Source organism: Leptodactylus fuscus, chromosome 5 (genome assembly GCF_031893055.1).
Source record: "Leptodactylus fuscus isolate aLepFus1 chromosome 5, aLepFus1.hap2, whole genome shotgun sequence".
NCBI lineage: Eukaryota > Metazoa > Chordata > Amphibia > Anura > Leptodactylidae > Leptodactylus > Leptodactylus fuscus.
In genome coordinates this window covers 195466289-195754646 of record NC_134269.1, presented here as the reverse complement: position 1 = coordinate 195754646, position 288358 = coordinate 195466289, and the positions used below count along the sequence as shown (strand labels likewise).

Here is a 288358-nt window from a genome sequence, read left to right as displayed (position 1 = left end):
GTTAATTATTTTGCATATTGCTTGTATCTAGACAGCTTGGAGTGAAAATTGCAGTAATATTGTTATTAATAAATTAGATCTGGAGAGAGAGAGAGAGATAGATATGGCTGGTGAAAACGCTCTTTTTCTTTCTTAATGAAAGGCGTTATGATCTTTCTACAGAAAATGAAGCTTGTTAAGCCAGCATTAATACACGTTTTATTTTTCCCATAAGGAGGAAGCAGCAGTAAAAGCTCTTCAATTTGCCTTTTTTCATTCTTTCTGAGCAATGGATTGAAACATGATAAGTCATGCAGGTATGAATGAGTAGAGGGTATTTCTAGGCTGGTGGTCTTGAATTAGAGAGAAAAACAAGAGGGCATGGCCAGCTGTGATACTGAGCAGATGTGCGTTCATACTCCACTCCTGGGCACCTGAGTTGCTAGTGCCTGCTGCTGTTCCCGCATGCTCTTGGGCCGCAGAGCACCTGGGAGGATGGCTAAGAGCCATGAGGTGCCTGCGCATGGTGACCCAGAGCTCTAGACACCCAGCCTCTATTTAGGCTCATAGCACAACCTGAACCTGGGGCCACAACTTGCTGGCAACCCTGGACCGGAAGTCTCCATCTGGACTTGACACCAAGCTTCAGCCACCTATTGTTGCAGGACATGCTCGGGACTATTTGCTGGAACTCCTTGGCACCCTATCAATCCCTGCTTTGGTACAGGCATGTGACTCCAGAACCTATAGACCACCAAGGAATTTACTAACAACTTTGGCAGTACTTTGTCCCAACTCCTGCATCTGCTCTATCCCCTGCTAAGGATGGAACAAGCAGGATGTCTATTCTGGCTAGCCCTTCTGTTGTACTGCTTGTACCACAATTCATGCCCGATTCAGCTGCTCGCCGTAGCATCCTAATCCTCGGCTATTAGTGCACTACACCATCTTGCTCACAGAAGTATAAAAGTCAGAAAGAGAATGTTTTACCTCCTGGCATACTCTCCCATTATTATTACAGACACTGTCAATCTGGCATGGCTGACAATGGTTCCCTACACTACAACACTACTTTGCCCACCTCTGAACAAGAACCCCCCGCAGGATGTTTGGGTGGTTGACATGGAACTTTATGGTATCTTTGCTTAAGACAGTTCCATTGAGAAAATGTGTTTAATTTTAGCAGTTACAAAACGTTGGCATTAGAGTCTCAGAGGTGGAGGATTAGATGGATGAGGTTGCTGATGCTCTTGAGGAAGATAAAAACAGAAAGGTTGAGGCTAAAGAACTTAAATTGGAAGATTTAGAAAATTGGTCCAGGAGGGTAAGCATAAGGATCAGAGGTATGCCAGAGTTGATTACATTATTGAAAGACCCCCATCTCCACTCTGTTCCAGGCTATACTTCACCAAACTGCCTCTACCCCTCAGAATGGATTGTATCCATAAAGCTCTTGGCCAACCTAAAAATCCTAATGTGCCCAGGAACATTATTCTCATATTACATTACTTTTGAATGCAGCCCAGAATCTCCAACCTCTAACTGGTATGGCCCTCTCAGATCAACTGTTCGCCAATGTGGCACCGCCTTTACTTGACAAATATGCTTTTTATCATCCTTGCACTCCAGAAGGCATAAGATCACCTGCCACATGGGATTTCCATTTCATGTGGCCTGTACTGTAAACAAAGACAACACATTATGTTCCTTGAATGAAGGTCTCGATACCCTTTAATGTGAAGGTTTTCTGGTGGATGGCATAGGGGACCGACTCTCTCTTACAGGGACTACTACATGTTTGGTAGTCCAAGGGCAAGCGGGCCTTGACTGTAGTCCAGCTGCCTCAACTTCTGGGCCCCTCGGCTGCTACATAAGTATATTGACTGCTATACTGCTCCATTTACTGATACTCAGCTATAGACGACATTGTTTGGATATATCACTGCTGCCCTACAATGTAGTACTGCCTCTTCAGACATACATGGGCTTTAATATACTAAACTTTTCATTCAATAGTTTACCCCCATGTTGTTTACGGTTAATGTATCAGGCTGTCATATTTATATACACTGTCTACCAATAAATATTTGGACACCCATGCAAATTAAGATGTCTGTGGTCGTGATATATGTCATTGCCTTCTGCCGTCAAATAGGAAACAGCATTGACATTAGTGCACTGACATTAGTTGCATGTAAGATGCCACAAAGTGCAGAGTTGTCCAATTTCGAGAAAGGGGTAATTGTGGGGTACCACAGAAATGGTCGATCCTTAAGGGACATAGTAAGCAAACTGAATTACCCAAAATTGACAGTGGCCTATTTGATTACGAAGTGAAAGGTGATTGTCGGAATGTGCCCCGAGTCGGCAGACCCCCGAAAGTGGGAGACTGAGACTGATGAGTGCTGGCCAGAGAAACTGCATCCAACCGATGGCTCACATACACCAGGAGTTTCAACAGTCATCCAGGAGAATTGTGTCGATCAATACCATCCATAAGGAAGCATCTGCTGGGTTCTACCAACTATTGGATATGAATAAATGTTGTTTTTCTATTCTACCACAGATGTCCAAATACATATTGGTAAACCGTGTATTGACAACTCTTAGTTCTTATATTTACCCTTCCATATGAGGGTTTACTTGTGGAAATGCAACAGACACCAAATTTCCCTCACACCATAGGCATTTAACGCAGGAGTTACACACCGTTTTTCCTTGGCATATACCCACTGATAGTGATACTGTGTTATTTGTTAATTCATGATGTTTTTCTGAGTTATAAGAACTGCCTTCTCGGTTCCCCATATTTGCAGACTCTGGGGCCTTCTGCCTTTTTATTGCTGGGGTTCTACTGGTCCTACTACCATTTTTTTTTTATCATAGCTTGTTCCTTGACAATGTATGGTAATATTTAAATGTTTAAGATTATCTCCCACAATGTATGGGATTTCAACTTGCTACATAAATGGTATAATGCCTTTCTACAATATGTTAAACTGCATCCTGATTTCATCTGAATTCAGGAATCCCAGTTCATAGCAGCCGTAGTTCATAAGCTTTTCCCATTTGAGTTATAGTTTATATGGCGAGGCATCCAATCAGGCTAAAAAGTAGAGTTGTAGTTGCTTCTGCTAGAAATTAAATTCCAGTACTCTCCAAGATTGATCGCAAGGGCGAAGCTAAGTCTTAGCCATTACCATACAATCCAACCCCGATATTACGGGATTATGTATTGGAGATAACAAATATAGGGCTAATCTATTCGTAGATGATATACTACTTGCCATCATGAAAATCACTGAATGCACTCCCAAATCTGATCAATATCCTTACACAATTTGCACAATTATCAGGCCTCCAGCTAAATACATCTAAATCCAAGATTATACACTATAATGTTCCCTCACCCTGCTATCAGAAAGCGCATAGCTTTAAATTTTGGCTTTCAGAAACTGGAAAGGTTTATCCTCTACTTGGGAATAAATCTCTGCACTTCTCTGGTTAGTTATTTAAAATGGAACTATGCTACCCTCATCCCAAAACTAAAGAGATAACATTATGGAATTACCCTACTATTTACTGGTTTGGTAGTATTATGATTAAAATGGTTACTTTACCAAGAATTCTTTATAATTTTCACAGTAATATCCTCTTCCCTTGTATGGCTAGAGAGAAATATTTTACTATACAGGCATACAGAAGACATCGGATATAGAGATGTATTATGTGTTTCCACAAACGAATAGGAGGCCTATCTGTTCCCAACCTCTATGATTATATTGTGGCTAGGCTATCCCAAATATGTTCCATATATAACACTATAGATCCATGACGGTGAAACTATGGCACGTGTGTTAGACAGGGCATGCCAAGCCGTCTCTGTTGGCACAAGTGCTGTCGCCCAGATCGCTGACTAACGCGGAATAAGGATTCCCCATTAGTGAGCGATCACTTATTTCAGCTGTATGTGCAAATGCACATAATGCTGTTGATGTAGGCTGCAATTCACATAAAGCTGTTGGTGTAGGCTGCTATCGCGTCTTTCAGCTTTATGTACAAAACACAGATGAAAGCTGCCAGTGTAGGCCACAGTCCACGTGACTGCAGCCTACACTGACTGCAGAGTGTAACCTCTGTCCCAACACAGGAGCAATGACAGCTGCTCTTCATGGCACTTAAGGTAACTATAATTGTGAGTGGGGGGGGCTACTGTTGAGCATATAATAATCGGGGGGAGGGCGTACTGTGGAGCATATAATACTGTGTGAGGGGTCCTACTGTGGAGCATATAATACTGTGTGGGGTGGGCCTACTGTGGAGCATATAATACTGTTGGGGGCCACTATGGAGCATATAATACTGTATGAGCAGATCCTGTGTGATGTAAACAGTGAACATTAATTGTTCAAAAGTACTAAATGCAGAGACCTTTACCTTTCAGTACAAAGTTGTTTGTATCACTGAAAGCGCTGTAAAACCCCATTCACACAACTAATTTGTGGGCCCATAACTATCTACAACTGCGGATCCACACAGTATTAAGGTTAAATTGCCATGTTGGCAGTTTGCAATAATTTAGTGGGTTTTCAGTTGCAGTTTGGGCACTTGAAAACTAGACAGTTTGGGCGCATGAATCCCTTCCACTTTGCAATTACTGTAAAATACCGAGATTTTTCTATCCTTGGGGTTTGGCCTCAAGCCCTTCTCAGCTAATTTGCTCAAGTATAAAATCTTGATTTTCATAAAAATGGAGCTGCAATGCAGAAGAAAGGCTTATTTGGAAAGTACTGAAGCTACCCTACAAGGTACGGTCATTAGTTTGATATGGATTTTCCTGATGACAGACTCCCTTTAATAAGTAAGTAGGGTAAAATGTCTAAGGGCAGTAGACAAAAAAACTATGCAATAAAGCTGAAATAAAAAAACAAAGTATGAATATGAGGGGTCAAGTGTATGGAAAGAGTAAATATGTTTACCAATGGCAATCTTGGCCAGACCTAGGCCATGCCATGCATTCCGAGGCTCTTCGGTCAGACATTAAGTGATATCTTTATGACTCACCACGGTGTCTAATGCTTACCATTGTGTATCAAATTACTCGGCAGATAGGAAGCCGACAGACCGAAAGTGGAAATAAAATTAATTTGTTACACACTATTTCACTTAGTAAAGAGACTGAACACAAAAGAAGAGAAGAAAACGATACACAAATTGTCAGCCGCTGCGCATTACACTGGAACCTGATTGTTCCCTGCAGACACCCAGTGACTACTGTACAAATGTCTAAATATAATGAGAGGCAGCGCAATGTGAGTCCTCCACCTTGAGGCTGAACATGCCAGAGACTGCATACATCACAGCAAGAACTCTTACCCTGCCACTTAGAAAATAAGTTTTCTTGCTTTTGTCGAGACTACTAATCTTTTAATAGGTAGAGATTTATTTTTGGACACATAATGCAAAAGGTGAAAAGGGCTATTCAGTCCCAGCCTACTGAAATTACATGTTAAAAGTAAAAAAAAAAAAAAAAAAAGCAATACAGCATGGCTGCCATAAATATACATATAAATTGTATTTGTGGGCAATTTTCCTGCATTTATATAAAATAAATTATATCTTCTTAAAGAGGTTAAGCCACTGGGAATATTAATCCTCTGACCACAGACTCCCACCAGTCTTCAGAACATTGAAGTGAATGGGAGAGCCATCCACCAAGTGATGTGCCTACATTCACCTGTCAGGCTGAATGTACAATTGGGGGAGAAAACCCCGTTCTCAGGATTGGTGGGGGCCTCAGTGGTCAGACCCTCATTGATCAGCTATTTATATTCTATAATATGAAAAGTTGATAAATTCAGTATTTTTGGTAGCATAAACTATGTAGGTTTATAAAGTATTAAGGATATGCTATTTATTTAATTCCCTACTGTGTGCAAAAGAGATCACTGGCTTTAGCAAATCTACAAGCTCTACTTTTAGTCAGAAATCACTCTGGCAATGCCAAAGTATTCACCAGAGCTTGCCACAAGGCTCGATGGATTTGGGTTCAAGGGACCTAGATCACATATGCAGAGTAAGGTGACAGAATACAAGTGAGAATCTGGGATTGGATGCTAAACTTAAGTCCCGATTGGCTCCCATGACTGCTTTAGTAAACACAGACAGATCATGGCTAGTAGGAATAGCATACCTCTCAACTTTTGAAGAACCGAAAGAGGGACAAAATGTGCGGCGCGTAGCGCGCCGCGGCAAATGTAGCCCCGCCCACTTTTGTGTTGCCTCCGCCCACTCGTTAATTTTTCATGTGCCCGCACACAGTATAATCCTCCTACAGTCACCCGTAAATTATATGTCCCCCCTCTATCTCTCCCCCAGTTTCATATACACCCTTCATCTGCCCCGTTTCATGTCCCTCTTCCATCTCTGCCCCCAGATTCATGTCCCTCCATCTCTGCCCCCAGATTCATGTCCCACATCTCTGCCCTCAGATTCATGTCCCTCCATCTCTGCCTCTAGATTCATGTCCCACATCTCTGCCCTCAGATTCATGTCCCCTCCATCTCTGCCCCCAGATTCATGTCCCTCCATCTCTGCCCCCAGTGTCATGCCGTCCTCTCCATCTCTGCCCCCAGATTCATGTCCCCACATCTCTGCCCCCAGATTCATGTCCCACATCTCTGCCCCCAGATTCATGTCCCCTCCATCTCTGCCCCCAGATTCATGTCCCCACATCTCTGCCCCCAGATTCATGTCCCCACATCTCTGCCCCCAGATTCATGTCCCCACATCTCTGCCCCCAGATTCATGTCCCCACATCTCTGCCCCCAGATTCATGTCCCACATCTCTGCCCTCAGATTCATGTCCCCTCCATCTCTGCCCCCAGATTCATGTCCACTCCATCTCTGCCCCCAGATTCATGTCCACTCCATCTCTGCCCCCAGATTCATGTCCCTCCATCTCTGCCCCCAGATTCATGTCCCACATCTCTGCCCCCAGATTCATGTCCTCTCCATCTCTGCCCCCAGTGTCATGCCGTCCTCTCCATCTCTGCCCCCAGTGTCATGCCGTCCTCTCCATCTCTGCCCCCAGTGTCATGCCATCCTCTCCTTCATCTGCCCCCAGATTCACGTTCCACCTCCACATTAAACTTACCTTCTCCTCCGCTCCCTTGCCGCTCTCTGCCCGCCTCTCTCCCTGACACATGCGGCTGAAGCTGCTCGCGTGCTCGCTTCGCCGCTGCGTCTCTCTCTCGCTGACACATGCGGCTGAAGCAAGGACCTGACCTGTGTCAGCTCCTCGCTTCGCCGCTGCCGCCGGCTCCTGGCTTGCACATTGCGTCTACAAGCCAGGAGCCGGCGGCAGCGAGGAGCTGACACAAGTCAGCTCCTCGCTTCAGCCACATGTGTCAGCGAGAGAGAGACGCAGCGGCGAAGCGAGCACGCGAGCTGCTTCAGCCGCATGTGTCAGGGAGAGAGGCGGGCAGCGGCGAAGCGAGGAGCTGACCTGTGTCAGCTCCTTGCTTCAGCCGCATATGTGTTCAACTCAGATCTGCGTCCTCTGGACGCAGATCTGAGTTGAAATCGGGACATACCTCCCTCCAACCGGGACCGCGGGACATGTCACCCAAATCGTGACTGTCCCGCGGAAATCGGGACGGTTGGGAGGTATGGGAATAGTAACCTTAAAGAAATCCTCATGTGACAATTTCCTCTAGCCCCACTCAACGTAAACAGTCCCTAGTTATCACAGCAGCTTTCTGCCAACTTACATGTGTATACAAAGATGATGTGCGCTCATTCTGGGAGGTTCAAATGCTTGAATCATACTTAAAACATTGTATAGGGTTGACCTTATCCCTTCTGCAAGGGTCAAATTGGCTAGTCTGCTGACTTAATGGGAACAAGAGGCAGACGCCTCCTTAAGGTTTATGATTATACTCCTTGAGGAGAAAAATATCCTGACGAATAAATCACAGGCCCTTATGGAAAATATATAATCAAGGACTGAACCAAAGGTAGGCGTAGAATAGCCTTTCTAAACTCTATTCCACTGTGTATCTATTATAAAATGCATATTCCCTTTAAGACTAATTGAGAGCTCTTGCACTAGGGTATAATATATATTTATTATAACCCAGGTTTTATAGAGCTCAGGACTTGCTGCTAACAGGGACATCATGTGGTTGGTGATATAGAGCCATGGCCTAAACAAATTAATCTACTATTCTATGCTAGGAATTTATGTGACACCAAATTCATCACTGAGGGTTATTCATCTTAGCAATATCCGCATCCCATTCCCAAGCCTCTGACTGCCCAGACAGATTATTGCTAGTAGGAATCATAGCTTTAAAGAAACCCTCATGTGACAAAATTTCACCTAACACCATACAGTGCTAACACAGTCCTAACAGTAGTGGAGTGCAGACAGATTCCTAACAGTAAGGCTCTGTTCATACCCTAATATAACATCACATTCACCACCCGTCAGGAAAAGATAGCAGTACCTATATGATACCTGGTTGCATGTATTGGGGCAGTGCCGTAACTAGGAATGGCGGGGCCCCGTGGTGAACTTTTGACATGCCCCCCCATCCCCCACTGGCACAGACGCCGAAGACCTCGACCGACCCCCTCGTATGCATTCCTGCGGGTTCTATTATCCCCCCATAGTGGGTCCTGCACACAGTATTATCCCCCATAGTGGCTCCTGCACACAGTATTGTACCCCAATAGCATACCTCCCAACCGTCCCGATTTCCGCGGGACAGTCACGATTTGGGTGACATGTCCCGCGGTCCCGGTTGGAGGGAAGTATGTCCCGATTTCAACTCAGATCTGCGTCCTCTGGACGCAGATCTGAGTTGAACACATATGCGGCTGAAGCAAGGAGCTGACACAGGTCAGCTCCTCGCTTCCCGCTGCCCGCCTCTCTCGCTGACACATGAGGCTGAAGCAAGGAACTGACCTGTGTCAGCTCCTCGCTTCGCCGCTGCTGCCGGCTCCTGGCTTGTAGACACGATGTACAAGCCAGTAGGCGGCGGCAGCGGCGAAGCGAGGAGCTGGCACAGGTCAGCTCCTCGCTTCAGCCGCATGTGTCAGCGAGAGAGACGCAAAGCGAGCACGCGAGCAGCTCAGCCGCATGTGTCAGGGAGAGAGGCGGGCAGCGGCGAAGCGAGGAGCTGACCTGTGTCAGCTCCTTCCTTCAGCCGTATGTGTCAGCGAGAGAGGTGGGCAGAGAGCGGCGAGGGATCGGAGGAGAAGGTAAGTTTAATGTGGAGGTGGAACGTGAATCTGGGGGCAGATGAAGGAGAGGACGGCATGACACTGGGGGCAGAGATGCAGAGGACGGCATGACACTGGGGGCAGAGATGTGGGGACATGAATCTGGGGGCAGAGATGTGGGGACATGAATCTGGGGGCAGAGATGGGGGGACATGAATCTGGGGGAAGAGATGTGGGGACATGAATCTGGGGGAAGAGATGTGGGGACATGAATCTGGGGGCAGAGATGTGGGGACATGAATCTGGGGGCAGATATGGAGGGACATGAATCTGGGGGCAGAGATGGAGTGGACATGAAACTGGGGGCAGAGATGGAGTGGACATGAATCTGGGGGCAGAGATGTGGGGACATGAATCTGGGGGCAGAGATGGGGGACATGAATCTGGGGGCAGAGATGTGGGGACATGAATCTGGGGCAGAGATGTGGGGACATGAATCTGGGGGCAGAGATGGAGAGGACATGAATCTGGGGGCAGAGATGGAGGGACATGAATCTGGGGGCAGAGATGTGGGGACATGAATCTGGGGGCAGCTATGGAGGGACATGAATCTGGGGGCAGAGATGGAGTGGACATGAAACTGGGGGCAGAGATGGAGGGACATGAATCTGGGGGCAGAGATAGAGGGACATGAATCTGGGGGCAGAGATGTGGGGACATGAATGTGGGGGCAGATATGGAGGGACATGAATCTGGGGGCAGAGATGGAGTGGACATGAATCTGGGGGCAGAGATGTGGGGACATGAATCTGGGGGCAGAGATGTGGGGACATGAATCTGGGGGCAGAGATGGAGAGGACATGAATCTGGGGGCAGAGATGGAGGGAGATGAATCTGGGGGCAGAGATGGAAGAGGGACATGAAACTGGGGGCAGATGAAGGGTGTATATTAAACTGGGGGAGAGATAGAGGGGGGACATATAATTTAAGGGTGACTGTAGGAGGATTATACTGTGTGCAGGGACATGAAAACTTAATGAGTGGGCGGAGTCAATACAAAAGTGGGCGGGGCTAAATTTGCCGCGGCACGCTAAGCCCTTCACATTTTGTCCCTCTTTCAGTTCTTCAAAAGTTGGGAGGTATGCAATAGTGGCTCCTGCACACAGTATTATCCCCCATAGTGTCCCCTGCACACAGTATTATAGCCCATAGTGGACACCCATAAACAATTATTATACTCTGGGGTCTTTTCAGACGCTTGTGTTCTTGTAAATCGCAGCAGGTCATTTATACCTACAGAAAAATATGTGCTATAATAAGGATAAACAAAAATTTAAGGAACAGCAGCATTGCCATTTCTGGACTATTTTTTTGGTAAATTGAGTTATCAGATGGCTAAAGCATTACTGTACGGGGAAAAACAATCTCATGTATATCCCGTTCCTCTTCCAGCACGCACTGCCAGGCTGACATGCCAGTCTCATTTCAAGTTTGTATTAAATGCAACTGCTTTATTCAGTTCATGATCATAACACATTTTTCAGTTGAATATTGTTCAGGTTTATATTTGATTTTTCAGATTTTTTACTAAAGTAAGGGCTTGTTCACATCTGCGTTCACTGTCCTTATTGCAGGTTTCCGTTTCCTGCATAAAACAGATGCAGGAGACGGAAGCCTGCAGGAGACTCTCTCACCCATTCATTTGAATGGGTGAGAAAGCTGTCCGGCCGTGCGCGGCAGTGAGCGTTTTGCGCTCTCCGCCGCGAAACCGGGTTTTATAATCCGGACACAGAGTCGGACATGCACTACTCTGTGTCCGGATAAAAAAATCCGGTTTCGCGGCGGAGAGCCTAAAACGCTCACCGCCGCTCATGGCCGGACCCGGTCTATGGTTTCCGTCTTCTGCCATGCAGAAGACGGAAACCATAGAACGGAGACATGAACGCAGGTGTGAACCCAGCGTAAAGGATATTTTTGAGGTAATACTGTACACTGTAACCGTCACACATTTGAGAGTTATGTAGCAGAAGAAAACGTACAGTTCTTATATGTTAGTTCCTTGAATTTTAAGAGAATTTGAAAGCTGAAGATCTCCTGTAAGTATATTAAGGCTTAAAATATAATATCACGTCCCCATTAAAAAAAAAAAAAAAAAAAAAAAAACCCTACTTAATAGATCTGAACACCTCTTGAATTTGGGACTACATCAGTTTTTTCTTGGATTTTAGTTCTACAATATATAGCAATGCCAAATATAGATTTTCTACTTTTTAAATGGAATATTGTATATGTTTGAAATATGTTATATGAATAACACTTATTACTGCTAGATTTTAAGACGTTGTAAAAAGTGCAAGAATGAATAGCAGAAAACTAGGGAAATGTATCAATTTTCTGGCAGTTTTTTGCTCAAGATTCCTTTTGGAACAATGAGCAACTTTGTGCTTGTTTATGCTACACTTGTCACATCTGCATGGGTGTGGGTGAAGTATTGTGGAACAGGACAAAGAAGGGCATGGCTTACATGGGCCAACATATTTACCATTATTTACACCAGGTAATTGGCTTAAGTACAACCTGAAATCTACAAGAGCTCCCAGTTAGAGTTGATCCCAGTTTCTGATGTATTGTGTGGCAAGACGTGCCACAATTAAGAAAACCATCTCAGACCACAGTAGAATCTGATCAAGACTGAACTTACTATATGTCAATGTTCATAAATCAGTTATTGCTCCAATTTTTGTAAATTTTTGCAAGTTTGTATCCTCAGTTGTAAATAAAAAGTATTGTAGCTTACCATTTCATGCTTTTAATATATATATATATATATATATATATATATATATATATATATATATAGTTTTGTTTTATTTGGTTTTTTTTGGTTTTTTTTTTACACATACTAGCAAGAGGACCCGGCTTCACATGGGTATATTTCATTTTTTGTTTGTGTAGCGGCCCTATAAGAATCGCCCAGTTTTGCACTTGTGTATTTTGTATGTCGTTTGTGTGTGTGTCTCTGCCCGCAACTTCATCTGTGTGTTGTTGTTGTCAATGATCCACCTATATTCAGCAAATTGCTGCCATCATTGGTTTGCCTGCTCCGGCGTTCCAGCAGCTCTTAAGCTGTCCTGCTGTTGAACTTGTTCCTCGCACTATGCCTGTGATTGTTCCGGCATCTCAGCAGCTCACTGGGATGACATATAATGAGCGTGTTGTTGGCTTTGATCTACCTGCTCCGAAGTTTTGGAAGCTGTTAAGCTGGCCTGCCGCTGAACTCCTTTCTCGCGCTGTGGCCATGATTGTTCCGGCACCTCAGCAGCTTGCTGGGACACCATGTAATGAGCGTCTTTTTGGCGCCAATGATCCTTGTCAGCTTCATTTGAGGAAAACTCTGTTGACTTCTGGCTATGTTCATAGCTGTCGTTTTAGAATTTTGCATCAAATTAGATTTACTTTTTCCCCGCATTTTTAAAAGTAGCAAACTGCCAATTGGGATTAAAGGTGTTTTCCCATCCAGTGTGTCAGCATGTTGCCTGGAGCAGATCAGATAATATGAAAATGCATGTACATAATGGACTGAGGGTTAGCTGAGTGTTTACATAGAGAGGTAACAGACCTGACTTTATCAGAAGCTGAGATAAGGCTGCTGCAAGAGCAGTGTAATATAGTATGTGAACATAAATTCATAACAGTTGTGAAACCATGTCACTTACCAGGATAAAAAGTAGCCTGTGTGTTGAGGTTAAAATCTATGTGCCAAATTTTATTTAAATCCGTGCAACCATTTTTGCGTGATCAAGTAACAAACACACAAACGTCCAAACACAAACTTTCACATTTATAATATTAGCAGGATTAGTAGAATTATATATATTATTATTATATATTCGGACAAGACTGTTAGGAAATTGCTTTGATGACAATTCCCCAGTAGCTGCTGGAAACCCTAGAGAAAGGGACACAAGAGACAGTGAGCCCTAAGCTGAAGCCCCTCACTGTCCCTTCCTCTTGCCAGGCCCTATCCTATGTAATAGGCGGCAATTTGGAGACGATCCCTTCCTATATACGTGAAACACAAAACGCAGACAGGACAAACAACAACAAAGGGAGGTCAGCTAGCCAGGGTTCAGTACCAGTCGAGTAATGCAGTGCCAAATCGAAGTCCAAAAGAATAGTCAATAGGGAAAGCCAGAGGTCAGGATTAAGAATACAAGTAACAAAACAGCAAGAGAAAACGCCAGCAAGCACGAGGCAATAACAGGCACCAGGATGAATGTGAGCCAAGAATAAATAGGGGAGGATGAAGCTGCCCTGGACCTGACAGGAAGGCAGGCTGTCAATCACAGGGCAAGACCAAATTAAACTACTTCATGGACTGAGGCAAACAAGGGCAGAAGACGGGTGTGGTGCAAATTCAATTACAGAACTAGAGCCGTGTTCACACAGTGCATCTAAAAACTCTAAGCAAAGAAATAAACTGCACACGCAGCCTGCACCGCCGCATACAAGCAGAGGATGGCACAGTGACCTGAACAGGCAGAGATGTTACAAAGACTATTTACTTACATCTTCCCCTTTTTGTTATATTATTGCATTCAAATGAAGGACACATTTCATAATGGGATATCTATAGTTTAATGTATGAGCTATCTGTTTAACACATGTCATGTCTTCATATAAAAACAGCAGTTAAAACTAAAAATGAATAACCGTTAACTTGAAAACTTTGTACACAGGCCAAAAATTTTATGTTTCTTGCGATTGTGAATGCAAGAGCAGCTGTACATGGAAAAGATGAAAGTGATGAAAGCAAGGTTACCTAAGGAGACTACTGGCTTTTTTAACCTCTCTCAGAAAATTATGACCATTCAGTTTCAATATATAGCCAACTTCCATTTCTTAATTGCCATCCATTTTCCTCAGTAATAAATCAATCCCCTGCTGTTATTGTTTTACCTAATTAAAGGAAAGCTCATATTCCAGTCCCTACACATGTACATGAAATGCTGAATAAATGGTACTTCTAAAAACTACAGCTTTCATATAGCTCCAGCCTCAGAAAAATAATAAAGTGTCAAAATATGGAAAAACAAAGCAATTTTTTAAGTCAGTAAAACATAAAAACTATATAAGTCTGATTGTAATGACCTTCAGAATAAGTTAATAATTAGAGATGAGCGAACAGTAAAATATTCAATATTCGTTTCGAATAGCCACTCAATATTCAACTATTCAAATGAATATCAAACCCCATTATAGTCTATAGGGAAAAATGCTTCGTTTAAGGGAACCCACCATTCGACTCAGGAGAGTCATCAAGTCCACTATGACACCCCAGGAAATGATGACAACACCTCTGGAATGCAACTGGGACAGCAGGGGAAGCATGCCTGGGGGCATCTAACATGCCCAAGTCATTGTATTACGTCGGGATCCCTGTCAGCTTGTGATATGTGCAAGCTGACTTTTTCCCATAGGAATGCATTGACCAGCGTTGATTGGCCGAATGCCATACAGAGTATTCTGTACAGCATTCGGCCAATCAACGCTGGTTCTGCCGGAGGCAAGTCTATGCTCGTTTTGAACCATGCTGCACACTCAGCTCTGCTGCATCTGATGTAGCAGTGCAGAGTATGCGTTGAACCATGCTGCATACTCAGCTCTGCTGCATCTCTGTGTGTGCTGAGCTCTGCCGCTTCTCCGTGTAGCAGTGCTGTGTCAGCACTGCTAAATCTGAGATCGGACCACAATGGAAACTGCTGTGGACGGATCTTAGACTCCGCCTCCTCCAGCAGAACCAGCGTTGATTAGCCGAATGCTGTACACTGGCCAATCAATGCTGGTCGATGCATTCCTATGGGAAAAAGTCAGTTCACACATATCGCAAGCTGACAGGGATCCTGACCAGATAGAGCCCCAAAGAACTGGGTGAGTAACATTCCCCCTAAATAAAGGTAATCCCTAGCTAACCCTGCCTGTACATCTATCCCTGTCTCACAGTCACATAGTTCACAGTCTCAAATTAAATCGAATGTTAATACACCATTCGTATAAATTGGAGGTCACCTGATTTTGACCGCCAATTCCTTTTTCTGATTGTTTTTCGATGCCTCCGTTGTCGTAGTTCCTGTCCCACCTCCCCTGCACAGTTATTGGTGCAAAAAACACGCCAGGGAAGGTGGGAGGGGATACAAATTTTTACTGCATTTGCGTCGTGGTATTCTATTGTAATCGAATACCTCGAATGGCCTGATATTCAATCGAATATCTATTCAATTGAACGGTGTTCGCTCATCTCTATTAACAAATCTCATCAAGGGATTATTAATTTAGTGCGCAACATACATAATCGCTGCTCATTAGAAATTAGTTGCGACACTCCAGACTGTGTGCATTTAAGGTGTGCTATAGTACACAACTCCTTCAACTCCAGCTCTTAGCATCTGTTAAGATGCTGATGCAGATTTTAGTGCAGGAGGAATTTATTTGGTCTAGTTCTCACCATTCCTGTGCAAACAATGCAGTCAGTTTTGGTGGCTTATATACTACTTAGGCAATATTCCAGGCTGCAATCATAAGTGGATAGTATCATACCAATTGCTTGCTCCTGTCTGACACTGCCCACCTGACAGGGCCTAAATAACATCAGGCACCATGCTTGGTTGGCCATGGTGGGAGCTACAGAAAAAAATATTCCATCTGTGGCGGAATCAATGGAGCAGCACCTACTAAATGTTGTAAAGAGTGGAGGTGACGAAAAGTCCTCTTTTGAAAAAGAAAATATATTTAAACAATAGGTAATTTCCTGCTTCTTTACCTATACCCAAAGCGCAAGAGATAATACAAGTTTCTACAACATTCAAGTTACAAGTTCTGCTCCTTATAAGTATCTTACGCTAAATAAAGCAGTTCTGACTAGGTAAATGCATTGAGCAATTGTTTCAGTGAGTCATTAAATGACATCTTTGAAGATAAGTTAATTAACATATAAATTGCTATTTATGGTAATTGTCCATATTTAATACAAAACATTTTGAGGAATTCTCCCTTTTCTCATTTTTCATTCCCATTTTAAGTTGTAAACCATAAAACTAATACTGATGAGTTCTATTAATATTATTAACTACCACTAAAAAGCATTATCGAGTGATACAGCACCGGGGCTGAAATAGTTTGCATGAATTTAATTAAACTAATCCTTATGTATGGAAGTCAGAAGAAGGAACTAAGCAGATAAAATGGAACCATTTATACCAGGAATTTATATTTTGAAAAATATTTTTTAGGCTATCCCTCAAACCTAAATTTCCCTAGGTATTTCTATTCAGATACAACCATAAAAGATTAATAATTTTGTTATTTTTAACCAAATAGCAAAGTAATTGTTTCATCTGATCACAATCTATAAGTACAACATAACACGTGTGGGGAAGTTAGCTTGGTAGTAGCAAAGGTGCACACCCAAACAGTCAAAGACAGGAACACAAAATATGCAGCAAACTGGTTTATTTAGAAAAAAAAACCCAGCAAAAATAAACAAACCTTTACTTCAGGCACAAAAAGAGCAAGAAAATAAATACAGCCTTAACTTCAGGCAAAAACAAAACAAAATTCTGTTCGTCTGAGCAACTAACTAAACAGAAATGATAACCTAACTATACGTGTGGCTTACTACCAGCCACACAAACAAAACAAGCACAATATTGTCTCACAGGACTCAGGGTTACAGGACAGAACCATACACCTTCTCTTTTTCTGGCCCAGTAATGACTCCACGGACTGTTATACCCCAAACCATCCGCCCCACCCCACCCCACCTCCCCATATAGTGGTCACTGACTAAGAGGAGGACGAGATTCCACTGACTGTTATACCCCAAACCACCCACCCCACCCACCCATACCCACCACTCACCCACCCGAATCCAACTCCCCCCCCACACACACACACACACACACACCTTACTAGCTTTGGCAATGCCAAATATCTATTCTGACGTGCCAATAAAGTTTGTTTGATTTGATTTGATGAGCCAAGGACTCACACCTGGGCTGAGGCCTACTCCAGATCCACCCTGGGCCACATATGTCAGAAACCTTGGGGATATATAGTGTGATTCCAGCACTCTGCCTGTCACCTTCTCACACACCGACCCATAACCGACCCACCGACCCAAAACCACTGAAAAGTTGGTGATTGAGTTTAGCTCACACATGCACAAGACTAATAAAACGCTCATTTTAATATCATGCCTGAAACTACTCTATAATTATACATTCCTTCAGAATGATTACAGAAATAAAATATAATTTATAGCTTTGATATGTTTTAAATCCTTTACAAAATTAAAACTTTGCTAAAAATTGATTCAGATTTTTTCTATTTTGTCTTGTTAGGACATTAAAGAGGTTGTCCCATCTCAAGGATCCTATCTATACTGGTAACTTATGTAAATTGAAGCCTTTTTCTAAATATATTGCTTCAGAAATTCTGCTTTGTTTCCCTGCTATGTGAATTTATTCCTCCCATTGATTACACTGTGTTGCTATAACCACAGACCTGGGAGATAGGACAAGTGACATCACTTACTCAGTGCTTGGCAGGACAATACAATCAGATAATTATTACATTTTGCTGATAAATCCAAGTCTGTTATCTCTTTATGTAAACACACAGATAGTCTGTTCTATACAAGAATCTGCAGATTATCTGACCTGCAGAAGTGTTGTGTGTCCTGTTCAGCAGGAGGGAGGAAGAGGGAGATAAATACAGAAAGTGAGAAGCAGACACTACATGCAGCCTGGCTGAAAGGCTGAGATGTGAGAACCCCTTTAACCCTATAAGATAAATGCTTTTATACTGTATTTTAAAGAAACAGCAAATACCCTCTAGCTATGGTGCCCTCTCTGCTACGGAACAGGTGCTGTCTTTAAAGACCAGAGGAGAAGAGAAGAATTCAGGTGGCACGCACTCATCCAAATAAAAACCATGTTTCTTGCAGCATATTCATAAAAGCAGAAACAGAAAAGCTTGTAGCAATGCCAGGTGTTGGCCACTTTGCGTCCGTCTCAATGCATTATCAGGTTCACGTGACTGAATACATTGGTACGTCCTTGCTGAATGATCTCTCCACAAGAACTCCTCCCTTGTGAGCGTTTTACATGGTTGTTACAACAGTGTTAACATTACAAAAAACAATTAAAAAAGAAATGTAATATCAATCTGCCCTAGAATGCCTGAAGCACACAACAAATTATCCAGCTTGCTTACTTTCTGAGTAAGCTTCTTCAAAGTACCAATATGTTTTCCTTGAGAAAGGAGAAAGAAGCTTCGTTACCATTTCTTAATATCTTCTTTTCAACACCATGCCTTAGTAAACTGTGCAGTTGTCGCTGTCCCACTGCTTGCAGTGTATCCTCTGTGGTGCTGGCTACGTTACTTTGTTTAGTTTCTATGTTTAAAGACCCAACATTCTCCATACATGTATGGAAGATTATATGGTCACAAAATATATTTTGGAGGTTATATTTATGAAACCTACCTTAAGGTTCGGGCCCCATGCAGTGTAAATGCCGCAATTTGGCCGATTAATCCCATTCACACATTGCAGAAAAAATCCACAGCGGAAATATTGCAATTTCAAAAATGTTTGCCTTTTTGTAAATCGCAGTATGTCACTTAAGTGTTTTCTGTGTAGGTATAATAAAAGCAGAAAGTCCGCAGAAAAAAACTGGATTTTCTGGGAAAAGCGCTGTCAGAAAAACCGCTATGCATTTCCACCACTTTTTTTTGGCTACGGCTCACTACATGCGGCCTTGTATGTAGCTTTCTATATTTATAACAATCACCCCAGCATGACAACCAATAAACAGTGCAAAGATATTGCAACATCACAAATTTTACAATGAATAATATTGATGAAGCACATAAATAACCACATTGTTGTAATGGTCACATCTTTATTATAAAGACACAATATTATTAGACAGATGATTACCTTAAACATTATTCAAAGGAATAGCATGGTACATTTATTGCCTACCTATACTGAGCTCCCTGCTAAGCTTGTGGAAGTGTGCAAGTTTCACCAAGCCTGGCTTAGCCACAGAGCAAACCCGGTGGCCTTCAAAACAAGTGTCAGCCACCTGCCCAGCCAAGACCCAAACATGCCTTGAGCAAGGCTCAAATAAAGGGGGTAAAAGAAAACAGCAAAGAGCAGCACTTCAAGGAATGGAGAAAGGCAATAACTCCAAGAAATCTCATAGATTGTAAGCCCTCGCGGGCAGGGCCCTCTACCTCACTGTGCCAGTCGGTCATTGTTAGTATTATATCTACCTGTATATTCTGTGTACTGTATGCAACCCCCAAATGTAAAGCACCATGGAATTAATGGTGCTATATAAATAAATAATAATAATAATAATAATAATAATAATAAACTCACTGTGTACCAGTCACTGAAAAGGGACTACATCATGGTCACCTACCTAGAGAAAATACCCCACCCCAAACACAAACAGACCCTGAGCCTGTACAGACTGAGCGCCCATGGACTAGAGATGAAGATGTGGGAACATACAGACGTACAAACTACAGAAGAACAGATTATACCAGCACTGTGCCCAGGAGGCCCTGGAAGATGAAGCCCACTTCCTGCTACACTGCACCAAATACTCAGTTGCCCACATCCCGGATTTCACCTCCGTACATGAGACAAGGGAACTCTACATCCTACCTGGGGAACAGGAGTCCCCTGTGGAGATAGTTACCTAATATGTGTCCACCTGCCACCAACTGAGGGGAAGATGAGACCCCCATGTACTGTTATACCCCATTACTGCCCCTTCTAATCACCCATCCACCTCCATACGTCCCAAACCAACCCCCATACCCACCACTCTCCTTTCTTTGGCAATGCCAAATATCTATTTGGATGTGCCAATAAAGCTTTTTTTGATATGAGTGAAGGTCACCGAGATGTTCATCTTGTTTAACATGTACTTTCCTCCATAGGTATCTCCCTCCAGCTTAGTTGTGCAGGGAGTTTGAGGCAAGCTACCCAGTGGACACTTCTCCCTGTCTTCTATACAGCTATGATTTAAATAATAAATTTTACGATGAAGGAGCCAGTCAGCATTTCTTGCTGCCCAGCATGAGTCTCCTGATAATGTTATGGATTTGCAGCTTAAACATTTCCCAAGGCAGGATGGACTTAACTGCTTCTGGATCCAGATTTCAACTCCAAGACAAGGTTTGTGAAAATAAGCCATTGCTCAGGAGAGAAACGTGTCAAGGAGGTCAAGGACAATACCAAATCAGAAAGAGATAGAATAGCCAGAAAGGTAAGCCAAAATAAGAAACCAGGAAATCCTCAGAAAACAGGATAAGTACAGAGAACACAGAGCCATAAAACTAACGGAATCACAGACTCAGTGTTAGGTTTAAATACTGCACCTCAGCTCTGGCTTGCACAATGAAGCACAACTCTGATTGGTTCTTCATCTCCAAACTGAGCAGACCCATCCAGTTTGAATAGTAGTTATGGCAAACTTAAAGTGACAGCTTTGAGCAGTGCTGCACTGAACAAAAGGATGAATACAGAGCAGGAGCATAGATACTGAGATTCCTAACAGATCAGTTTAGATGAGCCTCTGGATATCATAATAGCTTCACTTTTTTTCAGCCTTTTGTATTTGGAATGAGAACGATATGTACAAATGTTAAGCCTAAAGTAATTAGAAAAACTGAGCTTATTTCCATTCTCTCTCTCTCTTACATTTCATATAATGATCTTCTCTAACTTGTTGGCTTAAACGAATAGTGTCCATAATAATATTCTTCTATACTCACTATTGCTGGTTGTTTTGTCACTGTGTGTAAAGGTGAATATCAACTGCCAATTAACCAAGCATTGTACATAAGCTGACATAATGATGTATGATGCTGTCCAGGCATAAAACAAGTTCTGCTTCCCTCTGTAGATTTATACCCCAGACTTGCTCCCAAGCATTGATGGCTTATTATTTAGATGCATCTAAAGTGATTATGTAGCAGAAGCAGTCAACAATCTCTAGATCCGCATAAACAGCAACAGAGCTTAATTTTTTCCTCCCAGAATGACACTCAGAAATTGTATTTCCGCTGTGCTAGATGGGAATATTTGTAAATAACATGTCTTGCTAATCATATTTTTGTATTCATCTTGAGTTATTCATGAGAATGGTAATAATTCACACTGCTAACACAGCTCTGCTTAATGACCTCCCGATGTGTCAAAGTCACATTATACAATAAACATGTTCTTCGATATGCTGCTTGTCATTGATAATGTTACGGCTAATATAAAGCTGTTTCAGACTCCAGCAAAAAATGAATGGAACTTGCAAAGTCTGGCCATCGCCCAACCACCATATTACTCGGAGGACACAATCATTACACTTACTAATACATGTCCAGAAGATCATTACCATGCGATAGCTTAATTCTGTTCTATACGGCCACACAAGATTAATATACAAATTTCCGATTCGCTATAGCTAGTGCGTCTCCAAATACTGGATGTGTCTGCAAATCATGAGTCATCATGGAAGAAATTATAGCTACTACATACAAACATTAATGCGGGTGATGAAACTGCGTTTGTCTTTACAATATCAGCTCATGTAAAAATTAGGGAAATACCAAGGGCCATTATAGAATACATTTTAGATACATGAACATAATTCTATGTACCAGTGAAATTAAAATTGAAACTATTATTGACATCATTCTTACACTGGTACACAATACCTACCAATGATATTTCACCTTCCTAAATAATGATCATGATACAATCAATACTAACAAGCAGCAAATGCAGATAATTGATCGATAAATGGCCTTAATTCTGACCTCCACCCAGTGGTGTAACTAGGAATGGCGGGGCCCCGTGGCGAACTTTTGACATGGAGCCCCCCCCAACCGACACCGAAGACCTCGACCGACCCCCTCCTACGCATTTCTGCACGTTCTATTAACACTAACACATGATCACAAGTTTCACCAAATACTGGATATTTTACAGAAATTTACTGAATTAACAGGTAAAACATGCAGCTTTCTGATGGGAGTTGTAGTTATGGACTTCCATTGTGGTGGCTAGTCCCGGATTTGGGATGAACAATGCCCAGAATATGAGATTTTATATGACGCCTTTTCTCCATTCCTATAATAGATGGTCTCTGTCTCTCCCACTATTGCTATGGGGGCTAAATTAAGTGAAGTCCCACGACACCAAATACCTGGAGATGAATGGGTTCTGGCTGACCACAACGTCTCCACTGGGCACTCTCTTTCATCTATGGTGCTGACCGTTTTTGTTTCTCATCGTTTCAGGGCTGTAGCTTGACTGGGCAAATGGTAAATTCATTTCCCCCAGAAGCTGCAGCAGATTAAGCATGTGGTCTGAACTGCGCCACTAAGCAACAGTTTCAGGAGACTCTCAGTTTCCACCCCTTAACCTCAACCTGAAATTGGCCAGGGATAAACCCACTAACTGACAATTTTTTTTCCCCAATAATACGGGAACTGCACCGTGACAATGATCTTGTGTGCACAAGGCAATGCATGCACGTGATCAGTTTAGGTTTCCTATCATGGGCGACATCCTGCTGGAGTACGTGAATGTCCTGTTTCTATTCCTCAATGACAGATGGTGTTCGTAGACGGGTTAAAGTACCCAATTCCCAATTGCAGATAATCGCAGTTATTGGGTATAAGTCCCTTTAAACTGAAGGTGAGTCGGACCACATTGGAACGTTCATGTAAATGTAGAAAATATATACCCTAGGGGAGGCTGCGAAACATACAAATTACATATAAAACAATACATTATACATATATAGACACCTTGACATATAGCACAATAAAAAATAAGGAAACATATCCAGTGTCCAAATGTATAAGAAATTACATGCTTGACGGTTTCCCATAATGTTCAGAAATGTAATGTTTCTGGAATTTCTTGTGCATTTATTTTATGTCTTGTTTTTATATTCCACGTACAATCTGAAGCCCAAAGCTGCAGCAGAAAACAGTAAACTCAATTAGTAGGAAGAGGTCACGTAACAAGTCTCTGTGTGAAGACACACTATATACCTGAATTTATTCTAGAAAGGGAGAAAAGAACAATAGGTAAGCTGCAGTTCACAAGAAGGAAGTCTTAGAAATGTAGAACCTCGGCGAGGAGCCTTCACCTTAGACACTGGCCCACATGTACTAATAAGTTACAGTGTAAACCTAGGCAGTCTGACAATGCCCCTGTGACTGAGGCAGAAGGATAAATCTGCCATAACTGTAGACTGTGTAGTGTGAGTTTTTAAAACCTTTTTGTTTGTTAACTTCAGGCCAGTATTTTTCATCACTATTTTGGCTCATTTTTGTCACATTTAGGTCATGCCCCCTTTTCTAAGAATCCACACCCACATATTAGTATGTCAAACATTTTAGCCCAAACTAAAAGCACGAAGATGCCCCCCTCCAGTGACCAGTCGTAACCACAATAGTACATCTGCGCCACTGTCTTTACTATGTTGAGAGGCTGCCAGTACACTTTTCTTAGAGAATTGCACTTTAGGGACAGTTTGTGCACCCAGACGTAATGGCACAAAGATAGTCAGTAGGAGATAAAATCATTTTTGATCACACGGAAGTTTAGTCTGTGGCTTCAGTATAATGTACCATAGCACAGCGCCATCTACTATTCATATGGTTCTGTTCCTCGGCTATTACTTGTCCCTGAACTCAAGGAGAGAGAATTATAAATCACAGGATTCTCATTGTGACTCATAAGAATCTGCTATTAGGGAATTCCATTTGGGTTACTCCACTATTAGAGCTGTAAACCACCTCCATTCTAGTTTTCGAACAGGATATAAATGAATAGAAGGATTCAGTGAAAGAATACTACATTTCTCCTGAATACACTGTTGTTTGAAGGGCAGACATTGGTAACATATGGCAAGTATATTGGTCCTTATAATACAATAAGGGATGGATTAAGACCAAATGGGCCCTGCACTGTATGAAGATTACTACAGGGAGATTAAAATCTATAGCACTGCTGGACAAAAGGCAAGGATTCAGCTCTATTTGTTCTATAAGGAGCTTCTCTCAAGATGGCTCCTCACCAATACCACAGGATAGCTCCTCACCAACTGCCAGTGGCTCTTCATAGCTCCACTCTCTAACACCTTCCTTGTGCAGCCCTTTTTCAGCTATGCCACTAATACACAGAATACACTGACAATGTATGAGGGAACACAAACCACCTCACCATAGGGCACTCCCTCTTACAGGTTGAAGACAATTTTATTTTTAATGGCCACATGGTACAACAGGGGGAAATTCACTGTGAAAGGGCAGCAGGGTCCCTTGCTTTGCCACAAGGTGGCATACAAAGCCCACACTAATGTTGCCCCCTTGTTTATGGGAAGGCTAATTGCAGGTACATGTAAAACTAGGTGCATGTAAAACTCTACTGCCACCACAGGAGACTTTTCAGTGGAATACAGTAGTTGCAAACGGGTGAGAGATTTTGGCAGCCAACAGAGCCCCAAGGCCCAAAAAAGCCATATTATAACCTGCCACCAAATGTCATAGCTACTTTGGAAGGTTTTGGTCATAGAGTTCCATTCTAGCAAGTCCCTAAATGTCCCAATTTCTGCCAATAGTAGATTTTGAGTTCGCTGTAATTATTAGCCATGGAAATCATTAAGTAGTGAAATCAAATGTAGGAAGTCCAGATATTATCTTACAAAAATTATGGTGGATCCTATTGGATGCCTTTATAACGACACCCCTTTGGTGGTCCCCACAACAAGTCTCTTTTGAAATTGCAGAATCTTAACATATGGCATGTCTGCTACAGTGTGTTTGGCTTATTTGTGTTGATTTTTTTAATACTATTATTAACGTCATGATGTTTGGTGTGGCTATGTTACTACTGAGGCCTGTGATCCCTGGTGCATTACATCACAGGTCAGCAACAGATGACATGAGGAGGCAAAGATTAGCCGAACACCGCTATAAGGCCCGACAAAGTTAATGGAAGGAGAGTTTAGGGGTTTTTTTGTTTGATTTTTAAATTTTGGCCTCTCCCCTGGAATTCTGCCTATTACACTCAGGTCTGAAGAGACCCCAGAGTACAATACTTTACCACAATGCAGGTCTCGGTGGCCATTGTAGTTTGTCTGAAATGAATCCTAACTTGTTCAGCTTTGTTACAAACAACAAAAATAATATTTGGGTCGAATCCAGTTCATAATGAACCCATTCACCCTTCTCTAGTGCTTGTCCGCCTGCATAAATCTAAAAAACAAAACATTATTTTGGCTTTTTCTTTGAAAAGACAGTTTTTCATCACATTTCAACTAAGCTCACAGCCATAAATTTGTCTCCCAAATAACACCTAGCCTGTAGCACTTACAAGCCAACAAAAGGGGCTAATTTTTCTACAAACCATTCCTTTTTGCAATATAACCACCGTACGTGTCAAAAAAACTGCAGGCAAGCACCTTTCCCAAAAAAAGGGTGATTCTTAAAGCACTTTAAATGTTTAAATGCCGGGTTGCCGAGATGGTGAAGCTAAGCCAGTCCAGGACAGCTTGTCCTGGACTGGCTTAGGTAAGCAAAAATCCCCCCCCTGAAAAACTATCACTCACATTGCAGCTTTTATTTTGTATTCTGTATTAGTGACTGACGTATAAAGTCTGTGGGTCAGACAATAACAGGTTAATTCAGGTTTGACTTTATAACAAATATAGTTAATCCATAAACTACAGATGAAAAATCAGTTAATGTTGAATATGTTCCCCCATTACAGTTACAAGAAAGCCAGATCTGCACTGTACAGTATGTGTTTTTCTTCTTGTTTACTGAAGAACAAGTAGAACTATTAATACATTACTCTTTACTAGAGCTCATGAAAGTGAAGGATTGGGATATTAAGCCTGTAATGTGACATCAGGCTGGGATTCTATTGCTTTACATCTAACTAAAAGCTTTGGGTTGTCACATAGTTACAGGCTCACTACATAACAATACTGTCTTCTTATAAGCAGAATGCCAATTATTTCAGGTTGTGTACAAGAATCCTCTAATGTATTTACAGCCAGGAACTTCTGCTGCGCGATCTGCTTGTATTTCAGCTGTAACATGTCCAGCCCCTGAACTTTGCTTTGGAGAAAATTATATTTTATAGATGTAAACTGTAACGTATATACGTATTTGAAAGTAAAACTCATAGATGATCTTATCACATTTAAATATTTGGGATATTTTATATACTTATAGGATGTCTCCGTAGACATCTATACTAGATACTTATCACAATAGATGACATTTTGCTACAAGCGCAGCCATTTCTTGCTATAGATATAGATATTTTTCTGTTCACAGTTTAATTTTTGCTGGTCAAATTGTACTTAATAATGGTATAATTTAGTATGTTATATGATGTATTGTAAAGCTGGGGGAAAAAAAAAAAAAATCTGAATGGGGTAGAATTAGAGAAAAACTGCATTTGCACAATTTTCTTATAGGCTTTGCTTTAACGGCATTCACTGTGCAGTCAAAATTACACATTGCCTGTATATGTATATTGGTATGATCACAGTGAAAAAAATTTATAGTTTTTTTGTGGGTTTTTTTTTTTTACAATACCAAAAAAACAAACAAATCGGAAACTTTGGAAAAAAATTTCAAAGAATTGCCATATTCTTACAACCATAACTTTTTAATATTTCTGTGTATGGGCTGCAGAAGATTTTTTTAATGTACTTTTCATTTCTACCATTTTGGGGAATGTAATATTTGGATCACTTTTTATTAAAATTTTCATGGGAGGTGAAATAACGAAAAATTGTTAGTTTGTGTCTTTTGATTTTTTTTCCCCAATATTTCTCCCTGATCATCTACTATTACTAAAATTCTTAGTTTTTAATGTTTTAGGTCTGGATCGCATGTACTCCTACTTTAGCCTCATTGTTAGTGAAGGCTTTTATGTTCATGGGAGCAGAATAGGGATTCTGTATAAATCATTTATATATGAATCTTCCCTGTTTCTAAAATATCGCACACAATTATGTCTCAGCCTCTGAAATGGCTCAAAAGGTGCATTGTTTTTCCAATTCTTGCAGTCTAGCTGGCTATTACTGTCTTAAAAACGTCCTGGTGCAGATATCATTATTGTAAGTAAATGACAGGGCCAGATCGAGATTTCATTCTCTTCTATTGAAGAGACGCAGGTAAACGTCAAACTGCAATCATCATTATTGGAGTAAGTAACATCATCTAAGCTTTCTTTTATCCCATTCCAATTGAAGATCAGATAATTGATGTAACTCTTAAAAAAAACAAAAACAAAACCACACACACTATGTGGTGGGACTACAGATGGGGTATAGATGAACACATTTTCTAACTCCCCCCAGGAATGTGTGTGGAACAGTAAGTCCTGGTTCACATCTGCATTTGGTAATCCAAACTTGGGGACACCCCTGAACGGAATACCGAATACATTGACAAGCAGAGTTCAATGAAAGCACACGGACCCCATTCCAAAACTATCTGGATCCTTATTGGTCTCCACATCCCCAACAGACCCCACGAATGGAAATCTGATTGCAAGAGTCAGATGTCAGATGAGTCTAAGAGTAAAATAAAATGACTACCTGCTTTCCATGCCGACATTTATAGTTGCTCTGACCAAACACTTTAAATAATCTTCATCTGCAACATTAAATTACTATAATATGTACTTATTTTTTTGCATACGTAATAGTGAAATATACTTTACTGCTTCATATTTTTTCAAAATTTCTTTCCCGTCTTTGTGATACTTAACCCTTTTGTAAGAATTTATTAGGCACTGAATCATTCCATCAACCCTTAGTCACTTGTGCATATTGCTATAAAGCAGTGGTGATCAAGGTAAGATGCCTTTTTCCACGGTTAGTACCTGCACAAACAGGGTACCCTGGGGTTATTTTCTGTTATTCTGCATTTTGTGCTTGAAGGAATAAAAGGTAACTTCTGAGAGCGTACAAATCCTTACAAAGAACTCAAAGTGAAATCTATGTTTCTATTGTCATATAGTCCTTTGTACGTAACGCAAGTTTTAGCCGTAAAATATTTATAACGTCTGCAGGCAGCTGCCTCAGGTCTTGGTTACTTTCCTTTATAACCACATTCAATTTTTAAGACTATTTCAATTTTCTTTGATAGTTCCACTGCATAGCTAGTGCAATCTCAGTTATTACTCCTGTAAGGTGTGCTGAAAACGTAGGAGAAATCTACACTATCTACTCATCAAGCTTCAAGTGACAAGAAATTGGAATTGTAGTAATCCACACATTAGAGAGGAGAAGATTTATTAGTAAAGTTATTTCTACTGGGAAATATTTTTTTTTCCTTTGTAAAATGTCTTCTATACAGATATAGCAAATACTGGTTGGTGTTTTTTTTTTTAGCAATGTATACAGATATATTTAAGCTCTGTGTAGATCAGAGGCATAGCTAGCGAGGGGGCAGAGGCGGCGGTGGCCTTGGGCCCACTAACTTTGTGGGGCCCACCGCAAACACACAGGATATTTGATCTGTCAGGATACAGTTCAAATACGCAGTATAGCAGGAAAAAAACAGCTTCCTGCTCTACTAATCTGCTAACCTGGAGACCTCAGGTAAGTACGATCTTGTGGCCTCCAGGTATCCTAGTAATGTCAGCATATCCTAAAGACATTAGCGGTTGACCCAGGGCGTGTTGACATCACTACCCTGCACCTCCTGAGCCAGGAAACTGATGGTGCCCGGAGAAGTGATGGTGGCAAGTCCGGGCATCAGAGGATTGAAGGCAGGTAAGTATTTTTTATTTATTTTATGGTGATGTGGGCATAATATTAGGGGGCAATAATAATATAAGGGGGTATTATTAATATAAGGGGTCATTAGGCCAAGCATTGGTAATACAAATAGGTCATTAGGGAGAATTGTTAATATAAGGGGGGCATTGGGAAGCAGTATTTATAATAAGTTAGGATTAACCTATGGGTATTGGGCTATATTAAACATTATTATGTTTAGCAATTATTTAGTATTATTGATTATAAATGGTTTGTCAAGGAATTTAAGATGTCAGGGAGGAGGATACCTGTCTCTGGCGCTCCGGTGTTCGCTGCCATTGTGCAGTCCAGTGCGCACTTTGCCTTTGCCAGATGGAAGTCTTGCGCTGCACATGACTGCTGAGTTCAATCAGCCACAGGAAAGGTCATCTGCCAGCAAAGGTATGGCACACGCTGAACGGGAGCACTGGAAACAGGAGAGTTTTTTTTTTTTTTTAAGCCCGACCTCCTCCCTGACTTCTAAAATTCCTAGACAACCCCTTTAAAGGTGATGTCTGGGATAAACAGTTTTTGGTGAGGTGACAAAAAAAAACCCCAAAAAGCAGAACCATACTCACCTGGCTCTGGTGCTCCGGAGTCTTCCACCGGAGTCCAGTCATTCCTCACCATATGTTACCACTGAGGTCGATCAGCAGCCTAAGGAAAAAACCGGAATGACACTTAAATACATTACCTGAAACGTTCTAGTGTACTAGGCTGCTAATTGGCCTCAGCAGTGAGGACTTCTACTGGAAAAAGATCCCAGGGCGCGGAACACATTGAAATCAATGGGAGGCTTTTTATCAGTGCTGATTCTGCCGCAAGTTATCATGGCAGAATGAGCATCACTTTATTCCGAGTAAATGCACCTTAAGGATATCCCTTTAACTGTTTCCAGATCACTTATTACTGATTCCATCCAGGTGATTCACTCTTAACACTGCAAGGATGTATAGATACATCCTTTCATATGGTCACTGTTTGGTCAGTCATTTTCATCAGTGATTGTGCACCAAATCTAGGAGTGGATTAAAAACACAGAACAGACGCAAATCTTTATATTCTACCTGATCTCTGTGTAGTCTCTACTACTAATTTTGGCTCACAATCACTGAACAAAAACACTGACCAAACACTGACTGTGTGAAAGCAGCCTTAGGGTGAGTTCACACGAAGATTTTTGGTCAGGATTTTGAGGCCGTATCCGCCTCAAAACCCTGACCAAAAAGATGGCTCCCTGAGCCGCTCAGGTCTTCTTTCCGGGAGCTGTTTCTTCCGGCTCCTGGAAAAAAGAAGCAAGATGCTCATTCTTCAGGCCGAGTCGCCTCGTAATTCGGCCTGAAGAGACTTCCTCCTCGAGACTAGGCCCATTCATTGGGCCTAATCCGGAGCAGAGTGCGCGGCTGGATGCCGGTGCAGTGCACTGGCTTTCGGTCGCAGTTACTTGGTTTTTGGATCGGAACCTGAGGCAGCCTCCGCCTCAGGTCCCAATCCAAACAAACCCAAGTGAACTTACCCTTACAGTGTTATGCAGCAGCACAAAATTGTGCATCTATAGAAGCAGAGAGAACTATGAGGCCAAGGCCTCAACCATCACATTTTTTCCCGCAGCACTGTCCGTACAGGTTTCCTCTACAGATTTTCAGATTCATTTGTTCTGTAGGTATAACATGCAGCGATTGTCACTTATTGCTGCCAATGCCCCATCCACGGTACACTGTATAGTTTGTCCATATTACCTTGTGGTAGCTTTATGTATGATAATCTATTGCATTTCTTAAGCAAATGTTTATACACATTAAACACCAGAGGGATGAGACGATTATTCATGTTATTTTAAAGCTCAATATACCCAAATACCAAACAATAAAGCAATTAAAGAGGCAGGAGTAAGTGTATGAATAATAACGCTTGGCATGATGTATAATCTGGGTGTTAAAAATAACATCATTACTAAGGCTTGCTCTCGTTTCCTTTACAGTATGCCATGTGCTAACATCTCCTGTATTGCTGTATGTACAGTACTGTTCACTATGAAACAACGATTAGAATGGTTATCCAATATATATGTCAATGCACACGGAGTATTTGGGCACAGGTTATGACGTGGAATCCACGCAGAAAAAAAGCCTCCCATTGACTTCAATCGGTACCTTTTTCCGATCGCCGAAAAAGGAACCCATAGAAGTCAATGGGAGGCTTTTTTTCCCGCACTGATTCTGACGTGGATTCCGCATCAGAATCCATGCCCAAATACTCCATGTGCATTGACTTTAAAACATCTAAAATCAGCTACAAAATAAAATAGAAAAACCTGTATACACCCCTCTGTTCTCTTGTTGATTCAGTTCAGGTGAATCTGCGTACTCTCCGACAGTCCCCCAACCTACAGCTATAGATAGTATGTGACCAGTGCAGCCAATGAATGGGCATAGTAGCTCAGTAACATGCTATATTGGTAGTGTATATGACCAAATTATATGTGAAGGCTAAGAATTTTGGATTAATTAGGGATTAAGAGAGTAAGAGTATGTATTATAACGGATTAGAAAAAAAAAAAATCACATCAATGAACAACAATGGTTTATCTTTATTACACTGCTAGTCAGTAGGTGTTCAATTTCACAGGGAAAAAAAAACATGGAAAATTGCCCTGAATATGAGTCACCTTTCATCTCGCATGATTAAACCAAACATTTCCCAGAATTCCCCTTTTGCTACAGTATTATATAAAATATCTTTGCATGTCATGGTTGGGTGATTCAGACTAAATGTATTCTTTAGTGTAGGATGAGTCTATATTAAAAACAATTATATCAATTAAATTAATTGTCATTCTTTCCTATCTTCATGTAAGTCACGGTAATGATCACATTCCCCATAGCACACATTCATAGTACAGTATCGTATTAGAAAAACAAAAGCACGTAAGCATTGGTCGACAATGGCGCAGATGCACTGAGTCACATGAACCAACTTGACTTTTCTCTTTATTGTGGCTTGTATCACATGTAAATAGCTCAGGCTATTGTGGCAGTGTATCACTTCAAACCCGAGACGTTGAGGAATGTACATGCCCGATCTTGACACATCTGAGCAATAAGTAGAGCGATACAGTGCCAACCCCTCAGGCCAATACACATTCAGCAAGTGGGACCTGTTTGGCAGATTGCTTCATGAAAAATATTCCATAACCAAGCAAGCAGAATTTATTCTGAAACCAGACGTAGCTTTGTTTCATCGAATGTGGTTTCAAAGAAACTCCTGTTACACTTTTCCGGCAGTTTCCACAAACCGTATATATATATGCAGTGGTGAACCTAGCCTGTTTTAGCCTCTCTGCTGCCTGAGGCAGACAATAGAAAGACACTGGTAGTAATATTACAGTGAATACAGTGCAGTAGCATTTTACGACTTACAGGAGATTTCTGACTAATCGCTCACCCATCTTCCCTTTGGACCACCATGACCAATTTTTCTAGCTGTGACTTGTCTCTATAAAGTTTTCAACACAGACAGTTTTTCTTACTATTTTCAACACAGACTACTCCACGCACCCGACCCACATATATAAAGAAACGATGCCCCCTTCTATTCATAATGTCCCCTAATGAACACTTTTATAAATGGCCTTGTACGCGGAATTATGCCCCACAGTGGCCCCTGCAACCTCTATTACGCCCCACTGTGCCCCCTGCAATTGCTATTAACCCCCACAGTGGCATAATAGAGGTTGCAGTGGTCATTGTGGGGTGGCATAGAGGTTGCAGGGGCCACTGTGGGGCATAATAGAGGTTTCAGGAGCCGCTGTGGGACATAATAGAGGTTGCAGGGGACGCTGTGGACCACTTTTGGGCAGCAATGTCAAAGTAGTAGGATAACAGATTCTGTATATACAGGGACACACCTACATGTAGCTTTCGTCCATCTTCAGTGTCGCAACACAATGATATCAGCCTGCCCCACTTGACCTCTGGGACATTACCATAATGGTCCGAGGCCTGCTGGGCGTAAAACGGAATCCAGGAGAGGAATTTATGTTTCTTCACCTCCTTTGGGGTTCCAATTATTATACTCTGGGGTCTGAACAGACAAACTACTATATGATATACAGGATGAAAATGTTGCTGGCACTCTTAACTAAATTTGTGGCTGCCTTCTTTAAGCCTTTCCCTGCAGCGGAGATCCAGTAGGAATGCCCATGATCAGTGCCCGCATTGATCACTGGCATTAACCCATCTCACATTTTCTTCAAAGCTGATTGAGGCACCTAGAAGAAGATTTTCCTAGAACAAGAAATGGGGCCAACAATCCATTGTATGGGCCCCCCAGAAACATCCTCTGGAGACACAAGAAGGGAAATACAGAACAGAAGAAAAAAAAAATCACACTAATAAAAAAATAAAGTAACCTGGATTATACCAGTTCTAAAAAAAATACACAAAAAAATAAATAAATAATAATAATAATTAATACATAAAGAAAATAAAAGATAATTTGTAATAGCATGTAAAGTGTAACATAGTGACCCGTTATTAGGTATACATAGAAAGACACACGGCTAATAGACCCACATTCTAATAGTAAAACATAATGGCCATAGCAAAAATGTCAGCTGACTATAGCAGAGTGTGGATGTAACCCCAAGAAACAACAACATTCCCGATGTGTTTCATCTTTCTAGACTTTGTCAGGAGTCAATCCATTGACATGACATGAGCTGGGAGCCTATTGAAGAATTGTCTGTTTTTTCGTATGGAGCACCTCCAATAAGGCAATGTTGATAGAAAAATAGAGAAGTTATGAATGGTTATGAAAGGTAGAGCTAGAAAATATAAAAACAGTAGCCAAACCTTAACACCAGACTAAAATGTACACGTCACAAGTTTACATCAATAGGTGGAATCAAAATCCTACCGATCACTAGATCGTACACAACTCACTTCCAAACTATATCAGATCATTGTAGATCAGATCAACTTATTTTCTCACAGTCATATTACATGTTCACTAGGTGAAAACCCATTGTATTGTAAAACATTACTGAAAAAAACAACGAAAAAACCTGAAAGTCATGTTATGGAAAGAGTCCAGGTATTTCTAGTCATCTGGCAATTCTTGATCTCTGGCTACAGACAGACAATAGGGCAGGCGGTGTCCAGTAAAGATCCTAGCTAGGCTTTAGTATTAGGATATGGTTCACAAGACTCCATTACAGTGAATAAATACCAACAAAGTAATTTTATCAACAAGAAAAGGATCCGTCATCTGTTTTATTTACAAAAAATCCTTTTTAAAACTATTTACATGTTTTACAATAATTTCTTTATACTAACCCCATAAAACTTACTCGTAAAATAAGTATTCGGTGTTGCAATATTTGGCATGCATCAGCAGAATTAAATAAGAACAAGGCCATAAAATCTAACTATATATCATTTCTGCAGGTTTACATCACATTTCATCCCCCGGGTACACAGTCATGGGAAAGCGTAAATGCTATGAATAAGGAAGATTTTCTGTAATGTACTTACTTCTGTTGCACCATTATCACTTTAGTTTCCCTGTTTTCGATCTATAAGCGGCTAACATATTAGAAAAATTGTTGATATCATCAGGATGATCTGACAATCTTAAGTAAACGTGAGTTTTCTGAATGTCACAAATACAAATGTCAAAGGAAAGAGGGACCAAGTGTGCCCAGTCTTTTGTTGCAGTGAGAACCTACAATTTAAGATTAGAGATGAGCGAACGCCGTTCGATCGAATAGGTATTCGATTGAATATCAGGCCGTTCGAGGTATTCGATTCCAATCGAATACCACGCAGCAAACGGAGTAAAAATTTGTATCCCTTCCCACCTTCCCTGGTGCATTTTTTTGCACCAATAACTGTGCAGGGGAGGTGGGAGAGGAACTACGACAATGTAGGAATTGAAAAAAAATTGAAAAACCCATTGGCTGCCGAAAACATGTGACCTCCCATTTATAAGAATAGCAGCCGCCATCTTCGTTTCATTTTCCGGCTTTGAGACATAGGGACTAGAGATGAGCGAACAGTAAAATGTTCGAGGTTCGATATTCGTTTCGAGTAGCCCCTCAATATTCGACTACTCGATTCGAATATCGAACCCTATTATAGTCTATGGGGGGAAAATGCTCGTTTCAGGGGTAGGCCACGTTCGATCAAATTATACTTACCAAGTCCACGAGTGAGGGTCGGGCTGGATCCTCCGAGAAGTCTTCTCCTTGCAGCGTCCCCGCGGCATCTTCCGGCTCTGAATTCACTCTGCCAGGCATCGGGCCTGGGCAGAGCCGACTTCGCATGCCCGCTCTACAAGCGGACATGCGTAGTCGGCTCTGCCCAGGCCCGATGCCTGGCAGAGTGAATTCAGAGCCGGAAGACGCTGCGGGGAAGCTGCACAGAGAAGACTTCTAAAGGTAGAAGAACCAGCGTTGATTGGCCGACTGTATAGCATTCGGCCAATCAATGCTGGTTCTGCATCAAACTTTTACATTCGAATAGCGAGTAGTACTCGCTCGAGTACGAGTATTTCGAATACCGTAGTATTCAATCGAATACCTACTCGATCGAGTACTACTCGCTCATCTCTAATAGGGACAGACTTGCTGCTGAGGGCTAGATAGGGATTAGCTTCAGCTAGGCAGAGAAAAATGGAGGAACAACAACAGCTCTTTTCAGAGCTATACTGAAGGGAGAGGAGTCGAGCTTTCCACGGGGTATCCCCCCAAAACAGGGATACAGAGCAATTTAGTCAGTCCATGTATGCTCAAACTAGTTTTTAATGCTGTACCCACCAAAGCTAAGTGGGATACACAGCAATTCAGTCACGCTATATAAGCTCAATCCAGTTTTTTAATGCTGCACCCCCCAAAACCTACCTGGGATACACAGCAATTCAGTCAAGCTATATAAGCTCAATCCAATTTATTGTTCAATCCAGTATTGTTTGCTCTCCATGATGTGAACTATGCCTTTGTCTCTTGAAAAGCAACCCAACATGAATTTAGCCATGTGTGCCAGTGTGTTACTTTGCATGATTTCGCTGCCCCCAACTGTAAGGGTCACTCTCCATTTCCTCCATTTTCCACTCCTCTTCACACCATCCGCCCTGAAGCAATGAGATACACTGAACTTCACCCTCAAGCCTCGTGTGGGACGGTGACATGAAATGCCACTTCATAAAAGAAGATGTTCCGAGCAACCCATTTAAATCGCCTTTGGTTAAAGGTCAAAGGTGATAGTCAGTCCAAGGTATTTGGATATGCTAACTGGAGGGATTCAGCAGCAGTAAAAACGTCCAACACCCCAATGGTTGGAACAATAAGGAGAAGGACCAGAGGATTAAAGGAACACTGCGCTACTCCGTAGATCTTCAAACACACACTTTATTTAGGATTTCAAACACACGACGCTTAGGACAGCATTTCGGGGGAATACCCCTTTATCAAGTGTATAGCAAATACACACAAGTATCCTTACAGGTTGTCCAAGGACAGACCTTCTGCACGGGCTCCAAATGTGTGTCATACTGATAGGGAAAAATGTACATTGTGAGCCCTACGTGGGGCTCACAATCTATATTTAAAAAAAAAATTAAAAAAAACACAGAAGGAGAGACAGTAAAAGGACCTGAAAATAGATCCTGGGAGGGGGCAAGGGTGGGATGACTTTGATGAACCCTTGGGTTTTGGAGATGGAACTCCATCAAAGGTCTCTGCTGCTCACACACCCCACTCAACATATGGTGTCTAGGGTTTAAGCATGTGGTGACCTCACACAACAGCCAGTGCTTCAGGCAGATGTAGGCATTACTGGAGTGTATTGAGGCTAGCAGCAGCTACTGTAGACTTGCCAAAGTGGGCGTACAAGCGCCGTACTTCCACCAGTAGCTCAAGAACATTGTGGTACATTTTTAAAGACCGTTAAGACCAATAAGTTGAAAATGTGGGCCAGGCATGGACCATGTTGGAGGCTGGCAAGCTCCAGAACCGCTACCAGGTTCTGGCCATTATCACTCATGGAAAAATGCCTGGGCCCAGGTGCAACGGTGAAAACCACATTACTGTCTCATCCAGGATGGCATCTCTCACCTCGGAGGCAGTGTGCTGTCTCTGTGTTTAGATTTGGCTCTGTCACAGCTCCAAAACATGCCTTGGAAGGCAAGGTTTCCTTTAGTGGCTCCATCTCAGCAGGGTGATGATGATGATGAAGCTTGGTTCATCATCATCTGGTGTCGGAAGGGAAAGTGGTTTCTGATCTACATCTGCAATACTGGAGCATGTTGTTTGGACTATTAACACCTGATCAGAACCCTGTAGAAGTAATGTAAAGTCCGATATTAAAGGACCATTACCAGTAGTAGTGGTTGCAGCCAATTCTCCACTTTTGCGGTCCTCTAAATAAAAGTTACCCCCAGGACTTGATGCAAAAATGTTATCAATTTCACAATCTCAATCAAGGTCAATGTCTGGGTCCTCACTCCAATCCACTGTATCAATCCCACACAATGAGAGTGATGGTTCTGGAACCACCGTTTTAGGGGCTAACACTCTGCTGGTGCAAGGCTCAACTCACCCAAAGGGCAAAAAACTCTGCTGGTGCAAGGCTGAACTAGCTGAAGTCACCTAAAGGCCCTCAATCTCTGCTGGTAGCTCAGCTTATGGGCCACATCACACACACACACATACATCCACAATGACAGTTCAGGGTGGGGACTGTTGGATTTTCCATTGCCTATTCCATCTGTGGTTGTCATGGGCAACATGATTTAAAGGGGTGCTTGTTTCTTTAGCATCAAATTTGAGTTTCTGTCCATCCAATTGGGGAGGAAAGAAAGTTTCCAGGTATTTTCCCACTTTGATAGAGTTTTTTTTGAGTGTGGAAAGTGTGTAGTTGATAGGCTGTGATGGTGGGGTAAAACTATGGCTTGGGCTTGTTAGATGCCCCCAGTCATGCTTTCCATGCTGTCCCAGTTGCATTGCAGAGGTGTTGGCATCATTTCCTGAGGTGTCATAGTGGACTTGGTGAGTCGAATTGTGGGTTCCCTTGAAACAAAGCATTTTTCCCCATAGACTATAATGGGGTTCGATATTCATTCAAATAGTCGAATATTGAGCAGCTATTGGAAACGAATAACGAATATATCACTCTTCGCTCATCTCTACTTAAGATGTATGGCTGTATTCTATTCCTCTCACGCTCCTGAAATTATACAAATTAGACAAGCCAACAGGAAAGCTTATGGTAGAGTTGACACTAGTATGGGTTCTTGTAAATGTTACAAACACGTCTCCAAAATGCTTGAGAAGGAGAACTGTCAGAATAATGGGACTTGACTGTGGGTACATATTGGGGCATTTGTGTTGATTATGATATTTCTCATAATCCTGGTCTGTCTTCTTGATGAAGAAGTCACATAATACATCATACTGTATATGCCTTGCTTCATAGTTCTGAGGATTTTATATATTACAGCATTTCATGTTTTCTGGCACACTGCTGAATTTTTGTCAAACAATAAATTAAATTTCCCTTTTTAACACATTTTCTACTTACATCAGTATGACGGCAGCTGGCTTAGCTTTACCCTGCAAGGAGTTAATCTTTTTTAAGGATTTGGAAAATCTCTAGATAGCACAATTAAGGCATGTGGCTTTACAAGAGCTAACAGCAAGTATCACACACTGCTACAAAAACAATTCAATTCACATCTTCTGCAGCTAAATTGATTCTAGTAATCCATACCCCAAAAGTGCAAGAGGTTCCACTAACAATCCTATTCCAACCTCTCTGCAAATTCACTTAGCACAAGATTTTATATATCCCCTAATATGTGCGAAACTGTTTGCTGAAAGGGATCTATTACAATCAAAACAGGCCAAGTTCCATGTTAATATAGGACCCTTTCTTTGATATTACTTTCACAATTCTTGCATCCATTTGAACTTGAGATTTTGGATAGTTTGCTTGAATTTCTTTGCAGGATATCAGACCTCCTAGAGCTGCTGTTTTGATATGAAGTGCCTTCCACCCTCAGATATTTTGCTTGAGGATATTCCAAAGGTTGTTATCTTCATAGGGCTGAGTAATGGGGAGGATGACGGCCACACCATGACTTTCTCTTCTTTTTTGCCCATAGCAGCCAATAGTTCAGAGGTAGTCTCTGCTGCACGAGATAGTGCATTGTCATGCATGAAAATTTTCTTATCGAAGGCTTGGGTCTTCATTTTGTACCATGGAAGAAAGTGGTTACTTAAAACATCTATATATTTTGCAAAATTCATTTTCACACATTCAGGAACCCATCATTCTGACCAAAAACATAACCTCACCACCACGTTGCTGACATTGCAACCTTGTTAGGATGTGTTGACAATTCACAAACCATCCATTCACTATTCCACTCATCTGGCCCATCCAGGGTCGCACGGTACTCATCAGTAAACAAGGCTGTTTCATGTATCATTTATCATTATGCCTTTATCTGCTAGAACCCATCTGTGCTGTGGATCAGCCACAAACCTCTTCACATTATGATTATCATGCTTAAGTTTTTGTGAAATACCTAAAGTTTTCATACCTTGTCCAAGACATCGCACTAATTGACACTTTTTGGCAGCAGAGAGATCCTTTTTCTTTCCCATATTGCTTGAAACTTGTGGTTTGCTTAATAATATGGAATGTCCTTCTTAGGCCAAGGCCCCATGTAGCAGGCTGCAGTAAAAAGTGCTGCAAGAAAAATTGCGTCGGCAATTGGGAAGGGGGAGGTTTCTCTGCAGATTTTTTGCTTCCATTATACCTATAGAGAAACCACCAGAATATCTGTAGGTATAAATAACATGCTGCGATTTCCAAAACCGCAGCTTTGTTTATGCCATGTGGTCTCTAGCCTTAAGTAGGTTTGCTTTAATTGGGCTCGCCTGTCAAATCTAATTAGTAAATTATCAGAGGTGATTGAGATTGATTTCAGCGATCCAGAGCCCTGAAACAATACTAATCTTGAGTTAAAGTGCAATTTGCATAATAATTTGGAACATGGTTTAATGTGACTGTTGTAAGAATTTCAACGTTATAAAATATACATGAATGTGTTTTAATATGGTTTATATAACTTTCTATGCAGGTTAAATGTAAAACTCCTGCCCTTTTACTGGCCGACACTTACTAATAGTCGCGCTATTGCAGCATCCCAGCAGGAGCTGCTAAACGTTTTTGTGTTTGTCATTGGTACCTGCAGGTTGTCTTGTTTGTCTTGTCTTTTATGTGTCTATGGTAAATGCAATAGGTGTGCCATCTCTCTGTATATTTGCACTTTTCTACAATTTGATAAATGCTGTATTACTTCATGACCAATCACAGGCCTTTGGGCGGGGTTAAAGAAAAGGTTTATATTCTCCTGTAGCTGTTGCAAAGTTAGTCCAGAGTTCAGGTCCAAGTTCAGGTCCAGATCAGTCTTCAGTTGCAGAGTTCAGACCCCAACCGCCATCTTGCATATGCCATGCTGAGTGGAACAGTAGAAGTCATCCTAGTAACTAAAGAACCAAGCCATCTTATTCCAGGTTCATCTAGAGACAGTCTCAGAATTAGTGAGAGAACATGAGGTATCACCGAGCGATATCTGTGTCCGTGCTCTTAGGGGCTACAGAGGTACCCGACAGGAGGATTGAATACGGGCCTACCTACCAGGTACCCAGGTTTCCCTATCAGGACTCATAGCCCCGCTATGAGTCTCTACAACTACAGCCCCTATCTGCTGAGTTAGGGAGTGGTACAAGAGGAGGAGAGGAGAAAAGTATGACTAGTACTGCAGAGTCTAAATTAAGTCTTAGACATTGTCTATTGTACTGTATGCTGTAATCCATCTTACAAGGCTGCTGGTGAATCTGTTGAATAAAGAGTTACTTTAAGAGTTACTAAGGTTTACCCTGCGACTCCTGAGTCGTTGCCTGCATCACCATCAGGGCAGCTCCTGTACCACACCACACCAGCTCAGTACTGAGAGGTCCCCTCTCCAACAAGGAGCGACCTCGGGGGACAACAAGGACACTACCGCATCCAACAGGTAGAACTGCAGGACCCCCCTTATCTGTACACAGCCCTGGGGAAGGATCGAAGTGTGTGAGCAGCGTACCAAGCCTAGTAGGCGGCACAGCCCGTGTCGTCTTTGCATGCGCTTCCTGATTCCCTCCACTGGGTTGCTGCAATGTTATTAGACACCACATTGATTAACCTATGATGTAACGATTGCAAAAAGGCACAGGAAGGTACATTGAGAAGAGGTTAAAAAGCACACATCCAAATTAATGGCCATAAGTATTGTGCACTCAATCTGTGCTGAATGCATCTTTAATCTGGAGACTGTTTAAAGAACATGATAAGCAATGAATTGTTCTCACAGATTTAATATTCTCTGCTTTTGTAATGCTAAGATATCAATCTCTCATTAAGAAAGGTGACTGATCACTATTCCTGGAGGAAGTATTGTTTTACATAAAGCAACAAGAAATAGTCTAATCTCAAGGGCTTCAAAAACCACTTCATGATCATGAAGAAGATATTGTAAGCGCACAGCTAAGGCTCCATGCACATGAATGAATGCACTATATAAGTCTAAACTGACTGTTTTCCAGTCTCTGTCTCCAATTCCGTGCATCTAACTAGGATTTACTCTTGAAATATCAGAACAGAAGCCCAAAAGACGAGGGGCCACACAGTGGCTCAGTGTTTAGCACTGCAGCCTTGCAGCGCTGGAGCCCTGGTGTTCAAATCCCGCCAAGGGCATAAAACCATCTGCAAGGAGTTTGTATGCTCTCCCCGTGTTTGCCTGGATTTCCATCCCTCCATCCCATATTCCAAAGACATACTGATAGGGAAAAAATGTACATTGTGAGCTCTATGTGGGCTCACAATCTACATTAAAAAAAAAAAGAAGAAGTCCAAAAGACAGTCTGATAGAACTATTGGTCATGAGCAAAAGCAGGTAGTATAGATTACATAGATCTTACACAGTATTCCTCATGTTATGGTGCATATTAATGACAATGATACCGGATTAAGCTGCATTCAAAATTCTTTCAGCATATCCTACTGAATGATTTAATGGCTAGCAGAAGTGACATGTAAACGCTTAGAGGAATATGCTAGATAGAACAAGTTACGCCCGAGTCACAAGATAAATTGATGATTGGTGATGGTTCAGCTGCTGAGGATCCATCTCCCGCCGTTGAATTGAGTGGAGCAGCCAGTTATGCATGTCTGGACAGCTACTTCATTCATATGAGGCTAAAAGGGACATCTGATTTCACAAGGGGCGGGAGAGCAGCAAATAAGTCCTAGTAATTTCTTCCCTTCTACAGATAGATAGATAGATAGATAGATAGATAGATAGATAGATAGATAGATAGATAGAAAGAAAGAAAGAAAGATAGATAAAGCATTTAGGAATCACAGCAACTCGGCCACAAAATGAGAGAGCATGTAACGTTACAGAGCGGTGTTTCTGAATGCTAAGGTGTATAACTGTCATCTACACTCTGACTCAATAGGGCAGATTTATTAAAATGGTCCAAAAGCAAAACTGTCTTAAAGGGATCCTATCATTAAAAGTCTTTTTTTTTTTTGTTCCTAACATGTGGGAATAGCCTTACCTTTAGATGTCTTCTCCACGCCTCTGTTCGGTAGAAATCCCGAATCCCAGTTTTCATCAATATGCAAATGAGTTCTCTCGTAGCATTGGAGGCGGGCACCAGCGCTCAAACTGCACTGGGGGCATCCCCACTTCTTCAGGAACGGGGTCTTTATACGTCTTCATCCAGGGGTTGGCTTCAAACCTCTAGGCCTCGGGCGAAGCAGACTACGCAAGCCTGCCAGCCACAAGAAAATGGCGGCTTACATAGTGTTGTAAGCCGCCATTCTCTTGTGGCCGGCAGGCATGCGCAGTCGGCTTTTCCCTAGGGGACACATTGCGAGAAAGCAGCTTTTTTTTTTTTTTTTTTTTTTTAGCAAAAAGCCAAAGTGGATTGAGCAGAAGGGAGAAGTACAAGAATTTCCTAGAGTATTTCACATTACATTTGTGGCCATTCTAGGCTTTGGAAAAAAAAATGCAGCAAAATCTGCAACAAAAAAAAGCTACGTTTCTGCCAAGTGGGGTCTCAGCCTATAGAAACCAATCATTGCGCAGCTTTCATTTTGTGCTCTGCTTCTGAAAGATGATAGCTACACTGTGATTGGTTACTGTGGACAGCTCAGACAGTTTTGTTTTTAGACCATTTTAATAAATTTGTGGAATAACTGCAAAATTCCAAGCGTCCTGGGAAATTTGAGACATGGGTTTCCATGGTCAAGCAGCTGCATGCAAGTCTTACATTACCAAGTACAATGCCAAGCACCAGATGTAGTGGCGTAAAGCACAACACTACTGGGCAGTGGAAGCAGGTTGTGTGTTGAAAAGAAAGGCCGTTGATATGAAAGTGTATGTCACTATTGTACACTATTGATAACCTAATGTGTGAACTTCCTTATTAATAACAATAAAATGATCTGCTAAGTGTATTGCCGTGCTCTGACACTTGGCTCCTCGGGGATACTTATGTCTAATTTTATAGCACCTAATAGGTCTCTGTAGTTCTAAACAAATGGAGAGGAATGGAAAAAGCTCCACACATCACTTTCCACTCTGGGACATAGAGCAATCCTAGATGTGTACAGTTAATATAGTTGATTTAGTGAGTGGATTGATATAAATCTATTTGTTCCCTTGTGTTATTGCCTCATTACAAGGAGTAGCACAAAGCCACTATCCTCCACATCGTGGTGCTTATGTTTCCATGGTAGATGGACATGCAGATCAGCCAGCAATGTAGGGTGCCTGCGGTGTGAAGGTCTGGACTCGCCAGATTTACCTACAGACAGCTGCAAGTGCTTTGGCGTCCTCTGGAATCAATGCCCAATGACGTCCCTGTAGCTGTGAATGACATTTTCAGCCTCTGCCTACAATATCAGCTGTGTAAGGGTGCGTTCACACAATGTAAAATGGAGCGTGATCTGGCATGCAAAATAACGCGGCGTATACGCTCGTAACTCCCATTGAAATCAATGGGATCTTTTTGAGCGCTCAAACTCTGACATGCCGTATAGGTGCCAGATCACGCTCCATTTTATGTGTGAACGCACCCTAAGAGTGAATCTACTAGGTCAGGCCCCAATCTCAATGCTCTTGCCAGATTTTCTTTGCATTACTTCATTTGTTTGTAGCCACAATAGTACCAATAATTGGGGCTTTCAATAAGTGTAAAAATTACTATTATTGGTTTGGGACACATTTTGGACCTGACAGCTTCCCTTTAAATACATTCTGAAAAATGGAAAAACCACCACATACCAAGATGTAAAATGCACATCCAAATTAAATAAAATATTGTCAACTTTACCCATTATTTACATACTTGTGACAAAGCAAACATTTGTGTGATAAGGACCTTCGTCAACTCTGACCCCCACAATCACAGGCTTCAAGAAGGCCCTGAAGACTGATCAATTCAGGACAGCCTACAACCTCCCATAACACTACTGTCACCACACCGCCATCTGAACAGCCTCCGTCCTCACCTTTTGTCTCTATCCCTCTTCCCCTATAGACTTTAAGCCCTTGCGGGCAGGGCCCTCTACCCCACTGTGCCAGTCGGTCACAGTTAGTATCATAGTTGTTTTGTATATTTTGTGTACTGTATGTAAACTCTCAAATGTAAAACACTATGGAATGAATATAATAATGTACAGGGCCATAGAATTAATATAATAATGTACAGCACCATGGAATTAATATAATAATGTAAAGCACCTTGGAATATAATAATGTACACCTCCATGGAATTAATGGTGTTATATAAACAATAATAATAATAATAATTACTTAGTACAAGTTCTGACATGATCGTAAAGGATAAAATGTCATTACTGAATAATTCCTATTATTCTCAGCAATGTAATTCTGTAACCGATTTGCTCATTCAGCAGTGCAGTTAGTACCTGGTCATTTATAGTAACAGCACAGTTGATGTCTTATATAGCACTTACATCTTTCAAGTGTTTTCTGGAGATTCACCTTAACTAAAAGTAAAAAGTTTCACGTGATACAACTGCACAATATCCTGTGTCATCTTGGCTAGGGTCCCTGAGGTCAGGTAATATGTTCTTTCTCAAAAGCTTGACAAACTTGAGTGTTATAGAAACAGCTGCACAGATTAACAAATGCAATATTTAGAGGAGTCCTGGGCGTACTTCCTCTCCTGTCTCATGGTCAACGTATGCTATAAACGCTTTAAAGAACATTCATCGGTTCATTAAAAGAGGTATTCCCATCTCCAAGATCATATTCACACTTGTGGCTTAAAGGCAGTCTATCACCTCCCCCAAGCATATTATTATTATTAATATTATTATTATTTATTATTATTGTTTATATAGCACCATTAATTCCATGGTGCTTTACATTTGGGGGTTACATACAATACACAGAGTATACAGGTAGATATACCTGCCACCACTGCATTGCAGAGTACTTTACAGTGATAATCATCTTTTTTTTTAGGTCTGTCATTTTTGTAGATTTGGAGAAAAACAGCTTTGAAGTCTTATGCAAATGAGGTAGTAGGTGAACTGGGGGCAGGCCTTCAGCTCTGAGAGCGCTGCTCTTGCGGCTTATGTAGGACGGGTGATGTCATAGAAGTGGGAGGATCAACTCCCACCACAAGGGGTGGTGCAGGCAGCAGATGGTAGGGATTTGAGTGCCAAGAGCAGTGCTCCCAGAGCTGAAGGCCCGCCCCTAGTGCACCAACTGCCTTATTTGCATAAGACTCCAAAGTTTTTTTTCTGCAAATCTACAAAAGTGACAAATAACAAAGGTATATTAGTCATTACATGTGCTCTGTAATAGGGTGCTGATAGTTGAGTATGCTCGGGGATGTGATAGACTTCCTTTAAGCTAACTGAAGTGTCTTACCCAATACATTGCTTTATCTATCTTGCTCTGTTTTCCAGAAACATCTAAAAATTCCTCCTCAATACAGCTCATTGCTTAGGTTACAGACCACCTGCATATTGCTTTTAGTAGTTGAGCTCTGGTAAGTGCTAGAAAAATGTGTTGATCATTCTGTTATCTCCAGATGCAAATCCAGAGATAACTGTGCAGTTTACAACAAGTGCCAACTTGCTGCTGGACTCAGAGGTGAAGGGGAGAGCAAAAAAAAAGGTAAGTTAAACCCCCGACATCAGGAAGGGGTTAACTATGGTGTCTGTTTCATACAGCAGACACCATGCGCTAATGCCCCCAGTCGATTCCTGCATCGATTGCGGGCGTTAACATTTCTGACACCTTGGTCAAAGCTGACCAAGGCGCCATTTTCCCGGTGGCACATGGGCACTGCCATTTTGCCGGTGATCGCTGTCCCCTAGAGCAAGCTCCGGGGCTGACGTCGTGTTGGCATGACAGCCGGGAGCCTTGTGAAGGCTCTCCGGCCTGTCTGCACAAACTCTTTTGCAGACTATTCTACTGTATATAGCCTGCAAAAGAAATGACGATTTTTTGCATCAGTGATCAGACTCCCCTGGGGTTCAAGACCCCTAGGGGGTCTAATAAATGCATTAAAAAAAAATATTTAAAAAAATTAAAAGTATTAAAAATTCAAATCACTCCCCTTTCCCTAGAACACATAAAATTGTTTAAATACTGTGAAACACATATACATTAGGTATTCCTGTGTCCAAAAATGCCCACTCTACAAATCTATAAAAATGTATCTAATCTATCTATCTAAAATGTATCTAATAAAAAGTGATCAAAGTAATAGCAATTAACCAAAATGGTAGAACTAAAAAGTGCGCACAGTACACGGAAGTATAAAAAAGTTATGAGTGTCAGAATATGACGACTTTTAGAAAAAAAAAAATTTGGGGCAGTTTTGGATTTTTTTTAAGGGGTTAAAATTAGAGAAGAGCGAGTAGTACTCGATCGAGTAGGTGTTCGATCGAATACTACTGTATTTGAAATATTCGTACTCGATCGAGTACTACTAGCTGTGCGAAGTTAAGATTCGATGCAGAACCAGCGTTGATTGGCAGAATGCTATACATTGCCAATCAACGCTGGTTCTTCTCTCACCTTTAGAAGTCTTCTCCCTGCGCAGTGTCCCGCGTCCTCTTCCGGCCCTGCATTCACTCTGCCAGGCATCGAGCCTGGGCAGAGCCGACTGCGCGTGTCCGCTTGTAGTGCGGGCATGCGCAATCGGTTCTGCCCAGGCCTGATGCCTAGCCGAGTGAATACAAGGCCGGAAGGGGACGCTGCGCAGGGAGAAGAATCCAGCCCGACCCTCACTCATGGACTTGGTAAGTAGAATTTGATCGAATGTTGCCTACCCCTGAAACGAGCATTTCCCCCCCATAGACTATAATGGGGTTCAAAACCCGTTTGAACAGTCGAACAGTGTGCGGCTGTTCAAATCGGATTTCGAACCCCGAACATTTTAGTGTTCGCTCATCTCTAGTTAAAATGTTAATAAAACCATATAAATTTGGTATCCTCAGAATCATCCCGAAACATAGAATACAGGTAACATTTCATTTTGGTTGTACAGTGAACACCGTTAAATCGAATCCCATAAGAAAGTCGCACAAATGCAGTTTTTCATACAATCCACCCCATTCTGAATTTTTTCCAGCTTCCCAGTACATTGTACAGAATAATTAAATGGTAGCATCATGAAAAAAAATTTGTCCTGCAAACATTGAGACCTCATATGGGTCTGAGAGCAGAAAAAAAAAATAAATAAAATAAAATAAAATAAATGTGTTTTTTTTTTGTTTTTTTTTTGGGGGGGGGGTTGTGGGTCAAAATCAAAAAGTGAAAATTGAAAAATGTCATCGGCAGGAACGGGTTAAAACCCTGAGATGGGAAAACTCAAATTATGAATATGAGATGTCCTTAGGATGTGCAATCATTTTTATTTTTGCATTTAATTGGTCCATTGTGGGTATCAGAGACTCCACTGATCATAAAGTGATACGATATCCTATTGCTATAATGGAGCACCCATTCTTATGATAGCTAATTAGACGCCATATTTGCCACGCTCGCTCGCTCACCGCACACAATATATTTAGTAGTGATCTGTACAGATGGAAAACTGCATTGTGATTGACAGAAGGAGATTTTACTTGTTTTCTCCTAAATACTAAAAAAAAAAAAAAAAAAAAATTGGTATTTATTTATGGAACACAAAAGCTGGATCTGCTACATCCAATTATCGCAGTATATTAGTGCGCAGTTTACAACTCCTTTAATGAAACAATTTTCACTAGGGAGCCGTATTTTTCCCAGAGTCTTTTATTCTCATTTGTAAACATGGCATAAACTGAGCTGTATAAATTAAGGCAAAATTAGATTTTCTTTAATTTTAGTTCTTTATTTTTAAACAATGGATTTATTTTTATTGTGTGTGTGATTTGTTAAAGGGACTTTAACCTCAAAAATTTCCTTTGTGCTATTGCATAGACTAGACATAATTTATTTCCCCATGTAAAGTATGAACAATGGAGTTGTATAGCCTACTTTTTTTTTTTTTTGCATGCAGTGTGTCACATCCAAGCCCGTTCTTTCCTACTTTGGCCAGTTTTATATGGGTAAAACAGAGAACAATGGGACAATGGAGGTATGTCTATGCAGTAAGTGATCAGATCCTACAGTTTATCTCACGACATGTCTGAGATTAATCTGCATGCGCCTATGTGGCAACTCACAGTTTTAGCCCTGGGCTACATACCAATTTTTTTTTTTTTTTGTAGCGAGATATTCCAGTTTGAACTGTCGTGTGATAGTTGCATTCCACATAAGTGTACTGAGTTTCATGCATGTCAGTGTATTTTTCTGGATTTCAGTTGTAACTCAATAGTCAATTATTATTTAATGCCACTTTATTGGAATAAAGTAACTGCCAACCTGTTTTTACACCAGTCTCACCACTTTTCTCAAAGATGGTGTAATGGGTCCTAGGCGGACGCATCAGGCCTGCCATATTCATCATCAGCTATGTCACTTTTGTGGCATAAATGACAACATATCTGCTCCAGCTGTTAGGATAACAGATGCAGTTCAGAGCCAACGTGAGAACCAGAACTGATTTAAATGGTCAACACGGCGCCATGTTTAACACCTCCCGGGCTACACCAACTCCAATCCCACAATGGAGATTGGGCTGCTGGGCTCAGCGACAGCGGTTGGGAAACCACAAATCTCAGTGAACCAGACACTGAGCTCTATTACCAGAAGATGTTTCGGGTTTCGATGTTGGTCCAAGGATCCAGAAGGTTTTAGGAGGGTGGTCAGCAGGTGGCGGCAGAGAGTACATCGTAGTTGTACAGTCCGGGTTCGTCAACAAGAGTGCAACGTGGGGAATTCAAAGCGAACGTCAGCCAAACTGAGTCGGTAACGGTGTTCAGAAAGCAGAGGTCTAGAGGCAAGCCGGGGGTCATAAACAGGAAGAGGTGCAGAACAAAGTCAGGAAGCAAAGATAAGGTCAAGGCAAAGGGTCAGATACACAGGGAATCAGATAACAGGGCACTAGATCAACTGAATAGCCAGCACTGGACTGGTGCCAGAACCCACCTTAAATAGCACACCATACAGAGATTAACGCATAGATTTCAGTCAAGGTGCAAGGCCTCACTGAGGGTGCATCTAATCATCAGGAATTATGTGCACCCTCTCAGAGTACATAAAAACCAGCATATTATTTGGCTCTCGACAATTTCTCCTCAATAAGTCCATTTGTAACCCAAGCACAGAGGCTGTATAGCATGGTATAAAGCAGGGTTAGGCAAACTTTTTTGTATGAGGTGCCAATTTTTGTTAAAAAAAAATCAAAGACAAAGAACTCAGTGATCCCTGCCATTATTGTAATGATATCAACCTCTACATGAAAGTCATAACGCAATCCATATTAGCAACTAATTAATTAGTAGATTACATTTTTATTTCAGTGTGATCTCTCTCTAGTGATAATTCACATGAAAGCTGATTCTAAGAACTCAGGGTAGACATTTCCACACCTTTACAGCCTCTCCATTCCTGGAGCAGCACAGCTGAGACAGCCCCGTGCCAGGTAGATATGCATGAAGTGCAGACTTTGGCACAGGTGTTGCTGACCCCTGGTACGGTGCCATATTACAGCTACTATTATAATTTGGAAGCAGTAAGAGGTCCATGAGTTCATGAGTCCTGTGAGTCTTGTTATTTTCTTGCATGGGAACAGAAGGGAATTACAATAGTAAAAGATCTATAAAGGTTACCTTTTTCATTCATGGTAATAGAAATATTATTTCACCTGGAAAACCCAATTTATATGAACTTAAACCCAAATTTGTTGTGAGCTAGTTTTTACGTGAGTAAAAGGTGCATCAGACAGCTGCAGTACTCAAAATTGTGTTTGGTACTGTCCCAATGTCTACAGGCCATGTTACGGACACATGGAAGTACCACTGATCCCTGCTGCTCCAATCCGTGATATCCATTGGAACAAATGGAGTGGGAGCTCTAAAAACGAGAGGATAAATCTGCACTTTCCAGATAAAAGGACTTCATTGAAGCCCAAGGCACGCAACATGTTTCGGAGACTTAAACTCTCCTTTCTCAAGTGTAAGACAAGACAGACTAAACACAGTACTATTTAAAGGCTGTAATGGGTCTGGTCCACCCATGGTAGGAGGGAGCAATCAAGTCAGCGATAAAACACTGATCACATGACATTAAAAAATCTATACTTAGAAAAGAATTGCAGTAGAAGTTTCAAACATGGAAGTGTTATTTATTTTTACAACTAGCAAAATCAAGTGAATTAACATAAGTGAAATCTAAGTCACACTATTTTATGTGATCACCCTTTAGAGGAGCCATGATCATAAACTCATCCAGTCTGTCTAGATTAGGTGAAGAGACAGAAGGATTGGATCAAGCCTACAGCCACAGAATATCTGTGCTTAGTTCTCCAAGATGTTTAGGTCAACCTCCCTGCCAAGACACTTCAAAAATTGCAAGTTGCAAGTGTACCTAGAAGACTTAAGAGAAGAGGGCGGTGGGGTGGGTCACCGAATATTAATTTGATTTAGGTTTCTGTTTTGTTCATTCCCAACAATAAAACCATTAACTATTATAACAGTCTTACGCTAGGTTCACATTACTGTGCGGCTCTCTGTTGGAGACCCGGAAGATTGAGAACCTGTCTGCTTAAAATGTGGTTACCCAAGGACACCATAGATTATAAAGGGGACCACCAGTTTCCTGCTGGCTTACATAAAATTTTAGGTGGAATGTGCGGCGGAATCACCTATGGAGACTACAACGCAGATGTGAACCAAGCCATACTTTGCAGAATATTTATCAATGCCTGCCTAGAATGTTTGCCCACTACTTGATTTTTGCATACAACAATATATATCATGAGTTCAAGCCTCAATAGATTATATGTGTAATATGTTAGTATACCATGATTTATCACAAACGTTTTTTCAAACACAATATGTCAACATGAAATTTCATAAGCCCCGACCTTGTCATAAGATCTGCGTATTTCCAGTCGTTACGAGAGGATATGTGTATTGTCTACACAAGATAGAAGAGCCTGACAGTTTCTATGGATATGATATGACTAATAACTGGTATTCTTCTTTCATTTTACAAATCGTGGAGAGCCTTGCATCATGGTTGTTTCCAGGGAATAAATAAGGTACAAAAGTAATGATCGCGAACAGTTATCACATGTATTTACAACAGTTCTCAGTTTAAGCTCAGGGCTATTATCTTCAGCCTCGTTTCTAAATGATACCAGTATTATATTTTATATCATCTCAGTTATTGATTTGGAAGGTTTTTTTTTATTTTGTTTTTTTTGCTGAAAGCACGTAGTCCCAATAAAAGAAAGAAAATGGTTGGGAAGATAGAAATCTGTATATAACAATATTCCACTAAATACAATATTTCCTAAAAGTACAACCATCACAAGACATACTAATCCTTAAAAAATATATAAAGGGAATATAGGAACATTTTAAACGCGTGGTATATAACCTTCTGGTTCAAGTACCATGTTGTAAGAATGAACCAATGCTAAAGACCAGGGTCGATTCTCACTCTTCTGCTAAACTGAAATACCCCCCCCCCCCCATTAACTTGGGTTCATATGTGCCATGCCATATGTGCCATGAGGTGAGATGAGCATCTTGCCTTGAAGGGGTTGTCCCATCACAATGATCCTATCTATACTGCTAGTTTATGAGGATTTAAGACTTTTCCTAAATGCATTGCTTTATCAAAGCTGCTTTGTTTGGCCGCTATCTTAATTTATTCACATCATCGTTTACACTCCGTTTCTATGGCGCTTGGGATTATCTGCTCATTTGTCAAGTGATGTTGCTGCCTGCTATCAGGGGGAGAGGGAGGGGCTGGGAGCAGCTCTGAGCTGTTTGAGAAGCTCCCACTACTTAAATGACACAGATAGGGGAGGTGAGAGCTCCAGGATTTCTGAGCTCTTATCAGTCGGTTTAATTGAATTTGGCTGATAAGGGCTGAGATAGGGAGTCCATTACCTCTGTATGTAATGCAAACTGACTCAAATCCATCTCTGCTACATCATCTTCACACTGTGGTAATTCATTTACAACCAATCCTGTGCAAGTGAAGCCCCGCCCACCTATGTGCCGAGAGAAGCAGGAAGTGAAGAGAGCACAACAGCCTGCAGGTTAGTGAACAAGCATCATGGGAATACCCCTGTAAGTGGCATATTGCCAAGTCCCTGGCACCTTCACTTTCCCCAAATGCAACTAATAGAATAAAAAGGAGCTGCACCCACTACAGACAGCCAGAAAGTGCTATGTTTCTACCAATCTGTCCACGTTGCAACTCTTCACAATGCTCTTAAACTAACTGACATGTAAAATACTTCTGAGTAAACTCCCACAAAAAACTATCACAAGTATTTTCCAAAACTTGCACTGATGTCTATGCATGTTTTTCTGAGCCATTAGGCCACAGACAAGCCTGCCTGTTTCCCCCGATTGAGTTTGTATCTTTGCAGCCCCCAATCAGTTTTTTCATTCCCCAACCCCAAAATGGATTGACAACCTCTAAGGTTCTCCCACAGTAAGTAAAAGATTCCTGCCTGGAGGAGATCAGCCTTTGTAAGAAGTGTCTACCTATGGCTTGCTCTATTTTATGCCCAAATGTATTTGTATGAGGGAGCCGAGAGGAAGAACTGTCGATCAAACCTGTATTTGGCCAACAGCCATTGAAGGTATATGGGCACTCTTAGCAGAGGATTCTAAACAGTGGTCTGGGTGGGTTTTTCTTGTTCTTTTTCTTATGTCAATAAATGTATAATCATTTGCTCCTTTATTAAACATTGTATCTTGCAGCTTGTGTACAGATGTTATCCCCATTTGTCCCACAGTCAGCACCAGTGTTGAGCATATAAAAATTAGTATTTTACACAGTAAATCCTAAACAATACTACTGTGTACCAAGCACTGAGGATAGATAATGTAATGCTTACCAGAAGATGTCCAGTTCATCAAACTAGCTCTTCTCCAGCAGAGACCTGTCCATTGATTGTTGTCCTCGTCTTTCAGTGAGCACAGAGATTCTGAGCAGTCCCAGTTTGCAACAGCCAGGTGAAGGGGAATAGAGGGGTCTGCCAAGTTGAAAAAGTGGTTTGATTAGATGTAGTAAGACGTTTATTACATTGTATATTAATTTATGAAGAAAATGTAAATGATAGATAAGCTTTAAAGTCCAAATGGTCTGTAAAAGTTGCTGCCACAATTTTATCTTGTGTCATCATTTCTGAAAGGTGTCTGATGCTGGAGACATTTGCCCATATACTGCAGCATTTTGACTCCTTCTGTTCCTATCATGTGTGAATGGATAAAGAAAAAGAGGAATTGTGACTGATGTAAGGGTTGGTTCACATCTGCGTTGGTTTTCTGTCCGCATGGGGACCCCCCAAATGGAATACCAAATGCAATTGCAAGAGATGTGTAATGAAAGCACACGTACTCCATAGACTATAATGGGGTCTGTATGCTTACCGCCAGATCTCCGCACAGAACATAGAGTAGATTGTGAACTACTTTCCTGTCCTCATGATTCGTGTGGGCACTGCGCAGCAAGCACACAGACCCCATTATAGTCTATGGAGTCCGTGTGCTTTCACTGCACTTCGCTTGCAATTGTGTTTGGTATTCTGTTTGGGGGGTTCCCATGTGGACTCCCCCAGATGGAATACCAATGCAAATGTGAACGAAGGGTAAGATGCTGTCTGGCATCCACCAGCTCTAAATTATAAAGGTTGAAAAGCATAGAAATATCTGAAGATCATCTTTCGCTATCTTCCCAAAGTAACTAAATAGAAAATTCCAGTAGCCAGCGATCTGAGCAATGACTTTCCTTCCAGAGTAACAGTTATTTGGTTTATCCACCATCTCAGTAGGGGTTCAGCAAAATGATTAAAAAAAAAAGTTATATTTTTTTGCTGAACTAACACATATAGGAGCGCCTTGCTTATCCATTCTCAATTCTGTCATTGTTCAGCATAGGAAAAGCAAGAGAAGTAAAAGAAATTGGGACAAGATAGAACATGGAGCCATGCTCTATGTGTAGACGCAAGTAGAGAGGAGAGGAGTTTGTAAGAAGTGAGAATATTATTGGAATAAACTAGGGGGCAGCATTTCTGTGGCGGGGGGGGGTTCAGTGGCGGTTCTATTTCTGGACTTTTACTGTGAGAGATTAAAAAGGGTACAATTCATTGTGATGTTAAAGGGAATATTTTTCAGCGTACGGTTAAAAGGGGTCACTGTTAAAGTGTGGGGAGCTGTATCACAATGTGCGGTCATTATTAAAATGTGGGGCACAAAAGTGCCTACAAGCTAAAGTCACATTAATGCTTTTTCGTGTGTAGATATAAGTGTGTTCCCTTTTAGCAGTGTTACCACAAATAGATTCATAGTTATGTCCAGTGGGTAACACATGCATAGCAGGCGACATCCTTCCCTGGTCCACCTAAATCCAACTCCTTTCAATCCTCTACCCTAATAAGTAGCAAGCAGAACAGATAAGGGACAAAGCGATGTATCTTTGGAACAATGGGACTGCACCAAAAAATGTTCTCTATGTCTACACGTTTTATAGTACAACCTTTAAGAATTCCCCCAAAGTATTAGATCTTACAAAGCCAGCAAGTGATATTTCATACTTTCAAAAATCCTTCTACATGACAAATGGATAAAACAGCCATGTAAAACGGACAATTTTCACTACTGTTTGCATCTAAGGGGCACTCGTTTTAATCTATAAAGAGAACATTGGAACAAATATGACGTCTTATTTTTTTAATGGTCCATTAAAACAGACTGTCAAAAAAAAGTCATGTGAATGGATTCATTGAATTCCATTGATTTTAATACAGCCATGTGACTGCTGTTAAAGATGGGGCCATCACACAACTGGAAACGACGTTCATATGAATGAATGGTACAAAAAAAAACAAAACACACAAACATACACCTCTCCAATTTTTGCAGGATATAAAAGCATCGCAGATTACACTTTTCTATTCTGCAAAAAACAGAGACGTACACAGTCTTATTGATGTCTCTATAAAACAGATGGCTTTTCCATGACATCTGTTTTTTGCTATATGACAATAACAATGGTGGCATGAAGCCTTATACACTTAACTGTGACATATTTTGAGCCATCTGCTCTTGGTCACACCATATGAACAGATCTCAAAAAATTCACCTTACCATCTTGCTTCATTCAGAGGACTGAGTGTTTGTAGGTGGGTCCCTTTTGAAATCTCCTGCTGCTTAAAACCACCTGAGCCAAGTGGGAGGAGTGCTGGTACCAAGGAAAAACAAAAAATGAGGGGGATCGACTTCCCATAGTACACTTATGGAGAAAAAAAGATATAGACTGCACATCCCATACTGAGTTCATGTATATCAATGGGTCCATTCACATGGCACTATGTTCGTTTTTAGTGCATATAAGTTTTTTTGACAGCCGTGAAAAGTGGACATGTGAATATAAACACTGAATCCAAACAGCCATGTGATGGAAAAGTGAAAAATGGCACATTTTTGTAAAATCTATCACAATGCCGTTTCAAGAACACATTAGATTAAGGGCTCGCTCACATCTGCGCCCCAGTCTCCGTTTTGCAGGTTTTCGTTTCCTGCCCAAAACTGGGCAGGAGACGGAAACCTGCAGGCATTTCTCAAACTCATTCATTTGAATGGGTTTGAAATGTGTCCGGCCGTGAGCGCTGGTGAGCGTTTTGTGCTCTCTGTGATGAAACAGTTTTTTTTTTAACTGGACACAAAGTTGGACATGCAGAACTTTGTGTCCGGCTAAAAAAAAAAAAAAAAAATTTCACCGCGGAGAGCACAAAATGCTCACCGGCATTCACGGCCGGACACTCACAGCCTGAAACTGAGAATGGGCGCAGATGTGAATCCAGCGTAAACGTGTCTATTCATATGTCCATTTTTCACAGCTGTCAAATAAACTGATGTGCACTATACTCCTCTGTCAATGGCCATAATTTTTCATGGACATTAGGTTGATGAACAACAGCTTTAGTATTTCAATGTCCAACAATCTGATATTCCAGATAATTTTGCACTTCAGTAGTCCAATGATGTTGGATTCTTGCAGTTTCATTGGGTGTGTTCACATATGCTATATCAGGGGTAGGGAACCTTCGGCTCTCCAGCTGCTGTGAAACTACATCTCCCATCATGCTCCATTCACTTCCATGGGAGTTCCAAGAACAGCAGAGCTAGTATGCATGCTGGGAGTTGTGGTTTTGCAACAGCTGGAGAGCTGTACGTTCCCTACCCCTGTGCTATATCATATGCTGTACTGCAAATGACCATGACTTGCAATGAAGTTTTTCTCTATCCTGTGTATGAAGGTGAACATCAATCTTTACCAAGATTCACTTGTATTTACTACGTGGATTACCAGTTGAAGGATTTGAGAGAGTGACAATATGAAGCCAGGATATTTATTCATTCTTATTAAGCTTTATTTACTAGAAAATAAAAAGGACCTTTAACTTTCGTGTTTTGTGTCATCTCTTGTTGCAACCACTTTGCCACACAGTGCACAACTTGTCATTCTGTCATCGTCTTGTCATTACCAGTGAGTTGTAAAACATCATTTGCCCTAATGACAAGTTTTACCCAGTAACATGCTGCAGGGTTGCTGTAAATCTTTCTTAGAATTTTGCAATAAAAAAATAAATTCAAGTTGGCAGCGATATCACAGTAATACAAAGTCTACAAACGCAGAAGTGTCCTTATCTGGGTCAGGTGTATCATTACAGCACCTACCTAATACACACTGTGCAGATTCTACCACTTCCTGGCACATCATCTATTAATTAAATACTAAAAGGAAATCATTTTAACCCTTTGAATTCCTAATATTACACTTGTAGAACACTGTAAATAATTGCACTGTGGAAAACAGTATCACTCTGATCATGACAATGCATTTGTTGCAGATTGGTTGGGCGTTTAATGTGCGTATCGGTTCCATCTATGGCCTACTACATTGACTATTATATGAAAGGTTCTAGGTAGGAGCGTAAATATAGATTTCACAGTAGATGTGAAGTTCAACTTGGCTGGAGCAGATGTACAGTATACTGTATTATTTGTCATTTTTCTGGTATGTGTTATGTAGAGCTTAATGGAATGGTGTATGAACTGGATAGGAGGGGAATATTTAAAAGGAGTATGTCAACATTGTTAAGCATATTACACCAGAAACACGGTTAGTTAGGCCAGGCCAGGGCTGTTTTAACACATTTTCAGGCCCTATGCAAGGGTTTCATAATCCCCCCCCAATCACCACCACCAATAAATACCCTTCCTGCACAAACTCTAATGCCCTCTAAAAAGCCCCCACATAGAATAATGCCACTTAGTGGCTAATACCTCCCTAATGGCCCCATAATGCCCCTCACATGTCCCCTTCAAGGTTTCTCCCACATTTTCATAAACCCTACCTCCCTGGTCCCTGGTTGCTCCTACAGTTTCATGTGCCCCCCACCAAGTTGCCCTCATTCTGTCATGTCCATCTCAGGATGCCCCTACATTGTCATGCCCCACCAGATTGCCCCCACAGTATCATACCCCCCACCACTCAGTTTGCCCCCACAGTATATCCCCTACAGTTTCATGTGACCCCCTACCCGCAAGATTGCTTCCACAGTGTCATTTCTGTCACTGTATATAATCAAAGAAAAAAAAACAAACCTTATTACTCACCTTTCCCTGTTTCCCCATTCAGTCTTGTCTCTGGTCCTGGAGTCTTCAAGTAGCAACACATGCAATGTAGCTGATGTCACTATATGACGCCTCTTGATCCCAGAACATCAGGAGCAAAATCAGCAGCCAGTTGGTGAGGCAGGGAGCGGACAACTCCCTACTACATTACCATACCTCCCTCAGAAGGGAGCGTTACTGTACATGCCCGACATTTCCAGGACAGAAGAATATACAAGGAGAGGGATGAAGAAGATGGAGGCATCGCTGGAGAGTGCTCTCGCAACAATGGGAACGCTCCCAGTACTGTTTGAGTGCTGGGGCCCGTAACAAGTGCTGCGAGAGAAATCATTTGCATACCAATGAAAACCAGGATATCTACGGAATGGCGATGCAGAGAAGACATCTAAAGGTAGAAGAATAGACTTTCTTAAGGCTATTCCTACGTGTTAGGTAGAACAAAAGGGGTATCCAATGATAGGATGCCTTTAATGTCCTCCTCCAGTGACCCCCATTGTTTAATATCCCCCTCCAGTTGTCCCCATTTTAATGTCCCTCTTAATCCCCCAGTTTAATTGCCACCTTCATCTGTCCCCAGTTTAATTTTCCCCTGTCATCTGCCCGTTTAATATCCCCCCTTAATCTGCCATCAGTTTAATGTCTCCCCTTCGTCTGCCCTCAGTTTCATGTCCCCCCTTTGTCTGTCCCCAGTTTAATGTCCCTCCTCCGTCTCTGCCCCCAGTTTCATGTGCCCCCTCTGTCTCTGCCCCAGTATAATATTCCCCCTCCGTCTCTGCCCCCAGTATAATGTCTCCCCTCCATCTCTGCCCACAGTATAATATCGCCCCTCTATCTCTGCCTTCAGTATAATGTCCCCCCTCCTTCTCTTCCCCCAGTATAATGTCTCCCCTCCATCTCTGCCCCAGTATAATATCACCCTTCTATCTCTGACTTCAGTATAATGTCCCCCCCTCCATCTCTTCCCCCAGTATAATGTCCCCCCTCCATCTCTGCCCCCAGTATAATATCGCCCCTCTATCTCTGCCTTCAGTATAATGTTCCCCTTCCATCTCTGCTTCCAGTATAATGTCCCCCCTCCATCTCTGTCCCCAATATAATGTTCCCCTTCCATCTCTGCCCCCAGGATAATGTTCCCCTTTCATCTCTACCCTCAGTGTAATGTTCCCCTTTCATCCCTGCCCCTAGGTTACTGTTCTTCATCAATTTGTTGTCAGTTTAACATAAAAACACTGATACTCACCTTTTCTCGATCCTCTGCTGTTTTGTCTGCAGTCTCAGTCGGTTCTGCTTCAGTGCTGAGCTCTATGCACGATGCGATGAGGTCATCACATCGCGCCCAGAGCAGTAGAATAGTTGAAGCAGGAGCCAGACGCAGATGAGTTGAAACCAGGACATATATCCCGCTGACCAGGACTGCGGGACATGACCCTGAATCCGTGAATGTTCCGCAGAATCTGGGACGGTTGGGACGTATGCATTACTATCTGCAACTCATTGGTGTCCAGCGTTGGTGCAGACCAGCACACTGCCCTTGGACAGTGGGACAGAAAATGCAGGTCTTGCTGTCTTGCTGTCCAAGGGCAGTCTATATAAATCTGCCCAATATTTTCTCTGGGAGACTATTGTGACATATATATGTACAGTACAATATAGTAGCACACAGAATAAAATACAGATTTTGGGGTGTAAAACACTGCTGTTAGATGTTAATTGAAAGTCTATAGTAAAATATGAACATGTCCTCTGTTTTTGCCATTCCAATAGTGCTTTTTTATCAAAGCAAAGGATACTGAAAGTATAACATTTATTGAGCTATATTACAACATATCATAATATCAAAATGCTTGTTCACAATGGCAAAATAAGGAAAAATCTCTTAAAATTATCTTAAAAACCCTAGAAAAGATGTGACCATTTATTCATATACTCTGAAGCAGGAACCAATGACATGACACAGAGTTCAATGTACTTGAATGACCTGCACAGCCAATGAAACTTAAAGGGGCTGTTCATGATGAGAAAAGTCCATTGAACCCAGTATTAGCCTATATTATATCTAACCAGCTACAATATATTATATATAAACTTTTATGATCTAAAAACTATTTCATGTCTTCTTCTATCTTTTACCGCATATGAGTAAACCAGCAATATATTTTCAACAAAAGGGTTGTAAGTAGAGATGAGCGAACACTAAAATGTTCGAGGTTCGAAATTCGATTCGAACAGCCGCTCACTGTTCGAGTGTTCGAATGGGTTTCGAACCCCATTATAGTCTATGGGGAACATAAACTCGTTAAGGGGGAAACCCAAATTCGTGTCTGGAGGGTCACCAAGTCCACTATGACACCCCAGGAAATGATACCAACACCCTGGAATGACACTGGGACAGCAGGGGAAGCATGTCTGGGGGCATAAAAGTCACTTTATTTCATGGAAATCCCTGTCAGTTTGCGATTTTCGCAAGCTAACTTTTCCCCATAGAAATGCATTGGCCAGTGCTGATTGGCCAGAGTACGGAATTCGGCCAATCAGCGCTGGCTCTGCTGGAGGAGGCGGAGTCTAAGATCGCTCCACACCAGTCTCCATTCAGGTCCGACCTTAGACTCCGCCTCCTCCGGCAGAGCCAGCGCTGATTGGCCGAAGGCTGGCCAATGCATTCCTATGCGAATGCAGACTTAGCAGTGCTGAGTCAGTTTTGCTCAACTACACATCTGATGCACACTCGGCACTGCTACATCAGATGTAGCAATCTGATGTAGCAGAGCCGAGGGTGCACTAGAACCCCTGTGCAAACTCAGTTCACGCTAATAGAATGCATTGGCCAGCGCTGATTGGCCAATGCATTCTATTAGCCCGATGAAGTAGAGCTGAATGTGTGTGCTAAGCACACACATTCAGCACTGCTTCATCAAGCCAATACAATGCATTAGCCAGTGCTGATTGGCCAGAGTACGGAATTCGGCCAATCAGCGCTGGCCAATGCATTCTATTAGCCCGATGAAGTAGAGCTGAATGTGTGTGCTAAGCACACACATTCAACACTGCTTCATCAAGCCAATACAATGCATTAGCCAGTGCTGATTGGCCAGAGTACGGAATTCGGCCAATCAGCGCTGGCTCTGCTGGAGGAGGCGGAGTCTAAGATCGCTCCACACCAGTCTCCATTCAGGTCCGACCTTAGACTCCGCCTCCTCCGGCAGAGCCAGCGCTGATTGGCCGAAGGCTGGCCAATGCATTCCTATGCGAATGCAGACTTAGCAGTGCTGAGTCAGTTTTGCTCAACTACACATCTGATGCACACTCGGCACTGCTACATCAGATGTAGCAATCTGATGTAGCAGAGCCGAGGGTGCACTAGAACCCCTGTGCAAATTCAGTTCACGCTAATAGAATGCATTGGCCAGCGCTGATTGGCCAATGCATTCTATTAGCCCGATGAAGTAGAGCCCGATGAAGTAGCACACACATTCAGCACTGCTTCATCAAGCCAATACAATGCATTAGCCAGTGCTGATTGGCCAGAGTACGGAATTCGGCCAATCAGCGCTGGCTCTGCTGGAGGAGGCGGAGTCTAAGGTCGGACCTGAATGGAGACTGGTGTGGAGCGATCTTAGACTCCGCCTCCTTAGCACACACATTCAGCTCTACTTCATCAGGCTAATAGAATACATTGGCCAATCAGCGCTGGCCAATGCATTCTATTAGCTTGATGAAGCAGAGTGTGCACAAGGGTTCAAGCGCACCCTCGGCTCTGATGTAGCAGAGCTGAGGGTGCACAAGGGTTCAAGTGCACCCTCGGCTCTCCTACATCAGAGCCGAGGGTGCGCTTGAACCCTTGTGCAGCCTTGGCTCTGCTACATCAGAGCCGAGGGTGCGCTTGAACCCTTGTGCACACTCTGCTTCATCAAGCTAATAGAATGCATTGGCCAGCACTGATTGGCCAGAGTACGGAATTCGGCCAATCAGCGCTGGCCAATGCATCCCTATGGGAAAAAGTTTATCTCACAAAAATCACAATTACACACCCGATAGAGCCCCAAAAAGTTATTTTTAATAACATTCCCCCCTAAATAAAGGTTATCCCTAGCTATCCCTGCCTGTACAGCTATCCCTGTCTCATAGTCACAAAGTTCACATTCTCATATGACCCGGATTTGAAATCCACTATTCGTCTAAAATGGAGGTCACCTGATTTCGGCAGCCAATGACTTTTTCCAATTTTTTTCAATGCCCCCAGTGTCGTAGTTCCTGTCCCACCTCCCCTGCGCTGTTATTGGTGCAAAAAAGGCGCCAGGGAAGGTGGGAGGGGAATCGAATTTTGGCGCACTTTACCACGTGGTGTTCGATTCGATTCGAACATGGCGAACACCCTGATATCCGATCGAACATGTGTTCGATAGAACACTGTTCGCTCATCTCTAGTTGTAAGACTTGAGATGATAAGAACAACCTGTAGAGTGAGAAGGAGAATATTACAGTCTATAAACGCTAATACTTGATGTTTCCATCGGCTTTTACACATTTTTCTCATGTACTACATAAATGAAATGTAAAAGCTTTGAGTTGCTTTGCGATGCTCTTTTATATATGTATGTGATCTGCCTAGTAGCATTAAATTATTAATCTTTCCAATCGCCCTCGCTCACAGACTGCTGATGACTCTATAGCCTTGGTTCATCTCAGGTCACTGCCATGACATGACCATTCATTTTTGGCTTCATGCTCTCGTAGTGAAATGCTTCGAGACCCTTACACAGAATGTGTTTACATTATTCCGGTACAGGCCATAAATCTGAACCTTTCTGGCGCTGGCACAGTCATAAATCACTTCCCTTGCAGCAGTTTTGCTGTACATTACCTTTTACATCATGACAGAATTGGTGCAACCTTTAGTTCAACACAAAGAAAGACTGAGCTATTTTCTGAGTTTATCAACTGCATCTAATACATGTTTCTTTTCAACCCGTACACAATGGGAAAACATGTCCCAATTTGCAGAGGGCATCAAATCCAGCATATCAATTACCTGTACTTTACAATACTCTCCCCTCTGTCATAGTTATAAATCATAACCCGAGTCTTCATTTTATAGAGAGGTTATAAAACCATTCTGGAGGCGTCTTCTCTGCGCACAAAATCACTTTTCTAACTCGTCTAACTGGTAATATTTAGCAATATGTATCCTTTTATGTTTTCTTGATTAAAACACATACCGAAATATACTCTTATTCTACTCTGTTTATTAAATTTACTTTACATATTTAAGGAGGCAGTCAAGGTGCATGAGCTATATACAGTAGTTCCATAGTAGTTAAAGGGAGTCTATCATTGGGATTTTTTAATTTTAACTAAACTTATCTTAATGTAGCCTTTAGAAAGGCTATTGTAGGCATACCTTTTGTTTCAATTATGTTTTTTGCATTTTCATGAAAAAGCTGGTTTCGTCTTATGCAAATTAGTGTTCAGGGAGCACGGGCGGCATTCCCACTGTGCTCTACGCACTCCATAGGCCTGGACTTGCATCCCTGTCCCCTTTTTGATTGTAGTTGAATCCTCCTCCTCCTCTTTTTCACTTTGTTCAGGTGTACTGCGCCTTCTTGTGTAAGAAGAATTCCAAGATGGCGCACGGCCCTGCGAAGTGGCTAAGGGTACAGCACCTGCTCCGAGCGCCATCTTGGATTTTGGAAGTAAAGAAGAGGAGGGGGAGGCTTCAACTACAATCAAGAAGAGGACAGAGAAGCAGGTCCAGGCCAATGATGCAAGGGAATGCCCTCTATGCTCCGTGAACACTAATTTGTATAAGATGAAACCAGCTTTTCATGAAAATATCAATATATTTGAAACAAAAGGTACGCCTACAATAGCCTTTCTAAAGGCTACATCACAATAGGTTTAGTTAAAAAGAATAAATCCTAATGATAGACTCCCTTTAAAGGGGCTCTATCAGCAAAATCATGCTGATAGAGCCCCACATATGCGTGAATAGCCTTTAAAAAGTGGGCGGGCATTCAAGGTCCGCCGTCTCCTTCATCCACGCCTCCTCTTCCTGCAATATCCTCGGGTCCCGTCTTCCTCCGTCGCTCGCGAACTGACATTGCAAAAAAAAAAATGGCCTGGGTGCATGCGCAGTAGCTGTAGTAGAAGCAGCATGCTACTGCACGTGCACCCAGGCCATTTTTTTTTTTAGCAATGTCAGTTCGCAAGCGCCGGAGGAAGACGGGACCCGAGGACATTGCAGGAAGAGGAGGCGTGGATGAAGAAGATGGCGGACCCTGAATGCCCGCCCATCGTGCACGATGCGTAAGTAGATCACATTCTGTTTTAGGTTTTATTTTAAAACTGGGGGGTAGTTTAATATAACATTTGCGGTGCCTGAATAGCCTTTTTAAAGGCTATTCACGCATATGTGGGGCTCTATCAGCATGATTTTGCTGATAGAGCCCCTTTAAGCTTCTTTCATACTGCTGTTTCCTCTTGCATTGTTCAGATATGCTAAAAGACATGAATACTTTCACACTAACATTGAAGGACCAAAACAATTTACTAAACATTAAGGCTAAGGCCCCATGTAGCGGGCTGCAGCCAAAAAGTGATGCAGAAAAAATCATGATGGAAACGCATCATGTTTTTTTCCCACAGCACGTTTCACAGAAATCCGACAGAGTTTTCCTCTGTGGACGGAAAATGCCAGCTTTTAATTGACACGCTGCGATTTACAACAACCCAACGGGTTTTGAAATCGCAGCATGTCTGCTGCGGATATTTTTGTGCAACGTGTGGATGGGATTAGCCATTAGATTGGCATGTAATGTAAAATGAAAAATCAAAGCATTTACTCTATGAGGGGCCTTGGCATAACAGATTTTTTTTTGTAGTCAGCCTATCTACTGTTCTTGTCCAATGGACCATAATAATAGTTAAGCAATGCTAGTGTAGCCTAACATTGAAGTATATAGAAGAATGACACAAACAATAGGTCTTTGCTTCAGTTTCTCCAGTTTTGCTTTTTTTGGGGGGGAGGGGGGGAGCAAACGCAGATGGTAACTAGAAAATACAAAAATGGATCAGTTACAAAAATTGATTAAAAACAGATGCAAACTGATGGTAAACTTCTGTATTTTAAACCATTGGCTCATACTGTATAAACAACTTCATATAGTGTGGAGATGAAATACGACTAAGAATCATAAAAAGTATTGACATAGGTCAATTTTGTTCAAAACAGCTCCTTATTAGGGGCATTGCATAAAAAATGTCACAAGATATTAACTTGGTTTGGTCAAATCAACATGGGACCTCCAGCAGGTAAAATCTAATTGTTACGGCTCCATTTATTTTACTCTTACTTATGGCTTCTGTTAATGGTGTCAAGACTACAAAGCTGATCTGATTTTGTCAAGCAGATGCAATGAATCTTGAAAGCTTCCATTAATTGAAAGCATATACTTGTTGCCATCAAAAACATCTGAGCCCTTGACAGAGTCCTAAAAAGAACAGAATGTGTAGAGTATTGCCCATAAAAAATATTATACATTTAAAGAGTACCTGAGTTTTCATGAAAAGTTTAAATATGTGCAGGGTTTTGTTGGGCAATCCATGCAATGACTATATAAGGCTTCATACAAGGTTTCTTATCAGTTTTCCTGCTCCTAATAATCACATTATAGCTACAGAACATTTTACACTTGCCTCGGAGGCAGAAGGCATGTGCAATAACTAGCAGTCTGCCACCCCCTGCCAATATCAATTATAACTAGTTTGGTTTGTTTACATGTAATTCTGCCAAGAGTAACTGTACAATAGCAAAAAATTGCGTAAGAAAGCCCAACTGACCATCGTATAGAAGGTCCAGAAACACAGAAAAAGAGCAATCTATGAGTATAGTCAGTGAATAATCCATAATCACACAAGCAGCCAGAAGTAGTTAAGTACATCAAAGACTTGTAAGATGTGAGATTTGCAGAATGCCCAGCCCTTTGTGCAGAGCAAGCAGTTTGTAGATATATGTGAAAGGTGTGAGAAGAATTAGCCCCACCTATCTGAATTCACTGTGTGAAAAGAGAACCCCCACACACTCACTGTGAACCTGTCTTGCATCTAGAGATTAAACTTCCCTAGTAACAGGGAGTGAACTGCAAATTAGCTAGAAGAGAGACACCTAGTGGAAGGAACTTTAGGCTGAGGCCCCACGTTGCAGAAACGCAGCAGTTTTTGTTGCCGATTTTGCTGCAGTTTTTTTTACAAATCCAGGTGTGGATTGAGGTAGCTGTATAAGTGCTTCCTATATATTTCTCATTACTTTTATAGCCATTCTTAGCTTTGATTCAAAAAATCGCAGCTAGTTCTGCAACACAAAAATCAGCATTTCCACAACATGGGGCCCCAACCTTACAGAGGTATTTCAGATAAAAGACACCAACATTTTTAATTAATATGCATTACATTTTGGTCCAGAATGACACGCTCTATTATATGAGGCGAAGTTATCTATATAGCTAGTGACCATTTAAGCATACAAGAACATGTATATTTTTTAGTATATATAGTAATTCTTTAAGAAATGACATAGAGGTGCTTTTCGAAATATTATTAAATTGTGGCGAATCAGAAATATAAGGGCAGTAAATATATTTCTTGCAATGTGTGTGCCCAATTCTAATTGTGAAAACAGGCCAGTCTATACAGGCCAGTCCATTACAGAGATGTTATTGTCATGTAACCACTCCGCCATAGGCCGTGCAGTATGCACAGGTGCTCGATCATGTTGAAATATGCAATCGGCATCCCCGAATTGCTCTTCAGCAGTGGGAAGCAAGAAGGTGTTTAAAACATCAATGTAAGCCTGTGCTGTGATAGTACCACGCAAAACAACAAGGGGTGCAAGCCCCCTCCATGAAAAACACGACCACATCATAACACCACCGCCTCCGAATTTTACTGTTGGAACTTCATACGCTGGCAGATGACGTTCACTGGGCATTCGCCATACCCACACCCTGCCATCGGATTGCCACATTGTGTACCGTGATTCGTCACTCCACACAACGTTTTTCTACTGTTCAATCATCCAATGTTTACGCTCCTTACACCAAGCGAGGCTTTGTTTGGCATTGACCTGCGTGATGTGTGGCACCCAATCACCTGACCACATTCAAAGTCCATGAGTTCCATGGAACGCCCCATTCTACTCTCTCATGATGTCTAATGTCTACTGAGCTCGCTGATATGAAGTACCTGGCAGTAGGTGGCAGCACAATGCACCTAATATGAAAAACGTATATTTTGGGGGTGTCTGGATACTTTTGATCACATAGTGTATATATATATATATATATATATATATATATATATATATATATATATATACACATACATGTGTGTGTCCTTCTTACTATTATGATACTGTTGAGATAAAGCAGCATTGCCTGGTCCAAACAGTGTTCAGTGGAATTTTTGACTGAATATAATTTCAATTGTAGGTAGGGTTGCACTGTGTCTTTAGCCAGAACTCTCATCGTACACTGTAACTAGAGATGAGCGAGTACTATTTGAAACTCCCATTTCGAATAGCACGCGCCCATAGGAATGAATGGATGCAGCCAGTATGCAGGGGGTTAAGCGGCTGGCCGCCGGCAAAGTCTGCGTGCCGGCCGCTTCTATTCATTCCTATGAGTGCGTGCTATTCGAAATGGTCGTTTCGAATAGTACTCGCTAGGGTTGAGCGATCTTGTTCGGAAAAGATCGGATTCCGATCGGCGATCGAGAAAATTTCACGATCGCCATCGGAATTCCGAACACGATCTTTTTATGTGGGATTGAGATTGGTGATCTTTTCCCACAATGCTTTGCTTGGCCTTCACACTGAGTATACGCTGTATACTCAGTGTGAAGGCTCCGCTGCAGTTCCATAGGAATGAATAGAAGCAGCCGGCACACAGCCTTAACCCCCTGCACGCTGGCTGCCTCTATTCATTCGAATGGGAGGCTAAACTAAACATCTCTAGCAGCTACTTACCTCTAGAGATGGCTGCTCCGGTGCCCTCCTTCTTCTTGCCTCACTGCCCCGCCTCCCAGGTTAGTGTTTAAAGCGCTAGGTAGGCGTGGCTTGTGGCTTAGGAGAGTGTGGGCGGGTACAGGGCGGAGTACAGAGTCGTGACGTCTACCCTCCCAGTACCCGCCCACACTCTCCTAACCCGCCCACACTCTCCTAACCTGGCAGGGAGGGGGCAGGGAGCAGTGTGGAGCGGCAGCGAAGCAAAGAAGAAGGAAGGCACCGGGCACCGGACCAGCCATCTCTGAAGGTAAGTCGACACCAGGGGCGACTAAGTAGCCAGAGGATTTAAAAAAAATCCTCTGGCTACTTTAGTGATTCACTACACAGCGTGGACTCTAACAATTGTTAGATTCCATGCTGTATAGTGAATAGGATTGCTTTTAAAATCCGATCTCCGATTAATTAAAAAATCCCATTGACTTGCATTGGGATTGGAATTGGGATCGAGATCGGGTTCGAATGAAAAATGATCGGAAATCGGATTTTAAAATCGATCCTGAAAAGTCAAGATCGGCTCAACCCTAGTACTCGCTCATCTCTAACTGTAACTCCTTCACTCATGTTACTGACTGGAGGGGCATTGAGACCACTAGTATGCCATGACTGCCACTTCTGAAGGGCAACATATGACTGAAAGTAATGGTCACAGCACTCTAATGGTCGTAAGGAGACATCATCAGCTAACAATAGTGAAGGAGTTGCAGGGCAACCTGGCAATCCTTGGTAACACAATGGGAGTTGCAGCCAAAGTCACCATGTAGCCCTAGTGTAAATGCAAGCCTTTCAGCTGACAGGTTACAGAGAAGGACGAATAAGTCTTTTTGTGTCCGACATAGCTTCATAAAACTGTAACAAAATGACTGTATGATTTCATCCTGAGGCAACTTCTTGCAGAAATGTCTTGGAAATGTAGCACAAAAAAACTCAGTGTTTTACAGTTCTACATTCTTACAGTTTTCCCAAATATTGATTTTTAGCCTGTTTTCTGACTCTGCATATGCCTTGACCTTTGTCATATTTGCAACCCTAAACAGATTTTGCATGCCCTGAAATTCTACATGTATTTGGCCACACTTAGACTTAGACTAACCTCTGGTGCCCCACACCAATACTTCTCCTGCTTTTGGCCAACTACCACCTATACTGAGATTACTCTGAGAGGTAGAGAGCTGGCAGTCACAAAACAGTGAAGGGCAGATATTCCCATATGGAGGGTTAAAGGGTGAATACGAGGACTACTTAGGCAATGCCCCTGGGAATGACCCAAAGCAAAAATAGTTAGTTGGAACATTGCAGCTTAAGTGACATAGACAAGTCAAAAAAGTGTCTGACATTTGATAAATGTGGCACACAAAATGCTAGACAGTTTTTTGATGCAAATTACACCAGAATTCTGCCACATTTAGCTTATTACATCTCCCATACCGTATATGGTGAAAAGCAGCAACATTTTTTGGAAGAATTTTTTTTTTTTCTAATGCAAGCTTGTGGGAACAGTGACTCCTGTGATGTAGTAATCTGGTGATCCCCAGGTCTCATTACAGTTACTATAATAGCATAAGACACAGGCAACTTTGAACATCACCCTGTAACTAAAGGTAAAAATAATTCACAATGCAGGATAACTGAGTGGAAGCAATGAGTTAAACTACATCATTTACATATCTCTATAAACTGAGCTCCAGATATAAAATACAATATTTATATATTCCCACTGAGGCAGGCAGGCATTAAGCAGAATTATATGCATGAAAAGTAGGCTTGACGCCAATGGTTGCTTAGGAATTTGGCAAAGGATCAAGCTTACAAGGAGAAGTTAAGAGGATGTCTGCTGGACTTAATCATGGAAAGTTATCATGAAGAAATGATGTGACTTAATCAGTCGCTTTAAGACACTTCTGTCCAAACCATGGTCAGCAACATACAGTAAAAATCTATTTATTCCTATCTTTATGTGAATACTGAAAGGGAATTGCTAGAGGAGCAATTCTCCAGTAGCTGCTGGTGAACCCTGGAAGGAAGGGAATGATAAGACAGAGAGTCTTAAGCTGAACCTGTCCACTGTCCCTGGCTACTTGCCTCACTGCCCTAGGTGGCAGAGGACAACTGGGTGGAAGTCCCTTCTTATGATATAGGTGAAAATACAGACAAGACAAACAACAACAAATGAGAGGTCAGTTAGCCAAGGAGTTGGAACCAGTCGAGCAGTGAGCAGTGCAGTACAGAATCAAAATCCAAGAGAGTAGTCACAAGAAAAGTCAAAGGTCAGAAATGTATATAAAAACAGTAATCATATAGAGCCAGCATGCACAGAAAAGCAAATACCAAGCACTAAAGTGAGGGTGGGAAAACCATATATAGGAAGAAAGAAACTGCCCCAGAATTAATTGGAAGGAAAGATATCAATCATACAATTAAGGCTGAGATTAACTATTTGAGGAGCCGGACACACCTCCTGCACCATAGTTTGCGGCCGGAGGATGGTGCCGAAGTCCAAATGGGCAAGGATGTTACAAATGCATAGCATGTTATGCCAAAAGTTATCAATGTTGATTTTTTAATTAAAGGGATTATCAATTATACAAAATTGATGGCCTATCCTAAAGCCTGGCTATCAACTTTAGATTGGTAGGGATCACAATTATTATCCAAGCTGATCAACTGCCAGCACCATAACCTCCTCATCACTCACATCAGATGTCAGCATTGTCCGTACTCAGAGCACCAGATGTTTAGTAGCAACTGCTCTAGGTATTATAGCATTAGGCCATTCACTTGAAAGGCACAACTTTGCAATAACCAAAATGGCTACTATGGAAAGACTAGTATTTTTAGCTGTGAGATGCTCTGGATAGGCTCCTCTAGTGGTGTCAGAAGCCAAACCTGTTGTGACCATAAAATTGCCATGGTGGATTCAATATGAAGAAGGATAGCCCTAGTTAGATAATTCCTTTAACTCACCATTCAGGCAGATATTTTTTTTCAGAATACAGACTTCCCAAGACAGCATTCTAGGTAGGAAGCCGCACATGCCATCTGCTCCATATCTGCTGGAAAGTATCCATGACTGTTCTGCTTTATTATCTGAACAAATTTAATATAGTGCAGATGAGCTGCTGCTAAAATATTTTATAATTCTATTTATGACCATATTTATGACCTTGGGCATGAACGCGCCACACTCATAAACCATGAAACCCAATGCAGCCATATAAAGATCTAGTGTGTCTCATTAATGCATGTGTATTTACAACATGTATTCCCAATAGGAATAATAAGGTGTCACCAAAAATGACTCTAGTTTGCTTGTTGATTTTCATTTTTCTTCTAAAGCAAATAGCGAAATGCGGAAACAGGAAAATGTAATGGTAAATCATTAAGAAGCTTGGTTGTAGATTTGCAGAATAGTCAATGTTAATAAAGGTGGAGATTTCCCTTCGTTTCATTTCACGTTATGCTTTTTTTGGGTGAAATATGTAGTATAGGTCTTTAGGGGGAAACAAATTGGTTTTAGGCAATAATTGTTTAGTTCCTAATTTCAAAAACTAATCTATTTAAGCAGCAATTAAATTGTCGTTATAAAATTACATTAGGCATTTGAAGTATAAAAGAAGTTCCTCGTGTGGTCTCATGGGAAAATGGTTCCCAAAGTCAAAATCTAAGTTTTCCCTTTTCCCGTAATAACATTTAATCTGTTACTTCCTCTTGGTTTATGTTTGCTCCATATCAAACATCACATGAAGCTTAAATGGGTAAACTAACCACCATGCTAATAGTCCAGCATCCATGGGACCAGGTCAATTAGAAATCAGGTTTTATAAACTACAAAGCAACCAGATACAAAATATCCAAGGATTTTATAAACAAGGGCATCCATCAGATTCAGTTTCTACAAAATTTCAATAAGCATGCACTAAATTGACCCCCTAACAAAGAACTTTGAATATGTTTATGAGATACACCCCATCCTGGCATGTGATGTGGGTGCCAGGCTGGTTAAATTACTCCACTCAGTCTTGTGCCCACCTCTTACGGAGCATAATTTACATCCCCAATACAGTCCATCCACCATCTACTGGTGGCAGGTCAGTAGGTAACCCAAAACACACACTCATGGTTCTGAAGCAGTTAGATTATTAAACACACCTGAAGATGAAATGGATATGTAGATCATGCTGGAATTGTGATTACAGGGCATTCACGTGGAGTAACGCGGCGCTGATTCTGGCACAATAACTTGCGTAAGAATCAGCACTGCAAAACAGAATCCCATTGACTTCAATGGGTTCCATTTAACACGTGTAAGACATTGAAATCAATGTGTTAAAAAGCCTCCCATTGATTTCAATGTGTTACACGTATTAAACGGAAACCATTGAAGTCAATGGGCTTCTATTTTGCAGCGCTGATTCTTAGTAGAGATGAGCGAACAGTGTTCTATCGAACTCATGTTCGATCGGATATTAGGCTGTTCGGCATGTTCGAATCGAATCGAACACCGCGTGGTAAAGTGCGCCATTACTCGATTCCCCTCCCACCTTCCCTGGCGCCTTTTTTGCTCCAATAACAGCGCTGGGTAGGTGGGACAGGAACTACGACACCGGTGACGTTGAAAAAAGTAGGCAAAACCCATTGGCTGCCGAAAACATGTGACCTCTAATTTAAAAGAACAGCGACGCCCAGCTTCGCGTCATTCTGAGCTTGCAATTCACCGAGGACGGAGGTTTCCGTCCAGCTAGCTAGGGCTTAGATTCTGGGTAGGCAGGGACAGGCTAGGATAGGAAGGAGAAGACAACCAACAGCTCTTGTAAGAGCTAAATTCCAGGGAGAAGCTTGTCAGTGTAACGTGGCACTGACGGGCTCAATCGCCGCAACCCAGCTTTCCCAGGATCCTGAATGGAATACACTGTCAGTGTATTCCCGTATATCCCCGATATATACCCCCGATACCCGTTCCAACGGTGTGCCCCCCCACCTTCACCCCAGAAATACCCTGCAAGTCCCCTAGCAATAGAATTGGGGCTATATACACCCACAATTTTTACTACTGGTATACAGTGCCATTGTCTGACTGGGAATTCAAAGAATATATTGGGAATACAAATACCCTCATTTCTTGCTACTGCCATATAGTGCCAGTTTCTGACTGGTAATTCAAAGAATATATTGGGGTTACGTGCACCCACAATTTTTACTACTGGTATACAGTGCCATTGTCTGACTGGGAATTCAAAGAATATATTGGGGTTATAAATACCCTCATTTCTTGCTACTGCCATATAGTGCCAGTTTCTGACTGGGAATACAAAGAATATATTGGGGTTACGTGCACCCACAATTTTTACTACTGGTATACAGTGCCATTGTCTGACTGGGAATTCAAAGAGTATATTGGGAATACAAATACCCTCATTTCTTGCTACTGCCATATAGTGCCAGTTTCTGACTGGGAATTCAAAGAATATATTGGGGTTACGTGCACCCACAATTTTTACTACTGGTATACAGTGCCATTGTCTGACTGGGAATTCAAAGAATATATTGGGGTTATAAATACCCTCATTTCTTGCTACTGCCATATAGTGCCAGTTTCTGACTGGTAATTCAAAGAATATATTGGGGTTACGTGCACCCACAATTTTTACTACTGGTATACAGTGCCATTGTCTGACTGGGAATTCAAAGAATATATTGGGGTTATAAATACCCTCATTTCTTGCTACTGCCATATAGTGCCAGTTTCTGACTGGTAATTCAAAGAATATATTGGGGTTACGTGCACCCACAATTTTTACTACTGGTATACAGTGCCATTGTCTGACTGGGAATTCAAAGAATATATTGGGGTTATAAATACCCTCATTTCTTGCTACTGCCATATAGTGCCAGTTTCTGACTGGTAATTCAAAGAATATATTGGGGTTACGTGCACCCACAATTTTTACTACTGGTATACAGTGCCATTGTCTGACTGGGAATTCAAAGAATATATTGGGAATACAAATACCCTCATTTCTTGCTACTGCCATATAGTGCCAGTGTCTGACTGGGAATTCAAAGAATATATTGGGGTTACGTGCACCCACAATTTTTACTACTGGTATACAGTGCCATTGTCTGACTGGGAATTCAAAGAGTATATTGGGAATACAAATACCCTCATTTCTTGCTACTGCCATATAGTGCCAGTTTCTGACTGGGAATTCAAAGAATATATTGGGGTTACGTGCACCCACAATTTTTACTACTGGTATACAGTGCCATTGTCTGACTGGGAATTCAAAGAATATATTGGGGTTATAAATACCCTCATTTCTTGCTACTGCCATATAGTGCCAGTTTCTGACTGGTAATTCAAAGAATATATTGGGGTTACGTGCACCCACAATTTTTACTACTGGTATACAGTGCCATTGTCTGACTGGGAATTCAAAGAGTATATTGGGAATACAAATACCCTCATTTCTTGCTACTGCCATATAGTGCCAGTTTCTGACTGGTAATTCAAAGAATATATTGGGGTTACGTGCACCCACAATTTTTACTACTGGTATACAGTGCCATTGTCTGACTGGGAATTCAAAGAATATATTGGGGTTATAAATACCCTCATTTCTTGCTACTGCCATATAGTGCCAGTTTCTGACTGGTAATTCAAAGAATATATTGGGGTTACGTGCACCCACAATTTTTACTACTGGTATACAGTGCCATTGTCTGACTGGGAATTCAAAGAATATATTGGGAATACAAATACCCTCATTTCTTGCTACTGCCATATAGTGCCAGTTTCTGACTGGGAATTCAAAGAATATATTGGGGTTACGTGCACCCACAATTTTTACTACTGGTATACAGTGCCATTGTCTGACTGGGAATTCAAAGAGTATATTGGGAATACAAATACCCTCATTTCTTGCTACTGCCATATAGTGCCAGTTTCTGACTGGGAATTCAAAGAATATATTGGGGTTACGTGCACCCACAATTTTTACTACTGGTATACAGTGCCATTGTCTGACTGGGAATTCAAAGAGTATATTGGGAATACAAATACCCTCATTTCTTGCTACTGCCATATAGTGCCAGTTTCTGACTGGTAATTCAAAGAATATATTGGGGTTACGTGCACCCACAATTTTTACTACTGGTATACAGTGCCAATTTCTAACTAGGAATTCAAAATGCGCAAGGCTCCCGGAAAGGGACGTGGACGAGGCCGTGGGCGAGGTCGGGGGAATGGTTCTGGGGAGCAAGGTAGCAGTGAAGCCACAGGGCGTCCCGTGCCTACTCCTGTGGGGCAGCAAGCATTGCGCCACTCCACAGTGCCAGGGTTGCTTGCCACATTAACTAAACTGCAGGGTACAAACCTTAGTAGGCCCGAGAACCAGGAACAGGTCTTGCAATGGCTGTCAGAGAACGCTTACAGCACATTGTCCAGCAGCCAGTCAGACTCTGCCTCCTCTCCTCCTATTACCCAACAGTCTTGTCTTCCTTCCTCCCAAAATTCCGAAGCTTTACAGAACAATAACCCAAACTGTCCCTGCTCCCCAGAGCTGTTCTCCGCTCCTTTCATTGTCCCTCAACCTGCCTCTCCACGTCACGATTCCACGAACCTAACAGAGGAGCATCTGTATCCAGATGCTCAAACACTAGAGTCTCCTCCATCTCCGTTCGATTTGGTGGTGGATGACCAGCAACCCACCCTCATCGACGATGATGTGACGCAGTTGCCGTCAGGGCATCCAGTTGACCGGCGCATTGTGCGGGAGGAGGAGATGAGACAGGAGTTGGAAGAGGAAGTGGTGGATGATGAGGACACTGACCCGACCTGGACAGGGGGGATGTCAAGCGGGGAAAGTAGTGTGGATGTTGAGGCAGGTGCAGCACCAAAAAGGGTAGCTAGAGGCAGAGGCAGAGGTCAGCAGCTTAGGCGAAGCCAGGCCACACCCGGAATCTCCCAAGATGTTCCAGTTCGTACCCAGCCCCGAAAAACTCCCACCTCGAGGGCACGTTTCTCGAAGGTGTGGAGTTTTTTCAAGGAATGCGCCGAGGACAGATATAGTGTTGTCTGCACAATTTGCCTCTCGAAATTGATTAGGGGCTCTGAGAAGAGCAACCTGTCCACCACTTCAATGCGCCGTCATTTGGAATCCAAGCACTGGAATCAGTGGCAGGCAGCAACGGCAGGACAAAGGCCGCCTGCCGTTCACGCCACTGCCACTGCCTCTGCCTCTGCCTCTGCCACTGCCACTGCTGACTGTGCTGGCGATGCACTCCAGAGGACGAGCCAGGACACCACTTCATCTGCCTCCGCCACTTTGTTGACTTCTACCTCATCCTCCCCTGGTCCTGTCTTATCTCCTTCTCCTGCACCATCAAAGGCACCATCAGGCGTTTCTTTACAACAACCCACCATCTCTCAGACATTGGAGCGGCGGCAGAAATACACTGCTAACCACCCACACGCGCAAGCCTTGAACGCCAACATCGCTAAACTGCTGGCCCAGGAGATGTTGGCGTTCCGGCTTGTTGAAACTCCCGCCTTCCTGGACCTGATGGCAACTGCGGCACCTCGCTATGCCGTCCCTAGCCGTCACTACTTCTCCCGGTGTGCCGTCCCCGCCTTGCACCAGCACGTGTCACTCAACATCAGGCGGGCCCTTAGTTCCGCGCTTTGCACAAAGGTCCACTTGACCACCGACGCGTGGACAAGTGCATGCGGACAGGGACGCTACATTTCACTGACGGCACACTGGGTGAATGTAGTTGAGGCTGGGACTGCTTCCCAAACTGGCCCGGTGTACCTCGTCTCCCCGCCTAACATTCCTGGCAGGGACACGAGAAGAACACCCCCCTCCTCCTCCTCCTCTACCGCCTCCTCCTCCGCCACTGCCTCCTCCTCCGCCACCGCCTCCTCCTCCGCTGTTAGATTGACCCCAGCTACGAGTTGGAAACGTTGCAGCACTGGCGTTGGTAGACGTCAGCAGGCTGTGCTGAAGCTGATCAGCTTGGGGGACAGACAGCACACTGCCTCCGAGGTGAGGGATGCCCTCCTCGATGAGACGGCAATATGGTTTGAGCCGCTGCACCTGGGCCCAGGCATGGTCGTTTGTGATAACGGCCGGAACCTGGTAGCAGCTCTGGAGCTTGCCGGACTCCAACATGTTCCATGCCTGGCCCACGTCTTCAACCTAGTGGTGCAACGTTTCCTAAAGAGCTACCCCAATGTTCCAGAGCTACTGGTGAAAGTGCGGCGCATGTGCGCCCACTTTCGCAAGTCGACAGTAGCCGCTGCTAGCTTAAAATCTCTCCAGCAACGCCTGCATGTGCCACAACACCGGCTTTTGTGCGACGTCCCCACACGCTGGAACTCAACGTTTCAGATGTTGAATAGAGTGGTTGAGCAGCAGAGACCTTTGATGGAATACCAGCTACAAAACCCTAGGGTGCCACAAAGTCAGCTGCCTCAGTTTCACATCCATGAGTGGCCATGGATGAGAGACCTTTGTGACATCCTACGGGTCTTTGAGGAGTCCACAAGGAGGGTGAGCTCTGAGGATGCGATGGTGAGCCTTACAATCCCGCTCTTGTGTGTTCTGAGAGAATCCCTGATTGACATCAGGGATAACTCAGATCACACAGAGGAGTTAGGGATAGCATCCGATCCGTCACAGCTGGAGAGTAGGTCCACACATCTGTCCGCTTCACTGCGTTTAATGGAGGAGGAGGAGGAGGAGGAGGAGGAAGAAGAGTTGTCCGATGATGTGATGGTGATACAGGAGGCTTCCGGGCAACTTCGAATCGTCCCATTGTTGCAGCGCGGATGGGTAGACATGGAGGATGAGGAGGAAATGGAGATTGAACTTTCCGGTGGGGCCAGAGGAGTCATGCCAACTAACACTGTGGCAGACATGGCTGAGTTCATGTTGGGGTGCTTTACAACCGACAAGCGTATTGTCAAAATCATGGAGGACAACCAGTACTGGATCTTTGCTATCCTTGACCCCCGGTATAAAAACAACATCTCGTCTTTTATTCCGGTAGAGGGGAGGGCCAATCGCATCAATGCTTGCCACAGGCAATTGGTGCAGAATATGATGGAGATGTTTCCAGCATGTGACGTTGGCGGCAGGGAGGGCAGTTCCTCCAGTAGGCAACCAAGTTCTCACCGGTCCACACAAACGAGGGGCACACTGTCTAAGGTCTGGGACACCTTGATGGCACCCCCTCGCCAAAGTGCCGCCACGGAGGGTCCTAGTGTCACCAGGCGTGAGAAGTATAGGCGCATGTTGCGGGAATACCTTTCCGACCACAGCCCTGTCCTCTCCGACCCCTCTGCGCCCTACACGTATTGGGTGTCGAAGTTGGACCTGTGGCTTGAACTTGCCCTATATGCCTTGGAGGTGCTGTCCTGTCCTGCCGCCAGCGTCCTATCTGAGAGGGTGTTCAGTGCAGCCGGTGGCATCATCACTGACAAGCGCACCCGTCTGTCAGCTGAGAGTGCCGACCGGCTCACTTTGATAAAAATGAACCACCACTGGGTAGAGCCGTCATTTTTGTGCCCACCTGTGTAAAGCACCCCAACATGAAACTCCATGTCTGTACTCAACCTCTCCAATTCCTCCGCATCCTCATACTCATCCACCATAAGCGTTGCACAATTCTGCTAATACTAGGCTCCCTCCACCCTGATTTCCCCCAACTCTGCTGGTTAGAGGCTCCCTCCACCCTGATTTCCACCAACTCTGCTGGTTAGAGGCTCCCTCCACCATGAATTTGCCCAAACTGGGCTGTTTAGAGGCTCCCTCCACCATGAATTGGTCCAAACTGGGGTGGTTAGAGGCTCCCTCCACCATGAATTGGTCCAAACTGGGGTGGTTAGAGGCTCCCTCCACCATTAATTGGTCCAAACTGGGCTGGTTAGAGGCTCCCTCCACAATTAATTGGTCCAAACTGGGCTAATTAGAGGCTCCCTCCACCATGAATTGGTCCAAACTGGGTTTTTTAGAGGCTCCCTCCACCATTAATTGGTCCAAACTGGGCTGGTTAGAGGCTCCCTCCACAATTAATTGGTCCAAACTGGGCTAATTAGAGGCTCCCTCCACCATGAATTGGTCCAAACTGGGTTTTTTAGAGGCTCCCTCCACCATGAATTTGCCCAAACTGGGCTGTTTAGAGGCTCCCTCCACCATGAATTGGTCCAAACTGGGCTGGTTAGAGGCTCCCTCCACCATGAATTTGCCCAAACTGGGCTGTTTAGAGGCTCCCTCCACCATGAATTGGTCCAAACTGGGCTGGTTAGAGGCTCCCTCCACCATGAATTTCCCAAAACTTGGCTGTTTAGAGGCTCCCTCCACCATTAATTGGTCCAAACTGGGCTGGTTAGAGGCTCCCTCCACCATTAATTGGTCCAAACTGGGCTGGTTAGAGGCTCCCTCCACCATGAATTTGCCCAAACTGGGCTGGTTAGAGGCTCCCTCCACCATGAATTTCCCAAAACTTGGCTGTTTAGAGGCTCCCTCCACCATTAATTGGTCCAAACTGGGCTGGTTAGAGGCTCCCTCCACCATGAATTTGCCCAAACTGGGGTGGTTAGAGGCTCCCTCCACCATTAATTGGTCCAAACTGGGCTGGTTAGAGGCTCCCTCCACAATTAATTGGTCCAAACTGGGCTAATTAGAGGCTCCCTCCACCATGAATTGGTCCAAACTGGGTTTTTTAGAGGCTCCCTCCACCATGAATTTGCCCAAACTGGGCTCTTTAGAGGCTCCCTCCACCATGAATTGGTCCAAACTGGGCTGGTTAGAGGCTCCCTCCACCATGAATTTCCCAAAACTTGGCTGTTTAGAGGCTCCCTCCACCATTAATTGGTCCAAACTGGGCTGGTTAGAGGCTCCCTCCACCATTAATTGGTCCAAACTGGGCTGGTTAGAGGCTCCCTCCACCATTAATTGGTCCAAACTGGGCTGGTTAGAGGCTCCCTCCACCATTAATTGGTCCAAACTGGGCTGTTTAGAGGCTCCCTCCACCATTAATTGGTCCAAACTGGGCTGGTTAGAGGCTCCCTCCACCATGAATTTGCCCAAACTGGGCTGTTTAGAGGCTCCCTCCACCATGAATTGGTCCAAACTGGGCTGGTTAGAGGCTCCCTCCACCATGAATTTCCCAAAACTTGGCTGTTTAGAGGCTCCCTCCACCATTAATTGGTCCAAACTGGGCTGGTTAGAGGCTCCCTCCACCATGAATTGGTCCAAACTGGGGTTTTTAGAGGCTCCCTCCACCATGAATTGGTCCAAACTGGGGTTTTTAGAGTCTCCCTCCACCATGAATTGGTCCAAACTGGGGTTTTTAGAGTCTCCCTCCACCATGAATTGGTCCAAACTGGGGTTTTTAGAGGCTCCCTCCACCATGAATTTGCCCAAACTCTGCTGGTTAGAGGCTCAATCCACCCTGATTTTCAAAACAAATGTTGGTGCCAACCTCAACTTACTACAAGGGCCAAATTCACTGCTGGTGACAAGCTCTCCTCACTGCAAGTGCCAAATACACATGTTTCAAGGTGTTTTCCTACTGTCAGAGAGGTGGTATTGAGTGTGTAAAGTGTGTAGTTGTTAGGCTGTGATGTTGGGGTAATAGAGGGTCTTTGGTGTGTTAGATGCCCCCAGACATGCTTCCCCTGCTGTCCCAGTGTCATTCCAGAGGTGTTGGCATCATTTCCTGGGGTGTCATAGTGGACTTGGTGACCCTCCAGACACGGATTTGGGTTTCCCCCTTAACGAGTATCTGTTCCCCATAGACTATAATGGGGTTCGAAACCCGTTCGAACATACGAACATTGAGCGGCTGTTCGAATCGAATTTCGAACCTCGAACATTTTAGTGTTCGCTCATCTCTAATTCTTAGGCGAGTTATTGTGCTAGAATCAGCGCCACGTTACTCTATGTGAATGCCCCCGTAAAGTAAACAGTTTAATGCAAAGCAGTCAGTACTTACAAAAAAAGACAAAATAAAATGGCATACAACAAGCAATGGCATAAACAGTTGCAAAATAAATGGGAGAAAATAACAGAAAAATACTAACCTCGAAGTTACAGTCCTGCAATGCAAAAGTAAGCAAAACATAGCAATAAACTAAGTCTTGACTGTTCCCCCACATATCTAACACTGTTCATATGGACAAACCACAGTTTTTTCAGTTCAGCCCTTGGCTTAGGTTTCAGATCTGTATTAGTGGGTCTTTATTGATAGTGACTGAACAGCAGATTAATAAGGGGCCAGGTACCATCAATATTAATTTGTATCTCCTGTATAGGTTAGAGGGTTGACCAAGTGAGGATAAATATCCATTTTTGAAACTTGTACAAGTTAGACCTAGTTGTCAAGTCATACTCTGGCTTCCTGTATAGGCTTTGGTTCACATTCTCCATCCTGCCATAAAAACTGCCCTTTGATTGCAATTCAGCCCTTTTTTTGCCAAGTTGCAAACAGTACCACATGGAAGGAAGGAAGAGGGCAGGATCCGATTATTTGCAGTGTTTGTAGTCTGTTTCTATGAAAATATAAACCTTTGCACAGACTCAGTATAGTCCAAGAATATGGATGTTTTTATTTCATTTTAGATGCAGTGGTACAATAATGGTTGTAGAAGTACGCATAGTAACTGATGTCTGGAGAATTCCAATGAACAGGCTATAGACAGCTATTTAAGGGAACAGCAGAAATCCACTACAATGATTAAAAATTCACAAATATTTTAGGCTTCTCCTCCTTTCTGTCTCTAACGTCTCTTATATTGCAATTAAAACTAAAAAACACATAAGGAAATATTTTCTGTTTCCCAGGAGAACAGCCATTTCCCACCTCGTTTCCATTGTTGTCCAGTGTGTGGCTTTGATTTCAATGGGAGCTGAACTATAGTACCAGCCGCTATAAAGGGTACAGAGGCAACCTCTTCCAGTATCTTTTTGTGTATAGTTCAGATGTAGGATGTGGCCCAGTACAGCTGAATTGTGCAAAGGCCACCTATCTGCCGCCCGCTGATCAGATATATTGTGCCCTATCCCAAAAATCATTATTTTTAATTCCTGGAGAATCCCTTTAAGTATCTCTCTTTATGTAAATATTCATCTATGAACAGTTAATTAGAAAAAGACTGTTCACTTATCTCAGACCATTGGATAAGTAATGCAATCCATCTTCAGTGACACTAATAAAAATGAGCACTGCAGCAGCCAAGATGATTGCCGACATTATAGTAGTAATTCTCTTATCACCTTATACTGCAGAGGAATTTAATAAGACTGTGAGCAGCAGGATTCTTTGCTCTTGTCTCCTGAACATTCTTTTAGCTCAGTATGCAATAATATCAGTTGTGTTAGTCTGAATTCACTCCAGTGAAAAAAACATTGCAGAAGATTTCTTCCATCATGTTTACTTTTTCAATGGAAGAAAAGGTCCAGCATGCAGAACTTTTCTTCCGTGTTGCGGATGAGAACAATAGACTGTAATAACAGAAATATGATGTCACCTTACACATTCTTCAGTGAAGAATCAGTAAATACAGGAGGCACATTTATTTGGGCTCTGATGGATTGCAGGGGAAGTACATGCCCCTCTTCAGTATATAAAGACATTATGATTTCCCAGTGGACATACAGTTTATCACTTGAGATAAGATCTATATAAATACAATATTCTATAAATACTAACTGATAAGTAAATTAACATATTTAAGTCATATTGATGTTTCAGCAGCTTAATTGTCAGCTTTGTTGTGTAGACTGGAACAGGGTAAACAGAGCAGGCCTAGCTAAGGAAGCATAGTGTCACTATAGACACAGGTAAGGCTCTGTATATACCTTTTCTGACACCATAAACCTCTAAACCCTATTTTAGGCTAAGACCCCACATTGCAGAGATGCAGCGTTTTTTGTAAGGGTTTTTCAGGGTATTTAAAAAAGGGAGAAGTATAATTGCTTCCTGTATATTTTCCATTCCTTTTCAAGCCACTCCTGATTTTGGCTCAAAAAACCACAGCAAAATCTGCATCAAAAAAACACTGTAACGTGGGGCTTTACTGACTCTATAAAGGCTAACTACTGATTGATTTTAAAGAGGACCTTTCACCACCTGGGGCACATGCACTATTGGCTTTCCAGTTCTGTGCCCCCGGTGAAGACCTATTGGTGCCAGTACCGTAGCTCTTCACTGTCAGAAGGGCGTTTCTGACAGTCAGTCTGAAACGCCCTTCCTCACAGCAGCGTCTATAGCACGAGAGGGGGTGTTGCTTACCGCCCACTGTTGACAGTGATTGTTGAGGAAAGCCCCCCCCCCTTGTACTCATCTATGGAAGAGTACTCTCAGGAGGGGAGAGGAGCATTCCTTCCCGCTCTCACAGTACAGCACAATAGGCGCTGCTGTAAGGAAGGGCGTTCCTGACTGACTATCAGAAACGCCCTTCAGACGGTGAAGAGCTATGGTACCAGCACTGATAGCTCTTCACCGGGAGCACAGAATGTGAAAGCCGATAGTGTGCTGAAAACAGCGCATTGTCAGCTTTCTAGCGGTATATAAAACCGCATGTGCCCCAGGTGGTGAAAGGTCCTCTTTAACTATCGAGTGTCAGCTGCAGAGACTTGTATAGGACATCCACTTGCCTCCAAAAAAAAACAACTCTTTAAGCATCTCTTCTACATCCTATTTTTTGCTATAAGTTCAGTGTTCTGTATACCCTGGATATACGGTGAGCCTCACTAAGGGAGACTTGTGGCAGTGCCTCAAGGACATCAGTCCAAACTTGATCTGTAATTGAGCCTATGACTCTCTCCCATCTAGATCTTAAATTCAGTAGCCTGGAGTGCAATACCGCCTCTGTCAGACATTGGTAGTATTGGGATATGGCACCACTGGTACCCCCTCCTGCATCTCTGCCTCTAAGAAGGAGGTTGAGGAGACAGGTTTGATAGGCGTCTGTCGGCACTGAGAATGATAGGCATGTCTTATGTGTAAACTGAATTTTTATTGAATTTTCAAAGAAAGAGAAAAATAACAAGGGACAAACGATCAAACAAAGGAAAATACAGGGTATTACAATAACATCAAAAGAAAGCCAACTACGGGCATGTCCAATATTCTGGAAACAACAGAACAGCACCTGAAGTGGGTCAAATAGGATGGACATGCACCAAGAGCAAACAACCCCAGGCAACACAAGAGGCGCATCCACAGACTCAACATGGCCCCAATAGCGGGACCAACAAGACACAAGGGCCGAGGTAGGACAATACGCCACATAGACAGGATACAAAAGGGAAGACAGACAACATCAAGAGACATGGACGTAAAAAGACAAACGACATAAAACAAAGAAAAAGAGTGAAAGAAAGAAAGACTGATAGGCATGTCTTAACTGTAAGTATTGATAGAAATGTTGATGCGGCACATTCAATTCTTGTTGGAAATCAGCAAAAGTCTTAAAACGGGAGTCTACAAATAACTGTGGCATACGGCCAGCTGACCTCCAACCTTCAAATCCCTCAAACCTAGTGGATGTTATCCCAGATAGGAGAGAAAGGGGTATAATTTGTCTCCCTAGAGTCTCCTTCACTTTGTGCCATACCTTCTGCATCAATTGTAGGGTGGGGTAGAGAGATCCCCTAACATGCATTCTACCTGCCTTTAACACTTCAATGAGGGAGTCCTCTCCCAATCTGGAGAATCAGCTCCCTGGAAACTGAGGTGAAATTGGTTGTTCCCCAGCCCTTAATGTGTTACAGTGGAATTGACAAGTAATAGATTTAAGGTTTGGGGACCGCAGGTCCCCTGTCGTCCTTGGGTCTCTGCAAGGTCTCCAAACTAACTGGTGCAGTACCCTTTTTCCAGATAAGATCACAGAAAATCTCATTGAATTTATGGAAGATGCAAAGGGGGATCCTTAGCAGGGCATTATGGAATATATACAGTATCTGAGGCATAAAGGTCATTTTATAAGGTTCACATGGTCAAGTATACTGAATGGCAGTTGGCATCCAGCCACTGTCTTTTGTTTTAACAGGGGAACTACATTAAGTGAGTGAAATTCATGTATTGAGGCACTAACATGTATACCTAGGTATTTAAAGGTTGGCTATCTGCAACTTTATTTACCCACAGTTTTGAAAAGGTGGCAACAATTTTATCTGGCTCATTTTTGGATTTTTGTGTGAAATTATGTCCAATTTTCCTTTTTTTCTCTGATTTATTGTGTTACAATACGCACATAAAGAAAAAAACGTGTATAACAAAGCATGTAATTTTCTGCGAGAAATTCTTTTTTCAGGGGTGCCAATACATATGGCCATGATTGTAAAACACATATACCCACACATTTATACTTATCTTTTCTGTTGGCTAGATTGTATTTGTTCATGCTGAACATGGAGGCAGACTCCAGAGATTAACAATACATAGAAGGGCAGCGGAGCACTTGGCAGAACTTTTCCTCTGTGACCCACAGAGAAGAAGCTAGTAGGGGGATTTATGAAAGCACGGGGGAAATTTCTTTATTGTAGCCCATTAGTATGCTGCACACTGTCGCCTGAGGCAAGAAGCAGAAGCAAAATGATCAGTCACCACAATGGCACATACAACCAATAAACACTTTTCTTCATGGGCATATACTTGTATTTCTATAACCTAAAAGACAATTTGGCAGAATTTTACTAATACTAAGTATAAAGTTAACTTTTCTATTAGTCGTCCATAGAGATGGGCGAGTAGTACTCGATCGAGTAGGTATTCGATCGAATACTACGGTATTCGAAATACTCGTACTCGATCGAGTACCACTCGCTGTTCCAATGTAAAAGTTCGATGCAGAACCAGCATTGATTGGCCGAATACTATACAGTCGGCCAATCAATGCTGGTTCTTCTCCTACCTGTAGAAGTCTTCTCCGCGCAGCTTCTTCAAAGTCTGAAGAAACTCTGAATTCACTCTGCCAGGCATCGGGCCTGGGCAGAGCCAACTGCGCATGTCCACTTGTAGTGTGGGCATGCGCAGTCAGCTCTGCCCAGGCCCGATGCCTGGCAGAGTGAATGAAGAGCCGGAAGACGCCGCGGGGACGATGCAAGGAGAAGACTGCACGGAGGATCCAGCCCGACCCTCACTCGTGGACTTGGAAAGTATAATTTGATCGAACGTTGCCTACCCCTGAAACGAGCATTTTCCCCCCATAGACTATAATAGGGTTCGATATTCGATTCGAGTAGTCGAATATTGAGGGGCTACTCAAAACGAATATCGAACCTCGGACATTTTACTGTTCGCTCATCTCTAGTCGTCCGCATTTCAGACTAAAAAATGTCAACATGTTGGCATATTTCATGGTGCATAGTGGCATATCATAAGCCATATCCCATTCAGCAACCTTCACCCCCTTATGGCAGAAAAATAGCTCTCTACATATGATACCCAACAAAGCTTTGCATGGTGGCACTAACATTCGTGACTGTGTGCCACTATACAGTCTCCATGCAAGTGCGTGAGCCCTATACTGCGGTACTCTTCTTAGAAGGTCTATACGAAGAACTGTAATGTATTAATTCAAATAAAAACTATTGTAAATGGAAAGCAAAAATAATATGAAATAAAAAATGATCTGGTTCTCTGCGGTACACATCACATTGTATTTATCTCACAGATGTCATATGCACTGAGAAAGGCAAAGTGAATTACAACAGCTGTTTGACTCCCTGCAATGTGTCAGGCGAGTGCCACTTTTGACATTAGTTCACTTCTCTTTCTACAGATTTTGATAAAATAGCTCTATCCTTATTAACGGAAACATGCTTTTCTTAATTGAGTTTTCTTCCCTTGCTGACAGAATTGCTAGAGGTTATTGGGTTGTAATATCACATTTAATTATGCAAATGATCTCCCTATCTTGTACGCCGTAGGCTGTGCCATGCCACACAAATTTTGCGTTACAATTTAAAAATCATCAAAAAATTCTCCCCAGCCTCGTTCGTTTTCCATGCGGCCGTCTCCCGCTGCGCGTATACACCTGTCTAGATGGGTTATTTTGGAAGAGAAAATTAATGCAATATCCTTTGTGAACTTGGATTGATTTTTCGTTGTTCTGTTTTACTGCAGAAAATGATAGAAAAGCAAAATAATAGACAAAAAGACTTTGATTTTTACAGTTTCTGTCTGTTAGCTGTCTTTCAGCCACAACATTTGTAAAGTCTATATTTTTCTCAATTTCTGTCATTTGCACCGTAAACGTTTCTGTAAAGCGCCTGTCACTAGTTAGAAGTAGGTTCTCTCAATAATGAAAGATTCTTTTACCAAAGAAAAAAGTAGCGAAGTATAAAAATGTTCCCTCTTGTTAGGAATAAGACAACGTCTTATTTTGGGGCCTTGACTTTATTCACAGGAAGAGTTCGATCTCTATAACCTAAAGCAGAACACAGAAACATATTGTTACAAATGAATTTAAGTCATTTTGATCACTAACATTTTATACATTTTTTAGCTTAGGCTTCAATTGATGCAAATCATTGAAACCTATTGGGTACGGAGGTGACGTTTTTCAAAAACATCTCACAAAGCAGAGGCTCCGTAAAAAATTACCTACTAAAGTGTTTCCTGGGGCTTTTGCATCAGAAGTGATCGTTTCACTTCATGTGCCTGCAAAACCAACCACTGACTTCAGCACGTAGGTTGAGGCCCGATGTTGTGGAAACGCAGCTTTTTTTGTTACAAATTTTGCTGCAGATTTTTGAATGGCTACAAAAGGAATAGAAAATATAAAGTGAAGGAAATAAGTATTTGATCCCTTGCTGATTTTGTAAGTTCGCCCACTGACAAAGACATGAACAGTCTATCATTTTAAGGGTAGGTTAATTTTAACAGTGAGGGATTATCAAAAATAAACTATCAAAAATAAAATGCAGAAAATCACATTGTATAAATTTTATAAATCTATTTGCATTTTGCATAGGGGAATAAGTATTTGATCCCTCTGGCAAACAAGACTTAATACTTGGTGGTAAAACCCTTGTTGGCGTGCACAGCATACATTTTTGTATGTCAGGAGGAATTTTGGTCCACTCCTCTTTGCAGATCATCTCTAAATCATTAAGATTTTGAGGCTGTCACTTGGCAACTTGGAGCTTCATCTCACTTCATAAGTTTTCTATGGGATTAAGGTCTGGAGACTGGCTAGACCACTCTATGACCTTAATGTGCTTCTTATTGAGCCATTCCTTTCTTGCCTTGGCTGTATGTTTTGGGCCATCGTCCTACTGGAAGACCCAGCCATGACCCATTTTTAATGTCCTAGCAGAGGGAAGGAGCTTGTCATTCAGAATTTTATGATACATGGCTCCATCCATTCTCCCATTGATATGGTGAAGTTGTCCTGTGCAGAGAAACACCCCCAAAACATAATGTTTCCACCCCCATGCTTGGCAGTGGGGATGGTGTTCTTTGGCTCATGGGTAGCAAGTTGCGTTAATGCCAAAGAGCTCAATTTTTCTCTCATCTGACCACAGCACCTTCTCCCAATCACTCTCAGAATCATCCAGGTGTTCACTGGCGAACTTCAGATGGGCCTGCACATGGGCCTTCTTGAGCAGGGGGACCTTGTGAGCACTGCAGGATTTTAATCCATTATGGCGTAATGTGTTACCAATAGTTTTCTTGGTGAGCTGCCTTGAGATCATTAGCAAATTCCCCCCATGTAGTTTTAGGCTGATCTCTCACCTTCCTCATGACCAAGGATATCCCACAAGGTGAAATTTTGCATGGAGCCCCAGATCGATGTCGATTGACAGTCGTTTTGTATTTCTTCCATTTTCTCACTATTGCACCAGTTCTCTCCTTCTCACCCTTACTATTGCACCAGTTGTCTCATTCTCACCCTTGCTATTACAATTGTCTCCTTCTCACCCAGCATCTTACTTATGATTTTATAGCCCATTCCAGCCTTGTGCAGGTCTATTATCTTCTCTCTGACAACCTAAGGGTCCATTCACATGGAGGAAAATGGTGAGGAATTTGGTGTGGAATTTCAGCGCTGAAAAAAAGCCTCCCATTGACTTCAATGGCTTCCTCTTTCTGCTGAAATTTCTCACCACATTCCTCACCATTTTCCTCCGTGTGAATGGACCCTTAGAAAGGTCTTTGGTCTTGCCCATATTGTATAGATTAGAGTCTAACTGATTCATTGAGTCAGTAGACAGGATTCTTTTATACAGGTTGCTATGTAAGACAGCTGTCTTTAATGCAGGTAATCAGTTTATTAGGAGCATCTAACTGGTCGGTAGGAGCCAGAACTCGATGGTTGGTACGGGATCAAATACTTATTTCTCTATGCAACAAGCAAATAAATTTATAAGATGAATACAATGTGATTTTCTGGTTTTTATTTTTGATATTCTCTCTCTCACTGTTAAAATTAAGCTACCCTTAAAATTATAGACTGTTCATGTCTTTGTCAGTGGGCAAACTTACAAAATCAGCAAGGGATCAAATAATTATTTCTTTCTCTGTATAGGAAACTCTTATACTTTTGCCTTCTCCTCAATCCATTCCTGACTTTGGCTTAAAAAACTGTTCACGCCATGAACCCCATGGTTACCTTCTGCCTGGTACTAGATCACTTCTGAAGAAGGTCCGAATGACCGAAACGTTAATGCTCTTTGATCTAGTGTCCGCTGTATTCATATGTGCTTACTGACTTTTTGTTCATGGCATTATCACTGTTATCACTTGATTAAAATTGTCACTATTGACTAAAAATAGTGTCTGCAGCAGCTTCTATTCTCAATCTTATGTAGGCTTGAACTGTATGTGACCACCGAGGCTAGTGATTGGCTAAATGGTCACATGAACCATGAATATGACATCATCCAACAAAGACACTGCTGGAATGAAAGGACCTTTAAGAAGTAGCATACATTAAAAGTTCTAATCAGCTCACAATAGTTGCAAAGGATAATCCCACAAAAGGTATACGGTATACCGCTTGAGTCTGCTGTTCTAATTCATATGTAAAAGAAAGAGATCAAGTACTCCCATGGATTGATAAAAATTAGAGATGAGTGAGTACTGTTCGGATCAGCCGAGTTTGGTCAATAATGATCATTGGGAATGCTGAACCATAAATGTGTCATCTGTTTTCATTATCTTATAGGGTCCACGAATATGTGGCAAGTGTAAAAATAAAGATTGAACAAACACATTAAGTTAAGATTATTTACCAACATAACAAGTTGTCCATCCAATGGTCAGTCTACCATAGTACTGGAAGATCTACCAGGGGTGAGTCCTCAATAACATAGCCATTAAGGTATAGGGTTCTAAAGCTAGCGACCCCTTTAGTTAAAAAAAAAAAATCTTTACGATATGGTGTGCTCCATATAGTTGAAGGATTGTTCCTCTGAATTATCCTATTATCTTACTGGGGGTAAAAGAAGATTGACAAAGAAAATCACTTTAATAAACACAGCTGAACCAACACGTAGTACATGTAATATTCACACTTCATAATATAGGCTCTTATTATTTCGTTCCAAGCAGTGATCTTGGCAACTGCGACTGCTGGGGAGGAACTGTTTGTTTACATATATTATGTTAATGCAACTAGAAAGAATACATTCATAGATCCCAAAGGGCATATATGTCTATGGACGAATGCGTGTAAACAAACAGGCTCTCACCCTCTTGCCTACATAGCCGCAACCATCTTCTAGTACTCCTGCTTTTTATAAGCAAGCAATTAAACAAATTAGTTAAATATTATCTTAGATGTCACTCAATCCACTAATGTAACCTCAAAAGCTAATATGCTATTATTACAAGATAATTTATTGTGCTCCCCATGGGGCTTAATAAGAGTATATATCTGATTATAAGGTTCAATAGGCTTGTTTGACAATGATCAACAACAAAAATCATAACATAAAAGTAATAATCTGTCAAAAGCGATCAATGTTTATTAAAATGATTTAATACAAAGTAACTGAAATAAATTCTATTCTACTTCACTGGCTTTAATACAATAACATTTATAAGCTTATAAAATGATAAAAGTGAAGATTTTACCCTTTTGCTCCCTCTCTTTGAAACTACCTGGAGACACTTCATTAGGGATTGAGAAAATTGAATGAAAGTAACAGCAGGGGAAGCATATGAGAATGGCTAGATACGTAGCCTAACAACATGTAAAACAAAGCAATTAAAGACATCAATAACTACAGCAGAGCAACTTTTTTTACATCTGCACTATAAAGGCAAATTGAGTAATTGTATTAAGTTAAAAATCCCCTTATTAATAGGAACAGAATTGATCAACAAGAAAATATACTTAATCTACAAAATCTACAAAGTCAAAATCCAATAAAAATCTCCTGTGTCAGAATTAAAGGGAGTCTATCATTGGAATTTTACATTTTTAACCAAACCTATCTTCATGTAGTCTTTAGAAAGGCTGTTGCAGACATACCTTTAGTTTTGTGATCATTGTAGCCATTTTCAAGAAATGCAAATCAGTTTTCTGGGAGCCGGGGGGCTTCTTCCTGTACTGCGAACACCCCCTGCGTCATCATCCTGGACCTGTATTGCCGCCCCCTTCTTGCTTGCTGTTCACTCCTTCTCCTTCCATGATGGCATCCAGAGCATGCACTGTACACTCACGCCCAAAGCTGAAGTGGCAAAGCATACAGCGCATGCGCGAGATTTCATTTGCACCGACGGGACTAGGAAGAAAGAAGAGGAGAAGGAGTGAGCAACTCCTTATGATCTCTAGGTTATACGGACAACAAAAAGTTGTTGATGACTGTATCTTACAGCACAGTAGTAGAGAAGGGGAAACGTCTTAAGATTTGTTTAGTTTCAAGTTCAGGTGGTTCGGAACCAAGGTTTGTTTTGGGTTGAACCCCTCACAACTCTCTCCCCCCCTCCTTCCTCACCCCCCCATACAACCCTCCCTGTCTAGCTATCCCTCCTATCCTAGTTATCCTATGAGTCCTACCCTACCTACTCAGCCCAATCCCTGACCCATATTACATTCTTACCCTCCATGGCTTCTTTATGTGACATGGCCTCTTCTCCTCCTGTACTGTGTCTGTGCGCGCTCTTCCAAGTCACCTCTAATGCGCATGTGTAGACGTGCAGTACAGGTGATTTACTGGCAGCGGTGCACGAACACTGCTAGGAGAAGAGGAGAAGAGCGTGCACCCTGTGAGTACAGGAGAAGGACCCGTTTCGCTGGAAGAAGCCATGTATGAAGTAGATGGGAGGAGTAGTAGTGACGGTTTCTGGAAATGGGGAAACAGATCATCACCGAATTATCAGAAAATGTCCCTGGGGCAGTCACATGTGACCGCCCGAGGAATATGGGTAAGTATACAATTTAATTATTAATGTTATTTAGAAAGTAGAAGGGGGGAGGGTGTTTAGATTAGTGTAGGGTTTTTTAAATATCCCGGACAACCCCTTTAATTACCATTTATTCTTTTTTCATACAAACAATGAACAATTTGGAATATTCATGTCTAACCAGGGTTGAAATGCATCAGATTGCCTATCCCTAACCATTGGCAATTCATCAGGGATGCCAGTCATCTGCTCAAGATTTTTTGAGAAGGCCACCCACTTTTTCAGAAGGGATAACACCTAACTCAGCAATGTCATCAATTTCACCTCATACAAGAAACCATGATTAGAAAGTGTTGTATTCTGCCGAGCATTTTTCTAGGTCTCACCAATATAACTCTCTGACTCTCTTGTAGCACATCTCTTTCAGATTAATCCCATGGCATATTTTGTTACTCTAGTTACCTTAGTTACTATACAAAATAGTCCTTTCCTTAAGGGCTTATTTTGTTTCGCTCCGGATCAACATTGCGGGACAATGGATTGAAATTGATGGAGCAATACCATACCAATGAAGCAATGCAGAAATAATTATTTTATTAATATACAAATATAAAAATTTAAATGTAACATTCTAGCAATCTAGCATTCTTTTTCATATATAACATGTGTAAGTGCACATTTTAAAGTTAACTCTGGGACAATGCCCCCATTCTGGAAGCTTGGATGTATAGATGTTAAAAGGTAAACAAATAGAAATAAGAATGATGAAAAAGAAGCATGGAGATAAAGGGCATAACATTACAGGGGAGCATGTGTTGTGCCATAAATATTTTATATACATATTGTACATACTGTATATATAGTTCGCAAACAATATGGCCAATAACAACAATGGGCTCTTAAGGATAATGAAGGTACAAACAGGAAAAGATGGACTGACAAAAAACAAGCATAACTACAATCATGGCCAAAAGTTTTGAGAATGACACAAATCTTATATTTTCACATGATCTGCCGCCCTCTGGTTTTTGTGTGTGTTTGTCAGATGTTTTTATCACATACAGAAATATAATTGCAATCATATTATGAGTAACAAAAGCTTATATTGACAGTTAGAATGAGTTAATGCAGCAAGTCAATATTTGCAATGTTGACCCTTCTTCTTCAGGACCTCTGCAATTCTCCCTGGCATGCTCTCAATCAACTTCTGGACCAAATCCTGACTGATAGCAGTCCATTCTTGCACAATCAATGCTTGCATTTTGTCAGAATTTGTAGGTTTTTGTTTGTCCACCTGTCTCTTGATGATTGACCACAAGTTATCAATGGGATTAAGATCTGGGGAGTTTCCAGGCCATGGACCCAAAATCTCTATGTTTTGTTCCCTGAGCCATTTAGTTATCACCTTTGCTTTATGGCAAGGTGCTCCATCATGCTGGAAAAGGCATTGTTGATCGCCAAACTGCTCTTGGACGGTTGGGAGAAGTTGATCTTGGAAGACATTCTGGTTCCAGTCTTTATTCATGGCTGTGTTTTTAGGCAAGACTGTGAGAGAGCCGATTCCCTTGGCTGAGAAGCAACCCCAGACATGAATGGTTTCAGGATGCTTTACAGTTGGCATGAGACAAGACTGGTGGTAGCGCTCACCTCGTCTTCTCCGAATAAGCTGTTTTCCAGATGTCCCAAACAATCGAAAAGGGGATTCATCAGAGAAAATGACTTTACCCCAGTCCTCAGCAGTCCACTCCCTGTACCTTTTGCAGAATATCAGTCTGTCCCTGATGTTTTTTCTGGAGAGAAGTGGCTTCTTTGCTGCCCTCCTTGAGACCAGGCCTTGCTCCAAGAGTCTCCGCCTCACAGTGCGTGCAGATGCACTCACACCTGCCTGCTGCCATTCCTGAGCAAGCTCTGCACTGCTGGTAGCCTTATCCCGCAGCTGAAACACTTTTAAGAGACGGTCCTGGCGCTTGCTGGTCTTTCTTGGGCACCGTGGAGCCTTTTTGCCAACAATGGAACCTCTCTCCTTGAAGTTCTTGATACGATAGATTGTTGACTGAGGTGCAATCTTTCTAGCTGTGATACTCTTCCCTGTTAGACCATTTTTGTGCAGTACAATGATGACTGCACGTGTTTCTTTAGAGATAACCATGGTTAACAGAAGAGAAACAATGATGCCAAGCACCAGCCTCCTTTTAAAGTGTCCAGTGGTGTCATTCTTACTTAATCATGACAGATTGATCTCCAGCCCTGTCCTCATCAACACCCACACCTGTGTTAATGGAGCAATCATTGAAACGATGTTAGCTGGTCCTTTTAAGGCAGGGATGCAATGATGTTGAAATGTGTTTGGGGGGATAAAGTTCATTTTCTAGGCAAATATTGACTTTGCAAGTAATTGCTGTTAAGCTGATCACTCTTTATAATATTCTGGAGTATATGCAAATTGCCATTAGAAAAGCTGAAGCAGTAGACTTTGTAAAAATTAATATTTGCATCATTCTCAAAACTTTTGGCCATGACTGTACAGGATGAAGAAGAAAACATGGGAAAGCATATGATCAGAATTTCTGAAATGTACATATTCGAGCAGTCATATTTTGCATTAGAAATTTCCACTAGAACTGACACAATGGCCCTTGTCACATGGTAAAACTGTCAAGTAGTATGACAAGTTATCAGAATAATTTTAATATGTGGGAGGAAAGTGAAGAGAATATAAGCACAAAGTGCATATAATGTTTAAGCAGATTTTGCCCTTGGTTGGGTTTAAGCCTGGAACCATAGTGCTGTAAGGCAATAGTGCTGCTCACTGAAGCAACGTGCTGACCATTATGCAGTTTACAATTGGTTAAAGGGAGTCCTCCACCGGATTGCAAAATACATTACAGAGATAAAAGTACATATTTGCCTTTCTTAAATATGTCAATTTTGTTCCTGTGGACTTCAACAACTTTAAAGTCGTATTCAAATGAGACAGTTGGTGCACTAGGAGTGGACCTTCAGCCCACTGTTCTTACCATTGGTGACATCATAGGTAGGAGAGGATACACTCTTACTGCACAAGGTAGGACAGGCAGATGATTGTATTGGTCAGAGCGCCTCCTGGGTGAGGGCAGGTTCACACCAGCCCCCAATCTTCGTTTTGAGGTTTCCGTCTTCTGCTGACAGGAGACAGAAACCCTGCATTCAGCACCGGTAGGCGTCTTCTGCTCCCTGCGGCGATGGAGAGCAGAGGTCAGATGATTGTATTGGTCAGAGCGCCTCCTGGGTGAGGGCAGGTTCACACCAGCCCCCGATCTTCGTTTTGAGGTTTCCGTCTTCTGCTGACAGGAGACAGAAACCCTGCATTCAGCACCGGTGAGCGTCTTCTGCTCCCTGCGGCTATGGAGAGCAGAAGACGCTCATGAGCGGACACTTTTCAAATCCATTCAAATGATTTCCAGGCCTGAACTACATGCGGGAAGAGGGACTCCATGCATAATAGTTATATATACGGTGCTAGGACTCTCAGTCTCCCAGTAACATACTGTCCTATGGTGATTATAATATAGGCATTTCAACATTGTAATATTTTTTATTGCTGATTTCCTATGCAACTGGGGCTCTTCTATTTCTCTAACCACAGGATATAAAACTGATCTGGGTATCCTAAGACCCAGAAGTTTCTGCACATACCTGGTACCCAAAGATCACGTAAATGTCAGAACCAAAGCAGAATGTGGTCATGGCACTGTATGGTGGCCATACACAGTGCACATTGAAAAGTGTGTATACAACAATGAGAAGTGCAGGAACGGTAATTAAAAACAGTTTACAAAATTTACATAAATCTACTAACATGGACATTTCTTTTTCTACATGTTTTCTTCTGGGTATTTTAATGTATATATGTACAGAGTGATTAGCATTTTATATGATAGATATTACACTTATGACTATAATAGTGTAGAGAACTGGAGACTTCATTAAATTTACCTTAATTATTTATAGAGGCTACGACTAAGGAAGTGTTTTCTGAAACGCGTAAGCTAGTCACTATGTGGCTCAATGAACTAATTTATTAACACATAATGCTTGTCGGAAAAAAACTTTGGATTTTAAATTGAATTTTCATTAAAAGTTAATTTTTATTGAAGAAGGTGATGCTGGATATTTTTTATATTTTAAATCTTCTGGATATATGTTTTCAAGTCGTGGAAACCGTCCGTGCACAAACTTTCTTCAGGAACGTGAGTCAAAAATAGTTCTTTATTAATTGCAAGTTGAACCATAAGTTTTTGCCTTCAAATCAGTGAGTTATCTACTTCATGCAGGACAGAGCGGTCCTAAAAAAAATGGGAGAGACTCTTGAGAACATGTCTTATCAAGAGTCCTAAAGACAACCACCCTTTATTAATGATGTTTGTTCTAATATGATAAATGAAACAGGATTAATAAACTAGACAACCCCTTATACACAATGGACATGCCATTCGATCCAAACAGTGAGAGTAAAAAGGTTCATGTCCACTATTTGGATTGTTTGCTTAGAACACTGCCATGTTTTCATGAGAAATATTTCCCAAAAACAATTTTAGGCATCTAAACGCCATTCACTTCTTATGAGAGGTAATTCAAAATGTCATAAAACATGAAGGTTTATGAACACAAAATGACTGCCGATGCGGTTTGTGCTATAATCTGTCTTTTTATTGTATTTCTCTTAAAAGATGGTTTATGTAAATGCTTTTAACTCCGATATTGAAAACATTCCAGTAAACACAGACTATGAGCTTTTAATATATTAAAGTCGCATTGAATTTACTTTAATTACTGCAATGAGACTTTATATAAACAGGGGATTCTATCCATTTAAGTAAATAAGATAAATTGTTTATACTGGAAGGACTTTTCAGAGGTGAGTTCAAGTGCTTTGTTGCTACTCCCTGTCAGTCTGATGGACTAATAACTTGTGAATACAGAACAATTGTTTGCATTATGATTAGGACTGCCTCTGCCTTAGGGATCAAGGCTTTCTGTGATATAGAATGAGCTGGTTGCTCATTGCCTGTCCAGAATGCTTTCACTGACTGTTAGGGTGCCCTTAGATGGTGTGTACTTGGTGCAACTGCCATGTATAACTTTCCAGTTTAACAGTGACCAGCACTGGGTTGATGGCAATATGGCTGCTCCCTCTGGGCACTGCAATCCTGTGCGGTCAAAACTTCCCTATCTCTGGCCTGCCCTCTCCTGGACACCCTCCGAGTCATCAGAAGCCCCCACTGGCAAAGTAGAAGATATAGACATTCACTCCAGACTGAAATTCTAATTACTGAGGAAGAGGCTGAACACACAGCAGAGGTAATACTTCTGTGGGATACAGGTGATAGTTTGAAAGATAACAAGCAACAGTAGAATTGAAGGTGAGGTTCGTAAGATTACAGGGGGTGGCAGTGAGCAATACTTCTGTTGTTACAAGAGATGCACTACCCACCACCAAGGAATACGCTCCCCTACTCAATGAATGCCTCTAAGGTGTGATGGTTCAGGTATAAGATTGACTTCTCTCCAGTTTTGAGATGGCACCACCCTACAAACTATTGTGTCTTGTTCCAAGCTGTCCTTCTAGCCTACAAGCAGTCTTACTCTCAAGCTGTCGTTCAAGCTGGGTCACTCACCGAGAGCAAGTGGAACAGCCTTTTACATATCTAGTCATCTCCATTCTGGATAGCCTGGGCAACTCCTCAAATCAACGCGACTCACCATTGAGGAGCAACAAGCAACATCTTCTGCTGCACAACACAATCTCTTCACATGCTTGTGTTGGCAGGAAAATCCCTATAAGGCTACATTCACATTACCCCTCTGATTCTTGGCCATGTCAGCACACGTGTGGCATCCTTTTTATTCAGACGCATTAAATGGTTGAGTCATGATGCATGAAAATGCCATGTTTGTGACCCATCAAAAAGTAGAACATGCTCTACGTTTTCATGGGTCATGGACAGCACTTCTCTGAGAACATCGGTTTTCAGACTTCAACTGACAACATGTTCATGAGTGACATTAAATTCTATAGCAATGCAGGGAGCGCTATGAAAAATTACAAAAAAAAATCAGTAACAAAGCACTAAAATGTCTATCAATCCTGGATCCCTCATACAGACACCTCAGTGAATCCACAGGCATCTACGAATTGGCAGTGTGCTTTCCATAAATTATGCACGCAGCTCAGTTGATGGGCTTTATTCTCATTCTATAGACTACCAAATTGCTGATTTGGCTGATATTTGAAAACACATTTTCTATTATGAATACTGGCATAAGAGTTCTCACATTTCTAACCATGGCATGAAATCTATGAAGGTTTCGAAGTTTGGCAGGTTTGACTAACACAATACCTCATATTTTGTATGCAATGGCAGAAGTTGAAAGGGTTTTCTGCCGTTTAAACAAAACAGATCTTCAGCATAAGCTGTCAACACCTATGCAAGAGGAAGTGCTCAGACTGACACATGGCCTAAGACACATACACAATCATAGGAGACAATGTATCAGCTCAAATGTAGGGTTATAAATGACGTAGTTCAATATATTCTATACATTATTGTCCATGGGCAAAGAGAATGAGCGTGGGGGGGGAGTCTGACCCTGGTGGGCAATAGATGGTGTTGCCATCGTTGCATTATTTCCACGACCATCTACAAGTTGCCTTTTTAGGTTGTTTTGTAGCAGTTTACAGTGTTTATAACCTACAAAATGCATTTAAAATACCCCTATAGCCATGCCATTGCAGACAATATAAACTTATCTTTCCTTTCCAGCAAAAGGAATCTCCTCCGCTCTACTGTCTACAATGGCTCTGGTCTTTTCCCAATTAGGTGGGCAGAAAGCTATTTCTATTGACTACTCCGCAGAGTAATGAGGCTCACAATGCAGAGAACTAGCATGTGGGGACTAAGCATACATCATCTTACTGGGTGGACATGCACAATGTGAGGAGCATTCACACAATGTAATGCGGCATTGATTCAAACACATAAACTCGTGTCAGAATGAGCGCTGCAAAACAGAATCTCATTGACTTCAATGGGTTCCGTTTAGTGCGCGTAACACATTAAAATCAATGGGTTAAAAAGCCTCCCATTGATTTCAATGGGTTAAAAAGCCTCCCATTGATTTCAATGTGTTACGTGCGCTAAACGGAGCCCATTGAAGTCAATGGGATTCTGTTTTGCAGGGCTGATTCTGACACGAGTTTACATGTCATAATCAATGCCGTGTTACATTGTGTGAATGCCCCCTTACGCTTCCAACACCAGGTGACACTATACTATGCAAGTAAATATAATAAAACTTTACCAGAACCTTTTTAGTAGTACACTGGACTTTATATGTATGTTTTGGGCTAAAGGTAAATCAGTTACAGAGGAATTAAGATGGAATTAACAATCTTCAACCTGAAACCGATAGCTGCCCTCTTTTACAATGTGTGTGAGCATTATGCAGTTATGTTCTACAAAGAAGAACTAGTCTTAAACAGTGCCAGAATTATCAAAGTACCTAACTGTCCTTGACAAATCTGGCATATCTTTAGATTGTCTCGTCTAACTTTTATTATATTCGAAATTGAAAATGCATCACCAACAATAAATTTATTGGAATAAAAAGAAATTACAAGATCAATAAATGTTAATGATATGAAAATCATAAAATAAAATAGAAACAAAATATTCAAAATATCTTGAATTATTCAGTATAAAGTATGAGCACCATGTGCAGAGATACACACACTAACATATCCAAGATAGAAAACCCAGCATCAATCCCATGTATAAAACTTAACTTTTATTGTAAAATCCTTAGGACATCGCACATTCCATATGAAGTTCAATACTAATAGCTAGAGATGAGCGAACACTAAAATGTTCGAGGTTCGAAATTCGATTCGAACAGCCGCTCAATGTTCGTGTGTTCGAATGGGTTTCGAACCCCATTATAGTCTATGGGGAACAGATACTCGTTAAGGGGGAAACCCAAATCCGTGTCTGGAGGGTCACCAAGTCCACTATGACACCCCAGGAAATGATGCCAACACCTCTGGAATGACACTGGGACAGCAGGGGAAGCATGTCTGGGGGCATCTAACACACCAAAGACCCTCTATTACCCCAACATCACAGCCTAACAACTACACACTTTACACACTCAATACCACATCTCTGACAGTAGGAAAACACCTTGAAACATGTGTATTTGGCACTTGCAGTGAGGAGAGCTTGTCACCAGCAGTGAATTTGGCCCTTGTAGTAAGTTGAGGTTGGCACCAACATTTGTTTTGAAAATCAGGGTGGATTGAGCCTCTAACCAGCAGAGTTTGGGCAAATTCATGGTGGAGGGAGCCTCTAAACACCCCAGTTTGGGCAAATTCATGGTGGAGGGAGCCTCTAAAAACCCCAGTTTGGACCAATTCATGGTGGAGGGAGCCTCTAACCAGCCCAGTGTGGGCAAATTCATGGTGGAGGGAGCCTCTAAAAAACCCAGTTTGGACCAATTCATGGTGGAGGGAGCCTCTAACCAGCCCAGTTTGGGCAAATTCATGGTGGAGGGAGCCTCTAAAAAACCCAGTTTGGACCAATTCATGGTGGAGGGAGCCTCTAACCAGCCCAGTTTGGGCAAATTCATGGTGGAGGGAGCCTCTAAACAGCCCAGTTTGGGCAAATTCATGGTGGAGGGAGCCTCTAACCAGCCCAGTTTGGACCAATTAATGGTGGAGGGAGCCTCTAACCAGCCCAGTTTGGACCAATTAATGGTGGAGGGAGCCTCTAACCAGCCCAGTTTGGACCAATTAATGGTGGAGGGAGCCTCTAACCAGCCCAGTTTGGACCAATTAATGGTGGAGGGAGCCTCTAACCACCCCAGTTTGGACCAATTCATGGTGGAGGGAGCCTCTAAACAGCCAAGTTTGGACCAATTCATGCTGGAGGGAGCCTCTAAAAACCCCAGTTTGGACCAATTCATGGTGGAGGGAGCCTCTAACTAGCCCAGTTTGGGCAAATTCATGGTGGAGGGAGCCTCTAAACAGCCCAGTTTGGGCAAATTCATGGTGGAGGGAGCCTCTAACCAGCCCAGTTTGGACCAATTAATGGTGGAGGGAGCCGCTAAACAGCCCAGTTTGGACCAATTCATGGTGGAGGGAGCCTCTAAAAACCCCAGTTTGGACCAATTCATGGTGGAGGGAGCCTCTAAAAAACCCAGTTTGGACCAATTCATGGTGGAGGGAGCCTCTAACCAGCCCAGTTTGGACCAATTAATGGTGGAGGGAGCCTCTAAACAGCCAAGTTTGGACCAATTCATGGTGGAGGGAGCCTCTAAAAACCCCAGTTTGGACCAATTCATGGTGGAGGGAGCCTCTAACCAGCCCAGTTTGGGCAAATTCATGGTGGAGGGAGCTTCTAAACAGCCCAGTTTGGGCAAATTCATGGTGGAGGGAGCCTCTAAACAGCCCAGTTTGGGCAAATTCATGGTGGAGGGAGCCTCTAAAAACCCCAGTTTGGACCAATTCATGGTGGAGGGAGCCTCTAAAAACCCCAGTTTGGACCAATTCATGGTGGAGGGAGCCTCTAAAAAACCCAGTTTGGACCAATTCATGGTGGAGGGAGCCTCTAAACAGCCCAGTTTGGGCAAATTCATGGTGGAGGGAGCCTCTAAAAACCCCAGTTTGGACCAATTCATGGTGGAGGGAGCCTCTAAAAACCCCAGTTTGGACCAATTCATGGTGGAGGGAGCCTCTAAAAACCCCAGTTTGGACCAATTCATGGTGGAGGGAGCCTCTAAAAAACCCAGTTTGGACCAATTCATGGTGGAGGGAGCCTCTAACCAGCCCAGTTTGGACCAATTCATGGTGGAGGGAGCCTCTAAAAACCCCAGTTTGGACCAATTCATGGTGGAGGGAGCCTCTAAACAGCCCAGTTTGGACCAATTCATGGTGGAGGGAGCCTCTAACCAGCCCAGTTTGGACCAATTCATGGTGGAGGCAGCCTCTAAACAGCCCAGTTTGGACCAATTCATGGTGGAGGGAGCCTCTAAAAACCCCAATTTGGACCAATTCATGGTGGAGGGAGCCTCTAACCAGCCCAGTTTGGACCAATTCATGGTGGAGGGAGCCTCTAACCAGCCCAGTTTGGGCAAATTCATGGTGGAGGGAGCCTCTAAAAACCCCAATTTGGACCAATTCATGGTGGAGGGAGCCTCTAAACAGCCCAGTTTTGGCAAATTCATGGTGGAGGGAGCCTCTAAAAACCCTAGTTTGGACCAATTCATGGTGGAGGGAGCCTCTAACCAGCCCAGTTTGGGCAAATTCATGGTGGAGGGAGCCTCTAACCAGCAGAGTTGTGGGAAAGCAGGGTGGAGGGAGCCTCTAACCAGCAGAGTTGGTGGAAATCAGGGTGGAGGGAGCCTCTAACCAGCAGAGTTGGGGGAAATCATGTTGGAGGGAGCCTAGTATTAGCAGAATTGTGCAACGCTTATGGTGGATGAGTATGAGGATGCGGAGGAATTGGAGAGGTTGAGTACAGACATGGAGTTTCATGTTGGGGTGCTTTACACAGGTGGGCACAAAAATGAAGGCTCTATCCAGTGGTGGTTCATTTTTATCAAAGTGAGCCGGTCGGCACTCTCAGCTGACAGACGGGTGCGCTTGTCAGTGATGATGCCACCGGCTGCACTGAACACCCTCTCAGATAGGACGCTGGCGGCAGGACAGGACAGCACCTCCAAGGCATATAGGGCAAGTTCAAGCCACAGGTCCAACTTCGACACCCAATACGTGTAGGGCGCAGAGGGGTCGGAGAGGACAGGGCTGTGGTCGGAAAGGTATTCCCGCAACATGCGCCTATACTTCTCACGCCTGGTGACACTAGGACCCTCCGTGGCGGCACTTTGGCGAGGGGGTGCCATCAAGGTGTCCCAGACCTTAGACAGTGTGCCCCTCGTTTGTGTGGACCGGTGAGAACTTGGTTGCCTACTGGAGGAACTGCCCTCCCTGCCGCCAACGTCACATGCTGGAAACATCTCCATCATATTCTGCACCAATTGCCTGTGGCAAGCATTGATGCGATTGGCCCTCCCCTCTACCGGAATAAAAGACGAGATGTTGTTTTTATACCGGGGGTCAAGGATAGCAAAGATCCAGTACTGGTTGTCCTCCATGATTTTGACAATACGCTTGTCGGTTGTAAAGCACCCCAACATGAACTCAGCCATGTCTGCCACAGTGTTAGTTGGCATGACTCCTCTGGCCCCACCGGAAAGTTCAATCTCCATTTCCTCCTCATCCTCCATGTCTACCCATCCGCGCTGCAACAATGGGACGATTCGAAGTTGCCCGGAAGCCTCCTGTATCACCATCACATCATCGGACAACTCTTCTTCCTCCTCCTCCTCCTCCTCCATTAAACGCAGTGAAGCGGACAGATGTGTGGACCTACTCTCCAGCTGTGACGGATCGGATGCTATCCCTAACTCCTCTGTGTGATCTGAGTTATCCCTGATGTCAATCAGGGATTCTCTCAGAACACACAAGAGCGGGATTGTAAGGCTCACCATCGCATCCTCAGAGCTCACCCTCCTTGTGGACTCCTCAAAGACCCGTAGGATGTCACAAAGGTCTCTCATCCATGGCCACTCATGGATGTGAAACTGAGGCAGCTGACTTTGTGGCACCCTAGGGTTTTGTAGCTGGTATTCCATCAAAGGTCTCTGCTGCTCAACCACTCTATTCAACATCTGAAACGTTGAGTTCCAGCGTGTGGGGACGTCGCACAAAAGCCGGTGTTGTGGCACATGCAGGCGTTGCTGGAGAGATTTTAAGCTAGCAGCGGCTACTGTCGACTTGCGAAAGTGGGCGCACATGCGCCGCACTTTCACCAGTAGCTCTGGAACATTGGGGTAGCTCTTTAGGAAACGTTGCACCACTAGGTTGAAGACGTGGGCCAGGCATGGAACATGTTGGAGTCCGGCAAGCTCCAGAGCTGCTACCAGGTTCCGGCCGTTATCACAAACGACCATGCCTGGGCCCAGGTGCAGCGGCTCAAACCATATTGCCGTCTCATCGAGGAGGGCATCCCTCACCTCGGAGGCAGTGTGCTGTCTGTCCCCCAAGCTGATCAGCTTCAGCACAGCCTGCTGACGTCTACCAACGCCAGTGCTGCAACGTTTCCAACTCGTAGCTGGGGTCAATCTAACAGCGGAGGAGGAGGCGGTGGCGGAGGAGGAGGCGGTGGTGGAGGAGGAGGCGGTAGAGGAGGAGGAGGAGGGGGGTGTTCTTCTCGTGTCCCTGCCAGGAATGTTAGGCGGGGAGACGAGGTACACCGGGCCAGTTTGGGAAGCAGTCCCAGCCTCAACTACATTCACCCAGTGTGCCATCAGTGAAATGTAGCGTCCCTGTCCGCATGCACTTGTCCACGCGTCGGTGGTCAAGTGGACCTTTGTGCAAAGCGCGGAACTAAGGGCCCGCCTGATGTTGAGTGACACGTGCTGGTGCAAGGCGGGGACGGCACACCGGGAGAAGTAGTGACGGCTAGGGACGGCATAGCGAGGTGCCGCAGTTGCCATCAGGTCCAGGAAGGCGGGAGTTTCAACAAGCCGGAACGCCAACATCTCCTGGGCCAGCAGTTTAGCGATGTTGGCGTTCAAGGCTTGCGCGTGTGGGTGGTTAGCAGTGTATTTCTGCCGCCGCTCCAATGTCTGAGAGATGGTGGGTTGTTGTAAAGAAACGCCTGATGGTGCCTTTGATGGTGCAGGAGAAGGAGATAAGACAGGACCAGGGGAGGATGAGGTAGAAGTCAACAAAGTGGCGGAGGCAGATGAAGTGGTGATCTGGCTCGTCCTCTGGAGTGCATCGCCAGCACAGTCAGCAGTGGCAGTGGCAGAGGCAGAGGCAGTGGCAGAGGCAGTGGCAGTGGCGTGAACGGCAGGCGGCCTTTGTCCTGCCGTTGCTGCCTGCCACTGATTCCAGTGCTTGGATTCCAAATGACGGCGCATTGAAGTGGTGGACAGGTTGCTCTTCTCAGAGCCCCTAATCAATTTCGAGAGGCAAATTGTGCAGACAACACTATATCTGTCCTCGGCGCATTCCTTGAAAAAACTCCACACCTTCGAGAAACGTGCCCTCGAGGTGGGAGTTTTTCGGGGCTGGGTACGAACTGGAACATCTTGGGAGATTCCGGGTGTGGCCTGGCTTCGCCTAAGCTGCTGACCTCTGCCTCTAGCTACCCTTTTTGGTGCTGCACCTGCCTCAACATCCACACTACTTTCCCCGCTTGACATCCCCCCTGTCCAGGTCGGGTCAGTGTCCTCATCATCCACCACTTCCTCTTCCAACTCCTGTCTCATCTCCTCCTCCCGCACAATGCGCCGGTCAACTGGATGCCCTGACGGCAACTGCGTCACATCATCGTCGATGAGGGTGGGTTGCTGGTCATCCACCACCAAATCGAACGGAGATGGAGGAGACTCTAGTGTTTGAGCATCTGGACACAGATGCTCCTCTGTTAGGTTCGTGGAATCGTGACGTAGAGAGGCAGGTTGAGGGACAATGAAAGGAGCGGAGAACAGCTCTGGGGAGCAGGGACAGTTTGGGTTATTGTTCTGTAAAGCTTCGGAATTTTGGGAGGAAGGAAGACAAGACTGTTGGGTAATAGGAGGAGAGGAGGCAGAGTCTGACTGGCTGCTGGACAATGTGCTGTAAGCGTTCTCTGACAGCCATTGCAAGACCTGTTCCTGGTTCTCGGGCCTACTAAGGTTTGTACCCTGCAGTTTAGTTAATGTGGCAAGCAACCCTGGCACTGTGGAGTGGCGCAATGCTTGCTGCCCCACAGGAGTAGGCACGGGACGCCCTGTGGCTTCACTGCTACCTTGCTCCCCAGAACCATTCCCCCGACCTCGCCCACGACCTCGTCCACGTCCCTTTCCGGGAGCCTTGCGCATTTTGAATTCCTAGTTAGAAATTGGCACTGTATACCAGTAGTAAAAATTGTGGGTGCACGTAACCCCAATATATTCTTTGAATTACCAGTCAGAAACTGGCACTATATGGCAGTAGCAAGAAATGAGGGTATTTGTATTCCCAATATATTCTTTGAATTCCCAGTCAGACAATGGCACTGTATACCAGTAGTAAAAATTGTGGGTGCACGTAACCCCAATATATTCTTTGAATTCCCAGTCAGACACTGGCACTATATGGCAGTAGCAAGAAATGAGGGTATTTGTATTCCCAATATATTCTTTGAATTCCCAGTCAGACAATGGCACTGTATACCAGTAGTAAAAATTGTGGGTGCACGTAACTCCAATATATTCTTTGAATTCCCAGTCAGACACTGGCACTATATGGCAGTAGCAAGAAATGAGGGTATTTGTATTCCCAATATATTCTTTGAATTCCCAGTCAGACAATGGCACTGTATACCAGTAGTAAAAATTGTGGGTGCATGTAACCCCAATATATTCTTTGAATTACCAGTCAGAAACTGGCACTATATGGCAGTAGCAAGAAATGAGGGTATTTGTATTCCCAATATATTCTTTGAATTCCCAGTCAGACAATGGCACTGTATACCAGTAGTAAAAATTGTGGGTGCACGTAACCCCAATATATTCTTTGAATTCCCAGTCAGACACTGGCACTATATGGCAGTAGCAAGAAATGAGGGTATTTGTATTCCCAATATATTCTTTGAATTCCCAGTCAGACAATGGCACTGTATACCAGTAGTAAAAATTGTGGGTGCACGTAACCCCAATATATTCTTTGAATTCCCAGTCAGACACTGGCACTATATAGCAGTAGCAAGAAATGAGGGTATTTATAACCCCAATATATTCTTTGAATTCCCAGTCAGACAATGGCACTGTATACCAGTAGTAAAAATTGTGGGTGCACGTAACCCCAATATATTCTTTGAATTCCCAGTCAGACACTGGCACTATATGGCAGTAGCAAGAAATGAGGGTATTTGTATTCCCAATATATTCTTTGAATTCCCAGTCAGACAATGGCACTGTATACCAGTAGTAAAAATTGTGGGTGCACGTAACCACAATATATTCTTTGAATTACCAGTCAGAAACTGGCACTATACGGCAGTAGCAAGAAATGAGGGTATTTATAACCCCAATATATTCTTTGAATTCCCAGTCAGACAATGGCACTGTATACCAGTAGTAAAAATTGTGGGTGTATATAGCCCCAATTCTATTGCTAGGGGACTTGCAGGGTATTTCTGGGGTGAAGGTGGGGGGGCACACCGTTGGAACGGGTATCGGGGGTATATATCGGGTATACGGGAATACACTGACAGTGTATTCCATTCAGGATCCTGGGAAAGCTGGGTTGCGGCGATTGAGCCCGTCAGTGCCACGTTACACTGACAAGCTTCTCCCTGGAATTTAGCTCTTACAAGAGCTGTTGTGGTTGTCTTCTCCTTCCTATCCTAGCCTGTCCCTGCCTACCCAGAATCTAAGCCCTAGCTAGCTGGACGGAAACCTCCGTCCTCGGTGAATTGCAAGCTCAGAATGACGCGAACCTGGGCGGCGCTGTTCTTTTAAATTAGAGGTCACATGTTTTCGGCAGCCAATGGGTTTTGCCTACTTTTCTCAACGTCACCGGTGTCGTAGTTCCTGTCCCACCTACCCTGCGCTGTTATTGGAGCAAAAAAGGCGCCAGGGAAGGTGGGAGGGGAATCGAGTAATGGCGCACTTTACCACGCGGTGTTCGATTCGATTCGAACATGCCGAACAGCCTAATATCCGATCGAACATGAGTTCGATAGAACACTGTTCGCTCATCTCTACTAATAGCCCATGATGACAGAAGCGAAAAAGGAAGCGCGCTTCCTTTTTTGCTTCTGTCATCATGGGCTATTAGTGTTGAACTTCATATGGAATGTGCGATGTCCTAAGGATTTTACAATAAAAGTTAAGTTTTATACATGGGATTGATGCTGCATTTTCTATCTTGGATTTGTTGGATTCATACCTTGGGCTGAGAGGCATTTCATCCGAGCATCTCCCATTTGTTACAAGGCATTTCCAAAGTGGACGTTCCAGTGCTTTTCATTTTTGGACACGTGAGTGAGCTGACATATGGTTTCTTCTCTCTTGAATTGCACACACTAACATGCCTTGGCAGGCTATTAACGGGGTTATTAATGGTGGTCTAATGGAATATTGAATGCAACTGGGCACACAAATCACCAAGAGTTGGCCACTGACAGCTCCCTTTGCAGTTATCAACCAATGTCCCACTATATGTGCTTCTTGGGAGACAAGCCCGGGAATGCTGCATGTCTCAGAAGCAGGTTTAGACTATCTAGACTGCAAGCACAGTTCTTAGACACTTTGGACAAATGGCCGTACCACTAGTTCCACAACCAAATCAATATAACACCGAGCTGTTAGATTACCTGAAATGAAAGGTTTTGGCTACATATGTCACCCAACACCATAATTCTAGGAGTAAAACTGGTGTGACTTTCCCTTATGACATTCCTTCTTCATGGTGTTGCCCATGGGGGTGCACTTTTGAAAATGAGGTAATTTATGGGGATTTCTTTATTGGACTTTAAAATCCCTTTTCAAACTAAAGTGGCCCCTAGAAAATGGGTTTGGGATTTTTTTTTTCATATTAAATTCAAGGACAATTAAAAGATGATGCATAAATAATGTATTTATTATTTAATTTGGGTGGTATTTGTGTGTATTTATAGGAAAAACAGACTATTTCACATTTTTTTTAATTGGGAATTTTTCAAAATTTCATATTGTTCATAAATATTTGCATAAAATTGCATAAAATATCAACCAAAGTTTACCACCAACATGAAGTACCATGTGTCACAAAAAACAAGCTCCAACTCCCCTGGAGTGTACTTTAGGACTTTATTGAACACCACCTTAAGGAAGTAAGCCCCTCCTCCTTTTAAGCCCTGCCTACTTGTCACACAAGGTAATGAAAGCGTTTAAAATGATTAATGAATTAGATGTAAAGTAGGTATGCCAGGTTTTTTTTGGTGTTACAATGGAATTCAGCTGCCTTTTCCTTAGTATATCTGTGTGATCTTATATTTAATATTAACTTTATTTATATTATTTAAATAAGTTTTGGTATTATTGATACATATGTTGAAGGATTTATTGTAATTTTATAATTTTCACACAGAAATTTAACAAAAACATTTGAACACAAAAATCAATAGTGTTGCATCTTATTTGTATCACAAAAAAAACTAAAGTTTTAGACAATCCAATGAGGTGAATATTTTATGCCTATACCTATCTGCATAGCACTAATTTATGTTCAGCCCTCATTTGCATATTGACTAAACGATAATATCTTGGCAATGGAGGAACCAATTCACAAGGGGAAAACACATAAAGTATCTATCTGCAGTGCTGGGTTTATATACTAGGTTCTGGAGATCCTATCCTATCTATCTGCAGAGCTGGGTTCATATACTAGGTTCTGGAGATCCTATCCTATCTATCTGCAGAGCTGGGTTCATATACTAGGTTCTGGTGACCCTAACCTATCTACCTGCAGGACTGGGTTTATATACTAGGTTCTGGTGACCCTAGCCTATCTGCAAAGCTGGGTGTTTATACTAGGTTCTGGAGATCCTAACCTATCTATCTGCAGGGCTGGGTTTATATACTATGTTCTGCTGACCCTAACCTATCTATCTGCAGGGCTGGGTTTATATACTAGGTTCTGCTGACCCTATCCTATCTATCTGCAGAGCTGGGTTTATATACTAGGTTCTGGTGACCCTAGCCTATCTGAAGAGTGGGTTTATACACTAGGTTCTGCTGACCTTAACCTATCTATCTGCAGGACTGGGTTTATATACTAGGTTCTGGTGACCCTAGCCTATCTGAAGAGCGGGTTTATATACTAGGTTCTTCTGACCCTAACCTATCTATCTGCAGAGCTGGGTTTATATACTAGGTTCTGGTGCCCCTAGCCTATCTGAAGAGTGGGTTTATACACTAGGTTCTGCTGACCCTAACCTATCTATCTGCAGGGCTGTGTTTATATATTAGATTCTGGTGACGGGCTGTATTCAAAGTATTAAGTATGTGATCACTGATGTTGCAGGATCGTAGCTACAGAATCCATTGTTGCTAATGGAATATGTGCCCTCATGGCAGAAGACTTAGCTGGAATTCTGTATGACAATGACAGCGATATCCTTGAATTAAGATAAGATACCCATTATCAATAAAAACTCTTCTTGTGTAAAAATATTTGTAAGAACAACAACAATAATTCTCCAAAACTGTATCATTGTGATTGTCTGTCATTCTAGGGAATTTAATATGAGTGTGTTCTGTAACACGACAGTCTGTAGTATAATTATCTGCCAACTGTTGTGAAAACTTGGCAAGGTGGTTCCAGGAGACTGTGAAACGTGTTTATTTGAGTGGTGATATACTATACACAGAGATTAAAGCTGTGATGTCAATCCAATTCCCTCAACAAACACTGCATAATAATGTTAGGAATCTCAACAACCTGACCTCATTTCTTAAAGAAGAGCCAAAAAATCTAAAGTCTTTTGCAGCTTTCAGAGATGGCAGCCCACCTAATAAAAACCCTATTTGCAAATCTATTCACAGGTTTCCAACTCTGTGCTCAATGTTAACCAAAATAAACCTTCATTATGTAGTCCCAAGGAATAGAAATGTGTTCTCGTCACGTAATGGATACTCAAGTGCTTGACTTACGGTATATACAGTACAAGTCAGAGCTCTTCTAACTGTAACCAGTTCATCGCTAATCACCATGCTATCACAGGACCAAAACAGATTTTTTTTTCTAAACGTAAATAATTAAGGTTTCACATGAGTGACAGGAAACAGAAATCAGGAAAGCTGAAAGAACTTAATACAGAATGTTGGCTTTAGAAAAGTCTCCAATCCAGGCAATTGCAGTTAGATGTTGGCTGTATACTATATTTTAGTTGTCCCATCTCAAGGAACCTATCTATACTGGTAGCTTATGTAAATTGAAGCCTTTTTAAAAATATATTGCTTTAGAAATTCTGCTTTGTTTGCCTGCTATGCGACCTTATTCCTCTCATTGTTTACACAGCGTTGCTATAAACACAGACCTTGGAGATAGGACAAGTGACGTCACTTACTCAGTCCTGGCAGAACAATCCATTCAAATAATTGCAGTTTGCTGATAAAGCCAAGTCTTTTATCTCTCTATGTAAACACACAAATAACACAGAACCTGTTCTGTACAAGAATCTGCAGATTATCTGACCTGCAGAAGTGTTGTGTGTCCCATTCAGGAGGAGGGAGAGAAATACAGGAAGTGAGAAGCAGACACTGCATACAGCCTGTCTGAAAGGCTGAGATGGGAGAACCCCTTTAAGGGGTTAAAAGGGGTTAAACGCCAGACTATCGTTTTTGTCCTAAGGGTCCCTTGATCAGAGTTGATCACAGCATATCTGTGGAACCTCAACAGTAAGGTTAGGGTTACACAGTGATATTGGTAGCAAATCCTGATGCCAGACCAAAGGTCACCATGTAGTCCTGCGACTCCTTCACTTAGGAGGGGGGGTTCCAAAAACCCTCATAACATTTGGTTATTTTGTCATTCAATATATATTATGGGCATAAGGGGCAGCATGGTGGCTTTGCAGCACTGTAGTCCTTGGTTTGAATCCTGCCAAGGAAAACATTTGCAAGGAATTTGTATATTCTACCCGTGTTTGCGTGGATTTCCTCTCATACTCCAAAAAGACATACTGACGCTAGGTTCACACTAGCGTTCGATCTCCGTTCTGTGGTTTCCGTCTTCTGCATGCAGAAGACAGAAACCTGTCAGACCGGGTCCGGCCATGAGCGGCAGTGAGCGTTTTATTCTCTCCGCCGCGAAACCGTTTTTTTAAAAATCGGACATAGAGTACTGCATGTCTGACTCTGTGTCCAATTTAAAAAAAAAAAAAAAAAACGGTTTCACAGTGGAGTGCATAAAACGCTCACCGCCGGACATCTTTCAAACCCATTCAAATGAATGGATATGAAAGAGTCCTGCAGGTTTCCATCTCCTGCCTCTGTTTTGTGCAGGAAACAGAAACCTGCAGAACGGAGACCGGGCGAGCCCTGATAGGGAAAAAAATGTGGATTGTGAGCCCTACATGGAGCTCACAATCTACATTAAGAGAAAAAAAATAAAAAATAAATAAAAATTAATATATATATATATATATATATGTATATTATGTCAACACCTAGATGCATCATGAGTTATTACATTAACCACAATTTATTCATTGCACATAATAAAAACATAACTATTATGAGGTCAATGAGGAAATCTTCACACGTTTCCAATAGAAACACTTAAATCAATATACAGTGTTTCATGTATGAATCATTCAGCGTGAATCATACATAACCATCTAGATCTAGCACCTCCCACTGAAAAACAGGTCTAGTTGAGCAGTGATGGCACTCCAGATTAAAAAAAATAAATCTTTCTCCATACCAGATGTCATATAATATTACACTACAAAACTGATATCCTAAATGACTGTACACACACATCTGGTTTTGGACTAAATTGTCGAAGCAGAACGGACGTTAAGTCACTTAATGTGTTTAGAGGAACAGATGTGTGTGCTCAGTGAGAAAATGTGATGTTTACTAAACTGAGATATGAGGCGGAATACATAGAGGATTGCAATGTCAGCATTCTTTGTCCTTGTACATTAGACTCCAGTAGGATTATGGCCGTGGGTACAACAATTCTCTCACTCACAAGTGCAAAAGTTGGAAAAGGTTTTCTCCCAGGAGCGTAAACAATAACTACATTTTGCATAACCACAAGGCACAGTAGTTTCAAAATCATGGCAAATATTACATTTCTAAAATTGAGGAAGTTTAAACATTGGTGTTACAAATTTTAACTAACAGTTGCGTTTCATAAACATTTCAGAATATATATTTTGGCACTCATTGTAATGCTGGCATCACAAAAGTCTTTTTATTTTTGTTCTTTTTAACCCCTTCCCATCAGCGGAATTTTTTGATTTTCATCTTTCGTTTTTGACTCCCCTTCCCCCCTTCCAAACCCCACAACTTTTTTATTTTTCCGCTCTCAGAGCCATATGAGGTCTTAGTGTTTGTGGGACAAATTTTTCTTCATGATGCTGCCATTTATAATTCTGTACAATGTACAGGGAAGCTGGAAAAAAATTCAGAATGGGGTGGATTTGAAGAAAAAATGCATTTGTGCGACTTTCTTACAGGCTTTGTTTTTACGGCGTTCACTGTGCAACCAAAATAACATGTCACCTGTATTGTATGTATCGGTACGATTCCGAAGATACCAAATTTATGTTTTGGGGTAATTATATTTTTAACCCCTTAACAAATATCCAAATCTGTGCAAAAAAGTTTTTTTTCTAAAAGTCGTCATATTCTGGTACTCGTAACTTTTTTATACTTCTGTGTGTGTGGGGATGCATAGGGCGTCTTTTTTGCGAGACCAGGGGTACTTTTTAGTTATACCATTTTGGAAAATTAAATTTGCTTTAATCACTTTTTATTCAAAGTTTTATCAAGGCATAACAGTTAAAAAAAATGCCGATTTGGCACTTTTGATTCTTTTTTTTTACCGCTACAGCGTTTACCATTTGAAGCAAAATATTTTTATAGATTTGTAGACTGAGCATTTTCAGACACAGGGATGCCTAATATGTATGTGTTTCACAGTATTTAAGTACTTTTATACATGGGAGTAATTTGAACTTTATTTATTTATTTTATTATTTATTTATTTATTTTTTTGCATTTATTAGACCCCCTGATCGCTAATGCAATGCATTACATTGCCTTGAAAAAAGATGTAATTTCTATTGCAGGCTGTATTGAGAAACCTGCAATAAAAAGATACTAAAGATAAGCCTAGGAGCCTTCACAAGGCTCCCTGCAAAATGGCAGTAAAGTGGCACCTCGGTCAAATCTGACCTAGACACCAGAGGAGCTAATGCCCTCGATCAGTGCGGGCTTGAGTCCCAGGTGTCTGCTGGTCTATGCATATTTAAATACCCGACATCCACCCTACTATTACGGCAAATGTCGGGAAATGGTTAATGTTTTGGTTTTTTTTACTAAGAAGAAAAGCTGCTAAAACACAAATCAGATTTTACAGAAATTATGAATATATTTATTATGGACCTTAGAAAAAAAATGTGTTTTTTTTTTTAATTGGTGATGGGGTTCCTTATACATTTCATAGTCACTTTTTGCTTCCTTGGCAATTTTTTTTCAAAATGCAGCATGCTTAAGTATTGCGTTTTTTTAAGCATTTTCTTATCATTATTATTAGAGGGGGAAAAAACTGCAGAAAAAAATGTTGTGTAAATAAAAAAAAAATGCCATAACATTTGGAAAGCAACACATCATGGAAAAACTATGTGTGAAGGTGGCCTAAATTAGGTCAGTGATACCTAAATAGGAGGATAAAAATATTATTTGAGAAACCTTGTGCAATACCATCCTAACTACAAACCGCTTATTGTGTAATATTTGTATTGAAGATACACCTTCACCACATCCAAGTAAAAGCAGGAAATACAATCCTAGTTCTTTTAACCCCAGAAAGATTCAGCCAGTATTATCCTTCGAGATGAAGTGTTTTTTCCTTATATTTTGTTGTATTGTGAAAGCCATAACTTTTTTATTTTTCTAAGGATATGCTCACACAGAGTTTTCTGCAGGCAGATTTTGACTCAGAATCTACCTTATCTTTATTATTCTGCCTTATCTCTTGTGGGAACAAAGGATCAGCATGTAAAAATCCACTGTACCTTACTCTTCTTTCCTTTCACATCTGCTGTCCCAAACACATTGTTTGTTAAATAACAAATGTAACAATATATATATATATATATATATATATATATATATATATATATATATATATATATATATATATATATAGTGGCCATAATATAACCTCAGGTGTTTGGAGTCGTGTGCAGGCTGACCCAATGGATGGAATTGCCTAAAAATTTGTGTGTGTGCTAATCAAGGCATGTGGAAACGGACAGCATGAAAAAATTAAAATATAAAATTTAAAAAATTTCATACGAAAACTCGCCACCAGGGGATAATGTGGCGCTGTACAGTGAGCGCAGCGCAAAAACAGTCTGTCGATACTTGGGGATGACCCATTTGGACCACCGACTAGCATGACTGTGCAATGTGGCCGCCATCATGCATGGTGAGCATGGTCATCCTATGCAGAACGTGCTCGACGCTTGCGTGTAACGTCTCTGCGCACTTCCAACGTGATGCGGTTTTTGAGGTCAGACAGGGTTTCAACATTCCCCCGATAAACACGCTCCTTCAAGTGTCCCCACCACAAGAAATCATAAGGAGTGAGATCCGGAGAGCGCGGTGGCCACGCTGTAGGGAATGAGCAGCTCAAAATCCTGTCATCGAGAAAATGTGCACGAAGAGCGTTCTTCATAGAATTTGCGATGTATGGAGGGGCTCCATCCTGCATGAAGTTGATCGTCTGCAGACACTGCCGCTGTTGGAGTTGGGGAATGACCACTGTTCCCAGCATTGTCCAGTACCTCGCTGCTGTGATGGAACAGGTGGCAACCCCAGTTGGGCCCATATCTTCGAAAAATAACGGTCCGATCATGAACGATGAGGTGAACCCACACCAAACGGTCACCTTGGGTAAATGCAGCGGAACTCCCTCGAGCGCATGCGGGTTTTTGGTGGCCCATATGCAACAGTTCTGTGCGTTGACCGTTCCATTCAGGTAAAAATGCGCTTCGTCACTCCACAGGATATTCCATGGTCAATTGGTATCCACTTCCACTCTGGCCAGAAACATTAATGCAAATGTCATGTGGGTGTCATTGTCACGAGGAAGCAGTTGGTGATGATTTTTTTTTTTTTTTTTTCATGCCGTCCGTTTCCCCATACCTTGATTGGCACACATACAAATTTTCAGGCAATTCCGTCCATTGGGTCAGCCTGCACACGACTCCAAACACCTGAGGTTATATTATGGCCACCCTGTATATATACCCGTATATACTCGAGTATAAGCCTAGTTTTTCAGCACAGTTTTTATGCTGAAAATGCCCCCCTCAACTTATATTTGAGTCAAGAAAAAAACATTTATTTTTTTATTTTTTTTGGGGGGGAGGGCTAATGTATAGAATCTCCCATGAAATAGTGAAAAAAAAGAAGCTTTAAAATAATGTCATAAAAAATTTAAAAAAATAATATTTCTAAAACACTACTTTCCCTAGAATACATATAAAAGTAGAAAATTACTGTGAAACACATACACATTAGGTATCCCTGTGTCTGAAAGTGCCCGATCTACTGAATATAGGGGATCTGCAGTGCTCCTGTTCCATTGGGAAGGGGTTAATAGGAGCACTGCAGATCCCCTATATTCAGCCAGGCTGAATTCCAAGTGGGGGAAAAATAAAACCCAGTCCTCAAGCTCAGGGAAGGGGCAGACCGACAACCAAAACACCCTTTCCCAGCACCCAGCAACTACTGCACTCAAAAACTTTGACCATTTTAATTTTTTTTAATTTTCCAGTAGCTGCTGCATTTCCTCCCTTCGGCTTATACTCGAATCAATAAGTTTTCCCAGTTTTTTTTGTGGTAAAATTAGGGGCCTCGGCTTATATTCAGGTTGGCTTATACTCGAGTATATAAGGTATACAATAATAAAAAATAGTTTTGATATAGGATAGATATTTCATGCATTTTTGTAAGATATTATATTTATTATTTTCTCAAATAGATTTTTTTTTTGGCACAGACTTATGCAGTGTAGTGACCATTGAACTCAGGTGGATCTGTCCAAGGTTTTATTGAAAAAGACTCATAGTGTGTTTGGCCATTCAGTTTCAAGAGCAGAGGATTGTTAAGGCTGAGGTCACACATGGCAAACAGTCTGTATCCCTGAAAGCTGAGTCATCGCTGGTCTCCTGCAGCCCTTGCATCGCAGAGGTTGAAAGTTTCTCGAAGAATCCACAGAAATTATTAATATACAGCCAAATAAAAACCCAGGTCGTTTTGCACTGTGGCTTTTTGTCACTTCATTTGGGTAAGATGTGACCCCAACCTACAACTGTGGGCTTTATATCCAACAAATTCATGGAAGTGACATGTCTAAACAGAATTCAATATATTGTGGGGAAGGTAGCCCGATAACTGCAATGGTGCGGACCCAACCATTCAGAGACAGGGACACAAAATCTGTAGCAAACCGGTTTATTTAGAAAAAAAACCTGCAAAATAAATAAACCTTCACTTCAGGCACAAAATGAGCAAAATAAAATACAGCCTTAATTTCAGGCAAAAGAACATTAAACAAAGCCCTGCTCGTTTGAGTACTAACCAAACAATCAGTCCAAACTGTACAGGTTTCTTACTACCAGCCACACAAATCAACAAAAAGCGCACAATACAGTCTCACCAGACTCACAGTGTCAGAGCAGACCCATGCGCCTCCTCTTGCTCCCAGGATCTACCCTGAAATGCAGGCTCTGCAGTATTAACAAGCCTATGACCTACACCTGGGATGCGGGCTACTCAAGACCCGCACTGGACCACACATAATTCAGAAATCTGGGGGATATACTGTATACTGTAACTCCAATGTTCTGCCTGTCACCTTCTCACAATATGGATTATTTGTATCTATTGCCTCTGATGTGCTAAATAATTTATGGAATCATTTTTTATCTATTGACAGTATCTAATTATCTATTTACTAGTGATGGGCAATCCCTATGAGATTCATTTCTCTCAATTTTCACGTGCGCACATCTGTTACTTTTCAGGTTGAACTTTTTGGATCCAAACTGCTATTATGGTACTTTTGGTGTAGTCACGTTGGGTGCACCAGTGTCAGGACCCTTGTCTCTGAGAATCATGACATTAGCATCCCACCTCAAGAAACCCCATAGTATAATACTGATTTGTATTTGTCAAACCTCAAAAATGTCCAGTTTGGCAAACCCGGCTTGTTACGATACGGTTTGCTCATCCCTTCTATCAATCAATATCAAATACCCTCTTGATATGTTCTCTCTCTGGGCTGTTTCAATATGTACCCATACAGTATACTCTTAGAAGCTAACAGCCAAGTTTTCGCTGTTAAACTCTTTGCATATACCGAGTGATTCATCATAAAATATTTGGGTCATGTACGGACTTCAAAATAATCCTGCTACACCATCCAAACAGCCTGATTTTTGTTCCCTCCCTAAAGAATATTTTTTGTAGTCGTCATAAATATTGTCATTCCAATAGACAAAGGGAATTCTGTCTGGTATGAGGCTTGTAACACAATACTAAAGTCTGATTAAGATGTGCTTAAAAATTATATTGGGAAAAACTTTTTCAGGATCTTCCCGGCGTAAACACTGTACTGGCATTCAATGTATAAGCAAAAACTTCCACAGTATGGGGCTTACATTTATACACTGTGGATACATCTATCACCCTGCTAAAGCTAAAATCGAAGCTACTATGGTTTAGGCTAATAAAAAAAACACTTAAGAATTTAGTTTTGCAGCATGGTGGAGGAGGTTCACAGTGAGAGGTCTTCAATGCCTTTGTACATTTTACATTAAAGAAACAAATTCACCTTTGTTAAACTTTCAGTTATGAAGCAACTGGCAGGCATTTCCTAATATATTCTATTGCCCAATTTGTTCCCTTTAGGGAAGGCAGAAATGAATTAATGAAATCCTTAGTGGATCCTTGATTTATATTCATATCAGAATACAGAGATGTGGACAGTAGTTGTATGCTCTGTCTAAAGCCATTGACAAAGATGTCATAATGTACTAACAGCCATTTCTATGGAGTCTAAAGAAAAAGCAAATTCATCCTTCTGGGAACGCCAAGATACAATCTCTGAGACTAAAGCCCCATGTAGCAAAACACAACAAAATAATGCTGCAGAAAGAATCAGCGAAGACAGGTCGCTTATTTCTGCATTTTTCTCTGCCTTTTCTCTTCTCCTATTAAATCTGTAGCAAAAACACTTCTGAGTCTCCAACTAAAGTGAATATGCTGCATTTTTCCAAAAATTACGTATTTTTGAAAATGCAGCTTTTTTGCTGTTTTTTTCTTACAATATGTGGTGTAATTTGATATGCTGGTACTTTAACCCCTTAACACTGTGCACCGTACAATTATGTCACGCTTAGCACTGTAAGGGTGAGTTCACACTACGTAAACGGCAGCTTATTCTGAACGTAAAACATGTTCGGAATCAGCGGCGTATAAAGAAGTTCCATTCATTTCTATGGGAGCCGGCATACAAGCGCTCCCCATAGAAATGAATAGGCTGCTTCCCTTCCTATTGCCAGGCCCTATCCTATGTAATAGGCGGCAACCACGAAGACGTTCTCTCCCTGTATATGTGAAACACAAAACGCAGACAAGACGAACAACAACAAAGGGAGGTCAGCTAGCCAAGGGTCAGTAACAGTCGAGAGATGCAGTGCCAAATCAGAGTCCAAAGAATAGTCAGTAGGGAAAGCCAGAGGTCAAGGATTAGAATACAAGTAAATAAGCAGAAAGGGAAACCAGCAAGCACGAGGCAATAACAGGCACCAGTGTGAATGTGAGCAAAGACTAAATAGGGGAAGAAGAACCTGCCCTGAACCTGACAGGAAGGCAGGCTGTCAATCACAGGCAAGACAAAATTAAACCACTGAATGGACAGAGGCAACAAGGGCAGAAGATGGGTGTGGTGCAAATACAATCACAGAACTAGAGCCGTATTCACACAGTGCAACTAAAAACTTTAAGCAAATTATAAAACTGAACACTCCTCCTGCGCCGCAGCACACGAGCAGAGGGTGGCGCAGAGACCCGAACAGGCAGAGATGTTACTGTAATAGTAGGAAGCTGTAATGCCACAGGCACAGAAGCTCTTGACTATGTTACAGCCGGAGTCAGAAGATACTCAAATGGATTAATACCCTGGCTGCCATGATCAATAGCAATACCCCCCTCCCCTCCCATCGCCAATTGGACCCCCTTCGATAAAATTCCAGGTGTCAAGGGGTTGCCTATATATACAGTAGTTCCAATAGGAGCTACTGTGTGATGTTCTGCAATACTATTCATTGCACAGGGGATCTCAGTTCCAAGCTTCAAGTCCCCTTGTGGGACATGTATAAAGTAAAAAAAATACATACACAAAGTAAAATATATAAAAGTAAATAAACAAATATAAAAAGGTTTTTTTTTTGTTGTTGTTTTTTTTAAAAACACCTATATCTTTAATTTATTTTGGTCACTTTGCTTTCCCAAAAAATATAAAAAGTGATCAGAAAGTCATACATACCAAACCTTAGTACCAATGACCCGAGGAAAATCCTTTATTGTCACAATGTGACATTTTATTTGTAAAGGCAATAAAACATAATATAAAACAATATCAATATTGTATCAACGTAATCGTAATCATCCGCTGGACAAAGCGGGTCATTTCTAATGCAGAGTAAATGCCGTAAAATAAAAAAGTATGATAGAATTGTGTGCTATTTCATATGGACCCCCCAAAAACGTAAATAACAGCTAATCAAAACATTACATGTACCCCAAAATGGTGGCATATGAAAATACAACTCGTCACGCAAAGAATAAGCCCTCACATAGCTATGTCAACATAAAAATAAAAAATTTTCGAAGATGGGGAAGGAAAATCTGAAAAAAGTTGCCGATTATTCAGGTACAAACTACCCTCCATCTTTAAGAGGTTAAATGCAGCTGCCTGAAGAGCTTGCACTTATACTACAGTAGTTACATTATAGTGAACAAGATTTAGAAAAATTATGTTCAGACAATGCACTTTAAAGTAGATTTTACCTGTATTCTGGTTGCTTTTCACTAGTGCACAAAAATACAGCAGCAGAAAGGTGTAGGAAAGTTGAAGCAAAAAAGTAGTTGCCTAAAGCAACTATGATGACATATGTAGCCTGTAGAATTCATCTGATAAAAATGATCTTTTCTAAAGGCGGTGCAGGCTACAAACATTGGTGCATGCTTATTGTCTTGAAGATGCAAGATGAGATTTAAAGGGTACCTGAGTTTCCATTTAAAACATGTATGTATATGAAATATTTGCAGGGTTTTGCAGGGCAGTCTGTTATATGACTTTATAAGGCTAGTTCCACATCTGCGCCGTAAACTCTGTCTAAAATCAGCAGAGATAAAAGTTCTGAACAGAGGACCCAATTATAATCTACGGGTTATCTACGGGTACAATACTAAAAATAATAATTGTGCCCGATCCATCAATTGCTATTGCTGTTCATCATATGAGGGGCACCATTGAATATAATGGAATCTGTCAGCTTTGTGTCATAATGTCCATCATTTTACAAGATGAAATAACAGCGTGCTGATGTATTTTGTACGCCATTATTTTTTTTTTACATAAACTGTGACATAGGCTTCCAACAGAGCTTACAAAGCTGATGTGAACACAGGCTGATATGTTTCTGCTTATAAATGTAGGTGACGCAATTCTGTCATATATGATAAGTGTAAAATGGAATTAGAAAATGAGCAAATTAAGAAGATTAATATAATGAAATACATAATAATATAAAACTATCAGGTAGGTGGAATGAATACACCATTTTTATCTTGAATGAGTGTACTTAGTGATATAGGAACGCCCTACCTTAGACAGCCCACTTATAATACAGCCTGTATAGATTCTCTTAGTGAATTACTGTATTTATAATGGGAATAAGTGAGCAATTTACAGACAAGTGGGTGCCTTAACCTGTACGCTAGAAATCTAATGATAATCTATATGTAAACATACTTGCTGAAAGCTTTTAGTTGTTAAAGTACTTTAGGTCCTTCTGTATGTAAGACATAACTGTGACTGTACCATGGCTAAAGAAACTATTTTTTTGGTGGAAAAAATGTGTTGAAAGTGCAAGTCCACAAATATTACAGTTCATAACCTTGGTCGGCAGCAGTAGGACAGTCTTTCTAGGAAAGGCCACAGCTGGCTCTGGTGATGTTTTCATTGGCTTTTGGCCACTGGACTGGGTGTTCTCTGTGACAGTGAAGGCGGCAGGACAGTCTGTGCAAGGAAGACACGATGGCAGGGACATCTGCCACAAGTAGTCTCCTGCTACTGTTAATTCACTAGTGAAAGTAGCACGTCACAAGGCAATATTCAGATTCACTCAGTGCACAAAGATGGACTTGTTGTGCTTTCTTTTTCAGAAATCCAAAATCTTTTAAACTTTACAAAGTGGAAGACTTTTACGCGGAATTTTAATTCGATACATGAAATTTGTGCTGTGACATGAAGATAAGCCATCTACCCTGTGATATTGATAGTAATAAAGTTATTTTTCTTTTTTTAACAAATTTACAATCATATATGATCTCAAATGTGGGGTAAAGCCCTCTAGTAGCAACCTTCAGGCTAAAGCCCGACGTTACGGAAATGCATTCATTTTAGCATTTAGCTGCATTTCACTACATGAGGCCTTAGCCCCAGGGGAAAATAAAGATTATCAGTGGTGTATGATAGCACTCATCTCTATACCCTCATTGAAATATACTGTTCTGAGAGAGAAAGCTGTCAGCTGAAAGGACATCTGTCTAAGGACCCTATCATAGTAATGATTTTTCTGCCCAAGAGACCGCAATAGAGAGCACATTGAGCCACCATAATGAATAATAATAATAATATATAATAAATTTTATTTATATAGCGGCAACATATTCCTCAGCGCTGTACAATATGTAGGGTTCAAATACAGACAGAAAGATACATTACAAAGAAAGTAATTTCACACAATGGAACTGAGGGCCCTGCTCGCAAGAGCTTACAATAACGAATGGAGCCATTCATACGTCCATTATTTTTCATGGACTGAGAGACACTTAAAAAAATATCATGGAATGCACTAATTTATTTTCTGGTCATCTTGGCCATTCAAAAACAACATTGCACCTCCCCTGGACTTCTGATCACTATACTCAGGGGTATAATAATATAATAGTATAATAATAGCAGTATTTGATGGGGTTCACCAACAAATACTCTTAGCACGAGCTCGTGGCCCTAATTACCAATCCCCACTCCTGCTCACGACAGCCTTTTCTTCACCTTCTGCCCTCCAGGGGGTCCTGTGCATCCAATGGGGCACCCTGGAGGGCAGAAGGGGAAGCGAAGGTGGCCATGAGCAGGAATTGGTATGTAAATAAGGCCTGTTACCTGCTGGGATTACTCCGGCAGATACTAAACATACTAATAAAAAAAAAGAGAGAGAGAAGGGAAGAAAGGGAAGAGGACTGTCAGGAAGACATCATCTTCCTAGGAACTGTGTGTCAAAGAATGTATATGGGTTTTCCTTGACTACATTTTTTTAAAAAAGAAATTCATAAAATACCAAGGCATAGCCAGTGCACCATACAAATGTTTTGTCCAAAAAATTCAACTTAATTTTTTTATATCAATTGTTTGTATTAAAAATGTAGCTCAAAAGCCTATTCTGACAAACCTATAAAGATCATCCCTAAGTTTTGGGAATGCTCCAGCGAGCATGTAACAGCCTACTTAAAAAAAAATAAATAAATAAAAAAAAAATAAAAGCAGCAAGGCTCAATGGCCCCCTAAGGTCACATGCCCCATAGCAGCCAGCATGGCGGTGGCACTTACATCACTGCGTCAAAGTCTTCTGTTGGACGCATATATCAGGAAATACTCCCAAATGTGTATGGGATATATACTATAAAGAAATAACTATACCACATAAAGATAGATAGATAGATAGATAGATAGATAGATAGATAGATAGATAGATAGATAGAGTTCAAGCCCTCCGGGGGGGAATAAAATAGTTAAAAAAAAAAAAAAAAAAAGCTTTAAAAATATATAATAAAAAAATGAAATAAATAAAAGTTCTAAATCACCTCCTTTCCCTAGAATATATATAACAGTAGAAAATCATATGTCAAACACATACACATTAGGTACCCCTGTGTCCGAAAAAGCTCGGTCTACTAATAGCTTTCCTGTACGGTGAACGTCAATATCACCATTGCTAAACCGCCGGGGGTTTTTTTCAATAAAAGGTGATCTAAGCAATAGATATTCCCCAAAATGGTATAACTAAAAAGTACATCTGGCCCTGCAAAAAAAAAACACTCTATGCGTCCCCGTACAGCTGCAGGGTCAATGTGGCCTTGCAGCTGTTGCAAAACTACAACTCCCATATATTAAATACTTTACCATTTTTTGCTTCAAATTTTTTTTTCCCTATTTTCCTCCTCTAAAACCTAGGTGCGTCTTATAGTCCAAAAAATACGGTAGATAGATAGAGGAACAAAGTAATGCCAATTCAGGCCAGGACCCTGGGGGGTAATTGCAGTAGGTTAGCATCCCATTCACATACTGCTGAATCTACTTTCAGCACATAGTATGCTACTGTTTCCACCATCTAACAGATCTGTCCCTGATATATCCATTGCAGTCACCGGCCTTACTATAACTCCTAGGCAGCAGGCCCGCTGCCTCGGGGTCATGTTTGACGCAGACCTTTCCTTCACCCCTCATATTGAATCACTCACGTTCATGTCACCTCCACCTCAAAAATATCTCCGGAATACGTCCTTTCCTTACCAGAGATACACTAAAGACACTTATTGTCTCTCTGATTCATTCTCGCCTTGACTACTGTAACTCCTTACTAATCAGTCTTCCCCTCACTAAACTCTCCCCTCTACAATCTATTCTGAATGCAGCGGCCAGGCTCATCTATCAGGCTAGACGCTACAGCGATGCCTCTGGTCTGTGCCAGTCACTACATTGGCTGCCTATTCAATATAGAATAAAATATAAAGTTATCACCCTCATCCACAAGGCTCTCCATAATGTCGCACCTCCATACATTTCCTCCCTCATCTCTGTCTACCACCCAACCCGTGTTCTTCGCTCACTCAATGACCTAACACTTACATCCTCTATTATCAGAACCTCCCACGCTCGTATACAAGACTTCTCCCGAGCTGCACCACTTCTCTGGAATGCTCTACCCCAGACAATCAGATTAACTCCCAATTTCTACAGTTTCAAACGCAAACTAAAGACTCATCTTTTCAGACAGGCCTATCACAATTCCTAATGCAAACCCTTCCGTTCTTGATGCCTTTTCAGCCTAACATATTTGTCCATGCTCTATCCACATGTTAAAGGACACTACTAGTGACGGCCCATAAAGCTTTGTTTGTGTAATGGCTGCAACCTCTATTACAAAATTGTCTGAACACTGTATAAGCAATGCCGCCCCTCCTACCTCTTGTGTCACCCCCTCTACCTCATAGATTGTAAGCTCTTGTGAGCAGGTCCCTCAGTCCCATTGTGTGAAATTACGTTCTTTGTTTTGTATCTGTCTGTATCTGAACCCTACAAATTGTACAGTGCTGCGGAATATGTTGGCGCAATATAAATAAAATTTATTATTATTATTATTACTGTAGGTTTTGAATCTGCAGCGGGTTAAATTCTTGCTGCACGTTCGGCACGTTATCAATTTTGCAATGCAAAGGTTGAAAACCAGTCCAACCTGCAGCGAAAACCAGTCAACACCCGCTACATGTCACCTTAGCCTAAAGAAATTTGTTCACATATTTGTGTATTAAATGGCAGCTGAACTAAGGAGACAAAAGCGCCACCAAAGCACAGAAACTCTATACTTTCTCAGAAGATACAAATTAATGGTGCAGATTTCGTCCTGTCTTCTGTTGCTTATATAGAAGCCCCTGATTTACATAATGTTTGTATAAAGACACCAATGTTTTACATCACAGCACAGATATTTACTATGCTAATGTCTTATAGCTTTACATAGTGTCCAAGCTATTTTCCGCATATTTTCTCACTCATGTGACAGGTGGAGATAAAATAACAATTTTTCTAAAGCCTTTTTTTCAGCCTGGCCTGTTTTTCAACAAGGTCAAATAGTTTTATAAACTTCTGAACAGACCGCACAACACTAAACCTGTTATATATGATTTCTAGGGAAAAAAAAAAAAACCTTTCAAAACAAAAAAAATACAGTAGACAAAGGGTCTGTATGACAGCGGGTTTACAGCAACGGATACAAAGACATAGGCTTTCTTTGTTAGCACTGACTCTAAACAGTGGCCTTTTCACAGCACATGGAACATTACCCTAAGGTGATAAATGTGGTTTAGGCTTTCCCTTCTTTTTTCTATTATATAATATACGTAAGGCAATACTTTTCCAGAACAAATGCACAAACTCACACATCAGTGCCAATAGGGGGTCCCCAATATAGTTCCCTTAGCTCAAGTCCTTAAATACAGCAAAGACGGCCGTACACATTACATTGTCATGGGTACCAAATGGCCGTCATCTATTTTTGTCCAATTATCATCCAAGTAATCTTCCCCCTTAATCCGGTAGTTGTTAAACTTGATGCTGCATAAGGACTGTGCATAATCTAAGACCTGAGGCCCCACGTTGCAGTGAAGCAGCTTTTTTTGTTGCAGATTTAGTTGCAGTTTATTGAGCCAAAGCCAGGAGTGGATTGAGCAGAAGGGAAAAGTATAAGAACTTTCTTTATATTTCTCATTCCTTTTGTACCCACTCCTGGCTTTGGCTCAAAAAACTGCAACTAAATCTGCAACAAAAAAAAGTTGTGCTTCCGCAATGTGGGGCCTTAGCCTAAGGGCAGTTTTACAGGGAACCTGATTTTGGAGTCCTGAACGGTAAACCCCCCCCCACAGGAACATGTGGAGATGGAGAACATGCAAGTCTCATCCTAGGTAAAGGAGTAGGCCACTTTCAGAGAGACAAATGTTATTGTTTGTATAGTAAAAAGTTGCACAAGTGTCGGAAAAAAAAAAAAATCACCTTTGTCTTTATCACATGACCATGGATTATATTTGGCATAGCCATGAACTGATTTATATCCACTGGGAGTTGGCAGAATGAACAAAAGCAAGCAAAAATCTAGAATGTGAATGTGAATTAATACAGAAAGTATTGGAAAAATGTGCAACATTTTATTATACAAACAATAATATTGGTCTCAATTTATTAACTGTGTTTGCAGAAGAGGAAGAGGACTGGCAGGAAGACAGTATCTCCTAGGAACTGCATGTCAAAGAATGTAAAATGGGTTTTCCTGGGCCTACATTTTTTTTTTTTTTTGTTAGAAGTTCATTAAATACAAAGCCCTAGCCAGGAGGCCATGCAGTCATGTATTAATATCATATCATTGTATGGAAGTGACCACACTGCTCACAATACTTTAACATCTGGAAATAACATGTTCGGGAGAGGGAGCAGAAAGTAAGGAAATATATGTATTTTTTTTTTTTTTTACAAATGTTCCCAAATGGACTACAGGGGACCTGGTTTGGGGGTCTTGAGGGGAAAAAAAAAAAAAACAGGAACATGTGGAGAACATGCAAGCTTCATGCAGGTGGTGCCCTAGTGTCGGCCACTTTCAGATCAATATTGAGAGACAAATGTTATTGTTTGTATAATAAAAAGTTGTATAATTGTCCAAAATATATATATATATATATATATATATATACATACACAGTCCAGTCATATTAATGTGACCACCGCCTACTTGTGACGTTAACATTAAATAACCAATTGCAGGAGGCACGTGCCATCAGTCATCTGGGTGCAGTCATTATTGTGGAAGACACGATGGATCAATACAAGTATGCATCTATCCTTTTGGACCATGTTCACCCCTACATGCGAATTGTTTTTCCTCAGGATGATGGCATCTACCAGCAGGACAATGCGATGTGTCATAAAGCTCGCAGTGTACGTGCATGGTTCAGGGAGCACCAGGATAAGTTTACCATACTCCCTTATCCAGCAAATTCCCAGACTTGAACCAAATCGAGAATCTGTGGGACCAACTTGATTGGGTTGATCACGCCATGGATGCTCAACCGCGTAACCTAGGACAGCTGGACATGGCACTGGAGTCGGCATGGCTCAACATCCCAGTGAACATCATCACAGCATCCCCTCTCTTCCTGCAGGTCTCGCAGCGGTCCGCTCTGCCAAAGGTGGTTATTCTGGATTTTGACAGGTGGTCACAGTAATGTGACTGGACTATATATATATATATATGTATATATATATATATATATATATATATATATATATAATCACCTGGTCATCACATAATGTGACATGGCCATTGACTAATTTTTATCCACTGGAAGTAAGCAAAAGGAATGAAAGCCAGCAAAGATCTAGAAATCCATGAGGAAATGATACAGAAAGTATATTGGAAAAATGTACTGCATTGTATTATACAAACAATTATATTGTTCTCACAATATTGGTCTGAAAGTGGACAACCCCTTTAAATTTGTGCAATTATTCAGCGCTCTGTAACACACCAAGTGTCAGTCCCCAGCACCAACACATTAAGCATAAAGGTGAGTAACACTGTCTATATTTATTAATTGTGTTTTCAGGACCAAAATATGGAAGAGGATTGGCAGAAAGACAACATCTCCTAGGAACTACATGTCAAAGAAGGTAAATGGGTTTTCCTTTATCTAGAAATTCATAATATACAGCCCTAGCCAGAGGACCACGCAGTCATGTGTTAATGACATTTGACTGCATGGAGACGACCACACTGGCCACAATGTTTTAACATCTGGAAATAGCATATTAGGGGGAGGGAGCCGAAAGTAAGGAAATATTATTTATTTATTTATATATATATATATATATATATATATATATATATATATATATATATATATATATTATTACTTACAAATGTTTTGGCCAGAAAATTCCATTTAATTTTTTAAATCAAGTGTTTTTATCAAAAATGTAGCTCAAACAGCCTGTGTTTACAAGCCTATAAAGATCATTCCTAAAGACATTCTCCAGCTTAAAATAAAATATTCAGGCACCATGTGCTAAAATAATAAGCAAAGCTCATACTTACCTTGTAAACGCCCCACCGCTCCCCACTAGCACCATAGATCTATGGTTCCTTGCCAATTTCTATTTATAACATGGGAATGATGACATGTCCTACAGAGATGGCAATGCAAATCCACTTTCTGATGGATGATGGAATCCAAACAAATCCTGGAAAAATAGTGCACCCACTGTTGGTAGAAGAAAAATGACTGCTGCCATTGCACTCCGGGTGTGCTGACCCCTGCGATTTCCCCAAATGCGGGAAACTCGACTGCATAATTTGTGATAGTGGGGGACAGCGTTCAAGCTTTAAAAAAAAACAAAGAAAAATTACTGCTGTGAGAAGGTGACAGGCAGAGTGCTGGAGTCCAGATATATTAACCCCAGGTTTCTGACATATGTGTGATCCAGGGCAGATCTGGAGTAGGTCTCAGCTCAGGTGTAGATCCTTGGTTCGTTATTGGACCATAAAAAGGCTGCAGATCCTTCACTCCAGTGCAGTTCCATGGGGTGAAAGGAGGTTTATGGGTCTGTCCTGTAACCCTGAGTCTGGTGAGACTATATTGCGCTTGTTTTGTTTGTGTGGTTGGAAGTAACCCACACGTATAGTTAGGTTATCAGTTCTGTCTTTTTAGTTGCTCAGACGAGCAGGTTTTTTATTTTGTTTTTGCCTGAAGTTAAGGCTGAATTTTGTTTTGCTCATTTTGTGCCTGAAGTCAAGGTTTATTTATTTTATTTTTTTTATTTATTTTTTTTCTAAATAAACCAGTTTGCTGCACATTTTGTATCCCTGTCTTGACTGTTTGGGTCCACACCACTGCTTCTACTGAGCTAACTTCCCCACACTGCTTATGTAGTATATGTTAAAGTCAGAAACATTTGAGTCTGACATGAGTTTCTGATGTATTTCTCATGTTTAACTACCTTTGAAATGTATATACCCCAGAGATATCAGACTAACACTTATTGACTTAAGCTAAAACTGAACAACACTAAGGTGCAAAAGTTTGATGTAATGTCTGATGATGTAATCTCATGGGTTGGGTCGCCCAACAATGAAGCTGCTTTGTGATCATCCCTCACTACTTTGGAGGAACCCCTTAGTCATCTGACTGGTACTGCTCAGCAGGTATATGAGGACAGGTAATGGCAGGCAATAGGGCTTTTCATATACGATATACAGTATTGTTAATTTTAAGCTTCTTAGTTGTTGAACGTTAATACTTTGTTACTGTACATGAATGACTCTACTACTTTTAGTAAAGGGAAACTGCTTTCGTTTATAGAATTCTAGAAGAATAGGAATGATTAGAGGGGGCAAACACAGGATTTTCCTGGGCGACATTCCACCTCCTTATATAATTAAAGAATGTGGTCTTCCCTTAGTCTTTGTTGCATGAATTTTCATCACATTCTTTAAATATGCCCCTTGGGTGCTTTATCCTCTACTGGAGTGCTGGAAAAGGAAAATTCTTTCAACCTTACTGTGATTTTCTTTTCCTGGATAACAGTCAAAGAATTCCCTTCTCAAGTTTTTTTTTATTTTGCTTCATAGCTATATAACTCATCTGCCTTATGAGTTTCCTTTTAAAGTCTATATAAAATATCCAGCGATTTTTCACAAAAAGGAATATCTCAAGCGGCAGATGTCAAGGTTCTTGACTACAATGCCATCTGCTGTATTGTGCCACAAGGCTACTCTACTACTGCGCACTGGACAAACCATACTGTGGTAGAAAAAAAATAAGCATTCAAAAAAAACCAAACTAAACATGGAAGACAATATTGCGTGGCCACTTAGATTTTTAGATGTACTTGGACTTGTAAATGGAAAGCAACATTCCCAACAACTATTAATGACCTTCATACATGTGACATTCTTTATTTGCAAAATGAGTAAAACATCTGTAATTTAATTGATATATGACCTTCAATGACTAAACAGTAACATCAGCCCTATTTGTATCGTATTGGAGTTATTTAGATGTAATGAATGCACTTTATACAAAGCTGTAGCTATAGATAGCTGTTGCTATCCAAGTGGACTTTCAATATACCGTAGACCTTTAAATGTCATTGCCTTCATTGCATGTGCTCTCACAGTATTGCTCCTTCCTCCTTGATATTATACAATATGAAGCTGGGATGTTGGCAATTCCAAACTATGAAGCGTGTAATTTGAAATTCTCCAAGGGCAATTATGGGAAATACTAAATTCTCCACAGCGCTGCCTGTTATTACCAGAACAATCCTATACCACACCAGGGTTTCTAGCAATAACATGAAATTAGTCAACTGCTGGTTAAGCAAATCCCATTCCTTAAAGTCGCTCCAACCTGTAGTTTTACTTTAAAACCACATTTGTCTAAAATAATTAACCTTTACCAGTCTTACATAACCCCAGGCTCTATGCACATCTCTTTTCTGCTTATCTGGATTCCATTCATAGATCACACGCACCCTCCCAACTTAGCAAAGGTCTGACAACCATAACTGCTTCTACATACAAATCTTATCTTTATTATCTGTTCTGCTTTTCCTAAAATAAAACCTATTTCTTAGAATGGAGTTACATGCCAGACGACGTTTCAGGAGATGTTTGCATGCTATGATTATTGTGAATGGGGGAATAAAAAAAATTATGCATTACAGATCAGTTTTCTGGCAGATGAGACAAATGTCTGTCAGATGAATTGGCCATTTACACACACTAATTTATCTTACTATCAATATGATTGGACAATAATGGTCATATATGTGTACATGCACACTTAGATATGTCATGAGCCTAGAAGCTCTGATCACTGTAGAGAGAAGTGATGTAATTTGAGTGACAAATGCAGAATGGGACACCACAGAGAACAATGACTGCATTCATGTTACATGGCTTTCTAACAATCACAACTTAACACCTAACCACTGGGTAGAAGGTAAGTGTCAGTGGGGGACCAACAAATGAACTTCCATGATCATGAGAATGGGGGTTCCATGTCTCCCATTTGTATGCAGTGGAAAGACAATGGTCCCGTACACCCTTGGAATGTTTGCGTGGTACCACATGGTAGGGTTCTCAAAAACCAAAATAGCAAATGGTAATACTGTAGAGTTGCAAGTATAACAAAGTTTATTATTCATATCATAGTCCATACTGAGTGATCGTCAACCAATATGTAAATATTGTAGAATAGACAGACAATTGAAATACAGTAGAGATGAGCGAGTAGTATTCGATCGAGTAGGTATTCGATCGAATACTACGGTATTCGAAATACTTGTACTTGATCGAGTACCACTCACTATTCAAATGGAAAAATTCGATGCAGAACCAGCGTTGATTGGCCAAATGCTATACAGGGGCTACTCGAAACGAATATCGAGTATTTAACTACTCGCTCATCTCTAAAATACAGATTTTTTTGTATGTTCACTGGCATATAATGGAAGGGTACATTTTACCACATCCAGTTGGTCTCCACTGTTTATCTTTCTACATAGATTTGGATGGAGAAAGGTCTGACTAAGGGGAGAAGGGGAGCAGCACATGACCGTGTTTCATGTCCATGTGCCTGCCAGATTTACCGGCTTGAACTTTTTGCTGGGAGTGGGCCTCCTAGCAGTATGGTTATCTATGATGCTAGGAGTCCCTGCCACAGAGTGACATACTGTACCGTACTGTAATTAGTGGATGTTCACTAAATATGAACTACTATGATATTAATAATAAACTTTGGTATACTTGCAACTCAACAGTGTAAGCCGTGTTATTACCAATTTCCATTTGTATGTAGTGATATTGGTGTATTCAAAATCTACTGGGCAGAAAAAGATCAAAGTCAAGATCTCAGTGAGTCCCATGAACATGGAGCAGCAGTGAGCATGCTCAATTTAAACATGGGACCCCTAATCCCATAATTAGTGGGTGTGTGGCAGTCTCAGTGGTGATAATCCAATACCAGATGAAATACTCTTTGTTTTAATTGCTTCAAAACCCTAAAGCTAGCCATATGCATCACATAACAATTCATGGATCGATGGTGGGATCATTCAGAAGAACATATTCAACAAATTGCCTGCCAAGGGGGTGGTTTAATTTATTTTTTTTTATGAAAGTATGTCATTGGTTGTTGTGAACATGCATTTGGGGTATTATTTTAAATGAATGTCTCAAAGTCTAATGTTTATGGTCAGCTTTATAAATGTAGATAACAGAATTGCAATGTCCATCCAGCAGGACAAGGAATAATCCCTTGTCATTTCCCTATGATTGCTCACATTGGCAGCTATGAATTGATTATACACCATGTTATAGCAATTGTGCCAGATTTCAGTCCATTCAATTTTTTAGACCCTTTCTTTACTGGATCTACAACTTTACAACTCTCAGGCAATGTATATATATATATATATATATATATATATATATATATATATATATATATACACACACACACATCAGGATACAACACCTTAATATACATATTAGAGATTACAATTAATTGTCCTTGTGCGCAAAAAAGTAAAGTATATCAGCCATTTAATGTATGGTCTATTCGCTCCAATGTGAAGGTTTCCTGTAGCATACACAGCAGTGAGCTCCACAGATTATCTGCCATTAAGCAGGTTCTCTACCATTAGACTCAGATTTCATACTCACTTTAGCGCACAGCTTCCTGCTGTAATGAGAGAAGAAAGCTTGCTAAAGAGACCGTCCACAATAACCTGGATTCCTCCTATTCCCTTCCGCTCAAGAGAAAATAAAGTACACCTGCTACAAGTGCGTCTGCGGAGTGAATAGATACTGGCACTTTTCTTTTAACCCCTATTTTTCTTTAGAATTGCACTTTATTATATATTTCCTTAAAAGGGAGGTGAATGTGAGGGTTGAAAGAAAATGACAGATAATGGCGGTCCGTGTTTCAAAAGTTACAGGTTGTATAATGTGTGAGGATATTGTACGCTTTTTTCAGAAAGAGCATAAGCCTTATCTGTAGTCGGCGTCTAGTATAGTAGTTGAGTTCTATTTGCTTGAGCGAAGCAGAACAGCAATACCATGTAGAAGTCACAGACAATATTTAAATAAAAAAAATGTACAAAAAACTTTTTTGCAGTTTTCACAGCTTTCTTTTTATTAAAGTGCATTATTTTGCTTAAGGTTAAGGTCACACATAACAAGATGCAGCAACAAAACGCAGCAGAAACCCATAGAATTTATTTCTGCAGTGTTTTTCTTTGCATTTTTTCAGTTTTCATCTTTGGACACAGAGGAATCTGTCTCAAATTGTTTTGAATAGGAGGCAGAGAGTTCGCAGCAGGACATGCTGCGATTTTTTTCTGCAATTTGTGGATGGGATTAGCCAGAATCCCATTCATTTTGCAGGTACTATAAAACGTAGTGTTTTTTTCTGCCGCATTTCCGCCGTGACCAAAATGCTATCTATTCACAAAGTGGGGCCCTAGGCTAAGCTAGGTAGCGAGCCTCAGCCCAAAAGTGCTGCATAAGAGACCACAGCAGAAAATCATTGTGTTTTCCTCTGCAGACTTTCTGTCCCTATTAGGCTCACACTTGGTTTTTTGGTCAGTATTTTAATATGGAATATCCTGACCAAAAAACAGCTCCCATTGAAATCAATGAGAGCTGGTCATTTCTTTTTTCCGTGAGCGGTCTGTTCCGGCTTCTGGAAAAAGAAGCGACATGCTCATTCTTCAGGTGGTTGCCGCGGCCGGTTCAGACTCGGACGTCCGCCTGAAGACACTCCCCCCCCCCCCCCCCCCCGATTAGGCCCATTCATTTGGGCCTAATCCAAAGCGGAGTGCCGTGACTGGATTCCGATGCACTGCATGGAAATCACAGCATGTCAATTATACCTACAGAAATGCCAGCGGTTTCACCATAGGTATAATTATAACAGAAAGTCCACAGAAGAAAACTCTGCAAACATTCTGTCTAAAGTGCTGCGTTGCCGTCACAGTTTTTCCTGCAGTGTTTTTTGGACGCAGAATGTCCCGTGGGGCTTTAGCCTTAAGTTATTACCGTATTTTTCGGACTATAAGACGCACTTTTTTTCCCCCAAATTTGGGGGGAAAAGAAGGGTGCGTCTTATAGGCCGAATGTGGCGCCTGGCATCCGCTGTAATAGAGAGGCGGAAGCCGGCAAGTGACAGACGCCATTACAGGTGCCGGGGCCTGAGACATCGCTGCGCTCCTCTGCCCTGCATGAAGCCAGCAGCAGCGGCAGGGGCGATGCTATTCCGCTCCTCCGTCCCCCCGCCGCTGGCTTCATGCAGGGCAGAGGAGCGCAGTGATGTCTCAGGCCCCGGCGTCTATCCCTCCCCGGCATCCGCCTCTCTAGTACAGCGGATGCCGGGTCTGCAGTCTGTATCAGCGGCCTCTTCTCCCCCGGGGCCGGTCCCGGACAGTTGTATTGCCGTCTATGGGACTTGCAATCAAGTGACCGCAGGTTCAAGCCCCGGGGGGGGGAATAAAATAGTAAAAAAAAAAAAAAAAAAAAAAAGCTTTAAAAATATATAATAAAAATATGAAATAAATAAAAGTTATAAATCACCTCCTGTCCCTAGAATATATATATAAAAGTAGAAAATCATATATCATAAACCACCGGGTTTTTTTTTCAATAAAAGGTGATCTAAGCAATAGATATTCCCCAAAATGGTATAACTAAAAAGTACTTCTGGCCCCGCAAAAAAAAACACTCTATGCATCCCCGTACAGCTGCAGGGTCACCTGTCAATGTGGCCTTGCAGCTGTTGCAAAACTACAACTCCCATATATTAAATATTTTACCAGTTTTTGCTTCAAAATTTTTTTTCCCTATTTTCCTCCTCTAAAACCGAGGTGCGTTTTATAGTCCGAAAAATTCCTATGCAATGAAAACTCTACCAAGTTCTATCTGGTTGGGTTAATTACATATTTTACATGCTTGGATTAACAGCTTGTTAAGGTAAAGACATATGTTCCTCTAATATTACGTCTATAAAACAAAAAAAAACATAATCTGAATGATAAGAAGTAGCACAGGACGATGCCTTAGCATGTTTCTGACATGACATTATTGATGGCAAAGAGGAGCAAACTAAGCCCTATCTTGCACTCAGAGCCCAAATTACAAAAGTTAGAAGAAGCAACTATAAAGTAAGACCACAGAAAACTTAACCATGTCACACAGAGACCTAAGACCCCACAAAGAAGATGGGACATTATAAGGAGTCATTCAGTAAGGGGAATATATCACCGACTGCATGCTAGTTCTTTGGCATAGAAAAGTTGAAAATTTATAAGTCACTGCTGTGTAAAAAGGGAAAGGATAGTGAGTGACAGTGGCATAACTAGGAATGGTGGGGCCCCAAGGCAAACAGTTGACATAGGCCCCCCCCTGACCGACCCCCAACCCCGCCACATTTCTGCACAGTGTTATGCCCCATAGTAGCCCCTGTACACAGTATTATGCCCCATAGAGGCCCTTGCATACAGTATTATGCCCCATTGTGGACCACCCATGTACAATTATTATAATGATCGGAGACCCAGGGGAGGATGCAAACATAAAAAAAACCTGTAACTTTCCTCTCCCTTGCTCCAGTATACTCCCTGTTGATGTCAGCCTTCTTCAATGGATGTCACCTGGCCCAGGCCAGCATCATGACTCATAATAACGCTGGCCTAGGTAACGTGACATCTATGATGTCACCAAGTAGGCCCGAAGCCTTCAGGAATGCAGGAGAAGTAAGTAACAGTGTTTTTTATGTTCCCTCACCTCTCCTGGGCCTCTGATCATTATACTCGAGGGTCTGAAAAGAACCCCCAAGTATAATGATAGCGATGTTTGTGGGGTTTGCGAGGCCGCAACCTTACCTAGTAATCCCGGTTCCTGCTCACAGCTGCCTCCGCGACCGTGAGCAAGAGCCAGGATCAGTAAGTAAACAGGGCCTGCTATAGCCTATAGCAACTGCCGCTGGGCCCCCTATTGTCCTGGGCCCTGTGGCAACTGCCGCTACCCCAGTAGTTACGTCCCTGGGTAGTGAGCATAACTAGTAGCTGAAATCTACAGCTTCTGGTGCACAGACACCCAAAAATGGACCAAAATCATTGAGAAGTATATGGCTCTTTCATTACGGCACATCTCACTCTAGTGCTGCCAGAGAGTATAGTCGGTCTGGTCTAAAAACACTCCCCAAAACATAATAGTGCTGTGTAGGGGCCTTTATTAGGAATAGACACATATCTGTACCACAAACCAGTGAAGAAATGCAGAGATAATAATCTTTATATGGCTATGCCATTCAGTCCGCAGGTCGAGCGTCTGATTTGCCAGATTTGCCTACAAGCAGCCACAAGTACCCTGAATGTCATGTAAAGTTGTCGCCCCTACGTCTCTCAAACATCTCCAGAATTTCTGACATATACTTGATACGGAGCCGCTCTCAATATAAGAGATGTAATTCTGTCTTAATTAGACCTTCATTACACCCACCCCCTAAAGAATAAAGATCAATCTGCCAATACTTACCACCTGTATTTCCCTAAATGTTTCATCCTCTTCCTTTTTTTTTCTATTTTCTATTTCCTCACGTGTTTCCTCATGTGTCTCCTTACTTTGCCAACAAGTAAGCTGTTTCTGTAACCTCTGTTGTACTTAAACTGTTTGTAACTAGAGATGAGCGAACAGTGTTCTATCGAACACATGTTCGATCGGATATCAGGGTGTTCGCCATGTTCGAATCGAATCGAACACCACGTGGTAAAGTGCGCCAAAATTCGATTCCCCTCCCACCTTCCCTGGCGCCTTTTTTGCACCAATAACAGCGCAGGGGAGGTGGGACAGGAACTACGACACTGGGGGCATTGAAAAAAATTGGAAAAAGTCATTGGCTGCCGAAATCAGGTGACCTCCATTTTAGACGAATAGTGGATTTCAAATCCGGGTCATATGAGAATGTGAACTTTGTGACTATGAGACAGGGATAGCTGTACAGGCAGGGATAGCTAGGGATAACCTTTATTTAGGGGGGAATGTTATTAAAAATAACTTTTTGGGGCTCTATCGGGTATGTAATTGTGATTTTTGTGAGATAAACTTTTTCCCATAGGGATGCATTGGCCAGCGCTGATTGGCCGAATTCCGTACTCTGGCCAATCAGTGCTGGCCAATGCATTCTATTAGCTTGATGAAGCAGAGTGTGCACAAGGGTTCAAGCGCACCCTCGGCTCTGATGTAGCAGAGCTGAGGCTGCACAAGGATTCAAGCGCACCCTCGGCTCTGATGTAGGAGAGCCGAGGGTGCACTTGAACCCTTGTGCACCCTCGGCTCTGCTACATCAGAGCCGAGGGTGCGCTTGAACCCTTGTGCACACTCTGCTTCATCAAGCTAATAGAATGCATTGGCCAGCGCTGATTGGCCAATGCATTCTATTAGCCCGATAAAGTAGAGCTGAATGTGTGTGCTAAGCACACACATTCAGCTCTACTTCATCGGGCTAATAGAATGCATTGGCCAGCGCTGATTGGCCAGAGTACGGAATTCGGCCAATCAGCGCTGGCTCTGCTGGAGGAGGCGGAGTCTAAGATCGCTCCACACCAGTCTCCATTCAGGTCCGACCTTAGACTCCGCCTCCTCCAGCAGAGCCAGCGCTGATTGGCCGAATTCCGTACTCTGGCCAATCAGCACTGGCTAATGCATTGTATTGGCGTGATGAAGCAGTGCTGAATGTGTGTGCTTAGCACACACATTCAGCTCTACTTCATCGGGCTAATAGAATGCATTGGCCAGCGCTGATTGGCCAGAGTACGGAATTCGGCCAATCAGCGCTGGCTCTGCTGGAGGAGGCGGAGTCTAAGATCGCTCCACACCAGTCTCCATTCAGGTCCGACCTTAGACTCCGCCTCCTCCAGCAGAGCCAGCGCTGATTGGCCGAATTCCGTACTCTGGCCAATCAGCACTGGCTAATGCATTGTATTGGCGTGATGAAGCAGTGCTGAATGTGTGTGCTTAACACACACATTCAGCTCTACTTCATCGGGCTAATAGAATGCATTGGCCAATCAGCGCTGGCCAATGCATTCTATTAGCGTGAACTGAGTTTGCACAGGGGTTCTAGTGCACCCTCGGCTCTGCTACATCAGATTGCTACATCTGATGTAGCAGTGCCGAGTGTGCATCAGATGTGTAGTTGAGCAAAACTGACTCAGCACTGCTAAGTCTCTGCATTCGCATAGGAATGCATTGGCCAGCCTTCGGCCAATCAGCGCTGGCTCTGCCGGAGGAGGCGGAGTCTAAGGTCGGACCTGAATGGAGACTGGTGTGGAGCGATCTTAGACTCCGCCTCCTCCAGCAGAGCCAGCGCTGATTGGTCGACTTCCGTACTCTGGCCAATCAGCACTGGCCAATGCATTTCTATGGGGAAAAGTTAGCTTGCGAAAATCGCAAACTGACAGGGATTTCCATGAAATAAAGTGACTTTTATGCCCCCAGACATGCTTCCCCTGCTGTCCCAGTGTCATTCCAGGGTGTTGGTATCATTTCCTGGGGTGTCATAGTGGACTTGGTGACCCTCCAGACACGAATTTGGGTTTCCCCCTTAACGAGTTTATGTTCCCCATAGACTATAATGGGGTTCGAAACCCATTCGAACACTCGAACAGTGAGCGGCTGTTCGAATCGAATTTCGAACCTCGAACATTTTAGTGTTCGCTCATCTCTATTTGTAACCTTTTATTATGTTGAATAATAAAAATAAAATTATATATATAAAAAAAGTCACCCCTATATTAGTGAATAATAAATAACGGTAAAATTCATTTTGTTTTAGATGATAATCTCATAGACACAGATATTATCCATCATCAGCTTTGTGATGTAAAAGTAAAGTATGGTCTCAACCACTAAAATTGCTGCTTGTGAGATCATGGGCAAGTTTCTATTAGGTTACCCTAAATACTGATGTGTGTTAAGAAACTTTTAAGAGCCAGAATCCAGATATCCCTACTTCTTGGCTATGTGTGATGCATGTGTGATTATTGGATGAATAGTTGGGAGTAGTTTCATTAAAATTGCACAAATGATACTATGGGTGTGGACAGAGAGGAATCATGGGACTGTCACAGTACACATTTGGGAGATATCGTCTGGAGAGACATCTACTGTACAGGGAGAAAAAGTGAACGTTTGTGTTAATGACTTGTCAAGAGCTAATTGGCTAAAAACATTTTAATTAAGGAACTAAAATTGTAATTACTGGTTTAAAAGGTACCTTAGTTGAAAAGGCACATACAGTCCTATGAAAAAGTTTGGGCACCCCTATTAATCTTAATCATTTTTAGTTCTAAATATTTTGGTGTTTATAACAGCCATTTCAGTTTGATATATCTAATAACTGATGGACACAGTAATATTTCAGGATTGAAATGAGGTTTATTGTACTAACAGAAAATGTGCAATATGCATTAAACCAAAATTTGACCGGTGCAAAAGTATGGGCACCTCAACAGAAAAGTAACATTAATATTTAGTAGATCCTCCTTTTGCAAAGATAACAGCCTCTAGTCGCTTCCTGTAGCTTTTAATCAGTTCCTGGATCCTGGATAAAGGTATTTTGGACAAACAATTCAAGTTCAGTTAAGTTAGATGGTCGCCGAGCATGGACAGCCCGCTTCAAATCATCCCACAGATGTTCAATGATAATCAGGTCTGGGGACTGGGATGGCCATTCCAGAACATTGTAATTGTTCCTCTGCATGAATGCCTGAGGATTTGGAGCGGTGTTTTGGATCATTGTCTTGCTGAAATATCCATCCCCGGCGTAACTTCAACTTCGTCACTGATTCTTGAACATTATTCTCAAGAATCTGCTGATACTGAGTGGAATCCATGCGACCCTCAACTTTAACAAGATTCCCGATGCCGGCATTGGCCACACAGCCCCAAAGCATGATGGAACCTCCACCAAATTTTACAGTGGGTAGCATGTGTTTTTCTTGGAATGCTGTTTCTTTTTGGACGCCATGCATAACGCCTTTTTTTTATAACCAAACAACTCAATTTTTGTTTCCAAAATGAAGCTGCCTTGTCCAAATGTGCTTTTTCATACCTCAGGCAACTCTATTTGTGGCGTACGTGCAGAAACGGCTTCTTTCTCATCACTCTCCCATACAGCTTCTATTTGTGCAAAGTGCGCTGTATAGTTGACCGATGCACAGTGACACCATCTGCAGCAAGATGATGCTGCAGCTCTTTGGAGGTGGTCTGTGGATTGTCCTTGACTGTTCTCACCATTCTTCTTCTCTGCCTTTCTGATATTTTTCTTGGCCTGCCACTTCTGGGCTTAACAAGAACTGTCCCTGTGGTCTTCCATTTCCTTACTATGTTCCTCACAGTGGAAACTGACAGGTTAAATCTCTGAGACAACTTTTTGTATCCTTCCCCTGAACAACTATGTTGAACAATCTTTGTTTTCAGATCATTTGAGAGTTGTTTTGAGTAGCCCATGATGCCACTCTTCAGAGGAGATTCAAATAGGAGATCAACTTGCAATTGGCCACCTTAAATACCTTTTCTTATGATTGGATACATCTGGCTATGAAGTTCAAAGCTCACTGAGGTTACAAAACCAATTTTGTGCTTCAGTAAGTCAGTAAAAAGTAGTTAGGGGAATTCAAATCAATAAAATGATAAGGGTGCCCATACTTTTGCACCAGTCAAATTTTGGTTTAATGCATATTGCACATTTTCTGTTAGTACAATAAACCTCATTTCAATCCTGAAATATTACTGTGTCCATCAGTTATTAGATATATCAAACTGAAATGGCTGTTGCAAACACCAAAATATTTAGAACAAAAAATGATTAAGATTAATAGGGGTGCCCAAACTTTTTCATAGGACTGTATATAACTTGAAGCTTCTGACCCCAATGCAAATCTGTAATGGGCCCTCCACGCACCTTGTACCATTTAGAATATTTATATTTTACATGCCAAAGGAACCTTTGGGGCAGGGACCTCAGGGTCTTGGGCTCGGTCGCGACTTCTAACCCTGTAATCCCTATAGCTAAGCCCCTGTTGAAAGGTACTTATTTAATTATATAACCATATAACAAAATATCAGTAATAGCAACATATGTAGCTCATGACATGTCAAGGGAAGCAAGATTAAGTCGCATCCAAAAAATAGTGCACTCAACATCTGAGCAAATTACTAAACAAATAATATAATACACAATAGTATAATACACAAGAAACATTAAACAGGACCTTTCATGTCCTCGGGCACATGCGGTTTTATTTACTGTATACAAACAATATGGTTAGAGAATTAAACCCAACCCTGAGTATTCCATCATAAATAGATGTGGTTGGAGATTAAACATAAGCACCCAACCATCATGCGTACCTCACTGAATATGAAGATAGTAAACCCACACACGCAAACACTAACAGGAGGTACTCACAATAGGAACACATATAGGAAAAATATAAAAATATTTTTATTAAGTAAATATTAAAATACCACAAGAATAAGACAATACAGTAAGGGTTCGTTCACACATCCGCCCCTTTACAATGGTGGTCTATGCAGACCGCTGGGCTTCTTTTTTCCACTAGCGGCGGGCTGCTGCTAGCGGAGAAAAGAAGCGACATGTCCTTTCTTCAGGCGGAAGCTGCGGCGCGCTGGACCGCGGCTTCCGCCTAGCGGCAGCACCCTTCTGTGTCGGCTCATTCATTTGAGCCGACATAGGAGGTGAAAGCAGCGACCGCGATGGTCGTGGCAGGCGGGTTTTGACTAGAGAGAGACGCGGCTCACGGCGTCTCTCTCTGTGTCAAAACCCGCGCGGGCGCCCCACATGTGAACTAGCCCTAATAGACAAAAAGTGCCAAGCAGATCAATAACACCAAAAATGGGCCTACATCAATGTCTCCAATCATCTAAGGTAATTATTACATATAATGCACACTTACATAACATGTATTGAGGGTAGAAAAACCAAAATATACTCAGATGTCTATATAAGATTCCTCAGTAGTACATTGAGATAGGGCTCCCTAATTACATATAATATATATGGTATGTAATAACAGGTAATGATATACAAGTAAAGAGTCATAAATGACTAAAAATGGACTGCATCAGAGCATGTGAACCAAAATCACTCCTAAAAGGGTTAAAATATATGCAACATAGCCTTATTACTATTTATATGGATATAAAGTTGTGCATACCCATGTCAGGATGTAAAGTCCAGGTGACCATCACTGGCACTCCCCGGTGGGGAGTGTCGGAGGCGGTCACCTGCGCCTTATATCCTGACATGGCTATGCATACCTTTATTCTAGTGGATAAGCTTTAGTTTATTCCCCTAGTGTTCTGTAATGCCTAAGTGAGATCCTATGACCCTAGGCCAGCTACAGGTTTGTGTGGGTCCTTTGGCGACAAAGCCTCAGCAATGGGTCCATTTTGGAGAAACTCATGCATAGCAGAGCACAAAAAAAGAAGTTTTTTGCTGAGGCAGACCTACTGGATTGGACTGTAATATAGGTCATTCCATACAAGTAGATAGAGCCTGTTCAGACGTCGGAAAGCCTGGTAATGTTACCAGTGCAATTAATGCTTTCCTCAGCATTAATGGAAGTGCTCAGTGTAGAAACTGAGTGGTCCCTGTGAGAAGGTGACAGGCAGGGTGCTGGAATCATGCTATATCTCCCCCAGGTTTTTAACTTATGTGTGGTCCAGGGCGGGTCTTGAGTAAGCCTTAGTTCCAGGTGTGAGTCTTTGGCTCATTACTAGGCCAAAAATGGCTGCAGATTCTGCACTCCAAGGCAGATCCAGGAAGTGAGAGGAGGTGTCTGGGTCTGTCCTGTGACCCTGAGTCCGGTGAGAGTATATTACTCCTGTTTTGTTCATGTGGCTGGAAGTAAGCCACCCGTATAGTTAGGTTATCATTTCTGTTTAGTTAGTCGCTCAGACAAGCAGGATTTTGTTTAGTCTTTGCCTGAAGTTAAGGCTGTATTTTATTTTGCTCATTTGGTACCTGAAGCAAAGGTTTATTTATTTTCCTGCCTTTTTTAAATAAACCAGTTTGCTGCATATTTCATGACTCTGTCTTTGACTGTTTGGGTCTGCACCTTTGCTGCAACCAAACTGTACCCTATAGCAAAATTTTGACTAGGGCTCATACCCACATGGCATAGCACCCCCATTTCTGCTCCAAAGTGGCATTCCTTTGAAATATTGCAAAAATTATGAATTTGGCACCCACCAATTATTATTATAATCAGGGGTCTCTTCAGAGTATAATGATCGGAGGCCCATGGGAGGAAATCAAACATAAGAAAACTCTCACCTCTCCTGGGCTTGGGCGTAGGTCTTTGACCCTCTTCAATTACATCATTGAAGAGGCTCAAAGACAGCAGGAAGTCACTCTGGAACCAAGGAGAGGTAAGCAACACTGTTTTTTATGTTTACTCAGCTCCCCTGGACCTCTAATCATTATACTCGGGGGTCTGAAGAACTGGAGTTTCAATTCGGACGTATTCTATATGAATAAGACCACCAGGCGATCATTGTGAAATGAATCTTGTGAGGTTTGCCCAACAAATACTCTTGCTGTGGACCTGTGACTTTGCTTACGGATCCAAGCTCCTGCTCATAGCATATTTCACTTCATCTTCAGCCCTCCATGGGTCCCTGCATGATATGAGATGTACAAGGCCCCCGGGAGGGCTGAAGGTGAAGTGAATGAAGCTGTGAGGAGCGGGGAGAGGTAAGTAAATAGGGCTTGTTAACTGGTGGGGTTACACCAGCAGCTAACGGCCTAAGAAAAAAAAAACAGCAGCTGCCGCAGTCAGTTTGGGGCCCTAAACTTTCCTGAGTTTGCCAGGTGCAGATGTCAGCCCTGCTATGACCTGAGTTTAAACAGGAATTCCTGTCATCCCAGTTATCACTATTGTAGACAATATGCCACACTGGAGACAAGTGGTTGGTTGACCCAGGAAGACTACACCCTATCAAGATGTGTCCTTGTGTCAGCTTTAGTAGCGTTTATTTTTTGAAATAGCATAATTTTGTTAACTCTGCAAAGAACCTCTGACAGCAGGAGAATTGGTGACCTCCAGCTAGTAGATATTTTCTATTTCCACTGATGTGAAGATATAATGTAATAGCTTGTACAAGTATTAGAAAGTGATTTCTGGTAAACGTGGATCAGGTTAATGAATTCATGTGTTCACTTACTTTTTCTCCCTGTGCTGTGGATCTTTAGGCTGGGGCCCCATGTTGCGGAAATGCGGATTTTTTGTTGTTGCAGATTTTTCAGCTGAAGTCGGCAGTGGATTGAGCAGAAGGTAGGAGTATAAGAACATCCTATATAGTTCCCATTCCTTTTCTAACCATTCTCAGCTTTGGCTCAAAAAACCCCAGCAAAATCTGCAACAAAAAAGCAGCATTTCTGCAATGTGGGGCCTCATCCTTACGCAATGTATTCAAGAAAAGACATGAATTTTACAACAGTTTGCATGCTATTAGTATAGTTATATTGCTATCCAGACCACAATTGTAGGCAAAAATCATCAGACCACAATCTATTACTAACCAAGGCAATAATCCAGATTCCACAAGGTTCATGTTCTTTCTTGCAACCGTTGCATTGCGTTGTTATAAAGCAATTAAACAGCAGCTAGATCCACAGCTGTTAAAGGTCAACTGTGATGGGTCAGGAGTAGTTTGGTACTGCTATGTTTGACCATAATGTATTTAGTCCTGGCAGTTCAACACAGCATAATCATTCTAAGAATCACAGTCCTCCTTTGAGTCCAGATTTTCCACTCCTTATTTATTCTGGGTGTGATTTAATAACCATTTAAACATCTGCTAAACCTAGAAAATGAAGGTATTCATCCACACAGTGGAGCAGGCTTTTACCACTAAGCTTTGTGTGATGGCAAAAATAATTCAGTATTACATTTTACTTAAGTTTTGATTTGGATGAATAATAATGTACTGCAATATTATCCTGCCAGGAAAGTTGCAGCAATATAGTAATGACATAAGCAGCTGTTTTGTATTGGACATTTTCAGTAGCACTTCTCGGGAATCAGCAAAAAGAAGGGAGAGGTTTTTTGATTTTGTGAATCTGCACAAATTCTCTTTGGTCCTATAAAATCGAGCACACTAACATATAGAAGGAAAAGTACATTAGAACATAGCAAAACAACATTGTAAAGTTTAAATTTAAACTTTTACTTTTTAAACAACCTTTGATTTTCTGGCTGAATTTATGTCATTAGCAAATTTTGAAATATACAATGTTAAAAGGAGCATTGATTCAATTCAGCCACTACACTAGAGAATAGAGATTTGCTTCCTGCTCCATTCTCTGTGCATTAGTTGCTCAAAGACCAGCTGATCAGTGTCTGTTGTGTGTGCTGCATTGACACAATTCAACCACTACACTAGAGAACAGCTGTCTGCTTCCTGCTCCATTCTCTGTGCATTAGCTGCTCAAAGACCAGCTGATCAGTGTCTGTTGTGTGTGCTGCACTCAGGGCCGCCATCAGGAATTTTGGGGCCCCATACAGCCTAAGTGTCTGCCCCCCCCCCCCCCGCCACCATTTTAAAACTACTTTAATTTGCGACATACCCATTCTGTATTACATTTCCCTTTATTTAGCAGCATTACAAGGCTTAATCAGATTCTATTTGCAGGTAAAATCTGCTACGTGTGACAGCGCCTATAGAGAGCCAACACCATTTATAAGAGCTCTCTTAATAAATCCTCAGGGCTTATTCACATTGCGTTTTTGGCCTCCCTTGCCGGGATACGTTGGTAACCAGTCAGAATCAGCTGTCAACTTATCCCTGCACGAAGAACTGGCCATTAAAAAAAAGGGGGGCCTGCAGTTCTCCATGCAGGGATAAGTGGGGAGCTGATTGTGACTGGTTACCAATGTATCCCGGCAAGGGAGGCCAAAAACGCAATGTGAACACTCCTTTATAGTGAAAGTCCCACCCCCAAACAGGCTGCTATGCTATTAACATAGCAGCCTACATCATTATTAATACAAAGACCTTTGGAGCTATTGTGTGCTTTGTAGTTCTCCAGCTAACAACTTATATATTATATATTATTGCCCCAGACGTTCCCTCTCCGCATTGCCGCACACCCGATGCCCCAACAATCCCCCTCCCCCCCGTCCACCTTCTAACATCTTTCCACTGCCCCCTGTACCCATACCTCCCAACTTTTGAAGAACCAAAAGAGGGTCAAAATGTGTTGCGCGCCGCGGCAAATTTAGCCCCAACCACTGTTATGTTGACTCCACCCATTCTCATTAATTTTTCATGTGCCCGCACACAGTATAATCCTCCTACAGTCACCCGTACATTATATGTCCCCCCTCTATCTCTCCCCCAGCTTCATATACACCCTTCATCTGCCCCCAGATTCATGTCCACCCATCCATTTCTGCCACCAGTTTCATGTCCCCCCTCCATCTCTGCCCCTAGTTTCATGTCCCCTCCATCTCTGCCCCCATATTCATGTCCCCTCCATCTCTGCCCCATATTCATGTCCCCTCCATCTCTGCCCCCATATTCATGTCCCCTCCATCTCTGCCCCCATATTCATGTCCCCTCCATCTCTGCCCCCATATTCATGTCCCCTCCATCTCTGCCCCCATATTCATGTCCCCTCCATCTTTGCCCCCATATTCATGTCCCCTCCATCTCTGCCCCCATATTCATGTCCCCTCCATCTCTGCCCCCATATTCATGTCCCCTCCATCTCTGCCCCCATATTCATGTCCCCTCCATCTCTGCCCCCATATTCATGTCCCCTCCATCTCTGCCCCCATATTCATGTCCCCTCAATCTCTGCCCCCATATTCATGTCCCCTCAATCTCTGCTCCCATATTCATGTCCCTCCATCTCTGCCCCCATTGTCATGCCGTCCTCTCCATCTCTGCCCCCATATTCATGTCCCTCCATCTCTGCCCCATTGTCATGCCGTCCTCTCCATCTCTGCCCCCATATTCATGTCCCTCCATCTCTGCCCCCATTGTCATGCCGTCCTCTCCATCTCTGCCCCATTGTCATGCCGTCCTCTCCATCTCTGCCCCCATATTCATGTCCCCTCCATCTCTGCCCCCATATTCATGTCCCTCCATCTCTGCCCCCATTGTCATGTCGTCCTCTCCATCTCTGCCCCCATATTCATGTCCCTCCATCTCTGCCCCCATTGTCATGCCGTCCTCTCTCTGCCCCCAGTTTCACGTTCCACATTGCACTGACTGACTTTCCTTCTCCTTCGTTCCCTCGCAGCTCTCTGCGCGCCTCTCTCTCACTGGCGCACAGTTATAGACGCGATGTGACGTCATCACATCGCGTCTACAAGCCAGTAGCGGAGGCAGCGAAGCGAGGAGCTGACACAGGTCAGCTCCTCGCTTCAGCCGCATATGTGACAGCGAGAGAGGCGCACAGCGGCGAAGCAAGGAGCTGACCTGTGTCAGCTCCTCGCTTCGCCGCCGGCTACTGGCTTGTAGACGCGATGGCTGAAGCGAGGAGCTGACCTGTGTCAGCTCCTCGCTTCGCTGCTACCGCCGGCTACTGGCTTTTAGACGCGATGTGATCACATCGTGTCCACAAGCCAGTAGCAGCGGCGGCAGCGAAGCGAGGAGCTGACACAGGTCAGCTCCTCGCTTCAGCCGCATATGTGTCAGCGAGAGAGGCACGCAGCGGTGAAGCGAGGAGCTTACCTGTGTCCTCTGGATGCAGATCTAAATTGAAATAGGACATACACAATGACTGCTACGGGCGCCAGGGGGCCGGCACACGGTGGCGGGCCAAAACCGGGCCCCCCCATTTTTCAATTTGGCCGTCCCCTGACGCCAGTACCAGTAGTACTGCCCTATCGGCGGCCCTGGCTGCACTGACGCAATTCAACCACTACACTAGAGAACAGCTGTCTGCTTCCTGCTCCATTCTCTATGAATTAGCTGCTCAAAGACCAGCTGATCAGTGTCTGCTGTAAGTGTGTGCTGCATTGACGCAATTCAACCACTACACTAGAGAACAGCTGTCTGCTTCCTGCTCCATTTTCTGTGCATTAGCTGCTCAAAGACCAGCTGGGGAAGGAATAAAGAAGTTCAGGATATTACAGTAAGGAACCAATATTTGTAAATAAAATATATGCCAAAATTTATTGATGCCACAAATACTAGAGAGATAAAAAGTTGTTTGAAAGCTTAGATACACTTTAATTCCAAGTACTTAAAGCTATGTATTGCACATGTATTGTATTTGTGACAGGGATGGTCTCCAGTAAATGATGCTGGTGTGGTCTCCAATAAATTTCACTTACATAAAAAGTATAACAGGGAAGAATCAACCCCTCCTACCCTGAGGCTACTTGCCTAATGCCACATCAACAGGGCTCAGAAGAGAAGCAATACACTCACTTTAACCCCTTCTTGACATTCGCCATAATAGTACGGAGGATATTGGATGTTTAAACATGGGGGCCACTTTAGAGTTGAGCAGCCGCTGAGTCTTTGCTGTTTTATACAGCAGAGACCCAGCGCTAATGCCAGCGATGGGTGCCTGCACTGATCACGGGCATTAACTCCTCTGGTTTCAGCCAGCATCCCGTTATGATTACAACTTGTGAATGCTCCCAGGCTTATCTTTACTATATTTCTGTTGCAGTCTATTTTATATAGCTTGCAATTGAAATACTGTTTTTTTGCAATTAAACATTATACTGTGAGGAGGGGCTGCTATGGGACATTGTACTTTCTGGAGGCCACTTTAAGACATTATAGTGTGTGTAAATGTCAATTCAAAAGTTTACTATGGGGCCCAGTCTTTGCTAGATACGCCCCTGATTGGAAGATCAAACCTTTACAGATAACACTTACAGTACTGACAGTAGATTATGTCACAGCTTATCTATTCTCCCCTTTCTGCACCATACATGGCTACAAAACTCTCCCATAGACCTCAGTGAGTCAGTTCTAATCCTTACTGCCATTAAATAGCTGTAAAGCATATTACTATACTACACCTATAGTAATGTACAGAAAATTGAATAAAAAAATGACAATCTACAGATTAAAATATAGTTCTACATTTTACTATTTGGTTTGATGAAATACATTCTTTAAGCCCTCTCATCCAAGAAAGGATGTTCTGTGAAGAGGGCTGTTAAATATGAGCTGTCTGTCTCTTTCCTACAGATAGGAATTTACTTTAGTTAATAATGTTGAGAAAGGGCAAGTTCAGACAGGCTATTTTATGTGTCCAGATGTGGAATGTTAGTAAATACGGAATGTTAGTAATTGCATTTTAATAGCAATATATTTCTACATGGACTTCAATGTCGATAATATGCAGTTTGAAAAATAAGGTTTATAAAAATATTTTTCATGCAATACTGCTACGTAAATAAATAAAAAAATAGGTTGAAAAAAGACGTCTTTCTAGTTTAACCTTTTTGCCCGAAGCGCTGATCGAACGAAAGGTAAAAGTCTCCTTGAGGCAGAATTCAATTTTTATCATCCAGCATCTAGTACACATCATTTGCAATATTTTAGAAGAAAGGTAACCAAGAACTTTTAACACTCTTTGAAGAACTTAACCATTAGCAGAACCCATGGTATAGAGTTTCAGTGCCTTACAGCTCCACACTGGGGTAGAAAATTCTCTCTCTAGACATAGGACATGCAATCATGAAATAATGAATAAAGGAACACTTTTGAACAGTTTTTAAGATGTATGGGGAACAAGGAATAGGATGGTGGGATGGGAACGTGCTTTGGTAGTCTGAAACACTTCTCCCTGCTTATTGATAGACTAGCAGAAAGCGAAAAAGAGATTGTCTTACACTAGTGCAGTGTGTACCATAGGGCCAATGGGGCACTTGTACTGGACCCTATGGTTTCATAGATCCCCAAGTGCTGTCCCAGGCAGTGGGTCCCGGCTGCCCTGACTCCAACTCACCCTTCTGCTCCCTACTTCACTATTTGGGCTCTGTGTCTTAGGAGCAGAAGGTGCAATCACTTACATTGAAACTGTGGGGGCAACTGGAGAGGGAAAAGAAATTGCGGTGGGAATTGGAGAGGGACAAGAAACTGTGGTCGCCACTGAAGAGGGACAATATGTACTGTGGGGGTAACTGAAGGGAGACGAGAAACTGTGGGGACAACTAGAGAGGGACAATATGTACTGTGGGAAAAATTGGAGGGGGACAAGAAACTGTGGGGGCAACTGGAAAAGAATATGAAACTGTCAGGCAACTTAGGGGGACAGGTTAATATCTGAGAAACCACAGAAGTGTACACGTTAATATCTCAGGGGCCAGTGAGAGGAAGGGTTAATGTCTGAGGGTCACGGGGGGGGGGGGGCGAACTGGAGGGAAACAGACATACCGCTTGAATGCGGCCATCTATATTTGATGGATATACATAACTGTATAAGATGGGAATACTGTACCTCTAAAGCACATAAAGTGGTTTTCCCATGGACATAACTATATTTAAATTTGTAGACAATTAAATGTTAAACATTTTTGCAAATAAAAACAACTTTACAGAATTTTAAAGTGAATGAGGACAATCTTTTGTCTTTAGTGGTTGCCAGTAGATACAACCATGAATGCAGGAACGTCCTAGTGTCTGGCACTTGTCAGAAACCCAGCCATGATTTCCTTATTGTGGATAGTGCATTCATGAGCAGATAACCTGACCACAATAAGAAAAAATCATGGCTGAGTTTCTAACAAGTTTCAAACCATAGAAAGTTCCTGCAGTCGTGGTCATATCCATAAGGTTGCCACCACTGATCTGGTTAGAGAAAATCTTAAAAACATTGAAAAATGTGTAAATATTTGTAAAATTGAATAACTTTTAGTGTGTACAAATGTAAATATGGTTATGTAAGTTCATGTGAAAACTCCTTTAAGGTATTTCCTTATCTACTGCCTTTTGTGTTTCACAAAGTCATAGACAACCCTTTGAAATTTTGCCTCATGGTGGCACAGTGCTTATATATGATAACATTATCAGTATAGGTAAAGGAATACACGCCCACCATATCTAATGAAAATAGACTCTGCATAATGGCATTTTATGTTAAATATGTGATAAGTTAAAGTTTGAAGATGTCTATTTTAATTAAGGCTGTATTTTGTTTTGCTCATCTTGTGCCAGAAGTGAAGATTTATTTATTTTCCATTTTTTTTCTAAATAAACCTGTTTGCTGCATATTTTGTCTCCCTGTCTTTGACTATTTGGGGCATTGCTGCTACCGAGCTACACAGTAGTCATCTTATCATTACAGGCAGATTTACAATGAATCATAATACCTATTTACAATCAAAATTATTCAACCCCCAATATAAATTAGGTTTATTTGCAACATTTGCAAATTTTCAGCTGTTTGCCATAAACCATTTAAATGTAAATAGGTCAACACAACTAAAGCTAGGTTCACACCTTTATCTGAGTCTCCATACAAGACTCCGTTGCAGAATCCAGCAAAAATCAGAGGAAAGAAAAGGACTTTTCTCTACATCGATTTCAGTATAAAAATGTTGAAAACCCAATGGACACCCGAAGGACCTCATTACAGTCTATGGGCTCCGCGGGAGTCCATGCTCTCCGTCTTTTGGGTCCAACAGCGGATCTGAACAATCGAGATCCCAGCGCAACTGTGATCTTAGCCTAATATAACAAGAGGTTTCTCCAAATTCAACACAAAATGCCATTTTAAATAACTTTGCCGTCTTTAGTACTAGTACACCCTTTTGCTGTTATGGCTTGCTACAAATGTAATGCTTATCTAGATAGAAGCTTCTGGAAGGGTTCCTGAAGATTTTTGCCCATTTCTCATTGACAATACCCTTAAGTTCTCCAATATTCGTGGGTTTTAGTGTTGTAACCATCTTCTTTTAAACCCACAATATTTTCTGTGACCATGATGGCCACTCCAGAATCTTCAAATCTTCTTTTGAAACAAAGCCTTGGTGTACATGAGGTATGCTTGTGATCATTGTCCTGTTAGAAAGTCCAGTGACCCTCAAGATTTAGCTTACCTGAATCCATTTTGTCATCCATATGATGCATGTTTTCAGTGCCAGACAAAACAAGGTCTTCACCAAGCTTCACCAAGCCACCACTATTCATTATTCTTCCTCCCCCAAATATACTGCTGATCCATAGGCCCATAAAAATTCCACATTTGCTTTGTTGCTCCACAGAACAGAATCACATTACTTCTGTGCCTTAATAATCTTTTTGAGTATATTGGAACTGACTGTTCTCATACTTTTGAGTCAGTAGATGAGTACATTTTGGAGCTCATGCATGAAGACCTTTAGATTTTAGTATGTGCCTTATCCTGCAAACTAAAACCTCAGTGACTCCAGCCATCAAAAGTCACTGCAGGTCCAGATATTGGATATTTTATCTGAAGCAACTAATGAAGCCCTTGATTAGTTAAGTCAGATGAGCTTCAGACAGCTTTTGATTGGCAAATATATATAATAAATATATAATATGATTTTGCATCTGGGATTCATTACAATTTGTCATAAAATTGCCGTTGCCTTACAAGCAATGAGGTCTTGCAAATGAATCCAATCATGAGCAATGTACCTGGAGTCTGTACGCCTTCCCTATGCTTGCTTCTAATGGAATCAATCCCAGCATGTGCAGATTTGGAAAATTGGAGTCCCATTGGGGACAGGTAGTAAAGAGCATTTATGGAACATGGAGAAATATAAACAATATAATGCAGACGTTTATCAATATCCATATCAATTTACTGACATAGATGTTTGATAATGCGGCACATCTGTTTATTTTCAATAAAAAGATCAATAAGGGTAACATGGGGGGTTATTTCAATACAGTAATTTTCGTTTTAATGCATTTTTTTTAGCTTTATTATTACAGTCTTATTATGAATGTGGGGCTTAGTGTTACCTGCTAAATATGATAACTTTAACCTCCATTATTACCCCAGTACCCGCCACCATCAGGAGAGCCACTCTCAGACCATCTAATAATGGTTGGGTTCTAAGGTGGCTGAAGGCTGGTGTAAGTATGAGAGAGCCAAAAAAATGGGTTTTCCCACCTTGGCAAAGCTTTAGCAGATCTGACAGGTTAGGAAAAAAATGTTGGGACCCTATGTTATTCAGTAACTTATATTATTTATTTAACTGCTAAGATTCAGCCCTTGTAAGTGATTTTAATAGTGGCCACCAGCTTTTCCCTGATTTGGTTATTGGCAGGAGCTTTGCCACTAACTTCACATAGCCAAAGGGCCAAATCATAGTAGAAAGTGCCGCACATAGAGACATGGCTTCATTGACCACCATTGTATTTACTGTATTATGACAGTGATCACAGTACAGGGAAAAATCATAGTGGGACTGGAGCAGTTGGTAGCAGGGGCGTGCCGGTGTGACATATTATCCCTCCATTGAGCCACGGATTTTTATATTTAATATAGCGGAAGGGAATAGATAGTTCTCATTTTTATTTGGTAAAGGACAGACCACTTTTCTCATCTTTTCACTGTCTTTACTGAAGTGACGAGATTTGAAGTGATATGAGGCGCCACAGAGACACTCTCTTGCCTTGAATCTGGCACGAGCGGGGAGAGAGTAGGCTCAGACAATTTATCAGGGGTTGTGACTTGCAAAATCACAGTACAGCTGAATAAAAAAATGTAATTATTTACCTGTTTACTATGCTACACACTAGAAACAATCAGACAGAACAAAACAGTCAGTCAATCTCTTCAACCCCCTAATGGTCACATTGAAAATGAGGTCCCAGCTTTTTTGTTGCAAATTTTGTTAGAGTTACATAAGGGCAGACTGTAGAGGAGCTTTTTTAAGGATCACGTGGCATGAGATCAGCTATAGGGAGTGAAGATCTGAGTCATACATAACATTATTACAGCATTATAATTTTTATTGTAGGTGACACATAGTTTTGTAATGCCAGGGGTGGGGCTAGAATCTATGTTGTATTGGTAGTGACTTTTTTTATTTTTCTACATTTCATCTTTCAAGAGTAAAAAAAACCCAACAATGATGTTAAATGATGTCTATTATGACAATGTAAAAAAAATAAAAAGCTAAAATATAAAACACATGTAACTGAGCTCATACATTAGGAGGAATACAGCCTCCTACCTCTTACTACAGAACTGATCTGGGTCCTCTAGGATGAAGGTAAGCAGCATCATGGTGGCATCCATAGTTGTATACACATTGCTCATGTGGATATGATATTAGATACAGCAGCGCAAAATTTATGTAAATAGATGAAGCTTAACAATTAGCAATTAAAATTGAGAAAAATTGTTTATGAAAACATAATAAATACGTACACAAATAATCTTTCATCATTGTGGTACCTAGTTGAGAATCGCTTGATCTACAGCCAACATATAAAATTATTAAAAGAACACTACATGCGCAAAGAGAAATAAAAAAATAACCCAACCCCTCCTCGATTAATCTCCTTTCCTTCGATCCTGTTTGTCTGATATTAAAAATTGCTGCAATCACTCTTGGCTATAATCATCTCCTTGTGTTCTAGGAAATCAGCCATATGCCCCTCCTGACAGTCCTATGTGGGCAAGACAACTGGCTGCAGCAGCAGTAATTTAACAAACTCTGCCTACTCTGCCTCTGTCGAACAAAACGACTGTAAACCACATACCCTGCTATATCCCCCCGTTGTCTAACTGCAGCCAAAAATGGAGCCGATGAGCAGATTATACTCTGTGTTCTATGTAATATCATGCAGAAAATCCTGCAGCCTGCCAATTCAGAAAACCATATTTCTTACTTTATGATCACTTCGAAATGTAGCGTTTCTTTATATAACTGATTAAATAAATTCCGAACAATTATTCAGATGATACTATGATGTGTAAATGCTTGTCTGTAGTCACTAATAAGTTGCCTATAGCGACTATGTCCATGAAGTCTGGGCAGCAATAACAATAGTACAACATCAAATAATGCAACAACTTTATAGGTAAGCATTACACTTAAGGGATTCTACCATTAAAACCTCTTTTTTTGTGGATAAGACTTCGGAATAGCCTTTAGAAAGGCTATTCGTCTCTTACCTTTAGATGTGATCTCCGCCGTGCCGTTCCTTCGGCTGGATCCTCCCCTTCTCTGTCGTCTTCCTCCGACGCCTGCGCAGTTGGCTCTGCCAGTGAGACACTAGTAGAGCCGACTGCGCATGCCGGCTGGCGGCCATTTTTGGGAGGCCGCTCTTGCTCTTGTAGTTCAATGTAGGAGCGGCCTCTCAAAAATGGCTGCCGGCCGGCATTCGCACTCGGCTCTGCTGGTGTCACACTGGCAGAGCCAACTGCGCAGGCGTCAGAGGTGATGCAGGAGGAAGACGACATAGAAGGGGAGGATCCAGCCGAAGATAGAGGCGTCGCAGGATCATGTTCTCAAGCTGCAGTGGGGACGCCCCCATCGCTGTGAGAGAACTAATATGCATACCGGTAAAAAACGGTATTTCTAAGGAATGGCACGGCGGAGATCACATCTAAAGGTAAGAGGCGAATAGCCTTTCTAAAGACTATTCCGACATCTTATCCACAAAAAAAGAGGTTTTAATGGTAGAATCCCTTTAAAGACATAGGATGAATACATATCAATAGAGAGTTAGGCAGTGACTAGAAGTTATCCTACATATGATTCACTCTCTATTCTATTTTTACTCAGATGTAGGTAACTTGAAAAACAATTCAGCTATGTCATCCCAAATCTTTGTGGTTTAGTTTGCCTGAAGCGTAAGACACGGCCTCACTTCACATACATTTGCTTTAGCCATTTTTGAAGCGATTTACATTTGTTTTTTGGATTTTTAAAATTCATATTCACAGAGCGCGGTCAAAAAAACGTTTTCAGGGAATGCATTTATTTTTTACCAATTGACATTGATTTTCTAAGGAAGATTGTATTAAGCGACTGCTTACAGGGACTACTTACTGCATCACTGCATATGTGAATCCAACATCTAACTTCTCTCTGTGCAACAATTGAGGCAAGGAAGCGACGCATAGCTCTAACATACAATGATAAAGTGATATACTCAGCTGTGACAAGTATCAGGTCTGTAATCTGTATGGGTCGCTGATTCTGACAGTAAACTAGAAAGGCTCTAATCTCTGACCCTATTACAAGGAATGGGATAGTGTATGTAATGATTATTCTGTTCCTACAGGACAGACAACCCCTTCCATTTCCCTTGGAGTTAAGTGTGCCTTTTTTCCCTCATCATACCTATTTTTCATCTGTCTGGTTTCACATGATGGATTTACTGATATGACCATTATACAGGGAGACTGACTTCTAGAATTATAGTTCTTTTTGATGCTAGGAGTCCCTGCCTCCCTGTGACATACGGTCTCAAAGTGATTTTCACACTGCAGTTCTCCAGTATGATATATGTACCAGGAAAACTGCTGCTGTATATCCTACTATGAAAGTTTGTGTGTTTGGATGTTTGTATAAAGTTTGTGTGTTTGGATGTTTGTTCCTCAATCACGCAAAAATGGCTTAACAGATTTGCATGAAATTTGCCACATACATAGATAGGAACACCGATGAAAACATAGGTTACTTTTTATCCCCGTAAATGACATCCCTACATGACCGCAGTGAAGGAATTTAGGTTCACACAACACTAAAGGACCTGTAATGACATCATCACAGGTCCTTGAGCCATTCTCAGATAGAATCATGCTAGGTAGTGGGTGGAGCTACATACTATTTTTTGGGCGGAGCTATATAGGATGAAGCTGGACAGTGTGAAAGCTGAAGAAAATGGAGTCTCATAGAAGATCAGGAGACTACAGAACATGGAGGCTGTGTGTGGGCAAGAGGACTTTATCAGGTGAATGTGTTGTTGTGTCTCTGATGGGGGAGAGGGTTTGAACTTTAGCACATTTCAGCAACATCCGTTCAGCCCTTTGTAACACAGAAGCTGCTCAGACAGTCACATAACCAAACCCCAGTAATCACAATTGCCCGATGTAGCAGAGTTTAGACAGTGCTGTAGCACACCTCTATAGGCTCTCCATATGCATGTGCAAACATGTGCATACAGCTGGGTATCCTATGCATATGCAGCGATGTAGCAGAGCCGAGGGAGCAGGCTGATCGAACTGTGGCAAATTTCTGCAACAGCCGTTCAGCCATTCCCAACACAGAAGCTGCTCAGACACTGACATAAGAACACCCCTCTAATCCAAATGGCCAGAGGTAGCAGAGCTTAGGCAGCACTGTAGCACAGCGGAGTACGCTCTCCATATGCAGAGTTGTACATACAACTGAGTATGCTGCGCATATATAGCAGAGCTGAGACGCGGGAGCAGGCTGATCATCCACAAAAGCAATTGGCTAAATATAAGCGACTCAGCGCCAACACCAACCCGCAGACGAAGTCACGGGCAGATGCTAGTATCAAATAATATCAAAGTCCTTCATTCTTTCATATGACCTTCATTATTTTACCTATATGAAATAGTGCAGCAGGGTCTGCCATTCCATACAGAGAAATCTACTAAAAAAACACAAATGGACACCTATGGAAGTATGCACTGAAAGCTTTCCTGGAACATATGATAAAAAGAATATATCACCAGTTTTTTTAATGTAATTATTAAATCCTGATCATGAAATGTCACCTTTTTCTGAACTGTTTTTATCTTCTCATTGTATGTTTTTTATTTTATTTTTGTACATGATTATGGGGATCACCAACTTGCATGAGCTTCTCCTCTGTTAACAGCAGTGTAATGATATGCTTTACAGCTTAGTCATGGCCATAGGCAGCAATAGACTAAAGATGACTCATTGAGGTCTTTGGGAGAGTTTTCCAGACCTGCTCTGTGTAGGGTGAGGAGCAGATATTTTATGACATCATCTATTGTCAGCAGTAGATGTAATGATGGCTGTTATGTGATGTTGTCAATACAGGTGTTAACATCTGTCATAGCGCTGCCTTGTTTGTGGTGTAAATTAGGTGAGTTCTGCAAAGAAAACTACTACAGATTTGGCAAGTGTAAGCCTATTATTAGACTTAGTGGCCAGAGTGAAAACTACATAAAAAGTTAAAATAAAAAATGATCAATAAATGTTAAAAAATATGTTTAACATAATTTGTTGGGTAATTTTTGGGGACACACTCTCTTTAAATATGCAGGAGAATACAATGCAAAAAGTGCTGCATTGTCCTTATCAATATATTATGGTGCCAATATGATTGGGTTAGATCACAGTGCCATATCATATACCATGATTCCTTGTAGGGTTAGACTGTTAAAACCACTTGAGTCGTTCCTATAGACTCAATGCATCACCTACGCTACATGTCCATTTCCTAGAGAGGAGTCGCACCAGCCAGGGGGTGTATCAAGTGAACGACCCATACACTGATCAGGAACTTGATCCATGACACCACTACGAGGGGAGGTGGTTTGGATCATAAAAGGCCACAGTTCTGGTGCAGCCACTGTGGCCACTTTGCCATGATTCAGTCAGACTTTTACAGGTCAAATACCCTAGCAGCATTCTTTCTACTTGCAAAACCATCCCTGATAAAACTAACAAAATATGTACAGTGGAAACAATGTATTTTCTTGACAGCTTTAGAATGAGATATAAGATTGTAGCAATTTCAGTCAATAATATTTTGCTTGTATAAGAGGCAATGGATATGTGGGAATGAAGGCAGCACATACTAGATTGATAGTGCTGGCTTATCTACCTCCTGATTTTTTAGCGCTGTTGTGGTTACTGCCTTATGAATATCAGGTTAAACCAAGATATGTGTTTATATTAGAATACTAGATATTCGATTCAGTGCTACAAACATGTCAAAAACAGTGCTGTTAACAAGAAAGAATACATGCTGGAAAATTTTCTTCCAACAAAAAAACGTAATATTGAAACCAGTGTTACCCTTCATTCACATCTGTGTTCGGTATTCCATTTGGGGAGTCCGCATGGGGACCCCATAAATGAAATACTGAACGCAACTGCAAGTGGTGTGCAGTAAAAGCACACGGACCCCATAGACTATAATGGGGTCTGTGTGCTGGCTACGTGCTGCCCGCACGAATCATGCGGACAGGAAAGTAAACTCTTAACTACTTTCCTCTCTGCATGATCCCTGCAGAGATCTGGCGGCAAGCACACGGACCCCATTATAGTCTATGGGGTCCGTGTGCTTTCACTGGCACACCACTTGCAGTTGTGTTCGGTATTCCATTTGGGGGGGGTATCCATGTGGACTCCCCCGGATGGAATACCAACGCTGATGTGAACAAGGCCTTATGGTGACTCACTAGCCAATTACTTGTGAGTGCCCACAGATGTACTGGTAGCATTTTAATTGAAATTTTAAGCTTTTTTTGCAGTACACAATTGATGTTTAAGTTTACATTCTATTCATAGATATGTAAAACAAAATTAAAAATTCTTAAAAAAAATAGTTTTACATCGTAAATGAAGTTGGAAGAAGACATCAATCCATCCTATAACCCTACAATATCCTACATTGTTGATCCAGAGGAAGGCAAAAAAAAAAACAAAACCTGATGAGGCTTATGTCAATTTCCCCATAAACATAAAACTTGGTTTAAAAAGTAAGTAATTTTTGGTGACACATGCCCTTTAAATGTACAGGAGAGTACAGTGGAAAAGTGCTGCATTGTCCTTATCAATATATCATGGTGCCAATATGATTGGGTTAAGATCACAATGCCGTATCATGTATAACATATTATAATGGGGTTGGATGCAAAAATGATATTGCAATCCAATCCAAAAAGGGACAGCCTTTTTTTTTTTATCTCTCACAATATTCTTATTATAAAACTGTGAGCTTAGGTTGTCTTATCTATATTTGGATACAGGGGAGTAAGCACTGTTATATGGGTGTAGAGGCAAGGCACACCCATGGCTTGGTGCTTGTAAAAAGACGCTTGTATTTTACATAGCATATGGTAGGTGGGAGCCTATAAAAGATTTTGCACTGTTGTCCAACAGCTACAGTTTAGGCTAGCCTTTCACTTAAAGGGGTGTACTGACTCATAATTTTATTTACTATTGCTGCTGTGGGGATCTCAAACCAGTCTCAGCCTCTCCCAAGTCTCAGCTTCCGGTGGCAGTGGCCCCATTTATCTTTATACAGGTCCGTGGCTGACGTCACCCCGGCCTAAGCAGTATCCTCTACACATGTGGCATATGACTGCTGTGATGGGCACTTGTAAAGAGGTGGCCGCTGAGGCCTGGGACTAGTTACAGTGGTCACAAGGCACAAACATGATGGGGACTTGTATACAGAGCTGATGGCGCTGGAAATGTAGGCCTGGGGAGATGTGATCACTAGTTTATGTTTAAGGGCCCCAAAGCAGCACGATTAAGGAATAAAATGACAAGTCCAAACACCCCTTTAAGTCTTGCCTGAAAGATTGTTCATTTAACAGTTGTCTCTAGTATCCTTCCCCCTACCATATACACACTCAGAAGGACATGCAAGTGTTCTGAATGAGGAGAGGGGAGTAATCCATCGCCAGTTACCCCTGGAACAATGGCTGGATATGGTGAAATCCAGTGGGACGATTATCTCCCCAAATAGCCTTCAGGGTCACTCATAGCATTCATTACTGCAGGATCCTGTGCTGTCATGGGCAGTCAGTAGCTGTCACTGACAGTATGATATCTATTAGTCCTTATGGGTACAGCTAGCTTCATGTCTGTGTTTGCATATATTGTAAGAAGTCTAGGCTGACAACATGGAGAGATCCTGTAAGCTCTACAAGCCAGTTGTCAGGTAAAAGCTCTGCCCATATAGCAGGGGAGACCTCGTCCAGAGCTGGCCTTCTCCTCCAGGAGGCAGATCGATGTAGTATATCGCATGTGACCTGATCTGTAGTTGGAGATCCCACACGATCTCCTCCTACGATATGTGCTGGTATAAGGCAGCGGCATTGGCAGCCCTCGGTGCGCCGTGTAGAAGAGGAGGGCTGGGGAAGAGCCGGGCTGTAGTTGCCGGCAGCAGCCAACAGGTTGCAGCGTTCCCCGCTCGGTGTGTCGGTCGGCCAGCCTCTCCTCTCTCTCTCCCTTCCTCCCTCCTCTGCCTGCACGCAGAGAGCCCCCTCCGCCGGGCGGCCGCCCTCTGCCTCTCTCCTCCCTACATGTCCGGGATAGGCGGCTCCCAACCCCGAGGGCGCCTCTGCTGTCTGCACCGCGTACAGGGGCCGCTGTGAGCCGCGCACCGAGGGGGCACCGTCCACCCACAGGAGACACTCGCCAGACATGCCCGGAGTCTGAGGGCCGGGAGGAGTAAGTGTGAGCAGTGCGGGGCGGGCGGCAGGGAGGGAGGAGAGCACTGGAGGGCGGTGGAGCGGGGACTGGAGGGAACAGCTGTGCAGTGCGGAGAGTCCGGCGGCCACTTCTGGCGGGGACTGTGCGGGTTACGCGTGTGACGGGACGGGCGGCTCGGTCATGTTCCCGCCGCTCCGCGCACTTGTGTCGGGCTGTGCCGTGCGCCGCTTAATGGGAAGTTCCGTGTTGTCCGGTGCGTGAGCCACTGAGCGGACGCGACGTTACCGCACATGTAAGTAGTCAGGAGCCGCACGGGCGAATGGCGGCTGAAGGGCAAAAGCGGCTTCTCCATGTAAGTGCTGTGTGCGAGCCCTGCGGTACCGCAACTAACCGCAGCTCTGCAACTCTGCTGTGTGATGCCGCACAACTTCCCAGTCATAGGTGTGCATTGGGCCCAGGAGCTGACAGTCAGTCTATCTGGTCACATGGAACTTTTCCCGGCCGGGGGGGGGGGGAGGCTGATACTTGTTATTATTAATACCGCCTCCCCCCGAAATGTCCTGTGGGCCTCCAGCTGTTGTGAAACTCACTACTTCCAGCGTGGCCTGGGAGCCTGCGCTGACAGGAGTAGTAGTCTGAGCACAGCTGGGGAGCCACAGGTTGCTGGGCCGTGACGTGCCTGACGGAGGGCTGCGCTCCCCCATGACGGACGAGCTGTTTATTTCCTCTCTGCTGACAGCAGCGCGGGCTGTGTGGGCGGGGCCGCCCGTGACGTCACGCCATCACTAGTATTAATAGACGTGTGTACAGTCAGCCTTGTTGTTATGTACGGGTGGGTGTGTCTGTGCAACAGGTCTGGGGCTATGGCTGTCATGGACGTGTGACAATGGAGCCAGGCCATACATGCTGCCCCATTGTAGTGTCTGAGGTGTAGTGGAAACTTTCTTTCTAGGTTCTGGTACATGGGGTGCCATCTATCAGTAGAGGGGTCTATAGTTACTGAATATTAGGGTGACCCGCTCCTGAGGTCACAGGGGGTGACAGAATAGTACCAGGGTAAAGGGGATTTGGGCGATCATCATATATGGACACATTTACATGGAGTTTGGTTCCCAAAATTCAGTCTGTATGTTCCCATGGCTTTACAATTTAAAAAAACAGCATCAAAATTCTCTCAAAGCTTAAAATCTGAGATCTAGTGACATACAGCTAAATATAGAAATGAATACTGTAGGTTATTGACCCCTGGCACCAATGTATCCCACAACCCAGCCCTCACATATGCACACAGCAAAGCTCATCACGTAGGTAGCCAATAGACCCCCAACCCCTCGCTAGTCTAGGTTCTTAAAATTTTGGGGGTAACCCCTCTCCAATATGGGGCATATATACACCATCTGTCAGTATCTTGTATTTTTCTATGTGTTTATCTCCGGCTCTGTACCAGAAGCCACATGATGGCATTGAGCCGCTGGGTATTCACACTCTTCAGAAAAACAAGGATCTCACGACAATCTGCAATTGACTTTTTGGCCTGCCTTATTATTGCATATAGCAGGAGTCTGAATGCGGCTCAATCCGGGCTGTTAGGAAGTTGTGATTTGCATTGTTAATGGTGCATTAGTGACTGTACATTGTATGTTTCATGTACTTTCTGCTCAATAAAAGCTGTGTTGTTTGAGTCATGAGATGAGACACGGGAAGGAGACTGTATAGAAATTACTGTATCTCCAAAAGATCATAGTAACACAGCACGGAGCATGGCATTGGCTGCAACATCTGGTTAGCATTGTGCCGGCTGGTGGTGGGAATAGTGCATGGAAGTGTAAAGGCTAGAATATTAACCATTCGTCGTCTATGTATGGCATATTAAAAAAAAAAAAATATATATATATAAAAATGACTTATTACAGTAATATCAGGTGTAATACTTTTGGGGCAATGAAGAGTTAAGCAGGAGAAAGTAGTAACAAAACCATTCACTTAATGGTAGTTTTTTTTTTGTGTTGCTTGCTTGTTTTTAGTTATACTGTATTTTGTTCCTCTCAGGCATCGGTACTCGATGGATCCCAAAGACCTATTAAAGCCACCCAATGGATCACAGGCTGTGAAGAGCGCACATTACAGTGACAAGACAGGGAACGTGATTGATATATTTTCAAACTACAGAGGTGGAGCCTGCGTGAACATTTCTACATCTTGTGCAACACCACCTGCAGCACTGCCAGAGACAAGACAGCCGTCACAGCAGCAGCAACAACTGTCTGGAAGTGTGGACCCAGCTAATGGTTTGGGCAATGTGCCTCAACCTGACCTGTCCAAGGCAGTCTCACTTTCAATGGGACTCTATATGGGGGAGCCAGACACAAAAGTAATGGGCAACGAACTTGGTTACACTCAGCAGGCTCCACTTGGAGTCCCCACAGCAGAAACAGACTTCAGGCTTTTGGAGGAGAGCATTGCCAGTCTTCAATCGAAGCCATCTGTCCCAGATAAAGTGCCAGAGGGCCTTGAAGACAAAGGAGGCATCAAATGTGATATGTCTACTCAAGCAAGTCCTTCTGTACAGGGTCAGGGGGGCAGCATTGGGAGCACCGTTACCAAGTTGTATTCCAAAGACCAAAGCACCTTTGACCTTTTAAAGGATCTAGACCTGCCCCCAGATTCACCCAGGGATAGTAAGGGCAGTCCATGGGCATTGGACCCTCTCTTTGAAGATGATGCAGTTGGCTTGCTTTCTCCCTTGACCACTGATGATGACTTTCTTTTGAGGTCTGGTGCAGTAAATGAGGACTGCAAACCTCTCATTCTGCCGGATTGTACACCCAAAGCAGGTGATGGTATAGGGGACGTACTACTGCCCAATCCTCAAATACAGTTGTCTCAAGTGAAGACTGAGAAAGAGGACTTTATAGAGTTGTGTACCCCAGGGGTAGTAAAGCAGGAAAAGTTTAGTTCAGTCTGTTATGGTGGCCATTTTTCTAATTCTGGCCTATTTGCTAACAAAACATCAGCAATTTCTGTGCATGGTGTCAGCACTTCAGGGGGGCAAATGTACCACTATGACTTGAACACTGCCCCCATCTCTCAGAAACAGCCAGATCAGAAGACAGTTTTTAGCATGGGCACACCTCTATCTACCATTTCCGATGCTTGGAATAGGTGCCATGGGACTGGGGACGACAACAACCCAGGGAATGTAAATTTTCCAGGCAGGCCTGTCTTTTCGAATGGCTACTCCAGGTAAGTTGATGCATTTTCTGGTCACTGTGACACATATATACTTGTTTCCATATACGTGCTGTATTTGTTTGAAAAGACCCTTTGTTATATGGTTGCAGGTTAGACGGGTAAGTTGCATTATAACAACCTGCTGGTACAATGTAGCCATGTCCTATTACTTTATTCTGTCGTCTGCTACCTTTCAAGCAATGACTGGGTTAAAGTTCTCAAGTTGTTACCTGGTAAACTTCCAGTGTTATGTTCGGAGGAACAAATTGATGTTGTCGCTTGGTTTAATTTCAGAATTGGTTAATATTACACTGGGGAGATTGCATATAAAATGTGCGGCGAGTTGTTTGTTTTCCCCCACTGCTGCTGCTGCTTTTATGAGTGTTTGGCAGAATAAATTTTGTACGTTGACACTGCATTTTGCAAAAGATCAACCTTTGTAATATTTATCAAGGCAGGGCTACATTTTTTTCAGCTTTTGCACTCCGCACTATAAAGGCTTTTGAGCGCTTTCTATTGGCATGAATTGGAAGGTAAATTTGTGGTGATATATAGAAAGAATTCAGTATTTTCCCAGCGTCAGACATGAGTGTTTGTTGGTATAAATGTTGTGGCTCACCGCTTCAGTAGACACCACAATGTCGATATATCCTTTGTTATTGTAAGGGTTGGCTGAGTTGTATTGCTGACGTTTCATAGCAACATGGTATATGCGCTTTATAATTGTATAAAGCGTGGATCATGGCAGGAAAGAGTCAATGTTCTGTCTATAGAAGCAGCCACACAGTGTTTTGCTCAGGAATCCCTTGAATACTCGCAGGAGGTGCTCTGGCATGAATGGATGAAAGTAGAGCTTGTTCTACTTTTCACCGATTCTCCTGCATCATTGGTCTTTTCTACACTATAGTAGTACCGTATAAACTTTGGTTTCTCCAAGTTTTTAAAAGGCTAGAAGTATCGCTTGCCATCTTCTGGGCACGATTGGTTAGTTTTATCGTTCCAATACATCTAAAAGGAAACATGAAGCCACTTTACAATCAAAGTAACACTTCAGGATTTTTTTTTTTTGATAGGCAAGGTAGTTTCAACCCATGTCTAGTACCTGGACCCATTGCTGTTTCCTGTATCCGCAAAACTAATAAGTAAAACTGACCATCCAGGACCTTACACTTTGAGGATATTGTCGCCAAAGGTCTTTGTAAAACTGCAACAACTTCTGCTCAGTTAACACTGGGGAAGGTAATAAGAAAGGGGGGGGGGGGGTATGATGACCTGATTGTGAGCGCAGGGCTATAGGGATCAGATTATGTGAGAGATAGAGGAGGAGTGGGGAGGTGTTTTCATAGATGCGCATGGACAGAAGAACAGGGATGGGACGGTCATGAATCTGGGGTCACATTGTAGTCCTCAATAGTATATGGAAGCAATATAATCAGTAAAAAAAATATTTAAAAAAAACCCAGCAGCATTTCCCTTTTAATCTGAATTGTGTGGCTTCAGATAGTAGGTTTTCCTATATGTCTGTATGGTAACAAACTACAAACAAACCCTTGGTAGACTAATCCTGCAGTCACATCCCTTCACCTGTCATCTGTTTCTCATTCATGTTCATTTAGTTAGTAGACAGATCGTAAAATGACTAATGAATTGAAATACACAGAGATTATATGTAGTCTGTTACCATGGAGACACACAGGTCTGCATGCGAGCTGTAGACAATTATGAGTTTTTTTATGAAGGTTCTTTGGAACGTTATTTCTTTTCAAATTCATTGGAACAATAAAAAAAGGATAATGGTGCATGGTGCGCACAGCCTTTAAGCATCGGTCTGTACAAGGTGGGCACAGCCTTTAAGCATCGGTCGGTACAAGGTGGGCACAGCCTTTAAGCATCAGTCTGTACAAGGTGGGCACAGCCTTTAAGCATCAGTCTGTACAAGGTGGGCACAGCCTTTAAGCTCGGTCTGTACAAGGTGGGCATAGCCTTTAAGCTCGGTCTGTACAAGGTGGGCACAGCCTTTAAGCATCAGTTGGTACAAGGTGGGCACAGCCTTTAAGCATCAGTTGGTACAAGGTGGGCACAGCCTTTAAGCATCGGTCTGTACAAGGTGGGCACAGCCTTTAAGCATCGGTCTGTACAAGGTGGGCACAGCCTTTAAGCATCAGTCTGTACAAGGTGGGCACAGCCTTTAAGCATCGATCTGTACATTTCATTGCATTGAAATCTGCTGCGGATGAGGGAGTCCGAAGAGATGAGATGTTTGGGTGTCAGCAGTGCTCACTCCTTGGTGTTCCACCTTTACTGCCTAGAACAGTTTTATGCGTCTCAGACAAATGTCAAAGTGAATCTGTCACATGAATGGTTTGGAGCAGGAGCTGAGCAGATTGATATTTAGTTTAGTTTGTTGGAAAGATCCCATATAAATTGTCATTTATCCATCTACATCTCTGTACATTCTGAGTTTAGGAGTCCAGAGGGCAGTCCTACTTATTGGCTGACAGTCCATGCATTAGCGTGTATACAGAGATGGCCGCCAACCACTCACTATACTCCTTAACCCAGAATGTACAGATATATAGATGACTAAATGACAAGTTCTCCTGATACTTTTCCACACAACTATATATGAAGCTTCTCCTGCTCTTAATATGCTGTTTGCAGAATGGACTGCATTACCAGGGTGATGATCTCATTTTATGTCTTATGTATCAAAACTGTCTCCAAGAAAAGAATCAGTCAGGGTTTCCTTTCAGTGCAGTTTAGAAAGTGAAAATTGAACTTTGTCGTCTGAGGATAACAAGGCCATTTTACTCAGCAGACAGCGATTGAGGACTGTGGGGATAAGTTCTGCTGACGGTATGACACTTGGCTATGGACTTGTAATACATGCTGCATGAATCTTAGTCACTGACATATAATCTGTGCCTCGATGGTGATGATATGTTCCTTATTGATATTGTTGTTTTACATAAAAGCTCTTCCTTGTTGGTTTCCCGGTAAAATGGATGAAATGCAATAATCATCTGTGTCTTAGTTTATACTTTGGCATGTAATATATTTTAATAAGGTATACCATATATGCCTGGATATAATAGTCAAAGTAGAAAAGCAGATTTTGGAAACTGGTTAGCGCTGGTAGCTTATGGTCTGGTGCTGTGGGTTTTGGACTCTGTGGGTAGGTGGGGTGGCAGTCATGTGCACTATTGGGCTTTGTGGTCTTTCTGCTGGGTTATTCAGCACTTTAGTATATATACATGGTCAGTAATGCTGGAAATACACATTAGGTACAGTATATATCAGACAAACCCATTGATTTAGAAGGGTTTGGCCAGCCATCTATTGTGTATTGGGGGTCGGGGGTCCTAACACATGCCTGATCCTTTAGTTCAGTTGACATGCACGGTGTATGGCGGAGCTGGGTGACATAGCCGTGTAATGTGGATGGCTGACTTTAGTCTTCTGGCTGTTACATACACTGACTTTGTATGGTGCTGTGGACAATGAAGATGTATATGTGTAATATTATTCTTCCCACCATGTAATAAGCCCACTGTAATAATAGTGATATGTAAATAAACTGCTTGAGGTACACTTTGTACTTTAGTTACTGATGCATTTCCTTGTAACTGTAATGTAGGAAATTTCCACAGATACGGCCCTGCTGCTTGTAGGACATAGCCGGACCGGTGAGCTGAGCACTTTATCTGAAGGCCACAAATAATGTTTTCTGTCTGTTCAATGACTAAACATCTGCAGAGAGCTCAGGCCTCCTCCTCGCTGCTTCCCAGCGCCTCACGTCCATTGCTGAATCTCTAGATTTTTTCAGTTTTGGGTGGGTGGGGTGTACAGTAAAGCATTGCAGTGCCAGAAGCACAGATTCCGGATTGGTATTGCCTTTTTCTGTGACTTGTGAGACTTTTGTAGGAGTGGCAGTAAACAATCTTTTGCTTATTAAACTGATCCCATAACCTAAGAAGTTCAGGGTCAGAATGTTATTCATTGTCCTGAAATCTCCCCCAGTAATGTAAAGGTAATAATAGACAATAAATATAGATTCTGCTACTTGTTTAGTCTTGTATCCTAACGCTTGTATTGTCAATTTATCTAGTTTGGGGATGGTTCACATGACAGTTGCCTATGTCGTCTTTAGCACTAGTGTTTTTTTTTCTTTCTTTCATTTTGGCATGAAAAGTGAATAATCTCACACATTGGTAAATCCTATTTTTCTGCAGTTATATTATTACTGGCAGTGACCTGTAGATAGGTAAGATTGTAGGACACCAGTTTTCCTTCTCGATGGAAACACTGTTTCCCTGGATCCCATATGGCAACTGCTGTTCCAACCTATCGTAATATTGTAAGCCCTTATTCACACATCAGTAATTATGTACCATAACCACAGTAATAGGTATAATGGAAAGATGTTACCAATTCCTGGTTGTGGCTTACAATTACTGATACAATTCACTGAAGCCCTGCTAACATCTGCGGATGGGTTTCCATTTGGGAAGTCTGTTTGGGGACCCCAAAAAGCAGTTACCTAAGGAAACCCGCTGACCCCATAGACTATAACTATGGGGTCCGTGTGGTTTCCGCACGAAAAATGCATAGAAAATTGCTGCTTGCAGGACTGCGGAGAGGGGAACGGAATGGCCCGAACGCGGACGTCAACCAGGCCTGACGTGGGAATAAGGCCTAAGCGTGTGCCTAAAACAGTACATGTGGTTTTTTTCCAGATTAAATGGCTGTCCTATGTTCTACATTACATTGATTTGAATGGGCACTGTGTAAGGGCAAGTTCACATCTATCTGCCTCGGATGCCCCTGTATATTCCAGCTCTCCATGGACTAGTGCTAACGCTTTCTGCCACTGTTTAGACCCAGATGAATGGACCTAATAATTGGATGTCTTGAACCTTGAAGTCTGAGGCCACGGAATCCACAGGCAGGACAATGGGAGGCAGAAGCAGGGTGGAACAGGGCCTTTACAGCTGTTGACCCAAAGGAATTATTTAGAGGAATTTGAGGCAATCTTGTGCGAGTTTGCTCCCAGATACAGTGGGGGTTATTACCATGAGCCTCATGCATCTGAATCAACTATGGAATCTGCAGCAAATGCCAATCCAGCTGTTTTAAGACTCAAAATCTACTCCAGGCTCCTCTGTGTGAACAGGCCGTAATGTTTCCGTTTCCTTAACCAGGGACGTTGAACATTTGCCGCCAGGTTTCCTCACAAATAATCAGTATGGGGACACATTGGGATCTACTTAACATCTCAGGTAGAGATTTCCACAGCAAGGAACCCCTTTAATGTTGTGTAATCCATAAATGCAGAACCAGGCTACATACATAATGATCAGCCTGGATATCACCACTGGCCAAAAATGACAGCCATTTTTTAAAAAAATATTTGGACACAAATGGAAAGTAGCATGGATTTTACTTTATCTATGGAAACCACAGCTGAACTTAAAACAAGGAAGCGTCTTGCCTTGGTGTTTGCTATCGCCACTTCTGTCCTTAGTTCTCTTAACCTGAGAAAGATGAGAATTGATGTCACTGAGGAGGAAGTGAATATGAAAAATGTCTGAATGAACACGTACTTCACAAAGTAATGAAACCAGATTTCTTTTTCCTCACACTAGTTGAGTAATAACCTTGTCATTTGTGGAAACTGGATGTGATCATCACCAGCAATGTTCTATTTTTAAGGAAATCTCGAGTGTTATATTGGGGTTGTGATGTTCTGTGCACATAACGTAATGTGAGTGGACATCCTGGATTGCAAAGGGGTCTATTTAGGGCTTGATCTTATTGTAATTTTACCCAAGGAGCTGTAGGTTGTGCAGAGTATGCTTTCAAGCCTTGAACAGTTTCCTGTGAAAATTTCTATCAAAGTCTTGCAAAAATGTGTTAATACTAAAGATATAGCAACTTTTACATTTATTATACGCTCTGCGTCTATGTGTAAGGCTGTTCTCCAGTTCTTTTGTATGGAAACCAGTATCAATTTCAGGGAAAAAATAATTTGAGAATCTTTCACGTTTGATGTTGGGAAAACTTTCTGTTTATGTCTGGAAATTAAAGGGGTTTTCATAAAGTACAGAAACTATCTAGGTGTCTGAGTGTTCACCAAGTCATAACACCAGAGCTGAGACATATTTTCTTTTCATAATTTGCCTCTCTATTGCAAGGATTGATTTGGGTCGGATTACCTATTTGAAGGACTGCAGTTCCTTCTCACAGACATTGCCTCTACCTACATCTGCCTGCTAATGCTAATCTGTTACACTTTTTAAAGGTAGTGCTGTATTTACTCACCCTTTTTGTACGTAACACATTTCAGCTGCTGATGCTGGAGGATCTGCTGCCCAGCATGAGAAACAGGATTCCTACCAAAGACAGGGAGGAATTGGAAGAGGTAAAGAGCAGTAAAGATATGAGGCATGTGATGTGTGATTTCTGTACTACAGGTAGAGGAGAATTGGAGATAATAACCACCTGGTTAATGTATGAGACATTACTCAAGAAGTAAAGGAGCATCCCAGCTACCGACATATCTATTATATCTCGCACCAGTTTTCTGGAGTGAGTTATACAGGAAATATATGCCAGTTTTAGTGAATAGAACATTTGCTTTGCAATTCCCCTGTAAGATAACTATATAGTGTGCTACTACACTGTGCTTCTCAGGGACATATAAACCAGGTTACTCAAGCCTTACAATGTAGGCAGTGTAGTAGTGGTTTACAGTAATTTTCAGGAAAAACAGTTGAAAGTGGACTCCCCAAACTGATACCCATGTGTAGATGTCAACCGGGCCTAAGTGCATGTATTGACTTTTTTTGATTTTATTAGGAGGAAGGAAGTGATTTTGGGTTACTGAATAGGTACCTTAGCCAGGAGGGCTCATGTTTTGACCACTGACTATATGATTTGACCTACGGTAAGTTCACACGGTAGAAAAGGTTTCTGCTGTGTCACTTTTCTGCATGGCTAGCCACAACAGGATACAGTGCACCGGCATTCCGTCGCGGCATGAATGGGCTTAAACAGGCGTGAGTTTCGAGCCTCGGACGCTGTGGCTGACTCAGCTGCGGTATCTGCGGGAAAATAGGGCATGCCGCTTCTTTTTCTCGCTAGCTGAAAAAAAAAATCGCTAGCGGAGAAAAAAAAAGCAAGGAATGGGAGACGTTTTTGCAGGCGGATTCCATGTCAAAATCCGCCTGCAAAAAAACCCCCGTGTGAACATACCCTTGCAATGTGCAGAATGAGTGTAATTTTATAAACTAAACAAATTTTTTTTTTTTTTTTTTTTTTTTAAGAATGTCACATGGTGGCAGCTGCTTGTTTTATTACAACACGATCCCTTGCTAAATATGTTGTCGTATAAATAATGGCAAAACATTAATTATAAAATGTGGGTGGACTGGTTGCTCTGGTTTTGGTAGTGCAGCCAAATATATGTTCTCAGTTGTGTGTGTGTTTTTTTCCTAGTCTCATTACATGTAAGGATTCTAGCATAAGAAGCAATTTTCTCGTTGAGAGTCCTTAATGTCATCTTCTCAGCCGGGCCTTGATATGAATTAATTTTAGCAGATCTTTAATCAGTTTGCCCAGACAGTATTACTACACGGTCCGTCCTATAGTCTAAGAGTGTGCAGCAGGAACGTTTTTAATATGTTCAATATAACTGTAACCCCGCTTATATTATGCGGGAACTAAATATAAATGAAAGGAAGCGTATCATTGTGAGAATAGGATGAAATAGTTTTTCACTTGGAGTTGTGAGGGTACAGTATCAGCATATATTAAGGAAACATCACAAATTGAGGAACTTGGAAGACTCTATTCCATTGAAGAAACGCTGGCTTGTCGAAAAAAACCTACAAACCCACTGCTTCTGTCTCTGTATTTATATTGTCAAGCAAAAATGCCCATGTGAACCTGTCCTGTAGCCCAAATCGTAGCAAAACCTGGTTATCTGACCATATCTTACAGTATCATACACTAATCCTAGAAGTGAATGATAAAAGTATTCACGGATGTTAGGTGCCTGTCCAAGGTATTTATTCACATGGCCACGAATAACTACTGTGCAACACCATGATTGTCAATGTGTGACATTCACACGGCTCTGTGTCTATATCTGTTTTGTTGGACAAAGATAGAATGAGTCAGTTTTTAGCAGAAAAACAGCCGTATGAATAGACTCATGGAAATCATTGTGTTCTCAAAATGGTGTATAATGGCCATTACAAAAACAGGCACCACACAGCTGTTTATTACTGGCATGTGAATAAGGTCTAAAGCTGGGGTATAGTCTAGGTGATCTTGACAAAAGTAATCTTGCAGAGAACACAGGGGTTACTCACTAGATCCGCTGATCATCTTCTGGGGTCTGTAGGGGATGAGGACTTGTTAAAGTAGACTTGGCTTAACCCATGTATGCCTAGAGTTCCGTTATCGGAACTGAAAAATATATAACCTCTGGCGTAAATGGGTTTTCCATAAGCTGGGGGATAAGTTGCTGATCGGTGGGGTCTGATCTCTGACTGCTCAGACTCGGACTGATCATGAGAGGGGGTAACTTTTGTCTGTAGCGGTGAATGGGCAGCATACATGCTCAGTGAGAGTACTAAACCTCCGCTATCTCCACATGCTCCCATTACAATGAATGAAGCGCTATGTGTGCTGCCCTGTCCCCCCAATCCGTGGGCTCTGAGCTGTCTGACACTTACCAATCTGCAAGATATTCCCTTCTCTATGGCTAGAGGATAATTTGCTTAGATGGGAAACCCCTTTAAACTTTTGTCCTAGTGCAGACAGTGCACAGCAGGGAGCCGTCTGCTCCAGTCAATTGTCTTATAGCCAGACAGAGTAAGAAGAAGGATGGGGGACAGGTTAAACTCCAGGGATAAATGATTTCTTTATATATTCTTTAATTGTGGTATACGGCAAATAAAAGTCAAGGAAAAGGATGAGATTGAAACAGCAAGTACTGGGATAGTGTTTTGCTTTTTTTTGGGCATTTCTGTTTTTATTTTTCCTTTAATTTCCCAAATAATTTTGGGCTCTAACATGCCAATGAGGTTTCACAAAGAAGTAAGTAATGGGTGCAAGTAGGTGTCTAAGACTCCTGTGTGCTGAATGGTGGCAAGCTGTTGTCTGGTCCTAAGTCTGAAGCTAAGGCACAGGTAAAATGCTCCAGCGTCAGGAATCTCTCCAAGTAAACGGTTTTCATCTTCTTAAGAAACTGATTCTGACATCAAAATGTAGTATTTGTTCACTTAGACAAGTGTTTACTTGAACCCGAATGCATTATTTTATCATTTCCTATAAAAAGAACTACAACCTGCCCACCAGTCTTGTGTTTACAGGCTCCTTGTCCACTTGTTCCCAAATATATATCAGCCTAATGATTTATTACTGCAGACACATGAACAAATTAGTCACGGAACAGGCTCTCGCACTTAACGGAAACCCCACTGCTCATGGAGCCATGCCGATGACCTTGCCAAATCTTTTCTATGTAGGGCAGAGTAGGAAGCTGCCCAGAGCTAAAAACTAATTGTAAGCTTCCGCGTTGTAAGCATGATTCTGCATTCGTATGCTTCTACGTATTATTATTCCTGTAAGTACTTGTATGGTGCGATTCAGACCGTTGTATGGGATTGTACATATAAGACCCCTTCTGTCACAACCCATTCATTTTACTAGAAGTCAATGGCATATCTCTGCCAGTTTCATTTTGTAGATCCGCTTTCACTGTACAACATTTTCTTATTCAAAGCGGATGTTTTCATCCATTTAAAGCCGTAACAGACAAGACAGAAGGAAAATGTTGTCTTTTTTTAACGTTAAAGTGAATAGTGATGGAATCTAACAGAGGGTGCTCCGTCTGCATCCTTCATTCTGTTCGATGTTCTGTCTGTTGTTCTGATCCTATGTCTATTCAGAAACACAGCAGTGTGGGCTTTAGCCTAAGTCATATAAGGGAATTTTCCCTTTTCTGACTACGAATAGGTAGAATAACGTTTATAGATATTAAGACTTACCTCTGTCTGCCTAGAAATCCTACAATTCTGACCTGTAAATGTGTGCGAGTTTTATTTATTAGAATTCTTTTTTTTTTCCATTGCCTTTAATGAAGTGGATATGTAGCGAGAATGCGGGATTTACAATGCTTGTGAAACACCCACAGTTTATAAGATTCTCTACAGGCAAGGATTGTATAATTTCTAGACCTGATGTCCTCAAATGCTCCATAGCAGGATTACAATTACTTTCTCAAGTGTTCTTGGTTTTGAGTGACGCTCGGTCAATTTTTATCCCTTTTCTACTTTATATTTCTTTCACCCTTTCCCAAGCCACCAGCACACTCCAGTGGAGCAGTAAATGAAATATTGCTGTGCATTCATTACAGTACTCCCCTCTGGATTAAAAGGCCAAAAGTGTATGTCCGAGCATTAGAAAACATTGACATCTTAACCGGATCATGGCAGTCTTCAGACCGCAGTCTAAATTACTTTTATGTGCTGGAATGAAACTAGAACCTTCCCACTTACTTAGTATCTTCTGTGTGATGTATGGCATATTGGTCTTTAAAGTAACCATATTTATGTACTTGTGTAATTGTAGTATTGGATTCCATTTTCCATAGGCTTCTGCCACAAAGCATAGTGGATTTAGAGCTCTATTGATGGCCACAAGATATGTGTTGACTAGCTTGGGCTAGTATTGGTGGCCAGGCATGAGATGTTCACATAGGTATAAGCTGATGCACCCTTAATTCTAGCGGGGCATACGCCAATGCCTGGAAGCACTCGCTTCTCAGGATTCCCCAGGCATTGAAAGATGACTAATATTTGTTTCCGATGATAGTCGGGCTGCTACCTACCTACATATTACGTATGGAAGGGGTGTTCACTCAAACAGAGAGCCTTGTAAAAGTTCCCTTGAGTATAATGTAAGCTGCTTACACATAGGAGTGTAGTTCTTACTTTACTTCCATAGTCCACTGTGTAGTCCTGTCAGGGCATGATGTCCTATCCGACAATTGGATAGTGTCCTTTCCCGCAAGTCTGAATGGGCACTACTAGCCGGAGAGTATAAGAAAGATGACAATGAAGAGATGTGGCTAGTAGGCCAAGGGGGTAGGAGCACATGACAAGTAGCAGTGGTTCTTCCTGTTAGCCCCCCATCATACTAATAAAGGATTATTTTATCTTGTTATCTTATCTTGGACCATCAGAGTGGTAGGAGGGGGCTTGCAGAAAAGGAAACCATATGCTCATCAGACACTTGTTCCGGTCAAATGACTAAGGCACATAATAGGCTTGTATGGGTGTGACTATTATGTGATATCTATAGGAATTTGTTTTAAAAAAAAATTCTTGTTTTTCCATGTTTTTATTCAGTTTTCCAACAAATACTGGGGCAAAAATGGAAGGGGGGGGTTGGTGGTGGTAGAGAGATCATTCCAGCATGTTCATTCATACATATTGCAAAGTAAACATGACAATATACTTATAACATAACACAAGCCCGGATACAGCAAGTTACAGTAACTTGATGCAGCAATTCGGTAATAGTTGTTGAGTTATTCTCTGAATTATGTTGAAAGAGGACTAGTCAGGGAAGTGGGTAATGGGAAAAGAAAAAGGTTGGGGAAGTGAGAGAGGTCAGGAAACCAATGACCTATGGCTACCAGCCCAGCATATACAGTCATACGTATATACGTGCGGAGCAGTATAATTATAGCATAGCACATGTCTGTATGTGGCAGTAAAAATTCTTCATGACGTTAGATGCATGTTGTGGCTCAGCAAGTGATCATATTCCCTTCTGAATTGTGGGTGAGGACAGGTAGGGGGTTGGATGGCAAGGAGGAGGATAGATGAGCGGATTGGGAAACCAAGGAAACATCGGTATCTAAACTCATAAAACTTCAAAAACAGTGGAAACAAAAACAAAAAAGTCTCTCAATCTAACCCAGCAAATCCATCTATCATGTCGCCAATCACCATCCACTAATGACAAGCGAGTTGCATCAGATCCCATAGCACCTGTATAACAAGAGAACTGGCTGCTCCAGGGTTATTGGCGGATTCCCCATTACTGTCTGCTCTCAAAAACCACATAGTTCATTCAAAGTGCTCTTTGTTATATGTTTGTATGCGTGAATGGAGGGGGTGATTGGAGGACCAAGTGTGAAGGATAGTTTCGAGTTCTGCTGCAGAGAACATATGTGGCAATTTCTAGCGACCCAGACTGTATAGGGTTTCATCCACTTCAGTATGACCAGATATAGGAATGTAGAAGGTAGGTAGTAGCAAAGGTGTACACTTGACTCCATAAAGCCTGAATGCTCCACAGTACAGCTCCATAAGCAGTGTTAAATGTCTGTCGGATTTCTTCAACATCTGAAACGCCTGTCTGTAGGAGAGACCCTCGTTTTCAGTCCCGGACTGGGGATAGTTATGTTCTGTGGTAGACCTACAAGGCCGTTTCAGTATCGGTGGGGAGGTATTTGGTGTTTCCTTTAGAGGTAGCATTGCATTTGTGTATCGTGACATATGACTTATCAAGTTGGTAAGGGTTGTAGTATAATCTAAGGTGATCTGGAGAAATTTTTATCTAGAGGTGCGGCATGAACCCAAAAAGGGCTCAGTAGCGCAGTATTCCCTGCAAGTGGGGCCAACTGGCAAAGGACTTTGATAACATACGGTAACTTTGGGCCTGTAGGTATAGTAAAAAGCCGTCTAGCAAACAAAAACCTGCAATCATATTGGATTGCTCTGCTGACCTGTATTGACGTCCTAGATTAACAGATAAAATTACTTTGTTTTTTATTTTTTCTGAGAAGGAGGTTTCTAAGAATGAAGATTACTGTATTTCTTGGTTTTGCTTTCCCATCCAACTGTCATCCTCCTCCTCATCGAAGAAAGCCTGTGCCCTTGACCTACTGTAAAATTTAGCAGAATATTAATATTGGGTGTGGTGCCTGCACGTGTACTTAAAGGAAATGGTAAGCTCGCACGCCACCGTGATGCAGACGTGTTAATTAGGAGGAGAAATTAAAACTGGTTTGACAATTCTCTGAGCCAAGAATAATCCTTCCTTTTCTGAAACAGAGAAGGCATTATCTTATTGATTTACTTGTATTTACCATTGTTTGTGGATTTGAAGCTCCTTCCTTCGTCTCGGGGATTGCCAAAGGTTAATATGGGTTACCGTAGACAAAGGAGATACATGACGCCAGGGCCATCACCGCTGGCTGCCAGTTCTCCTATAGATCACTTACGACTCAGGTAGACCCTCAGAGGCATGCCTCTTGATGCATATGGAAGGAGAAATTCGATAGACCCTTAATCAGACAAGTTACATATGTTGTAGGCCTTGGATTAAGCAACAACGCAGTTTACTGTTGATATGATGAGGTGTTTCTGCTGATATAGTATGGTTTTTGTTTGTCAAATATGGCACTGGCCATTACTGCAAAGCTTCTCCCCTTTGGCACAGTCTGTTTAAAGGATATCAGGGTCTATTTTATTATGCCTTGCCCTTAAAAAGACACAAGTCACAATGCTTTATGTCGATTGTTTTTGTGCAAAAACATTGCGACTTTCTTTTCTGTGCTGTCCTCGCCACTTTTCCAAACAGCGCATGCGGGAACGGGATTTATTATCCTTTATGCCACAAATATTGTGTAAATTACTGTATTTTATGAGCTGATGTAGATTTATCTCCAGGTGAGTGAGTGTGCGCTCATGATGTAGTCTGCCCCGTTGTTCCAAAAGTCTTGTGGTTTGTTCAAACACAACTTTGCAAACTACAGTCATGCTGCCATGTCCCTTTAAGAAAAAAAAGAGACTTTCTCCTGGCAACCCTTCCAGACAAGCCATTCATGTTCAGTCTTTATTTGTGTTTGTAATGTCATGAACTTGACCATTTAACATCCTAGCTAAGACCTGTTGAGTCTTAGATGTAGCCCTTGGGCTTTCTGAGATTTCTCTGAGCATTGGACGGTCTGCCCTTGGGGTGAACTTGCTAAGACATTCACTCCTGGGAATGCCGACTACTGTCTTGAATGTTTTACCTTTGTGGATCATTTTCTCACTGTAGAATGACTTTTTTTTGGAAAAGGTCTTACAACCCTTCTGAGATTGGTGGTTTTCTCTAAGATCATTGCTGATGCTTTTCCTCCTTGCCAATGTGTTATGTGCCTGAATGCTCTAGACCTCTAGTTTTTAGGCTGGGTTTACACAGCGCTTTTTTATTGAAGAACTGCATGTGGTTATAATTGCAACAATGAGTATCACATGTTGCTATATGTTTCAGCTGAGTAACACATTTCTCAACATTTCTACTACTATTTAATGGCCTCTCTCTTTCCGGTGGAATACAGCGTAATGTTCTAGGCATTACTACAATTAAAAACTTCTTCAGCTTCATATAAACCCACTTTGTCCACTGCTTTTCAGCAACATTCAGCCTTGGCCATAAAGGGGTTGTTCAGGATAAAAACCTTTTTTTAATATTAGGCCAGGGAAGGTGAAAAAACAAACAAAAAAAACTTCCTACCTGTCCCCTGTGTCTACTACCGCTGTCTGGTCCTGCTGTTCTGATGTTTTCTTCCACTGGAAGTTCCCGCCGCACTGTGAAGTCCAGTGTCCCTTTCGTTAGGCTTCTAATTGGCCTCAGCGGTCACATGTGACAGGAACTTACACCGGAGCCGCACTAGGAGAAATTGGAGCATCAGGGACTGGTGAGTATGGGTTTTTTAAAAAAATGTTTTCACCCGCCTCATATTCAAAAGGTAGATAACCTGAACAACCCCTTTTAAAGGGGTGATCACTTTCAGACCAATATTGACAAACAAATGTACAATAAAAAGATATACAATTTTCCAATATACGTTCTGTATCAATCCCTCCCGTTTTTCTAGATTTCGGCTTGCTGTCATTCATTCTGTTACTTCTAGAGGATAAAACTCTGACCATGGTCATGTGATTTACGGTCCATGGTCATGTGATGAGGACACAGGTGCCTCTCGTTACAGTCACAGTACAATATTCAGACATCTGCCTGGTAACGAGCGGCACCTGTGTGCTCATCACATGACCATGGACTGTAAATCACATGACCATGGTCAGACTTCTATCCACTAGAAGTAACAGAATGAATGACAGCAAGCCGAAATCTAGAAAACTGTGAGGAATTGATACAGAAAGTATATTGGAAAATTGTATATCTTTTTATTGTTCATTTGTTTGTCAATATTGGTCTGAAAGTGGCCAACCCCTTTAAGGTTTTTCTCTGCAGCCTGCACCACCAATAGTTTGTGAGCTTTTGACTTTTACGCAGTACTTTATCAAAATTAAAAGCTTCCATATTACTTTACATCAGCGGTGTGATCGCCTACATCTGCATCATCTGACCTTCTTTCATTAGGGATCGTGACCCCGAAACGTAAGTAAAAAATGCATAATTCTGATTCACATGTTTGTGTTTTTTGTTTGTTTGTTTTATTAAAAAACAACTCTCCATAAATACTTAAAACACTAAAATGCTTTAGAGCAGATGCCATTGTATCCTAAGGGTTTTTGTAGAAACATTTCTTGATCTACACCTTCAATGGAAGATTCTCTTTACACGCTGTATAAGCATACAGTGATATATATTGCACTTTTGTGTGCCTGTAATATATACGTGTGTGTGTAATGTGAATCTTTGACGCACGAGGGCTTGTTTTTTCTCGGAGGACCCTTCTTCACTGCTTTGCCATGGCTGAGGCATCTGGTAGGACAGACACCTGGGAAACCAAGTGGTGTTAAGAGTCCTGTAGTAAAGCACATTTTACTACTGGTGGTAAAACTATTTTTGGGAAATATTTGTGACACACCGTGTAAGCACCTGACATTCACTTGGGAGGCGCTGTGGAGCTGGTCGTACCATCCCTCTTGGCTGCTTTACATATTTTGCATTCTACACTATAGTCCACCATGGCAGGATCATGCGTTTCGGGCAATACCGTTGGGTACACTGTAGCAAACCTGCACATGTCGGAGTCCCTTATGGTATTTTTCTGTTCTTCTAAACGGCATTGCAGTCCTATGTGACTAAATTCCTATGCATGACTGTTGGATTTACAATGACTGTGTCATGAGCCAAGGTGGCAATTATCAGGCGGTAATAAAACTCTTCTGTTTGGCTCTTAGTCAGACCCAGGTGACCTTGGTCAGAATAATTATGGAGGCGCTCGCAATGGGGAGCAGAAGTACAGGGCTGACATATGTCATGTCAAGGTTAAAGGGGGATGTAAGATAATGCTCTTCTATCTGTCAATATGTGTTTATAGCATCTACGCTATCTCTCTCCACATACATCTCATAAAAGAGCAAGAAATAAAAGTGATTTATGAATAATAATACTGTATGTTGGAATTTATACGATTTTACTGCTTTGTAGCTGGTGCCGGTGGAGTGACTTTTGAGTGACAGTGGAGAACAAACTGGTTTTATTTTTAGTAATACAGGTTAAGGGTGGCTGCACATACAGATTTTTTTTGTTTTGAGTTCTGTTTTTCCTTGAAAAACACTGCAGACCCCTGGTCAAGCTAGACCACTTTACATAAAAAGCATCCAAATACAGTTATGTGAAATGTAGGGGGGCGCAAAGGCCTTTATTCCACTCGTGCTATTTTAGACAGGATATTTTCCCTCAAAATTCCCAATCTGATACTGTTTTTACACTTTTGGATCGTGAATATTGTGGGGAAGGTAGCTCGGTACAAGCAGTGTTGCAGATCCAACCAGTTAGAGACAGGGACTCAAATCTTCCAGCAAACTGGTTTATTTAAAGAAAACTGCAAAATAAATAAACTTTTACGTCAGGAACACAAAATGAGAAAACTAAAATACAGCCTAAACTTCAGGCAAAACAATAAAACAAAATCCTGCTCGTCTGAGCTACTAGCTAAATGGTAATAACAAGCTAACTATACATGTGGCTTGCTAACAGCCACATGAACAAATAAATACGTCTGAGTCTCACTAGACTCAGACGCCTCCTCTCACTCTCTGGATCTGCCCTGAAGTGCAGGCTCTTCAGCCTTTTATGGGTCAGTAATGAGACAAGGACTCACACCTGACCTGGACCACACATAGGTCAGAAACTTGAGGCTGATATAGCGGGACTCCAGCTTTCTGCCTGCAACCTTCTCACAATCTATATCCACTCGTATGGATATAAATATTGTAGTTTCTTACAATTAACCTATGCAATAAAAATAACCTCTGTATTTACAGTGTGTGGTGTCATACACTGTTATAGCTGCTTGGTTCCCAGAAACATATTTTGTTGGCACTGGTCTATGAAACTGATGCGTCTTTTAAAATGCAAAAAAAAAAAAAAGCTTTAGAGAATATCTTCCCAGTTGAGGCCTATATGAGGCACTTTCACCGTCTAGTGGAATGCTGTAAAGCGAGAACCTTTCTTGTATTGTCAGCTGCTTAGTGCAATGTAATATGAGAGCTTTCCAGAAGGTGAAGCAAGCAAAAAGTAAAAACGGGTAAAAGTCAGGGCAGATCTGTAAACGTCTCCAACCCTAGCACTCATATCAGTGTGCCGTACTGTATGAACAAAGCTTTAGAAAAATCGACCAAGCTCCCAAAATGATTGATCTGGTTTCTATATCAGTCTGTCCACCGTGCTCTTCCCAGAAGGTTTCTAATGGTTGGAGGCCAATGTGATCTGGCATTAACATTGAGAGTATGGGTGATTCTGAGAAGTGTGTGACAATCCAGGCACCTTCATCACGATGCAGACTGCAGGTGGTGCGTGTTTGACAACCCCCAGTTAATCATGTTTTCTTGGAAACGGCTGACTTTCCATAAGAGGAGCCTGGGCTTGCTGCATCACACTAACAAAAGCGTGCAGGGAAAAGATTTTACACTAATCACTGCCATGAAGGAGGTAAAAGGGATTCTTTACAGGTGTGTGGGTGTAATCTGAAATGTATGACATTATAACACAGCTTTTGCATTTCTCTGTTGTAGCGATGTTTTATAACTGGATGAAATGGTTAAATGCCTATTCACTTTGGACACTTTTGTTTAATACATACGTAGGGGTATGTTCACACCACCAGTGATTCACTGAAGGATCAGAACAATGGATGTTAAAGACTTTCAAGATGTCTGCTGTGGCTTAGTGTTTGATCTGTGGGCAGATATAGCTCCATTCAGTGGCAGTAATCTGCATTTACAGGTTCTGATGCCACAGCAAGAAAGAAAGAGCTGTTTGTTTTCTCCATGACAATGCCGGCTGAAATCTAAGGGCTAGTTCACACAGGGATTCCGTGTGTGCACATTCCGTCGCGGCTTTCGGCTTAGGCCCAAATGAATGGGCTTAGTCCGGAGGGTGCTGTCGAGAGGCGGACGCCGCTGCTGAATCAGCTGTGAAATCCGCCTGAAGAAGGGGCAGCTCGCTTCTTTTTACTGCTTAGTGGGATCAAACCGCTAGAGGAAAAAAGAACGCTAGGGGTCTGCATAGACCTCTATTGTGAGGGGGCTGATTTTGAGGAGGATTACACACCAAAATCCGTCCCCTCTTGCCCCGTGTGAACGAGTTCTTAGAAGCATACCTCAGTTTATTCTTAATTTTAGGGGCGTAGTTATAGGGGATGCATCAGTAGCAGTTACTACCAGGCCCTCGACTCTGAGGGGGCCTCAAAGATCCCTCGGCCACATTAAATATATCACTATTCTAAAAGACACAAGATAGTTGGGGGCCCCATTACAGATTTTGCATTGGGGCCCAGGAGCTTTAGGTTACAAAGTATTACTACTGTATATAGGACTTGTGTGATAAGGATCTCATATAAAATTTGATGGATCCAGAGGCTAACTTTATACCGCTTTAGACGGCTGCAGCCAACCATAGACCTCAGTTCTGACCTCTTCACAAGCACATTACTATTGAGACACCCCTTTAAAAGAATAGGAAACATGGGTTTCCTAGGGTCACTGCTTTCTTATGTGAATTAGGTTTCCATTCCCCCCCCCCCAACGGAAACCTGAACGCCGATGTGAACCTAGCCTTAGCAACTCACTCAAAACGTACTGTATGAAAAGTAGAGATCATAAGCTCAAACAGTCAACGTGGATTTCCAGCATGTGTGAGGCTTTCACATTACCGATGTGGAGTTATGTGGAAATCCTTGGATATGAAGACGATGTTTCCATTACCTGCTGTGAAGTCAAATATCTAGCCCAATATTCTTCTGCGGGCTTGTGTTGGAATTTTATTGGTTCCTCTGGCCATTGCTCAGGCTTAGAAATGTGTTAGTAATTTAAAGTGTTCTCTTCATACAATAAGCTATATTTAGAGGCGGTATGTAAAGATCCATCTCCTGCACAGAAACCTCCCCTTGCGCTCTGGTATACTAGAAGAATGAAATGCATGAATTGGGCATGTAGGATATATAACGTAAAGAGGACCTTTCACTACTCCATTGGGGTGGCGTAGCACAAAGTTAGTGACATATCCCTTAGCCAATGGCAGTATCAGACAGGATCGCATGAATGTAAAATAACTGAAAGAATTGAGCAGGTTCACAATGATCAAAGCTGGATTCACACCTGCATTGGAGTCTCTGTAGGAAACACCGCTAAAGAATTGGAGATAAAAGTCCTGCAAGGGAGTCCACGTGCAACTGCTTTTTAAGCAGACGGGGTCTCCGTCTTTCTCGTCCCCATGCAGACCAACAACAGAAACCTGAACGCTATTGTGAACCTAGTGTAATTGAGCTGACTTTCAATTTGGTTATTTTTCAATTGCCCAACGTTACCACCCCACCACAGTCCAGTTTTTAGCATCTGTTAATATGTGCTGCTCCATTGTTTATGGCACAGTTGGAATTTTTTTTTCTCTAGTTCCACCTTTCCTGAGTAATCAGTGCCATTAGTTTTGGTGCCCTACTGATGTGAATATAGCACTCGAGGAGACTTTCTATTAGCTGCAGTAAAATGTTTGGGTGAGTCTCAGTTTCTCTCTTATTTATCCCATCCTCTCTGCCCTTTCCATAGACTTCTATGGGTAGATATAAACCAATGCTTTAGAGAGCCGAGTTTGGGAGCCCAGGATGGGTCCATCAGAGATTTCAATATAAGGGTTTAGATTGGATAGGAGGAGAAAAAGGGCTGATAAGAAGCATTTTTCTGTGATAAGATATATTACAAAGTTTATTAAAGTTGCTTGTAGTATAAATTTGTGCAACGTTTGTTGAAGGGTTATTAAGCTTTTATGGGATCCATAGGCAACCTATAATAAAAGTAAATGGTTTTCTAAGTATATAAACATAAAAATGCTAGGCATTCCTGCTCAAACTATAAACGCCTATAAATATTTCTAATATACAGTAAACACCATAATGGGGGAAAAACGAAATGACTGAACCACTTTCGTCTTGCACATGAAAATAGAAAAAAGTTATGGATGTTGGACTATAGTGACTCCAATAATTTCTCTGTTTTTCTAAGTTTTGGATTTTTGTTAAGGTGTTCAAGCATAGTAAAAACCATATATACATATGCATTTTGTATCATTCACCAGCAGAATACAGGTAAGGGCGGGTTCACATCTGCGCCCAGTCTCCGCTTTGTGGGTTTCTGTCTTCTTCCGGCAGGAGACAGAAACCTTGCAGTCAGTGTCCTCCCGTGAGTGTCTTCTGGTTTCTGTGTCCGGTTAAAAAAGAAAAACTGTTTCGCCACGAAGTCCTGCATGTCCCAGTTTGCCGCGGAGACCAGAAGACGATCACAGGCGGACACTTTGCAAACCCATTCAAATAAGTGGGTTTGAAAACTCACTGCCGGTTTCCATCTCCTGATGGAAACCTGAAAGTGGAGACAGGGTGCAGGTGTGAATCCGCCCTTTCCTAATTTTGGCAGAATTTTTGTATTAAATATTATTAACTGGTTCCACTTTACAAAATAATGCATTGCACCGCGCCAGGCCATCTGAACTTCAAGATGGAAACCCAATGGAAACAATTATAGATATGGGGTGGCTAATAGATGCTGCATCAGATCGGAAACAACACAGTAAATGCAAACTTGTCCTTGTATTCACAATCTGTATTATTTTGTAGTTGTCAGCTCCTGGTCTATGTACTGTTGTAGTTGCAAGCTTTTGGACAAAGACCATGTGTAGAAGAGTGAATCTGTCCATTCTGTGCCTCTGCTGAAGCGCTGTGTGCCTAGCAGGCAGTACGTCCAGACAGTGTTGTTCCTTCTCAGGCCCGGTTCACATGCGTCCTGCACATGGGTTTCCGTTCAGGGACCCCCAAAAGGAATCCTAATCCACATAAAATAGCGGTTACCTAAGGAAACCCATGGACCCTATAGACTATAATGGGGTCCGTGTGGTTTCCACACAAAAAATGTAGAGAGAAAAGTGCTGCTGCGGAGAGGGGAACGGAGTGGCCGAACGCAGAAGTGAACTGGGCTTTAGGGAGAACACTGTGGCACTCGCTTTCTGGAGACTCCACATGAGGTGCAGTATAGGGCCTTGCTCTGTGTTGATGGCTTCTATTCCTGCATATCTTTATGGAAAATTGAAGTTTTATATTGGATTGTGCTGCAGTTTTACATAAATATTGCTATGGTAGACATGCCATTTAATTGAAAACATAAGTAATTGTGAAGCACATCAGGTCTCATTTATGGAAACCTTTGGTTCAGGCAATAGAGAGGCACCCAGGGCATATCGGGTTCCTCTGCCACGCTGAAGGTAACATTATGAACTCGGGATTCTTAGATTTCAGTGTTTGTTTAGAGTGAAGATTAAGGGAATTCTAATAAGACGGAAGGCCGGCTTGAGTCTCTTATGTCAAACAATACGTATAATCTCTTTCTAACTACCCTATGCTTTAAGCTTGAAATCAGAATCCTATATATCATTTATCTCCACTTAATCACGCCAGATTGTATTCTGGTACAGCCACGTGCTGGGGACAAGTATTTCAAGAAGCCTCCCTCAGCTAACCTCAGAAGACTGTATACACAGCAAATAAATTCATACTACCCATGACAAGTATAGGCAAGTGATACTGTTTAGAAGAAATACTATTGCCTTGGATTAAAGCTTTATTTTAGCCATGGCTTTTTTTAATCAAACGTGGATTATGAAAACAAAAAAGGCAACTGTCCCGTATCGGAGGCAACCATACCAATCTGGAAACCATTATTATTATTATTATGCTAGTAGGTGCTTTCTCTATTAATAACGTGTGCGCTTTGCTTTCTAATACAAAAACACGTTGCAGAAGACGCCTACGATATCAGGAACTTAGAATCCAACTTTTATTAGCACATAAATTAAAGACATTCAGTTGCACATCCCTTTAAGAAGATCCTTGCTTATGTGTTTTAGGAAACTGGTTTTCTACTTTCCATGTTTTGTTTTGTTTTGTTTTTTCACCCTTGTTGTTTTCTAAGTTTTAATAACTGGGTTCCGTAACGTCAGGTTAGGCTGGCCATAAACTGCGGCACGTTACTGTTTGTCTGACGGCTATTCCTTCCGACCCTGCATATCAGGGATGTGAAATCAGGAGGGCAAATCACCAACTCTGACTCCTCTATTTTTCTGCAGCCCAACTCTATCTCCAATGACTGCGCCAACTCTGACGCTTTTTTTTTTTTTCTCAACTGACTGATAGCTAGGGTCAGATGGAAGCAGTAAAGCTCCTGTAATTGAAAAGCCAGCGATTTAATTTGTATGACCGTAAATATGCAAACTATAAATGTAATTGTATAATATAATTAAAAGTCATTTTATTTTCTGATTCTGACTGCACAGTCCTTCTTCTGCATACATATCTCAGCTCAATATGTATGGGGAAAATTCCACTGCCATACACCCACCAGTGTCCCATGTTCCCTGGTAACAACACAATCAAGCAGTAAATGTGTCTCCATTCCATGACCTATGCAAATGAGGAAAGTCTAGACACCCGTATACACATTAGCTGGTCAGCCAGTCTTACAAAGATCATGCGGTCTGGCTTACATTAAAGAGTGGTTACTGTAACATTTTATTTTTGTAAATGAACACTTTGGGTTGATAAGAGTACAATGCCTATCTTCTCTTCTCTTCTCTGCTTCTCTCCTTTCTGTTAAACTGCTCAGTTCACGGCCAAATCTGGCTTCAGTAAAGATCAGATGCATTTCATTGTCTACGTACATGGAGAAGCAGAGAAATGACAGAGACATTCTAGGACAGACTACAAAAGATTTGTTTCTCACTAAAGCTTTAGCCACATCTATCCTGTGCAGTATACTGCTAAAAACTGCTATAAAACTTATTGAAAACTCTTACTGATAACTTGGGCATCTTGTCTCTGTGCTTGTTTCTCTCTCCCTGGGCCCTGGGTTCCATAGACTTATATGTAACTTGATATGTTGGTGTACTTTAGCCCATCTTTACTCCGAGCAGTTAACTGAGCAGTTTAGTATGCAGGGGAGGAGCTGATAAGTGGAGAAAGAAGCTATATGACATATATTGAACAGTTTCGTTTCTCAGATTGTCTTGAACTATTCTTTTACAAAAACCTGAAACAGCAGTTATTCTTTAAGAGGTCTGTATACTATATGCTGTTCTTATCTAACGCGAGGGAAGTGCTGTCACTCACGGAAATCGAGGCTATAAATACTTATTTGTATAGTATTTGAATATTCTTGTGTGAAGTTGTACCGGAGATATACAGCTTTTGTTTCTGTACCGCCGCAAGTGATCTTGGATTTTATGAGACAATATTAAGATGGCAGCTTGCCCAAAGCAAAACTGAGTTGAGTCAACACATAAGTTATACATTGTATGTAAAGTGCCTTTGGCCCACATATTTACCTTATATTATATACATAGATTTCTTTAAAGGGATCCTATCATAGAAACCCTTTTTTTATGAGCAACACGTCGAAATAGCCTTAAGAAAGGCTATTCTTCTCCGCGCCGCCGTTCCGTAGGAGTCCCGGTTCTTGTCGGTATGCAAATGAGTTCTCTCAAACAGCACTGGGGGCGTCCCCAATGCTGCGAGAGAACTCTCCAGCGCCGCCTCCATCTTTGTCAGCAGTGTCCTCTTCTTCCGGCGCAGGTTTCTGACTTCTAGGCCTTGGGCAGAGCAGACTGCGCATGCCCACAGGTCACAAGAAAATGGCGGCTTGCTCAGTATTGTAAGCGGCCATTTTCTCGTGTCCTGTGGGCATGCGCAGTCTGCTCTGCTCGAGGCCTAGAAGTCGGAAACCTGCGCCAGAAGAATAGGATGAAGAGGACGCTGCTGACAAAGATGGAGGCGGCACTGGAGAGAGTTCTCTCACAACATTGGGGACACTCCCAGTGCTGTTTGAGTGCTGGGGCCCGCCCCTAGTGCTGCGAGAGAACTCATTTGCATCCCGACAAGAACCGGGATTCCTACAGAACAGCACCGTGGCGCGGAGAAGACAACAAAAGGCTATTCCTACGTGTTACTCATAAAAAAAAAATAAAAAAAAAAGGGTTTCTATGATAGGATCCCTTTAATGGATATAGTTTTCCAAATGATACTGCTCGTCTCATAAGTCAGATCATAGTTATCAAAGTACTGTGAGGGTAGGGCATGCTGAACCTCAAGTCAGATCACAGTTATCGTATCAAAGTGCTATGAGGGTAGGGCATGGTTGAAGCCCAAGTTGGTAGTACTATGTGGACTCTCTGAAGGCTGGTTACTGCGAGTCTTATATCTGATTAAGGGTCTGTTGCATACTTAAGAAGGAGCCAGAATTTATTGAGAAAGCGTTGCAAAAGACTAGAGCATAGATATGTTATAGCTATTTATATTATATATTTGTACAGATGTAGCCGAGCCAAGATTGCCATTTCCTAAAGTCTATTCTTCTTAGTAGGTGTTATTGTTGGTTATACATAATGAGGTATATGCATTGTGCATACTAAGGCAGTGTGTAACACCACGTTCAGCTCCACATCTATGTGCGTGTAAAGTATGTGAGGTATGTACAATACATTCTGCCGTGGTTAATGTTAGGTATTGCAGATTAGAAATGCAAACTGGTTGACTTTTCTCACTTTACTTTGGTCATATATACACCCTATAATGTCATTTGGTCACAAGCCAGAGACTGTACAGTTTCCTATATGGTAGTAGTGAGCTAAGAAAAAGGATAAAGAAAAAGTGACCTGATCGTGTGAACTATCTAAGTCAAAGCATTTCAACACACTGTACGTGTAAGTCGCACGCCACAGATCTGGCTTGTGCATATGGGACCGTACTTCTTTCTCAAGCTTTTCTCTCTACTCTGCTTTGGTTATGAGGGAAATCTAACAAATTGGCTCTATACAGGCTTGCTCAGTGGTGGGAACATTGACCTAGTATGCTGTATTAGGCTGGTACCCATGTATCCTGATGATACAGCTGGCTATAATGGCAGCCCCGTAACTGGCCTGGTTATGGGGTCAGTGTGCTGTACTGCCTTCTATCATCAGTTGTGACAGGAGGAAGGCTGTGTGCAGGATACGTCTGCCCATTCTACCCTGGGACAGATTTATAAAGGCTGGAATTGGTGAAATAATACATAATGTATGGGCCTGGAAACACAGAGATAGATACAGCCTTTAGTGGCGACAGGAGCAGGGTTTGGAACGGTGGGAGGACGTTGTATTTTGGCTAGGGTCATTATCCTGAGATCTTATCTAGTGTTGTGCTACTTTGAAGGTTTTGTGCATATTCTGTTTCTTTTGTTTTGAAGCCGTTCTGGTAATAACTGTTTCCTCATCTGCTATGTGTGGTATTATAGGCATGCTCTGGATAAGTACAAAAGCTCCTTTGTTACTTCCCCAAGAGATTGAAATGCCTTGGACTAAGCTACAGTGATGTGATGGGAGTATACTCTGAAAGGACTGCTCTACGAGTCTTAGGAGCCATTCCACGGGAGGTGAAATAATTCTGGTGTTGAGAGGGCCACATTGAATATGCGGTGCATGCATGTACCTTGTGGGTGGCATATTATAGAGCAGGTGGGGCTGAGTACATTGATAGGAGTCAAATCTTCATAGTCCAGTAGGTGGTCCTGTAAAGTGAATGTTCACTATGTGCCAGTAATAAGACCGTCCACTAGACTCCTACAAACCTATACGTCAGCCTGCTCTATAACATGCTGCATGTAGATTAGACTGTATTTTCATGGTGACAGGTTCCCTTTAAAATAATAATGCATTTGGCACCTTGGTATCCCAGTACTTGACAAAAATTAAATGTGAAATGATATATGGATTTCAATTCACGACTTGCTTTCTTTCATTCTGGTTTTGGATTGTTGTTTGCATTGTCGTGTAATGAATGGCACTTATTTCAGTACCTTTTACTATGCGCATATTGGGTAGGTGAAAGATTGCTAGGGATGCCATGTGGACAGCATGAAGAGGTCTATGAGTGCATGTCAGTGTGACATGGTGCTGCAACTAAAACACAAGGATCAGCTCTATATTGGGACACAGTAAACAGACATATTAAGGATTATGCTTGCTCACTGCCTTTGCATGGAAAGGATTTCTTTCTATGTTTCAAAGACCTGGGTGATTTACTTGATGGAAAAATTTGTATAAGGGTGCATTCACACTGAGTAAACACTAGCTTATTTTGTAGAGTAAAATTACACTTGTAAATTTTGCTATCCCATTGACTTCAATGATATTTTTTTACAAGTGTAAAAATACGCCTGTAAAATGTCATTGAAGTCAATGGGATAGCAAAATTTACAAGTGTAATTTTACTCTACAAAATAAGCTAGCGTTTACTCAGTGTGAATGCACCCTTAGGCTGCATTCACACAGAGTAACGCCAGGCGTCATTTGTGTGTAATTTGTGTGTCTTTTACGGCCGTCATAAAACGTTTACATAGAGTTCTATAGCAAAAGACTGCCGTCATTTACGGCCGTCATTTACGGCCGTCATTGTAATGACGGCCGTAAATGACGGCAGTAAATTACGGCCGTCTTTTCCTATAGAACTCTATGTAAACGTTTTATGACGGCCGTAAAAGACACACAAATTACACACAAATGACGCCTGGCGTTACTCTGTGTGAATGCAGCCTATGGGTGCATTCACACTATGTTTCCTGAAGCTTATTCTGGACGTAAAACACGTTCAGAATAAGCGGCGTATAAAGCAGCTCCATTCATTTCTATGGGAGCCGGCATACGAGCGCTCCCGTCATTGTAGTGAAAAGCATCCTGATGACAGTCCATGATGCACTCGCCTCTATGGGGGCTGCCAATCCATTCTGTTCCAATGACACAGATGATTATAAAGCAGGACCGATCCTGCTCCGTGTTGTCAGAACAGAAGGGAACAGAAAACCTCTTAGAGGCAAATACTTCACGGTATGCACTCGTATGTAAGTCTGAGTCTCATCTGAGTGCATTTTGTATTTTGGCATAGGCTTTGACTAAAGGTGGGGAGGCGCAGACATCACCATAGTCCTGCTGGTGAGGTCCCAGTAGAAAAAGTCTGAGAAGCCTTGTCTTAGGGATAGTTCACATGTGAACTGCCTGCGCGGGTTTTGACAACGAGAGAGCCGCGGCGAGCCGCGTCTCTCTCTTGTCAAAACCCGCCTGCCGCAACCATTGCTCCTTGCAGACATGGACTAGGTTAGTGACTCATTCAGTAGATCCTATTTTTTGTGGCCATTGAATGAATGGGGCCGCGGAAGCACAGCGTACAAGCAACACGCAGATGACATCACGGGCAGCAGATGACCAGGTCACCTGCAAGGGGCCTTAGGTTACTATCACCTGAATATTTATTAGGTTAATGCCAGTGCACATGTACATTATATGGACAGGGCAGGTATGGCTTTTCACTGCCATATGTAGGGGAGGATGAGCAAAGGACATTGATCCATTAAATGCAATGTCCAGTTTCATACGAATGTTGACAGACAAATGTTATTGTTTGTATAATAAAGTGTTATACAATGTTTCAATATACTTTTTTTTTTTTTTTTTTTAAATCAATTCCTTCTGGTTTTCTAGGTCTCTGCTGTCATTCATTCTGCTAATTTTCACTTAGTCCATGGTCATGTGATATACAGTCTATGGTCATGTGATGTACACAGGCGCACGGCTTGTTACCAAGCAGCTGTCTGACTACTGGGCTGTGACTAATGAGCTGTGTGCCCATCACACGACCATGGACCGTATATCACATGACCATGGACCATATATCACATGACCATGGACCATATATCACATGACCATGGACCGTATATCACATGAGCATGGAATGTTTTTTTTTGTTTTTTTTTAACCACTGGAAATAAGCAGCAAGCAGAGATCTAGAAAACTACGAGGAATTGATACAGAAAACTGTAATTTTTCATCATGCAAACATTAACATTTTCTCTCTATATTTGTCTAAAACTGGACAAACCCTTTAAGTACAACCTATAATTCTGCCATGTTGATTCAGAAAGCCCCAGTTCCTTGCTATATATGACTAATTTGGTACAGTCCTAGTAATCCTGACATGTCCTGCGTATATTGCACTGATCATAATTCTTGTTTTTAGAAGAGAAATAAATTGTATCCAGTGGAATCAACCTCGAACTGTAGCCAAAAGAAAATGCGATAGTAGTGAAGGCCTGCAGTCATCCTTGTAGATTATCTCTAAGCTTACTCATAAGCCCAAATTCCAGTGTGATCTGAACAAGTATCAATAGCTGGCGTAAATTTAGGAGAAGTATAGGTTCTACTTCAAGATCAAGGGCTCAGATTCTCTGTATTAGCAATTGTACAATCAGAAAGTAGAAAAGTATTTCTTTACCTTCTTGAGCTGTGTATTTGTGTTCTCCCGATTTCTTTCAGTCTCCCACTGTTTTATACAATACTGTCACATTCATATCTCAAGACTCAGCAAGACTTGTGAGCGCTACTTCCTCTGAAAGTAAAGGTTCCATTTGGAAGACTTTTCTATATATGTTCGAGGTTAGCTAAAGGGTATTGCATGTTCTGTTTCACTCCTCATGGCCCCATCATCATTTACTTTCCCTTCATCCTTCACTATAGGGGGGATTTATCCGTTTTCTGACTTAGAGGGATGATATTGAGGCACACATTTGCCTCTAGGCCATTTCTTGCGCCAAACATTCGCCTTACCCCGTGCCTCACCTGCCGCATTCTGCAAATGTGATCATTACATGGCAGGGATCTGGGCGGGCTGAGACAGGGACATTGGCCCGGCGGATTTACTGAAACTCGCGCCAATTTCTGGACGTGAATTAGAATGGCCTCCTCCTGTTATAAGTGTAGTCTATGGGACATCAGGAGCTTTCCTGGCTCATATGCTAAAGATATACTGCAGCCTTCAAGGTAGAAAGAGCCTAAGGTATATAGCCATGTATAAGTTCTGTTATAATAGAATGTCTTATCTCCTTACTGTAGATACGTGGCCGCTCTAACATCTTGGAGACTGTATGTCAGCGAGGCATTTTACAAGCCACAAAGCTAAAACTGGAGACGGTTTAGTTGCTATCTTATCTCTGCTTTGCTGCTCTGGTGTAAAACATATGAATCCACTATATCTTGTCACAGCAGCACTTTATAGTGTAATACAGGCCTGACATAATATATGGTGGTATGTAGCATTACATGGCCTTATTTATATACAGTACAACAGTATCTTGTGCAGGATATGCCAGCTGGAGCCATATAATAAAAACGTTACCTGTGGATAAGCATTGATCTACAGTGGGACTGTTCCCTTGTTCTTGTAAGTGGAAATTTCCATGCTTTACTGCACCTCTCTTGGTATATTTGTCCATGTGGTATGGATAGGTTTAGTTTTTATGACCCCGGCTGGTAGCAGTAGAAAACAAACACATACTTTTCCTGGTTGACAGAGGTTTTCATCTCGCATGGTGTTCATAGTAAATGGGGGAGAACTATGGAAAATTGGAGGCTAATTCATTTTATTCAGACTTTGGAAATGAAAGGCGCGGACAGACAGAGCCGCCTTGTTTCGCCTGTGAAGAAGATGCCTGTGGCTTGAAATTTTCCCTTCCTCCATGTCAGAATAAGAATCCTGCTTAGAAAACTCACATATTTTCCTTTTGCAGATATCTTTAGTGAGGCGTAAACAAGTTACTGTAAATGGGAGCAGCGCCAGTTGGCATCAGGCAGGAGCGAGCCTTGTGACACTCCTCAGCACTCAGGGTTAGAAAAATGGCTTTACTTCATTTCCTCTCTCAAAGTGAACACAAAAAAAGCACTGTCCTGTTCATCCCTTTAACCATTTCTGTTCAAGAAGCGGACTGTGCCACCCTGGCACACTGTATATACCAAATATACAAGAACATTGTTCACAATAACCAGTCATAGCATAGAAAATAAAAATAATAAAAAAAAAAGATAAAATCTGTCAATTTACTATTGTGACCCATCTCAGTTGTGTATAAATGGCAGTGCCAATGTGCTGCCATGTGCTGGGTGTTGGCTGATGCGTGCGTTACATAATCATACATATAAATAAGAGATACTCCCAGTTATTGTTGTAATGACTAGTCCTCGTGTATTTATTTGCTTACCAGTAATTTTACAGCACAGGCGGAAAAAAACAATATTTTTTTATGTATAGTTCAAAATGAGTCTTAAAGAAGCATTGCCCACCGCCATGACCCCATGCCTATTCCAATACTTTCGAGATCTTGCGTTGATCTTTAATTCTTGGTCCTTCCTGACAGACAGGAAATGACTGCTTGACCACGATTGGCCATTTCCTGTGTGATAAAGGACCTGGAAGTAGAGACCAGCAGGAAACCTGGCCATTGCATTAAGGTCTTGTAGTTCTAGTAGGCAGATTATTAGTACAATGGGTAGGACATATTATACAGTATATCTCCTACGTAAGAATTAGATCCCATTTGGAGGATGCCTCAAGTCAAAGCCCAATGGCAAGTGTTAAAGGGGTTTTCCAAGCAAAAAGTGTTTTTTTTTCTTTTTAAAGTGTCTATTAGTGCTATTAATGGGTAAAATGCAGCCATATACCTTTTAGTGTGTTTTGAGTGATTTCTGGGAGTCTCTGGGAGCTCCTGGTGTCTCTTGCTTTTATTTACATGGTTCTGCTTCCTGCTATGTACCTTCCTCACTAACCCCTCTCACCTTATTCCCCCCTCCTTTCTCCCTTCCTCCCATACATCCCTCCCTGTCTCTCTAGCTATCCTATCCTTCCCTACTCAGTCCAACTCCAGACCCATATTACATACTTACCCTCCTCACATCTTCCTGTGAGATGGCTCCTCCTCCTGTACTGTGTCTGTGCGAGCTCTTCTTCTCCATGTGTGGATGCGCAGTAGAGGTGAATTACCGGCACAGTGCGCGCACGTTGTTTGGTTAAGAGCGCTCACCCTGTCAGTACATAGGGAAGAGCCGTCTCACTGGAAGAAGTCATGGAATCTAAGTATAATGGAACAGATGGGGGGGGGGGGGGTTTGTAGTAGTGATGATACATTTCCAGAATTGGGGAAAAAGATCATTACTGGATAATCAGAAAATGTCCCTGGGGCGGTCACATGACTGCACTAGGGAAATGGGTGAATAATATATATTACTAATGTTATTTAGAAAGTAGGAGGGTGTTTAGAGGGATTTCTAATTATCTTGGACAACCCTTTTAACCAACTAACCTCTTAATATAACATCATAGACAAATTAAAATCATACCTAGTAGAATAAAGTCTGTCTTCCTCCTTGTTTACCTTAAACCTTGCACATGCATAGACTTAAAGAGCAGGAAACCGTAGACGTTGTTGGTCATGCTTGAAGTGTGTGCGCAATGTGAGGTGTGATATTAAGTGTAGTAGAGTTGTGTTGAAATGAGTTGGAAGTACGACGCCCCAAACTGGCAGGAGGATGGAACTGCATTTAGTAAAGAAATCATTCTCTATGCTTACTAGTGTTTCACAGTGGATACTTTAAGACTGAAACTAGTTTTTCAGTGTCTTGCTGAAAACGTTACATTTGTGACTTTTTTTTCTTGTCTTTTTGTTTGGACAAAAACTCTGCAGCAAGATTTTAAAGATAATTTGGTTTTAGTACTTGGAAATTTACAGTTAAAAACGCAAGTTAAAAATCTATGAAAATGTAAAAATTTAAAAAAATCATTACGAAACCATTTAAAGAAAACAATGCAAAAAAGTGTGAAAAAGTCGTGAAAGAAATAAATAGTAAATCTCTCCTTGTTACAAGAATATTGCAGTGTTTGAGTAGGACTTTTAATTTTTGAGAGATAACGTGAGATGCACATTTGTCTACTACAGATCTCATGGCTGCCGCAGCGAGAATGAAGTGTAGATGTTATTTTGACAGCGGCCCGTAATCTAGAAACGCTCAAGGATCTGTCAGCAATTCACTTTACTTGTATGATCAACACTGACATCCCCAAGTGATACAGGTGCACATTACAGTATGATATCTGTAATCCTACAGAGCACAAAAAGGGAAGGCGCTCGGCTTACAATACAACCATAGTCCGTTTGACAGGAAACCAGCAGAGCTGGCAGAAGTACAACTCTTCATCAGCGGCCCTCCCTTAATCCAAGAATAGGCTCTTGCATGTACATGTTACCGACGCTGTGGATAATGTTGTTTGTATGTAGTATTATTACATGATGGATATCTGATGCTAAGATTACTTCTTATAATGTTGCAAATATGGAATATGTACATTCTCTGCATTTGTCCTGTTGTGAACTTTTTAGATAAGATGGCTTCTTCAAAGATGTTGCTGGGGCTGCAGAGTAATAAGGAGGAAAAGATTAAAGGGAACCTGTCAGATGTTTTTCCTCATCATAAACTGGCCCCATTATGTACAGGATGAAGTACCGTAATTCTCTTTCCTTTGGTTTCCTCTGTAATCTTTGTGTTGCAGTAAGGTGAAGTTATAAATGTTCTATAAGTCTTATGGAGCTTAAAGGGGTTGTCCAGGAATTGGACAAATCACAGAGGAGGTAAGATATATATATATATATATATATATATATATATATATATATATATATATATATACACTGTATTTCATTCATCTGTTCCTGGAGCTACCCATTCAGCCATGTGCTCTGCCTTCTCCACTGGAACTTCTGTGCCACATGTGACCACTAAGGCCAATCAGTGGCCCGGTGATGTAAGTGAGTGATGTCGCCGCTTCTTTTATGCAGTGCAGGACCTTCAGTGGCAAAGGCACAGTGCATGCCCAAACAGACAGTGCTGGTGGACATCAGATGACTGGGCAAAGTGGGGAACGATGAGTATTATCTTATTGAAAAAAATAAAATAAAATTACGTCTTCCCCATTCTTTTCTGTGATTTTTTCCTATTTATGGGCAACCCTTCTAACCTAAGAAGTCATGGTGGGAAGGGAATGGCTTCAGACTAGTCACACTGTCCCCTTGCTAACCACAATCCTCTCTCTCACTGACAGTACAAGGGAGATGTCAATCACACCTTAAAGGGGTCATTAGCAAGGAGACGCCGTATGGTTGAGGAAGCCGAGTACTATACACACGTGTTGCAGTCAGGAGGACTAACACGACCATGTAGGTGCCTTGTTTTGTACATGTGATATCGACGGCTTCATGCTTCCCAAAAGTGGTGAGAGCTGATCGATAGGGGTTAGGGGTGGTAGATTTGTAGGCTGTAGTTTATCGTTGAGCAGCTTTCTTCCTAGAATGTTCTATGTGAAGACAGAACACATTGCTGGACTCAAGACTTTGTGTTACATAGACAGCCATCCATCTGAATGGCCCCTTTCAAAATCAGATGTTGGCTGGAGGGGATGGGAGTGACGGCAGTCCAAAGGGGCTTGTTTTGTTATGAGACTACCCCAGTAAAGTGACGTTTGTAGATGCAATGTGAATGGCTTCACAACAGTCAGTAAGAAGAAGTGTCCTTATCATCCATAGCATCCCATTGTTGTATTACTTCTCCAGTGCAGTTTCCTTTCCACATACTAGGCTCTCCTGCCTGTATTTTCTATTCTCGATTTTTTTTTTTTTTTTTTTTTTTTTTAAAGGCAGCAATAATGAATTTGAGCTAACTTGATAATACAGAATAAAATAACCTGCTGACAATCTCTGGGACATTCTCTTAATGCATCTGTGTTTCTAACTGAGGCCAAACATTTCCACAACCATTTTCTGTGCTGTAAATGCATTTGCAATAATTATCCCGGATTAAATAAGATGATATTTTTCCTGCTTACGCTCAGAAGGGCACATGTCTGCTTTTCTCACCACCACCGAGGTTTTTCTGGCAGTTCAGTTACCTGAAGCCATTCACTAGGAGAATTGCAAACCCCTAAATCGTGTTAAGCTTAATGGCTCCTTAAATTGGGCTAATTTTCTAGACTATTGAATTGGCTTAGTTGTATTGCATTTCTGGCTGTTGACTGTTCCGTCTATTAATCCAAGGCTTGTTTTTGCTTTCTAAGGGGAGAATTTCTTACTATAGCTATATATACATTACAGCTATTTCTCTTCACACACCCCCCCCCATACACCTGTATGCTCAGCATGATCGAGCATGAGTGCACTTGTTCTCAGCAAGTAAAAGGAAGTACGCAGCTGTCTGACATCTCTATGAGAAAAAAAATGATATTGCAGTCCAACAGCAGATGCATTCATATTGGAGCTGAGCTGCAATAGTGTGGCCCGTATATCACAGTCCCCCGGTTATACGAGTATCACCAGAAATCAGCATACCCAACAAGAGATGGCTTAGTCTCAGTGTAAATAACTAGTGTAGCCCAGCCACTTCAGTCTATGGAGCTGACTGTGGTGTCCAGCTAAACTGTAGATCATTAATATTAGGTTTTGGATAACCTCTTTAACCCCCCCACCGCCACACTCCTCCTTTACAATTTTGCCTGAATTGCTCTTGGGTTTGGTAAAAAGTAGCCTACAGTTTAAAATGAACACAGCTTGGCCAGAGGTACTTCTTCCCAATATGAGAAGACTAGTACTATAGATAAATACTATAAGCATTACATTATAGCTAGAGGGCCTGGCACAGGTATTGCATTGGGGCCCAGGAGCTTGATATTACTGCTCTGGCTCAGACATAACAGCAGCTAGTGAGCTCAGGCTGGTTGTAGGTGCTATCATAAAGTCAACTAAAGCTCGGGCAAAGTATTCTAGAAGAATATTTTGGGCAGCATGGATGTGCCCCTCCATTGCACTCTTTTGACTTATAAGGAGAGCTGATTTCCATCTGCGCCTCCTGTCTTCACCTTTGTCTCTGCTCCTTTCCATACATTCACTTCATGAATAATAAATGTATTATGGTCCCTGTTCCTCCTTACCTGTCTGTGCTCTGGGTCTCGGCCTTCTCCACCCTTTTCCCTGCGGTCGGCCTTTTCCACCTTTTCCCTGTTTCTTCCTCTCCTAGTGTAAGGGTTATAAACTTTACTTAACCTTTTACATATAGCATATATGTTTCTCCTGCATTATTTGTTCTGTTTAGTAGACGAGATAAGGGTTAACTCAATTAGCCTTCCTACCTTCTGTACTGTAGTTCCCTTTTGGCCTCCAGTACATGCCCTCCAAAGCATTCAATAAATATTACTGTCCTCTTGTTTTTCTTTTCACCCCCTCCTCACTTTGTAATCAGGTTAGAATGACCCTCATCCACCCCAGTATTGACCACAAGCATGGATGTGGTTTCACACTCCAAATATATTTTGAAACATATGTAAGTAGAAAAGTTACATGCATGAGGCCATAAGGCCTCATGCATACAACTGACTGTGCAGTCTGAGGGGGGTCCAAGGATGGTGGGCATGTCCTATCCAGATCTGTGAATTTGGAACAGAGTGAAACTGCCCATTGAAATCAACGAAAGATGGAAGGCACTCAGATGTCATCCAAGTGCTTTTCATTACAAAATCCAAACCCCCCTAAGACTGCACACTCAATTGTTTTTATGCGGTCATACAGCTTTATTAAGTGAAAAAGGTGAAAAGACAGAAAACAAATATATAAAATATATATATGCATATAATGTGAGATTATACCAGGATCGCCGGTCTGTTTTATGAAAGTGAACAGCATCAGATAGGTGGAAACCGAAACAGGGTTGTTCTGAAAAAAACAAAGGTTTTAGGCCTCGTTCACACAGTGTAACGTGCCGCGTGATGTGGTACGTGTACGCCGCGGGTCCCTTTGTGTGCCGTACACACTCCCATTGATTTCAATGGGAGCGGGGATCGTATGCGCCGCGCTAGTTTGCGGCCGTGCATTTATTCACGGCCGCAAACTAGCGCGGCGCATACGATCCCCGCTCCCATTGAAATCAATGGGAGCGTGTACGGCACGCAAAGGGTCCCGCGGCGTACACGTGCCACATCACGCGGCACGTTACACCGTGTGAACGAGGCCTTAAAGTGTGTGATGTACAGGGGATTCAGAAGCTCTGGTTTCTTTCCCAGCAGCAGTCTTTATTGCAGCAGACAAGTTCACAGGTACAGGTAGTGCTGCTCAGCATGTCAAAACAAACAAATGAAAATAAATACCTACGCTTGTCCATCAGCTTACTAAACAATTTCTTCCCTCACTAACCAGGCGGTCAGCCTACTGCTGACCTCCTAACAAAACAGGGTTTACAAGTAAACAAGGGGTGCACATACCCGGCACTTTAACAGCGTCCTTTTGGCAGAGCTTTCTCAGGCTGCTTGACTGTGCCAGTCTTTCAGTCTCTCTCCTCTCCCTCACTAACCAGCACACCTGTGCTACTTACAGAGCTCTGCCTGTCTATTCCCAATACTGCAACGGATTGCCCTGCAGGACTGGCCCAAACTTTACTCCAGTCCGGGACCTACAAGCTAAACGCCTGTGAATACTGCAACAGTCTTGGGGAAAAATAGCGGTTCTCCCACACTATACCCCTCTCCACTTCACAAGTGTTAGATAAAAAGTATTACAACTTAAAAAACAAAACAAAAAACAACCTAAATAAGGCATCATTGCAATCAACGTGAACGGAATACTGTTTATAAATCACAGTAAACGCTGTGACAATGAAATACATAATAATACAAATAATAATAATTCAAAAAAAATAAAAGCTTCAGTACATTATGGGATCCACTTTGGCGTAAATAGAAAAATTAAATTTCATCCTTTAGATTAAAAAAAAAAATAGCCATTACTACTGGAACAAAGAGGGAGGATTTTTCTACTGATCCTACTACTAAGCTAAAATGAGTCACTAAGGGGTTAAAATGCACTTAAGATACCCTACTTATGTGCTGACTGTATAAAAGTGACATTTTTGGGAGGGTTATTCCAATTTTAATGTGTCTGTTAGGGTGTGACGAGGATAAGGCCTAGTTTATGTGCGTGTAGATTTAGCTTTATGAACTCTGCTTTCATATACAGCAGGAAATGATCAAGAAAATAATTTCACTAGTGTTTGTTTTTTTTATGTTACAGAATATAAAAGTAGGAAAATGTGCTTAAAAAGCCAATACATATATGAAGCCGGTATATCCCCCACTTATCCAGTGGTCCCCACCGCTCTTATTGACTTGATGAGCGATACACACTCATGTGACTGCTGTAACTGATCCCTGACTTTGGCAGTCTCAGGCTATATGCGGCCATATTTTGTCTGCTATTTTTGGCACTATTTGGGTTACTGTGCTAAAACCTAAGGACTGACTAAATCTTCCTGTTCTGTGGGCTGTTACGTTGGTGTTTTGCTGCCACTTCAAGGTTTGTTCCATGATTTATGGCCGATTACCGTTACTATTACACAGTAAGCGCCTGGTAACTCATCAGTCGAGTCTAAGACCTGACCTGAACCCAATAAAGAGGCTGTGTTAGGACTTGGGGAAAAACAATCCTGCAAGCCTGCTTACCAAAGTGCCTGAATGTAACTTTTTGGGCCCCAAAAAATAAGAAAATACTAAAATGGTAGGCAGATAATATGGGAAGCCTTGGCTGCTAAAGGAGGTGCAACCAAGTACTTGAGATACCTGGTGGCTGATATAAAAGTCAACAATAATATAACAACTGTGTCTTGGTCTAGTTTATTCATCTTTACCCCATGAAAGAAATGCCTAAATAGGTTCCGAGCTTTACTATTGATCTTATGTGCACACCGTATACTTCTAAAATGGCTGTGACTGAGGAATTTGATCCTCTGAACTTTAGATACGTTTCATAAGTTGTACATATGTGCTTGGGAACAAGGCCAACTGTCTAGTCAACCATTATTTAGTGAGTAAACTAGTCACTGAAGAGAACACAGGAACATATGTGCTTATGTTTATGCTATTTTATGTTGCTGAAAGTGCAACTGTCCATGACGACTCTTCAGTTTTTCACCAAAATTCTCCCAAGACTGTTTCACTATTTTACAGCAACTCGTATATAACCAAATATTGCAGCATAGGCCCCAGCTAACATTGCAGCTCTTTAGTAAGCACAAGAATGTTTGTTATAAGACATTTGCTAGTAATGTGGTATTCTGCTTTGTTCTTCATATTGTTACAGGGTAAGGTGTTTTTACAATGTGCGTTGCGATATGCACCTTGAAATTCATGCACTTTCCCTATCTCACAAATAGATGTGTCCTTACCTACTTTTCTTCTTTGCTTAGCATGTACTGTGATGCATAGAACATGATGACCAACTTTTAAAAACAACACTCTGTCGCGGGATGTTTTATCTATTGTGTCTGTGACCACCTAGACATTGTATCGTGAGAGACTGTAGAATCTAACTGGTTTTCAAAGGGAGTGGACTCCCTTTTGTCAGGCATTGCTCCTGACTCCTTGGAGTGCCAACAATCTGTACATGGTAGTCAAGGACCGGTAGAAGGTTTCAGGCTTGCCTACATTATATGCCTCTTAAGCTGTTACAGTATAATACATTGCATTTACACAGACAGTGCAATGTATTGTATTGCATAAGTAGTGCAGTGTATTATGTGAGTGATCAAAAGCTAATTCAAGTCCCCTAGAAACTGAAAATAACGTTAAATAAGATTTTATTGAAAGATAAGGCAAATCGGTTTAAAAAAATAAATAAAAGTATTTGTAAAAAAAAAAGTAAATTAAAAGTAAATATTTGTGAAAAAAAGAAAAACTCTTGCAAAATGAAACCAAATTCACATATGGCAGTGTCTCACCCAGACTAAATTTCGCATGCTATTTAATAGTGACTGGATCACAATTTATAGCAATAAAAAGCAATGGTGTAATTTTTTTTTTCTCCTTTTTTTTTTTTCAACGACTTCTTTCTCATTAGCATACTATTGGTTAACTTTTATAAGTAGTACCAATAAACACTACAACTATAAAAAAGAAAAAAAAGACAGGCCGATCTCTGAAGAGTTAATAAAGCTTGATGTACATATGCAACCTGTATTATTTATTCACTCGTGAAGTTTAGCGCTTCTTGCAGCTCGCCTCCATATATCCTAGAAACCTCTTAATCAGGAATGACATTCTCCAGATTGCATTTCATATACTTGGCACAACTACTGGCCGCAGCTCCCAAGAAACAAAGTCAGAGGTGAATGTATAAATACACAATGAGCAGTTCTTAGCCACTAAACGGATCTACTAAAAGTCAGGACCTGCCCTCTGAAATTAAAAATGTGGTAGTCTGGATAGTTATAAGACATGAGGATTTCTAAATATGTAACGGCTGAAGCTGTATCCACACCATCTTGCTTTACAACTGATAGATATAGGATAACCCACTCATAACAGTCCCATGTGTGGATAGGTGCTTAGTACATGGAGAGTTATTAATAGAGTGACATAAAGCATTTATCTGTTGGCAAAAGTAATTTAGATTGGGTCCAATTCATCCAAATGGAGCATGAGGAATAATATATTTGGGGCAGCTTACCATTCACAGGCTATGGAGGGGACCAGAGTGGCTTCGGTGAAATCCTGGTCCTGGACATGATAAATAGGGCCAGGGGTGCATTTTATTCAATTCTAGTCTAAGGTGAGCTGAGCCGCTTCAGTTCCATGCAGTGCAAAAAGGGCTTAAGGGTCCTATTAGATCAGCCAATTATTGGGCCGATGATTGTGACAAAATGTTTGTAGGAATTATCAGGACCAAACATTTACAGGTTTCCAAGGGTGAAGATACACTAGGCTGTTCCTATTGCGTGCCAGGCCAGGTTGCCAGTGTCTTCCTGTCAATTTAGTCTGGCTCATGTGGCAGAAAGTAAAAGGAATTTGAGGCGGTCTACCGTCTGGGATTCATCTTCAAGTTTTGGCCTAGGGCGTCCCACTGTGGAAAGCCAAAGCAGTGTTTTGGCTTTCAGCTGCAGCTTTGCGCTTGTTGGGTAGCCCACATGCAAATTCCATTGGATTGTTAAAGGGCTATTCCCATTGAAATAAAAGATGCCTAAAAACAAGAAGTTATTAATATCTAAAATAGATCTTCATTTTTTAAAATATTACTCACCTATGACACCATGTGGTGAAGTATTTTCTTTATCTGTTCACCATGGTAATGACCACCGTCGGCTGTGAGATGGTGATCATGCCTATACATCCCCGTGTTCGCTTTTCCTTCAGGTTCCTGCTAAGTACTGCTTGCTTTTGCTTTCATGTTTCTCTGCTCTCATACGGTGTATGAGTTAGAGCAGTGGCTGGAGCTCACACGATCGGTGGCAGGGCCAATGCTAGATTGCAGTGCATTCCTGGGAGATGCGTTGGCTTTATAGTCACATAGCACATCACATAATACAAGTACCTGACCACAAGGATAGCCTCAGAATTAGAGGGGTTTTCTGGGCTATGATATTAATTTCTTTGGTTTCTTTACTACTTACCAAACACAGTGCCATACATTGTATAGTGGTTGTGCTAGGTATTGCAGCTAAGAACTAATTATTTGAATGGGACTGAGCTGCAGTATGGTCATGTGACCAGTGGACGTGATGTCACTGGCCTAGGAAAGGAGAGATGAGGTAGAGCTGGATATCACAGTCTTGGACACCCATTTAATGTCTGTCTCCACATCTTTTATGTGGCTTAACGGGAGTCTGTCATTGGGAATTTCGTTTTTTTTAAAGTACCGTACATACTCGAGTATAAGCCGAGTTTTTCAGCACAGTTTTTGTGCTAAAAAAGCCCCCCTTGGCTTATACTCGAGTCAAGCAAAAAGAAAAATAAAAATATTTATATATATGATTTTATATGACTGTCCACTATGTAAAACTGCAGTTCTCTATTGTGGCTGCTCCAGGAGATAAACCTGGCGGACAGGTAAAAGCTATAAGAGCTTGTTCACACTTCCATTATTCATGGCTGTATGCTATACATGTTCTCTACAAACCGCACACAGTCCTGCTGATATTAGATGGTGTTGACAGACTGATAAATGCTTTATTTTAGTTGGTAAGCTTACTGGGGTACTGTATAACCTCATATATCGGCCACTGGTTCATGACTCTTCGGGTCACAGGATAACAATACAACACGTACCCTGTAAATGTCCATGTTTGGCCAGTATGACTATCCGTTTCCGGTCTTTTATTGGAAACTTTCTCTCTGGGACTGCACGTGATGGCCATTAAATGAGGAAAGTGGTTAAATTGGATCTTGGAAATTACAATGGATTGGGTTTCCATACAGGTGTATTGCCACTTTATATTCCATTATGACAGAGAGCTATCCTGCTGCAAGTCTGGCATCTTTCCAGAGCAAAAGCACATTGCTTTTATGCCAAGGATTCCTTTTGTAGCAAGGCATTGATGGTTTGTTTCCTCAGTCTCCAGTACTTTGTTTCCCCGCTGGTGGGAGTCTGCACGCATGTTTACAATGTGCGCCCTCCGTGCTGTTCTTTTAGTGCTGCAGAGTGAAGTGGGCTGTGTACGGACAGAATAGGATAAAATCTGCCATGCTTCAGGAATACATTGGACTTTTTCAGAACTACTTGCACAAGTCCATCTAGAGTTTTCCTAGTTCTTTTTGTCCAGACTCTGAAACTCCATGTCTTTTGTCATTGTGGTGTTTTGGACTGGGTTCCTTAGTAGCAAGTGAATGGGCATATTTTACTTTCTTGCCACGCACTCATGTCCCTTGCAATGCCGAGTACCTGCCATGACTGATAAATTGAAATGTTTCTTATACTGGCATGCCTGCGTAATGACCCGACTAATATTGGAATCAGCTGGGACTCTTCTCGGCATGCTATATTCTTGTAGATACCAGATTAGGTTTCCCATAGTACAGCGGGAACAGATGATTTAGTGTGTAATAAAGCACCCAGAGAAATAAGAGGCTCCCTACTAGTATAGACCAGGGGTAGGCAACGTTTAGCGCTCCAGCTGTTGTGGAAACACAACTCCCAACATGCCTCCTTTGTTGCTCCTGGAACTACTCATAAAAGTGAATGGGGCATGCTAGGAGTTGTAGTTCCACAGCAGCTGGAGTGTAAAAGGTTGCTGATCTCTTGTATAGACCATTGCATAGTTGGATTCACGCTGTGTATGCTAGAGGTTTATGTCAAGAGGACTTTACCATTTATAGCTATACAGTGCCATTCATTGCCTATAACGGAAAAACCGTGCACTGCTTGGTTTACAAACTTTCAGGATTCCTGTGAATAGTATAGAGCAGATAACTACACTGTTCTAAAAAAGAAGTATCATGTCAAGGGCCACATGCATGGTTTGCGGTCTATTCAGGACTTCACTCCATGGTTAGTGATACTGATATTCGCTAGTCCAAGGGCCCCTTCACACGGTGTAAGCGCTCCTCTCATTCCGAGCCGTACACGCGAGCGCTTCTAAACACTTCCCATTCACTTCAATGGGAGCGCGCGTAAAGCTTGCGTGTACAGCTCGGAATGAGCCGAGCGCTTACACCGTGTGAAGGGGCCCTAATAGGTGTATAGTCATAGACTGTTTTCTAGGCCTGAAGCATGCTCACAGTCATTGTCATTTTACGTTGCTCACATAAGCCTGTTCCAATAAACCTTCACCTACAGTGAAAACTGGTGGGAGAAATTGCATCATAGGCCATAGCTAAAACCTGAAAGTCATGAAACCAGAACAAATTGACATGATAAACGTATTATCTAAGATTACTGTTCATGGGTTGTGTATAGTAATGTGATTACGCATAAATGGTCACCCAACTTTTCAGACAACTGCTCCTAGAAAGTGCCCCCATAAAATGCATATACGGTCCTATTTATAGATGTTACCCTTATTGAGAGCGTCTAACTTGCTCGACCAGGATCTCATTGTAGCTATGCCATAGAGGAGACAGACTCCAGGAGAAGAACAATGCTCTGTATACCTTCTCTTATGTGTCGTCTTAGACGGGAGATACTGCACACGTATCTTACAGAATAAGAAACCATATCCTTTTCTAAGTAAATTGATAAGCCCCTTTAAACTCTTTCAGAAGAGCTACAGATGGAGACATCTTTGTCATCATAAACCATGTCCTATTCCTTGAAGCCAATACACAATCCTTTATATGAGAACTTGTGTATTGTACATATACAGAGATGTGACGTGGTACTGTATGTAGGAATAGCCGTGGTTATCACAACAGTTTGGTTCAGCCATTGTTCTGCTTTTTCTGTATTATATCTTCCCTCCTCTTTCCTTATTGCTTACTTCTAATATCTACTTATTAATAAAGAAGAATACAAGGGCCTGTAAGACCTCGTGCCACAAAATACAATGCCCTCTGTTTGTAGCCCTATTATAGCTTATGTTACATCTGGATACTTGGCATTGCCCATTACTTTACAGCAGATGTTCACCACGTAACATGAATTTGCTTATCATACGTGTCCCATTATTACACATCTGTACGTGACCAGTCAGCCATATGGACTGCAGAAATCGTCCCATCCAGCATGTGATCGAGCGTTTCTGTCCAGATGTTACCTTTCAAGTACAAAGCTATTCGGTTTTGTTTTTAAAGATATGTCGAGTATGATAAGAGAACTAGTGTAAGTAAATGGCCAGTGTAGTCAGATTATACAGGGATGAAAGTGGGGCTCTAAAGGAGGGCACCTATAGAAGTCCTGTAACTCTTATCCATTCTCTTCACTACAGTTGTTTAATCTAAGCTTTGTTTTTAGCGATATGGGAATTTTGTTTAGGATGTTTATAGGTAGCAATTGGTGGCAGCCATCACAGTCACTTGGAAAAAGTTTTCCTCTTTTCTGCACCCCTTTCCATTATGTCCTTCCCTCACATTGAATATGCTGTACAAAGTAAGGGCAGCTACAGGTCCATATACCCCATATAGCAACCAAAATGTTATTCAATTTAGATACTGGAAAGAATACAATAAATAGGAATACTCCGAACACGTGGCTTTAGTCTGGTGTATTCATGAGAGCACTAACTGTGTACGGCAGTAATGGTATAAACAGCCAGAAGTCTGTCAGTTGCTGACAAGAGGAATGGAGGGAGGGGCACTTTCCTCATGGAAAAATACTAGTAGTACGACCTGCAGCTGTGATCTACTGACCTTACATAGAGTAGCACATTAGCTGACAGATCCATTGAATGTTACAGTGTCACTCAACCAAAGGCCTCATGACTGGCTTTCTTACATTGCTGAGTATGTGTACAGGTGCCTCAGCCTAAGATCGGCAGAAAAAATTCCTATGGGCCTAAACCACTGCTATTATTATTATTATTATTATTATTTATATAACACGGTGCTTTACATTATTATATTCATTCCATGGTGATGCACATTATTATATTATGTCCATGGTGCTGTACATTATTATATTAATTCCATGGTGCTGTGCATTAGTATATTCATTCCATGGTGCTGTATATTATTATATTCATTCCATGGTGCTGTACATTATATTATTTCCATGGTGCTGTACATTATATTATTTCCATGGTGCTGTACATTATATTATTTCCATGGTGCTGTACATTACTTTATGGACCTGGACCACACATATGTCAGAAACCTGGGGCTGAAATATCAGGACTCCAGCGCTCTGCCTGTCACCTTCTCAATCGTTTAAATAGGCTACATACACTCTTTATTATATATCCTGTGTCAGGGGTTATCTATTGACCAGTGGGTAATAATAATATTAATATTTATTTATATAGCACCATTAATTCTATGGTGCTGTACATTATTATATTAATTCCATAGTGCTGTACATTTGAGGGTTTACATACGGTACACAAAATATACAAAACAATAAATACAGTACAACACTAACAGTGACATATGTTAGAAACTTCATTTATTGTTTCTAATTCCCTTTAAATATAAAGCTGGCTTTTTACTTTTAGCCTTTGGCACTTCTCTAGGGGAGGGATTAATCCTGACCAAGTTACTCCAGTTTCCTCTCCTGAAGCTCTGTTACAGAAAATTCTGCTGTGTAACATCTCACGAGTTACAGAGGCCAAGTAAATAGTTTCAGCGTGACATAGGCTGGGCTTACAGTGGCTGGACAGTTGAATCCTGCTCGCCACCACAATCTCTAGCATGAGAAAGGTGCATAGTCCCTGGCTGCCTATCTTATCATCTAGTTTATGCCTCTGTACAGCAGTATGTGTTTGTTAGCCTCTAGACTGGAGAAGTTAATACAGGTGACGTGGATTAAGTACGTGCACACAAGAGTGGTTTGGCCTGTTCATTGCCCTTACTGTCCCACTGAAAATTACAGATGGAGGATAACGTAGACGGCTGACAAATGGGCTTGTTCCTTAAGCGATTTTCTAAGTACGCAGAAAAATCACTACTTAATTTCCCTAGTGAATACAGATAACAGCGTGTCGTTGATGCTTCAGTGATAAACAGTGTGTGTGTGTGTGTGTGTGTGTGTATATACTGTGTATATATATATATATATATATATATATATATATATATATACACACACATATGTTTAAATGAGTGCTTATAACATATTGCATAAAGTTATAAAGTTTATTAATAGAGATGAGCGAACAGTGTTCTATCGAACTCATGTTCGATCGGATATTAGGCTGTTCGGCATGTTCGAATCGAATCGAACACCGCGTGGTAAAGTGCGCCATTACTCGATTCCCCTCCCACCTTCCCTGGCGCCTTTTTTGCTCCAATAACAGCGCTGGGTAGGTGGGACAGGAACTACGACACCGGTGACGTTGAAAAAAGTAGGCAAAACCCATTGGCTGCCGAAAACATGTGACCTCTAATTTAAAAGAACAGCGACGCCCAGCTTCGCGTCATTCTGAGCTTGCAATTCACCGAGGACGGAGGTTTCCGTCCAGCTAGCTAGGGCTTAGATTCTGGGTAGGCAGGGACAGGCTAGGATAGGAAGGAGAAGACAACCAACAGCTCTTGTAAGAGCTAAATTCCAGGGAGAAGCTTGTCAGTGTAACGTGGCACTGACGGGCTCAATCGCCGCAACCCAGCTTTCCCAGGATCCTGAATGGAATACACTGTCAGTGTATTCCCGTATACCCGATATATACCCCGATACCCGTTCCAACGGTGTGCCCCCCCACCTTCACCCCAGAAATACCCTGCAAGTCCCCTAGCAATAGAATTGGGGCTATATACACCCACAATTTTTACTACTGGTATACAGTGCCATTGTCTGACTGGGAATTCAAAGAATATATTGGGAATACAAATACCCTCATTTCTTGCTACTGCCATATAGTGCCAGTTTCTGACTGGTAATTCAAAGAATATATTGGGGTTACGTGCACCCACAATTTTTACTACTGGTATACAGTGCCATTGTCTGACTGGGAATTCAAAGAATATATTGGGAATACAAATACCCTCATTTCTTGCTACTGCCATATAGTGCCAGTGTCTGACTGGGAATTCAAAGAATATATTGGGGTTACGTGCACCCACAATTTTTACTACTGGTATACAGTGCCATTGTCTGACTGGGAATTCAAAGAATATATTGGGGTTATAAATACCCTCATTTCTTGCTACTGCCATATAGTGCCAGTTTCTGACTGGTAATTCAAAGAATATATTGGGGTTACGTGCACCCACAATTTTTACTACTGGTATACAGTGCCATTGTCTGACTGGGAATTCAAAGAGTATATTGGGAATACAAATACCCTCATTTCTTGCTACTGCCATATAGTGCCAGTTTCTGACTGGGAATTCAAAGAATATATTGGGGTTACGTGCACCCACAATTTTTACTACTGGTATACAGTGCCATTGTCTGACTGGGAATTCAAAGAGTATATTGGGAATACAAATACCCTCATTTCTTGCTACTGCCATATAGTGCCAGTTTCTGACTGGGAATTCAAAGAATATATTGGGGTTACGTGCACCCACAATTTTTACTACTGGTATACAGTGCCATTGTCTGACTGGGAATTCAAAGAGTATATTGGGAATACAAATACCCTCATTTCTTGCTACTGCCATATAGTGCCAGTTTCTGACTGGGAATTCAAAGAATATATTGGGGTTACGTGCACCCACAATTTTTACTACTGGTATACAGTGCCATTGTCTGACTGGGAATTCAAAGAATATATTGGGGTTATAAATACCCTCATTTCTTGCTACTGCCATATAGTGCCAGTTTCTGACTGGGAATTCAAAGAATATATTGGGGTTACGTGCACCCACAATTTTTACTACTGGTATACAGTGCCATTGTCTGACTGGGAATTCAAAGAATATATTGGGGTTATAAATACCCTCATTTCTTGCTACTGCCATATAGTGCCAGTTTCTGACTGGTAATTCAAAGAATATATTGGGGTTACGTGCACCCACAATTTTTACTACTGGTATACAGTGCCATTGTCTGACTGGGAATTCAAAGAGTATATTGGGAATACAAATACCCTCATTTCTTGCTACTGCCATATAGTGCCAGTGTCTGACTGGGAATTCAAAGAATATATTGGGGTTACGTGCACCCACAATTTTTACTACTGGTATACAGTGCCATTGTCTGACTGGGAATTCAAAGAGTATATTGGGAATACAAATACCCTCATTTCTTGCTACTGCCATATAGTGCCAGTTTCTGACTGGGAATTCAAAGAATATATTGGGGTTACGTGCACCCACAATTTTTACTACTGGTATACAGTGCCATTGTCTGACTGGGAATTCAAAGAGTATATTGGGAATACAAATACCCTCATTTCTTGCTACTGCCATATAGTGCCAGTGTCTGACTGGGAATTCAAAGAATATATTGGGGTTACGTGCACCCACAATTTTTACTACTGGTATACAGTGCCAATTTCTAACTAGGAATTCAAAATGCGCAAGGCTCCCGGAAAGGGACGTGGACGAGGCCGTGGGCGAGGTCGGGGGAATGGTTCTGGGGAGCAAGGTAGCAGTGAAGCCACAGGGCGTCCCGTGCCTACTCCTGTGGGGCAGCAAGCATTGCGCCACTCCACAGTGCCAGGGTTGCTTGCCACATTAACTAAACTGCAGGGTACAAACCTTAGTAGGCCCGAGAACCAGGAACAGGTCTTGCAATGGCTGTCAGAGAACGCTTACAGCACATTGTCCAGCAGCCAGTCAGACTCTGCCTCCTCTCCTCCTATTACCCAACAGTCTTGTCTTCCTTCCTCCCAAAATTCCGAAGCTTTACAGAACAATAACCCAAACTGTCCCTGCTCCCCAGAGCTGTTCTCCGCTCCTTTCATTGTCCCTCAACCTGCCTCTCCACGTCACGATTCCACGAACCTAACAGAGGAGCATCTGTATCCAGATGCTCAAACACTAGAGTCTCCTCCATCTCCGTTCGATTTGGTGGTGGATGACCAGCAACCCACCCTCATCGACGATGATGTGACGCAGTTGCCGTCAGGGCATCCAGTTGACCGGCGCATTGTGCGGGAGGAGGAGATGAGACAGGAGTTGGAAGAGGAAGTGGTGGATGATGAGGACACTGACCCGACCTGGACAGGGGGGATGTCAAGCGGGGAAAGTAGTGTGGATGTTGAGGCAGGTGCAGCACCAAAAAGGGTAGCTAGAGGCAGAGGCAGAGGTCAGCAGCTTAGGCGAAGCCAGGCCACACCCGGAATCTCCCAAGATGTTCCAGTTCGTACCCAGCCCCGAAAAACTCCCACCTCGAGGGCACGTTTCTCGAAGGTGTGGAGTTTTTTCAAGGAATGCGCCGAGGACAGATATAGTGTTGTCTGCACAATTTGCCTCTCGAAATTGATTAGGGGCTCTGAGAAGAGCAACCTGTCCACCACTTCAATGCGCCGTCATTTGGAATCCAAGCACTGGAATCAGTGGCAGGCAGCAACGGCAGGACAAAGGCCGACTGCCGTTCACGCCACTGCCACTGCCTCTGCCTCTGCCTCTGCCACTGCCACTGCTGACTGTGCTGGCGATGCACTCCAGAGGACGAGCCAGGACACCACTTCATCTGCCTCCGCCACTTTGTTGACTTCTACCTCATCCTCCCCTGGTCCTGTCTTATCTCCTTCTCCTGCACCATCAAAGGCACCATCAGGCGTTTCTTTACAACAACCCACCATCTCTCAGACATTGGAGCGGCGGCAGAAATACACTGCTAACCACCCACACGCGCAAGCCTTGAACGCCAACATCGCTAAACTGCTGGCCCAGGAGATGTTGGCGTTCCGGCTTGTTGAAACTCCCGCCTTCCTGGACCTGATGGCAACTGCGGCACCTCGCTATGCCGTCCCTAGCCGTCACTACTTCTCCCGGTGTGCCGTCCCCGCCTTGCACCAGCACGTGTCACTCAACATCAGGCGGGCCCTTAGTTCCGCGCTTTGCACAAAGGTCCACTTGACCACCGACGCGTGGACAAGTGCATGCGGACAGGGACGCTACATTTCACTGACGGCACACTGGGTGAATGTAGTTGAGGCTGGGACTGCTTCCCAAACTGGCCCGGTGTACCTCGTCTCCCCGCCTAACATTCCTGGCAGGGACACGAGAAGAACACCCCCCTCCTCCTCCTCCTCCTCTACCGCCTCCTCCTCCGCCACCGCCTCCTCCTCCGCCACCGCCTCCTCCTCCGCTGTTAGATTGACCCCAGCTACGAGTTGGAAACGTTGCAGCACTGGCGTTGGTAGACGTCAGCAGGCTGTGCTGAAGCTGATCAGCTTGGGGGACAGACAGCACACTGCCTCCGAGGTGAGGGATGCCCTCCTCGATGAGACGGCAATATGGTTTGAGCCGCTGCACCTGGGCCCAGGCATGGTCGTTTGTGATAACGGCCGGAACCTGGTAGCAGCTCTGGAGCTTGCCGGACTCCAACATGTTCCATGCCTGGCCCACGTCTTCAACCTAGTGGTGCAACGTTTCCTAAAGAGCTACCCCAATGTTCCAGAGCTACTGGTGAAAGTGCGGCGCATGTGCGCCCACTTTCGCAAGTCGACAGTAGCCGCTGCTAGCTTAAAATCTCTCCAGCAACGCCTGCATGTGCCACAACACCGGCTTTTGTGCGACGTCCCCACACGCTGGAACTCAACGTTTCAGATGTTGAATAGAGTGGTTGAGCAGCAGAGACCTTTGATGGAATACCAGCTACAAAACCCTAGGGTGCCACAAAGTCAGCTGCCTCAGTTTCACATCCATGAGTGGCCATGGATGAGAGACCTTTGTGACATCCTACGGGTCTTTGAGGAGTCCACAAGGAGGGTGAGCTCTGAGGATGCGATGGTGAGCCTTACAATCCCGCTCTTGTGTGTTCTGAGAGAATCCCTGATTGACATCAGGGATAACTCAGATCACACAGAGGAGTTAGGGATAGCATCCGATCCGTCACAGCTGGAGAGTAGGTCCACACATCTGTCCGCTTCACTGCGTTTAATGGAGGAGGAGGAGGAGGAGGAGGAGGAAGAAGAGTTGTCCGATGATGTGATGGTGATACAGGAGGCTTCCGGGCAACTTCGAATCGTCCCATTGTTGCAGCGCGGATGGGTAGACATGGAGGATGAGGAGGAAATGGAGATTGAACTTTCCGGTGGGGCCAGAGGAGTCATGCCAACTAACACTGTGGCAGACATGGCTGAGTTCATGTTGGGGTGCTTTACAACCGACAAGCGTATTGTCAAAATCATGGAGGACAACCAGTACTGGATCTTTGCTATCCTTGACCCCCGGTATAAAAACAACATCTCGTCTTTTATTCCGGTAGAGGGGAGGGCCAATCGCATCAATGCTTGCCACAGGCAATTGGTGCAGAATATGATGGAGATGTTTCCAGCATGTGACGTTGGCGGCAGGGAGGGCAGTTCCTCCAGTAGGCAACCAAGTTCTCACCGGTCCACACAAACGAGGGGCACACTGTCTAAGGTCTGGGACACCTTGATGGCACCCCCTCGCCAAAGTGCCGCCACGGAGGGTCCTAGTGTCACCAGGCGTGAGAAGTATAGGCGCATGTTGCGGGAATACCTTTCCGACCACAGCCCTGTCCTCTCCGACCCCTCTGCGCCCTACACGTATTGGGTGTCGAAGTTGGACCTGTGGCTTGAACTTGCCCTATATGCCTTGGAGGTGCTGTCCTGTCCTGCCGCCAGCGTCCTATCTGAGAGGGTGTTCAGTGCAGCCGGTGGCATCATCACTGACAAGCGCACCCGTCTGTCAGCTGAGAGTGCCGACCGGCTCACTTTGATAAAAATGAACCACCACTGGGTAGAGCCGTCATTTTTGTGCCCACCTGTGTAAAGCACCCCAACATGAAACTCCATGTCTGTACTCAACCTCTCCAATTCCTCCGCATCCTCATACTCATCCACCATAAGCGTTGCACAATTCTGCTAATACTAGGCTCCCTCCACCCTGATTTCCCCCAACTCTGCTGGTTAGAGGCTCCCTCCACCATGAATTTGCCCAAACTGGGCTGTTTAGAGGCTCCCTCCACCATGAATTGGTCCAAACTGGGTTTTTTAGAGGCTCCCTCCACCATGAATTTGCCCAAACTGGGCTGTTTAGAGGCTCCCTCCACCATGAATTGGTCCAAACTGGGCTGGTTAGAGGCTCCCTCCACCATGAATTTCCCAAAACTTGGCTGTTTAGAGGCTCCCTCCACCATGAATTTGCCCAAACTGGGCTGTTTAGAGGCTCCCTCCACCATTAATTGGTCCAAACTGGGCTGGTTAGAGGCTCCCTCCACCATGAATTTGCCCAAACTGGGGTGGTTAGAGGCTCCCTCCACCATTAATTGGTCCAAACTGGGCTGGTTAGAGGCTCCCTCCACCATGAATTTCCCAAAACTTGGCTGTTTAGAGGCTCCCTCCACCATTAATTGGTCCAAACTGGGCTGGTTAGAGGCTCCCTCCACCATGAATTTGCCCAAACTGGGCTGTTTAGAGGCTCCCTCCACCATTAATTGGTCCAAACTGGGCTGGTTAGAGGCTCCCTCCACCATGAATTTGCCCAAACTGGGCTGTTTAGAGGCTCCCTCCACCATGAATTGGTCCAAACTGGGGTGGTTAGAGGCTCCCTCCACCATGAATTGGTCCAAACTGGGGTGGTTAGAGGCTCCCTCCACCATTAATTGGTCCAAACTGGGCTGGTTAGAGGCTCCCTCCACAATTAATTGGTCCAAACTGGGCTAATTAGAGGCTCCCTCCACCATGAATTGGTCCAAACTGGGTTTTTTAGAGGCTCCCTCCACCATGAATTTGCCCAAACTGGGCTGTTTAGAGGCTCCCTCCACCATGAATTGGTCCAAACTGGGCTGGTTAGAGGCTCCCTCCACCATGAATTGGTCCAAACTGGGGTGGTTAGAGGCTCCCTCCACCATTAATTGGTCCAAACTGGGCTGGTTAGAGGCTCCCTCCACCATTAATTGGTCCAAACTGGGCTGGTTAGAGGCTCCCTCCACCATGAATTTGCCCAAACTGGGGTGGTTAGAGGCTCCCTCCACCATTAATTGGTCCAAACTGGGCTGGTTAGAGGCTCCCTCCACAATTAATTGGTCCAAACTGGGCTAATTAGAGGCTCCCTCCACCATGAATTGGTCCAAACTGGGTTTTTTAGAGGCTCCCTCCACCATGAATTTGCCCAAACTGGGCTGTTTAGAGGCTCCCTCCACCATGAATTGGTCCAAACTGGGCTGGTTAGAGGCTCCCTCCACCATGAATTTCCCAAAACTTGGCTGTTTAGAGGCTCCCTCCACCATGAATTTGCCCAAACTGGGCTGTTTAGAGGCTCCCTCCACCATTAATTGGTCCAAACTGGGCTGGTTAGAGGCTCCCTCCACCATGAATTTGCCCAAACTGGGGTGGTTAGAGGCTCCCTCCACCATTAATTGGTCCAAACTGGGCTGGTTAGAGGCTCCCTCCACCATGAATTTCCCAAAACTTGGCTGTTTAGAGGCTCCCTCCACCATTAATTGGTCCAAACTGGGCTGGTTAGAGGCTCCCTCCACCATGAATTTGCCCAAACTGGGCTGTTTAGAGGCTCCCTCCACCATTAATTGGTCCAAACTGGGCTGGTTAGAGGCTCCCTCCACCATGAATTTGCCCAAACTGGGCTGTTTAGAGGCTCCCTCCACCATGAATTGGTCCAAACTGGGGTGGTTAGAGGCTCCCTCCACCATGAATTGGTCCAAACTGGGGTGGTTAGAGGCTCCCTCCACCATTAATTGGTCCAAACTGGGCTGGTTAGAGGCTCCCTCCACAATTAATTGGTCCAAACTGGGCTAATTAGAGGCTCCCTCCACCATGAATTGGTCCAAACTGGGTTTTTTAGAGGCTCCCTCCACCATTAATTGGTCCAAACTGGGCTGGTTAGAGGCTCCCTCCACAATTAATTGGTCCAAACTGGGCTAATTAGAGGCTCCCTCCACCATGAATTGGTCCAAACTGGGTTTTTTAGAGGCTCCCTCCACCATGAATTTGCCCAAACTGGGCTGTTTAGAGGCTCCCTCCACCATTAATTGGTCCAAACTTGGCTGTTTAGAGGCTCCCTCCACCATGAATTTGCCCAAACTGGGCTGTTTAGAGGCTCCCTCCACCATTAATTGGTCCAAACTGGGCTGGTTAGAGGCTCCCTCCACCATGAATTTGCCCAAACTGGGGTGGTTAGAGGCTCCCTCCACCATTAATTGGTCCAAACTGGGCTGGTTAGAGGCTCCCTCCACCATTAATTGGTCCAAACTGGGCTGGTTAGAGGCTCCCTCCACCATGAATTTGCCCAAACTGGGCTGTTTAGAGGCTCCCTCCACCATGAATTGGTCCAAACTGGGCTGGTTAGAGGCTCCCTCCACCATGAATTTCCCAAAACTTGGCTGTTTAGAGGCTCCCTCCACCATTAATTGGTCCAAACTGGGCTGGTTAGAGGCTCCCTCCACCATGAATTGGTCCAAACTGGGGTTTTTAGAGGCTCCCTCCACCATGAATTGGTCCAAACTGGGGTTTTTAGAGTCTCCCTCCACCATGAATTGGTCCAAACTGGGGTTTTTAGAGTCTCCCTCCACCATGAATTGGTCCAAACTGGGGTTTTTAGAGGCTCCCTCCACCATGAATTTGCCCAAACTCTGCTGGTTAGAGGCTCAATCCACCCTGATTTTCAAAACAAATGTTGGTGCCAACCTCAACTTACTACAAGGGCCAAATTCACTGCTGGTGACAAGCTCTCCTCACTGCAAGTGCCAAATACACATGTTTCAAGGTGTTTTCCTACTGTCAGAGAGGTGGTATTGAGTGTGTAAAGTGTGTAGTTGTTAGGCTGTGATGTTGGGGTAATAGAGGGTCTTTGGTGTGTTAGATGCCCCCAGACATGCTTCCCCTGCTGTCCCAGTGTCATTCCAGAGGTGTTGGCATCATTTCCTGGGGTGTCATAGTGGACTTGGTGACCCTCCAGACACGGATTTGGGTTTCCCCCTTAACGAGTATCTGTTCCCCATAGACTATAATGGGGTTCGAAACCCGTTCGAACACACGAACATTGAGCGGCTGTTCGAATCGAATTTCGAACCTCGAACATTTTAGTGTTCGCTCATCTCTATTTATTAACTCTTTCTTGGGATGTTGAAGTAGGGGTTAAATCCGTGGATTGCCTCCAGTCTTGGTCACTGCAGCAACTACATTACACTCAGTGATATATAACACACCCTCTGTCTTTTATCCATGTCTTACGTCTTTTTGTCTTGATCCACTAGAACACTCCAAAAAAACAGTATAACTAAACTAAGCCCTTATTTACATTAGTCTCAGCCGTGACATTCAGCTCTTGCTTGCCAGATTTACTAGTATAACCAGTATGTGGGGAGAAATAGTCTTGCCATTATAGTTATATAGAGGTCTATAATGGCAAGAGATCGTTTCCCCACATACTGGTTAGGTGAGTAAATTTGGAATACGCACGGGTAGAATTTCACGGCTGAGACGTGTGGATAAGGGCTTAGTGAATGTGATATGGGGGAGGCCTAACATCACCTCCTGACATGGACCATTGACAGGCCTTCGTGTGGCAAGCAAAGGAAAAAACAGATGATCTATCGCAGTAATGGTCATATGGATTGCAGTTTTGAGAAGATGGGGGGGGACATGATTACCATATATAAATGTATAAATGTCCTAGAAAAAAAATATGTTGAAAGTTTTGTTCCCTGTAAAATCTCTGCAAAAATCTAGGAACACTCCCTCTAGGTAAACAAGGTTCCGTCTGCAGATGAATTACAGTTTCTTTACTGTAAGAGCTGTGTATCTGTGGAATAGCCTACCTAGGAGCTGGCCACTACACTCGGTTCGATGGAGCATCTTTGAGATGACAAGTCCGATCTAGGGATGTTCCACCTAGCAGCAGATTCTAAAAATGTATTGGTGCCAGATGCCACAGGGCACCTTCACCTACTTTGGATAGGTCAGAAATGTTTTGGCGGTATTAGACGGACTTGCACATCATTGGGGCAGGTGTTATGGTTGATAGTTTCCAGCTCTGCGCTATACGTAATGTCTGTCTTTTCAGATGTGGCTTGATATCCTACAGAAAAAAACTAAACTTTTTAACATCATTTCATCCCCTCTGAATACAAAAGAGCAAATTCCACTGTGCAAATAAGTGTACAATGTACTTTGTACTTGGATGCTTTTTAGATTTGCTAAACCTTCCTCTGTGATGTATTATTCACATTGACAAGCTCCAGGCAAATATGAAGCGGACATCAATTCCCAGCTCTCCAGCTTGTACACTGCAATACTTGTCGCTGCAGGCCATGCCGTGCGTTGCTTGGAGCTTCTCAGCAGTCTTTTAAGTCTCTATGACTGGAGCAGCTTCCAGACATGATTCTGTGAACTCCTCAGGATCTCCCACCAGTCTTCTCTGCCGCCTTCATCCAATCTGTTAGGATAATTCCAAAGCCTCTTCAAGAAATTGTACAAAGTCACCCGGGAGCAGAGCAAGAACTCATACCTCAGTCATTGACAGTCCGGTGAAAAACGGAGCTGTCCACCTTCACTAGGCACATCTTTGTACTACATATGGCCTAATGTGTTATGATCTGTTTTCCCTAGCAATGTGACAGGCAAAAATAAAGTAGTATGCTGTATAATCTGATGGAAAATTCCAAATAGAAGGGACATCAGCAAAAATCAGGTTAAGACTGAGGCAGAAGGTAGAAGTATAAGAGCTTCCTATATATTTCCCGTTCCTTTTGCCATCCTATTACAGTGGCACATTGGTAGTCAGTGATCCCAAATGTATGTAAAGGCGACTGCATGGCTAGGTGGGGGGATTTATACCTGTGGTAATGGGACTGAATAAAACGTGGATAAAGCGGACCTTTCACCATCTGGGGTACATGCGGTTTAATACACTGCCAAAAATTTGACAGTGCGATTTCACGTTCTGTGCCCCCAGTGAAGACCTATCGATGATGATACCGTAGCTCTTCACAGTCAGAAGGGCGTTTCTGACAGTCAGTCAGGAGCGCCCTTTCTCACAGTAGTGTCTATAGCGCTGTACTGTGAGAGGGGGTGTTGCTTACCGGCCAGTGATGACCGCTCTCACAGTACAGGGCTATAGACGCTACTATGAGGAGGGGCGTTCCTGATTCACTGTCAGAAACGCCCGTCTGATGGTAAAGAGCTATGGCATTGGCACCGATAGCTCTTCACCGGGGGCACAGAACGGGAAAGCTGATAGTGTGCTGAATTCAGCGTCGTCTTTCTAGCGGTATATAAAACCGCATGTGCTCCAAGTGGTGAAAGGTCCTCTTTAAGAGCTGGGGCAATGCTCTTCTCTATATAGTATATATTGTGCGCCAATGTGGTAAACATTGCTAGTGGGTTTTTTCTCCATTTTTCTTTCTGGATAGCTGTAAAGCAATGTACTTTCCCCTAAGGTAAATGGATATTCATGGTCTGGAGCTGAGGTACATGACTTGTCCAGAGGTGTTGACTTGTGTTTTCGACCTTAGGAAATGTGGTAGTTTATAAATAACTTTCCGAGAGCGGAATTTCTCGGTGTGATCACAGAAGTGTTTAGTCCTCACAGATGACCACATAAACTTACTCTAACCCATCGGATATGCCTGTCAATGTTTATCCCGTATCTGATGATTTTCCCTGTTTAATATTACATAAGAGAATACTAGCAGAAGTTAACGAAATTCACATTTTACAAAATGTGGCAAACGCAGCAGTAAATTGTAAGGAACTCCGGGCAAATCTCCTTGTCTGGTCTCTGCCTTTAGTTCAGTGGGAATCCTGCCTGGAGACAGACTGGGAGGTTGTGACACTTCCTGAGGAACCTTGTATATAGACTGTGGTTGTTAGGCAGCTTCTTCTAAGCAACCACTCTGTCAGACTGAAGTCAGCCATTCAGGTCATAGACTATCACTGTTTGACAGCGGAGGAGGAGAGTAGCCATGTTATACCATCCGTGTCTCTGACTTCACTGATGTTCCTTGAGTGACCTGAGGGGGCAGTATTCATTTTACTTCCAGGAAGTGTTACAATATATGTTTATAAGAATATATATATTGATGTATCAACTTAGATCTTTACCCAGACTTTACATTAAAGCTATCCTGCCCAAATCCTCCATTTTTGCACAACTCCTTCACAAAAGGCTAGACAGAAGCGGCAAAGCTCCTCTTATATCCAAAAAAGCCAGGGAGTGAATTCTTCTGAAAGTAAATATGTAACAAACTAGGTATCTAATTAATTATGCAATACTGATAATTGGATAAGTAATAATAATTAATCATTTTATTTTGAAGCCGGACTCCGATTCTATCCAAAACTGGCCGGACTCCGACTCTACATTCTTACAGGGATAAAATCGGTGGATTTTACATTTCTCATCAATCCTAAAAGCGGATCTCTCTCCTCCCCTGACTTGTAACTATTTACTTCATTGGGAATATTAAAAACAAATAATTCTAAAGTATCTTCCCTCTATATTCCTCTGCTGTTCCTCAGTATTAAGTTTGAAGTCTATGAGTAAATTGCCAACTGGGCGTTACCATTTCTCTTCTCAAAGGGGTCCATCCCCAAACAATGGTGGCACTGACAGCACTGATTGGCAGTACAACACCTACTGCTGCCCAGCTGGCAATTTACTCATAATTGTCTAGTAGGAGTTACAGAGGAACAGCACAAGATGAAACTTTCACAAAAGATCCTTCATAATTGTTATAGGAAATGCATTAAGTTGCTAAAACAAACCTGTAAGGAAAGGCGACAAGTCCTCTTTAAAATCCAGATAGTTGCCAAAGACTGGAGTCTGTAAAGGGTATTTCTGCAGATTCCTTACAGTCTACTAAAGAGAGACTTGCATATTAAATATTCCACTGACTGATTGCGGCAAATCTATAATAGACACCAGTATTTCTTTTTTTTTATGACTGCCCCTTCAAGGAGGATTGACACTTATACTTTTATCCGCCTATAGAACTGTATGTATCTACAACAAGCTGGTGTATGGGCCATACCCTTACGGCTTGCCCCATATGGAAGATTCCCTTTTGAAGTCTCATCTCCTACAGACCCAGAGAAATATGTGTGTTTTGCCTCCGTCGCTGAGTTATTGTTTGAGTAAGAGATTGTGAATATTGATTTATGTATTTTGAACATGGTCCAGGGGAATAGAGAACGTGTTTTCATCAAAAGAAATTGAGGAAATTTTCACAGAAAGAAAAGCAGGGTATTATTAAAACAATGGGAAGCCTGAAGTGTTTTATTTGTGTTTTTCATTTTGGCTGTTGCCGGTAAAATAATTTTCCTCAAGGATTTGGTTTGTGATATAAGCAAATTAACATCCAGAAAAGTAGAACTTGAGCCGACTCTTTGTTACCTTCTTGTGATTTTATGACTTCAGCTATTTGATTTACGACGGTGCCATTCGTGTGTCTTTTTTTTTTTTTTTTTTTTTTTTTAATGTAGATTGGAAGCCCCATATAGGGATCACAATGTACATTTTTTTTTCTCTTTCCTATCAGTATGTCTTGGTAGAATGGGAGGAAATCCATGCAAACACGGGGAGAACATACAAACTCCTTGCAGATGTTGTTCCTGGCGGGATTCGAGCCCAGGACTCCCACACTACAAGGCTGCAGTGCTAACCACTGAGCCACCGTGTTACGCCTTGCCATTCATGTGTCTATGAGGTTTGAGAACTTTGTATCTTCTGATGGAGGGATGGACATGGGGGGGATTTATTAACCCTTCTACACCACTTTACCGGTATTATTAGGTATAAATGTAAATGTTTTTGACACACAGTCCTTTCAGTCTACAAAGATTCACCACATCAATTGTTTCACTGCTTGTTCATCACATATTGCAAAAGTGAGAGAGGTAAGAACAAGGCAGACCATGGCGGGTACAACATGACCTGACAAATTTGACAGTAAACTGGCGTGAGTTATACTTGAAATCTACTCCAGGTCATCACTGGTATAGACTTAAATTCTGGTGCAAAGGAACTGCTAAATAATTTAGGCGCGCTTTATACCAATCAGGAACACTACTAAGACTGACGTAGGAAATGCTTAATAAATTACCACCCCAATGTACTTATTGGCGATCTTGGTGTTACTGGGAGGTTGGCTTCCTCATTTCTGGAATCCGTGCCTGTTGCAGCTTTTGGATTGTTTTTGACAGAGAAAGAGAAAAACACAAAAACTAGAGGCGCCCAACCTCTGATACTGTCCCCAACTCTGCTCATGAAAATGGGCAATGCTTAAACCCGACATACATACCGGTATGAGAGGATGATTTTTGGCTGACTTTTATGTATACGGGCACTTTTCATTTATCTTTGGATAACTATTACTTTGTCTACAGTGGAGAATGAACCGGGACAATCCTTTCCATTGCACAGATGGAGTGAACCCAGAGATGTGTTTATAGACACTGATACGTGCTTCCTCCTCTGTTCTTTGTTTTCTGCCTCTTTAATACTAGCACTCTTAGGAACTTCACCTTGATGATGAAATAAATTCACTTGGAATAATTTAATGGCTTGTGGTGTAGCAATTCTTAAATGTTGGAATATGGCAGAAAGCTAATTTCTCTTTTTTACTGTGTTCAGTCTCTTGTAGAAGCAAATATCTTCTACTGCCAACTTTTTACACAACGTTACACTTGTACATGGCAATGACAGATCTAGTGTTTTTGCTTCACATACGTTGTATAGTTAATACAGATGAAAAAAAGACATCTGTCCATCAAGTTCAACCAAGGGATAGCAAAGGGCATGACTGAAGCATTCTATACATCTCCATAAGTATAAATCTTATTTTGCTCTGAAGAGACATCTTAGCCTTTCTTGAAGCTGACACTTTCACAGTCCTTACAGTGAAGAAGCCTGGTCAACTCTGGAGATTAAACCTTGTTTTCTCCAGATGGTGGGAGCACCCTCTTGTCTTTTGAGGGAATTTTTACATGGAACAGCTTTCCCCATGTTTCTTGTATGGTTCATTTACATATTTATATAGGTAGACTAAACAGATTTAATTCCTTAAGTCTCTCCTCATAATGGAAATACTCCATGCTCCTTATCGGTTTTGTGGCCCCTGCTGAACCTTCTCCAGCTCTCTTGGTCATCCTTTCTATGAACTGTTGCCCAGAACTGAACCGCATATTCCAGATGGGGCCGCACCAATGATTTATAAAATGTCTTACTGGCCATAATGGCAACCGATTGACATCGCATATTGTTATCTAACCTATGATCTACAAGTACACCCCGGTCATTTTCCACCAGTGACTATCCCAGTGTTACTCCCCCAGGACATATGTTCAATGCAGATTATTTTTACCTACATTCATCCACATTGAGCCTTATTCGCCAGGGAGTATCATGATCTTGCAGAATATTGCTCATGAATGATTTCCTGGAACATTGTAATGTATCCGTACTGGTGTGAATCAGAAGCAGAGACTCAAAGAATGACGGTAAAATCTCCAGGTAAAGACATGAGCATATAGGGGCAGGTTTTCTGCTGAAAATATACTGAAAAAAATCATACAAGCTTTATGCCACATTTATTAACTGCTATAGACACTTTATGACAGTTTTACGCCTTGTACAAGAAGTGGGCTGGGCTTACCATGAAAGGGTGTGTAGATGGAGATTAAGGTTTTTCTCACAATGCCTGAGAATTTTGGCCCTTTTTGTCAAAAACGAAGTCATCTCGTGGGTGGTGAAAACTTAGACTAGACAGTCTAACAGTGTGCCAGATTTCTCATCCAGCATCAGTCACTCTGAAAAATCTGGCACAGATCTAAGTCTAGTCTAGGTTTGCACTGTCTAAAAGTAGAGACTATTAGTAAATCTGCCCGCTAGGCTATAACCTGATTAGTGGTGTATACAAGATACCTCTTGTCTGTTGTCTTTGATACACTTACATATAATACTGACACATAAGAGATTATATAATCCTTTAATTGTCCCACAATGGGGAAATTCAGTGTGTTACAGCAGCATGGATAATATAGTAATATATTAGGGCAGGTTCCCACATGTCTGGTCTCTGCTTTTGGGTTTCCGTCTTCTGCCGAGAGAAACTGGATAGGAGTCGGAAACCCGGCGGTCAGTTTTCACACCCATTCACTTGAATGGGTTTGCAAAGTGATCGCCCGTGATCGTCTTCTGCCTCTCTGCGGCGAGACTTACTGCCAGGTTTCCGTCCCCTGTCCAGTTTCTCTCGGCAGAAGACGGAAACCCAAAAGCGGAGACCGGGCGCAGGTGTGAACCCACTCTTACAAGAAAAGAACACATAAAAGCTCAGAATGGCAGATAGAAAAGATACTAGGAGTCATAGCAACTAAAAAGAAAAGAAAGTCTCAGGATGATTTAGTTCTCTGTGCGGAGTGATCTTCGGGTAGCCTGATGTTTATTATACAGCCTGACTGCGGTTGGGAGGAAGGACATCCAATAGCACTCCTTCTCACACTTGAGGTGAAGCAGTCAGTCATTGACAGTACTGCCCAGTGCTGTCACGGTCTCATAAATGGGATGGAGCTTACCATGGACAGTATCCTTCTGTCACCCACCACCTGTACTGGGTCCAGGGGGCTTCCCAGGACAGAGCTGGCCCTTCTAATCAGCTTGTCGAGTCTATTTCTGTCTCTGGTATGCTACTCCCCCAGCAGGCCGCTCTGTGTAGCGCACCCAGGTCATCTGCCCAGTCCAGTTTATTATTGAGAAGCATACCCAGGTACTTATAAGTCTTGACTATCTCAATGTCAGTCTCCTGGATATCCCCCGGATTCAGGACACTCCTGAAGTCCACCACCATTTCCTTGGTCTTCCCTGCATTAATCTTGAGGTGGTTCCGCTGGAACCATTTCACAAAATCCCGGTTTAAGTCTGTGTACTCCCTGTTGTCTCTTTTGTAAGTTTTGCAAGTAACGGCTAGATGTGTTGTACCTAAAGTCAGCAGTGTACAGTGTCTGCTATACAGAACATCTGCAGCACAGAACATACATTTAACATGTCAGCTCACATAGGAGTTGTCATGTTGCACCTCCTCCTGGCTTTGTGGCACGCAGGGTCAGCGGCTCTTAACGGGTGACCATGGAAGCGTGCTTTCTATAATCATATACCCATTTGAAGGACATGAGATATAATTGTATTAATGTCATTTTCCTCACTGCATTACGCTTGTTTTGGGAGCATATTCTTCTGTCCGTTCTTCAAAGTGTTTCTAAATTTTTTTCTTTTTCCCCCTTTTTTTTTTTTTTTTTCTTTGCAAAGGAATGAAGTGCTGTTCTTTGGAAATGTGCTTTATCATTATAAATAGAGAGAAACTCGTAAAATCGGTAGGGTTAAAAGCACCACCCGTGCATGCTTAAGAATGACTTCTTTCTGTCTTGGTTGAAGGACAGAGGTCTAATGACCAGGGTGAGGTGAAGACGACTAAAGCTGCTTAATTCTTTCCTTTATAATCTCTAAGTTGACATACATTTTAGGATCCTGATTTAGTAAAAGGATTTTTGCTTTCACGTTTTTCTTGGGCGGCCTGTTTATAAAGTTCCTTGGGTCACATGTGGGACAATTGGTATCAGGATAGTGAAGCCTATGCAGTGCCCTCACCAGTATATGCTGCACTTAGAAGCCCTCACTTTCAGCCTAGTCTTTAAAGTTGTCATTTTGTTTTTGTTTTTTGCCAAAGTACATGGGAAATTTTTGGTTTCATGTGAAAGGGCTCTTCAGACGGTGAAGTTATTGGAAAAAGTTACAAATAGGAAATGATTAATAAAAGACTCGGACATTTTTTTTTCCCTAACTCATCATATTCCTCTGTTCTTCCATAAGGTGGTGTCACTGTTTTGCTTTATTTTTAATGCGTGGTCATGCTCATAGATCCTAAAAGGAAACTACACGTCACCTGCTGTTCACAATTTGAGGATTTTCTGGTCTGCTACATGCTTGTTGGTTGCACTGAATGATAATGCCAGTTCTGCTGACAGATATGGGATTATGTAATATTAATAGTTGAATAAAATTTCATGGGCAATATTGTAGATCAGATAAGCCCATTGCACATCATTATACTACAACATTGTAGCCTCCCATTCTATGGCATTTGTATATATTGGTCCTTCCCATATTTAATATATTATTAAAATTTGTTATTTTTTCTATATATTTCAATAAACATTTACATTTTATTTATGAGTGATCCTGTCGTTTGACATTATTTTTTGCCATTGCACATTTGCCAGCCCATCTTGATCATGGTCCCTAGCTTCCACTGAGTTGCCTTTTGTTCACAGTGGAGTAAAATGTAGTTGGCATGCAAACTTACTATTGCAAGTATTACTTTGTGTTTGAGCAAAGACTTGGATTCCTGTTCCTTGGATTTAGTTTCACTTCTAATAGCACTTCATGTTTCCCAAGCCAGTTGAAAGAATCTCCAGTTTCTTCACATGTCATAAATGATAAATATCTCTTGGCCCAAAAACCAGGCGTCCTCTTCTAGCCCTTGTTTGATCACTTTCTGGATGTTCGTACATCTTTCTTACACTCTACCTATTGTACAAGGCGTGTGGAAAACACCAATGGAAAAGCATTGTGTGGCTCACTTCAATACTGTCTGCATGCACCTTGGTAAATCCAATCAAAATCCTCTGTATATGTGCCAAGTACGTTGTAGTCAGTATATCTAGTTACAGGGATTTCATGGTATTCAAGCTTATTGCTCATCTTGCACTCTCCCCCCCCCCCAGTGTGTTCCATGTTGTGCCCTGTATTCCACACTCAGTCTTCAATGGCTTCCATTAATGTTTCAATGCTGGAGTAATCATTCTGGAGTTTAGTTTTAAGTCGGTATTTATATTTTTATGGGTATTTTTACCCGAATGAGCCCATTTGCAAACAATAAAAGAGTTGTCTTTATGGGGCAAATTTAGTAAAGTAATCTTGCAGACCAATCTAGGAGCCATAAGATGATGACTATCTTATTATAAGGTGAGGACATGCTAAATATTAAAATAGAAAAGATATTGAAAGCCTTAGGATGGCCTATCAACAGCAGATTGATGGGGTCTGGCCCAATCAGTGCTGCCATTTTGAGCAGCTGATATGTGGGGTCCCGTGTGTCACTGGAAAGTGAACAGTTATCGATAAGGATAAGTCATCAATATTTAGCACCTAGAAAACCTCTTTTATGGTGAGTTTCATCTTTTTTAAAGGGCAGCTTAATATGGAGACAGGTCCACTACACTATTAGTCCAGAAGGCACAAAAAATATTGACATTGGGCTATGGAGATATGGCTATGGGCTAGGGAATTTCAAAGAATACAAGAGATTCAGATAGAGTAGCTCTAAGGATTCATCTCCCCCTGATTTTCCTTGTCTCCCCCTAACCCTTTCACTGATGACTCATGTTCTTTACCTTTTACAGGTAGAATGGACCGGTCCTTGTAATTTGCTCCTCGAAGATACTGCCCATGTTAAAGTATTAACCCTTAGATACTATCATCAGTATTTCTCACATAAGTATGATCAAGGTGTCAAGGTTCCTCTATTGTCCCCCTTTTTTTGATTTTTATTTATTTTTTTTAAATCTCTATTTTGCTCCTAAACTTCCTACATTCATATAGAAACCTTACAATATAATTTGCTTTGGCTTTGCATTATAAAAAGCAAACATTTTCTAAAAAGTCATTTCTGGGTCATTTAGGCCCAGAAGGGCCAGGCTGTATATTCATTATGGTGCAGAGAACCACAGTTTCTAATCTATAAGTGGAAACACAATAATTAATTAAATTAGTTAATTAGTTATGCAGCTTGTCCATAATCATTAAAAAAAAAAAGTTACATACTTATATCGTGTGTCTCTGAGGCACCGGCAGGTCTTCGTGTCATCATAACTAAAAGCACTGAACAAAGCTCCACCAAATCAACACAACACGCTCTGTTTCTATTGGTTGAAAGGTATGTGGGTGGAGCTTCTGATCAGATCCCGGAATGTAGAATTATGGAGGAACAAAGATTGGAAGGTGTATGATAGACAACATGATAGTACTAAATATATTACTGTTACCCTAGTGTTATGGACCATTGATCTACACTTGACTATAAGGGTACGTGTACACAGAGGATTTCAGAGCTGATTCCACATTCCCGCCGGTATCTGCCTCCCATTGTATTCTATGTGAGTCAGCGACTAACACTTTTCAGGACTTGAAAAAAGAAGCTTCTTGCTCAGTCTTTCCAAGGATTCCTCAGCTAATTTGATAGTTGAACACACGATGTGAGAATACAGCTGACTTTCCCTACTGTCTCTGTGGCCGATGGGTGGACTGGTAGTGGTGTAAACCAATCAATAGTGTGTGCATGTATATATGTAATAAAATATATATATACCAGTATATATGTGTAATATGTTTTTATATATATACTTATATTTATATATAAATATATATATTTACAAACCTCCTGTTGGTTTGGTGTACATAAGGTTTCATGAATATGAATATAGTGGAATTTTATATTGAGAATGATGTTCAGATATTGGTTTGGGCGACCCTGTAAGCATAGAATTGTGTTAGCTTACTCATGAAGCTTGTAAAACTAGCGCTCCCCTACTAAGCCACAGAGGCTCTGCTGGAGCCCGGATTGTGTACTTTGGTTGTTCGTTGCAATAACTACTTGTGTTGCATTATTTTTACCCTTGGCAGGCTCTCCACAGACAGTATTGAATCTGGCAACATCCCACATGGCCCAGTAAATATTGTCATTTATCTGATGTCGGCTAGATAGATTGCCTGCTGAACATGCCAAAACCCAAATTAGATTCGGCTCCCTGGGATACTGTGGTATTTAATAAATTATTTTTAGCTGTTTTTCTGTATGTGTATATTGTATAGTATGTAGTAGTATAGTATAATATAGTATAATATAGTAGTATATTGTATAGAAAGAGGTAAAGAAGCAAGTGACAGGCAGACACTGTTGGGCAGCTTTATATGAAAAGTGTCCAGCAGGTTCCTCTATTCTTTCTTGAGATCTCACAAAGATTCTTCTGGAGACCCTGTTGCTGGCTTCGCATTGTAGGTAATCCTAGACCACCTTGGTGAGGTAAGATCAGGTTCTTTGAAGTCCATGTCATCTGCTGCAGAAGTTCTTGTGGTTCCGTCATAGTATTTCTTTATGGCTTTGGTTATATATTTCGGATCAGTATTTCGGTAACATTTCTCTGGTGGAATTTTGATGTGGATAACAATCTGCTTGTCCTGCCCACCATCGAGGATCCTCTGTTGAAGGTCTTGAATTATTACTTTTTCTAAACCTTTGTTCCTTTTGTTGTACTTGGTGTGTCGCTGGTACCTTTATGAGATACTGAATACTATGTAATATGGCATACAATCATTGGCTCCATAAAAATGAAGGTACATGAAGGTATTATCTCATAGCTGTCTCTAGACCTACAGGTTAGCAATATGGTGTTATTTTATTTTAATAAATTTCTATTCTTTTACTGGATGGTTTTATCCATCATATACTTATAAAGAAATGAGCAGGTGATGTAGTTTGAGTAAAATATTTTGACACGCTGGGGCAGATTTACTGTTGAAAGTATGGCAGAATTCTGGCTGAAATTGCCCAAAAAAACAGCGTATCTGCCTTATACCACTTTTATTAATGGTTTCAAACATGTTATATGTCTTGTCTGACAAGGGGATCTTGCTTATCAACATGGCATGGTTTGTCAAATGGGAACGATTGGTGTTTTTTTAGTTTTCCGTAGAATTAAACCTGACAGTGTAAAGATACATAAGATTATTATTCAGCATAGATGTGGCCCAGTTTGTGTATTCTGAGTTTGCACTGCCTTACTTTTAGGCAGGATTAGTATATCAGCCCTTCAATGTCTGCAGCACTTGTGTCCTCCAAGACCCCGCTAACCCTACAGTGTGTGGACTGTATTTTCTCTTTTGATATTGTGGCCATATTATAGTCCACATCTGGTTTCTGTATATCATTCCATTGTGTACCAGCTGTTTGCTCCTGCAGATTTTACCATATTGGAATAATATGTTGCAGACAATATGTTTTTTAGAATTTAGAATCTAGTGCATTGTGGGAGTAATCCGTTCAGATGTGACAAACCTGAACCAGAGAGAACTACACACAATATAAGTACTTTGCTACACATATTTTATGTTTTATGCTCACTTCTTGAAATACATGATAATATTTATTTTATTTATATTTTATTTTTTGGGGAAAATGACCTGACGCTATAGTGCATGCAGTAAGGGATTCAGAGAGGACAGCCATGGAAATGTCACTCTGCAGTTACTGATAATCTAACCAAGGGTGCAGAGCCAGGTGGCAGAACTTGGTTTTCCAGGTTTCTGAAAGGGGTTGTCCCAAGTCTTATTGTTATCTCCTAATCCTAGACCCACAATCAGCATGTTCTCCTCTATCCAACCCCTCCAATCACAAGAATGGTGGATCAGTTACCTCCTCCAAATGGAGTGGCAAGCCTGTCAAGTCTATCACGTCTCCTTTCACTGTCTAAGGGGTAGTTCACATGGAGTAAACTGGCGTGTATTTTGGCGTGTAATTTTACACATGTAAAATAAGACTCCCATTGACTTCAGTGACATTTTACACGTGTATTTTTATGTTTATTTTGGTACAGTTTACTCGGTGTGAATTACCCCTAAGGGACTGCTAAAAATGTGTACGGTGTTTGCATCTCAAGCAATGCAATAAAGAATGAATAAATAAGCAGTGCATATGCTTGAATTGAAACTGGACCCCTGTTCTTTTGAGCGGAGAGGGTCTCCGTGGCTGGATCCCTACTGATCAGCATGTTATTCCTTACAAAGAAAAAAAAGGAGTTAGACTGTGACTCACCATAAGAGTATTTGAATGAGGTGCCGAACCTTGCCTCTGGACTAGAGAGGACAATCAGCCATGCGAAGGGTAGAAAAAAAGAGGATAATGGTCCGCAACACTCCAGTCTTTAAAACTCGTAACTTTAATTCATCTTCTTAAAAAAATAGATACATAACACAAACGAAGTGGTAGAAAGAAAACATATAAAGTGAAGTAAAAACCGCTAACGCGTTTCGAGGTAGGTAGACCTCTTAATCATAGCGTATGCTATGATTAAGAGGTCTACCTACCTCGAAACGCGTTAGCGGTTTTTACTTCACTTTATATGTTTTCTTTCTACCACTTCGTTTGTGTTATGTATCTATTTTTTTAAGAAGATGAATTAAAGTTACGAGTTTTAAAGACTGGAGTGTTGCGGACCATTATCCTCTTTTTTTCTACCCTTCGCATGTTATTCCTTAGCCTGTGAATAGGGGGTAACATTAACGCTGAACACCATGGTCAATTTTCTTTGTACTGTGAGAATATGTTATCAATAAGATTTAACTGAACGACCACTTTAAGCTTCTTTTCCACTTCCTAAATTCATAGAAATTCATAGATAGGAGCTTGTTTGCCTCAGACTTTTACATAGTCCATGATACTATGTCATGTGCTATTAATTCTGACATCTTAATGTAAAGATGCAGACACAGGACACATGACTGTTTATAAGTCCTCTTGATCAGATGACAAGTAAAGTGGCCAGTTATTCATAGGTTTTCCTATAATTGGTCCCATAATAGGGCTATGGTAAAGGGGCTTTATTGCAGAGTGAGCAGTGGGAAAAAGTTTATTTTATAGCCAGCTACTGAACCGCCTTAAACAGGCTTGGGGCCGATCTCTGACATCATTTAGGGGGTACTACAGGAAGGGACCCCACTGGGAAAAGGCTTGCCGTTTGGTGCAATTCTTTATTTTACTGGTGAAGATAACACCCTATTGCACTGTCTGAGGGTCTATTCACATCAGACATATCATGGTTATCCTAAAACAGCATTGCAAAATTGTAGTAGAAACCACAAAGGGTTTGTGATGTGTGAATAAACCCTTTGGGTAGGGTCAGAGGTGACCGATAATGTCCTTGCCAATTCAGCTGTTAATTCATTAAGAATCCATAAATAAATGTGTTATATGTGAATTTTGCAGCTAATTTTGTCATATACATTTGAGGAATGAAATTTGCTGTAAAAATCTACAATAGAAGAAACATGCCGCTTATGTGGATGAGATTTCAAAGCCCATTGTCATGGATTTCAGTGCAGAATCTATTGATCTCGGAGTTGGTATAGTCAGTGAGTTACTCTTCTGCTATAGAAGACAGAAGGGAATCACTAGGGAACCTATAAGTATTAAAGGCAGAACAGACTATACCCTTTCCCAGATAGCATCTCATACGGAGGCAATGGCATTGTTGCAGAATAATTCTAAAAATGTAGTTTCAAACCCTTAACTTTCTTTGTGGAAATGTCCTTCAAGATCTTCCTGTTAATATTATGAAAGACTCTTAAATGGATTTCCTGGGTTTCTGTAAGTGAAGCCGATTTCTTTGTACAATGACATGTTAGGCAACTATTTTAAGGTTCTCAATTCTTTACATTCAGAGGTTGAACCCTGTCCTGAGTTGTGCACGTTTTTTACTGGATATGATCATTTTATGTATTGGAGTTGTGCTTTGTACCAAACCCTGCACCTGTGTTATCGGGACAGGCCAAGAATATGTCTAAGCACAGAAAAGTAGTAGTCTTTTATTAGTCAATTGGTAACTTTAGATTATGGAGTGAATTGGCTTTATTTCCTTATATAAGATAAAAAAGCCTCAGAATAATGAGACATTTATCCATTACATGAGTAACATTAAAAGTATTCTGGAAAACAAGCCTGCTATTAAAAGTTCTGTCTTGTAAACTTCAACAAGCCTGTGTGTGGTTGCTTCAGATGCCTCCAACAGAATGAGATATTTTAAGCTAAGGTAGAGATTTTAGGGAAAAAAATATTCCCATCTGCAGTTTTCTTGTCAGAACTCCTACTGTAACCAGTCTGTGCTTGCTGTATAGCAAATGGCCTACTGTATAATTCATACAACAGACTATATGTAAACCGTCTGGGCACCACCGCTAACACTTTACTACTAGGGTCGCACCTGGACTTGTCATTGTTCCAGGTTACAAGCCCTGTTGCAGCCCTATATTCAAGAATAAATTGAGAGAACGGTGGGTGCTAATGACCATGTAACCGCATCCGAGGGTGCCCTTGCAAGGGGCATCACAATAGCATCAGTACAGGTGCGGGTACATGTGGTTACTGCTAAATGCCGGGCACCATATGTACTTGCTATTGCTTCAAGTGGAAAATATGTAAGTACACCTTGAGGGTTCTGCCACACGCAGCAGCTTTGGGTATGTGACAGGCAAGTGTTTCCACTGAATAGAGCAAAACATGAACTGATCCCTTCCTACTCCTTGTTACTAACCACACAGTAACCCACAAGAGCCGCATGGCCTGTAACAAGCTTCAGAATATGATCACTTGATCTTGTTCAGTGAAAACACTGGTAGCCCAGCTTGCAGCAATTGGCATAGCGTGTAGCAGTATCCCAAGTAACCTCTGACCTGGGCCCATACGGGGCACTCCTCAGTTACTGCTACTCCTTGTGACTGATCGATGATTGTGAGAGGGGGAATGAGCACATGGCAGCATAGGTCCCAATTTGCATAACTAGAAAATTAAACACCCAATACTACTTAATATATAATAACACTTAAAATTTAAATAAAAACACAAGACAACCAAAATTCATTTGTGGATGATATTTGGCCACGGTGTTTATTAAGGTAACAAGATATCAATAAATAAATCAACAATAAATAATAAATTAATAAAAAAAACTCATAAATACTTTAATAACAACCAAATCCATAAATTAAACTTCTCAATAAAAACAAAATCCAATCAGCATAAGCTGATCGACTAACCACCTTCCACAAACACCATTCTCAACATAGCTCCTTTCTTGGGAGGGAGGGCGGGGGCTTGACTGAAGATTGTCTTCTCGAATGGCCATAACAGCTGACTGAGCAGGTATTTATGGTCAAAATTCCCGCCACAAAAACTGACAAGCTCCAATCAGCTGATAAGACCCAAACAGCTGATTTTTAACCACGCCCCTTTCGAAGCTTCCAGAAGGTCTCGTCAGCTGACTGGATTTCACCTTCACCCTACATTACACTGCCTGAGGTGAATTTGAAAAAAGGCGGGAACAAACAACCCTTTCGTTGATGGTCAATATTGTAAAATACTTCCCTGAGGAGAGATATTAGATTTTAATTATATAGTCTTAACAATTTATGCTGGAACCATGCGTTCCCCAGAGCTATACAGCTCTGTGGGGCCCCCCATTATTAATGTACTTCTCATATAGTTTACATTGTGTCTTCCTACATCTGCTGGTGAGAAACAAAACTTTTTATGCTTCAGTTGTCAGACATGGACTTATTTACACCAGGCAATGATTGGGAGCGACTGTTTCATTTTGCACGCCTTCACCCATTCATTTGCCCATGACATGGGGTGTGGCTTAGCAGGAACATAGTCATGGCTTAAGATTTGCCAACATACACCAAGTTATGCCACTATTTTGGCACAACTAAATGAACTAATAGAGGGCCTAAAATTAGACAAGTGTCTCTAAAGACGTGCCAAATCTATCAAAGTGAATGGTGCTGTATGAAAAGCCTGGCCCAGCTTTAGATTGCCAGGTCTGTGTTTATACGTATTAGACAATATTAGTAAGTCCGCCTTGGTTTCTAGTAGTAAAGATACAGGAAAACTGTATTTGTCCATACATAACTCAGTCCGCATCATACATGGCATGGCGTGCGAGGCCTTAGGATGTTTTGTTAGGTATCATGACATAAGAATTCTAGTTGTTTTATGTGGCAGACATTTGCCTCAGGCTTAGTCTCCCACCTCATAGGTACCTCACTATGGCCTCAGCGTAGGAATACACAGGCAGCTGTGAATCCACACTTGTCTCCTCAGCCAGTCCATGGACACTTGTTATGTAGGAAGCCGTAGCCATTGGCCAGTCATAGCGCACTATATACTGGGCCCCATGCATGTAACTTTTTGAAAATGAAGAAGGTGGAAGCATTCCTCGTACATGAGGCCTTGTGTAATGGGATGTTACCTCAGAAATACTATTGTAATGACCTCACAAGTGCGTGGCACCCATGCCTGAGGTGAGGTTTGTTCATTTCTTATTGCTTGCTATTTTAAGTAGACGTTATACAGTTGTCATTATAATATATCTCAAGGGCCTTTCTTATGAATAAAGTATTAGATTTGAAGAAATGGATTTATTAAAGTAGTAAGTAATTTCCTTCTGTCAGATAACAAGGCATTCGCTTATGTGTGATGCACTGGACGCGTGTAGGATACAGCAATGGCGCAATTTCGTGCTAAATTATATCAATTTCTGATGAGGAGATGCCTCTTTATTGTGGGCACCCGGCCTGTCCTCCACTGATATATCGTGGTTATATATTTGTCACAGATTATGGGGCATGCTGGGAGTTGTAGTTCTGTAACACCTGAGAGCCATATACCATAGAAGCAGGTGTTTCTACTGCTGAGTAGAAACCCAAGTCCTTGACCTATTTAGAAATGCAGAATTGCTGTATGTACTAAATAAAGCCTTTGCTGACTGCTACCTATAGTAAAAAATAACATGGCATTGCTAAATGTTTTTACTCCTCTGCTGTGTACAAGTACATAGACAACATTGACCTCCTACTAAATTGAAGTAAAAATGTGTGCTTTTAACTATAAATGCAGTTTCTCTGACACTCCAGGTAACCCCACTTAGCCACCTTTATATAGAATGAACCCTTGTCTATGTGATTCAGTCCACTCTCCTGGTTGAAGCCATTTCTAATGCTTGCTTTTTTTTTTTTCCTCCTCAGCCCTGGATTAAGATCTGATGTGAGCCCTTCTCCGTCCACTTCATCAACTAGCACCGGGCCACCCCCAAAACTCTGTTTGGTGTGTTCAGACGAGGCATCTGGGTGTCATTATGGAGTATTGACCTGTGGCAGCTGCAAAGTATTCTTTAAAAGAGCAGTGGAAGGTATGTATTATTTTACCACCTGGCTATTCTGGGATTCTTATATTATTATTATTATTATTATTATTATTATTATTATTATTATTATGTACATGGGGAAACCATTTCAACAAATAAAGTTTATACATCGCAATTCCTCACAGTATTTAAGATCCCCACTTGCCTTTGAAAGGGAAATCTGTCCTGGTCATATGATGGACATGCATGTGCAGGACTCATTAGGGGGCGTTCATACTACTGTTGCTAATGTCCGTTGCTGTCTTCCGTCATAGGATGACAGCAACGTGCATTACTTTGTCGCAGACAGATCCTGTGTCCGTTCCCATTTACACTAATGCAAACAACATGACCGAAGCTAGCTTCTGTAGTGTTTGTTTACTTTGTTTACTTTGGTAACAGAAGATAATGTCCTGCATGCATCTGGGACCAGACTTCCATAACATGTCTGTGCATACAAGCTTCCTGTGTTTTCCATCTCCTTTCAATGCCCCCACACAGTGAGCATGCCTCCTTCTTATACTATAGTCTCACTGCACAGGATCCCTTCTCGACTGCATGTTGACCAATCACTACCCTTGGCGCTCAAAGGTTAATCCTCATAAATCTTTTTCACCTATCTTATTCAAGTACAAGGGTGATACATTTTCTATGCACAAATTCCCAGCCATAAAAGAAAGTTAGGAAGAAGGTCAAAGTAGTTTAAGCTAACATAGAGTGGTGATGATTACCTGTGGGCTCCATTGCCTCATTGACCTAGCCACAGCTGCGACCTCTGTCACCTCTATATAAAGGCCAGTGCAGAGGTACTTAATTTGGGACCTCAGTGTAGACTCAATAGGGCCCCTAATGTGCATATTTATTTTTAGAAAGCTCTAACTGGAAGATGACATTTCCTTCAGTTATGAATGTACAGTTATATTAGTATCAAACTAATAGCAATCATATAAAATGCATTATGCTTGTTGTAATTTTTTTTTTTGTGAAAGGTAGAGATCTCAAGGTAAGCATAAAAGGGTTTTTTTTTTTTTTTTTTTACGCGGACATGAAAAAAGTGTTACATTGGGGCTATTTTGGATACTAAACCTCCAGTCTATAGGGACCTGTGGATGGTTTCCTTCCCAAATCGATCTGTCCAGTTCTCTTTAACATATTATTATTATTATTTCTTTTTGTACCATAAAAGGGCTCTGTGGTACAAACCAGTTAAAGGGGAAGTTCTTAAATTTCACAAGTGAAGATATACAGGCCAAAGAAGATAAAACAATTTAAAAAATACACTAAAAGGAATATATAAATACATAAAATACTCAGTTATCCCAACATATTTAACCTTCATCTTCCCCCTTGCCATCATCCCATTTTGTTTCATACTACAATTTATCAAGAGAAATCTATATAGAAATCTTCTCTATATGTCCAAGGATATCAGCCATGCTCTCTACTCCTCCTTACTGTCCTGACTTTAAGGTAACTGGCTGGAGCAGGAGCTTTACTGTTGTGCTGTGTCCGAACTCAGATATTGTTACATCCTGCTCCTTTGGCTGCGCCCTTCCTCTGAGTGGTTTACCAGCCAAAAAGAGAAGAGGTCCATAAAAAATACCTCTCTTCAGGGTTTTTGGATGATTGTTTGCTTCAAGAATCCACAGAAAGAAGCAGACGTGCAATTGGGACTATTTTATCTTCCTGCTTATACACATTTTACAAACAGTAGCTGAAACCAGCGATATTGGTGGGACTGGTGACCATCTATTGCTTGTGGGAGGTGTCCTGACACTCTTCAGCTAATTGTTTGGCTGACTTGAAATTAAAGGTGGCTATACAACTTAAATAGCTGTCACCGAAAATAATGCCACCAAAATACTGAGCTTATTATAACTGAACATCTAGCAGAGCCTAAAACTTTTAGCTTGCCCAGGTATAATAACTAAAGAGAGATGGCAAAATCTGTCTGAATGTGGATCTATACTATTAGACCACTTATGAGGTTTTCCCTTATGAGAAATGAAGTTTTTAAAGGGGGTTTCTTATCTCACTGTTTCAGAAGTTTGCCTGCTGTCTCTTCTTCTCATTTCCTATATCCCCCCCCCCTCCCCAGCTTGCTGAACAGGACACTATGAAGTATCACAATAATTATGCAGATCAGATAGTATACACATGCTTATAGAGAATGGGCTCAGTGTTATATACAGAGATAAGAGACTCCACTTTATCAGCAAACTGCAATTAGCTGAACTGATTGTCCTACAGGCAGAGCAGTGAGTGACATCGCTTGTCCTAACTCACAGGTCTGTGGTGATGGTAATGCTGTGTAAACATTGGGAGGAGTAAGTTCACAGGCAAACAAAGGAGCATTTCTAAAGCAATATATTTAGGAAAAGTTTTCAATTTATTTAAGATATCTTTATAGATAGGATCCTTGAGATGGGACAACCTCTTTAAAGAAATCTGTTTAGTATGATATTTATTTTTCCTCAAGCTTAAAGGAAAAGATCAGACATTTAACCCCTCAGAAGCTTTGGTCAGATGTAATCGCAAGCATCTGTGGGGCTGATGAACAGGTCTCACTTGGCAAGATAGCTTTGTTCTATTCCTATGGCACCTGATAGCCTTCTGAAGGCTCCCAAGCCTGCAATAAGGATATTACTGTTGATTTTACCTGTGAAAGGGCCTAATAGTAATAAACCAATATTACCATATACTGCAATCCTCTAAACGGGTATCAAACTGATTCCTGCTTTTGTACAGGCCACCAGTAAGAATTCAGGTAGTAGAAGTGATTTTGTCTCTGCTTGTCAGAGGACGGCTGTGCTGCTGACACTTCTAGTAGTCCGATGATGTGGCGGCATGCTTTTTTCCTCTTCACAGCACTTTAGTACAGTGTATAGACAGCAGGTATATGAACAACTGCTTATATTATTAGCAGCTAACATCTATTGATTTTATAGAAAGTTTGGCCGCAGATTTATTTGGACAACATTGGAATGACCCATGTACCTAGTAGTAAGATGGCCCAGGTGGTAAAGTAGTCATGGACTGTAAACAGTGAGGGTTTGCTGTACGCTTAGCTACATTACTTTGCACATCATTGTCGATGTAGACTGTAAATAAAAGGTGTATAAAACATCTGACAGATCTAATGAGATCATTTAGTTGGTGGGAGGTAGACGGGTTCATTTAATTCATCAAGTGTTTCTCAGGTTGTCAGATGGAACATTTCTGAGAAATATACAGGAGACATCTGCCAGGGTAAGTTGAGGTAAAAAGGAAAACTAAAGCCACGTTCTGTGAGAGTCTGCTGTATTTATGCAGATTTAGGTATGGTTTGTTTCAGTATAAATTTAATTCAGCTCATTCAGATCATGTTAGCCGAGATTGATAGCGGGTAGCCATGAAAGTCCATATGTAAGGAAGGGATGTAGGGGAGGCAACTTAACTGGTTCAATAAAAGAGTGAAATAGCTACTGTTTGCAAAAGTCAAAGCACCTGCCATGACGTCCATATGCCCTAACTTAGAAAAGGATTGACTTCATGTGATCTCTCCTTTATAGTTTAGTCTGTGGCAGATCAAACAATTATTCCATTACCCACAATGATTCCAGAGCAAAAGTGATCCATTATACAATGGTGGTTACAATCACCAGGCTGATCCTCCTTTTCATGCAGATACCCTCAGGGAAATTGAGATTTTTATTTAATGTGTCCGGTAATCGATGTAGGTGTTGAATGGGGGTAGTAGAAAAGGTTGTCTAAATACCTCATTGGTGTATTCCAAGTTAATGGACTGCAGAATACGCTGCAGACTATAAGCAGGGGTTGTATATGAATGTGGGCAGCCTGCTTGGGGTGAGGATACAGTGGGTTATGAATTAAGAACATGTCGCCATGACTTTATTCCTTTTAAATATTGGAAGTATATTTTAAGTGTTGTTGTTTTTTTTCCACTAGAATACAGATGTATTACTGATTTTACCTTGTACACAGGAAATACTTACAATTATATACAATGTATAGAAACCCTACCTCTTTTCTTTTTAATAGGTCAGCACAATTACCTTTGCGCTGGAAGAAATGATTGTATCATTGACAAAATACGGAGGAAAAATTGTCCAGCCTGCCGTTATCGGAAGTGTCTCCAAGCTGGAATGAATCTAGAAGGTAAGGTTTCTAGAACTCTTTTACCACGTATGACTAACCAATACTTTAGTATCCTAGTAGCCTAGGCGCGTATTTGTAAATGCAGGACGTTCCCAGTGCACAACAAGGCAAACACGTAGTGAATAGGTTTGAGTTTGGTTCCAGCATTATTTTTAGCCTTTCCCTGTAAACCTTAAACCTTTTCCTGTAACTCTATGAAAGAGTCTCACATAGGGCTAGGTAATGTGGTCTAAAATAAGGGAGGTAACCGATGCCCAAAACGCGGAGATGATTAGGGCAGAGCCACTTTGCCGCAATTGATTTTTACATTTATGTCTACAAACCAGGAGTGTCTTGGACCTTTACACTACTGGATTCAGCTCTGTAGGCCTGATCAACGTGAATTTCCATTGAGTTGGTGTAAACTTATTTTCGTTTAAAAAGAAAACCTTTTTTTTTCTTTTCTTTTTTTTAATTTCCCAACCTAATTCTCTGTTTTAATCTCTGCCTTTCCCTCTCCTGCCTGTGTCACTTGTGTTCAGGTTTGTTCACAGGCAAAATATTCATCAGAAAAATCAGTATTTTGTCTGTGGAACTGTAGGTAAGGTGAGGCATAATGTGTAAGCCACTGGCCCAGTTGCAGATAAATAGAGAGCAAGTTACTTTTTTCCCCCCAATTCATGGATCACCGCTGCACAGGTGCACTGAAGCTGAGGTGAACTCTTCTCACTTCAGGGATGAACTGTGCCAGCAGACCGAACACTAAACCACTGGTCCATAAGGGCCTGTGGGTGTTTTCGTATCCCAAATATCCCTGACAGGTTCCCTTTAAGCTTTTTAATGCTTCCTTTTCTGTGCCTTCACCAAGGTGTCAGGAATGGCAGCTTTTCTTCTATTTCTCTAAAATAGATTAAATCAAACTAAGCTATGCTCCAGAGTCCCCTTCTATTAATTCTGCAGTACTATTGCAATGTTGGTGTTTTTCCATCATCCCTGTGCTAGCATTGCAGAAGTTGCACTTGCTGAGCTCTTCTTCCTAAGCCGCCCTCATAAAATGGCTTTTCCTCTCTGTGTTCAGTATTTGACCTCATCACTGTAACCTGTACTCATGTTTGGCTGAAAGGCTGTCAGGTGATGCTAGAAACCCCTTTAGGTCACACAGACCATGTGACGCTCCTCCTTTGCTTTTCTACCTCGTGTTATACATGGAGACGGCTGTTTTATACGTCTGTCTAAGATAAGTTGTTCCGAACCAGTTCTCCCTTCTTTAGTTGGGACTCTTGTTAGCCATGAAAGCGTGCTGGGGGCTTGATATAAAGTGGTAGGACAGTTTTTACTTTGGGTTCAATCCACATTATGCACACTAATGGTTGAAACTTCTTTGCTGAACTTAATGTGAGTTATTATAGCAGCCTGATCTTGCTTGTAGTGAGGCCACCTGTCATCATGATCTCATTGGTTTAAGCATGACCTGGACATTCAGGCTCTTGTAATATGGTACACAATCGTCCGCAGGGCACGTGCTGACATCACTGTGCAGCAGGAGGAATGACCTGGAGGTCAGCAGTGTCCTGCCTCTTCACATCCACCCAGCACCGTCCTGGAGTTGATGGGTTTCCTGACACATTCCTCAACAACACACAGCAGAAGCTTTCCCCCAGTATTGCTCCTGATATCTTCACCAGCTATCTCCTGTTTATGCTCTGCTGCCACTTCCCCTGACCCAGGTATTAGCCCTGCTTACAGGAATGGGGCTAATAGTGAATTTACTATTCTGGTCAAATCCTTTTCAATTGTAAGGACACATTAATTTGATGAATCCCCCAGTCCTATTCTCACCTTACATGTTGTGAAAGTGTTGAGAATAAAGTAGGTATTATGTAGCACTCCTGTGATATACTTCAGGTGAACTACACCTGTCATATCTGTTTTAGTATCAATGCACACTGAACTGATTAACAAGCTCAAAAACTTTGTAGTGCTCTCTGTTTCTTGTAGCAGATATACAGATTGGCGTCAGGATAGGAATCTAAAAGTAATGCAATTTTACAAGTAATTTTATTCAGTTGCACAAAGGCAATGGAACCGATTGAATACCGTAATGACAAAATGAGACACCAGACCCCTAACAAATGAACCTTTTCTTGACCTAATTTTTATGGGAAACAATGTAACTGGCAGGGTGAAAATCTTGTTGCTCCGTAAACCCATTGATGACAGTACCATTGTCCCAGCTGCCATCCTGCTCACACCATAAGAAATATTCCAATTGGCAAGTAAGTTAGAGCTCGATAAGTGTCTGCTTTATATTTCTTAGTGTCTTCGTATTGGCTAGATTACAAAAGAATGGCATGCAATTCAATGCAAAGTCTCATATATGGAGCAAAAACTCTTGGCATTTTTGGCAAGATTTTCTGTTTTTCATTATCTGTCCTTGCTGGTGTTCCGTTCAGTACAGCTTATAGCACTGATTACACTAAAATAATTGGTATTAAGAAATACCTCCCATTATCTGATAAGACTGTGTCCTATGCCATCCTAGATTGGGTGGTTCTTTTCCTTTCAAATGCTCATTGTCCATTGGCAATATACTTTCTCACAGTGTTTTCCTACCACACTCCAGTAACCACTTTGTTCCAATATAGACACCGATAACCTGAAACAATACTCATACCGTGTATGTTATAATGTGTACAAAAAACAACCTGTAGACTGCAACACACAAACTGAGAGCACATATTTGGTGCTGACCCCAGGACATACATTAGTGGCGCAATATGTCTGCAGTCTCTAGACATTTTAGAGACACCTATGTTGTCAATCTGTATTGTAATGTCCTTAATTCTCATAATTCTTTTAATTTATTGTTTTTGCTTCAGGCATTTTCTGTCTTGTTTGACTTCTCATGTGTTTCAGTAGTTTCCGCTCATGTGAGTAGAGTGGGCGGTAGGATACAGATGCATTCAGGTATTTTACTGAGTTCACTGTGCAAAGGTTTAGCTAGGAGTATTTTTATTTCAAAACAAATCAGAGGATTCTGACAATGATCACAGTTTGCACACATTGGTGTTTTTATCAGCATCTTTGAAGGGGTCGTTCAGGATATATAAATATAGAATTTATTATCATTATTTATATATTTTTTAAATTAGGTTGGGGAGGTGAAAAAAAAACAAAACATACTCGCCTGTCCCGGTGCTTTAGTGCCTCCCAGCGCAGTCCTGTTCTGCTGCTCTGCTGTCTTCTTCAGGCAGAAGTCCCTGCCACACGTTACCAAAGAGGCCAATCAGTGACCTTAGGGTATGTTCACACGGCGAAAAATGGATTCCACGTGTGAACATACTGCGCGACTAGCCGCAACGGAATACCTATGCAGTTTACCAGCATGCTGTCACAGCATTCTGCTCTGGATTAGGGCCGAATGAATGGCTCTAATTGGAAGGGATTCTTGCGCTGCAAACACCTTGGCTGCATCAGACGCGGAATCTGCGGCAAAATAGGTCATCTTGCTTCTTTTTTCGCTACTGGCTAGCAGAAAAAAGAAGCAAGCAGCTTCCATTTAAGTCAATGGGAGCCGTTTTGGCAGTCTGATACTGAGGCAGATTCTGCATCAAAATCCGCTGCCAAAACACTCCATGTGGACTAGCCCTTAGCGAAACACATGGAACGTCTCTACCTGTGACACCCCTGGGTCCTTTCCTTCGACTGCTGATTGGACTTGGCACTGATGAGGTCAATCAGCGACTTAAAGAAAGGGGCCAGGGGTGTCACAGCTGGTGAGGACTTCCACAACAAGAAAACATTGGAGAAGCAGGAATGGACCACCCTAGGAGGCTCTGGAGCACTAGGGACAGGGAAGAAAAAGCATTAGCCTACCGTTGGCATCACGGTCCTCCCCCCTGGCAGCGTAAAGACACCACTTGCAATCATTTTATCACAAGTGGCATTTAAAGTCCTCAAACCAAGGTTCGTAACCTTTTTACGCCACAAAGGTGACATCAAACAATAATAGTTGTGCCCCGATTTGTTCATTGTAGTAGATTTATCAGTGCACATAGGCTAAGGCATCCTGCAGAGCATTTAATATAAGAGGCATCATTTAAAGACCTTCCATTTATTGGTAAATGGAAAGACCTGATGCTATTTGTGGAGTCATTAATGCGCCGCCATCCTCACAACAGAGGAGGAGGTGAAAGAGCAGCCTTCACTTTGCCTCCTCTCATCTTTCCAATGGCTGCTTTCCTGTTCACAGATTGTTTCTTATTATGTACAGAAAACTAAGTGGCCTGATTTGCAATGAGCAGCATGTACCACTTTGTACAGGAAGAATATGTTTTTGCATATGAATGAGCATTAACCATAATGCATTTTAATGATTGACGTAGAACAGATTCCACTGAGGAATTGAGTTTCGGTGTCCAAGCCAGTGGCCAGACCCTAAGAAGTTGATGCAGGTTTATGACAAAGGGGGGAAAACACATCACAAGATGAAAGAACATCATTTACCGTCTCACCACAGTATTTATAGACATATTTTACATAGTACAAAGACTGGCTGTGCACGCCTGTGTCCTTAGAATCCCTTTATCTGTTCATGGAGATTTTACTCTTTCCTTTCTCCAGCCTGTGTATATATGTTTGATGTAAAGATTTCTCTTCACTAAAGACCAATTTATATATGTATTGTATAGACTGAAGACTTGAACAAAGCCAGGAAAGTCTTTAAAATGAGATCCAAATGTCGTTCTGCTGATTCTTCCTTATGATTACAAAATCACCCTGCCGGAGCATTCGGGGAGGAGGTGAAGAGTCAGCCCCTAATCACTTACATACATTGTTTCTGTTGCCAGGACCGCTATTATGTTTGTTTTTGTATTCTATATATAAGACTGTATAGCAACCCATGACCGTCTGCTGTGGTCAAGGATGAACAAGACTATACATCTACATCTTCAATTATTAATGTCATATTTGTATAGACTTGGGCCTCATGCACACGACTGCGTGTATTGTCATTGTGCTAGCCATGTTTATTGCAGCTAGAATATTGACCCATTAATTTCTGTGGCTCCTTACATGGCTCCATGTATTGGGGCCATGAGCCCGGGCAAAACTCAGGACAGGACCTATTCCGGAGGAGGCACGGGCAGCACACACATCTCATCCATGTGCTCTGTAACCACAGACCTGCTATATGCACACGGTCATGTGCATGTAGCCTTAAAAGTACTCTAAATTTCACACCAGTCATAGTACCTTATAGAGGAGATCATACTGAGCACTCTTACCATTGGGTAGTCCTATAGATGTACCTTTTCTTTCAGTAAATAGTTTTTAGTAATATGCATTGGGAAGGGAGGTGCCAGAGCCTCCATGGGCTACAATCGGGAAATACCAGGCATAGTGCAGGAATTCAGCAAGCAGCATCATAGCGGTAGGATAGGAAGAAGCCATCAATCAAGCATATGGGGATGGAAACCTACAGACTGAGGCCTTGGACACTCTTTGCACTTGGGCTTCATTTGCACATTTCTAAAAATTGCTTTTTCAAAGGAAATGTTGCATCTACTGAACTATCTAAACATATGAGGGTGCTCTGCAGTATGCCCCCCACAGTGCACTGTAGCTGTTTTGGGATGAAGTTTCCCGGTGAAAGACTCTGTATTAAATAGATTATTCACCAACAGTGTATAAATCGATAGAATGTGCTTGGTGTCATCACAAAACCCCGACAGTCTGATATTGATGACCTAAGGCTGTGGAACAGGGAAAAAAAATGAAAACGGCGAAACTGCAATTTTTTCAACATTTAGCCTCCGAAAAAAAATTGACTAAAAAGTAATCAAAACTGTATACAATATCATTTACTTAATAACCTCAAGTAGTCCCTCAAAAAAATACACCGTGCACAGCTCTGTACACAAAAAGATGTAAAGATTCTGTCAGAATATGGCGATTCCAACAAGGATTTTTATTTTTCATCATTTTGGATTTTAGTACAGATATTATAACATAACAAAACTTTAAAGGGGTTTGAGCTTTGTGTTTCTTATCCAGCGCTCCAAATCCCTTGTTTACTCTGAAAGCTGAATGATAAATTTGTGTTTGTTACAGTTACCAGTGGGATTGCCTAATCTTCCATAATCTCCAAATCCTTCTCACCGGTGCTGATAAAATTTGTACATTTAACAGGAAATGATCCATTGTTTACAATCTAGTTTATACTTTATATCTTTATTAAATATGTTAATCTTCACAATGGAAACTATAGACACTTCCATCTGAACAAAAAGTATGTGTCAGTAAGCCAAAGCCAAAAGTAGTAAGAATGAGCTGCTATTATATTAAGGGACTTCTACAATGAATCCACTCTGGATTTTGGAATGATAAGTTGGAGTTACACTTTAGCCACAGCTGAAAGACCTCTGTGTATAATGTAGTATTGTACATACATCTGCACTACCTCATGTCATATAGTGATGGCGCCATTCAGGTTCATATCACTGAATTGTCTCTCATCATAGTTGGTTTGTTGAATCTTTATCCTCTCCAGTAACCAGACAGGGAACATAAAACTTCTTGCGCCACATGAACAATAAATAATCCCCCAGTGAACCTTTCCTACCCTAAAAAATGTAGTCTAGTATTAGTATGTGCTGCATCCATTGTGGATATACACTCACCGGCCACTTTATTAGGTACACCTGTCCAACTGCTCGTTAACACTTAATTTCTAATCAGCCAATCACATGGCGGCAACTCAGTGCATTTAGGCATGTAGACATGGTCAAGACAATCTCCTGCAGTTCAAACCGAGCATCAGTATGGGGAAGAAAGGTGATTTGAGTGCCTTTGAACGTGGCATGGTTGTTGGTGCCAGAAGGGCTGGTCTGAGTATTTCAGAAACTGCTGATCTACTGGGATTTTCACGCACAACCATCTCTAGGGTTTACAGAGAATGGTCCGAAAAAGAAAAAACATCCAGTGAGCGGCAGTTCTGTGGGCGGAAATGCGTTGTTGATGCCAGAGGTCAGAGGAGAATGGCCAGACTGGTTCGAGCTGATAGAAAGGCAACAGTGACTCAAATAGCCACCCGTTACAACCAAGGTAGCCAGAAGAGCATCTCTGAACGCCGCACAGTACGTCGAACTTTGAGGCAGATGGGCTACAGCAGCAGAAGACCACACCGGGTGCCACTCCTTTCAGTTAAGAACAGGAAACTGAGGCTACAATTTGCACAAGCTCATCGAAATTGGACAATTGAAGATTGGAAAAACGTTGCCTGGTCTGATGAGTCTCGATTTCTGCTGCGACATTCGGATGGTAGGGTCAGAATTTGGCGTCAACAACATGAAAGCATGGATCCATCCTGCCTTGTATCAACGGTTCAGGCTTGTGGTGGTGGTGTCATGGTGTGGGGAATATTTTCTTGGCACTCTTTGGGCCCCTTGGTACCAATTGAGCATCGTTGCAACGCCAAAGCCTACCTGAGTATTGTTGCTGACCATGTCCATCCCTTTATGACCACAATGTACCCAACATCTGATGGCTACTTTCAGCAGGATAATGCGCCATGTCATAAAGCTGGAATCATCTCAGACTGGTTTCTTGAACATGACAATGAGTTCACTGTACTCCAATGGCCTCCACAGTCACCAGATCTCAATCCAATAGAGCATCTTTGGGATGTGGTGGAACGGGAGATTCACATCATGGATGTGCAGCCGACAAATCTGCGGCAACTGTGTGATGCCATCATGTCAATATGGACCAAAATCTCTGAGGAATGCTTCCAGCATCTTGTTGAATCTATGCCACGAAGAATTGAGGCAGTTCTGAAGGCAAAAGGGGGTCCAACCCGTTACTAGCATGGTGTACCTAATAAAGTGGCCGGTGAGTGTAGATACAATGGAGTAGTAAGAACTCTAACAGGAAACAGTCAGAGTAACCCTCCGTGTGCCTCTCACAGGGGCGTAACAGTTAAAGCTCCAGCACGGGAATGCTCTTGTTTAACTCTGCTTTAGGACATCCACCCCTGCCAAGTTCTGGAAGGCTAGAGAGAGAGAAAATAGAATTTATGGAACGAGATTACATAATTTTTTTTCCCCTTGAAAATGTGTTGGATTGCCCTGAAGTTGGCATAAACAAGGTCCCCACACCAGTATATGCGCTCTCTCTGCTCTGAGGATTTAAGGGTAAAGCCCTGCATGGAAAGTGCTTCTTCTCTTTCTTTCCAAAGTAAATAGCAGCCTTACTGTATCATCCCCCTCTGGCTCCAATGAAAAGCATTACTGTTTTCCAAATTAAATATGTACAGTATTTCCATTTCCAGGAGGTAGAGGAGCATACTGTATGCTCTGGCAGCCATTCCTATGCACAGCACTTATGGAACATTTACAGCAAGGAAGATGAAATCAGATAAGCTCCAGCACAATGTGGATACTTTAAGGCATTTGGTTTTCGTTACGTGTTTAGTTTTTGTGTTGAGGATAATATGGTCCTGCTCCCTCAAACTATTCCTAAGTATAATCCACCAAAAAGGGTAAACCATATACTGTATATTGTCTGGAAGTCCACATCTATAGTGTAAGTGTCAAACCAAAACCCCATTTACATACAGTAGAAAGAAATATGGCAAGTGTTTTGACCGTTTTGAAATAAATAAGGTGTGTGAGCTAAAACATAACTTTTAATAAATATCACTTTAAAATAAGTGCAATGTGTCATGGATAAATTTTTGTGGGCACGTATGAAATTTATTCATTGGGTACTTTATTATTTTTGTTTATTCTTCATTTGTCCCAGGTTTTTCCCACTCTCCAGTTTATCCTAAAATATCAAGTTTCCCACCATCTGATTTGTCATGTATATCAGTGGTGCTCAAAACATTAGCGACAGTGGTACATTAAAATACCTTCAAAGCCACTTGGAACTCAATTCATCATGCTATAGACTCATAGGAGACTCTGCTACCTTCACAGAGTGCTTGTATAACTATAAGGCTTCTTTGTATCAAGGCTAACTCTTACTCCATGTATTAGTCAATTACAGTTACTATAGGGATTCACTGCCAGAGCTAGTTTGCATAGGATAGGATAGGTAGTTTAGCACAATTGTATTTACTTGTTCCAGACTGCCATCTTATCAGTGTGTGTTCACTAGGTCTCAAGTACAGTTCGGACCTCCCGATGCGCTGCATCGTATGTGCCAATGATCCTAATTTTCTCATCGTGCTCCGATTTTTTGAGACCTATTGGGGGATTTTAAAAACAGACCCTGATATAGGACACCTAATAGATGATCACCCGTCTATTACATACAAAAGGGGACCTAATTTAAAGGATCAACTGGTCCATAGCTTTCTTAAACCGAAAAACAATGAAACTTGGCTAGGGAGAAGCAAGCGGGGCGGTACGCTAAGGTGTGGATCATGTAGAGCATGCCCTTTCATAAACCAATCTACCACCTATGAAAATCGTGAACAGGGCAGAATTTATAATTTGCAAGTTGTAAGACTAGGGGTCTGGTTTATCTAATGACATGCGCATGCGGAACTCAATATATCGGAAAAACAATACGCGAGTTCAGAAGACGGATTCTGGAACACGTAGCCGATATAAATAGAGGAGCAGATACATCTATTGCGCAACATGTCATTACGGAACATGCCGGAGATCCAAAGACCATAAGGTTCCAGGCCTTGGAAGTAGTAAAACCATCACCGAGAGGAGGTAAGTTTGACAGACGTGTCTTACAGAGTGAGACACGATGGATCTTTAGGCTGGGTACAGTCAAACCTGGAGGATTAAATGAACAGCTATCGTTCAAACCATTTTTAGGATGTTGAATCTATAAGATGAATTAACACCATGTGCAGAATAACAGATGCTCACGCCATGCAATAAGACATAGAATGGAGATATCAAAATAGATCATGATGGAACTATGGCAATATGGTTATGTGTGCAGACATGGACCACTAGGTAATATATTAACTTTATAATAGGTTCCGAGAAATGATAGAGTTGTGTCACAAATCACTATATACAGTGTGAAATGGGAGAGGTATCACGATATACGTGGTTATGAAGATGGGAGGTAACTGTCAATCAAATATGACGGAGGAGGATCCATATACAACACATGCCTGTGATTCATGTCTGCAATCTAGGATTGCATATAGGAATTACCCAGTGATGGTACATATACTGATATGCCCATAAACAACTATAAATTGCATGAAAATGTGGGATATAGATGTGTTAACTTGCACTTGAAGATAAAAGCACATACTGAACGTGTTGTCCTCTGGACAAATGACGGCATCATAGCGCTGTGTGCTTCTTACAAAAAGGATATCTTACCTGCTTAGAAGTTTCCTACAAGCATGCTGGAGTATTACCAGCATGCTGTCACCCGACCAGTACCTGTGACGCTGGTGAATGGAGAACGGACGGTCGGGGGGGTTTCGGGATGACACACCTACCATCCGATTGGCCGGGAATCGACTGACGTCACGGGAAATGGGAGGGACCTGTGCAATATAAACCAGCATTGTTGGCGGCGCCCTTGCGGCCACACTAGCCGAGGAGGAGACGCTGGAGCTCACTGCTGGACGGCAGAAGCCCAGGCTTCCCTGAGAATTGAATCTTTATTTCCAAAAATATCCCCTGATGAAACCCTGAGTGGGCAGAAACATGTAGGGATAAAAAACCATTGAAAGGGCAAGTACTGATAGACTCAATATAGACTCAGGAGGCAAATCACAGAGAGCTACAGTACAAACTAGATATAGCTCCTTAATTACAGAGACTCCATACTGATAGCGGAGGCTATTTATACTATGGGAAACTGAATACCCAGATCCTGGTGAACATATCTGGACAGGGATAAGTTGCAAGGCACAATAGGAGACTTACCTGAGGAAAGATTGGAGACAGCAATGCTAGGGTGATTGGGAGATAGCTCAATTAGGGAGTTGAACACCTACTAGCACCTAGCCATTGTGAGTAGTTTTCTGCAGATCAGATTGACTAGTGTGAACACACACTGAGAAAACGGCAGTCTGGAACAAGTAAATACAATTGTATGGAGATAGCTTAATTAGGGGGTTCAACACCTACTAGCACCTAGCCATTGTGAGTAGATGCCTGCAGATTAGGTCGACTAATGTGAACACACACTGATAAGATGGCAGTCTGGAACAAGTAAATACAATTGTGCTAAACTACCTATCCTATCCTATCCTATCCTATGCAAACTAGCTCTGGCAGTGAATCCCTATAGTAACTGTAATTGACTAATACATGGAGTAAGAGTTAGCCTTGATACAAAGAAGCCTTATAGTTATACAAGCACTCTGTGAAGGTAGCAGAGTCTCCTATGAGTCTATAGCATGATGAATTGAGTTCCAAGTGGCTTTGAAGGTATTTTAATGTACCACTGTCGCTAATGTTTTGAGCACCACTGATATACATGACAAATCAGATGGTGGGAAACTTGATATTTTAGGATAAACTGGAGAGTGGGAAAAACCTGGGACAAATGAAGAATAAACAAAAATAAAAAAGTACCCAATGAATAAATTTCATACGTGCCCACAAAAATTTATCCATGACACATTGCACTTATTTTAAAGTGATATTTATTAAAAGTTATGTTTTAGCTCACACACCTTATTTATTTTGAAATTGTGCAACCAGTGAGAGGAAACGCTATCATCTTTCTGAAATTTACTGTGTTTTGACAGTGATAAAAAGTTACCCTTTATGATGGTGTTACTCACCTTTTTCCACACTGATATTCCTCAGACATTGGGGCAAATTGTTCCTTTGTTCCCTAATGCATGTTGGTGTGGCAGCAGCTCTATGATGTTGCTGACCCCACACTTCTGGCTGCCATGCTCCCAGTTTCAGTTCTCGGTGTGAGCAGAAGACATCTTCCTGGCTACTTAGGTGGGATCCCAGGAGTCAGACACTGTCTGCTCATTGAGGTGCACTTCATGTTGTGAACTCTGATCTTGATCATGGCACATCCCTTATCTTTGTCTCATCTCTGGTTTTGTTGCTTGGTTATTTTTTAGAATCTGACTGGTACTCAATCTAAGTTTTACAATTTTCCACTCTGAATTTTACCCTTCAACCAAGCCAAGATTGTCCCAGGGACCACGACCTATAGGTGTTAAAGGGGTCGTCCAAGACTTTAAAAACATTTTCTTCTCAGGAAGTGACATCATGTCCATTGGTCGAATGGCAATGCCACATTTCCATCCCAGTAAATTTAATAGGTATGACCAACGGACATGATGTCACTTCTTTTGAATTTTGGCTGCTTTCTTCTTCTAAGTCATGTACAACCTCTTTAAAGAGGTTATGCAGGGACACAGTAATGCACCTTTAAAACTGAATTTTAAAATTGCCTTCCTAAGAAAACTTACCTAAAAATATACTTACATTTTGCCATTGAACCCCACAGTCACTTGAAGGTAGACGTTAGGTAGTTCATCACAGTGTTTGCTAATCCTGTTGGATTGGGATTATTGTGGCCACATCACTGCAAGGGGCTGGTCAGACTCAAATTCCCAATCTCTTGCAGTCATGTGACTAATAAGGCCAAACAGAAATGGGAGGGGGAGACAGGTACAGGGGACAAGCATCAACTGGCAGGAATGTGGGTGAGAGAAGGTGCTAGAAGGTGAATAGTAGTTTCCTCCTCCAAGATGGGAGTGTGGCGGGTACACAAGTGGCAGAACAGTTTGTGCAGGTAGCAGTGCATTGAGAATGGGGGCCACACACTGCACTACTCAATATCAGAAACAACATGGGAGAGTTGTGGGTACCCAGGCAGATCCTTACATCTTACATTCTACACCTAGTGTTATCCAGCACCAGTCAGATTGTGACAACCTCCATCACTCACATAACAATACATGAATACCAAAGAGACTGTAACACATGCCGATTTATAGTGTGGCCATACCTGCAGCAGAAATATTTCAGCGCTTTTAAACATAGGCGCAGCCTTACCACATAGCAGCCATACCAAACACATTTCTTATATGTCTTAAGAGTTAATTTATGTAGTATTAATTGATACAGCAGCGCCCTCTTCTGTGGGTGTACACAGGGTGGCACTGCGGGCTGGCACAGAGGCATGTTAAATTTACCAGTAACAATACAGAAGCCAATAGCTCCATTTTTGTGACCTTACAATATAGTTGTATTTGCAGCATTCTGGAAGCAAGATGTGTCCCAGTGCATCGGCCACAGTATGATATAGACCTCTTAAGGTTTCACAGTGTGAATGTCTGACACCTTCTCCGAGCAAACTGCTACATTCCTCTTGAGACATAGGGTCGGTTTCTAGATGCAAGAAATATGTATGCATGTCGACAGCCACCACAAAAATGGGAGCAGGCTGCAAAACTTGTGTATCATAGCAATGGAGCCAGCAGGAGGAATTGTAGGATGTTCTTGTGATTACCATATAGTTATGCCACAATAACAGTCTCTGCCTAGTTGTTGACAGGTCTAGATTTGGGTTGCGGGATTTTTAGCTAGTTAGATCACAGCCTTATCACAGCCATGTGTTCACACATAGCATGCATTAGGTATCTCAGTGCACTGCGGAGCGTCTGCACTTGTCATCAGCCTGGAAGAAATTAACACTTTTACATCTTTAGCCATTTTCAGTATACCGCAGGGACATATTACCTTGACTACTGACACAACCATGGCTGTGATGAAATTGTCATTCTCGCTCAGTAAAGGTATAAAGGTTAACCTCGCCTGTATTAATTCACTCCTGCAAGCACATTACATGTAACTAGTACAGCGCTGGATAAAAGACTGTAAAAAACCCCGAAAGACTACAGCGTATTCATGTGTAAGCAGTGCTTAATGGTATATGTGTCTAACATACATTACCACCACTTGCAGGCATATACCAGATGCAAACTATATATATATATATATATATATATATATATATATATATATATATATATATATACATATATATATATATATATATATATATAAAATTAAAGGGGTATTCCAGTTCATTTTAATGGATGACCTATCCTCAGGATGGCTTTAAACTGCTTATAAAGCAGCAGTCCTTCTAGTCATCCTTTACATGGCAGCTGGTGTGACTGCAGTTAGCCTCTCCCTCATTGTACTGAGGTTATATGGTTAGATTATTAGTACTTGCCATTCTGTTAAGAGTGTTAATACAAGGGTTCAGAGTATACAGATTCATTTTTGACTGGTAGATTTGGTGCTTCCTGATGCTGTGTATATGATGGAGAATGACTGGGTTAGACCATATATAAATAAATAAATATATATATATATATATATATATATATATATATATATATAATATCAGTGATTGTCAGCCAAAACCAGGACGGATCTAAAGTACAGAACAGGTGCTCATCGTTCCATTACACCTTACCTCTTCATGGTCTCCACTCCTGGGCTGGCCTCATAGTGATGCAAATCACTGCTGTGTGAATAAGGACCAGTGTTCTCTTTTGTCTCTCTTAGTCACATAAATCGGCGGGACAGTATATTACACATTTTCATGCCAAATAAATGAAGTATTGACGACTTGTAAGTTCAGGTATATTGATCTAGAGAATGGTTGCTAACCTTTTCAGGATTTGATATAAGCTTACTAGCCTCAGGCAGCAAAATGTTCCCTGATACTCCATGACTCCTCAGTACTGGGAGCAGATTAAAGGAGACTCAATGATTTGGCATTGTATATAGAAATGTGCAGAGTTTATACGATTTTCCTTAATGTGAGGAGTTAGTGACTTGTCCATTTCTATAAAAATATGTATTTTCTCTATAAATACTTACATTTATGAGAATGGATTTTTCATTGCCAATATTTCTATGTAGTAAAATTTACGAATCTTCAAAATCTGATCAGTAGGGAGCCGACGTCCAGCCCCCACATCGATCAGCTGTGTACTGTATTCAGAGCCAAAACCTGATTGTACCCTGTATAGTGGTTGGGTGCCATTACTGGATTTTGTGTTATTCATAGACAACCTCTTTAAGGGTGTGTTCACATGTAGGAATTTTTAGCTTCCACCTCTAAATGAGGCCAAATTCTGTCCTGAATCTGTCTCCAGTTGTTTTTCATGGAAGCAGAGATTGAAGCAGGAGGCTGGAAAAAAAAGTGTCATAAAACAGTGGCACAAAGGACGGCTTAATAATAGTGGGCATGTATTAAAGAGGTTAAAGAAATTGAGCAACCTCTGTGGAGGCCACGGACCGTGTAAAAGAATTGGTTGTCACTGGTGCTCCGTTGTCCACCGCCGATATCCATTCCATTACCTTGTTGCCAAAAGTCCTGCTCCTTATGTGACCACTGAGGCCAACCTGTGATATATGTGAGTGATGTCACTAGTCCTTCTCCAGCCATTGCTGAGGTCACTGATCAGTCTCAATGGTCACACGAGGCATAGGACCTCTGACAACAAGGCACCAGCACAAGACTGAATTGACAATGAAGTAGACGGGTGGCTTTTTTAAAAATTTTGTATCTTTTTGTGATTTTACACCTCATAGGCGTTGCTTCAATTTCTTTAACTTAAACTATTTTTTAGTATCTTTGACATGAAAATCTTTTATAGTTTCAAGTAACTAGCTATAATATAAAACCACATACCTGGCTTGTATAGTAGCAGTTATATTAGACATTATGTGTAGGACCTTACACGTTGTCATCACAAGAAAGCTGCCCCTGACAGAGGTCAGAAGATGGAGGCCTATATAAAATGTACTGTTTAATACAATGTCAGTGAAACTAGGAGCTAAAATATATATTGATCTTTTGTTTTCTAGCACGCAAGACTAAGAAGAAAATAAAAGGAATTCAGCAGTCTAATGCAACAGCAGTACGAGAACTTCCTGAAAGTTCAATGAACAAGACCATCGTTCCAGCTTCTGTAGCACAACTTACACCCACCCTAATCTCCTTATTGGAGGCTATTGAGCCGGAGGTTTTGTATTCGGGCTATGACAGCAGTCTGCCTGAAACCGTATGGAGGCTCATGTCATCACTGAATATGCTAGGTGGCCGCCAAGTGGTATCTGTTGTGAAATGGGCAAAGGCTATACCAGGTAAATGTGCAAAATGGACTCTCTCGATATATTTTGTACAATGCCATGTAACATTACCGCGTTGTGTGCTAATGTAGCAGGAACACAAGAACGCGCTGGCATAGACTATTGAAGCTATTGTTCTTGGTGCTAAAAGAGCTGCCAATTGAAAACACCGCTTTGCCAGCTGTACAAATAATAATAGCTTTGGGCAGTGGCGTGGTAATAGCGGGCTCATTGGTAACAGTAAATAATTGGATTTTACTACTTGTGGCCTGTAGGCACCTGATGCCACATATAAGACTGCAGCACCAACGTGTGCTATGTGGCAGATCACTGAGTTAGTGTTATGCAGGGCTGTGGAGCCAGAAAAAAAGTTCTCTGGCTTCAAAATGAAGTGATTTATTTTTATTGTATTATTGTACAATTATCAATATTGTAGAATTAGATGAATAGTTTGCTACATATTTACCTTCAAAGGAATCCAATAACTGGCTCTTTTTTGTGAATTAGAGGAACTTTACTACTTCTGTCTCATCATGGCTTTCAGATATACGTGAAGGTGTTGATCAGGCTCTGGAGTTTAGGTCAGTGCTTTGGCCTACCAACTCAAGAGCCCTGGTGTTAAGTGGTTTAACCCTGCTATTATATAGAGATATGTCAATTCTTATATACAGTCCTATGAAAAAGTTTGGGCACCCCTATTAATCTTAATCATTTTTAGTTCTAAATATTTTGGTGTTTGCAACAGCCATTTCAGTTTGATATATCTAATAACTGATGGACACAGTAATATTTCAGGATTGAAATGAGGTTTATTGTACTAACAGAAAATGCGCAATATGCATTAAACCAAAATTTGACCGGTGCAAAAATATGGGCACCTCAACAGAAAAGTGACATTAATATTTAGTACATCCTCCTTTTGCAAAGATAACAGCCTCTAGTTGCTTCCTGTAGCTTTTAATCAGTTCCTGGATCCTGGATGAAGGTATTTTGGACCATTTCTTTCTACAAAACAATTCAAGTTCAGTTAAGTTTGATGGTCGCCGAACATGGACAGCCCGCTCTCAAATGATCTGAAAACAAAGATTGTTCAACATAGTTGTTCAGGGGAAGGATACAAAACGTTGTCTCAGAGATTTAACCTGTCAGTTTCCACTGTGAGGAACATAGTAAGGAAATGGAAGACCACAGGGACAGTTCTTGTTAAGCCCAGAAGTGGCAGGCCAAGAAAAATATCAGAAAGGCAGAGAAGAAGAATGGTGAGAACAGTCAAGGACAATCCACAGACCACCTCCAAAGAGCTGCAGCATCATCTTGCTGCAGATGGTGTCACTGTGCATCGGTCAACTATACAGCGCACTTTGCACAAATAGAAGCTGTATGGGAGAGTGATGAGAAAGAAGCCGTTTCTGCACGTACGCCACAAATAGAGTTGCCTGAGGTATGAAAAAGCACATTTGGACAAGGCAGCTTCATTTTGGAAACAAAAATTGAGTTGTTTGGTTATAAAAAAAAGGCGTTATGCATGGTGTCCAAAAAGAAACAGCATTCCAAGAAAAACACATGCTACCCACTGTAAAATTTGGTGGAGGTTCCATCATGCTTTGGGGCTGTGTGGCCAATGCCGGCATCGGGAATCTTGTTAAAGTTGAGAGTCGCATGGATTCCACTCAGTATCAGCAGATTCTTGAGAATAATGTTCAAGAATCAGTGACGAAGTTGAAGTTACGCCGGGGATGGATATTTCAGCAAGACAATGATCCAAAACACCGCTCCAAATCCTCAGGCATTCATGCAGAGGAACAATTACAATGTTCTGGAATGGCCATCCCAGTCCCCAGACCTGAATATCATTGAACATCTGTGGGATGATTTGAAGCGGGCTGTCCATGCTCGGCGACCATCTAACTTAACTGAACTTGAATTGTTTGTCCAAAATACCTTTATCCAGGATCCAGGAACTGATTAAAAGCTACAGGAAGCGACTAGAGGCTGTTATCTTTGCAAAAGGAGGATCTACTAAATATTAATGTCACTTTTCTGTTGAGGTGCCCATACTTTTGCACCGGTCAAATTTTGGTTTAATGCATATTGCACATTTTCTGTTAGTACAATAAACCTCATTTCAATCCTGAAATATTACTGTGTCCATCAGTTATTAGATATATCAAACTGAAATGGCTGTTGCAAATACCAAAATATTTAGAACTAAAAATGATTAAGATTAATAGGGGTGCCCAAACTTTTTCATAGGACTGTATAATCTGGATTTGGAAATGTATAGAATGCTTATTTCCTTCACTCGTCCCTTAAGTCATGCCTTTTCCCATCTCTTGGTTGAACTTGATGGACATATGTAGCCATACTAACTATGTAATTGTATAATAGGGCCTATACAATCACTTGCACACTCATTATCAAGAGGTTGGTGTGGGTGAGGTGTGTGCACCAGGCTCTGTGATAATTTAGGAATCTGAAGTCTGTAGTCCTATAATAAGCCAGTAGTTGTCTTGTGCCTACTCAGATTATTGCTGAAATATATAGAGGTCTTTGTGTCCAAGGGTTCACTTCTTTACTCCTGCTTTATTCTCAGGTTTCAGAAATTTGCACCTGGATGACCAAATGACCCTTCTTCAGTACTCCTGGATGTTTCTCATGGTTTTCGCCCTGGGATGGAGATCTTACAAACAAGCCAATGGGAATGTACTATATTTTGCACCTGATCTAATCATTGATGAGTAAGTACATTGTAAGGTGGAATCCATACATAGATGATAGAGGCAACTACACAAAGAGTCTGAATTCATAGACTTGCTATGGTTTTACTGAAAATGTATATCACTAGAAACAATGCATGTTATTTCTTCTATTCTGACAGCAGTCAGTTCTCTGATTCTCTGACTGACTGACAGAGGACTGTAAACTAAGTTTACTGACATGGTGGTAGCTTTTGAGATAGTCTTGCCTTTATGGTACAACCTATTCCCTTTATATAGCCTAGACAGAATGAAATCCAAAGCCTTCTGATACCTACTAATCTGAGAAGGTCTGTAATGTTGAATTTCTAGGTTTTTTTTTTTTTTTGTTTAAAGTTTTAATTATTATTATTGTTTATTTATATAGCAACATTAATTCCATGGTGCTGTATATTATTATATTAATTCCACGGTGCTGCACATTATTATATTAATTCCATGGTGCTTTACATTTGAGGGTTTACATCCAGTACACAAAATATACAAAGAAAAATAATACTAACAATGAGCGACTGGCACAGTGGGATAGAGAGCCCTGCCCGCGAGGGCTTACAATCTATGAGGGAAGGGGGGTAGAGACAGAAGGAGAGGGGGAGACAGTTCAGATGGCAGTGAAGTGATTGTGTTATTGGAGGTTGTAGGCCTTCCTGAATAGGTGAGTCTTCAGGGCCTTCTTGAAGCCTGTGATTGTGGGGGTCAGTATTACTTTAAATAAAGAAGTCTCTTCTCTTAGACTGTGTTCACAAGCCAGCAGAGTTTCTATGGACAGTTTAGTAAAATTTCATGGCAAGAATTGTACAAAATTCAGAGGAAACTATTATACCAAAACACCTGACAGACTCTATTGAGTTATACTGTATATCATAGAACAGGCTATGTTCACCTCTACAAGCAGTACAGATTCAGTCATATCTGATGGAAAAGAGCACTAAATGTGCCATTTGTTCACTGAGAATGACGGTAGATTCCATTTAGTGGGGCCCAGTTGGGCACCATGTCCTACCTCAGCTGTGTCAAAGCTTCTAAAGCTATAAATGGAAGACATAATACAGATGTTATCAGAACCTTGCCCATATCTCTTGTCATAATTCTGCCTCTGCTATGGATAGGTTAAATAAAGTATTTACTATGCTCTAATTTATAATATCTTCACAAACACAACCCATACTAACCATACACTACCGTAAGTAACCAGGTAGTCAACGCGCCTAGGAATTTGCTGTTGGGTGTCTACACTTGTCTTTAGACATTTTCATACATTAGTCACAAGCAAAAGGCCAGGGCCGTGTCTGGCATCTGGCATATATATATATATATATATATATATATATATATATATATATATATATATATATATATATATTATAATATATGTAATGTGTATATATATATATATATATATATATATATATATATATATATATATATATATTATAATATATGTAATGTGTATATATATATATATATATATATATATATATATATACTGTACATATATGTAATAAGAAGAGAATATGCCATTGAGATTGGAGGTGTGTGTACAGTGTGTGTTATTGTTATATGATATGGAAGTGCTCCAGTGGTGTGACACGAGATAAAAGGCCGTGATAGTAACACACTGTACCGATTGTCCATCCTGTGCTTTTACTCTGCATGTTATAATGGAAACGCTTGTCTGCAGTCACGGCTTGGCAAATCCCTGTACAGTAATATGAATCTGATACTCCCCTCTATAAGGTCAATGTCTCAAGGTCAGGGCAGGAATTATATTTGGCACAAATGCAGCATGACCTAGTAAAGATTTTTTTTTTCCCTGCTGATAGCAAAATACCACAGCAGACTCCTGAACCAGCACGATTACTCTTTACAATAATTGTATTAAATGTAAAGCTACAGAGCTAAACACAGCTTCACCCAGTAAAATACATGTTAACTAAATTTAGTCTTGAAAATCTACTGGCATAAGGACAGTATCGACATTTAACCCATTAAGGACAGCCAATTTTTACCTTCAGGTCATGGCATCTTTTTCCTTTTTTTCTTAATCGTCATTTTCTGAAAGCCATACATTTTTATTATTTTTCTGTAAATGTTGTTTGAGGACTTGTTTTTTTACAAGATGAGTTGTATTTTACACAAAGTCCTGCATGTCCAACCTTGTGTATGGCCAGAAAAAAAACAGTTTCCCCATGGAGTGGCCGCATACAGACACCGGAGGTTTGCTTTTAAAACCCATTCAAATGAATGGGTTTTAAAACTGACCGTCGGGAAGCCATCCCTTATTCAGTTTCTTTGGGAAATAGGACAGAAACCCAGTAGACTGACACAGAGCGCACAGGGGCACAAGTTTGAATGCCCCCTAAGCCTAATACAATCCATGACTTCAACAAAAAAAATGTAATCTTTAATATAAAACTTTGTTTTTTTTTTGTTTTTTTTTTTTGTTTTTTTTTTTAAAAAAAAGGGTAATATTTTGGCACTGATCTTAGATGGTAGAGATTCATCAGCCTTTTTCTACAGTCACACGTCACCCACTTATTTGATAACAAAGGTTTGGCTTTCATTTCCATGCGCTCCCTCTTCTGGATTTGATCTAAAAATCACTATAAATGTAAACCCCATCCGAGCTATATAGCAGCCTGTGGATGTATTAGACAACATACTTTGCATACGCTTTGCGTTTCCATCGAAATATTTCTCTACTTAAAGACATTTTAAAACATACAAGAATCAGTCAAAACAAATTGAAGTATTGATCTAAAACCCAGCAACGCAACCATCTCAAGACACAAAAGAGATAGAAAGGGAAAAGAAAAAAAAAACCATGAAACATTATACCAACATTACACTGACTGACAAGCTAGGAGGCTGCTGTATTTGTGCAGTTCTGTGACAGATCACTCCTCCAACTTTCCAGCCCTCATAGTAGTCATTGACTGACCCTACTTTCCGGCCTCTCCTGCAAGAAATCCAATTAGCAAAGTAATCAATATTGTAATTAACCCTTCGTGGTGTGTATAGATGTAACAACTTGGGCAGAAAAGGTAAGAGGACAGTCTTTGGGGTTTTATACGTCAGAACGGCCGTGTTGGTGTTTTTGAAGTTCCCTGTGAAACCGGTTAAAGTGTATGCATTGTGGAAGCTAAATAATGTGCTGTTTGCCAGACAGATCCTAAATCCTCCCATGTCTGCATGTAGAGGACAGAATGGATTTGAGATTACATTTTGAGGCTTCATTATCTGGGCACAGCAGGGCATCCCATCCAAATTATTTTTCTAGTTTCCCATAGAGTTCTTTATTAATGCTAAAAGCATATTACTTGTATTTCATAGAAGAGGAGCAGGCAAGAAATATTTTACCTCTACAACAGAGTCTGCACTTTTTTATTAGAAGACTATTTATTTCTATCAGTTATTATACATCAGTTATTATACATAGTATATTGGGTAACACGGTCACTAGATGGGACTTAAAGCAGCAGACTAGGACATTTTCTCTTTCCCCCTTTTGTCAATGACATTTGGGTAAACAGGGAATGTTACTGGGACCTTTCTCCCCCATTACCTACCCAGTTACCTATAAGTACCAAATCATAGGGCCGATTCACAGTCAGAACTGAATAGACTCGAATAGGGAATAGAAAGTGACTTGGTAATCTTAAGGGATGGAGCCGACGATATTAATTGTCAATGAGAATGATGGGTAAGACAATTATCTGCTCGGCTATTTACCCAAGGTCTATTACAAACTTGGGAAAGATCACATTTTGCCCAGACTGCTGCTTTAACTCGAGGAAACAGGGTCAGGCTTCAAGCAAGTAAGATAATGGGATGATCAGACCAGGCTTAGAGGCAGATAATGGGAACATAGAGGCAGATTTATCAATTTTGTCTAAGTTTTAGACAGTGTAAATTTAGACTAGACTGTCTTACCCTGTGACAAGCTATCTGATACTGCTTGAAAACTCTGTCACAGTCTTACACTGTCTACTCTGACTTTACATCTCCTGTTAGTTGGTTTAGTTTATACCAGAAAAATGCACCAACATTTTGGCGCATTTTTGGACCACAGCCATGCAAATGGCACAAATTAAGTCAGAATTTTGGTATATTTTGCTTCAGAAACCTCCCCCATAGTTTTACCTTCATATAGAAAAATGTATCACATAGGTCCTCTTAACGTATAAAGACCCATCACCACCTCCACCAAGTCCAACTCTTTACATCATTTATTAGCCACCTACTTATTTATCCCTCTATTTTTTTCCCTGTACCCCCACTATTTTTGAACAATAAATGCTGTTAGTTTTCCTTATATGTTTAGGCTCTGTACGGTGTCAGCCAGGAACAGACAAGGACCCTGACTCTGTCCACCTCTGATTAGAGCTCAAAATCACACCCCTTATCGCCTCCTAACACCGCCCACCTGACAGTACAGAGGCTTAATAGCATACAAGGCAACAAAACTAACAGCATTGATTGCTCAGGAATGGTGGGAGCTAGATAGAAAGAAATCTACCTCTGCCAGAATCAATGGTGCGGCATCTGTTTAAAGGTGCAAAGCGCTGGAGTCGGTGAAAGTGATGAAAGGTCCTTTTTAAGATGGTTGTCACCCAAATTTTCATTCTGCCAGTAGCTTTTTCTCTCATTCTGGGCGTGCATGTGTTTTCAATGGGGGTGGGGGAGTCAGCTGCTGCTAGATCCTTCTGGTGGCACTTATCTCCAGGTTGAAATGCCCATTTGCTATTCTTTATCTTCATATAATGTAGCAGACTATGAGAATCTTCTTTGCTGATCTCCAGCACTTCTCTACAGTAGGTGTCCATTCACCAGGGTAACTTTTGTATTTTTATATGTAAGTTGGCATTGTGATATCTATGCTGCTCCCACCCTCCGCTGTTAGCCCAGGCCAACAGTTCTTAGGTAAATGGAGAAAATAGTGGACAGTTAAGTTGCTTCTAAGGTTGTGAGCAAGGCTAGAGCTACGTGGCAATATTGGATGTAATCTCTATCATACCCAGAGCCTTGTACTAATAGAGCAGATGGGTATGGGAGAAGGTATAGGATCCACACAGACGCCTGCTATATGTCATACCGCCGTGACTCCAGTGCTGCTACATTTTTTTTCTTTACCTCTTATTAGAGAAGGATGTTTTTTGGGTTTAATTTTCCATATTTGAAGGACTTCCTCCGATAATTAACATTAATTGCAGAGAATTCGTTCCTTTGGTTTTTATTGGTCTCTTGCCAATGACTGTTTTTTGTCATTTGTTTACTTCTGCAAACAAACACTAACTTATGTATGGAAGCCCTGTGCCATAAAAATAATGCTGAACATAAAGGATGCGTCACGTGCATGGCATCCCTCCACCACACATTCTTGCATGCTTGCTTCCTGAGTTCATCAGACTGCCTGGATGAATAGAAGAAGTTTTTGTGTGTCACCCTTTGGAAATATTGGAGAGTTGTGTGATGTAAATCTCCTTGGTGAGCTGCAGCTGCAGAGCCGTGCGTCTGCTAACACGTATTCCGTGCCCTGGAATCAAACATTCCTTCCTCCAACTGTATCCCTTTTATGGCAGCCTTCTCTGTGCTTGGGTTGCATAACAATGCTTCATTGCTGTAAACTGCAGACATATACATATGTGTCACCATAATATACAGCTGAGTGATGCCCTATCAGATGTAGTACTGCTACTATAGGATACAAAATCTGCTAACACCTCCCCCCGCCGGTCCTTTCCCATAAGTCTGTGGCCATAAATAGCATCACAATATGGATCTTAATTAGAGATGAGCGAACAGTGTTCTATCGAACACATGTTCGATCGGATATCAGGGTGTTCGCCATGTTCGAATCGAATCGAACACCGCGTGGTAAAGTGCGCCAAAATTCGATTCCCCTCCCACCTTCCCTGGCGCCTTTTTTGCACCAATAACAGCGCAGGGGAGGTGGGACAGGAACTACGACACCGGGGGCATTGAAAAAAATTGGAAAAAGTCATTGGCTGCCGAAATCAGGTGACCTCCATTTTAGACGAATAGTGGATTTCAAATCCGGGTCATATGAGAATGTGAACTTTGTGACTATGAGACAGGGATAGCTGTACAGGCAGGGATAGCTAGGGATAACCTTTATTTAGGGTGGAATGTTATTAAAAATAACTTTTTGGGGCTCTATCCGGTGTGTAATTGTGATTTTTGTGAGATAAACTTTTTCCCATAGGGATGCATTGGCCAGCGCTGATTGGCCGAATTCCGTACTCTGGCCAATCAGCACTGGCTAATGCATTGTATTGGCGTGATGAAGCAGTGCTGAATGTGTGTTTTTAGCTCAACTACACCGGTGGAGTAGTTGAGCTAAGCACACAGATTCAGCTCTGCTTCAATCAGCGCTGGCCAATGCATTCTATTAGCTTGATGAAGCATAGTGTGCACAAGGGTTCAAGCGCACCCTCGGCTCTGATGTAGCAGAGCCGAGGCTGCACAAGGGTTCAAGCGCACCCTCGGCTCTGATGTAGCAGAGCCGAGGGTGCACTTGAACCCTTGTGCAGCCTCGGCTCTGCTACATCAGAGCCGAGGGTGCGCTTGAACCCTTGTGCAGCCTCGGCTCTGCTACATCAGAGCCGAGGGTGCGCTTGAACCCTTGTGCAGCCTCGGCTCTGCTACATCAGAGCCGAGGGTGCGCTTGAACCCTTGTGCAGCCTCGGCTCTGCTACATCAGAGCCGAGGGTGCGCTTGAACCCTTGTGCACACTGTGCTTCATCAAGCTAATAGAATGCATTGGCCAGCGCTGATTGAAGCAGAGCTGAATCTGTGTGCTTAGCTCAACTACTCCACTGGTGTAGTTGAGCTAAACACACACATTCAGCACTGCTTCATCACGCCAATACAATGCATTAGCCAGTGCTGATTGGCCAGAGTACGGAACTCGGCCAATCAGCGCTGGCTCTGCTGGAGGAGGCGGAGTCTAGATCGCTCCACACCAGTCTCCATTCAGGTCCGACCTTAGACTCCGCCTCCTCCGGCAGAGCCAGCGCTGATTGGCCGAAGGCTGGCTAATGCATTCCTATGCGAATGCAGAGACTTAGCAGTGCTGAGCCAGTTCTGCTCAACTACACATCTGATGCACACTCGGCACTGCTACATCAGATGTAGCAATCTGATGTAGCAGAGCCGAGGGTGCACTAGAACCCCTGTGCAAACTCAGTTCACGCTAATAGAATGCATTGGCCAGCGCTGATTGGCCAATGCATTCTATTAGCCCGATGAAGTAGAGCTGAATGTGTGTGCTAAGCACACACATTCAGCTCTACTTCATCGGGCTAATAGAATGCATTGGCCAGCGCTGATTGGCCAGAGTACGGAACTCGACCAATCAGCGCTGGCTCTGCTGGAGGAGGCGGAGTCTAAGATCGCTCCACACCAGTCTCCATTCTGGTCCGACCTTAGACTCCGCCTCCTCCAGCAGAGCCAGCGCTTGAACCCTTGTGCACACTCTGCTTCATCAAGCTAATAGAATGCATTGGCCAGCGCTGATTGAAGCAGAGCTGAATCTGTGTGCTTAGCTCAACTACTCCACCGGACCAGAGCTAAACACACACATTCAGCACTGCTTCATCACGCCAACAGAATGCATTGGCCAGCACTGATTGGCCAGAGTACGGAATTCGGCCAATCAGCGCTGGCTCTGCTGGAGGAGGCGGAGTCTAAGGTCGGACCTGAATGGAGACTGGTGTGGAGCGATCTTAGACTCCGCCTCCTCCAGCAGAGCCAGCGCTGATTGGTCGAGTTCCGTACTCTGGCCAATCAGCGCTGGCCAATGCATTCTATTAGCGTGAACTGAGTTTGCACAGGGGTTCTAGTGCACCCTCGGCTCTGCTACATCAGATTGCTACATCTGATGTAGCAGTGCCGAGTGTGCATCAGATGTGTAGTTGAGCAGAACTGGCTCAGCACTGCTAAGTCTCTGCATTCGCATAGGAATGCATTGGCCAGCCTTCGGCCAATCAGCGCTGGCTCTGCCGGAGGAGGCGGAGTCTAAGGTCGGACCTGAATGGAGACTGGTGTGGAGCGATCTAGACTCCGCCTCCTCCAGCAGAGCCAGCGCTGATTGGCCGAGTTCTGTACTCTGGCCAATCAGCACTGGCCAATGCATTTCTATGGGGAAAAGTTAGCTTGCGAAAATCGCAAGCTGACAGGGATTTCCATGAAATAAAGTGACTTTTATGCCCCCAGACATGCTTCCCCTGCTGTCCCAGTGTCATTCCAGGGTGTTGGTATCATTTCCTGGGGTGTCATAGTGGACTTGGTGACCCTCCAGACACGAATTTGGGTTTCCCCCTTAACGAGTATATGTTCCCCATAGACTATAATGGGGTTCGAAACCCATTCGAACACTCGAACAGTGAGCGGCTGTTCGAATTGAATTTCGAACCTCGAACATTTTAGTGTTTGCTCATCTCTAATCTTAATCTGTGTGACAAATTTGTTTTGCATATGAACAAGATTGTCCACTGAATTCTTCTGTATAAAAATCAAGTTGTGTTTTCTTCATACAAATCTTTCCATATTCCAGTTTGCCACTGTGCAGTCTGAAGAAGCTTATTTATGGGCTTACAATGTGAATCTGTTCATGGCTGCACAGTGAGTCACAGCAAAGTGACATTCAAATACAGAAACCTCTTAACACCTTCCTCTCAGCCTACACAAAGCTCAATGTGTCATACACGTTTCCAACCACACACTGTTGTAGACTTAGTACTTCTATAGACAGATGACAATCGGACTATTCTGATGGCCAAAAACATAAGGTAACTGTCAACTCTAGGGGATCAGCTGAGAGTGAGTGTTTACTTGAGGGCATGCGCTTTTCACAACACTTATCATCTGCAGAAACAAAAAATCGGCCATGCTGAAATCTTACATAGTGCTACTCAGTCGTAGGTGATGTCAGGGGACAGGGCTCATCCATATGCTTTACATTAGATGACTGGCAGGGAGTGTGACAGTGACAGATGTTTGTAATTTGCTTTTCTCACACAAAGGACTCAAAGCACAAGGAGAGTTGGGGAGTAGAGTAATCAGTGGCTGCCATTCAGGGGCTCATCCCCAACTCCCATTATGGTCACTAGTACATCGGAAGCCAATTTACCTATGAGTAAATGAGAGGAAACCCAAACAAACACAGGGAGAACATACAAACTCCATGGTTGGATTTGAACCCAGGGGCCCAGCGCTGCAAGGCAACAGTGCTAACTACTGAGCCAATGCATCATCAGAAAATTATCTATTTTGTTAAACTGAATTTTTATGTTTAAAGGGAACCTGACAGGTTGATTGGAACACTAAGCCACCCATAGGTCCTTATATACATGGGGTTTAGTGTCCCAAATCAACCTGTTGTAATGCATTCTGCAATCACATTAAAAATAAAAAAAATCCTTTATACTCACCTAGAGATGAGTGATTGGACTCACCTCTGATGTTCCCAGCGCCTGCGCTGTTCTTCAGTGAGGCCGGAGATGTACTCCTCAGCTTTACTGCACAAGTACCGGAGTTACGGGGGTATACACACCAAAGCTGATGTGTACTCCTCTGGCTTCATTCAAGACACTTTCCAAAAGTCCTCCATGCAGGAGTTTTCTCTCTGTTGATTTTAGGTGGTTTCTGTAATGGGGGTCTCCAATGGAGATGCAGATGTGAACCTAGCCTAACAGGCACTGATGCTGAAGAGTGTGGGACTCTCCATTTCTCCCTCTGCAGGACATAGTTCTTTTTATCTGCACAGCCAGTCTGCTGTGTGCTCTTCTCCCCATCTACACTTATACTATGTGTACTGTAGTATATGTGGCCTATCCTCCATGAAGACTTGGACATTTCCCATACACTTTAATTTGCTGTATACAGTCCCCTGTCCTTACTATGAACACACACACTGGGCTACTGTGAGTAGAAACAGGGGAAGAAGAGTGAGCCAACAACAGACAAGAGGAGTGTGTAATGGTATCTTATGTCAGAAGTAGCAGCAGAGCCTGCTGTATATGGGTATTGCACAGACTTTACAGCAGCAAAATGCTTCAAAGTTGCTTCATTTTGTAGTTAAGAAACAAATTATAAAACATAGAAAACAGTACAAAGATGTCCTTAGGCTTTAAAGAAAAAATACAGTCATTGAGTCTGTTGTGATCTCTTTGAGAGAATCTATGAGACTGATGGACATGGCAAACCTCTGTACTGTATTACCTTAGGCAGTCCCATAAAGTTGAATGACTATGTGCCATTGAGAGGGAGGATTTGGGATCTCCCTTCTCTTGATCCCCAGATCTCATATACTTGCCACCTTCTTCCTAGTGTTATGTTATTGGACAACGCCTTTAATTACGACAGGAATTGCTCCCCACTATATCTTACTTTTCCATGTTTATCTCGCTTTATCTGTAATAACATAACAATGTGTTTGTATAGTAATAGTTCAATTAAACAAATTTACTGAGTCAGTTTTTCTTTAATATCCAATTTTACTTTATTTTTAAAACTAGTACCAGTCAGCCCCCTATACACTTTCTGTATACCTGCATTGTACCTGTAGTTCTTGTGCTTATACTACTGGCAGTCATAACTTTTTATACAGTGCCATTAAATATTATCTGCACTTGTCAGTTAGATGAGCAATAAGAGGACAGCCGAGAAGAATGCGGGCCCGCTTTCCAACGACCAAAACCATAGGCCGTAATAATTCTTTTAACCTCTTGTCTGTTTAGTATCATGGACAGCCAGGTATGAAAGCTGTTGGAGGAAAGATCACAGGCAGATTATTTTATTTCATTGAATTGCAGCCATTGTTGAGCGATGGGGGGGGGGGGGGGCCTCTGGCGAATGCCGTCTGTGGACATTTTCTCCTCCATTTCTGAAAGTAAATACCAATTTCAGGCAAAGAAAGGTAAACGCTGTTAGTAAAGTGCTAATGGAAGTGATAACAATGATTGTATTATAGTCATTCTGCATTTCTGTGGTTTATTTGCACAACATAAATTGAAAATATGCCTATAAAAAGTGTGAACGTGCCTTCACTGTATTTCTATGGATTATAGTTGAGCAGGCCCATGCAATACTTCTTCAAAGGACATTTTTGAATAGGAGGTGAATTTAGCAGTGGCCAAAATATACATTGTTATTCCCAGTTCAGGGCTCGAGGCGGCTGTACATGGCTCCCAGCACCTCCATGTCTTCCATAGGCCTAGCACAGGGTAGATGTTCTCCTTGGAGCTTTTCTGAATGGGATATTTCTAGAATGTGCTGAGAAGAAGCCTGCCCTCCAGTTACATCTCCTGTTTCTTGTTAGTGTGGCGCTCAGCTGGGAGATGGGGGAAGGAAGTTATGCATAAATTAAAATACCACTTACTTTAATATACATTAACATGTATTTCTCCAGTTGGTTAAAATACCATAGTCAATGGCAGATATATGAATTTCATTAAGATTCTCAGCACTAGGGTTAAGGGCGGACCGACGTTCCCCTGATTTATTACCTTTTCTCTGTATTTTTAACTCTTTTTTTTTCCAATCGTACAAAATACAAAACCCAGAAGACCTTCCTAGGACTCCCACTGATCTCCCAACATTCAGCCTCTGTTGGTAAGCAGATGGCTATTTTGCTAGCACTATATTGCACATATGAACGCTCTGTATACATAAGTGTCTGCTTCTTTTATTCTGGCTCTTCCTACCTGACATAGATTATTTGATATGAATTTACTTTTTGACACTTCTTTCTGCCTCTAGGGATGCTGGTCTAGCTCTAGTCCACCCATGCAATGATCCGGTCTCTGTACTAGTGGTACCCCATATTTGTTAGGGATCCCCTAAGACTGGGTGCTGGATACAGAAAGATGCGCAGTCTGTCCCTAGTGGCATTACAGTCATTTCCTCTCTGACTGCCTATAAGTGCTCCATACGCCTTCTCAATAATAGAAGGATGAGCACATGCCATTACTATTATGAATGAGGCCTTGCTTAACAAATCTGGGTCAGATATTCTACTTACATGAAAAGCACGTAAGAGGTCTGTGTTCTGTAACAGTGCAGTAAAAACAGGGTCTCACCATTGTATAGTATCCTACGTTTCCATGAAAACTGTACTATAAGCTTATTGTCACTTTGGCTATTTGCTGTAAAAGAATTCATTCTATATTCCCGGGCATACAGTAAAATGTTCATTAGTAAGGTTAATGGCATTGTTCTGTGTCCTTTAGGATTACGTTACTATCCCATTTGATCTTACAATACACCATGTAAAGGCAATCTAATAATTGTTATAATGTTGCATATGTAACAAGTAGTTTCTTGTGATCTTTTGTACCCATCAGGCTTGTAGAAGAGTGCAGCCTGAACCTCCAAAGCATGTGTATTATTCTGCCATATAAAATGCCAAAATCCAGATATTTTACAGTAATACTTGATAGCGTAAAATGTAAAAATGATTCATCGTTTCAGTAGAAAAATACTAGACTACAGGTCAGCACTTACTAAGTATTCACCTCCTTCTTCTCTTCTCAGGGAAAGAATGCACTTACCCTACATAGACCGATTTCAAGACATATTCAGAATCAGCAAGGAAATGACTCGCCTTCAGATTTCATATGAGGAATATCTGTGCATGAAAACATTGTTACTCTTGTGTACTAGTAAGTGTTGGCAGACTCTCAAGCATTTTTCTTTTGTGTTTTTTTTTTTTGTTTGTTTTCTGGATTGAGGACCTTGTTAACTTTACATAGTCATAGTCTTTGTAAATGTTCAGACTTAAAGTAAAAAAAGTAATTTGGAGCTGAAAGTTGAGTCACCACATTGAGGAAATGCAGCTTTTTATGTTACAGATTCTGTTGTGTGTTTTGTTTTGTTTTTTAGCTAAAGCCAGGAGTGGGGTTAGCAGAATTTAGACGTATAAAAGATTCCTATATATATTCCATACCTTTTGTAGCCATTTATGAAAAAAACTGCAAAAAAAAAAAGCTGGCGTTTCTGCACCGTGAGGCCTCAGTGTGGTGAATCTGTGGACTTACCAGATATCCCTCTTAGAGGACTGTTCGCATCATGCTAAGCACAGATGAAAGCACATGCTAAAAAATAAAATACAGATCATTTAAAAAATACCACACTCTTGGACTGAATAGACATAAACGGATCAGTTTTTATTTAACATTGACTGTATATAAATGGATAGCCATCACTTTCCATTCATATTCATCCACTTTTAGCATCAGTTTGATCCAAAAAACTCATCAGTTAAACTGATGATCAGAACGTGATGTGAACAGCCCCTTATGATAATACAGTATATGGTAAACATCTTATTGTGACACATGGATATTTTACCTAATCCAGTAGTCTTGTTCCTAAAGATTTTAGTGCCACCCTCTGATCACTGTATGCTATAGGACATATGTTCTGTTTGCATTAATATAACAGATAAAAAGTGATTATTCAGACGTTTACAAGAGGTTTTTTTTTCTTTTTATCTCCAATTTAGGTTTGTTAATCCTTTTCTCTTACATTTGTGTTTTGTGTATTACTTTATAGTTCCTAAGGATGGCCTGAAAAGTAACACACTATTTGAGGAAATTCGGATGACCTACATTAAAGAACTTGGAAAAGCCATAGTAAAGAGGGAAGGAAATTCCAGCCAAAACTGGCAACGATTTTACCAACTGACAAAGCTCATGGATACAATGCATGAGGTAAGTACAGATTGCAACTTTCCGTATATCTCATGAAAGTATGAGGTAGTCTGAAGTTATGGCAAAATCTGAGATTTAAGAAAAGTAATACTTTAATTAATTAATATGTAGTACTATTGTTGTTTTCTACACGTTGAGCTATACTAAATCCCATGCAGATGCTCTCCCTAGCTCCTTGAACAGAATATGGCAAATCATGGCCATCCCTTCAGATACTTTCATAACGCATCATTTGCTTTATGGAGAAGAGAGGGAGGAGAAGGAGATTGCTACCTGCTTGGTTAATTGATTTATTGTCTCATTCTTTGCACTGGGTAGCCTCTTCTCTACAAACCTACCAATGTTTAAATAAAATAATATCCAAATGCAGCTATTCAGAGTAATCGAGCAAGATTTTTTCTATGATATAAGACCTTTGTTTTTCTTATATGTTTGGCCAGCTGCAGCCACTATCATGTCACACATAACAAATAATATAATATATATGCTGACGTAACCATATTTCTTATGTCACTATGATATCCTTCTTTTTCAGGTGGTTGAAAATCTCCTAGCCTTTTGCTTCTATTCTTTCACGGACAAATCATTGAGTGTTGAGTTTCCAGAGATGTTGTCCGAAATTATCAGCAATCAGATACCAAAATATTCGTCTGGAAATATCAGAAAACTTTTATTTCATCAGAAGTGACTGCCTTACTAAAATCCTATATATAAATATATATAAATATATATATAAATACATAAACATAAAAAGTTGCCTTAAGGAAAGAATAAGTCAAATTATAGCTTTTACTGTATTAAAAAAAAAGAAAGAAAAAAAAAGAAATCAGACGTGGTAATTGTCCTTGCAACGGTGTACCTATTGTGATTATGCACTACAGTTCATGTGGTTTACAGAGGGCCAAGAATTGGACTATGGAAAATGTCTCATTTCACCCTCTGAAATGAGAAGAATAAGAAGAGATCTTTATACCAGGGGCTCCATTCTGAACATTCTGGTGGTAACTTTACGTTGGATGGAAGTTGTGCTACATTTTTTTTTTCATTGTTTTATTTTCCTGTCTGGTGTTTTTGTTTTTTTTTTCCTTTCTCCCATGGGGAAAAATAAGATTTTGATTTCTGCATGTAACCTGCTGAAAGTTTACAAGTGTATATCAGAAAAGGGAAGTTGTGCCTTTTAAGCTACTGTTTGGATCTAGCAGTTTCTCCGTTTTTACCGATGAACTGACTCTCTTTTTTTTTTTTTCTTATATCATCTTTTTCCTATGCTTTCAAGAATCCTGTTGTACAGATTTGGTCCTTTTTTAAGACTGGGGCAGCTCACAGCTTTCCTAACACAAGTAAAATGTAATATTCTCAACTCGGTCTGTCATTCATAACTACTCTCACTGTGTTGGTCATTTGGCTCTTTCAACTACTGTATTTTATTAGGCTGTTGGTCTGAATTGGGTAGCATTCTTTTGTTTTTGCAACTAATGTACCCGTTGGGAGTAGTCACCATGAATGTGTCTCTTGGTTCCTGGTTCATAATCCCTACAATACTGCTGGTTTGAGCCTTGCATTGACAGGAACTAACTGCAGGGTAGTTCTTATATCGAGTAGATTTTTGCTAGCAGAGTTCCCATTTTTCACGTGCCATAATCGCTCAGAGACGCAACGGTAGAAGCTGCTGTAGCCGTTTCAAAGCTTGCCTATTTGTACGCTTGTATTTTTAAGAAAAAGTTTAAAAAAAAGAAAAAAAACAAAAAGGAAATGCTAAAAAAATTCTGTTAGTCATTCACAAGATTTTTTTTTATCAGATAAAAATATTTTTTACTTTATCAGGGTCACTACAAAGCCACTTTACAGCAGGGTCATAAATAAGACAAGTTTAATGTGGTAGAATAAAAAAAAAAACATAAAAAAAAAACGTCAAGCTACATTACTGTGTATAAATTGTTAACTAACTTTATATTTATACTTTTTACAGATGTATGCCATATTGGTATAATTGGAAATGTAGACAGAACATGAAAGGGCTACTGCAGCTTGAAGTAACTCTCTGGTCTCTCTCTTAATGCTTTATCCATTGTACAGAAAGGGTAGTGCGAAGCCTACGACAAGTCGCGTCGGGTTCAGGGCAAGAAGCTCAGATAACCAGCTATATTACAATTCCAGAGGAGAAGAGACATGGAAGTAATTCAGTAAGCAGCAGGTTTATGACATTTACAAGCTTGATAGTGCTAATGTTTTATTGTGTGATTTTTGTTTCTCAAAAAGAAAAAAAAATAACTGGATAAGCACTTAGGTGAATCGAGTCTTTTCTCTGCATTTCTCTTTTGTACTACTTAATATATGCTATAATCTGCAATAGCGTTCAGGCCTGGCTCGACTCGGGCCGAGAGTATCACAGGATGAGTTTTTGTCTCTGCCATCCTGTATCCGCGCCGAGTGAAAGTGAAAAGTGTCAGTGAAATGACCAGAACCCACTAGTGTTTGCATAACTGAAGTCCTCACATTTTACAACTTTTTACAGATTTAATAAATAGGAAAATTTTCATATTTGTTTTTAGAAACTTTTCAACTTTTTACAGGATTCAGAGACAAATTAGTCTATAAAAAAACAAAAAAAATCTATTATTTTTGTCAAGGAAAAAAAAGTACAAGTGTAACGAAATGATGTGCTATAAAGCTTTAGGAAAGCGAATCAGTGGAATTTCTCAGGATTACTCTGGCCTCGTCCCACCGCCTCCCACTGCTCTACCTCCTAGGTCTGTTGTAGAACTGTGTCTTGTACCTATAAAAGGGAGACCCTACCCCAGTCATGTTCGTGAATCTTGTCCTTCATTGCCCCCCCCCCCAAAAAAAAAAAAAAAAAAAACGTTTTGAGAGAACTTTTTTTTCGAAATGGTTGGGTATTTGGTAGACATGACACCCACCAACCCCTTAGTGGGCCCCGACATCTAATATGGCTTTCTTTTACCGTAGAAGTTTTATGATTGGATGTGGAATATCACACAAGTCCTTGCCAGCTGACTATAGAGATCAACTTTGTTTTCAAGACAATTCAATGATACCAGTAATGCCCCCTCCCCCACTTATTGTGCGTGCTGTAAAGGCCTAATGTATTGTCGTGTCCATATTCCTGTAGTGCATAATTTAGTTTTCATTGTCGTGAAGTTGCAAGTTTATTTTCTCTTTCTCCTTAAAAAACTGTATGCGTTTGAAAATCTTTTAATGCCTTAAGAGTTGGTCAGTTTATCTGCTGTTTCCAGGGAAAAAGACTGAGCAGTCTCACTCTATCACACTGCGCTGGTGGCTGTAGGAGTCTGGTCACATGGTGCGAGCAAATCATTGCAGGTCATCATTGGAAAATCATGTGGCACATTTGCAGCAGTTGTGCCACAATGACATGGTAATAAACTGATTTGACTGCACCGTGTGAATAAGCCCTTAAGGTGCATTCACACATTGTGAAGGTTGCTGTTTGAGACTGTGACACATGTGAATACGGCCTTAGTCTTTTAAGAGCTATGCTATTACCTAAAACCTATTGATGTGGTTTAGTACCTGCAGAACCAACCTGGCTAGCCATTCCTTGCTTTATAGAGGGCACTTTATAATACCAAATCTTGCACGTATGAGACGTGCATAGTTCAGGGTAACTGTATATTCCTAGAGTGCATTTATTGACAATGTTACTGACTTTACTGTAATATCTCAGATATCATGTGATTAGATAAGATACAAGCCAAATTTTTCTATAGTAGTGTTGAAGAGATGCGTAAATTTTCTCATGCATTTCTTTGCAGAGGCCATATACGCCACTGGTTGTTGTATGCACACCAGTGCCGGCATTGGGCAGAGCAGGTGCGGGGAGCAAACAATCCGAATACCTCCTTCAACCAGCACTGGACATGCCAAAAGCCAGAATCTGGTTGTTTGCTCTGAGCAGCACCTCAACGTTTTGTCTACATTAGTTTTATATGTGAAGCCCCATTAGAGTCCATGTCCTGTGGATTTCTAGATGGTCAGTAATTGTCTGGAAACCTGGATTTTTATGACCAATGGAAAGTTATTAAAAATTGTTACTTATTTCCCCCAAAAAGACACTACTATGTACCTAAAGGATTAAAATAAAGCCTTGTTTTACGCTCACGTATAGCACATAGGATTGTGTTCCTTATGAATAGAGGTCCCTGCTAGTGCCTAAATAGTGGATGACAGAGGTATTGGGTTTCCAGCAGATACCTCTAGTAAAAATGTCAAACATTTTCTACTGAATGCTAAAAGCTTACATCCACGGTCGCTCCGCCATAAAGTCATATCATAGGGGGGAGGATGACTTCTCTGACCATGACAAGATTAAAGCTGACTTAGCTATTATTCTCTCTGTGAGTCCAGCATCAGAATCTCAGGGCCATCAGCTGAATGGCCGACTATAACACGTGGTAAGGAATCGGCAAATACGACCTCACTGGTGGGCAGGAGGGATGGACTCCTTTTGGAAATAGCTCCCTATAGATTAATGCATAGGACATGATCTGGGAATAATAGTCAATTTTATAAATGTTTTAATAAATTATTTTAATAAACAATTTGAACACCAGTATTGGAAATGCCAAAAGCAGAATCGGCTGTTTCCTCCAAGCAGCACCTCCACATTTTGTCTACATCAGAGTCCATGCCCTGTGAATTTGTAAATGGTCCGTAATTGAGTGAAAACTTCCCAGATTATGCCTTTTTAGGTTTCTTTGAAAAACAGGCATTAATCTATAGGCAGCTAACTTCCAAAAGGTGCCACTGGAGCTTATTCCTCTTTTCCAGCAATGAGATCTTATTTGCATATTCCATACCACACGAGACATATGGACCCTTTCTGAGCCACGTAATACATAAGCAGCCTATGTCCACCAGGAGTGGGGGGTTGATGCGCGGGACACCCTATGACCTTTATGTGCCCTAATATTTTCATTGAATGACATTGTTATGACAGAATCCCTTTTGTAGACGAGAGAGAAAAAAAAAGATCTTTGTGATGGGGATAAACAGTAAAGTTTTGTCTTTTTTTAGTATTCAAGCAGTTAAGTCAAGCACAGAATGAATTTAGTTAAGTGGGAACTCTTAATTTTAGAGCTTCGGGTCTGATCCCTGTCTGTTTTGCAGCACTTTGCTTTACTCTCATGCAAATTTCTATTCTATTTATGTGAACGTATTCAGTAATCTAAGGGTGAGATGAGACACTGAGGAAAAAATCCACTGCAAATTTTGCTGTAAATCTATGTTGCAAAGGAAGAAATCTGCCATTAAAAACATTACAAATCCACAGATCCTGCTGCAGAATATCTGCGTGTCCTCAATTCTGTAGCAGAAAAATCCACTACGTGTGAAAACCCTATTTGTATGGGTACTGTACTTTGCAATAAAGATGTTGTACAAAGTATGCACTAGAAAACCCCAACAAATCTGCCACATCTGAACGTGGCCAAGTAAATCCCTGCACTTTATTTACCTGTTCATGGATTTAGGAATTCTGCACAGGTAGATGCGAGTAGTGTGAAAGCAGAATGTAGAAGAGATGAGATAATAGTGTATTATATATGAGCCATATAGAATTATGTCACGTGTGCATTAAATGTAATATGCTTTACCTAAAAGTGATGCTGAAGATTCAGAACGAAAGATGCTAACATAGGGTAAGTTCACACAGAGTTTTTTTTGCAGACGGATTTTGATGTGGAATCCGGCTGAAGAAACGCCTCCAATTAATTTCAATGAGAGTCACTTGCAGTTTTTTTCCAGCTAGCGGGAAAAAAATGCGACATGACCTATCTTCATGCGGATTCGGCGGCTGAGTCAGCCGCAGCTCGAGACTCCCTCCTGATAGGCCCATTCTTCCGGGCCTATTCAGGAGCGGTATACGGCGATGGATAAGCCGCACAAAAAAGCCGGCGGTGGAAAGTGGAGGAATTTCCTCTTCACTTTCCACCGGGTGAACTTACCCTTAAAGTGTAAGGAAACTTTTATTTATTTTTTTCATAAAAAGTGCAGGTGAAAGGAACAAACTTTTCTTTCGTGGAGCATATTGTAAAGTGCCTGCGTCTTTAGGAATTACTCCTATTTAGACTTCTTATCTGAGGGATTTTGTCCGTACTCCTTACGCAAACAGTTTCAGTTTACAATGGAGTCTATGGAGGGGAGGAGAAGAAGAAGAACGATAGAGATATCAGGCTGTCTTTTCTATGCCATTGAGTTATTTCTGCTGACAGAAAGCTGGATAGTAATTCTTGACAACCCAGCTGTGTTGTGAAAGAGAACGGTCTCTCTATAGTGCAGATGTCTCTCTGTTTGAGCAGCTCTCCCTCCCCCCTTCCCTCTCTATAGAGTTCTGTTGTACAGATTTAATCAATGGTAGAAAGAGGCAACTGAGTCTAGAAACAGGCCATTTTCTTTTATAAATCATATTACCAAGTTTATCTTCACCTGAACTATGAATTTATGAAAAAAATAATAAAAGTGCAGTGACGCTTTAAGAAAGACTGAAATCACTTCCCATCACCCCTTCAGAAGAGCTCCAGTACTAACCAGGTTTTCACTACTTTTCCATTCAGTTTTTTAAATTTTGCCTTCCCCGTATAAGTTTATAGGAGAAAAAGCTCAGCTTTTCCATAGATAAAATAAACACGCATGTCGTATCTATAACAGCCAAAAATATTGTTTCAACAACATGCGGCCTCAGCCTGTGGAAATATAGAACTTTTGGCTGTTGCTGAAGTGCAGCATTTTACAGTCCCAGCAGAGTGAATGAGATTTAATTTAATTTAATCCCATCCACTTGCTGCGGGAAAGCTGGGTTTTCAAAAAATACAGCATGTTCATTTTACTGTGTGGCCTTAGCCTACGAGCACCTTTGCAAAATTTGCATTTTGGCTGTAAGAATGTTGGAAAATTGGCAGCAGTGTGGTGTGCGGCGAACCAGTGCGTAAGGTTTGCCACTAAAAAGGATCTTCCCACAAACATTGCCTTGTAAACTGATAGAAAATTAAAGGGGTTATCCAGAATTAGAAAACATGGCTACTTTCTGGCTCAGTCCTATGTGATACAGCTCAATACCATCTTAATGGATATGATGGCTGTTTCTTGTTCTGAGGAAGTGACTTGTATTCCAATCCTGAATAACTAATGTTTGCAAATATAAAGAATTGTCATTTTTGAAGGACTTTAAGGATTTTCTCTAACAATCTTAGTGAAGTCTTTTGTCTTGATAGTTTGTCAATAGATACAACCATGAACGCAGGAGCTTTATATGGTCTGCCACAACCCCAGCCATAATTTTCTGTGCAGGAATAGAACCAGGCGCATGCACAAGAAGATAATGTGGCCACAAATAGGAAATCATGGCTGGAGTCCCAGATCATAGAAAGTAAGTGCTCTCATGGTTGTATCTGGCAGCCTAGGGCCTGGTTCACATCTGCATTCGGTATTCCATTCAGGAATACTGAACGCATTGACAAGCCGTGAGTAGTGAAAGCACACGGACCCCATAGACTATAATGGAGTCCGTGTGTTTTCTGGGCGGTGTCCGCATGAGTCATGCAGAGAGGAAAGTAGTTCATGAAGTACTCTTCTCTCCACATGTTCTGTGCGGACACCGCGCAGAAAACACACGGACCCCATTATAGTCTATGGGGTCCGTGTGCTTTCACTACTCACGGCTTGTCAATGCATTCGGTATTCTGCTCGGCGGGTCCCCAAGCAGATGTGAACCAGGCCTCACAACGAAAAGACTGTCACCACAAAGACCATTATAGAAAATCTTTACAAAACTGCAAAAATTTCTATTTCTATGCTATATCTAGTGTAAGCTCTAGCAGAGAACTTACCTTAGGGAATGGAGGGGAGGGGGGATTTGGGTTGCACTTAATGAACTGTGCCTAAGAAGACTCATAGGATATTGTAGCGCGAGTATTTCCCTCAATAGTTTATCCCACAAAGTATTGTTTATTGATAAATACATCCAATATGTAGACTTCTTGCTTGTATCCCTTTATATATAGAAAATGTTATTCCTCATACATACGTATATTTACCAGCTTTTCTGTGTCCCCTTCTGTACATATGTGGACAGGCATGCTTAGTGTTGCTTCTCTGTACGATGGAGTATGCGGAGGGATTTCTTCTGTGGTGAAAGAAGGAGAAAGTGTTACTGCAATAGCATCTACTCTAAGAAGCAGAAGATTCAGAAGTGGCCTACTCATCACACCAGAGACCCCTTACATACCAGAGGGAGTAAAGAGGCAACACTTGGTTTTGTTTGTCCACTTTAACACATCTAGGCCTCATGCTGCGGTGATGGGGGGGGGGGGGGGGGGGGGGGGTGATGCCCCATTCTGTTCATTATAGAGCAGGTTCTATTGGCTTCGTGACATCAGAACTGTAAGTCAGTGGAGGACGGAAGGTACTCAGATGACACTGGTGTGTCTTTCAGTACATTCTGCCATAAAATCACGCCCCCCCCCCCCCATATTAAGCCTGCAGACTCAGTAAGGCTACGTGCACACAACAGAGATGGACACAGAAAGTCGTTGTAGAAAGGAGTTCTAAGAGTAGCAGTGTGGACCGCAGCAGTGTCTTTAATAAGGGCTCTCTAGATCCTTCTTCTAGATCGTTCTATAGCTTCTATTGGTCTAAGCTCGCTCTTTGTGATAACCTCTTTATCCAATTGTCATTTCTTATGAGCAGATATCAGGCCCATGGACAGAGAAGCATGCAAGCTGATATTAAATACATTAGGCCAAGAATAGCCCATTGTAGAGATCAGCCGTGAGTAAAGAGACATTGACATCTGTGTACAGTAAAATTTCACACAATGTGTGCTTTTGCTATATATTTTATTAAAGAAAAAAAAAACAACTTAAACATATTTATGTTACTAAAAGTTTCATAGCAACATGAGAAAGTAGAGCACCTAAATAAAATGGTCATGAGATGTCCTCCGCCATAGTGCAGTCTTCCCCTCAGTGATCCTGGTGATCCATTGACGTTCACCATCACTGCAAACTGACTATTACTCCAAGACATTGAGGAAATGATCGATTTCTGACCATTATTAGCACTTCTGAGACAACTAGTTCACTAGACGTCTCCTAGTCTGTAGTAATACAGTATGTAAAGAATAAAGCACTTAACTCTATGTAATGGAGGCGAGGAGATGTTTTCTTATGTGCATTGTTGAGGGGTGAGAAGGCAGGAAGCGGTGCGCTGCATTGTGTAATACACTTGGTTTTCACATCTCGAGGTGTTTATATGGACACGTGGAAGCAGATTCCAAAGAAAGGAGAGATTGCAAAATGGACGGGAGCTTTGCCAAATACTACTAGTTCTTTTTACTATGTCCATGATGAACTAGAAAGAATTAGATGATATTGTCCTTGATTCGAGTGTCTTTAGAAGATGTCCTAACAGAGGTTATTGGCACCCCCATTTTCTGACCAGAACTTTCACGTGTATTAAAATAATGGAGACTCTTGTTAGTATAGTAGTGCCAAAGGGCTGGTGTGGGCGCTCCTGGCATCTCTGCACGGGGCTTCACCATAAAGGTGTCAGTAATCGGGCACAAAGACATAAGTCTCTAAACACTTACCCATCATTGAGAAGCCGTACTTCTAACATAAGGGGCACAAACTTCTTTGTACTTGTATTATTATATAGGAATATACATCCATTAGAAAAGGACTACCAAGATCAGATTTTGTAGCTATCCGGGATGTATTCATGTATGCTGGGAGGGTGCGGTGTGGGCCTAAATAGTTTGTGCTTTCACTACAAATGAAAATGTGATTTCCCCACCGAGCACACTTGTGGCATGTACCAGAGAGAGTGTGAATATACCCTAAAAAGGTCCTCACTCGCATTGTAAAAATGTATGCCTGCCTTACCCTTATGGATGTGCCAACTCGTATACCGTGTTTGGGGGGAGGGAGCTTGCACACTTAAAGCACTTTTGTGTGGTCCTGGTGTTATTCATTAAGTATAGGGATATTAGAATTGTTCCATGCAAGTATTCTTTGTAAATCGTGCACAGAACAATTTTATCATGTAAATGTCACCATTGTCGCGCTTTGTAACGCTCACTATTAAATTATTGATACATCTGATCATACATGCCGCATTGCGTTACTCTTATGTGTTTTCTGTCTGTACGTCTGTGCTGATTACTTTGCTACTTGTTATAGCCAAAATATAAATATATATATAAAAAAACTAAAGTATATCTTTTTGATTTCAACGGACGCTGATGTTTTTTTTTTGTAACCCTTTTTCTCTAGAGTAATCCATATGAACAGATTGGAAATATGTCAATATTTTATTTTGTATAAAGTATAAGATACTTATAATGGGGGAAAGATTGGATTCTATAATGGTGTAAGGCCTTATTAGAAATTAATAGAAAGATACATATATATATTTTTTTTTACATTAATTGTAAGCCCTGTATGAATTAAAACAGTAACTTCTGTTATAATGTAGGGTTCTTTTTATACATGCTGAATGAAATCCACTTGTAATAATGTCTTTTCCCTTTATTTTGTGAAATGTTGGACTATTATGTCTGTGTGTGGAACAGGTTTGCATTTATTTTCTCTTAATTTGCTGTTTGGGTAAAACCAAGTCCCATTTGTACAGTGTTGCAGTACATGTGAGACATACGCTGCAGCTCTCAGTAAACAGAAACATTGAAGTCACATAATAAAAACATGCTTTTTCATTAACCTACCTCTACTCTTTGTCTTGTTTTACCGCTGACTTTTGGATATAAATGTGTATTTTTATTTTCTCCTTAAGGCCAAGGCCTCATGTGGTGTAAACGCAGTGGTTTGCGAATCCCATCCACACATTGCAGAAAAATACACTCAGAAGAAATGCTGCGATTTCCAAAACCTTGTGTTTTTGGAAATCGCAGCATGTCAATTATACCTATGAAAAGGACGAGTTTCCCTATAGG

General features: G+C 41.8%; 1 protein-coding gene across 2 annotated transcripts; it reads left to right on the top strand.

The window, feature by feature from the left end:
* Positions 1-163289: 163289 nt before the first annotated feature.
* On the top strand, positions 163290-287621 carry NR3C1 (nuclear receptor subfamily 3 group C member 1). 2 transcript variants are annotated; one of them, XM_075275012.1, is made up of 9 exons: positions 163290-163419; positions 165451-166644; positions 240464-240627; positions 244663-244779; positions 260619-260897; positions 263476-263620; positions 276197-276324; positions 277217-277374; positions 277910-287621. In XM_075275012.1, the coding sequence occupies exons 2-9, from the start codon at positions 165464-165466 to the stop codon at positions 278060-278062; spliced, it is 2325 nt and encodes a 774-aa protein (XP_075131113.1). In that variant the 5' UTR covers positions 163290-163419; positions 165451-165463; the 3' UTR covers positions 278063-287621. The 2 variants fall into 2 exon arrangements, with proteins under 2 accessions (XP_075131113.1, XP_075131112.1); XM_075275011.1 differs by lacking the exon at positions 163290-163419 and adding an exon at positions 163493-163693.
* Positions 287622-288358: the final 737 nt, after the last annotated feature.

What these genes read in the sequence shown, in the direction of transcription:
- NR3C1 (XM_075275011.1), top strand. An exon ending in ATGGGCAAAGGCTATACCAG is followed by an intron (nt 260,898 to 263,475) that starts GTAAATGTGCAA and finishes CTTTATTCTCAG; the next exon opens with GTTTCAGAAATTTGCACCTG. An exon ending in TCATGGATACAATGCATGAG is followed by an intron (nt 277,375 to 277,909) that starts GTAAGTACAGAT and finishes CTTCTTTTTCAG; the next exon opens with GTGGTTGAAAATCTCCTAGC.